Source organism: Lepidochelys kempii, chromosome 5 (genome assembly GCF_965140265.1).
Source record: "Lepidochelys kempii isolate rLepKem1 chromosome 5, rLepKem1.hap2, whole genome shotgun sequence".
NCBI lineage: Eukaryota > Metazoa > Chordata > Testudines > Cheloniidae > Lepidochelys > Lepidochelys kempii.
In genome coordinates, this window is record NC_133260.1 from 439,837 (window position 1) to 721,122 (window position 281,286).

At 55.0% G+C, this 281,286-nt stretch overlaps 6 protein-coding genes across 12 annotated transcripts in view; 1 reads left to right on the plus strand and 5 right to left on the minus strand.

Moving 5' to 3' along the window:
- Positions 1 to 34,241: 34,241 nt before the first annotated feature.
- TLN1 (talin 1) lies at positions 34,242 to 171,551 on the minus strand. 4 transcript variants are annotated; one of them, XM_073343249.1, is made up of 58 exons: positions 171,180 to 171,551; positions 123,723 to 123,886; positions 103,228 to 103,325; positions 102,820 to 102,949; positions 102,231 to 102,383; positions 101,851 to 101,993; positions 100,065 to 100,192; positions 99,563 to 99,623; positions 95,863 to 95,967; positions 95,416 to 95,571; positions 94,770 to 94,871; positions 93,880 to 93,956; positions 92,743 to 92,923; positions 91,598 to 91,711; positions 90,891 to 90,999; positions 90,179 to 90,387; positions 89,979 to 90,077; positions 89,684 to 89,734; positions 88,021 to 88,188; positions 87,095 to 87,389; positions 86,463 to 86,629; positions 85,005 to 85,133; positions 84,430 to 84,543; positions 81,560 to 81,673; positions 81,159 to 81,293; positions 80,917 to 81,045; positions 80,613 to 80,715; positions 79,932 to 80,140; positions 79,616 to 79,735; positions 78,754 to 78,951; positions 77,747 to 77,886; positions 72,878 to 72,971; positions 72,549 to 72,638; positions 71,322 to 71,444; positions 70,819 to 70,962; positions 70,119 to 70,280; positions 69,808 to 69,948; positions 69,295 to 69,476; positions 68,347 to 68,479; positions 67,326 to 67,427; positions 67,018 to 67,188; positions 65,977 to 66,126; positions 63,701 to 63,802; positions 63,366 to 63,485; positions 62,890 to 63,036; positions 62,196 to 62,362; positions 60,599 to 60,782; positions 60,319 to 60,444; positions 58,394 to 58,510; positions 57,590 to 57,775; positions 55,774 to 55,881; positions 49,562 to 49,667; positions 45,249 to 45,373; positions 44,715 to 44,840; positions 38,598 to 38,660; positions 37,862 to 38,044; positions 36,367 to 36,495; positions 34,242 to 35,410 (listed from the first exon to the last, which is right to left on the minus strand). In XM_073343249.1, the coding sequence occupies exons 2-58, from the start codon at positions 123,850 to 123,852 to the stop codon at positions 35,279 to 35,281; spliced, it is 7,680 nt and encodes a 2,559-aa protein (XP_073199350.1). In that variant the 5' UTR covers positions 123,853 to 123,886; positions 171,180 to 171,551; the 3' UTR covers positions 34,242 to 35,278. The 4 variants fall into 4 exon arrangements, with proteins under 4 accessions (XP_073199350.1, XP_073199351.1, XP_073199352.1 ...); XM_073343250.1 differs by lacking the exon at positions 171,180 to 171,551 and adding an exon at positions 124,578 to 124,607; XM_073343251.1 differs by lacking the exon at positions 171,180 to 171,551 and adding an exon at positions 124,470 to 124,492.
- A 2,702-nt stretch (positions 171,552 to 174,253) lies between these two features.
- Positions 174,254 to 183,409, plus strand: CREB3 (cAMP responsive element binding protein 3). 2 transcript variants are annotated; one of them, XM_073343254.1, is made up of 10 exons: positions 174,254 to 174,362; positions 178,064 to 178,201; positions 178,308 to 178,605; positions 178,833 to 178,942; positions 179,158 to 179,250; positions 180,355 to 180,461; positions 181,214 to 181,282; positions 181,500 to 181,584; positions 181,728 to 181,812; positions 182,112 to 183,409. In XM_073343254.1, exons 2-10 carry the CDS (start codon positions 178,064 to 178,066, stop codon positions 182,513 to 182,515), a joined length of 1,389 nt encoding a protein of 462 aa, XP_073199355.1. In that variant the 5' UTR covers positions 174,254 to 174,362; the 3' UTR covers positions 182,516 to 183,409. The 2 variants fall into 2 exon arrangements, with proteins under 2 accessions (XP_073199355.1, XP_073199354.1); XM_073343253.1 differs by having other exon boundaries at positions 174,278 to 174,362; positions 177,932 to 178,201.
- Positions 183,410 to 199,063: 15,654 nt separating this feature from the next.
- Positions 199,064 to 216,773, minus strand: LOC140911989 (avidin-like). Its single transcript, XM_073346143.1, has 4 exons — positions 216,702 to 216,773; positions 206,486 to 206,696; positions 202,525 to 202,645; positions 199,064 to 199,440 (listed from the first exon to the last, which is right to left on the minus strand). The coding sequence occupies exons 1-4, from the start codon at positions 216,771 to 216,773 to the stop codon at positions 199,407 to 199,409; spliced, it is 438 nt and encodes a 145-aa protein (XP_073202244.1). The 3' UTR covers positions 199,064 to 199,406.
- Positions 216,774 to 227,571: 10,798 nt separating this feature from the next.
- On the minus strand, positions 227,572 to 231,804 carry LOC140911991 (avidin-like). Its single transcript, XM_073346144.1, has 4 exons — positions 231,733 to 231,804; positions 230,379 to 230,592; positions 228,738 to 228,858; positions 227,572 to 228,228 (listed from the first exon to the last, which is right to left on the minus strand). The coding sequence occupies exons 1-4, from the start codon at positions 231,802 to 231,804 to the stop codon at positions 228,120 to 228,122; spliced, it is 516 nt and encodes a 171-aa protein (XP_073202245.1). The 3' UTR covers positions 227,572 to 228,119.
- A 27,453-nt stretch (positions 231,805 to 259,257) lies between these two features.
- On the minus strand, positions 259,258 to 269,936 carry LOC140911046 (avidin-like). Of its 3 annotated transcripts, XM_073343257.1 has the most exons (4): positions 269,787 to 269,936; positions 267,472 to 267,679; positions 261,693 to 261,813; positions 259,258 to 260,132 (listed from the first exon to the last, which is right to left on the minus strand). In XM_073343257.1, the coding sequence occupies exons 1-4, from the start codon at positions 269,856 to 269,858 to the stop codon at positions 260,063 to 260,065; spliced, it is 471 nt and encodes a 156-aa protein (XP_073199358.1). In that variant the 5' UTR covers positions 269,859 to 269,936; the 3' UTR covers positions 259,258 to 260,062. The 3 variants fall into 3 exon arrangements, with proteins under 3 accessions (XP_073199358.1, XP_073199357.1, XP_073199356.1); XM_073343256.1 differs by lacking the exons at positions 259,258 to 260,132; positions 261,693 to 261,813; positions 269,787 to 269,936 and adding an exon at positions 265,159 to 266,881 and having other exon boundaries at positions 267,472 to 267,554; XM_073343255.1 differs by lacking the exons at positions 259,258 to 260,132; positions 261,693 to 261,813; positions 269,787 to 269,936 and adding an exon at positions 265,159 to 266,884 and having other exon boundaries at positions 267,472 to 267,553.
- Positions 269,937 to 277,926: 7,990 nt separating this feature from the next.
- Positions 277,927 to 281,286, minus strand: part of LOC140911992 (avidin-like) — a 7,680-nt gene continuing 4,320 nt past the window's right edge. The window contains exons 3-4 of the mRNA XM_073346145.1: positions 280,233 to 280,353; positions 277,927 to 278,350 (exon numbers count right to left, since the gene is read on the minus strand). Of these exons, the coding sequence (XP_073202246.1) occupies positions 278,317 to 278,350; positions 280,233 to 280,353 (155 nt within the window). The 3' untranslated portion in view covers positions 277,927 to 278,316. The remainder of the gene's footprint in view (positions 278,351 to 280,232; positions 280,354 to 281,286) is intronic.

Sequence of the window (281,286 nt, forward strand, 5' to 3'; positions counted from 1 at the left end):
AGGATGTGGATAAATTGGAGAGAGTCCAGCGACGGGCAACAAAAATGATTAGGGGTCTGGAACACATGAGTTATGAGGAGAGGCTGAGGGAGCTGGGATTGTTTAGCCTGCAGAAGAGAAGAATGAGGGGGGATTTGATAGCTGCTTTCAACTACCTGAAAGGGGGTTCCAAAGAGGATGGCTCTAGACTGTTCTCAATGGTAGCAGATGACAGAACGAGGAGTAATGGTCTCAAGTTGCAGTGGGGGAGGTTTAGATTGGATATTAGGAAAAACTTTTTGACTAAGAGGGTGGTGAAACACTGGAATGCGTTACCTAGGGAGGTGGTGGAATCTCCTTCCTTAGAGGTTTTTAAGGTCAGGCTTGACAAAGCCCTGACTGGGATGATTTAACTGGGAATTGGTCCTGCTTCGAGCAGAGGGTTGGACTAGATGACCTTCAGGGGTCCCTTCCAACCCTGATATTCTATGATTCTATGACTGCACGGCGCGGGCCTGTGCCTATGCCACTGGGGATCAGGTGATGGTTCTCATCCCTGTGAGAAAGAACAAACTACAGGCCGCCTGGGAGGGCCCTATCAAGGTCGTCAAGCAGCTCAATGAGGTAAACTATGTGGTGGATCTGTCGAACCGGGCGCACCACCGCCGGGTGTACCATGTGAATATGATGAAGCCATATTATGTCAGGGGGAAGGTGGTGTTGGCCGTGTGTGGACAGTGGGAGGAGCAGGGAGATGACCCTTTAGTGGATCTATTCCCTGGGACCAGAGCTGGTTCCCCCCTGGAAACAATTCCCCTCTCAGATCAGCTAACCCCTGCCCAGCAAGCTGAGGTCAGGAGGGTGCTGCATCCGTCCCGACAGCTGTTTTCCAACCAGCCTGGACGCCCTAATGTGACTGTCCACCGGGTGCAGACAGGGTCGCACCCGCCGATAAGATGCTCCCCCTTCCAAGTCACAGGGAAAACTGCTCAGGACCTGGAAAGAGAGGTCCGGGACATGCTGGCTTTGGGGGTGATCCAGCCATCTGCCAGCCCTTGGGCCTCGTCGGTGGTGCTGGTCCCCAAAAAGGACGGGTCGGTCCGGTTCTGTGTGGACTATCGGAAGCTCAATGCCATCACAGTATCTGATGCCTACCCCATGCCCAGGCCGGACGAACTCCTAGACAAGCTGGGAGGAGCTCGGTACCTTACCACCATGGACCTTACAAAGGGCTACTGGCAAGTGCCGCTGGATGCAGATGCCCAGCTGAAATCAGCCTTTATCACCCCTCTGGAGCTCTATGAGTTCCTGACCCTGCCTTTCGGCCTCAAGGGAGCGCCGACCACCTTCCAGCGCCTGGTGGACCAGCTACTGAGGGGGATGGAGAGTTTTGCTGTGGCGTATATTGATGACATCTGTGTCTTTAGCCAGACCTGGGAGGACCACATGTCCCAGGTTAGACAAGTGCTGGACCGACTCCAGGGGGCTGGGCTGACTGTAAAAGCGGAGAAGTGCAAGGTGGGGATGGCGGAAGTATCTTACCTGGGCCATCGGGTGGGGAGCGGCCGCCTAAAGCCGGAACCAGCCAAGGTGGAGGTGATCAGAGACTGGCCCGCTCCCCACACCAAAAAGCAGGTCCAAGCCTTTATTGGGATGGCAGGATACTACCGAAGATTTGTGCCCCACTTTAGCGCCATCGCCACCCCCATCACAGAGCTATGCAAGAAGGGGAAGCCAGACAAGGTGGTCTGGACCGAGCAGTGCCAGGAGGCTTTCCGGGCGCTGAAGGAGGCTCTGGTCAGTGGCCCAGTTCTGGCAAACCCAGACTTTGACAAGCCCTTTGTGGTGTTCACCGACGCCTCAGACACGGGGCTGGGGGCGGTGTTAATGCAGGAGGATGAAAAGGGGGAGAGACACCCCATCGTATACCTGAGCAAGAAGTTGCTACCCCGGGAGCAACGCTACGCGGCCATCGAGAAGGAGTGCCTGGCCATGGTGTGGGCCCTCAAGAAACTAGAGTGACACTTCGGGCAACACTTCACCATGTACACCGACCACTCTCCCCTGACCTGGCTGCACCAGATGAAAGGAGCCAACGCCAAACTCCTGAGATGGAGCCTGCTCCTGCAGGATTATGACATGGACGTGGTCCACGTGAAGGGAAGTGCCAACCTGATAGTGGATGCGCTGACCCGGAGAGGGTGTCCCGAACTTCCCCAGGTCACTGGTCACAGTGACCCCGCTCAGTTCAGTCTCGAAGGGGGGAGAGATGTGACGATGTGACCCAGTAGGGAGGGGGAAGTGTTGACCTGGGAATGTGCCCTGGGGATGGGAGACCTGAGAGCCTGTAACCTGAGCCAGGAGGGGGGTGACACCTCTGCAGGGGAATGTGGACAGAGGCTGCAGGAGAGAGCCTGCTGGGGGGGGTTAGTTTTCAGTTTGGTGCTGGGTGGAGGAACACAGAGAACCCCAGGGCTGGGGTCTAAGCTCCCTGCTCCCCTAGAAGGACTTGACTGAGGGGTCCTGGGTGTACCCCACAAGCTCTGTTTTGGGCTGTGTTCCTGTTGTCCAATAAACCTTCTCTTTTACTGGCTGGCTGAGAGCCTCAGTGAATCCCAGGAAGTGGGGTGCAGGGCCTGGACTCCCGCACACTCCGTGACACCAGGAAACAGGGTGTTGGCCATTCTATGTGTCCAGACCCCTGCACACACCTGCCCTCTAGGGCTCTGCAAGGATCATACACCCTTATCCCACCCCCTAGATACTTAAGAACTGCCTAGGGGAAACTGAGGCACCCCCACACTATTCAGAGAAAACATTAAGAACAATCCCACTTCATCACACAGGGTTCCTTTCCCACTCTGAACTCTAGATGTGGGGGCCTTCATGAAAGACCCGCTAAGCTTATTTCTAGCAGCTTAGGTTAAAACTTCCCCAAGGCACAAATTCTTTGCCCTTGGAGGGTACACTGCCACCACCAAGTGATTTAATAAAGAATTAGGGAAAGGACCACTTAGTTTGGGGGGATATTTTGGGGGAATAGGAACTCTGTTACACCCCCTTCCCTGGGGAGGCTTGAGAATAATATCCCAACCAATTGGTTACAAAGTGATCACAGACCCAAACCCCTGCGTCTTAGAACAATAGGGAAATCAGTCAGGTTCTTAAAAGAAGGATTTTATTTTAAAAAAAGGTAAAAAATCACCTCTGTAAAATCAGGATGGAAAAATAACTTTACAGGGTAACAAAAGATTCAAAAACACAGCAGAACTTCCTCTAGGCTTAGTTTCAAAGTTACAAAAAACAGGAATAAACCTCCCTCCAGCAAAGGAAAAATTCACAAGCAGAACAAAAGATAACCTAACACGTCTGGCCTGGCTTTTACTTACAATTTTTGTAATATGAGAGACTTTTAGGATGGTTTATAGGAGAAGGAGTTTTCTGACCTGATGCTTCTATGCTTCCCAAGAGAACACACACAACAAAGCCTCGCCCCCCTGAGATTTGAAAGTATCTTCTGTCCCCATTGGTCCTTTTGGTCAGGTGCCAGCCAGGCTATTTGAGCTTCTTAACCCCTCACAGGTAAGGCGGGGTTTGTGGCCACCCTCAGCTGTAGGGTTGTAACACAGTGTGTGGCCCATAACGGGCGGTGGGATTGGAGCTAATCTGGGTCTGATGGGCCCAGAGAGGAGGCATTGGGGGAGGCCCCAGGGTCAGACCAGAGGGGGGTTGGCAGATAGGGAGTCGGGGGAGTGGGGGGTCAGAGCGGAGGGGGGTTGGCAGATAGGGAGTCGGGGGAGTGGGGGGTCAGAGCGGAAGGGGGTTGGGTCAGAGCAGAGGGGGGATGGCAGGGGAAGAAAGGGGGTTGTTGGGAGGGTCCAGAGTCAGAGGAAAAGGGGGCTGCAGGGGGGAGCTGGGGGGATGGTGGGGAGCCCTGTGGTCAGAGTGGAAGGCGGTTGTAGGGGGGAGATGGGGGGCTTGTGGGGGGCCCTGTGGTCAGAACAGAAGGGGGCTGCAGGGGGGAGATGGGGGGGTCTGTGGGGTGGCCCTGGGGTAGAGAAGAAGGGGGCTGCAGGAGGGAGATGGGGGCTACAGGGGGCGTCCTGTGGTCAGAGAAGAAGGGGGCTGCAGGGGGAGACGGGGGGGTCTGTGGGAGGGCCCTGGGGTCAGAGCTGAAGGGGGCTCCAGGGCGGAGATGGGGCCTGCAGGGGGGGCCCTGTGTTCAGAGAAGAAGGGGGCTTCAGGGGAAAGATGGGGGGGGTCTGTGGGAGGCCCTGGGGTCAGAGCGGAAGGGAGTTGCAGGGGGGAGATGGGAGCTGCAGGGGGGGCCCTGTGGTTAGAGAAGAAGGGGGCTGCAGGGGGGAGATGGGGGTTGGTGTGAAGGACATGGGGAGGATGCAGAGGGCGGGTGGCAGACCGACAATGTGGAGGGAGTCCAGAGACGAGTGGCAGAAATATTCCGGGGGCCGGGACCTGCGTTCCGAGGCAAGATGAAAAGAGCTAAATCTGTCCAGCTTGGCTAAGCTGTGGCTAAGGGGCGGGGGGTTAGACCAGTCTGCAAACATGGGAAAGGTGCAAGCCCCGAGGGGGCAGGGCAGATGTGGGGGATACTTGGGCCTGGGCTGGAGTCAGCAGGAGATACCTGGGCAGCTGGCACAAAGAGCTCTCCAGCTGTGCCGTGTACCAGGCTGGGGAGCAGCCTCCCGGGGGAACGGATGGCGTGCCAGCTCGGGGCAGTGTGTCTCCTGGGGGCGAAGGGACAGCACTGGGAATCCTCTGGGCTGTGGGGGAATCATCCCAGGGGGTGGCCCCCTCGCTGGCGGATCAACGCCCAGACTGAAGCGGGAGGGTTGCTGGCGGGAGTCCTGCTGCCGGGCCCTGGATGGGACCATGGCAGGTGTGCTATGGAAGCGCTCCCACCCAGCACTAGCCACGCTGGGCTCTCAGCCACCTGCGGGACGGGCGGGAGCCACTCCCAGCCCCGTCTGCCTCAGCGCCCTGATCCCGCGCCTATCAGCTGCCATCCTTTCCCCCGGGCAGCTAACCACAGCCAGGCCCCCGAGCTCTCTGGGCAGTCTGGCAGGCCAGGACCCCAGCAGTGCCCACGGAGCCCTGTCCCACCCCGCCGAGCGGCTGGACGCAGGGATCCGTGGTTGGGTTTGGCTCTGGCTCTGCAAATGCCAGGTTGGGTGGGCAGAACCGTCCTGCCGGCCTTAACACCACGAATCTAGGCCATGGCATGGCTGAGCATGGCCTGTTGGCTGGTCTGTGACCAGTTGGGGGGGTGTCAATGGGAGGGGTGGGCGGTGGCTAGCAGGGGGGGTGTCAATAGGAGGGGTGCGCCAGTGACCAGCGGGGAGGAGGGGGTGTCAATGGGAGGGGAGGCCCGGTGACCAGCAACGGGGGTGTCAATGGGAGGGGGGCGGTGACCAGTTTGGGGGGGTGGGCTAGTGACCAGAAGGGCAGGGGTGTCTGGGGGGGCGGTGACCAATGGGGGGAGTGTTAATGGGAGCAGTTCCGGTGACTGGGGAGGTGTCAATGGGAGGGGGATTGCTGACCGGGGGGGGCGTTAATGGGAGGGGGGCACAGTGACCAGCGGGGGGCTGTCAATGGGCGGGGTGGGCTGGTGACCGGGGGGGTATCAATGGGAGGGGGGTGCAGTGACCAGCAGGGGGATGGGCACTGTCTGGAGGGGCCATTGCCCAGCCCTGGGCTCTGGTCAGGGTGATCCTGTTGCCAGCCTCGGCTGCATTTGCAGCTGCCCTGGGGTGGGGGCATGGCTGAGAGGGACCCCGTCCGGAGGGCAAACTCCCAGCTGCTCCCCAAAGCCTCCCCGGCAGAGTGAGCTGCCCGCCTGCCCCTGCTCTGACCCCTGGCAGGGGGTTCTCCTGCCCCCAGGCCTGGGGGTGGCTGGTCCCTGCGCCGCAGAGGGGGCATATCAGCAGCCAGCTCCCCAGGACACAGGGTCCGGCCCTTCGCTCACGCCCTAGGGCAGCGTTGACTCCAGCCCGGGTCCCCCCCGCCGCACCCCCAGGAGCCTGGGCTCAGCTCAGGAGGTACGGCCCAGCTGTCCTGGGTGCTCACTGCCAGCTGCCCCCTTCGCAGGCCCTGCCGCCCTTCCTCCTGTCATCCTCCCTGCCCCCCTGTACCCGGGGGGGAGCGTCTCCCTCTCCACAGCTCATCGCTCCCCAGGCCCAGAGCCGCCTCCCTATCTCCTCACGTTTCCCACCCAGCGGCTACCTGCGCGGCCCCCCCACGCCGCACCCCCGCCCTCCAGCAGCAGCCGGGGACCGGCAGGCCCGAGCGATGCGGGGAACTCGCCTTCCTGCCTCCTGTTCCCTCTCGTTCCCCAGTGACAGGGTGGGAACAGGTGCCAGGAGCGCTGCCCTTTCTCCGCAGCTGCCGGCCGCCCGCTTGGCCCCTGGGCTCTATTTCTAGGCGTGAGATCAGTGCAGGCAGCCGGGGCCGCGCTGGCCCCACATTCCGGGCCCCTCGCAGGCCACGTGGGTCTGTCTCGCGCAGCGCTGGCCCTGGCTGGCTCGGACCCGCACTTTATTTAGACACAACAGGCCAGAGTCAGGGGGAGGGGCCCGAGCGGGGCCCGCCTGCTCCCCTCCCCCCGGCAGAGACGGAGGGGCCCGAGCGGGGCCCGCCTGCTCCCCTCCCCCCGGCAGAGACGGAGGGGCCCGAGCGGGGCCCGCCTGCTCCCCTCCCCCCCGCAGACGGAGGGGCCCGAGTGGGGCCCGCCTGCTCCCCTCCCCCCGGCAGAGACGGAGGGGCCCGAGTGGGGCCCGCCTGCTCCCCTCCCCCCGGCAGAGACGGAGGGGCCCGCCTGCTCCCCTCCCCCCGGCAGAGACGGAGGGGCCCGAGTGGGGCCCGCCTGCTCCCCTCCCCCCGGCAGAGACAGAGGGGCCCGCCTGCTCCCCTCCCCCCAGCAGAGACAGAGGGGCCCGAGCGGGGCCTGCCTGCTCCCCTCCCCCCGGCAGAGACGGAGGGGCCCGAGTGGGGCCCGCCTGCTCCCCTCCCCCCGGCAGAGACAGAGGGGCCCGCCTGCTCCCCTCCCCCCAGCAGAGACAGAGGGGCCTGAGCGGGGCCCGCCTGCTCCCCTCCCCCCGGCAGAGACGGAGGGGCCCGAGCGGGGCCCGCCTGCTCCCCTCCCCCCGGCAGAGACAGAGGGGCCCGAGCGGGGCCCGCCTGCTCCCCTCCCCCCCGCAGACGGAGGGGCCCGAGCGGGGCCCGCCTGCTCCCCTCCCCCCGGCAGAGACAGAGGGGCCCGAGCGGGGCCCGCCTGCTCCCCTCCCCCCGGCAGATACGGAGGGGCCCGAGCGGGGCCCGCCTGCTCCCCTCCCCCCGGCAGAGACGGAGGGGCCCGAGCGGGGCCCGCCTGCTCCCCTCCCCCCGGCAGAGACGGAGGGGCCCGAGCGGGGCCCGCCTGCTCCCCTCCCCCCCGCAGACGGAGGGGCCCGAGTGGGGCCCGCCTGCTCCCCTCCCCCCAGCAGAGACAGAGGGGCCCGCCTGCTCCCCTCCCCCCGGCAGAGATGGAGGGGCCCGAGCGGGGCCCGCCTGCTCCCCTCCCCCCTGCAGACGGAGGGGCGTGCCTGCTCCCCTCCCCCCCGCAGACGGAGGGGCGTGAGCGGGGCCCGCCTGCTCCTCTCCCTCCGAGGCGGGGAGGAGCTGGAAAACAAGGGCCCAGTGCCTTTGAAATTAAACACACAGGGGGAGATTGATGATCCTGGGCTGTGCCAAGTCCAAAGATGGAGCTGCTGCACGGGGCGGGGCTGGGGACGCAGGAATGCAGAGCCAGAGTCCAGCTAGGGATCCTGGCAGCCGCTCTCCCACAGGGCTGGAGACTGGGGTGATGGGCACACAGAGAAGACAGAGACAAGGGAGACTGGCCCCAGCACTGCGGGCAGCTGGGGGGATGGGCCCTGAGACTGGCCCTGTAGCTCCATTCCCGTCGGGGAGGGGGCCAGGGTGGGGACGGCCCTCTCCAGTCCCAGCTGCCCCGTTCGAGGGTGGGAGGCTGCCGGACAGGGAGCGGTTACTGCCTCCTCGCACTTACCTCACTCGGCTTCACGGCCTTTCCGCTGGCACCGGTGCGACTCCTGGCTCTGCCTGCACCAGGCACGGCTGGCGCTGAGCCGGGGACCCAGCCCACTAGGTGCGCACCCCTGGGTCCCTGTGATCTCTGCAAGGCACCTGGCTGCCAGCCAGCGAGGTCCAGGGCCTCGCACACCGGCCTGGCTGGGAGGCCGGGCAAAGTGTGGGGCACTGGACATGAGCTGCTGTGCACAAGCGCCGCTGGGGCTGCCGAGACCTCCCAACCCCCCCCCAGGTAGAGCCGCAGCCAACACTGGCCAGTGCACGGGGGGAGCAGGTGGACTCCTGTCAGGCCCCTCTCTCTGCAGGGGCAGGTGGCCACAGTCACGTGGGGCGAGGGAGGTGGAAGGTGAGTGGGTGTGCAGTGGGCACGTGTCTAGTGTGCCAGCACCAGGGTGAGCATCCACACACCCAGCATAGTCAGTTGGAACTGCAGTGAGCGGCCATGGTGAAGGCCGCCCTGTTATGGCCCTGCAGTCAGGCTTGCTGGGCTCAGCTCATCTGCCCCCATGGTCTAGGAAACAGGGCTGTAAGGAACAGCCAGCCTGGCTTAGTCAAGAACAAATCATGTCAAACCAACCTTGTTTCCTTCTTGGGCAGGGGTACAGGCCCATGGCTTGGGGTGTGTGCTGGGCTATGCACCCCAGCCCAGCCCTGGGAGGGTTAATGACAGCCTGAGACACCAGTTAGGTGACCAGGCATGACCTGTGCAAAGGGTTAACTGAGAATGAAGCACTAAAAGCAGGAAGCTGAGGGCTGCAGGGAAAGGGGGCAGCAGGCACTCCCTGGGAGGAGGCTGGCTGGCTGTGAGGGGCGAGCAAGCTTTGGGTGCCTGCCCTGGAGTAGGGCATCTGAGCAGAGGGTAGGAGGGGTGCAGTAGCCACGGGGATGGATTAAGCTCCAGGGGGGCTTGGTAAGAAGGGCCCAAGGGAAACAGGGAAATGGGGACAGAGGAACTGGACTGTTGGTGACAGGGACCCTGGACTGGAACCTGATGTCATGGGTGGGCCTGGGTTTCCCTGTCAGCCACTGATATAATGGCACAGAGCCCGAGCTGGGGCCAACCGCCATCTGGAGATGGCATGTGGACAGGGGTTCATGTTACCGGAAGCAAGGCTATTGCAGAGCGAGCAAGGAAGAGCAGGGGGGCACCCGACGCAGCGAGAGCTCCATTCCCCAACTTAGCTGCAAGGAGGCGTGCTAGTGGTGAGTGGCAATGCTGTTACTGGGGAAGCTGGAGATGGGGTGTATCTTGATTGTAATAAGGCTTTTGACGCATTCCCATGTGACATTCTCATAAGTAAAGTAGGGAAATGTGGTCTAGAGGAAATTACTATAAGGTGGTTGCACAACAGTTATCAACGGTGTGCTGTCAAACTGGTGGGGTCCCCCGGAGTCAGTCCTGGGGTGGGCACTAGTCACTATTTTCATGAATGACTTGGATAATGGCATGGGGAGTCTGCTCAGAAAATGTGCAGACGACACCAGTCTGGGAGGGCTGGAAGCACTTTGGACGACAGAATCAGAATTCAAAACAACCCCGACAACTTAGAGAATTGGTCTAAAAGCAGTTGGTTTGGCAAAATTTGAAGATGATACAAAAACTACTCAGGATAGTGAAGTCCCAGGCAGCCTGCGAAGAGCTACAATGGGATCTCACAAACCTGGGTGACTGGGCAAGAAAATGGCAGATGAAATTCAATGTTGATAAATGCAAAGTGATGCACATGGGAAAACATCATCCCAACTAGCCATACAAAATGATGGGGTCTAGATTACCGGTTACCACAGAAGAAAGATCTTGGAGTCCTTGTGGACAGTTCTCTGAAAACATCTGCTCGATGTGCAGTGGCAGTCAAAATAGCTAACAAAGTCATTAGGAAAGGAATGGATAATAAGACAGAAAATATTATAATGCCACTAGATAAATCCATGATAAGCCCGTATCTCGAATAGTGCGTGCAGTTCTAGTCATCCCATCACAGAAAAGATCTATTGGAACTGGAAAAGTTTCAGAGAAGGGCAATAAAAATAGTTGGGGCATGGAACGGCTGCTGCATGAGGAGAGATTAATCAGACTGGGACTGGTCAGCGTGGAAAAGAGACAACTCCGGGGGGATGTGACAGAGGTCTGTACAATCGTGACTGGTGCGGAGAGAGTGAAAAGGGAATGTTATTTACCCCTTCTCATAACAAGAACTAGAAGTCACCAATGAAATTTACAGGCAGCAGGTTTAAAACAAACAGAAGGAAGTATTTCTTCACACAATGCACAGTCAACCTGTGGAACTCACTGCCATGGGATGTTGTGAAGGCCAAAAGTATAACTGGGTTCAAAAAAGAATTAGAGAAGTTCCTGGAGGATAGGTCCATCAGTGGCTATCAGTCAATATGATCAGTGGCTAAACTTCATTCTCCGCGTGTCTCTGATTGCCAGATTCTAGGACTGGATGACAGTGGGTGGATCACTTGATGATTACCTGTTCTGTTCATTCCCTCTGAAGCACCTGGCATTGGCACTGTCGGAAGACAGGATACTGGGCTAGGTGGACCTTTGGTTTGACCCAGTACAGCCGATCTTATGTTCTTATAAAGAGGATGGTGATCAGTTGTTCTCCACTTCCACTGAAGGTAGGACAAGAAGCAATGGGCTAATTTCTGTAGCAAGGGAGATGTAGGTCAGATATTGGGAAAAGCGTTCTAACTCTCAGGGTAGTTAAGCTCTGGAACAGGCTTCTGCTGGAGAATGTGGAATCCCTGTCACTTGAGTTTTAGAGAAACTGTCAGAGAATGAACCGGATGACTTCTCAGGGTCCCTTGCAGGCCTACGTTTCTGTGATTCTTTCCCCCATCAGACCCATGCACAGAGAACACCCAATCTCACTCTGGGATGGGCTGCAGCACCCGGGGCGTTAGCTGAGTGGGCAGGAATGGCCCAATGTAGCAAGGGCTCAGCCTTCTCCCTAGGCCCAGGCCTGATGCTGGCCCAGATGCACAGGGAGGGAGCTGGCAGAGGCGGCGAGTGCTGCTGGCCTGCTGTTTGTCAAGCTGCCACGTTCTGCGTCTTGGGATTTCCAGGCTGCCAGCCCCAGGGGCAGAGTCCCAAAGCTCTAGCCAGGGCTGCAGGGACACAAACAGCCAGACCACTGGGCTGGGCTAGATCTTCTCTGGGGGAGGGGGTCCTGGCCTGGAAAGAGGCGTCTGGCACAGTTGTTGTTTTCTGGGCTGTCACGGAGTCCCTGGGCGATGCTCTGGAACTGCTCCCCATGAAGCCAGTCAGGACTCTGGGGCAGTCGCCTTTCTGTGAGCAGCCTGTCTGCAGGACACACAGCTCAGCCGGCTTCCACCTTCCTGGGTCTGACCTCGGAGCATTCAGCATCCTCTGCCCCTCCGTGCGCTTCCCACAGTGAGTCCACTCAGGTGGGGCTCCTCGGGAAGCCAGATGGTCCTGCCCCCAAACTCCGCAGTGAGACGGGACTCTCAGCCAGCCAGTAAAACAGAGGTTTATTAGACGACAGGAACATGGTCTAACACAGAGCTTGCAGGTGCAGAGAACAGGACCCCTCAAGCTGGGTCCATTTTGGGGGGCAGTGAGCCAGACAACCACGTCTATACTTCACTCCATGTCCCAGCCAGCCCCAAACTGACTCCCTCCAGCCCCACCTCCTATGGGCTTTGTCCCTTTCCCGGGCCAGGAGGTCACCGGATTCCTTTGTTCTCCAACCCTTTAGCTCTCACCTTGCAGGGGGGAAGGTCCCAGGCCATCAGTTGCCAGGAAACAGGGTGTCGGCCATTCTCTGTGTCCAGACCCCTTCACACACCTGCCTTCTAGGGCTCTGCAGTGATCATACACCCTTACCCCACCACCCAGTCACTCAAGAACTGTATAGGGGAAACTGAGGCACCCCCACACTATTCAGAAGAAACATTAAGAACAGTCCCACTTTGTCACATGGGTGTCTGGGATCAGCACTTTGGGCTTCTTTGGTGAGCGGAGGGCAGGTGCATAGAATCATGGAATCATAGAATATCAGGGTTGGAAGGGACCTCAGGAGGTCATCTAGTCCAACCCCCTGCTCAAAGCAGGACCAATCTCCATCTAAATCATCCCAGCCAGGGCTTTGTCAAGCCTGACCTTAAAAACTTCTAAGGAAGGAGATTCCACCACCTCCCTAGGTAACGCCTTCCAGTGTTTCACCACCCTCCTAGTGAAAAACTTTTTCCTAATATCCAACCGAAACCTCCCCCACTGCAACTTGAGACCATTACTCCTTGTCCTGTCCTCTTCTACCACTGAGAATAGTCTAGAGCCATCCTCTTTGGAACCCCCTTTCAGGGAGTTGAAAGCAGCTATCAAATCCCCCCTCATTCTTCTCTTCCACAGACTAAACATCCCCAGTTCCCTCAGCCTTTCCTCATAAGTCATGTGTTCCAGTCCCCTAATCATTTTTGTTGCCCTCCGCGGGACTCTTTCCAATTTTTCCACATCCTGGTCCACTCTCCGCAATGGTACCTGTGGAGGAAACATGAAAGTGGTTAGTTACCTGTGTCCGCGTTGCTGGAACCCGGATATTCCCCCTTCTTCTTCTGGAGGTCACATGTTGCCACATCCTTCTTGTAGCATGGGGCCCAAAACTGGACACAGTACTCCAGATGAGGCCTCACCAGTGTCGAATAGAGGGGAATGATCACGTCCCTCGATCTGCTCGCTATGCCCCTACTTATACATCCCAAAATGCCATTGGCCTTCTTGGCAACAAGGGCACACTGTTGACTCCTATCCAGCTTCTCGTCCACTGTAACACCTAAGTCCTTTTCTGCAGAACTGCTGCCGAGCCATTCGGTCCCTAGTCTGTAGCGGTGCATTGGATTCTTCCGTCCTAAGTGCAGGACTCTGCACTTGTCCTTGTTGAACCTCATCAGATTTCTTTTGGCCCAATCCTCCAATTTGTCTAGGTCCCTCTGTATCCTATCCCTACCCTCCAGCGTATCTACCTCTCCTCCCAGTTTAGTGTCATCTGCAAACTTGCTGAGGGTGCAATCCACACCATCTTCCAGATCATTTATGAAGATATTGAACCAACCCGGCCCCAGGACCAACCCAACAAAACTGGCCCCAGGACAAACCCCTACCATTCCACTTGATACCGGCTGCCAACTAGACATGGAGCCATTGATCTTGAGTGAGTAACAAGAAGTGAGTAACAAGAAGGGTTTCTTCAGGTATGTTGGCAACAAGAAGAAAGCCAAGGAAAGTGTGGGATGATGAATGAGGGAGAGAAGGACCTAGGGGTGACAGTGGACGAGAAGCTGGATATGAGTCAGCAGTGTGCCCTTGTTGCCAAGAAGGCCAATGGCATTTTGGGATGTATAAGTAGGGGCATAGCGAGCAGATCGAGGGACATGATCGTCCCCCTCTATTCGACATTGGTGAGACCTCATCTGGAGTACTGTGTCCAGTTTTGGGCCCCACACTTCAAGAAGGATGTGGATAAATTGGAGAGAGTCCAGCGAAGGGCAACAAAAATGATTAGGGGTCTGGAACACATGACTTATGAGGAGAGGCTGAGGGAACTGGGATTGTTTAGTCTGCAGAAGAGAAGAATGAGGGGGGATTTGATAGCTGCGTTCAACTACCTGAGAGGTGGTTCCAGAGAGGATGGTTCTAGACTATTCTCAGTGGTAGAAGAGGACAGGACAATGAGTAATGGTCTCAAGTTGCAGTGGGGGAGGTTTCGGTTGGATATTAGGAAAAACTTTTTCAGTAGGAGGGTGGTGAAACACTGGAATGCATTACCTAGGGAGGTGGTAGAATCTCCTTCCTTAGAAGTTTTTAAGGTCAGGCTTGACAAAGGCCTGGCTGGGATGATTTAATTGGGGATTGGTCCTGCTTTGAGCAGGGGGTTGGACTAGATGACCTCCTGAGGTCCCTTCCAACCCTGATATTCTATGATTCTATGATCACTACCCGTTGAGCCCGACAATCTAGCCAGCTTTTTATCCACCTTATAGTCCATTCATCCAGCCCATACTTCTTTAACTTGCTGGCAAGAATACTGTGGGAGACCGTGTTAAAAGCTTTGCTGAAGTCAGGGAACAACACGTCCACTGCTTTCCCTTCATCCACAGAACCAGTTATCTCATCATAGAAGGCAATTAGATTAGTCAGGCATGACTTGCCCTTGGTGAATCCATGCTGACTGTTCCTGATCACTTTCCTCTCCTCTAAGTGCTTCAGAATTGATTCCTTGAGGACATGCTCCATGATTTTTCCAGGGACTGAGGTGAGGCTGACTGGCCTGTAGTTCCCAGGATCCTCCTTCTTCCCTTTTTTAAAGATGGGCACTACATTAGCCTTTTTCCAGTCGTCCGGGACCTCCCCCGATCGCCATGAGTTTTCAGAGATAATGGCCAATGGCTCTGCAATCACAGCCGCCAATTCCTTTAGCACTCTGGGATGCAGCGCATCCGGCCCCATGGACTTGTGCTCGTCCAGCTTTTCTAAATAGTCCCGAACCTCTTCTTTCTCCACAGAGGGCTGGTCACCTCCTGCAATGCACTGTGCTGGGGAGAATCCGCAACAACAGAGATCCTCCCTGCCATGCCTGCCCTGGCCACGGGGCTGCCTCCCCTGTCATCCACATCAGCATGAGGGTCCGGCTACATAGCTGGCAGGACAGGGTGCAGGGTATGCCTGGCATAGTTTCCATGCTGTCCAAGCACTGGTGGATCATTCGTGCCCCTCCACCCACCCTGAATGAGGACAGTCTCCTATAAAGCCACCCCTGGTGCTGTAGGGGAGAAGAGAGCCTCGGGGGTGGGGGGAGAGTAGAAATGTGATGGGGGATCAGGTGCATTTCCCCCCACACACACCAGGGAGAGGCTTTCAGTGGGGGACCCCTGTGACGGGCTGGATCACAGAACCTCCCCGGGAGCTGCCCCCTGAGGTGCCAAAACTACTTCTACCCCTGCTTTCCTGCCCCGCCAGCTTAGGACTCCAGCGCCCTGCTTGGTTTGAGGCAGACCTGCTAGCCTGCTGCAAACCCAGACCCGGGTCTGAACCACGTCCCCTAACAGCTGTAGGCTTAACTGAAAGCAGCTCACAGAAGTGTGCCTGTCTTTAACACTCAGATGCCCAACTCCCAATGGGGTCCAAACCCTAAATAAATCTGTTTTACCCTGTATAAAGCTTATACAGGGTAAACTCAGAAATTGTTCGCCCTCTATAACACTGATAGAGAGAGATGCACAGCTGTTTGCCCCCCCCCAGGTATTAATACATACTCTGGGTTAATTAATAAGTAAAAAGTGATTTTATTAAATACAGAAAGTAGGATTTAAGTGGTTCCAAGTAGTAACAGACAGAACAAAGTGAATTACCAAGCAAAATAAAATAAAACACGCCAGTCTAAGTCTAGTACAGTAATAAAACTGAATATAGAAGTAACCCTTCTGCCCGTCAGAGTTGGCAGCAACAAGGGCCGGGTTCAATATCTAGGGGATTCATTCCAATAACACAATGCAAACCGGCTCGAGCCCCCACCCAGTGACCTGGGACAAATCTATACCACCCCCGCTGGGCGCCTCCAAGAGTCAATACTTCCCCTCTCGCAAGCACAGAGTCTGAGTGTGGCAAAAAGCCTTTTAATAACAGAGAGAAACAATGTGGCATTAGGTTGGGGAAACACCACCAACCGGATTCATAACACAACCCACGAGCAAAACCCCACCCCAGGCAAACTGGGGCATGCCCTTTCCCTTTGGTTCTTGAGTCCAGCAACCCCAAAATCACCCAAAGTCCCAAAAGTCCAATGACCCAAAAGTCTCTTTCCCTGGTCAGGGGAGCCCCAGAGTTCGAAAGTTTATCTGCAGAGCTTTACCTCCCAACCTGGGTGGAGATGGGGGGGGGGGGGTAAGAGGCACCTTACGTGATCTGAAGCTGACCGCCCCACAGCTCCATAGGCCTCCGCTCTGCTCCGCCAGCCGCCCCACGAACTGCTCCGCTTGGCTCCGCTCCGCTGCCCACCAGCAGCTCCCGCCGTCCCATGAACGGCTCCACCGGCCTGTCCACAAGGCACTCCAGCCGTCCGCAAACGGCTCCACCATAGATCTTCAGGCTCCCCCACTGCTTAACACAACGCTCAGTGATTTCAGCTCCTAGTCAGTTCAGCCCTTTGGTGAATTCAGCTTGCAGTAGGGGAGCCTCAGTGCTGGTGCACCATTAGCCCAAAGCGAGCTCAGCAGCCTGTGACTAGACTCCTAATAGAATCAAAATTAGCTCTGACATTCCACAGTGGAGAGAGGAGGAAGTGCAATCAGCCTGTAAAGCCCTCACCAAGGGGCCCATGCCACCAAGTATTAATACTTGTCCCCAGCCTCTCTCCATTCACAGAGTTTTGGAACCCATGACCCTTGCCTAGCGAGTGCTACTTAGTTGATGGTGAATCCCTCCATCATAACAAAAGGCCACGTACAGTTCCCAGCATCAGGGTAATAACAATTTATTTTTCCTGACCCAATAACAGAGACACTGGGGATCCCACAGCAGCCAAAGTGACCATTTCATAGAATCATAGAATCATAGAATATCAGGGTTGGAAGGGACCCCAGAAGGTCATCTAGTCCAACCCCCTGCTCAAAGCAGGACCAATTCCCAGTTAAATCATCCCAGCCAGGGCTTTGTCAAGCCTGACCTTAAAAACCTCTAAGGAAGGAGACTCTACCACCTCCCTAGGTAACGCATTCCTGTGTTTCACCACCCTCTTAGTGAAAAAGTTTTTCCTAATATCCAATCTAAACCTCCCCCACTGCAACTTGAGACCATTACTCCTCGTTCTGTCATCTGCTACCATTGAGAACAGTCTAGAGCCATCCTCTTTGGAACCCCCTTTCAGGTAGTTGAAAGCAGCTATCAAATCCCCCCTCATTCTTCTCTTCTGCAGGCTAAACAATCCCAGCTCCCTCAGCCTCTCCTCATAACTCATGTGTTCCAGTCCCCTAATCATTTTTGTTGCCCTTCGCTGGACTCTCTCCAATTTATCCACATCCTTCTTGAAGTGTGGGGCCCAAAACTGGACACAGTACTCCAGATGAGGCCTCACCAATGTCGAATAGAGGGGAACGATCACGTCCCTCGATCTGCTCGCTATGCCCCTACTTATACATCCCAAAATGCCATTGGCCTTCTTGGCAACAAGGGCACACTGCTGACTCATATCCAGCTTCTCGTCCACTGTCACCCCTAGGTCCTTTTCCGCAGAACTGCTGCCTAGCCATTCGGTCCCTAGTCTGTAGCTGTGCATTGGGTTCTTCCATCCTAAGTGCAGGACCCTGCACTTATCCTTATTGAACCTCATCAGATTCCTTTTGGCCCAATCCTCCAATTTGTCTAGGTCCTTCTGTATCCTATCCCTCCCCTCCAGCTTATCTACCACTCCTCCCAGTTTAGTATCATCCACAAATTTGCTGAGAGTGCAATCCACACCATCCTCCAGATCATTTATGAAGATATTGAATAAAACCGGCCCCAGGACCAACTCTTGGGGCACTCCACTTGATACCGGCTGCCAACTAGACATGGAGCCATTGATCACTACCCGTTGAGCCCGACAATCTAGCCAGCTTTCTACCCACCTGGGCAGAAAGGTGGGTAGAAATGGCCTCATTCTAGGCGGGGTGGGCAGCTATGGCCTCATTCTAGGCGGGGTGGGTGTGCCTATGCAAATGAGATCAACCCCTGAAGTTCTTTTCCACAACTTGCCACACCTCACCACCAGATGTCAGGGTGGAGCTCATCCTGACACTGCTTACACAGATAAAATCTCACCCTTAGAGATGTTTCAATAAGATTCTTTCACAGACTGGAGCTGGACACCTTCCTAGTCTGGGCACAATCCTTTCCCCTGGTACAGCCCTTGTTCCAGCTCAGCTGGTAGCTAGGGGATTCCTCATGATGGCTTCCTCCCTTGTTCTGTTCACCCACTTATATATCTTTTGCATAAGGCGGGAATCCTTTGTCCCTCTGGGTTCCCACCCCTTCTTCTCAGTGGAAAAACACTAGTGGAGGTTAAAGACGGATTCCAGTTCAGGTGACATGGTCACATGTCCTATGAGACTTTAAGCCTTCATCCCTCCCAGTCTGACTCACAGGAAGGCCTGCCTGCAAACAGAGCCATCCACAGTTAATTGTCCTGGCTGCTGGGAGCTATTGGAGACTCCAAACCACTATGAATGGCCCACACTTTGCATAACTACAATAGGCCCTCAGAGTTATATTTCATATTTCTAGTTTCAGATATGAGGGATACATTTATACAGATAGGATAACCACACTCAGTAGATTATAAGCTTTGTAATGGTACCTTACAAGAGACCTTTTGCATGAAGCATATTCCAGTTACATTATATTTACAATCTATATAGAGTGCGTCTCAACCCCCATTCTCAGCTGTAAGGTTCAGAGAGCCCTGGTGGCTCCCCTATGCCATGTGAACAAGCCTGATTCCTGAGGCTGCATGCCGATAACAGACAGTCTGCATGGCAGAAGCACAGCCCTCTGGCCAGGCCTGGACAGAGTCCTAGAAGCACCGGGCAGGGGCTGCAGGAGCCAGCATCTGTCACCGTGTGTCCTGTGTAGGAAGGGGAGGGCTGGGCTGGGCAGGGCAGCCTGGGCCAAACCCCTAGCTCCTCCTGCTATAAAGGAGACAGCTCTGGCCAGGGCAGGGCAGGACCAGCTAGAAAACTGGTAGTAAGGTGCCACAGAGTATGGGGAAGTCGGGGCCCTGCACCCTTCTCTTCCTGCAATTCACCATGACTCTCAGCCAGCCAGTAAAACAGAAGTTTTATTGGAGGACAGGAACACAGTCCCAAACAGAGCTTGTTGGTACAACCAGGACCCCTCAGACAGGTCCTTCTGGGGGGCAGGGAGCTTAGACCCCAGCCTTGGGGTTCCCTCTGTTTCCCCAATCCACTTCTAACTCAAAACTCCCTCCAGCTGACTCACCCGCCGACTCACCGAGCCTCCCCCGGCTCCTCCTCCAGCCTTTGTCCAGCTTCCCAAGGCAGAAGGTGTCACCTGGCCCAAACCCCCTCCTGGCTCAGGCTACATGCTCAGGTATTGTCCCTCCAGTGAAGCCATCCCCTGCTATCCCATCCCCAATGCAGACAGTCCCAGTAAAACTCCCTTGCGGCATTCCCAGGTCAATCTGTCCCACTCCCTGCTCTGTCACATCTTTCCCCGCTTCGAGACTGAACTGAGCAGGGTCACTCTGACCAGTGACCTGGGGAAGTTCAGGGCCCCCTCTCCGGGACAGCGCATCCGCTATCATGTTGGCTTTTCCCTTCACGTGGACCACGTCCATGTCGTAATCCTGCAGGAGCAGGCTCCACCTCAGGAGCTTGGCGTTGGCTCCTTTCATCTGGTGCAGCCAGGACAGGGGAGAGTGGTCAGTGTACACGGTGAAGTGTCATCCAAAGAGATAGGGCTCTAGTTTCTTGAGGGCCCACACCATGGCCAGGCACTCCTTCTCGATGGCTGGTTAGTTCTGCTCCCAAGGTAGCAACTTCTTGCTCAGGTACACGATGGGGTGTCTCTCCCACTTTTCATCCTCCTGCATTAACACCGCCCCCAGTCCCATGTCTGAGGCATCGATGAACACCATAAAGGGCTTGTCAAAGTCTGGGTTTGCCGGAACCGGGCCCCTGACCAGAGCCTCCGTCAACGCACAGAGAACCTCCTGGCACTGCTCGGTCCAGACCACCTTGTCTGGCTTCCCCTTCTTGCATAGCTCAGTGATGGGGGTGGCGATGGCGCTAAAGTGGGGCACAAATCTTCGGTAGTATCCTGCCATCCCAATAAAGGCTTGGACCTGCTTTTTGGTGTGGGGAGCGGGCCAGTCTCTGATCACCTCCACCTTGGCTAGTTCCGGCTTTAGGCGGCCGCTCCCCACCCGATGGCCCAGGTCAGATACTTCAGCCATCCCCACCTTGCACTTCTCCGCTTTTACAGTCAGCCCAGCCCCCTGGAGTCAGTCCAGCACTTGTCTAACCTGGGACACGTGGTCCTCCCAGGTCTGGCTAAAGACACAGATGTCATCAATATACGCCACGGCAAAACTCTCCATCCCCCTCAGTAGCTGGTCCACTAGGCGCTGGAAGGTGGCCGGCGCTCCCTTGAGGCCGAAAGGCAGGGTCAGGAACTCAGAGCCCCAGAGGGGTGATAAAGGCCGATTTCAGCCCGGCATCTGCATCCAGCGGCACTTGCCAGTAGCCCTTTGTAAGGTCCATGGTGGTAAGGTACCGAGCTCCTCCCAGCTTGTCTAGGAGCTCGTCAAGCCTGGGCATGGGGTAGGCATCCGATACAGTGTTGGCATTGAGCTTCCGATAGTTCACACAGAACCGGATCGACCCGTCCTTTTTGGGGACCAGCACCATCAGCGAGGCCCAAGGGCTGGCAGATGGCTGGATCACCCCCAAAGCCAGCATGTCCCGGACCTCTCTTTCCAGGTCCTGAGCAGTTTTCCCTGTGACTCGGAAGGGGGAGCATCTTATCGGCGGGTGCGACCCTGTCTGCACCCGGTGGACAGTCAGATTAGTGCGTCCAGGCTGGTTGGGAAACAGCTGTCGGTATGGATGCAGCACCCCCCTGACCTCAGCTTGCTGGGCAGAGGTTAGCTGATGAGAGAGGGGAATTGCTTCCAGGGGGAGCCAACTCCTGTCTCAGGGAATATATTTACCAAAGGGTCGTCTCCCTGCTCCTCCCACTGTCAACACCACATTCCCCCTGGCATAATATGGCTTCATCATATTCACATGGTACACCCGGCGGCGGTCGGCCCGGTTAGACAGCTCCACCACATAGTTTACCTCATTGAGCTGCTTGACAACCTTGAAAGGGCCCTCCCAGGCGGCCTGTAGTTTGTTCTTTCTCACAGGGATGAGAACCATCACCTGATCCCCGGTGGCGTAGGCACGGGCCCACGCCGTGCGGTCATACCAGACCTTCTGCTTCTTCAGGGCTCTGGCCAGATTCTCCCTGGCCAGGCCCATGAGTTCAGCCAGTCTCTCTCAGAAGATCAGGACATACTCCACCACTGACTCCCCATCGGGAGTGGCCTTCCCCTCCCACTCGTCTCTCATCAGGTCCAGGGGGCCTGTCACCCTCCTTCCATATAACAGTTCGAAAGGCGAAAATCCAGTAGACTCCTGGGGCACCTCCCTGTACGCGAACAGCAGGTGAGGTAAGTACTTGTCCCAGTCCTGTGGGTGCTGGTTCATAAAGGTTTTCAGCATCATCTTTAGCGTCCCATTGAACCTCTCCACCAGCCCATTGGACTGGGGGTGATAAGCTGAGGCCCAGTCGTGCCGGACCCCACATTTCTCCCACAAACACCGGAGCAGGGCCGACATGAAGTTGGAGCCTTGGTCTGGCAAGACTTCCTTGGGGAGCCCCACTCGGCTGAAAATGGTCAGGAGCGCATCGGCCACGGTGTCTGCTTCAATGGAAGCTAAGGGCACTGCCTCGGGGTAGCGGGTGGCAAAATCTACCACCACCAGAATGTATTTCTTCCCCAACCGGGTCGTCTTGCTGAGAGGTCCCACAATCATAGAATCATAGAACATCAGGGTTGGAAGGGACCCCTGAAGGTCATCTAGTCCAACCCCCTGCTCGAAGCAGGACCAATTCCCAGTTAAATCATCCCAGCCAGGGCTTTGTCAAGCCTGACCTTAAAAACCTCCAAGGAAGGAGATTCTACCACCTCCCTTGGTAATGCCTTCCAGTGTTTCACCACCCTCCTAGTGAAAAAGTTTTTCCTAATATCCAATCTAAACCTTCCCCACTGCAACTTGAGACCATTACTCCTCGTTCTGTCATCTGCTACCATTGAGAACAGTCTAGAGCCATCCTCTTTGGAACCCCCTTCAAGGTAGTTGAAAGCAGCTATCAAATCCGCCCTCATTCTTCTCTTCTGCAGGCTAAACAATCCCAGCTCCCTCAGCCTCTCCTCATAAGTCATGTGTTCCAATCCCCTAATCATTTTTGTTGCCCTTCGCTGGACTCTCTCCAATTTATCCACATCCTTCTTGTAGTGTGGGGCCCAAAACTGGACACAGTACTCCAGATGAGGCCTCACCAATGTCGAATAGAGGGGAACGATCACGTCCCTTGATCTGCTCGCTATGCCCCTACTTATACATCCCAAAATGCCATTGGCCTTCTTGGCAACAAGGGCACACTGCTGACTCATATCCAGCTTCTTGTCCACTGTCACCCCTAGGTCCTTTTCCGCAGAACTGCTGCCTAGCCATTCGGTCCCTAGTCTGTAGCGGTGCATTGGATTCTTCCATCCTAAGTGCAGGACCCTGCACTTATCCTTATTGAACCTCATCAGATTTCTTTTGGCCCAATTCTCCAATTTGTCTAGGTCCTTCTGTATCCTATCCCTCCCCTCCAGCGTATCTACCACTCCTCCCAGTTTAGTATCATCCGCAAATTTGCTGAGAGTGCAATCCACACCATCCTCCAGATCATTTATGAAGACATTGAACAAAACCGGCCCCAGCACCGACCCTTGGGGCACTCCACTTGATACCGGCTGCCAACTAGACATGGAGCCATTGATCACTACCCGTTGAGCCCGACAATCTAGCCAGCTTTCTATCCACCTTATAGTGCATTCATCCAGCCCATACTTCCTTAACTTGCTGACAAGAATACTGTGGGAGACCGTGTCGAAAGCTTTGCTAAAGTCAAGAAACAATACATCCACTGCTTTCCCTTCATCCACAGAACCAGTAATCTCATCATAAAAGGCGATTAGATTAGTCAGGCATGACCTTCCCTTGGTGAATCCATGTTGGCTGTTCCTGATCACTTTCCTCTCATGCAAGTGCTTCAGGATTGATTCTTTGAGGACCTGCTCCATGATTTTTCCAGGGACTAAGGTGAGGCTGACTGGCCTGTAGTCACCTGGAAAGGCTCCTCTATGATGGGCAAAGGTCTCAAAGCCGCTTTCTCCTTGTCCCGGGCCTTCCCCACCCTCTGACAGGGGTCATAGGATCGGCAATACTGCCAGACCGTGGTAAAGACCCCGGGCCAGTAAAATATATTTTCTGTAGCAGCCTCTGCCTGGTGCGCCGGATGGATGCGACCTAGTTATAGGGCCATTCTCCTGAGCAGACACTAACTTAGGACCATTCCCTTCCTGGGCTTTAGCTGAATCCAGAACCAGCTCTGAGACAACTGCATGACCCTCAACCATCACAGGCTGAAAGGCCCCTTCTGTCTGCTCCACAGACAAAGAAGAGCCGGACACACTTTCTCCTTTTCCAGACACACAGTTTGGGATCTCATTCACCTGTTCCCAGCACACAGGGCTGGTCACAGACAACTGCTTGGAGACCAGGGTAGCTCCCTCCACAGGCAAGTCAATACCCCTGACAGACACAGGCACGTTTCCTTCACTGTCCCAATTCTCCACCCAGCTAACAGGTAAGGTCCAGGGACACTCATCTTCCACTCTCCTCGCCTTCCCACCCTGCTGACTAGACAAAGCCATCAGCTCACAAGGCTGCCTAGGTTCAGATGTGATGAAGCGGGACTGTTCTTAATGTTTCCTCTGAATATTGTGGGGGTGCCTCAGTTTTCCCTAGGCAGTTCTTAAGTCTCCAGGTGGTGAGATAAGGGTGTATGATCATTGCCCATCCCTAGAGGGCAGGTGTGTGCAGGGGTCTGGACACAGAAACTGACTGACACCCTGTTTCCTGGCAACTGATGGCCTGGCCCTTCCCCCCCTGCAAGGTGAGAGCTAAAGGGCTGGAGAGCAAAGGAATCCGGTGACCTCCTGGCCCAGGAAAGGAACAAAGCCCAGAGGAGGAGGGGCTGGAGGGAGTTTCAGTTTGCGGCTGGCTGGGGACATGGAGTGAAGTGCAGATGTGGTTGTCTGGCTCACTGCCCCCCAAAATGGACCCGGCTGAAGGGTCCTGTTCTCTGCACCTTCAAGCTCTGGTGTAGACCATGTTCCTGTCGTCTAATAAACCTCTGTTTTACTGGCTGGCGGAGAGTCCCGTCTGACTGCGGAGTTGGGGGGCAGGACCCTCTGGCTTCCCCAGGACCCCGCCTGGGCGGACTGGCTGTGGGAAGCGCACGGAGGGGCAGAGGAGGCTGAATGCTCCGAGGTCAGACCCAGGAAGGGGGAAGCCGGGTGAGCTGTGTGTCCTGCAGACAGGCTGCTCACAGAGAGGAGACTTCTCCAGAGTCCTGCCTCGCTTCGTAGGGAGCAGTTCCAGAGCATCGCACGGGGACTCCGTGACACCCCAGGCCAGTAAAAGTTCTGTAGCAACCTCTGCCGGGTGCGCCGGATTCCCTGGTGCCCTGCGAGGGGGATGTCATGGGCCAGGGACAGGAGCCTGCGGCGATACTTCTGGGGGACCACCAGCTGCCTCCTGATCCCACAGGACTCCACTTCCCTTGGGGGAGCCCATTCTCGGTACAGGAACCCCTTCTCCCACAGGAACCTCTCCTGGCAGCCTCTCCTCATGGTCCGTACCACACTGAGGTCGGCCAGGTCCCTGAGCTTCCGCAAGGAGGGATCTTTCCTCAACTCGGCCTGGAACTCAGCGGCTGGGGAAGGGACGGGGACCGGTTCCCTCTCACTGGCCGGGTCTGAGGCCTCCGCCTCTCTGAGCCGTGCCCCTTGGCGCTCCCTCCCCACCAGGGTAGGGTCCTGAGCCTCCGGTGCGGTACCCTCCCCAAGGTCAGGGCGCAGTGCCCCTCACCGGCTCTGGCTACGCGTCACAACCAGGGCGGCCTGGGGCTTGCTTGGCCAGTCCTCTAGGTCTCTCCTCATCAAAACCTCAGTGGGCAAATGGTGGTGTACCCCCACATCCTTGGGGCCCTCCTTGGCCCCCTATTTCAGGTGTACCCTTGCCACGGGCATCTTGAATGGGCTCCCGTCCACCCCTGTCAGGGTCAGGTAGGTGTTGGGTAGGTGTTGGGTGACCTGGGGCCACCACCTCGGGCCGGGCCAGCGTCACCTCCGCACCCACATCCCAGTATCCATTGACCTTCCTCCCATCCACCTCCAGGGGAACAAGGCACTCTCTCCGCAGGGACAGCCCCGCGCCCACCCTGTAAACCGAGCACCCTGAGTCCAGGGTATCCAGCCCTCTGGCAGAGCTGGCCAGGGGTACTCTTCCATCCTGAGCAGGTGGTAAGCTGTCAGCCCCCCTTACCTGGGAAGCCTGCCCCTCGTCCGGCTGGGTCCCTACCCAGTTAACCCTGTGCGGGTTCGGTCTGCTCAGTCAGTCCTTGAGCTTGGGGCACTGGGTTTGTATGTGGCTCTCTGGCCACAGTAATAACAGCTCATGTCCCATTGGTCCCCTCGAGCCGGTCGGTTGGTCCTGAAGCCGGATGTTCCCCTTGGAATGGGGTTTTCCATGTTCCCCCTTTGGGAGGTCCCAGGGTGACTCTTTCTCTGCATCATGGTGGACCTGTTCTTTTGGGACTCCTCCCTGCCACCCCCTGACTGGCTGGTCACAAACTCGTCGGCCAGCTGCCCTGCCTATCGTGGGTCCTCTGGCTTTTTGTCCACCAACCACAGCCTCAGGTCGGATGGGCACTGTTCATACAGTTGCTCCAGTACAATTAGGTTAAGCAGGTCCCTTTGAGTCTGGGCCTTATCTGCCCACTTGTGGGGATATCCATACATTCGGTTGACCAGTTGTAGGTATGTGACCTCAGGGGTTTTACGCTGACTCCAGGCCATGGAGAAACTTGCAGTAGGATAATCTGCCCCACATCAGGCCTCCTCCTGGGCTCAGTTTTAAGGGATAGGACAGAGTTATCATTAGGTTGCAGAGGCAACACTCCCTGGAAGGAAGGGGGCATTTCTCCTGCTCAGGGCTGCTGTTTCAAGCTGCCTTCTGCTTTTTGAGCCTTCAGGGTGCCCTGGGGTCCCATCTGGAAGCTTTCTCCATGGCCTTGGGGGCTAGAAACTTACTTTTTCTTTAAGAACAACGGTTGAAATCATCACAGACCCACAGACGCCAGGAGCTGGGGCTTTATGGAAAACAATAATTATTATGAGAATAGGCAACACTGTGGAAGTGCAAGGCCAGGGGGGAAGCCTCATTCGTGGCTCTGGGGTGAGAGCTGGGGGGCAGAGGGCACTGCTCCCCTACAGGGCTGGGGGTGTCTGTTAGACTGGCAGCTGTTGTGCAGTGAGGAGCCCTTGGGTGCTGCTTCAGGGGATTGGCAGAGCTGTGCTTTCTACTCTGGATGTAAAAGGGGTCATGTTACTGGAAAACTCATAACGCACTGCTCATTAACAGTCTTGCTGGATGTACGTACAGAACAGTATGCAGCTGGGCTGAAATTATGTGACTAAATGGTGCTTAAATCAGGCATGTCGGGGAGTCCAGAAATAGATTTTCTTCAGATTAAGGAAAGAGGCCAATACCTCAACTGCAGGGTGACCAAGTTCCATGGGCTACTGCAGGAACAGCTGGTGTCCGTTGTAAGCAATCCCACGTGGGGAGAAGACAGCCTACAGTCTCCATTAGGCCGCCTGGCTGCTACCACCGGCAGGGAAAAGGAACGTGGCAGGGAAACATTTCAAAGGACACCGTGCAAGGGTTCTCTGAAGTGAGTTTACACCCGAGGAGAGGAGGAAAACCAGCTCCTTGGTCTCTGGGGGACCTCGCCTAAAAGCTCGCTAGCCATTGCTGGCAAAGGGACATTGCTCATGGCAGGGTCCTCACCAGGCCTGAGCTTGTCTTAGCTTCCCCAGCATGGTTTTGTTTTTGTTTGTAACCCTTTAGTCTTTATACCTCAGCCCACTGCAGACCTGGCTTCTTGCCTGAATGAACCTGTTTGACTTTGTATCTGACCCACCCCCTGCGTTGACAGGATTGGATAACTCCAGTCAAGAGAACCACCTGCTGTTTCTGCCTCTTCAAAGCAGTGGCAAACTTACTAACTTCTGCATGTTCCTGGAGGAAGCTGGGAGACAGTTTAAGGCAGGGGTGGGCAAACTACGGGCCATGGGCCATATCCAGCTGGTTTAATCTGGCCCTCGAGCTCCTGCTGGGGAGCTGGGGTGGGGGCTGGGGCTGGGGCTGGCTCTGCTCACGTGCTACAGCCAGGGAGCGGGGTTGGAGGTCACTCTGTGTGCACGTGCCGAAGCTCCCAGAAGCAGCAGCATGTCCCCCCTCCAGCTCCTACGTTTAGGGGCATCCAGGGGGCTCTGTATGCTGCCCCCGCCCCAAGCGCCACTACTGCGGCAAACGGGAGCTGCAGGGGCGGCGCCTATGGACGAGGCAGCACGCAGAGCCGCCTGGCCGCACCTCCATGGAGGAGCTGGAGAAGGGACATGGTGGTGCTTCTAGGAGCTGCTTAAGGTAAGTGCTGCCCAGAGCCTGCTTCCGACCCCCTCCCATACCCCAAGCCCCTGCCCCAGCCCTGATCCCTCTACCATACCCCAAGCCCCTGCCCCAGGCCGGAGCCCCCTCCCACACCCTGAACACCTCATTTCTGGCCACACCCCAGAGCCCACACCCCCAGCCAGAGCCCTCACCCCCTCCTGAACCCCAATCCCAATTTTGTGAGCATTCATAGCCCGCCATCCAATTTCCATACCCAGATGTGGCCCTCGGGCTGAAAGGTTTGCCCATCCCTGGTTTAGGGGAATCCTGGTACTGGGAGTGCCTCAGTGTCACTCTGCAAATGGTAATGGGCAGTAGGAGCCAGGGAGTGACTGTGCATGGACATTGGCCGGCTGCTGGTGTCCAAGCTGTGAGCCATGGCAGCACAGCATCGAAAGCACCCAGAGGTGCAGGGCAGGTGGTGACCCAACCTCCCACTGGTCTGGATTCAACCCCAGAAGAACAACCGCCAAGGCTCGCACCAGCCTTTTGGCCATGGTGTCACACAGGGAGCTCACGTCCAGGTAATTATCCACCCCCAAATTCTTTTCAGAGTCACTGCTTCCCAGGACAGAGTCCCCCAGCCTGTAAGTGGGGCCTACGTTCTTTGATCCTAGAGCTGTGCAATTAGCGGTAGCAAAACACGCTCTTTTCTTGTTCCCAGCTTACCAAGAGATCCCAATCACTTTGTGTCAGTGACCTGTCTTCACTATTTACCGGCCCTCAAGTTTTGGGCCATCTGCAAACGTTATCAGTGATGTTGTTATGTTTTGTACCAGGTACAATTATTAAATAGCGTAAGGCCAGGAACCAATCCCTGTCACCGGGGACATCGAAGGGGTGGGCCTCGAAAAGGGGACGCTGGCACGCACCATCATCTGCTCCAGCCACCACCAAAGGGCTGAAATTACCAATGGCAGAAGTGTGATCACCTTGTCCAGAGGATGTTGGTCTGGTATGTTTGCCGACACCCACCATAACTCGAGTGGCCTCAGACAGAGTCCCGCGCGTTGCACCACATAAGTACAAGACACAATGTGCCCCAGAACCTTCAAGCAGTTTCCTGCCATGGTGACGGGGGAATCTCTCAGACTATTTATGAGAGATCTGATGACTCTGAATCAGCCTGCTGGGAGGGAGGCTCTGGTCTGGCTCGAGTTGAGAACTGCTCCTATGAACTCTGTTCTCTGAACTGGTGAAAAGGTGGACTTTTGCGTATTTATCAACAGCCCCAGGTTCTGAAAGGCTGACTGTACCAGCTGTACATGGGCCTCCGCTTGATCCCTGGATCGACCTTTGATCAGCCAGCTGTCCAGGCAGGGGTACACCTGCACCCCTCGGCTCCTGAGGCAGTGAACACCCAGGGGGCGGCTGACCGGCTGAAGGGTAGAACTGTGAACTGATAATGTTTGTGGCCTACTATGAACGGTAGGTATCTCTGTGTGTCCTGAAAGATGGCGATGCTCTTTAAGTCAATGGCGGCGTACCAGTCCCCTGGATTCAGAGAGAGAATAATCAAGGCCAGGGAAACCATGTGGAACTTTATCCTTTCCATGGGTCTGTTGAGGTTTCGCAGGTCCAAGATTGGTCGAAGGTCGCCACTGGCTTTTGGGATTAGGAACACCAGCCCCTTGATTCCAAGTGGAACCTCCTCCACTGCTCCTGCCCTTAGGAGCGACTGCACTTCCCGGGCCAGAAGACTCTCGTGAGAAGGGGCCCTGAAGAGTGAGGGTGGGAAAGAGGGAACTGGAGGGTGTATCCAACTTCTACCATGCGAAGTACCCAGCGGTCCATAGTAATGCGAGCCCACGCACAATAGAAGTGGGACAACTGACCCATGAACGTAGGGGAGATAGGATCCGGAAACTGTCCTGGTATGCCATCCTTGGGCATACTCTTAAAATGCCTGTTTTGAGCCTGTTGCATTCCTTGAAGGGGCCTGTGTCTGGGACGATGCAGAGTGAGTCGGACGCCTCATCTTGTAGCCGGTTTTTCCTGCTGCCATACTTCTGTCTTGGTTGTGGTGGATAGAATCGGCCCAACGGCTGTGGCTTATAATGTTTCTTCCCGCGGCTGGCTTATGCAGACCCAAGGACTTCAGGATAGCCCTTGAGTCCTTCAAACTGTGGAGCTCTGAATCCATTTGCTCCAAGACAAGGGAGCCCTCTTTGAACGGCAGGTCCTGAAGGGCCTGTTGGATCTCGTAGGGCAGCCCTGAAACCGTGAGCTCCATCTCATAACCACCACGGAGTCCATGGATTGGGTCAGGGTATCCAATGCCTCTAAAGCTGCCTGGGGGGAGCTATCTGGGCCACCCTGCATAGAAGCTCTTGATGTGCCGCATCACAGGCGCAGACTTCGCAAAGTGCCGGGGGGCTCGCCCCCGGCTCTGCCCCAGGCCCCACCCCTTCCCCCGAGGCCCCACCCAGCCCCCACCTCCTCCCGCCCAGTTCCGTCTCCTCCCCCAGCCCCCTGCACACCACGCAACGGCGGCCTGTGGTGGGCGGGAGGCGCTGATCTGCGGGGCCTGCCGGGAGGCAGGAAGCACTGGGTGGTCGGGGGGCAGCTGATAAGGGGGTGCTCCAGCCCCAGAGCACCCACGGAGTCAGCACCTATGTGCCCCATAGTCGTCCTGTGTGGGCGCTATAGTGGGCCCTGCCAGGGAGGAAGACGGTAAGGCTTGTACTGGCATCGGGTCCTGGACTGCCTCCTCTGCCGGCGGGTCCCTTGGTGGTATGTCCTGCCCCGCAGTACCCACTTCAGCACCAGGGACCGATCCCTGTTCTGAGGGGCACGGTGGGGGAGCTCGGCCTCTGGTGCTGCCAGAAAGGAATGCCGCGATTGACACCGCAGAAACTGTTGGAGCCCCCAAGGGTTACACTTTGGCCAATGCCTGGGCATCTGCCGCTGTGCTGCTGGCCGTGGTGTTGGCACCATACTTTGCACTGAATCCGCTGCCCAGTATCTGTGGTCGGATCGATGTTTACTCCTATATGAGGTGCAGGGCTCTACTCCGAGGCTGTCTCACGTCTGGATGAGCACAGGGGTGCGGTGGCGGTCGGTGCCGTGCAGAAGAGCAATGCTGCACAGGGGAGCAGCTGTCCCATGCCATCACTGCCAGCTTGCCCCTTGCAGGTGCTTGCTTTGGGGCTGAGGTACCCGCGGAGCCGGAGCTGCTGCTGACAGCTCACGGCCGGCTGGAGATGGTGGCATTGGGAGGAAAAGGAGGTCCCTCCCCACCTCGAACACCTCCATGGTGTGGCCAGGGTGGCACCAGCCTGGTGGCTCTCTCTGTGGGGAGAGTCCACCAGCACTGGACTCGACAATACCCTTCCGGGGGCTGGAGTCAATGGTGCCATGTGTGCCGATGATGTTTCCAAGCGGTCTGGCATGGGCCGTGTTCTCTCTGTGATCCTATTACTCACTGGTCTTGGGGTTGGTGAGTGTTCCCGGTCCATCTGCCGTTGTTCGTTCTTTGGCACTGGTGATGGTGAACAGTGCTCAGGAGTCAGTGCTGGAGTCGTCTTCCCATGCACCAGGGAAGACTGATGGTAACCTTGCCTTTGGCGCGGAGTCTTTCCTTGGCGCTGGGGAGGCAGAGCGGCACAGGGCCTCTCCCAGTGACAGCAGGGCGCTCCTGACCGAGACCAAAGTGCTCGGTGCCGCCCCCATCAGCAGGAATTTTAATGTTGTCCTTCTGCTTTTTGGTCTTGGGCCTGAAGTTCTCACAAATGCGACACCGTTCTTGTACGTGTCTCCCCCACAGGCACTTTACTCACTGGGATGGGTTTGACATGCCACACACAGTTTGGAGCTCTGGGACCGAGGCATGCCCTGGAGCCCAAGGTGGACTAGCCCCACGGAGCGGGGAACCTACTAACTAACTACTTAACTACATCCTAACTGAACTCTAAGATAACAACTATATACAATTTATTGACAGAAAGTCCACTGAGAACAATGCTTGCAAGCACAAGAGAGTGGTAATATGCCAGCGACCGTCATGGGCAGTAAGGAACTGAGGTGGCGGCGGGTCAGCAGGTCCCTATATACCACGCCACGAGGGCGCCAATCCAGGGGACACCAGAGCCAACCCAACGGATACCACTGCGGGAAAAACTTTCTGGAGAGGGTGCGTGCGTACACACACCAGAGCGGAATGGACATGAGCAAGCCCTCAGAGAAGAACTGAAGCTATTCAGGAAATTCAGGCAAGGCACTGGGGCTAGTTCTCTGGGAGGGCTGCAGGGTGGTGGCCTTGTGACCTTGTTCTCACGAGCGCTTTAGGGGTACAGGTGGTGTGGAGCGAGTCTGCTTCCTCCTCCCTGTTCTCTGGGACGCTCTGCTCTCCAGGCCTGGTGCCTGCTTCATTTGGAGCGTGAGCCAAACCCTGCATCGGAGCCCAGCGTAACGGGGGGCGAAATCTGCAACCGGGCACTTGAGACGAGGAGAAGCTCCTCTTGGCCTCTGTCTCCCTTTACCTGAGGCAGCTGTTCTAGGGGGGTCCTGGGGTGAGATCCTGGGCCCACTGAAGTCCATGGGAGTTTTGCCACTGATTTCCACAGAGCCAGGAGTTCACCCTGGTGGCTCTTGGCAGAGGCTCCCCTGGGCTTTGGGCAGCTGGAGCCAGGCTGTGCAGCATTAAAGGACTGGAAAACCTGCTTGATCATGAGAGACTCCAGCCGCTCCATCTGCTTGGCTTAAAGGGAAAGTTATGGGGTGACCTGATCCCAGTGTGTAACGAATATTTGATAATGGGCTCGTCCGTCTCTAGCAGACAAAGATCTAACTCGACCCAAAGTCTGGAAGCTGAAACTAGACAGGTTCAGACTAGAACAGGCAGATTGCTCACAGTGACAGTCGCTAACCATTGGAACAACTGACCTTATCTGCTCTAGTTCAAACCAATTAATTCAGGGAAGTCGCACAACCTGTGTTTGTCCAGGGGTGAGACCAGATGATCAGGGATCCATTCTGGACTTACGACGCTAGGAAACTGGGTAGTGACAAAACAAGGGCCCATTGAGGCTACAACCCATGGCAGAGACTAGCCAGGCTCTAGCCAGCTCACAAACAGCTGTGTGGGTGTTGCAGCTCCAGCAAAGGCTCGGGCTAGCCACCACTGACCACGGCTAGTGCAAGCTGGTCTACCCAGGCTGGGAGGCTGTTTCCTGCAGCAGGGCAGACATGCCCGCAGGCCCGCCCAGGGTGTCACCCCCAACCCAGCATCCCAAGTTCCCACTGTCCAGCTGTGCAGCGGGATGCTCTTGCCCTAAGCACTGGACACACGGCCAGCTCCGAGGGCGACGTCCCAGCGTGGCGGCATCACCAGGGTAGGACGGCCATTCAGGGTCTAGGCCCCTCACTGCAGGGCAGTCTGCACTTGGACCTGCGCCCTCCAGCAGCAAGTCCAGCCCTGCTCTGGCCCAGCACCTCCCTGCCCAGCCGGGGGTGGGGGTGGAGGAGTGCAACTCCTCGGTAGGTGTGGGCACAGAGCAGCTCTTCGGGGGAGCGGCCAGGGGATCAGGTTCAGCTCAGCAGATGGAGTAGGGCCACTTGAGCGCATGGAGGAGGCCTCACTGCATCAGGGGTGAGGGCTACAGCCAGCCGTCAGCACCTGGGAGCATCGAGTTGTGCCCTGGGGAGACGCAGGTCGAGGGAGCAGCCCCTGGGGAGGCTCTAGTCCAGGGTAGCTAGGGGAACAGCTGTGGGGTCTGGATAGCTGATGGGACAGGTGCCGGAGGGGAGGGGGCAGTTTAGGGCCAGGATTCAGGGAGCTCTCTGTGAGACATGGTGGGAGGGGTTTGGGTGATGCTGGAGAAGGACCCACATCTTCACCCATGACTCGGGTCATGCCCTGCCTTGGACCAAGGGCTGGTCCCTGCCCAGAGCAGGCTGCGGAGCTGAGAGGCAGGGATGTGGGAGCCCAGTGTCTGCTCCTTGCTGGATATAGCCTCTTAGGTTGCTGTTCCTTCGAGGGGGGGCTGCCTGCGAGCTGAGGGGGAAGAGGGAGAGCAAAGGTGGTGGCCCTGCCCTGGGCACTTTGGCCTCACCCCTCTCCCCGCACAGTCTGAAGGGAGATGGGGAAGTCCCCAGCTGATGCAGGCTTGGAACCCACAGGCCAAGCTCAGCCCAGCCCCTGGGAGAAGAATGAATATTGGGCCGGTGGCAGGAGAACCTCCCAAGCAGCAGGACCCTCCCAGTGATGGAGCAGCCTGTCTGCTTGTTGGGCATTGGCCCAAGGGGCTGGGGCGAGATCTGTGCTCAGAGCCGTGTCGGCTGCTCCTTCCTCTGCTTCCTTGGCTGAGAGCAGCTGGCTGGGGGCTTCAAGGGCAGCATGGGCCCAACTGCCTGACAGGGAGGGAAATTCAGTCCCCACTCTGCTAAAACCAAAGAGCTGCTTTTTGTTCTAGCAGGATCGAGACCCGGCAGCTTGTGTAAGGTCACCCTAGTCTTGGGCCCACTGAGCTTTTCAGAGGGGAAGGTTTATAATGGGGCAGATTGAGCACCAAAGGGTCTGAAAACTCTGCCACCTCTATGCTTTGGCTCTAAAAGCAGTGGGGAAGGAGGGGGCACCCAGCAGAGAGGAGTGCCCAGGAGAGGCCCCTGGGATCTCACATACAGGGAGGGAGCAGCTGCCCCCAGCAGAGAGGAGTGTCTGGACGAGGGCCCTGTGGTCTCTCCCAGCAGTCTGGGGAGAGCAGACTCAGCTGAGTTGTGGCCACTGATGCAGACCAAAGAAGCAGGAAAGCTGGTTTTATTGATGAAGAATCCTTTGCAAGGAGCTGTCCCATTCCCCACCCCGGGAGTGGCAGGGCAGCCGCTTTCCCTTCATGATTAACAGTGGAAGCTCAGAGTATCAAAATAAGAGAGGTGAGAGAAGCCTCAGCGAGTGCAGAGGAGGGGGAGGGGGATGCAGGGCTTTGTGGCCCAGGGCAGGAGATGCTGGGGGAGGGGGGTTAGTGGCTGGGGAAACAGGCGAGTAAATGAGCTTTGAGACCTACAGACTCAATACTTCCGAAATTCAACACTACAAAAATACTGGCAATCTTGGATGCACACTGCAGGCACTTGGGAAGAAGGAGCAGCAGGGGGCGCTGGCTGGGGGCTGCTCCAGGGGCAGGCAGGTCCCTGCAAGGAGGCAGCACAATGGGGCGGGGGGGCAAACCTAGAGATTAACCCCTCGCACCCTGGAGCAGACACACAGTGACAGGGAAGGTGCAGCCAGCAATAAGGCATCAGAGGTGAGGGGTGGTTTGGTGCAAGAGGCACCAGGGAAGCAGTTTCTGTCCCCACATTGCACGACTGGCCCCAGAGTGGAGCTGGGTGAGAACCGTCTCCACGCTTGACACCCAGAGACGTGGAACCCACAAAGGCACACAGGAAAACGCCTGAAAGGTGTGGGTGGGTGGGGGAGGGGTGGAGGGAGAGCTGGGGGGAGGTGCAGCCCCAGCCCTGCAGGGCTCGAGGCAGCTGCATAGGTGAGCCCCAGCCCAGGCCTGCAGAGCGCCAGCCTCCTCCTGGCCCACGGAGCACCTGGCACCGTGGCCGTGCCCCAAGCAGAGTTCAGAAGCGTGGGCCCGTGGCGCTCCGGCTGCGCGGTGAAGCGGGGAGTTGCTGGTGCAGCCCCCCGGGGAGCAGCGGGGGGCAGTGGCAGACGCAGCCCCAGGGCAGCAGGCCAGTCTGGGTGATCCAGGCAATCCTTGCTCAGGAGGCGGGGGCAGCAGTCTCTGCGGTGAGTGGGGATGGGCAGGCTCCGCTCATGGCCACGCTCCCCTCAGTTCTGCCCCTCGTCCCGCAGCTCTGAGGGCAGGAACTTGTACTGCTGCTGCCGGATCATGGCCAGCTTCTTCCGGGCCTCTTCCAGCTCCCGCTCCTTCCGCAGCATCTCCTCCTGCGCGGCAATGATCTGCCAGGGAGAGACGCAGCTGAGAGCCCGCCCTGCCCAGGGGCTCCGGGGCCCTGAGGGCACCGGCTGCAGCCCGCCATCCCCCAGCTAGCCGGGGCCACGCTAGAGGTGTGTGACTGCTGCCTTGCAGCCGAGGGCAGCAGGCTGGACTCTTATTCCCGCATCCTGGCCCCAGCATCAGATCCAGGGCTACGCGGTATTCCCTGGTTTACGCTGAACCTCTGACTCCTCCACCTGACCCCGTGCCCCAGGGCCGGAGTCCCCCATGGGGACAAACATACATTCCATGTTCCAGGCATCCTGTAAGAGCTGAGAAGCGGGTCTCCCCGCGGGCCCCACAGAGCCGCCTTCAGGCCGGGGAGCCAGGGTCTCACCCATGGGCCCCACAGAGCTGGCTCTTGGTATGTAGCTACCACGAATATCCAGCTACAACAGTTACTGCTAACATTCTGGCAGGGATATCCAATCTCATGCTCAGGGCTGGATGCGGGACTCCAATGGTCAGAGCCCAGGAGGAGGCCTGATGTGGGGCAGATTATCCTACTGCAAGTTGCTTGCACCCGCCTCTGAAGTGTCTGGTGCTGGTGCTCCAGGCACGACAGGACCCCAGGCCTCACCCTGTCTGTCAATTCCTGTCCTAACATCCAATGCCATGTCTCGACCGCAGCCTCATTCTCAGCCCCCGCAGGGGTGCAGGCAGCGTCTCGCCACAGCAGAGACGTTTCCAAGGGGGAAGGCGGAGGTTCGGGCAGCTCTTGGCCCTGAGGCTGCGAGGGAAGCATACTCTCTGGCTGTATCCACTTAAATAAGCAGCAGTGACACAGTTTTAAGGGATAGGACAGAGTTATCGTTAGGTTGCAGAGGCAACACTCCCTGGAAGGAAGGGGGCATTTCTCCTGCTCAGGGCTGCTGTTTCAAGCTGCCTGCAGACTTCAGGCGTGACCCCCGCTCCTCACCTGCGCAATTCCCCCGACCATTTTCTCCTTCACCACCACCGTCTCGTTCTCCTGGTCCTGGAAGGCGGCTGCTTTCTGGGCTGCCTTCACCAGATGGTCCGATGCCCTCTTCACGGCGTTGCCAGCGGCCTGGACAGAGAGAAAGGGAATGTGGTGCAGACTCGGCAAGGGACATGGTTCTGTGACCTGAGAGTGGGCAGCCACCATCCAGGATGGCAATAGCAGGGCTTACTAGGCTCCTGGGGGAAGGTTGGGGTAGGCTGGCTAGGGGACATGACGGGGGCCGAGGGCTGGTGGGGGCATGGTGGAGGCTCCAGGCATCAGTGAGGGGCAATAGGACCCGTGCTGGTGGCTGAGAGGATGGGGGCAGCAGTGGGATGTGGTGACTGCAGGGGGGTGTGGGGAGGCCAAGCTGGGGACTTCCTGCAAGCACAGGGTCAGGGCAAAAGGCGGTGGCCTGGACACCGAGGGCTACTGCCGTGAAGGTGGCTCTGCTTTCGTGCCTGGGCCCCCGAGCTGCGGGTCGTGCAGGTGCTGGGAGCTGCCAGGGATTCCTGCGTGTGGCCAGCAGCGCAGAGCGGTGGAAATGCTGCTCATGGCCATTTCAGGGCCAAAGCCAGGCAGAGCCGGGCCCCAAGTGGGGGCTGGGCAGGACAAAGGTCTCTGTACTCTGGGAGGGGGCTGGGGTGACAGGGCTGCCAGGAAGGCCTCTGAGCTGGACAACAGGCACCCCATGCCCCCGCGCCAGGGCCTTGCCCCCCCGTAACTCCTTGAGCACCAGAGCATGTCCCCCGTTAGCCTCGCAAGCGCCAGAGCCAGGGTCTCACTCGCTCTCCCCAGTAAACCCTTTGCGTGCCGGAGCCCGTGTCCTCCCCACACAGCTAACCTCTCCAGTGCCGCAGCCTGAGGGTTTGCACCCATCCCTCTCTGCCCCCGCATTAACCCTGCATCCTATGCTTGCTGGAGCAGAAGTGCTCCAATTCACCCAGTCATCATTAACCCTTCGGGTCCTAGACAGCGTGGGGTAAAGCGGGCGTCACCCCAGCCCTGGTAACCCTGGAGTCCGTGCCGTGGAACAGGTGACCCGGCACAGCCCAGTGCAGCTGGGAAGGGAACTGTGCTCAGTTGCTGGCAGCAGCCTTGGGTTTGGTGCCCTGGGGGTGTTAATTCCCGCAGGTTGAATCATGCTTTATAAAGACACGGGCAGGCCAGGTTACAGTGCGGCAGGGCTGATATTTCACACCCCACTCCTAGGCCCAAGACCTGCCCCACCGCCCTCAGCGCACAGGCCCTGACAGGGTGGGGAGCACCACTCACCCCATGCCCTGCGGTGGGAAGGGCCCTGCCAGCACCAGGACACCAGCCCTGCTTGGGATGCCCCATCCTGTGCTGCGCATGCGCCCCAGCTCCAGAGAGCCCCCTGCTGTCCCCGGGGAGCCAGCCCCCCCGACCCAACCCAGGGGGCCCTTCCGGGGCAGTGGGCTCAGGGACTCACCTGCAGCCGCTTCATGGCCTCAGAGTCCTGGTCAGCCTTCACCTTACAGGCCACCAGGAGCTGCGCTGTGGAGGCAGCCACCTGCTTGGCGGAGGAGATGAGTTTCTCCTCGCTGGCATGGCCCTGCACCGCTGCGTTCGCAGCCTCACACAGGTTGTTGGTGGCAGCCGCCACCATGCGGGCCTGGCAGGGAGAAGGAGATGGGGTGAGTGGGGAGGAGCCTGGAATGGCAAGATCCTGGGGGAGAGCAAGGAAGGGGCGGGGCACATGGAAGGGCGAGGTCCTGCAGGGGGGGGCGAGGTCCTGGGGGGCAGGGAGTGTGGAAGGGCAAAGTCTAGGGGGTCAGGGCGTGTGGGGGGTGACGTCCTGCGGGGATAGGGATGAGGCGCATGGGGGGGCCATGTGGAAGGGCAGGGGGTGGTCATGGGGGGGGTCGAGGTCCTGCGGGGGAGGGGATGGGGGGGCGGGACCGTGGAGGGCAGGGCGTCTGGAGGGGTCCCAGGGTGGGGGGCAGATGGGAGGAGGGAAAGGAGCGGCCTCTGTGCCCTGCTACAGCTGGCATGAGGAAGGAAGGGGAGGAAGGGGCAGGATCTCACGGGAAGAGGCTCCCCACAGAGAAGGAGACGGCACCCCAGTCCCAGGGAGGGAGAACATCAAGCGGGGAGGAACCTGCCCCCCACCCTGGGGCAGGGCCCGGGGATAGTGACCTTGATACTAAAGGGCCTTTGATACTCACGGCTGAAATGAGCCCCTGGGACCACTGGCCATCGTCCACTGCATTGGCAGGGATGGCACCCACCTGCGGGAGCAAGGACAGGTGAGTGAGCCCTGCTGTGCCCGGCCCCCTGCCAGCCATGGTAATGGCGCAGGGCCCAGCGAGCATGCAGCCCTTCTCTGTCCCAAGGACCCCATGGGCACAGGAAACCCTGGGCCTTGACCTGCTCTCCAGAGCATCCAGCACCCAGGGAGGGGTACCTCTGCGGCTGGGTACTCCAGGGCTGTCTGCCCCCTCCCACTGAAGGCACCGGGCCTGGACAGGGACTCAGAGCCAGACACTCCAAGGCCAGATGGGACCATTGTGAGCACCTTGTCTGATCTGGATACCACAGGCCATAGGACTAGTCTGACCCCCTGCATAGCACAGGCCCCTTACAGGGCTTCCTTGGATTAATTCCCGCTTCAAAGCCAACTACCCACACCGGCACCTTACTGCTGGCTTCAATTTCCATCCACTAAATCTTTTGTCGCTTGAAGAGTCCACTGTGACACCCAGGCACTCCCTTATTCACCACGGTCAGATAATTAGGATATGTTTTGCACAAACTGTGCCTTGTGAAGTATCATTCTAAAAGTCTGGATCAGCTAGACAGTAATATCTGGTTGGATTGTATGTACCATTGTTGTATGTGAAGTTATGAAGTTTGGCTTTGTATGTGTTACTGGAACACGTTGTGAGGTTGAAAACACCCACAAGCAGCCTTTCAGGTACAACAGTAAAAAGGCCAAACAATGTTAATGGCTTAAAGGTTAATGGTGTAAAAATATAATTAGGAAGGCCATAAAAGAATTTGAAGAACAGCTAGCCAAATACTCAGAAATACTAGCAAAAATTTTTTTTAAGTACATCAGAAGAAGGAAGCCTGCTAAACAATCAGTGGGCCCTCTGGACAATCAAGATGCTAAAGGAGCACTCAAGGATGATAAGGCCTTTGTGGAGAAACTAAATGAATTCTTTGCATTGGTCTTCACGGCTGAGGATGTGAGGGACACTCCCAAAGCTGAGCCATTCTTTTTAGGTGAGAAAGCTGAGGAACTGTCCCAGATTGAGGTGTCATTAGAGGAGATTTTGGAACAAATTGATAAGCTAAACAGTAATAAGTAGGGTTGTTGATTAATCGCAGTTAACTCATGTGATTAACTCAAAAAATTAATTGCAATTAAAAAATTAATCTCGATTAATCGTACTTTTAATCGCACTGTTAAATAAAATACCAATTGCAATTTATTAAATATTTTTGAATGTTTTTCTACATTTTCAAATATACTGATTTCAATTACAACACAGAATACAAAGTGTACAATGTTCACTTTATATTATTTTTATTACAAATATTTGCACTGTAAAAATGATAAACAAGGAAATAGTATTTTTCAATTCACCTCATACAAGTACTGTAGTGCAATCTCTTTATTGTGAAAGTGCAACTTACAAATGTAGATTTTTTTTGTTACATAACTGCACTCAAAAACAAAACCACGTAAAACTTTAGAGCCTACAAGTCCAGTCAGTCCTACTTCTTGTTCAGCCAATCGCTAAGACAAATAAGTTTGTTTACATTCACAGGAGATAATGCTGCCCACTTCTTATTTACAATGTCACCTGAAAGCGACAACAGGAGTTTGCATGGCACTTTTGTAGCTAGCATCGCAAGATATTTACGTGCCAGATATGCTAAAGATTAGTATGCCCCTTCATGCTTCGGCCACCATTCCAGAGGACATGCTTCCATGCTGATGATGCTTGTTAAAAAAATAATGCATTCATTAAATTTGTGACTGAACTTCTTGGGGGAGAATTGTGTGTCTCCTGCTCTGTTTCACCCGCATTCTGCCATATATTTCATGTTCTAGCAGTCTCGGATGATGACCCAGCACATGTTCATTTTAAGAACACTTTCACAGCAGATCTGACAAAAGAAGGTATCAATGTGAGATCTCTAAAGACAGCTACAGCACTCGATCCAAGGTTTAAGAATCTGAAGTGCCTTCCAAAATCTGAGAGGGATGGAGGTGTGAAGCATGTTTTCAGAAGTCTTAAAAGAGCAACACTCCAATGCAGAACTATAGAACTGAGCCACCAAAAAAAGAAAAATCAACCTTCTTTCTGCTGGTGGTATCCGACTCAGATGATGAACATGAACGTACGTTGGTCCGTACTGTTTTGGATCATTATCAAGCAGAACCAGTCACAGGCATAGATGCATATCCTGCAGGAGGGTGGTTGAAGCATCAAGGGACATATGAATCTTTAGCACATCTGGCATGTAAATATCTTGCTATGCCGGCTACAACAGTGCCATGAGAATGCCTGTTCTCACTTTCAGGTGACATTGTAAACAAGAAGCAGGCAACATTATCTCCTGCAAATATAAACAAACTTGTTTGTCTGAGCGATTGACTGAATGAGAAGTAGGACTGAGTGGACTTGTAGGCTCTAAAGTTTTACATTGTTTTATTTTTGAATGCAGTTATTTTTTGTACATAATTTTACATTTGTAAGTTCAACTTTCATGATAAAGAAATTGCAACACATTATTTGTATTAGGTAAATTGAAAAATACTATATCTTCTGTTTTTTACTGTGCAAATATTTGTAATAAAAATAATATAAAGTGAGCACTGTACTCTTTGCATTCTGTATGGTAATTGAAATCAATATATTTGAAAATGTAGAAAACATCAAAAAATATTTAAATAAATGGTATTCTGTTATTCTTTAACAGTGTGATTAATCGTGCAATTAATCGCAATTAATTTTTTTAATCGCTTGATAGCCCTAGTAATAAGTCACTAGGACCAGATGGTATCACCCAAGAATTCTACAGGAACTCAAATGTGAAACTGCAGAACTACTAAGTTAGTTTGTAACCTATCATTTAAATCAGCTTCTGTACCAAACGACTGGAGGAGAGCTAATGTGATGCCAATTTTTAAAAATGGCTCCAGAGGTGATCCTGGCAGTTACAGGCCGGTAAGCCTGACCTCAGTACTGGGCAAACTGGTTGAAACCACAGTAAAGAACAAAATTGGCAGACACATAGATAAACATAATTTGTTGGGGAAGAATCAACATGGCTTTTGTAAAGGGAAATTGTGCCTCACCAATCTACTAGAATTCTTTGAATTCTTTCAACAAGCATGTGGATCCAGCGGATAGAGTGTACTTAGATTTTCAGAAAGCCTTTGACAAGGTCCCTCACCAAAGACTTTTAAGCAAAGTAAGCTGTCATGGGATAAGAGGGAAGGTGCTCTCACGGATTGGTAACTGGTTAAAAAGATAGGAGACAAAGGCTAGGAATAAATGGTCAGTTTTCAGAATGCAGAGAGGTAAATAGTGGTGTCCCCCAGGGATCTGTACAGGGACCAGTCCTAATCAACATATTCATAAAGGATCTGGAAAAAGTAGTTAACAGTGAGGTGGACAAATATGCAGATAATACAAAACTATTCAAGATAGTTTGGTCCCAGGCAGACTGCGAAGAGCTACAAAAGGGTCTCTCAAAACTAGGTGACTGGGTAACAAAATGGCAGATGAAATTTAATGTTGATAAATGCAAAGTAATGCACATTGGAAAACATAATCCCAACTATACATATAAAATGATGGGGTCTAAATTAGCTGTTACCACTCAAAGAGATCTTGGAGTCCTTGTGGATAGTTCTCTGAAAATATCTACTCAACGTGCAGCGACGGTCAAAAAAGCGAATAGAATGTTGGGAATGATTAAGAAAGGGATAGATAATAAGACAGATAATATCATATTGCCTCTATATAAATCCATTGTACGCCCACATCTTGAATACTGCATGCAGTTCTGGTAGCCTCATCTCAAAAAAAAAAAAAAAAAAGATATATTGGGATTGGAAAAGGTTCAGGAAAGGGCAACAAAAATGATTATGGATATGGAACGGCTTCCATATGAGGAGAGATTAATAAGGCTGGGACTTTTCAGCTTGGAAAAGATGACTAAGAGGGGATATGATTGAGGTCTATAAAATCATGACTGGTGTGGAGAAAGTAAATAAGGAAATATTTACTCCTCCTCATAACACAAGAACTAAGGGTCACCAAATGAAATTAATAGGTAGTAGGTTTAAAACAAACAGAAGGAATTATTTCACAACGCACAGTCAACCTGTGGAACTCCTTGCCAGAGGATGCTGTGAAGGCCAAGACTATAACAGGGTTCAAAAAAGAACTCGACAAGTTCATGGAGGATAGGTCCATCAATGGCTATTAGCTGGGATGGGTAGGGACGGTGTCCCTAGCCTGTTTTACAGAAGCTGGGAATGGGCAATAGTTGATGGATCACTTGATAATTCCCTGTTCTGTTCATTCCCTCTGGGGCACCTGGCACTGGCCACTGTTGGAAGACCAGATACTGGGCTAAATGGACCTTTGGTCTGACTCAGTCTGGCCATTCATATGTTCTTACTGAGGAAATACACACACTCACAAGGATTACCCCAGGAACTGCATACAATGGAAACCTCTCAGACATAGCACCACAGAATGGGAACTGTTGACCCAGGTCACAGCAAAAGATCTTTCCAGCAAGTTGGAAAAAGATATAAAAGGAGGGAGTGACCTCATGACAGGACCTCACCCCCCCTCCCCCCGTCCCCAGAAGAGAACACCTGGAAACTTATAGCTGCTTTCAACTACCTGAAAGGGGTTTCCAAAGAGGATGGTTTTAGACTATTCTCAGTGGTAGAAGATGACAGGACAAGGAGTAATGGTCTCAAGTTGCAGTGGGGAAGGTTTAGGTTGGATATTAGGAAAAACTTTTTCACTAGGAGGGTGGTGAAACACTGGAATGTGTTACCTAGGGAGGTGGTGGAATCCCCTTCCTTAGAAGTTTTTAAGGTCAGGCTTGACAAAGCCCTGGCTGGGATGATTTAATTGGGGATTGGTCCTGCTTTGAGCAGGGGGTTGGACTAGATGACCTCCTGAGGTCCCTTCCAACCCTGATATTCTATGATTCTATGAAACATCCAAGAAACAAAGACTGAACTGGGGGAAGTGCTGGTCCCAGGCAGGAAAGGAAGCCTGTCTGTGTAGAAAACCTTGGTGGACTGTTTAAACTATCTAACAGGGTGAGACACTGATTAATTCAAATCCTATGTAGTATATTAGGCTTAGATTGTGGTTTTGTTTTATTTCTTATGGTAATCTTCTTTGATCTGTTTGACCACTTAAAAGCTATCTTTCTGTAGTTAATAAACCTCTTTTATATTTTACCTAAAACACTGTGTGTTGTCTGAAGTGCAAAAGGGATAAATCTCAGCTCATGAACAAGAGCTAGTGCACCTCCACTTTCCTTTGTGGAAGTGGTGGACTGGGTAATAAATTCACACTGGTCGGGTTTTGACCAGAGCAGGACGGTACAGCTCTGGGGTCCTAGGCTGAAGAGCTGGGGAGTATTTTGGCTGGAGCCTCTCCACTGTGGGTTCATGAGTGGCTGGCCAGAGCAGTCATGAACACAGCTGGGTGGGGTCCCTGCTTGTGGATGTTGGAGAGAGTTCAAGCTTGGAGGGCTTTGCAGTGTGTCACTACGCCACAGTGCAAGAGAGAACCCAGATTGGTAAGGCAGAGGGCTCAGCTGTTCCCCAGTTCCAGGTGGCACCCCGAGGGGACCTATCACACCCTCAGTGATCAAATATTGGTTCTTCCTGGAGGTCCTGACCCGCTGTGGGGGAGTCACCCCGTAACCTGGTTGAGAGGCTAAACAGACTGAGTCCTCTGAGCAGGTTTGCTATTCCTCGGATCATTCGCGTGGCTCCTCTGAGCCCTCTGCAATTTATCAACATCCTTCTTGAACTGTGGGCACCTGAGCTGGGCACAGGATCAGTATTGGTCTCACCACTGCTGTGTCAGAGATAAAATTCCCTCCCTGCTGCCCTGTTTGTATACCCAAGGGTCGCACTAACCCTTCGTACCCCAGCATCGTGCTGTGATCGTGCTTGGAGAGGATGTTTGTGCAATACCCAGAGCGGGGCTCCGAGCCTGGCCGGGCTCCTCGAGTAGCAAGTGCCACAGGTCTCATGGCCTCTCCCAACTCGTCAGCGTTACCTTTCCTTGAGCCACCAGCTCTCTCTGGGCCGCTGAGGCTGCCTTCACTAGGGCACTGGTTGCAGCAGCAATGGATTTTGCAGCCTCCAAGATCTGCTCCTCAAAGTTGAGACTCTCGTCCGCCTGCTGCAGATTGAAACAGAGGATGTGAGCCCTGGTGGAAGAGGAGGGGAGCGTCGGGGACAGGTGGGAAGGGAGCTGAGCTAAGAGGTGGAAGGGGACAAGCAGCACACAGGGCAGAGAGCGGGCATGTATACAACACGGATGGATGGAGAAGGAACAGGCACCACTGTGACCCAGGGAGGGAGCTCCGTGGTGCCAGGCGAAGGGGCAGCGGGAGCAAGTGACACTGGAGAGCTCTCCCCGGGGACAGGGTGGAGCCCAGCTCTCCCCACAGTGAAGGCCTTGGAGCCACAGATGTTGATGGGGGAACCCTTGGCCCGGTCAGGGCACAGCAGCCTCCAGGGGGCCTGGCAGGGAGTGGCGGATCCTGGTCTGCTAAGCCTGGCGCAGGTAGGGGCAGGGCAGCCGTACCTTGGGTTTGGCCCTCGGCTTCAGCTGCTCCAGTTTCTTGGCTGCAGCCTCAATGGCAGCTGCTGCTCCCAGAAGCTCATTCTCAGCAATGACCGTGGGATCCTCTGGGTCGACCCACTCGGTTCCTGTGGTGGCGAGAACCGAGATGTGGGACTGAGAAACCATTCCTGAGAACACAAGCCAGACCCCACAGCACCAAGGGCTGGAGATAAGACCCCAGAATCCTGGCTCCCAGCCCCCTTGCTCTAACCCACTAGATCCCACTGCCCTCCCAGAGCCGGGCATAGAATCACAGGAACATAATAATGGTCACACTGGGTCAGACCAAAGGTCCATTTAGCCCTGTCTCCCGACAGTGGCCAATGCCAGGTGCCCCAGCGGGAATGAACAGAACAGGGAATCATCAAGTGATCCATCCCGTCGCCCATTCCCAGCTTCTGGCAAAGAGAGGCTAAGGACACCATCCCTGCCCATCCTAGCTAATAGCCATTGACGGACCTGACCTCCATGACTTTACCTAGTTCTTTATTGAACCCACTTATACTTTTGGCCTTCACAACATCCTTTGGCAAAGAGTTCCACAGGCAGACTGCGTTGTGTGAAGAAATACTTCCTTCTGTTTGTTTTAAACCTGCTGCCTATTCATTCCATTGGGTGACCCCTGGTTCGTGTGTTACAACACATCCTTATTCACTCTCCCCACCCCAGTCATGATTTTACAGAGCTCTGTCACATTCCTCCTTACTCGTCCCTTTTCCATGCTGAACAGTCCTTCAGTCTTCATATGGAAGCTGTTCCATACGCCAATTATTTTCCATTTCTAATGTATCTTTTTTGAAATGGAGCGACCAGAACTGTACACAATATTCAAGGTGTGGACTTTCCATGGTTTATATAGAGGCATTATGATATTTTCTGTCTTATTATCGCTCCCTTTCCGAATGGGTCCTACAATATTCTGTTCGCTTTTTTGACTGCCACTCAACACTGAGTGGATGTTTTCAGAGAACGATCCACAAGGACTCCAAGATCTTTCTTGAGTGGTAACAGCTAATTTAGACGCCGTCACTTGCTATGGCTAGTTGGGATTATGGTTTCCCATGTGCATCACTTTACATTTATCAACATTGAATTTCATCTGCCATTTTGTTGCTCAGTCACCCAGTTCTGTGAGATCCCTTTGGACTCTCTGCAGTCAGCTTTAGACTTAACTACCTTGAGTAATTTTGTATCATCTGCAAATTTTTCCACCTCATTTTCCCACATCATTTATGAATACATTGAACAGCTCAGGTCCAAGTACAGATACCTGAAAGACCCCACAATTAACCTTTTGCCATTGTGAAAACTGACCATTTATTCCTACCCTTTGTTTCCTGTCTTTTAACCAGTTACTGATCCATAAGAGGACCTTTCCTCTTACCCCATGACAGCTCACTTTGCTTAAGAGCTGTTGTCAAAGGCTTTCTGAAAGTCTAAACGACACTATATCAACTGGATCACCTTTGTTCACGTTTGTTTGACCCCCTCAAAGAATTCTAATAGATTGGTGAGGCATGACTTCCCTTTACAAATGCCAAGTTGACTCTTCCCCAACATAGTTTGTTCATCTATGTGCCTGATAATTCTGTTCTTTACTGTAGTTTCAGCCAATTTGCCTGGTACTGAAGTCAGGCTTACTGGACTGGGATCCTTTTTAAAAAATTGGCGTCACATTAGCTATCTCCCAGTCATTTGGTACAGAGGCTGACTGAAGTGATAGGTTACATACCACAGTTGTTAGTTCACCAATTTCATATCTGAGTTCCTTCAGAACTCTTGGGTGATACCATCTGTCCTGGGGACCTTCTACTGTTAAATTTATCAGTTTGTTCCCAAAACTCCTCTACTAACTGTGACGGTCTGTATCCCCATGTTCATCCTTTTTACAAAGCTATAATGGATATTGTACAAAGTATGCCTTGTAAGGTATCATTTGAAAACTCATAATTTGCTGATCATTACTGTCCTAGTAAAATATGCACGGCAACACTGTATGTAAAGTTGTAAGATTCTAGCGTTTAACATTACTGAGACATATTCCAAGTTTAGAAAAGCAGGCACAAAACAGTTCCTCAAAGATAAAAGGCTAATTGATGCTTCAGCTAGGTGTCAACAAAATCAAATGGACTATCACCTGGTTAAGTGGCCATTCTCTTGAGGAAAAAAGGTGTGAGTGAGAAATTTACACCTTGGCAAATAAGTTGCAATCTCCCCAGACTTTCTGTTCCCTGAACCCCAGCTGGAGATTATTCTCAAAGAAGAGGAAAAGATATAAAAATGGGGAACAGACGCCCCAAATCGTCTCTCCTGATCCCTCTATTCATGGTATCAACAACACTTGAAGGACAAAGGAAGCATCACTGGACTGGGGGAGGGATCCTGACTGCAAGATTCTGCCATTAAGACTGCTGAAACATGTGGTGAGAAAGACTTTTTGCTTTGAATTCACTCAGCTTTTTGAGTTAGGTGTTCATTGCATTTTATCTTTTATTTCTTCATAACCAATCCTGACTTTCACGCCTCATCCCTTGTAATCACTAAGCATCTTTCTGTTGTTAATACACTCGTTTGATTGTTTTATCTAAACCAGTGTGTTTGGATGGAAGTGTTCGGGAAACACCATTTGTGATAACAGGATTTGTGCACATCATTTTCTATTCATGAAATGACACACTTTCTATGAGCTTGTGTTGTCCAGAAGCAGAGAGCTGGGCAGTACAAGCTGCACATTTCTGGGGGAAAGTCTGGGACTGGGAGTTTGCTAGTGTTGCCCTGAAGAGTAATTCATGGGTGGCTGGAGATAGCACTCACACAGGAGAGCTGGGAGTGGTTTACGTGCTGGAGGCTTTGAGTGACCAGACCAGCTGTCATAAAGGGTAGCCTAGAATTTCTTCTTACCTGTAAGGGGTTAAGAAGCTCGAATAACCTAGTTGGCACCTGACCAAAAGGATCAATGGGGAAGAAGATACTTTCAAATAGGGGAGGGGGGGGGAGGGCTTTGTTTGTGCTCTGTGTTGTGTGTTCTCTGGGAAAGCAGAGAAGCATCAGGTCAGAAAACTCCTTCGCCTAAAATCATCCTAAAATGAGTCTCAATATTACTTTTTGCAAGTAAATACGGCAAGGCACATTAGATTATCTTTTAAGTTGTGAATTTTCCCTATGCTTAGAGGGAGGTTTATCCCTGTTTTTTGTAACTTTACAGTTTTGCCTAGAGGGGAATCCTCTGTGTTTTTAATCTGATTACCCTGTAAAGTTACCTTCCATCCTGATTTTACAGAGGTGCTTCTTTTACTTTTTATTTCTTTATTATAAAGTTCTGTTTTTTAAGAATCTGGTTTACCTATTTGGTTAGTATATTATTCTCAAGCCTCCCCAGGAAAGGGGGTGAAGGAGCTTGGGGGGATATTTTAGGGAACAGGAACTCCAAGTGGTCCTTTCCCTGAATCTCTGTCTAACTCACTTGGTGGTGGCAGCAGTACCCATCCAAGGACAAGGAAGGATTTGTGCCTTGGGGAAGTTTTTAAGCTAAGCTGGTAGAAATAAGCTTAGGGGGTCTTTCATGCAGGTCCCCACATCGGTACTCTAGAGTTCAGAGTGGAGAGGGAACCCTGACACCAGCATGGTTGCTCTCCCAGCGAAGCAGTGTAAAAGGCACCCAGGCTGGAGAATTGAGGGGACACAGCTACTCAACAGTCCAGATTGTACACTGGGGAATGTCATGTGACTCCTCATTCTGGGACAGTTCCTCAGATCTGTCACCTAAAAAGAATGGCTCAGATGTGGGAATCTTCCTCCCATCCTCTGCAGTGAAGACCAATACAGAGGATTCATTCAGCTTTTCTGCAATGGCCTTGTCTTCTGTGAGCGCTTCCTTAGCACCTCGCTCATCCAGTGGCCCCGCTGATGGTTTGGCAGCTTCCTGCTTCCCATGTATTGAAATTTTTTTTTTTGCTGCTAGTCTTTGTGCTCTTAGCTAGTTTTTCTTCAAACTCTTTCTTGGCCTGCCCTGTTGTACTTCTACACCTGACCTACCTGAGCGATGCTTCTTTCTATTGTCCTTGATAGGTTTGGACTCTCCGTTCTTAAAGGGCGTTTTTTTGCCTCTAATCGCCTCTTTTACTCTGTTGTTTAGCCATGGTGGCCTTTTTCTGGTCCTCTTACCGACGCCCAGATCCCTCCCAAGCACTGGGTCAGAGTCCCAGCTGAGATCCTAGCCACTGAGATGGAGCCAGTGACCAAAGAATGAACACCGCTCCGGAGCTGGACTTCACCTTTCATGGCTTCTGCAGCCTGGATGAGCTCGGTGACGGAGCCAGCCACTCGCTTGGAATATCCAGCCAGCTGCTGCTTCAGCTCGTGACTCGGCTTCTGCAGGATCTGGGGAGGGAGAGGACTGTGAGCAGAGGCAGGCTGTGTCCCCAGAGAGAGAGAGCCCCTGGGGACATGGCTGGCAATATCTGGGGTTACTCCATCCAGGACCTTTCACAAACCTAGGGTTCTGCCAACTCGCACCCTCCCGGGCTATCCCCTTATTCCCCAGAATAATACCATTTGGAACAGGAACTGGCAGCCCAGGGGCCCATCTATCCCTGCCTCTGGTCTCTAACAGTGCGTAGGACCAGCTACCACAAGAACCTCTCAGTGGCCATTCTGGAACAACAGGCCTGTAGGGGAGTTTCCCCTACTCCTGGCAGGTGGGGAGGGCTTGTGCACTGAGGTGGTATGTCCATTGTTTTAACCCTTTCTACAGAGACTTTAGTTGGTCTCATTCTCCACAGAAATGGCTGATCATTTCCTGAACCCAGCTGAACTGGTAGTCTCAGTGACACCTTGGGGCGGTGAGTTCTGCAGGTTAAGGTGATGCCCCCTTCCTCCACGGTGGAATTATCCAATACAGAATCCCTTCCTCCAGAGTCATGACCTTGACCTCCCCTGCCCTGGGTTCCTGGAGCTGAGACCCTGACCCCACTCCTGTCTGTCTGTGTGCCAGGGAAGGCTGCTGGTCCCACACCTGGAGGTGCTGAGGTCTGGCCAGGCAGGTGCCGAGCCGCCGCAGGAGTGCAAACAGCACAGTGCAGGAGATGCTCGGATCCCGTAGTGCAGCTGGGGCCCAGCTCGTCACATGCCCTGCCTGGCTCTGCAGCTGCTGGGCCAAACTGGGGGCACCTGCTGCACTCTGAAGGGCTGGGCACGGGCCGGCCGCACGTCTGTGGTTAATGCACATGGCCCCGTGGCTCAGCGAGTGCTGTCACTGAGGAAGGGATCTCTGAGGGGCGATGTCCTGGAAAATGGGGCTCAGAGAGCCCTGCAGTGACCCCCACGCCACCCAGGGGGCACACAGACCGTGCACCCCATCCCGGATCACTGGCGCATGCGCACGGGCAGTGACACACACAGAGCACGTCCCTGCTCCCGGGTGACCCAGCGCACACACGTGTGCGCACAGAGCGTGCCCCAGGCCCACATCACCTGGAGCATATGCACACGCATGCACACGCGGCACCCTCCCAGAACGAGGTCACCTGGCACACGTGCCCACGCAGCGCACACTAGGCCGATGTCACCGGGAGCACATGTGGACACACAATGTGCACACACTGAGCACACCCCACCCATCACGCACAACGTGGGCATGTGCACTGAGAGCACACCCCGGCACGTGCACTGAGAGCACACCCCGGCACGTGCTCTCACATGCGCCGGCAACACAGCCCTAGGCCATGTCACCTAAAGCACGTGTTGTGTCCCACACCCAGCCCAGCTGCGTCACTCGGTGCTCACACGCACGCACGTGGGCTGTGACCAAGGCTCATGCTGGGGCAGACACACGGGGTCACTCCAAGCACCACTGTACTCACCGGCTGAAAGGGTGGAAAGAACAGAATATAGAAAAGAAGAGAGTAAAGCAGTGAACAGCCTGCAGGGGCAGTGCCAATCAAAGGCCCTGAGGGGCTCTGAACATGCATGTGGAGACAGGGCCTCACCCCGTGGGGAGAAGGGAGCCTGGGGGGCAGGCGTCTGCCTGGGAACGGCTGAGGTTGCCAAGGGAGGAAGTGGTGTGTGCAGCGGAAATAAGGGCGAGTTCTGTATCATGGATGAGCCATTTGGACCATCTAGTCTGACTTTCTGCACTGAGCGCGCCAGAGAACCACCACCCCTCCTCCAGGGATTCCTGCATCAAGCACAACACCTCCTGCTTGAGCTTCAGTGTGCCTCGGGTGGGTGGGGGAAGCAGGGGCGGCTTTGTGTGCAGCCTGGGCAGCTAAGGGATGGAGAATACACCACAGCCCTAGGGCAGTTGTTCCAGTGGCTCTTAATGATCACTGCACCTTATTTCAAGTCTGAATGAGTCTAGATTCAGCTTCCAGTCACTGGATGGTGGTTCGCCTTTGTTAGATTGAAGAACCCTGGCTAACAACAATCTCCTCCCCAGGCAGGGAACTGTAGACAACGGTCCAGTCATCTCCCACGTAAACTAAACAGATAAGACTTCTTCAGCCTCACAGTGTCAGGCCAGTTTTCCAGACCTCAGATCACTGATGCAGCTCTTCTCTGAACCTTTTCCAATTTATCAGCATCCTTCTGGAAGTGTGGACCCCAGAACTGGACACAACATACAGTACCGGTACCGTTAATGCCACAGACAGTGGTAACATCACCTCTCCACTCCTACTCTATATTGTCCTGCACATCCATCCAAGGACCACAGCCACTCTCTTAGCTCCAGCATCGTGCTGGGAGCTCATATTCAGCGGGCTATCTAGCATGATCCCGAAGTCCTTTCCAGGATCCAGTCCTCCATCTCATAAATGTGACCTGTGCTCTTGGTTCCTAGATTCGTATTTTAAGGTCACAGAGGCCCATTAGTTTATCTCATCTAACCTCCTGTATAGCACAAGCCAGGGAACCTCACCCAGTTTCCCTGGATTGAGCCCAGTAACTTGTGTTTGACTAAAGCACCTGTCAGAAAGGCACCAGTCTGGATTTGAAGCCATCAAGAGATGGCTTTCCTGCTTTGCTTGGGAGTCTGTTCCAAGAGCTAATCCCCCACTCTGATAACAACGTGTGTCTGATTTCTCATTTGAATGTGTCTGGTTTAATATTTTTATGAGCCTTTTTTGCGCTCTGTGTGTTGCATGGTTACCCGGGGGTGGGAACGGGCTGTTTGTTCTCAGGGCAGGCGAAGAGACAGATCTGGATGTCGCTCGGCTGTCTGGGTCTTGGTCCTCACATCAATAGAGCCTCTCTCTGATAATACAAGGGTAGATCCAATCACTCCGACATTGACACATAGCAAACCAATGCCCCAGAGGGACAGGGGACTTCCCCAGCTCTCTGCAGGAAGGCAAAGTGGCATTTCCCCAGCTCAGGTACTGCAGAGGTGTGAGGTGGGGGATAAGTGCTGGCTGCTGGGAAGAGTTGGAGGTCTCACCTGGAGTCTAATGAGGAGGTCAGCTGGAGAGACAGACAGAGCTTGAACAACGGGGTTCAGTAGAGCCTGGCTGGGCTCTAACCTTTAGTTCTCTCTGCTAACCTAAGGACTTCCTATGCTGCGTTGCCATTGACTAATAAATCCGACTGTTCTGGCAGCACTGTGAGAATGTTGCTGCAGATGCTGGCAAGGTGCATTAGTCCTTGCAGAGCGTACAAGTCTCCACTGGGGTCTGTCTCAGTTGAACTCACTGAATGGAGCTCATGGGGTGAAGCGGGAGTGTTACAGGCCTAGAGGTCTGGTCTAAGGAGGCGGTGAAGCTGCGTAGCTTATGCAGGAGGAAGAGTGAGATCCCTTGGGGGTCTAGCACACTAAAGGGTTCCTCCAGGGACTGTTCAAAAGCTGGGGCCATAGCACCAATCCTGTGGATCCGTGACAGGTGGTGGCAGGGTGGGATGCTGAATTCTCCAGTAGCATTTTGCTATAAGTGATTTGCAGCAGTAAAACCAGGCTAGTTAGAGGAAGCAGCAAGAAAATGGTGTATAACCGCCTCCCTAAGAAGGGCATTGCAAACCTGTGCAGGGAGAGAGGGTTAAGCGTTGGGAACCTCAACAAGGCGCAGCAGATTGCACGGCTGGAGAAGGATGATCAGTCCAAGAAGCAGGTTCCAGACCCACACAGGGTTCCAAGAGGGTCTGAGAGTGACAAAGGCAGCAGCAGAGGGTCCTGAAGACCCGGTTCCCCGTCCAGCAGGGGGTCTTCATTACCTGACTCCCCATAGATAGATTTGAAGTGGCGGGAGTTGGAACTGAAAGCGAAGGACCGGCTTGAGGCCCAATCAGCACAGAGCTACGGCCCATGTAACATCCTCAGGGCCTCCAATGAGTGCAACTTACCAACTGATCCCAACTGCTCTGGATAAATGACAAGTCCCCAGCATCATTTGCCAAGCCCCTATTTTGGGGCAGCTCCAATTTTACCAGTACCGATTTTATATGTTCTTCCAGATCACTGATACAGGCATTGAATGGCACTCAGGCAAGAACAGATCCCTGCAGGACCCACTGAAACCCCCTCACTGGATGACATTTCATGTTTCCTAAACTGATAGGTCAGTAGACTAGTTCTTAAAGCAATTTCAGATGGTGTAACAGGGTGCTTGGAGAGCCGGGTGGCCTAGTGGTTGGCGCACCTGCCTTCTCGCCCCTTGCTTCCCGGGCCAAGGTGTCTCAGTCCTTAAGGGACCCAGGCACTCCCTCTCCACTGGGTCCCAGCCCAGGGCCACGTGTGAAGCAGCCCCCCGATAGCGAGCTCCTGGCAGAGAGTCTCAGTCCACTGCCCTGGGCTGCTCTCTACCGCTCTGGCCTCTCTAGTCCAAACTGTTTTAGAGGCTTAACTCAAGTAGCGCTCCCCCATGGACCTTGGGCATCCTGCCATGGCCTCAGGTTCCTCCAGGCAGAGGGCTGTAAGTTTGCAGGGACTGAACCCCAAAACACACTACTGTCCAATCACCCCATTTATGCAGATGCTGGGTGCTCCTTGGTCTCCTCAGCCGACTCCCTTGGTCAGGGACGCAGTGCTGCTGGCCCGGGTGCCAGGCTCCTAGGGACTCTGCCCTCAGGTGGGGAGGTAGCTGGCTCCTGCCTCTTTGCCCGTCCACTCTGAACTGAGCCAGGTTCTCTCTTTTTCTTCCCCTCCAGGCCTGGTGTTGGCTGCAGCTACAGCGGGGCAGGTCCAGCTGGGACCACAGGCTCTCCCGCTTTTTCTGTGCTAGTGTGAGGTTTCGCAGCTTCATCACATGTGGGTTACACTGACTGTGCATAGTGCTTGTTTTTAGTCCAGTGCCTTGGAGAAGTCTCAGTACGTTAACCTATAGTTACTTTTAGCATCCAAACTTGTGACCTCAAAAAACACAAGTTTATCTGACCAGACCCGTCTGCCATAGAACCATGTTAACTGGTGTTAATCATGCTATGGTCCTTCAGTTCTTTACTGACTGTAACCCGTATCAGCCTTCTCATGATTTTGTCAGCCTGTGGTTCCCTGGGTCATCCGATTTACTCTTTTTAAATCCTAGCACAACACTGACTGTTTTCCATTCCTTTGGCGCTTCCGAGATTTGATAAACAACATTAATGGTTTAGAAAACTCCTCAGTCAATTCTTTAATACTCTTGGATACAAGTTATCTGTCCCTGATGATTTATAAATGTTTAACTATAGTAGCTACTGCTTAACATCCTCTCTAACTACTGATGGAACAGAAACTATTTCATTGTCACTCATACGAATAGAACATCCGGCTTCTTTCCAAATACAGAACAGGAACAGCTGTTGAATACATCTGCCTTTTCTGCATCATGAGAGATTGTTATGAGACAAGGATGGTAAAACTGACCTAGACCTCTGCTAGGATTTTGTTTGTCCCTGATATTTTTTTTTTTTAAATAGTTTTTATTTATACAGGCCATAAGCTTTTCATTATACCATTAGCTTCCTTTATCAATTGTCTGCCTTTCCTAATTGCTACTAAGAGGTCTCCACAGGGGACGGTTCATAGATTCACAGAGTTTAAGGGTCCATTAGATCACCTAGCCTGGCCTACTGTATATCACAGACCAGAGAATTTCACCCAGGTACCCCGGCACTGAGGCCAGTGACGTGTGTTTGACTAAAGCATAACCCGTGGAGGGTGAGGACAGAGTTCTGGGTGTATGAGGGGAGAGTTGAAGGGGGATAGGGGGGAAGGATCCCAGAAGAAGAAACACTGGAATGGGTTACCTAGGGAGGGGGTGGAATCTACTTCCTTAGAGGTTTATAAGGCTTGACAAAGCCCTGGCTGGGATGATGTAGTTGGGGATTGGATTGGTCCTGCTTCGAGCAGGGGGTGGGACTAGATGACCTCCTGAGGTCCCTTCCAACCCTGATATTCTGTGATTCTAAGGTGCTACAGAGTGACCCCTGTATCCATGGGGCGGCTGAGCATCGTGTGCCTGGGCTCCCCTGGGATGCCGCCAGGAGATGGAAGCTGGCAGGGGATGGGGTCACTCACCACCAGCACGTGCTCCAGCAGCTCCAGGTAGCCGTTGGCGCACTCCTTGCCGTAACGCAGCGCCCGCAGCCGCACGTCCGCGCTCACCTCAGGGTGGTAGGCGGCTTCCTGAAAGCCGGAAAGAGTGAGCAGTGCTGAGTGCTGCCCCACACACAGCCCCGGCCACACAGCCCCGGCCTCACCTAGGCCAGTGCCATGGCACCCACACCCTCCAGTGCCTGAAGGACCCACTGCCTCCTAGTGCCCCCGGTGCCCGCCCGCAGCCTCCGGCCCTGGCCCCACCCCCAGTGCCCGCCCGCAGCCTGTCGCCCTCCTGCCCCGCCCCCGGTGCCCCCCCGAAACCTCCTACCCCACCCCGGAGCCCCCCTGGAGCCTGTCGCCCTCCTGCCCCGCCCCCGGTGCCCCCCCAAAACCTCCTACCCCGCCCCGGAGCCCCCCTGGAGCCTGTCGCCCTCCTGCCCCGCCCCCGGTGCCCCCACAAAACCTCCTACCCCGCCCCGGAGCCCCCCTGGAGCCTGTCGCCCTCCTGCCCCGCCCCGCCCCCGGTGCCCCCCCAAAACCTCCTACCCCGCCCCGGAGCCCCCCTGGAGCCTGTCGCCCTCCTGCCCCGCCCCGCCCCCGGTGCCCCCCCAAAACCTCCTACCCCGCCCCGGAGCCCCCCTGGAGCCTGTCGCCCTCCTGCCCCGCCCCGCCCCCGGTGCCCCCCCGAAACCTCCTACCCCGCCCCGGAGCCCCCCTGCAGCCTGTCGCCCTCCTGCCCCGCCCCGCCCCCGGTGCCCCCCCGAAACCTCCTACCCCGCCCCGGAGCCCCCCTGGAGCCTGTCGCCCTCCTGCCCCGCCCCCGGTGCCCCCCCAAAACCTCCTACCCCGCCCCGGAGCCCCCCTGGAGCCTGTCGCCCTCCTGCCCCGCCCCGCCCCCGGTGCCCCCCCAAAACCTCCTACCCTGCCCCGGAGCCCCCCTGGAGCCTGTCGCCCTCCTGCCCCGCCCCGCCCCCGGTGCCCCCCCGAAACCTCCTACCCCACCCCGGTGCCCCCCTGGAGCCTGTCGCCCTCCTGCCCCGCCCCGCCCCCGGTGCCCCCCCGAAACCTCCTACCCCGCCCCGGAGCCCCCCGGAGCCTGTCGCCCTCCTGCCCCGCCCCCGGTGCCCCCCCGAAACCTCCTACCCCGCCCCGGAGCCCCCCTGCAACCTGTCGCCCTCCTGCCCCGCCCCCGGTGCCCCCCCGAAACCTCCTACCCCGCCCCGGTGCCCCCCTGCAGCCTGTTGCCCTCCTGCCCCGCCCCGCCCCCGGTGCCCCCCCAAAACCTCCTACCCCGCCCCGGTGCCCCCCTGCAGCCTGTCGCCCTCCTGCCCCGCCCCCGGTGCCCCCCCAAAACCTCCTACCCCGCCCCGGAGCCCCCCTGCAGCCTGTCGCCCTCCTGCCCCGCCCCGCCCCCGGTGCCCCCCCGAAACCTCCTACCCCACCCCGGAGCCCCCCTGCAGCCTGTCGCCCTCCTGCCCCGCCCCGCCCCCGGTGCCCCCCCGAAACCTCCTACCCCGCCCCGGTGCCCCCCTGCAACCTGTCACCCTCCTGCCCCGCCCCGCCCCCGGTGCCCCCCCGAAACCTCCTACCCCGCCCCGGTGCCCCCCTGGAGCCTGTCGCCCTCCTGCCCCGCCCCCGGTGCCCCCCCGAAACCTCCTACCCCGCCCTGGAGCCCCCCTGGAGCCTGTCGCCCTCCTGCCCCGCCCCGCCCCCGGTGCCCCCCCAAAACCTCCTACCCCGCCCCGGAGCCCCCCTGGAGCCTGTCGCCCTCCTGCCCCGCCCCATCTCCGCTTACCTTGCAGGAGCGCAGCATGTCAGCGATGGCGCGGCGGCTCAGGTTGGCTGTGGCGATTACATCCTCCTGCCGACATGAGTTGCCGGCGGCCACGGCCTTGGCTGTCGCCATGGTGATGCCTTTGGTCATGCGGATAAAATCCTCTGGCGTCGAGGTCTTGGCTGGAGGCACCTGGGCGCAGAAAACCTGAGACGCGAGCAGTGGGGGTGAGACCAGGATGGGTGGGGGCAGGGGGCACAGAGTTAGGGCTGGGCAGGTACCGCAGCCTGGTCACTGCCTGACTTCCCAGCGCACGGCCCGCAGCCTCAGCTTGCCCGAGGCTGACCCGCGACATCCTGCTCCTTGGAGGCAGGCGCTGCCGGGGCGCAGAGGGGCCCCGTGCCCCGGGGGGGGGGGGGGAAGAGCGGGCACTGCCGGGGCGCAGAGGGGCCCTGTGTCCGGGGGTGTGTGTGTGTGTGTGTGTGTGGGGGGGGAGCGGGCGCTGCTGGGGCGCAGAGGGGCCCCGTGCCCCGGGGGGGGGGGGGAAGAGCGGGCACTGCCGGGGCGCAGAGGGGCCCCGTGCCCCGGGGGGGGGGAAGAGCGGGCACTGCCGGGGCGCAGAGGGGCCCCGTGTCCTGGGGCGCAGAGGGGCCCTGTGTCCGGGGGTGTGTGTGTGTGTGTGTGTGGGGGGGAGCGGGCGCTGCTGGGGCGCAGAGGGGCCCCGTGCCATTTCACTCCACCCCTGAGCCAGGTGCTGGGTGCAAAGGCAGCTGGTGAGGAAGGGGCAGCTCCGAGCAGAGGGGCACTGGCCCGGCCTGTGCTCACCGCCAGCTCCTGCCGGATGTGCTCTATCGTGGCCTCCAGCGCACGGGTCCCCTTCGTGGCCTCGTCCTCCACGGCCTTCACCGTCTTCAGCAGGGAGGTGACGTTGGTGACCATCACCTGGCAGACAGAGAGGGAGGCTCAGTGACTCACCGCGGGGAGCCCCCAGATCTCCTCCGCCCCCCACGGCCCCCATCCCTCCACTCCGCCCCCAGCTCTCCTCCGCCCCCCACGGCCCCCATCCCTCCACTCCGCCCCCAGCTCTCCTCCGCCCCCCACGGCCCCCATCCCTCCACTCCGCCCCCAGCTCTCCTCCGCCCCCCACGGCCCCCATCCCTCCACTCCGCCCCCAGCTCTCCTCCGCCCCCCACGGCCCCCATCCCTCCACTCCGCCCCCAGCTCTCCTCCGCCCCCCACGGCCCCCATGCCTCCACTCCGCCCCCAGCTCTCCTCCGCCCCCCACGGCCCCCATGCCTCCACTCCGCCCCCAGCTCTCCTCCGCCCCCCACGGCCCCCATGCCTCCACTCCGCCCCCAGCTCTCCTCCGCCCCCCACGGCCCCCATGCCTCCACTCCGCCCCCAGCTCTCCTCCGCCCCCCACGGCCCCCATCCCTCCACTCCGCCCCCAGCTCTCCTCCGCCCCCCCACGGCCCCCATCCCTCCACTCCGCCCCCAGCTCTCCTCCGCCCCCCCACGGCCCCCATCCCTCCACTCCGCCCCCAGCTCTCCTCCGCCCCCCCACGGCCCCCATGCCTCCACTCCGCCCCCAGCTCTCCTCCGCCCCCCCACGGCCCCCATCCCTCCACTCCGCCCCCAGCTCTCCTCCGCCCCCCACGGCCCCTATCCCTCCACTCCGCCCCCAGCTCTCCTCCGCCCCCCACGGCCCCCATCCCTCCACTCCGCCCCCAGCTCTCCTCCGCCCCCCCACGGCCCCCATCCCTCCACTCCGCCCCCAGCTCTCCTCCGCCCCCCCACGGCCCCCATCCCTCCACTCCGCCCCCAGCTCTCCTCCGCCCCCCACGGCCCCCATCCCTCCACTCCGCCCCCAGCTCTCCTCCGCCCCCCCACGGCCCCCATCCCTCCACTCCGCCCCCAGCTCTCCTCCGCCCCCCCACGGCCCCCATCCCTCCACTCCGCCCCCAGCTCTCCTCCGCCCCCCACGGCCCCCATCCCTCCACTCCGCCCCCAGCTCTCCTCCGCCCCCCACGGCCCCCATCCCTCCACTCCGCCCCCAGCTCTCCTCCGCCCCCCACGGCCCCCATCCCTCCACTCCGCCCCCAGCTCTCCTCCGCCCCCCACGGCCCCCATCCCTCCACTCCGCCCCCAGCTCTCCTCCGCCCCCCACGGCCCCCATCCCTCCACTCCGCCCCCAGCTCTCCTCCGCCCCCCACGGCCCCCATCCCTCCACTCCGCCCCCAGCTCTCCTCCGCCCCCCACGGCCCCCATCCCTCCACTCCGCCCCCAGCTCTCCTCCGCCCCCCACGGCCCCTATCCCTCCACTCCGCCCCCAGCTCTCCTCCGCCCTCTGCCCACCACAGCCCATAACCCATGTCCCTCCGCTCCGCCCCCCACGGCCCATATCCCTCTCCTCCGCCGCCAGCTCTCCTCTGCCCCCCACAGCCCATATCCCTCTCCTCTGCCCCCCACAGCCCATGCCCCATATCCCTCCACTCCGTCGCCAGCTCCCCTCCGCCCCCCACAGCCCATATCCCTCCGCCCCAGCTCTCCTCTGCCCGCCACAGCCCATACCCCATATCCCCCTAAGTGACCCCCTACTCCCCAGTACCCCCCCACACACCCTGCCCTGCCAGTGACCCCCTTCCCTAGTTAACCCCCTACCACCTGATTTTCTTCCCCTGTGCACCCTGCACCATCCCCTCCCGCTATGTGCCCAGCTCCACTCTTCCTCCATCTACCCACACACTGACCTTGGCCGAGTTCTTCAGCTGGTAGACGGAGGGGTCATCCCCGGCTTTGCCGGCCGCCGCCTTGGTAGCACTGATCAGGTCCCCAAGCGCCTTGGCCACGTCTTTGACTGCATTGATCAGAACCACCTGGGAAGGAGCAGGGCCAGGTCAGTGGCTTGGCTGGTGCCCCGCAGTGTCGGGCGGGGAGGAGGCAGGCTGAGACGGGAGCGAGCTGAATGTGCCGGGTCACCAAAGGCCAGACCCCACCCCAGCCCAAACGCCGTGTGGTACCAGATCTTACCTGAGTCTCAGGGTCCTCGGAGCCCAGGCTGGCAGCACCCAGCTTCACCACTTCTGCAAGGCGGGTGATGGTGGCCACGGAAGACTGGGCAGCCTGGGCCAGCTTCTCCTGACTGGCAGTGGCATTCTGCACCAACACCTTGGTGTCCTCCACCAGTGCCTTGGCTGTCTTCAGGATGCCCTCCCTGTGGGAGACCCATGAGTCAGAGACCAACGGCCTGCACACATCCTCTGTGGCTGCTCAAAGCAGGATCGATCCCCAATTAAATCATCCCAGCCAGGGCTTTGTCAAGCCTGACCTTAAAAACTTCTAAGGAAGGAGATTCCACCACCTCCCTAGGTAACGCATTCCAGTGTTTCACCACCCTCCTAGTGAAAAAGTTTTTCCTAATATCCAACCTAAGCCTCCCCCACTGCAACTTGAGACCATTACTCCTCGTTCTGTCATCAGCTACCACTGAGAACAGTCTAGAGCCATCCTCTTTGGAACCCCTTTCAGGTAGTTGAAAGCAGCTATCAAATCCCCCCTCATTCTTCTCTTCTGCAGACTAAACAATCCCAGTTCCCTCAGCCTCTCCTCGTAAGTCATGTGTTCCAGATCCCTAATCATTTTTGTTGCCCTCCGCTGGACTCTTTCCAATTTTTCCACACCCTTCTTGTGGAGGATGCCCAAAACTAGACACAGTACTCTAGGTATGGCCTCACCAGTGCCGAATAGAGGGGAATGATCACGTCCCTCGATCTGCTGGCAATGCCCCTACTTATGCAGCCCAAAATGCCATTGGCCTTCTTGGCAACAAGGGCACACTGCTGACTCATATCCAGCTTCTCGTCCACTGTCACCCCTAGGTCCTTTTCTGCCGAACTGCTGCCGAGCCATTCGGTCCCTAGTCTGTAGCTGTGCATGGGATTCTTCCGTCCTAAGTGCAGGACTCTGCACGTGTCCCTGTTGAACCTCATCAGATTTCTTTTGGCCCAATCCTCCAATTTGTCTAGGTCCCTCTGTATCCCATCCCTGCCCTCCAGCGTATCTACCTCTCCTCCCAGTTTAGTGTCATCTGCAAACTTGCTGAGAGTGCAATCCACACCATCCTCCAGGTCATTAATGAAGATATTGAACAAAACCGGACCCAAGACTAACCCTTGGGGCACTCCACTTGATACCAGCTGTGAAATAGACATGGAGCCATTGATCACTATGGGTGTGTGCAGCACAGACAGGTGGGGCCAGAGTGCACCCCCCATGGCCTGCCCCACCCTTTCTGGGGGGAAAACGGGTCACAGAAAGCACTGCCTGTCCTGTGTGTGCATGTGTTACAGCTGGTAGGGGACTATGAGGGGGGCGGGGGAAGAGCCCAACCACGCAGCCCGCACCCGCTGTGTGTGAGAGAGAGAGCGAGAAAGAGAGAGAGAGTTGTGCCCGGCCTGCCACTTGCATCCACCCCTTCTGAGGGGGTGGAGTCAGACAGCATGGTGGGCACCCAGCCCGCTCTCTGGGCAGAGCCATGCCCGAGGGACATGTGAAGGAAGGATCATATAGCCAGCTCCCCGGGGGCTGTGTTTGGATTGCCCAGTGGGCTCCCCGTCCAGCCCGGTACCGGTGGTCAGCGAAGGTCTCGGCATTCTCCCGGTTCAGCGTCCCCGCGGTGGCGAACATGATGGTGGTGTCAAGGTCGGCAATGATCCCGGAGACGGCACTGGCTGCAGTGATGCAGGCCTGGGTCCCGCGGTTCCCGGCCTGCAGGGCTGCCAGCACGTGGGACACCTGCGGGGAGGAGGCTGGGATGACCCTGAGACCGATGGTGAGTGTAGGGATCCCGCTCATTGCTGTCCCTGTCACAACCCATCACTGTTTCGGCACCAGCAGACACCACCCCAGCTGCCCCCCTCCCACAGCTTGGCAGCAGCTGAAGCCGCTGGGTATCCGCTCTGCCATGCAAACTAGACCCTGTGCCACCGCATAGGCAGGTCTGGAAGCAGCTGGCACATACCAGGGACCAGAAAGGGAAGTGCCAACATCAGACTCACATGGATAGAGAACATGAGGGAGTCCAGAAAGCAATGCAGAGGAGCTGGGGGGCATATGCCAGGCATAGGGGTCTAGCGGGCACAAAGGGGCTGGGGGGGGCACGCCCAGACATAGGGGTCTAGTGGGAATCCAGCAGGCACAAAGGGGCCGGGGGGGGGCACATGCTGGTCCAGCCCCACGCTCCGTTCTCCCACTAGTTTTTCTGCCCATGCCCTATTCCTCTCCCCCCGCCAGCCACTCCACGCTCACTCCTGCCTCATCACCTTCTCAGACACTTTGCGCGCACACTCGATCAGCTCCTTCTTCGTGTAGGCATCGCTGGGGCTGCACTGCAGGGCTCCAGCCTTTGTCACCAGGGCAGCGCAGCCGTGGCCCAGCTCCTGCACCCGGTTCTTGATGTGGGAGCCAATCTAGGAACCAGTGCATAGGGTGGCGTGACCCAGAGCAGAGTCACCACCACCCTCCACAGGGGAGCTGAGACGACCTCAATATCCAGTGGGAAATCCCAACTGCCCTGCCCCACGGAGACTCACCGCTCTCACCCCAAGGGAGACCCTGCCCTTCTCCAACCCCCAATGGGAGATCCCAGCGCTGCCCATTCCAGTGCTCTCCCTGCCCCAGTGAGAGATCGCAGCACTGCCCATTACCCCGGCCCCAGTCTCCAGTGGGAGGCCCCCGCGCTGCCCCCATCCTCAGGCCCCAGTGGGAGGCCCCTGTGCTGCCCCCCGGCACCCCTCACCTCATCGTTCTCAGCAGTGATGGCAGCAGGCTTGGCCTGGTGAGCCAGCTGCCCGTAGTCGCTGGTGAGTTGGTTGGCCAGCGTGCCCAGCTCGTCCGGGTTGGTGGTGGATTTGGTGACCTGCAGGCAGAAGATGCGTGAGAAGATCCCATCACACCCAGGAACCGCTGGCCCTGCAGCATCAGCGAGCCAGCCCAGTGCTGCCCTCGCATCCCTGGAGAAGGCCTTGCAGGGACTCGTGCTGCAAGGCTGCACGCGGCCCCTGCCATCTTCCCCAGACAGAGAAGGGGTGAAATGGGGAGGCCCAGAAGTCACTGTCTGCCCCCAACACTCACCATCTCCTGCACCGTCACTGCAATGGCCTTGGCTGTCTTGACCATGGTGGTCTGGTAATCCACAAAGGTCCCCTCCGGCTCCCCCATGGGCCCCTCATCCAGCTGCCAGAGAGAGAGAGAGAGAGAGAGAGAGAGAGCGCCATTAATGGGATTCAGCCTGCTCACCACCTTCCTGAGCACCCCCCGGCAGGCAGGATCCCACAGTGCCCCAGCCTGGGCCTCCCACCACATTTCTCCAAAGGCTTCCCCGAACATGCCCTCCCTGGACTGTGCCAATGGGTACCGTGGGCAGCCTGCTCTGGCTGGACAGAGGGGCGCGTGGCCCTCCCTGCCCCTCCTCATTCCCAATCACACTCAGTGCCAGGGTCATAGCCAAGTCTGAGGTTCATAGGTTCCAAGGCCAGATGGGACCACTGTGATCATCCAGGCTGACCTCCTGCCCCGAAACAATTCCTAGAGCCCATTGCTTAGAAAACCATCTGATCTTGAGTTAACTGTTGTCGGTGATGGAGAATCCACCGCCCCTGGGTAAGTTGTTCCAATGATTAAATTACTCTCCCCATTAAAAACGTACCCCCCATTTCCAGTCTGAGTTTGTCTCGCTTCAACTTCCAGACACTGGATCATGTTAGACTTTTCCTGGCTAGACTGAAGAGCCCTTTAGCAAATTTCTGTTCCCCATGTAGGGACTTACAGACTGGCATCAAGCCACCCCTTCACCTTCCCTTTGTTAAGTAAACAGATTGAGTCCTGTAGCCTTTCACTACGGATGTGTGTGAATAGCCCCCGCCTCGGCCCGTGGTAGTGCTCTAGACCAGAGCTTCTCGAACCGGGGGGCACAGAATGTATTCCGGGGGGCATGAGAAGCCGCTCTGCCTTTGGAGCTGGGCGGCTGGGGAGTGGCAGCCGCTGTCTGGGCACCCAGCTCTGAGCAGCGGAGAAGGGTGGCAGCAGGGGGTGCTGAGGCTTTGATGGACCCCAGCCGGGAACTGATGTAATTCCTCCTCCGGCCGCCGGGGGCGCTGTGCTTTGGGAGCCAGGTGGGCTGCCCCCTGGCCCTGGGGTTCCCGCTGCTGCCGGGTGGGTCCCTGGCTGCTCTGGTGGGCCTGGGCTGCTCCGAGCCCCTCTACCCGCAGCCAGCCCCCGCCTCCAGACACCCCCTGCCCTGCCCGCAGCCAGCTCTCCAGCTAGCTCTGCCCCCAAGTCCACTGGTGCCCTGCAGTTCCCAGGGCAGTAACCCTGCACACCTGCTTCAATGAGGGGGGCAGGGAGCAGCTGGGACCCACACATGTGCACACCCTAGGATGACCAGGCAGCAAGTGTGAAAAATCAGGACGGGGGTGGGGGGTAATAGGAGCCTATATAAGAAAGACCCCAAAATCAGGACTGTCCCTGTAAAATCAGGACATCTGGTCACCCTAGCACACCCCCAGGGAATGGCGGGGACCCACACCTGTGAAACGGAGCTCATTTCTAGGTCAGGCCCATCTTTTTAACAAAGAACTTTAGGCAGGGTTAACACACCCGTATTTTCCCGGCCTTGTCCACTTTTTGGTTCTTAAATCGCCGTGCGGGAGGAATTTTTGAATTTTTAAAATTCCTCCCGGGAAAATACAGACATATGGTAACCTTGTTGGTACAAAAAAATACATACTGGGGCACATCCCTTACATCAGAACTTTTTATAGAGAACCGATCGTTAAGATTTTGGCAGCTCATCACTGGCCGTATATGTACTTGTGTGGAGGGATCGGGTGGAAACTACAACCGACACAAGGAAGTGGGCACAATCCAGTCAATTTGAGAACCACTGCTCTAGACAGCTGCGGGGACAGCACTCTGCAGCTGTGGCTTGGGCCCACCTGCCCCCGAGGACTCAACGCCCAAGCCCCTGCCCCAGCTTCGAAGGCTGACTGCATGGCGATCTGTCGGGCGCGAGGGCGAGCCCCACTAGCCCACGCCTGTTGATCCAGGCTGGCACACCTGCTACCGCAGGCTGCGCAGATGTAGGCTAAGGTACGTTTTCCAGTCCTTTAACTGCTCTCAGGGCTCTGCTTGGGAAGGAGCAGCGCCTGGGATGGGCCCATCTCATGCCACGTGACGGAGGAGGCAGGGACCCCAAATCCACCCAGCACTTTATCCCTGAGCCTGTGGGCAGAAGTCCCTGGATTCTAGGGCACAAGATGGCAGCCATCAGGAAACCGCACCCGTCCCTGCCCAGGCCAATCCTTCCCCTCCTCTTGGCCCCTCGCTGTGCATTCTATGCTCCCCCTTGCCTGGTTTATGGCCTGGGTGATGGAGTCCACCATGCCCCCGACGACCCCGGCAGCGCTGGCAGCCTCATTGAGAGTGGTGGTCAGGTCCTCCACAGCTTCCTTCATCATCTGCACCGCCTCCTCCAGGGCCTCCTGCGTGTGCGCGGCTTGCTGCAAGCACAGGCCTGCGTCAGGCCGCGGCAGCCACCGGCAGGGTACGGTGGCGGATGAGAACCAGTGACCGGGAGCACTTGGGCCTGTGCTCACGGAACCCTCCTTGGTCGCCTCCCATGCACCCGCCCCAACGTCGTGTTACACACACTCGTTGCTGGGGACATGCCTAAAATGCCCACTGCGGGCCGCCCTGCACAAGCGCCCACCACCCCAGCACAGGCTCTCACCTGGCATGTGTGCCTGAAATCACACACCAATGCAGCGTGTGAGCCTCGCATGGGCCAGGAGGGATTAATGAGCCGTGGTGCGCTCTACCAACCCTGCCCCTCGCCCCTGCATGAGCGGTCAGGCATGGAGGGGGCGGTAAAAGTGGGGAGCTGGCTCTAAGGGCTGGGCAGTGACCAGGAAGAAAAGCAGTCTGGCTGGGCCAGCAGCTGACTGAAGGGCTGGCCTGCAAGAGGCAGGGCTGACCCTGCCTGTTAGTTTGCTTTGTTACCAGGAACCCACTGGTAGGCTGCAGCTGGGGCCTGCCTGAAAGGAGGCGGCTGAAAGCTGGGCCCAGGAAGGCAGGGATTCCTTTGGTTCGTGTTTATGTTGGACTTCGACTTGGGGATTCTCCAGACTGGGCCAGCCTCCCAGTGACTGGGCCGTGGGCTAAGCTACGCGTGCTGAGGTGTCCACTGGGGAAACTGAGGCACAGCTGGTGCAGTGGTGCACTGCACCATGAGGGGTGCACAGGGATAGCACCGCTGCTACACACACAATATGAGACCCTGCTGCAGGTGTGCACACAACTGGAGATGGGCTGCACCACTCCTCCGCCCCCACACTCAGACATGCTTTGGGCAGCCCCCCTCCTGCTCTGGAGGGAGTGCCTCCCGCTCGCACCTTGGGGTTCCCGCCGGCCTCCTTGGCCGTGTACAGCATCTGCAGGGCAGACTCGGACAGCGTCTTGGTCTGGTCCAGGAGGTTCATCTGCTGCTGGTGGTTGAGCGTCTTGGACGCAGCACCGACAGCGGCCAGAATGAGCGGCTCGAAGTACTGAGCCATCTGGGACACCTGGGGAAGAGCAGCATTAGTCCCAGGGCGGACTGAGGCTAGTCCTCCTCGCCAGGCACCCCAACGCAGGCCCCATCCCCCACGTCCAGCAGGCACAGTACCTCCTGCCCCAAGGCACCCCGACTCCAGTCCGTTACCTTGTGTCCCAGCTGCGAGGCCTCTGCTCTGGCAGCACTGGCCACAGGCTCAATCAGATTGCTGATCTCCTGAACAGCAGTGATCATCTGGTTGTGCAAAGCCTGGGGGAGACACCGAGAAATAAGGCTGCCCCACGGCCAGGCCCTGGGGGCTGGAGTCACAGGGCCTGGCCAAGGGACCTAGAGGGGGAAGGGGGATGAAAGCCCAGGCTACTGGCCTGCCCCAGGAGCAGGTGGCAGTGACTTGGTCACCGGACTATCCCAGCGGGGCTGGTTTGGGGGCTGAGAAGTTAGACCCCCCACCAGGGGTCTGTCTAAGCCACACCCTTTGGCATGTCAGGGCAGCCAGGCTGGTGCTGGCCACTGCCTGCCCTATACAATGGAACCCCGCTCTACGTGACCACTGGGGTGCACAAGTGTGTGACCACCTGCCCCACACAGGAGGGGGCAGTTGGTCCCCAGAGTCACTTGGCAGGGACCCAAGAGAAGGGCAGGTCCCCGTGGGACCCGCTCTGCAGGATGCCCGGCACCAGTCACACAGGGTGGGGAGCCAGGCAGGGGCTGCGGGGAACTGGTGCGTGACCGCCAAATCCCAGCATCTGTCATGGCAGCAAGGGGGGGCTCAGCCAGGAAGCAGCCGCTGCATCTGCCCTAGGGACAATCCCGGGATCTGTAGGGTGCAGGTGCAAGGCAGGGTTCCAGGAATGCTGAGGGAGCAGAGCCCCCATAGGGGTAAGGCAGATTTCCAGACTCTGTGCTGAATTTAACAGCAGTTCGGTCCGTTTCCCCAGGCGTCAGGCTCCTGCTAAGAAGGGGAGCCCCTGACTTTGGGGGGTGAGGCTGTGCAGGGAGCTCTCTCTAGAGAGCAGCCCCCAGCCCCAAGCATGGCAGCCACTTGTCTCTGGCCTTTCCCCTAAGAACAGGGGACAGAGGCACCCTGGCTGAGAGGGGCTGGGAGCAGCCTGTGCTGGGGGAGTACAGAACCCGCAGACAAAGGACCCATGCTGCCCCCCAGACTCACCTCCTGGGAGATGCCCTCTCGGGGGGCCAGCTGCTGGCTGATGGCAGCCAGGGAGGCCTGGTCCACATCCCGCATGCACTTGTTCAGCACCTCGATGGCCTCGTCGCACTCCCGCTGCCCGGGGGCCTTATCCCTGTGTGACAGCTCACTATCAGCAACGCCCGGGCCAGGACAGAGCCTCAGCTTCCCCCAGGGCAGAATGCAGGGAAGCCACGGCCCAGGGGAAGGCCAGGCTAGCACCCCAGGCTGTTCACCCCTCCATTGCCTCCTCCCAGAGCCACGGGGAACCCAGTCCCAGGCCCACCCACTGGGCAGCTGCCCGTCCTGAACCCAGACAAATGGCCCCAGCCCTGCTGCGTGGGAGCAGGAACAGGAGCATGGTGCTGGAAGTGTTCATGGCTTTCCTCCAGCTCCATCCCAGCATGCATCGCTGCACTTCACTCAGACTGGTCTCCCCATCTCCGGGCCAGCACGCCGCCATCATCCTTCCTTGCCCAGCGGCTGCTGTGGACACTGCCAATCACACCCTCCTTTTCCTGGGCTCCCATCTCCCTGTCCCCTCCCACACAGATCCCTGCTTCAGCGCCTGGAATGCCTTGTTCCCACCCAGGCAGGTGCTGCCCAGCCCTGGTGCACAACCGGCCGCCACAGAGACGCCCAGCAGGGAAATGGCTTGTGAGTCCTGGTCTGGGCTCTAGCAGCAACGCCCCATGAGGTGAACGTGGCTGCTGCCCGTTTCGGAGCCCAGCTGCCTGCAGACCCAGGCAGACGACCCTGCGTCCCTCCCACTTGTGGCATGTTTCCAAGCCAGGATAGAGGCTTTGCGTCTAAACGAGATTTGAGCCGTGGCCCCAGGATCCCCAGCCCAGCCCGCAGCTCCAGGCAGCTTGGCAGCTGAGAGGAGAGCAGACTCTGGAGGTGAGACCTCAGCAATCGGCCTGCACTCACCGCATGTTGGTGATCAGCTTCTTGATGGAATCAGAGACGGTGCGGGAGTGACCGGCCAGCACCGACCACTTGGGCGGGTCCTTGGGGTTGACAGCCAGAGAGCGGGCTGTCTGGATGAGGCCTGCCGAGCTCTCCAGCATGGTCTTGGCAGAGGTGATGATGGGCTCCATGGCTCTGCGCCCCTGCCAGGGAGAGATGATGGCCTCTGTGACCCAGAGGCACTGCCTGCTCTCTGCAATGAAGTCCCCCTGTCCTCAGCAATCTCCCCTCCCCCTCCAATTCCCCCCATATCTGACCTCATCACCCTCTTCCCATATCCCCTCCAGTTCCCTGAGACCTACCCCATCCCCCCGCCCACACACCTGATCCAGGAAGCCACCCCAATCCCATCCCCCAGGGCCTAGGGCTCTCGCAGTCTGAGCTAGGAAGAGGCAGTCCCTGACACCCCCCATGCCCAGTGGCTGTGAGCCCCGTGTAGGGCACGCTCCATGCCCGCCCCGTGGCAGCTCTCACCTCAGGGCTGATCTGGGCAGGGATGGTAGCGAACTCTGGGTTGGAGGCGAAGGCTGTCAGGTTATCCACGGCCTCAATGAGGGGGGCGGTGGCTGCCCGGCATCGCTCCCGGTTGTCCTCGTTAAAGGCTCCGTCCAGCGCCTGAGACAGTGGGAGAGACCAGCTGGTTATTGCAGTGGGCCCAGACGCCAGCCCTGCTGCCCCCCCATGCCCCTGCTGCCCACTCCCCAGTGCGGTCGCCAGGGACCCCCTGAGCAGCCAGCCAAGGGGGTGATGCTTCTCTCCCACATCGCGCAGGGGCAGAGAGGTACCTTGATGGTCTTGACCAGGTTGGCCGTGCTGTTGGCCACCTCCTTGGCGGACTGGACGAATTGGCGCTTGGCGACGGGGTTAGCGGTGCGGGAGGAGGCCAGGCGGCAGGTGTTGCACAGGGCTGAGGTGTGCTTAGCTACGATGGTGGCGGCCGATAGCACCTGCAGAGAGGGGCAGGGGTCATGCGCCATCCTGTCCAGCCCTAGATCCCAGCTCCAACCCCTCCCGCCACCAGGGGAGAGGGGCCTCCCTGCACTTCCCCGCCTCAGCCCTGCCCGTCCCCGTGTCCTGCTCCTCCCACAGAGCAGAGACTCCCTGCACCCTGCTCCCTCACCCCCACAGAGCAGGACCAGAGGGGTCACCCAGCATCCACTCCTGGACCAGCCCCCCACAAAGTGGGGACAGGAGGTGCCTGGAGTGCCCATTGCCACAGCCCCATCGAACCCCCAGGTGACAGACAGGGCCTGGCTGAGCCAGCAGGGACCCACGCCCGAAGTGCCTGGAGCCGTGTCATTAGCCAGCTTGGTTCTGGCCCCAGCCACAACACTGGGCTCTGCCTCCCAGTCACAAACCCCCAGGGCTGGTGCCACACCATGCCCAGCACTCAGCCCTTCCAGCTGCTCCTATGTTCCCTGCCTGTGAGCGCAGGAGGGAGCCTGGTGCCCAGACAGTCTACTCCTTCCCAGTGCCCTCACTCACCTGGGACTGCGTGCAGGCCGGGTCCACCAGGTTCTGGCAGGCCATCTGGATTGCTTGGTTGGCTCTGGCAAACTGGGTGGGGTCCACTAGGCCCTGCTGTCCGGCCTGGCTGTTAGGGTCCGAAACAGCCACCAGATAGGCAGCCTGGGAGCACCAGAGAGAGGGGAGAAGTTGGGAACAGAATCAGGGCCAGACAGGCCTAGCAGTCGGGGGTGAGGCAGCGTGGGGAGGGGCTCTGGGGGATGGCACAGGGGGTGAGGGATGAGGCAGCAGGGGGAGGGGCTCTGGGGGGATGGCCCACAGGGGAGGGACGGGGGGGTGAGGCAGTGTGGGCAGGGGCTCTGGGGGACGGTGGGAGTGGGGACAGGTTTGGGGACACAGGTGGCAGTGTAGGGAGGGGCTCCAGGGCACGCAGTGGCCATGCAGGGACGGGGGCTCCGGCAACCGGCCCCAGCGCTGTTGCGAGGGGCTGAGGCCAAAGGCTGGGCTGAGGTCTCTCTCACCTGAGCTGCGGCCTCAGTGAACCCGCAGAGTGCCTTGGAGGCTGTGCTTATCGATTCCCCGAACTCGGGCAGTTTGCTGTTCTTGGCATGCTGGGAAATTCCAGCCATGGCTTCGCCCAGAACCTGCCGGAGAGAGAGGTGTCCAGACACCCCACAATGCCCCGTGAGTGAGCATGAGATGGCTTGGCGGGGTGGACAGAGAGACAGACAGACACGCTGCCCCTGCTGTGTCCAAGGTCCACATTGTCCAGCCTTCAGCACCACCCACCTCTCTCTGCTCACATTGCTCATACCATGGCCCTGGGTCCTGTTCGGACCACCTCCCTCCTCTGCCCCCCCATCTCAAGGGCATCACGTTCAGGCTTCCTCTTCTCCCCGTTCAGGCCCTTCACGGCTCAACTGGCCCCACTCACCCACTCTTATGCCATTGCCCCCCTGCCTGGCTACTCCTTCCACAAACCTCTCCACTGCTCTGGGAGGCCAGACCCTCTCCCCTTGTGCCCTGATGGGAACCAGCCCGCTAATGTGGGGCTGCGAAGAGCCCAGTAGGAGAGCTAGGCCTGCAGCACAAACTTCTCTGCAGAGGTCTTATCCCTCCCTGCACTACATGGGTGGGTGGGGTACCAGGCACACTGCGGGCACTTTGGGGAACAGCAGGGACAAGATGCCCTGGATAGAGACAAGCAGTCCACCTAGAGGAAACATGCATCCCTGCCCTGGAGCTCAGTCAGGCCATGGGACCAGCAGCCCAGACCCTATGTTCAATGAGTGGAAGGGGTCCAGGCACCCAGGAGCACAGGGTAGGGGAGACCTCAGACACCGACTGGCATGAGGAGAACAGGAGAAAAGCCTGCCCGGCACTGCGACTGGCCCAGGCCACGAATGGCCAGAATCCCGGAGATGTTGGTCTCTGCACAAGAACCCGAGCCCCTGGAGCATTCCCCTGGGCAGGGCCCTAGAGAGACCTGGGCAGCCAGGGACAGGCAGAGCCAGCACGGGCGAAATGGCATACGCATGGACATAGAGTGAGAGCAAGTCACTGCACCTGTCAAGCAGGAAGGAGCGGGAAACCAGCTGGGAGCGATTAACTCAATGGGCTTTCCCAAACAGACACCAATACCCACCCTCCCCCACCAAGCCCCAGCTCCCCACGAATCACCCACCCGCTCCTCCCCCCGATCCAGCTCCAGCCACGTGCCCCCTGTGCCTCCATATCCCCAGCCTCACCTTGGAGTTCTCCATGACGCTGTCCAGGCAGTTGAAGTAGGACATGTCATTGACGGCCTGGGTGGGGTTCTCCAGCAGCTCCCGCACCGTCTGCAGGGGGAGACGTGTCAGAGTGAGCAGTGGGGGGACTGAACAGTGAAGCTGAAAGTCCCCCCTTATCCTCCATTCCCGAATGTTCAGAGCCACAGCCAGGCCCCCACAATGTGATCAGTAGGAAGGGCTCAGGGATATCATGCTCCGCACCATCCGCAGTGCGTCCCCCTGCCTCGGGCGGCCCTCCGCCACCCCCAGCTCTCCCAGTGCGTCCCCTGCCTTGGGCTGCCCCTCACCTCCAGCTCCCGCAAGGCGTTATCACACTCCTTCTGGCCCGGAGCCTGCTGGGTGCACATTGTGATCAGCTGGTTAATGCTGTCGGTCACGGCCCTGCAAAAACAAGGAGGTACTTTTCATTCTGCCAGATGGAAGCAAGACTGCTCCCCCGACCTCACCGGGTCCACCAGCACAGGCCATCATCCGCTTCCCAAAGCTGGAGTAACTATCCCTACTGTGAGCACCAACAAAACCCTCACTGGACGAGTAAACTGGCCCAGCTGGACGCAATTCTCCGACTGCTACAACACTGGGATCCTGCACGACATCTCTATTGATATAATAGGCATCACAGAAACCTGGTGGAGTGAGGACAATCAATGGGACACAATCATTCCGGGGTACAAAATATATCGGAAGGACAGAACAGGTCATGTGGTGGCTGTGTGTGTGTGTGTGTGTGGGGGGGGGGAGTGGCACTATATGTGAAAGAAAATGTAGAATCAAATAAAATAAAAATCTTAAATGAATCCACATGTTCCATAGAATCTCTATGGACAGTAATCCCGTGCTCTAATAAGAATAACACAATAGGGATCTATTATCGACCACCTGACCAGGACAGTGATAGTGACGATGAAATGCTAAGGGAGATTAGAGAGGCTATCAAAATAAAGAACTCAATAATAGTGGGGGATTTCAGTTATCCCCATATTGACTGGGTACATGTCACCTCAGGACGAAATGCAGAGACAAAATTTCTAGATACTTTCAATGACTGCTTCTTGGAGCAGCTGGTACAGGAACCCACAGGGGAGAAGCAACTCTCGACCTAGTCCTGAGTGGAGCGCAGGATCTGGTCCAAGAGGTAACTATAACAGGACTGCTTGGAAAGACCATAATATAAAAACATTTAACATTCCTGTGGTGGGAAGAACAGTGCAGCAGCCTGACACAGTGGCGTTTAATTTCAGAAAGGGGAACTATACAAAAATGAGGGGGTTAGTTAAACGGAAATTAAAAGGTACAATGACTAGAGTGAAATCCCTGCACGCTGCATGGACACTTTTCAAAGACACCATAATAGAGGCCCAACTTAAATGTATACCCCAAATTAAAAAACACAGTAAAAGAATTAAAGAGCCACTGTGGCTTAACAACCATGTAAAAGAAGCAGTGAGAGATAAAAAAAAGCATCTTTTAAAAAGTGGAAGTCAAATCCTAGTGAGGTAAATAGAAAGGAGTATAAACACTGCCAAATTAAATGTAAAAAGCTAAAAAGAAGTTTGAAGAACAGCTAGTCAAAAACTCAAAAGGTAATAAAATGTTTTTTAAGTACATCAGAAGCAGGAAGTCTGCTAAACAACCAGTGGGGCCCCTGGACGATCGAGATATAAAAGGAGCACTTAAAGATGAGAAAGTCATTGCAGAGAAACTAAATGAATTCTTTGCTTCAGTCTTCACGGCTGAGGATGTTAGAGAGATTCCCAAACCTGAGCCATCCTTTGTAGATGACAGATCTGAGGAATTGTCACAGACTGAAGTGCCATTAGAGGTGGTTTTGGAATTAATTGATAATCTTAACAGTAACAAGTCACCGGGACCAGATGGCATTCACCCAAGAGTTCTGAAAGAACTCAAATGGGAAACTGTGGAACTATTAACTATGGTTTGTAACCTGTCCTTTAAATCAGCTACTGTACCCAATGACTGAAAGATAGCTAATGTAACGCCAATATTTAAGAAGGGCTCTAGAGGTGATCCTGGCAATTACAGACCGTTAAGTCTCACGTTAGTACCGGGCAAATTAGTTGAAACAATAGCAAAGAATAAAATTGTCAGACACATAGAAGAACATAAAAATTGTTGCGCAAAAGTCAACATGGTTTCTGTAAAGGGAGATCATGTCTTACTAACCAATTAGAGTTCTTTGAGGGGGTCAACAAACATGTGGACAAGGGAGATCCAGTGGACACAGTGTACTTCAGTTTCCAGAAAGCCTTTGACAAGGTCCCTCACCAAAGGCTCTTACGTGAATTAAGTTGTCATGGGATAAGAGGGAAGATCCTTTCATGGATTGAGAACTGGTTAAAAGACAGGGAACAAAGGGTAGGAATAAATGGTAAATTTTCAGAATGGAGAGGGGTAACTAGTGGTGTTCCCCAAGGGTCAGTCCTGGGACCAATCCTATTCAAGCTATTCATAAATGATCTGGAGAAAGGGGTAAACAGCGAGGTGGCAAAATCTGCAGATGGTACTAAACTGCTCAAGATAGTTAAGACCAAAGCAGACTTTGAAGAACTTCAAAAAGATCTCACAAAACTAAGTGATTGGGCAACAAAATGGCAAATGAAATTTAATGTGTATAAAAGTAAAGTAATGCACATTGGAAAAAATAATCCCAACTATACATACAATATGATGGGGGCTAAATTTAGCTACAACTAATCAGGAGAAAGATCTTGGAGTCATCGTGGATAGTTCTCTGAAGACGTCCACGTAGTGTGCAGCGGCAGTCAAAAAAGCAAACGGGATGTTAGGAACATTAAAAAATGGATAGAAAATAAGACGGAGAATATCTTATTGCCTTATGTAAATCCATGGTACACCCACATATTCAGATGTGGTCTCCTCATCTCAAAAAAGATAGACTGGCATTAGAAAAGGTTCAGAAAAGGGCAACTAAAATGATTAGGGGTTTAGAATGGGTCTCATATGAGGAGAGATTAAAGAGGCTAGGACTTTTCAGCTTGGAAAAGAGGAGACTAAGGGGGGATATGATAGAGGTCTATAAAATCACGAGTGGTGTGGAGAAAGTGAATAAGGAAAAGTTATTTGCTTGTTCCCATAATATAAGAACTAGGAGCCACCAAATGAAATGAATGGGTAGCAGGTTTAAAACAAATAAAAGGACATTCTTCTTCACTCAGCGTGCAGTCAACCTGTGGAACTCCTTGCCTGAGGAGGTTGTGAACGCTAGGACTATAACAGGGTTTAAAAGAGAACTGGATAAATTCATGGAGGTTAAGTCCATGAATGGCTATTAGCCAGGATGGATAAGGAAGGGCGTCACTAGCCTCTGTTTGTCAGAGGGTGGAGATGGATGGCAGGAGAGAGATCCCTTGATCATTACGTGTTAGGTTCACTCCCTCTGGGGCACCTGGCATTGGCCACTTTTGGTAGACAGGATACTGGGCTGGATGGACCTTTGGTCTGACCTAGTATGGCCATTCTTATGTTCTTACCAAAGCAGCTTACTGCGGTTCACAAAACCATTTACAAGCTGCCACCAAGTCCCTCCCAGGAGGTTGTTACAAGTCCCACGCTCCCTGCCTGGGTGAGGAGTGTGCAGAACTCCTCAAGCAACATGAAGCAAGTGGTGATTCAGATATTCCCACGTGTCTTTAGACGACGTGAACATTTCTAGCAGAGCAAATGAGAGCAGGGTACCATGGAACGGAACACGTGATGTCCAGCTGCAAAGGGCACCATGAGAGAGGCTGGTGCTGCTCAGAAGCCTCCAGCTAAGTGCCAGTCTCTCCGGACAGCTTTGCTGCCACCTGGCACACACTGCAGAGCTGGATAAGGACAGGAAGGCTGAAGGAGAGGCGAAGAAACAACGGTGGTAATACAGACAGCACTACCGAAGGAGACTCCCAGCCTTTCCCCGAAGCAGAAAGAGAACGGGTGATCCAAAACAATGCCAACAGGTACATCTCTCCTGAACTCCTGGAGAACCTGGGAAAAGCTATGGGGATCCAGCTTCGTATCTAGAGTCAGTCAGCAGAACAAAACACCTGAAATCTGGAGCAGAGGAAAAGCAACAGCCTTGCCAACACCTGAGAAAGATCCCTGACTTGCCACCACGTACTGCCCCACCTCTCCGCTAAGCTGCTGGTACAAATATCCCTCGCAGAGTTGCCCCCACCCTCGCTATCCCGAGTGCGGATCAGGCAGGTTTCAGATCAAACTGAAGTGCTGGCACTCAGCACCGGCCCTGAAAATGGCTTCCAGGCCCGGCAGACCACAGGTGCGGTATTCCTAGATTTTCCTGCTGCATAGGACAGGATCTGGCACACAGGCCTCCCGTGCAAACTGTCACTGGTCCTACGGAAGTGGGTTGTCTGACTGTAGGCCTGTTGCTGAGAGGCAGCTGGTTTCAAGGTTCACTTGGACAAAAACACAGCTTCTGGGAGTCCAACAATGGTCTATCCTCAGGGCCCAGTTCTATCACTGACACTTCCAGTGACCATCCCAGCACCACTCCCCGGCACTTTATTTACACAGACCACAGCTGTCTGGCAGTGCCGGACGGGGACTGCAAACGTCTAGAAGTCCTGAACGCTACGTGACAGAGACAGCCTAGGATTGTGGAAGGGGGAGACTTAACCTAGTACCAAAAAAACAGTTTCAAGCTGCTTCCACCTACACCAAAACAGCCAACGAACAGCTTCTTGGAGGGGGACAGGCTGGTCTATGACCCAGAGCCTGTGTATCTAGGTGTTATGCTGGCCTGAACCATGACTGTCAAGGACAACTTCACCAAGACCTCACTGAAAATAGAAGAAACAAACTGAGGACCAGCCAGCTAGGTCTATGTGGGATGCCCAGGCGCAGACCCTGCCTTGTGTTGCCCTGGAGCAGAGTCCGTCTCCCCACTGTGGCATTAGCGGACACACGGCTGAATGAAGCCATATGTGCAGGCTGCACCCGTCGGCAAGGGCTGCCTGGTCTCTCGTGGCCTTGTACACCGCCCTTCCCCCAGCGGTTCAATGGCTCAGACAGACTGTCTACGTAGATGCAAACACACCCGGCACTGCAGGCACTCGCCCATCTCCCCCTCACGGGGCTGGCCAGCAGGGCACTAGACTGTGAATGGCATCTCCTACCGTGCAGCAGCCGCCAGCTGGTTCTTGAGGTTGGGGGCAGTGGGGTCTGCGGAGAGCGCCTTAGCGGCCAGGAGCAGCTTGCTGGAGGACATAGAGATGCTCTTCAAGTTCGACACCACCTGTGCCTGGTCCTCCTTATTCTGCAACCAGCCAAAAGAGCCACCAGTCAGCCCTGCAGGTCACTCAGCCAGCTCCACTCAGCCACACCTCCTGGCTCTGCCCACACCCCCAGCAGCCTCTGCCAGGCTCAACCCACCAGGTGCCCTCCCCAATTCAATCAGAACTTATTGGTGCCCTCTACCACCAGCCAGCCACCCCCTTCCCAACTCCACAAACAGCCGAACCGCCAGTCAGCTAACCCAGCAGTCACATTCCCATCTGGCCCAGGCACTGAGTAGCCAGCCAGGCACTGCATCAGCCTCTCACACCAACCCCCCAGCCATCCCACCTACAGCCAAATGGCTCTTCAGCCACCCGGCCAGGCACTGGGGAGCCAGCCAATCCCCCAGCCAGCCACTGCATCAGCCACCCACACCAACCCCGCAGCTAGCCAAAGACTGTATCAGCTGCTCACGCCAACCCCCCAGCCACCCACCCCAAACCGCCAGCCATCCCACCTTCCTGCCAAATGGCTCTTCCGCCACCTGGCCCAGACACTGGATAGCCAGCTGACCCCCACCCCCGCCCCACCCAGTCACTGCATCAGCCACTCACCAACCCCCAGACTAGCTAGCCACTGTACCAACCAACCACACCAACACACCAGCAATCCCACCTATCTGCCAAACACTCTTCAGCCATCCAGGCCAGGCACTGACTAGCCAACCATCCCCGGCCACTGTAACAGCTGCTCACCCCCCAGCCATCGACTGCCGATCAGCACAGCTGGCCAGCTGCTCACCCCACCCAGACACCTATTGTACTAATTGCTCCCGTAACCCCCTTGCCAACCAACCCACCCATTAAACACCCCCTGGGCTGGTCAGCAGCAAGGCGCCTGCTCTTACCGGGGACTGGCCAGCCATCTCCACGCCAGCCTCCAGGAACTCATTGAAGTCCTGCCCGAATTTGCCGGAGGACTTTGCCAGGTCTTGGGGGGTGCCCCGGGAGGCCTGTACCAACTCGTTGGCAGACTGGTTCAGCCCAGCTGCTGCCTGGTTCAGCTGGCTCTGTGCCTCCTGGAAGCTCTTGGTGCTGGGTGGGAGCTGGGAGCAGAGACACAGGGGTTGTGAGGGGGCGACACACAGGAGGCGGGAGGTCACGGCCACAGGCATCCAAGCCCTGTTCCCTCTGGGCAGTGCAAGGAGCCCTAGAGATGGGGCACATCAATTCCAACAGCGGGGCTGGCAGCAGCAGAGAGAGAGCCTGCCAGCGCCCACAGGCTGCCACCGCCTGGCGTGCCAGGAGCATGTCGCTGTGCCAGGCAAAGCGGCCATGCTGCTCAGACTGAGCAGTGCCTAGCCAGGCGGGGCACTCGCCGCTCAGGGGGGCTTAGCAGGGTACGTTGCTCCTCGTTCAGGGAGCTTCCCACTGAAAACATCCCCTAAAACGTGGCCCAGGGGGCATTCATAGAATCCTAGAATACCAGGGTTGGAAGGGACCTCAGGAGGTCATCTAGTCCAACCCCCTGCTCAAAGGGGCCCCCTGCAGGACTTGGGCTGGGCACTTCAGACCGCAGTCTTCTTGGTGCTGTGAACGTGTCGTTGTGGAGGCGAAGTGGGGCTGAACCTTGGAGAACGGGTGTCAGAGTGAGCAGCCAGCTCACGTGGGGTGGGGGGCCCTCCTGGACTGGGCTGCAGGGAAGGATCGATCCAGCCCCATGGTGGGAGGGATGCAAGGAGCATCTCCAGCTCATCTGGCTGCACTCACCGACTGGGCCAGCAGCTTCTTGCTAGCCTCGCTCACTGTGCGAATGGCGGCGTCCACATCCCGCTGCCCCGGGAGGCAGTTCACGCAGCGGTTCAGGGCCTGAGACACGGCCTTGGCCACCTGCCAGGAGAAAGGGACAGCCAATCACATGTGCACATGCCTGTCCTCTGTGGTACCCCCTTCCCCACAGACCTGTCCCTCGAGCGTGAGTGGTGGGCACCTTCCCTCAGCCCCACTGCTGGGGGGATTAGGGCTGGAGGGTGCTGCTGGCTCTCGGGGGGGCCAGGTTGGGGGACGCTGGGGGCCCCACACTCACCTGGGCCAGGCGCTGCTGGCTCTCAGGGTCGCCCGGCTTGCCCACACCCTTGCGTGCCTCCTCGATGAGGTTTCCGGCTTTATCCATGACGTCGCCAGCACACTCCAGCATGGCACTCTGCACCTGGGGGTCGGACGTGTTGGCTGCAACGCCGCGGGCAGCCTGGCTGAGCGAGCGCAGGGCCTGGGCCACATCCCGGGCAGCAATCCCTGGGAGAGACATGAGCCACTGACCCAGCCTGCAGAGAGCTTCCCTGACCCACAGTCACAGACATTGGGGGAACCCCTCCCCTGCTCAGACATCCCTTGTGCAAGCAAGGATCGGCCTCTGTCTTCAGCAGCCCAGAGCCGTACAAGCCTTCCCATTTCTGGGCCACAGGGCCGGCCCCACCTCTCCCCCGTTTCTTCCATCCGGGCCCACATGGCTGGCCCCTTTCCCCTGCCTCTCCCATCCAGGCCAGGGGGCTGGATGGTATTCCTGCCCACAAGCACTGGCCACAGCCATTACATTTGCCTTCCTGCTGTCACCCTACACTGCCACGACAGGCTGTCAGCCCCAACGTGAGCCACTGAGGGCACGTGCGCACAGCACCCATCACCGGGGCAGGGCTGTACAGGGCCACAAACAGAAGGCAGGCCTGAGCCTGCTCCCCTGCCCCTTTGGAGGGCTCTGCCCTGGTACCTGTATAGTTCTCGTTGCCCTGGGCCACCTCCCCCAGCAGCTGGGCGATGGCAGAGCTGACGGCCTTCGTGCTGTTCCCCAGGTCCTGGGCGCACTTCTCCATCTGGGGGCAACCAGAGAGGGTTCACCCATCACCCCACAGGTCACCCCGCATCCTCATCCCCTCCCACTCCTTACCCCAGCCCCCACGCACCCATCCTCTTACCCCCACTGCCCATCAATCCCACCACCATCTCACAGCCCACCCACTGTCCCTCCTTCTACCTGGCCACCCACGCACCCATCTACCTCCTGGAGCCCTTACCGTCTCCCCTGGTAGGGGCTTGAGCTTGCCATCTCTGGCAGCAGCCTTGGCTTCCTGTAGGTCTCGTTCCAAGCTCTGCACCATGCTGAGCGCCGAGTCTATCTCCAGGGGCCCACAGGTCTCCTGAGCCTGCAGCAGCAGAAAGGAACTGAGCCACATGGGCAGCAAACCCTGCTCCTGGCATCTCTACTCTCCTTTCTCAGTTAGTGCCCTCAGGGGCAGGCCAGGGAGGAGCCGCTTACCTTCTGGGCAGCTGTCCGGAGCTCAGCAAGGGCTGCGGCCAGGTTCTTGGCACACTGGCTGAGCTGCATGGCAGAGGCCTGGTCCGTGATGGTGGGGACAGAGGCTTTGGCTGCAGCTACCATCTTCCCACCAGGCTGTTGGGTGGAAAGGATAAACCATGAGAACAGGACAAAGGGCGGCACTCCCATCCCATGCCCAGCAGAGCCCCCACAGTCTGGAGGGGCAGGCGGGGAGATCCCAAACTCAGGGGATGGAATCCCCATGTGCTAAGCAGACAGAGCCACTCAGCTTGCGACCAGGGTCAGGAGAGCAGAGGGTGAGGCTAGCCTGCACCAGAGACGAGGTGAGGGGAGTGCCAGGGAGCAGGATCCCGTGCCAGCGGCGGGAGCCCGGCTGGTACCTGCAGGAAGTTCTGGCTGGCCGCAATGAGCGCAAGCTGAGCACTGGGGCTATCTGGCTGGGACTGGCTTCCTCGCACGCCCTGTACCAGCATCGGGATCTGATCTGCCACCACCTGCAACCAGACAGAAGAGTGAATCAGTAGGGAGCCCAGAGTGGGCAGCGGGACAGGGAGAGAGTGGGGCATGAGTGAAACGCACTGCAGGGTCAGGGAGTGGTCCCTACGACAGGCCTGGGGGCAGAGCTGGGCTCCCTGAGGACAGGCCTTACAGAAGGGTGAGCTGGGACACACTGTGTGGAGAGCAGAGTTGGGACCCCATTCCCTTTCTCAGCCAGGAGAGGCCACTCCAAAGCAGGGACTCAGAGCTGAAGGCCAGGAAGGGACCAGCAGATCCCCTAGTCTTATCTACTGTGTGGCACAGGCCCTTGAATGCTGCCCTGGCCCCCCTGCCTGGAGCCCCAGAACTTGCGTGTGGCTGAAACAGCTTCTGGGAAAGGCAGCCAGGCTGGATCAAGAGACAAGAGATGGAGAATCCAGCATTGCCCACTGTGGGAGTTTGCTCCCAGGGTTAATCACCCTCACTGAAACATTTGAGCCTTATTTCTAATCTGAATGTGTCTGGCTTCAGCTGCCAGCCAGTGGCTTGTGTTCTGCCTATTTCCGTTAAGAGCCTTTTCTCCCTGGGGAAGGTAGCTACACACTGCAAGCAAGTCACCCCCTGACCTTTAAGCAGATTGAGCTCTTTGAGTCTCTAACTAGAAGACTTTTTTTTTTCTTCTAGCCCTTGACTCTTTTGTGGCTCTTCTCTGCACTTTCTCCAATTTTCAATATTCTTTTCAAAATGCAGACACCAGAACTGGTCACAGGATCCAGAGTCAGTCTCACCAGAGCCACACACAGGGGTCAATTCACCTCCCTGCTCCCCTTTTTATACACCGCAGGGTCACATTAGCCCTTTGTGCCACAGCATCGCACTGGGAGCTCCTGGACAATTGTCCACTGGGACACCGAAATCCTTTGCAGAGCCACTGGTTCCCAGGGTACAGCCCCCAGTTCTCAGAGGTCTGGCTGCACTCTTTGCTTCTGGATGGAGAACTTGGCATTTGACTGTATTAAAACACATTTTCTTTGAGTGGGCCCAGCTTATGAAGTGACCCAGATCACTCTGTATGGCTGCCCTGTCCCTCCTCATTATTTACCACTCCGCCAATCTGTGTCATCTGCAGATTTTATCAGCAGTGATTTTATACTTACTGACAGATCATTAATACAAATATCAAATAGTGTTTGGCCTAGAACTGATCCCCACAGAACCCCACCAGAAACTCCCCCATTCAATGATGATTCACCATTGACAACTACTCTTTGAAATTCACCAGTTAGCCAGATCTTAATCTAGTTAAGATGTACTTTACTGATATAAGAGGGCTAATTTTTAATCAGAAGGTCATGTGGTACAAAGTCAGACCCTTACAGAGGTCTCAGTATATTACATCTACACAGTTACCTCTCTCAATCAAACTTGTAATCCCAACAAACAATGAAATTGGGTTTGTTTGACAAGACCTGTTCTCCTCAAACCCAAGCTGGCTGACATTAACTATGTTCCTGCCATTCAATTCTTTACCTGTTGAATCCCTTATCACTTTTCCACCGTTTTGCCCAGGATTGAGGTCAGACTAAACACTTGACTCAAGCTCTGAAATTTCCCCAGTATTCTGAGGTTTATTATAAATCAAATCAGCAACGCCAGAGATCTCCTCAGCCAACTCTTCTAGGATGCTTGGGCGCAGGTTATCTGAGCCTGCTAATTTCAACAGATTTGTCCCTACTGGATGTTGTTGAACATCCTCCTTAGTTATTAAAGGATTAGAAAGTACTTCCTCTTCCTCGTGTGATACGAGTACATCGGCCGGCTTCTTACCAGATACAGAACATGTCTCCCTCTTCTGCATCATTCACTGTTTCACCATCTCCATTTACTAATGGGCCTATGCCACTGCTAGGCTTTATTTTGCTTCCGATAAGTGAAAAAATTTCTTACTGTCAGCACTGCCACCCATGGATTTCTCCCCGTCTTTAGCTTCCTTTATCAATGTGAACTTTACAACTTCTTATTTATACTGATTGCTATCTACTTCTCCTTTCTTCCAGTTGTTAATATATACATATTATTTCTAGTTGTTGCCTTCACTTGCCCCCTTAACCAGGACAGCCTTTTAACCCAAGTTGTCTTCTTTCATGATCATGGAATTGTGGCTTTTTGGTTATCTAATAACGCCCCCCAGCCAACCAGCAAGAGGGTGCTCCAAGAGCAGGGTCCTTCCTCATCCCTGCCAACCTGGGAGAAGCCATTCTGAGAGCAAGGATACCCCCCACAACCCTGTAGAAGTTCCTCCCACCCCGAAAGGAAGCACTCCAAGAGCAGGGACCCCCCACAATCCCTCCAAACTGGGAGAGGCTGCTCCCATCCCCCTGCCAACCTGCGAAAGGTCACTCAGAGTAGGGATCTCGCCCACACTGAGAGAGGCCACTCCCACCAACCCCCCCCCATGTGGGGGGAGCCGCTCTGGGACCCCTAAGCAGCCCCAGGGCTTGGGCTGCAGGACTAAGATCCTGGCACCGCATGCTACCTCCCACAGTTGGCAGTGAAATGCTTCCCATGGGGCACTGCAGCTCCCCATGCCCCTTGGGGCTGCTCCTGTGCCCAGCTCTGACACCAGGGGGAGCACGGGCTCAGAGTGTGCCAATGTCCGGCGGGGGGCAGGGCAGCAGGCAGGGGAAGGACTGGGTGAGGTGACCCTGCACTGCGACTGCTGGGACAGGGTGGGGTGGGACACGCAGGTGGCCGGGAATGCCCTGCTCCTTACCTTGCAGCTCTGCACCAGCTGCTGCTGCGCTGCTGGGTTCTTGTTGGAGGCAGCGGCATGCTGCGCGGCGGCAATGGTCTGCGTGGCGGAGGCTGCAGCCTGCTTGGCTGTGTGCTGGCAGGGAAGAAGCAGCAGGTCCATCAGAGCTGCCTGATGCTCAGGCTGCAGGGCACAGGCAAGGGGGCAGCCCGCCCAGCAACCCCAGCCCAGGGCTCCCTCCTGCAGCTGGCCCGCTGGCCCTGGGGCTCTCGCCTGACACTGGGGAGCAGGAACCGCCCTGTGCAGCTCTGGGGGCCTGGCCAGCACAGACCCTGCACTCGGGGACACCACACCCCAGCCAGCTGCAGGTGAGATGCAGACACCAGCAGAGAAGCTTATTCACAGAGCCACCCCAGGCCCTCTGGTCAGGGAGCCGAGAGCCCATCCCAGCATGGTGCGTCGAGAGAAGGGGACTCCGTGAGGCGCATCGAGAGAAGGGGACTCTCTGCTCCAGAAAGCCCACTCCTTACAGGCTCGCTCGTCATCAGGCCCCTCTGCCCTCCCCGCCCCCCTGGCGGCGCCCCCAGGCATCTCACCTCCAACTTGTGCACCAGCTTTTTCTTGATGGCATTCTGAGCTGCGGCGTTGGTCGCTATGCGGAGCCCCTCAGCCGCTTCCCGGAGCCGCTGCTGCTGCTCCTCGCTGTCTGGGTGGGCTGCAGCCCCCTGGGCAGAGCAGGAAAACCCATCAAGCCAGATGCCTCCCAGACGGCACCCAGCAATCTCCCCTACCCTGACAGCAGCGGCTGCATCTCACCCTTAGCAGCAGAGCCCCCGCCCCCCCCCCAAGCTCGGTTTGCGCAATCCGAGCCCCGGAGGAGCATGATGCTTCTCCTAAAGTGGTCAGTAGTGAAAGTAGTATCAGCACCGCTATTCAAATGCCAGCATTAGGTTTCAGAGTCAACAGCCCTATTGAGATGCACGGAACCGGCAAAGAGAACCTCAAGGACTGAGAAACAGGAATCAGCCCCTGCCTGGGGGTAACAAGGGGGCTGCTGTTTTACAGCTTTGGAATCCCCCTCCATGGTGCAGCCTACAAAGAGAATACCTGTATATGTTTATACGAAATACTGATATGTAAGTACGCACAAAAATCTATTTCTTAAAAATACCCTTGACAGTCATCAAGTGAGGCTTAATACAATAGAAGTAAAGTGAAGTGCGACAATTTAAAGGCAAGTTAAGAATAAGTTCAAACATGTTTCGGTTCAAACTGGTCTTTACAAGTGTTTTAAAGTTTTAAAAAATGCTCTGTATATTATAGTTATTAATACGGTACTTATGCAAATTAAATTAAAATAATGCTTAATGTTAAATAGGCAATAAAAAGTATAAAATGTAATTATATTAGCAAAAACAAATAGAGTAAAAAGTAAATTTAATGGTAATGAATTAAAGTAAGTTATAATTAATTATATGTAATTTTAGATTAGGCACATACATCCATCTGCCATCAAAGCAATGTTAAAAAAATTCACCCCATTCTCCTCATTTAGGGGCTAACTGCCCCTAAACACATCATTTCATCTTAAAATGCAAGTATAAGGTTACCTTATAAGGCCTGCCTGCTTACCTAACTACTTAATGGAAAATAGCTTTTAACTTTATCACTCACTGTCACTCACAGCCGCCCCCCCCAACGTAATTGTCTGTAACAGCCCGAAAAGCTCAAACCTTGAAACATTCAGTTTAGTTTACTTTTAAATTACTAACTACAGACATTACAGGGGCACTCAGGCCTGCAGATCTGCACAGAGCAGGTCCTGGGGTACTTGTCTCTCTGCCCTATATGCTGAATGCCTCACAGGCCCTGCCCTGCCCTGCCCTCCCCAGGCCGCGCCATGCTTGCCCTCAGCCTTAGAGCTGCAGCTACTCTCCGCTACTCCTGGCACCAGGTCAGGGCTGTCTGCCCTGCACGGGCCAGGAGCCGCACTGGATTTCCAAAGGAAATTCTAATCCTGCCTCCCCGCCAGCTCCGCCCAGAGTGCTGCAGACCTTCGCTGCCTCCACCATCTTGGCTGTGGCGTCGGCCAGCATCTTGGCGGCGCTTAGCAGCTTGCGTGAGTTCTCCAGGTCCGTCTCCCCCTCAGCGTCCGCTTTGATGGCATTTACGAGGTCGGAGGTTGCCTGAGCCAGAATACGAGCCTGGCGCACCATTTCCCCTGGGAACCAAAGGAAGAGCTGCCTGTCAGTAAGCCCTGGGCATCCCCCACTTGCACACCACACGGAGCTGCAGAGGGGTCAGCCGGCGCCCTCCACCCCATCCTGGACCGTGGCAGGGTCAGTCAGCACCGCCCCCTGCACCCCTTGCAGCACTGTCAGCTGGCACCCCATACCCGCACCCCTGGGACTGTGGCGGGGTCAGTCAGGGCTGCCCCCTGCACGCCCCGCAGCAGGACCAGCTGGCACCCCCCGCCCGCACCCTCACTGGGAGCTCTTCATGTCCCTGCTGGTGCTGGCCTGCACCCCCTCCTAGGCCATGGCAAGGTCAGTGCAGGCCCGGCAGAGACGGACCCTTCACCTTGTGAGGTCACAGCAGGCTCTAGGTCAGCCCCCTACGCACAGCCACAGTGGGCCACCACCCTCAAAGATGCGGTTACCCTGTGATGGCCTCCCCGGCCCCTCACCTGCGTCGCCCATGGAGCTGAAGATGTTCTCGGTGACGTTGAGGATGGTGTCGGTGGCCTGGTCGTAGCGCCCGATGGGCTGCCCGCCGGTGGCATGCCGCTTGATGTGCTGCAGCAGGTCGTTCAGGGCCTGTGTCACTGCTGTGGCTGCCACCCCCACCTGCTTCAGCAGCTGGTCGTCGTCGGTGGCTGCCTGGGAGGCCTCCACACAGCCTTCTGCTGACTTCGCCACCAGCTTGCCAGCCTCAATCAGCTGCTCCTGGCACACAGGGGAGCTGATGGTGGGAGCCACCACCTGCAGGAGAAGGGAAAGACCACCAGCGCCCTGTTACTGACCCCGGGCCTACGTCCGCCAGCAGTGCGGCACACACAGAGTTAATACTGCCCCCTGGGTCCGGCACTGCAGCGCAGAGAAGGTTAATGCTCCCCCGCCCCGCACTGCAGAGGGTTAATGCTGCCCCTCCCCTCACTGGCACTGCAGCGCAGAGAGGGTTAATCCCTCCCGGGGGGTTCATTCAGTGTGTAAGGGCTTGGGGCACAGGGACAGTAACGGACACAACAAAGGCCACGGGGCAGGGAGCTCTGCCAGCCCTGCAAACCCAGGGCCAGGAGACAGAGCAGCAGCTCGGTGCATCAGCCCCAGGTCCCACTCCCTCCCATGAACGCGGGGCAGCAGAAGGGGCTGGGAGGTACCCAGGGCCCAGCCAAATTAGAGCGAGCAGCTGGCGGACACGGAGAACTGGCCCTGGGAGTAGCTCCCCGGGGCTGCCCAGCTGGGCTTTCTGAGCAGCTCTGCAGAGCGTGGAGCTCTTGCCTTTCGCACTATGCCAGCTCTGCAGCGCTGACCCGAGGGTGCTGGGCACAGAGCAGGGGAGGTGTGCGGGCAGGCAAGGGTTAAGCCACCTGGCTTCTGAGCCAGCTCTTACCTTGGTGCAGGCCACCAGCTGGGAGGTGGAGAGGGCGCACTGCGTTGCAGCCGCGATCACCTGGGTCTGCAGCGCCGAGTCCTCTGTCTTCTGGGCCACATTCTTGGCTTTCAGGACCAGCGCAGCGGCTGCGCTGGCCACGGCCTTAGCCAGTTGCATGAGCATGTCCTGGGGGGAGGCAGAGGATCAGTGCAGGCCCCGGGGCATGGAGCTGCAGGCCAGCTGGCAGGCCCACCCAGAACCTCGTGAAATATTCAACAGGGAAACAGGAGTTCGTAGGAACTTCTCATCTAACCAGCCCCAGGGAGGGCTCAGAGTCAGCAACACCTGCGGGCAACAGTGGGCACCGCCCACTGCGGGCTGCGGCCAGTACTGAGGCACGGCACATGCGGCAGGCGCCGAGCAAGTGTCACCACCCGATGGGCACACCTCGGGTAACATCACCACCAGCCACACTCCAGGCAACCGCCTGCCCCTCAGCAGACCCACGGCTCTGACAGCACACAACAGACAACCACCGACACAACACGCTGCAGGCAACACCAGGCAGCACACGCAGCAATCAACAACTCCACAACCCCCACACAGCGCTCCACACGCGGCACATGGCAGCCTGCAGGCACAGGCCACGAGGCCCTGGCCTTGCACACATGGCCGGCCAAACCACACCCTGCCCTGGCAGTCCAGCTCCCTCACCCAGAGCCCCTGCTACAGACAGCTCCAGCCCCGGTAGGCCTTACCTCCCTTGCTCCTCAATCTGCTGCAGCCAGAGGCTGCTTTCCCCCGACCCATCACCAGTTCCAGCCACAATCACAAGCCAGAAGACATGCACCAAGCTCATTAGTTCCCAGTCCCAGTCACACCCAGATTAACTGTCTGCAGCAGAAGCGACCCCGACAGGAGAATGCGGGAGGCTGGAAGTGGATACACTCGGGTCTGGCTGCTGAGTGGCAGAGCCTGGCAGATGGAGGTCAGGCTGGGGCTCGGACTGCACAGCTCCCCTTGGTGTGTGTCTGAACGGCTACATGCCAGTCACTGTGCCTGACCCAGCCCCTCGGCCTGCAGCGCAGACAAGAGCCTCAGGGCCTAGAACGGTAAGTCCTGCGAGCGGCTGAGACAGACCAGCCCCATCACTCTCAGCCCCTTGTTCCCTGCTGGCTGCCTCTCTCTAACCTTCCCTTCATGGACTCCTGCAGCCCACTCCTTGCTCCGAGCACCTCTCAGCTCCATCTCCCCAAGCCCCACTGGCCGGGTGCCCATGAGAGCACTAGGCATCTGTGCGGCCCCAATGCCAGCTTGAGCCCAGGCCGGAGGGCCCTGCTCGCCCAGGAACAGCCAGTGCTGGGGGAAGGGGCGGGTCCACAGGAGCAGAGGGGACTGGGCGGGGGACGGACGGAGGACTAGGGGACGACAGTGCTTGGGGGTGCAGGGCAGAGCTGTGAGTAGTCACTGGAGCAGAGGTGACTGGGGGGGGCCAGTGCTAGGGATTTGGGGGTGCGGGAAAGAGCTGTGAGTTGTCACTGGAGCAGAGTGACCTGAGTGTATGGACTTCCAAGATTCAGTTACAGGAAAAGCAGATTTTGGCAAGTTCCCTTCCCAAAGAACCCAGCTGATTGTGTTCCCGAGAGGAAGGCTGGGAGCCCCTGCGCTCCCCACCCTTTACCGTCTTTGGCTCTGAGGTGGGCAGGGTCCGAGCGCGGCGGCTCTCTGGGATCTGCACAGGAATCCACAAGAGAAGAAGCGTTACTCTGTGGAGGCTCCAGCTGGGGGCAGGAGTGGCCCTGCCCTCTGTGTACCTGGCACAGCCGTCGTCCACAGGTCCCAGGCTGGGGCAACCCACACCGCCTGCCCCGGCCTCCATGCTGGGAGAAGGGACCCGCAGGACAATTCTGGGAAAAGGACCTGCTTCCATTAGTGTCCATCCACCCCGCCCCTCCCCTGGCCAGGGCTGCACTCACCTGGAACCGAGGATCAGTGTCGCTCTCTCCAATCTGCTGCAGCAGCTCCCCGCTTGTCTGGCCCACGGTGCCGGCCGCTTGCAGCAGGTTCTGTCGCGGCTGCAGGGAACCAGGGCAAACACATGGTCAGCCCTCGGAGCCCCACCCAGCTGCTCCCCTCTGTTCCTCTTTTCCCCTTCCCTCCCCTGCCCCACACTCACCTCGGCACTGGCTGGCTGCGCAGTTTTCAGCAGGTCTGAGACGGCACTTGCCAGGTTCTTGGCAGCCTGCAGGAGCTGTCGCCCATTCCCACCTTCGTCTTCCATGAGCGCGGCCAGCAGCTTCACGCCCTTGGACATCTCGGTCAGGTTGGAGGAGATGGTGGTGACGGCACAGCCCACGGCCGTGTAATCCGTGTCGGCCGGGTCCCCTGCGCAGGGCGGAGGCAGGAATAAGTGGGAGCAGCATGGGCAGCAAGTAGCCCCCACAGCCCAAGGAGACAGGGGAGCACCCACCCTGCCCCAGCTCAGCGACTGCCTGGCCCGACTCCCCTGCCCATCCTGGAGCCAAGGGGGCACAGCCCAGGCCTGACATGCAGCTGGCATGTGGTGCACTGGGCTGGGAGGCCAGCGCCCCTATGGGAACTGTGTGATACACTCACATTCAGAGGGAAAGCAGCAACTCAGAGCAGGGGCGAGGCCGTGGGAGCCAAGCTCCTCGGGACCCAAGAGGGGCACGGGGCAGAGCACTGGCAGCAGGTGGCAGCATGGCTAGGATTTCTGCTGCGTGGGGGCAGGGTCCGGGGCACGGGCCTTGCTGGGGGAAGGGGCAGACAGTCTCTACCCCAGGGTCCAATCTTGGGTCACACCAGACGCAGAGGTCCAAGCACTAGGCAGGGGCAGGGATCCCTTGCAGCCCAGCCCCAAGACACACCTGCAGTCAGGTTCACCACGGAGGCAGTGCCGGCAGTGATGGCGTCCACCTGCGAATGGATCTCGTGCTTCGACTCGTCCATCTTGTTCTTGCGCCAGGCTTTGGAAGCCTGAAAAAGCGAGAGCAGAGTCAGCCCAGGGACCCCTCAGCCCTACCTGTGAAGGTGGGTTGGGGGGGGGGGGGTAGGACACACACAACACACACCACCCCCAGGGCAGCTGTAAGAGGGGGAGGGGACCCACCCCCGGGGCAGCTGGTGCCTCCTCAGCCCCTCCCTGAGCTCAAAAGAGAACTAGATAAGTTCATGGAGGATCGGTCCCTCAGTCGCTATTAGCCAGGATGGACAGGGATGGTGTCCCTCGCCTCTGATTACCAGAAGCTGGGAATGGGCGACAGGGGATGGATCACTTGATTCCCTGTTCTGTGCATTCCCTCTGGGGCACCTGGCGTTGGTCACTGTCAGGAGACAGGAGACTGGGCTAGATGGACCCTTGGTCTGACCCAGAAGGGCCATTCTTACGTTTGGGATCTGGGTCCCCTAGACCTGCCCCTCATGGGACAGACCTCCTCAGGGCAGAAGTCACTCCCAGAGACGTGGCCCCCTCATCCCTGGGGACAGGCAACCTCACAGAACAAGGTCCTCCCCAGCAACTCCATACCCTGCCCCCCGCCGGGCTTGGGAAGGGCTTGGGTATTCGAACACTCACAGCGTCCTGCCCAAGGGGTGGCAGCGTCTCAAAGTCATCCAGGGTGGCCTGTGCCGCGTGCACGGCCTGCATGCTGGAGTTGATGGTGCCCGTCAGGGCCTGCTGGGCTGAGGTCTGCAACACACGAGGGGAACTGGGCTCAGGGCACTGCAGGGGCTGAGCGCCCGCTCGGTCCCTGCCCCACTCAGCACTCTGTGGGTGCTGTGCTGACCCATGCAGAGGGACAGGAAAGTGGCTGCCCATGCTGAGGCTTTGGGCAGGTGTTTCTGCACAGAGGACACAGCCAGCATTGCGTCCAATGCGTGGCATGACAGCCACTCCACAGTGACAGGGAGGGAACACGGCCTGCCCAGAGCCCCCCGCTGAGCTGACCAGTGCAAGGTGCCTACAGGTTGCCAGGGGTCCAGCTGGGAGCCCGATGAGGCCTTCCCAGAGAAGGCCAGCACCTCTCGCCAAGCCCTGGGCAAAGCCCGGAGCCAGGGCCCCTACCTGGATAGACCGAACAAGGAAAGATCTGGAGCTGTGTGCGACACCCACGCCGAGGGCGACATTTGGGAACACAGGCAGCTCAGGGCTAGCCACATCTTGGGCCAAAGGAGATGCACGAGGCCGGTGTCAGCAAGTCTGTGTCATGCCTCCCCCACTCCATGAACACAGCACCAGCCGAGCAGGGCCCCTGCTGGAGTGGGAGGGGGGCACATCCAGCTTCTAGGGCAGAGATTGCTGCCCCACACGGAGCACAAGTGGGGTAAGGCTGCTGACCAGGTCAAGGAAAAGCCCCTTGCCACACACACCGCTGCAGGGGCCACCAGCCTGGGCAGGGCCAGATGCCACGGGTGCCGACAAGCTGCTGGCAATGCCGAGCTGGAAGAGGTGCCCAGCTGCAGGGAGCTCAGGCTGAAAGGAGGACCCAAGCGACCGTGGACAGGGGGATCCAAGAGCGGTTTGGAGGGAATGGTGCAGCGCAGAGAAAGATGGAAAAAGGGTCTACACGGGGATGTCTGTGAGAACGCCCAAGGGCAGCGTGCCAATTAACTTGGTGTGATGGACACCCAGCCCAGGGGAGAATGGCCCATCCCAACACATTCCCCACGATCAGTCAAAGACGGGCAGAGCCAGCTGTCTGTGGCAGAAGCAATTCTTACCAGGGGGGGCATGTGCCCTCGGTGCATCTGGCCACTGGTGACCTGCTGCTGCGCCTGTGGCATTGTGCCAACCTGGAAGTTCTCTGGCCCGCCGGCCCCTGAGCGCATGATGGCTGGCAGGGCTACGGAGCCGTGCTCCACCTTGCCTACACGGTTAAACTGCTGCTGCAGAACAGTCGACCTGCAAGAGAATCAGCACCACCGGCTACAGCTCAGCTCACAGGGCCCAAAAGGGCCATGGTGCTTGGTAGGTCTCACCCTCTGCACAGCACAGGCCAGAAACCGACCCTGAGCGAGAGCAGGCCTTTCAGAAACACATCTGATTGCTTTCAGTATTGTCAGGGATGGAGAGCCCAGCGTGACCCTTCGTTGATGGCTCCAACAGCAAACGACCTTCCATCAAACATTTACACTCTGAATGTGTCTAGCTTCAACTCCCAGCCACTGGATTGAGTTCCACCGTCCTCTGCTAGGCTGAAGAGCCCACTAGTACAAAAGCGGCTCCGTAACTGTTCTTCGAGAGGTGTTGCTCATGCCCATGGCATTCTAGGTGTGCGCGGCCACCTGAGATTTTTGCCTTAGCGTAGGGCAGGCTGTGGCGTCCCCCCACCCCCGGAGTGCCACGCTCATGCGTCGGCATATCAGACGCTGTCAGCCCTACACCCTCTCAGTTCCTTCTTACCAGCGACTCTGACAGAGGGGCAGGAGGGCGGGGCATGGAACGGACACGAGCAACACATCTCGGGGAGTCTAAGTACATCTCATCAACACTCACCTTTGCCATCCAGGCTCGAAATCTCATTGAAACAAGATGTCGAGTTAGTCAGACAGAAGCTATGACTCTCCTTTAGTACTCGAGTCCTGTATCGGCTGCTCCATTACCTTGCCCAGGTTCAGTGTCAGGCTGACAAGCCAGTAATCGCAATGCTGGGGGGGGGGTCTCCTGCCCCGCTCCCCACTGCTCACGGAGCTGGCAGCCCTCACATGCAGCACGGTGAGTTGGCCGGGAGAGCCCCGCTCACACTCACTGTAGAACAGCCGACACATCTACATGCTTCATGCACAACCCTGCAGCCAACCCGAGGGACTGAGCCCTCCTTCCCCAGAGCCCTCCCCGCCGGTTGCCCAGAGCCATACTTCTTGGGAGAGACAGAATCTTCCAGCATGGTGGACTCCTCATCTCCCTCCAGCCCAAAGTGATCTTTGCTCTTTTTCTGTGGGACACCGAGAGAGAGAGAGACAGAGTCCATTAGTCAGCATCAACCCCAGGGGAGTCCCACAGAGGAGGGTGCAGAGACCCGGCCTTGGGACAGGCCCAGCATGGCTTCCGAGCCCTGCTGGGGGCTGGTTGAGGAGGGGCCAGGAGATTTTGCAGATAGTGGGATCCCCCTGTGACTACAGGAGGGGGAGTGCGAGGGGGAGGGGAAGCTGCTGCTCTCCCTACTTGATCCCATGCAGCAGCTACAGGAGGCGGGAGCATCAACAACTCTGCTATTCCTGACTCCTGAGCACTAAACCCCATGAGACCCCACAGCTGGGCTGGCCTCAGCCCCCACCCACCTGCCCTCTGCTCCTTGCAGCAGCGTGACTCCTTCCAGCCCAGCAGAACAGGAGCCTTTTCCTGGGAGTTCAGCGGAGCCTATACAGCTGCCCCCCTTCTCATGGCAGGACTGCCCCCTGCTTGCCACGCTCACCCCTCGCCCCCCGGAGCGCTCACCCCCCCCCGCGCACCCCTCTCCCGCCCAGCCACGCCCCCCACATACACCCCCCCCGCGCACCCCTCTCCCGCCCAGCCTCGCCCCCCGATACACCCCCCCCGCGCACCCCTCTCCCGCCCAGCCTCGCCCCCCGATACACCCCCCCCCGCGCACCCCTCTCCCGCCCAGCCTCGCCCCCCGATACACCCCCCCCGCGCACCCCTCTCCCGCCCAGCCTCGCCCCCCAGAGCGCTCACCCCCGCGCACCCCTCTCCCGCCCAGCCTCACCGGAGCCCAGCCTCACCCGGAGCACCCCCCCTGCAGCCTCACCTTTTTCAGGATGATGTCAATATAGCCGGCGATAAGCTGGGCGATCTGCTCCCCTTCTGTCGTCTGCACTGAGTAGTACCCATCCTGGTAATCTCCGAAATCCTACAGCGACAGGGCACTGGGCAGCACCAGAGCAGGCACCTGCTGCCCTGCTCAGCTTGGCTTGCACCTCAGCTCCATGCCAAAGGTACTGCTCTGCCCCACAGTGAACCCATGTGCCTGAGGGGGAGGGAATCCAGAAGGCAAGCAGAGGTGTGGGAGGCATGGCTTGGCCAGAGGTGTGCTTGGCCAGAGGTGTTGGAGAGGGGCAAGAGTCCAGGCCTTACCCAGGGGAAGCTCTTGGCAGACGCTCCCCAGCACTGGAGGCTGGTGCGGTCAGGGAGGAGGCAGTGCTGGAACAGGAGAGTCAGTGGGGCAGGACACTGTGGGACAGGCCCTTACCAGGGTGATGCTCTTGGGAGAGGCACCCCAGCCCCAGAGGCAGATGTGGTCTGGGAGGAGCAGGCTGGAGGGTGCTGTGGGACAGGCCCTTACCAGGGTTGCTCTTGGGCGAGGCACCCCAGCCCCAGAGGCAGATGTGGTCTGGGAGGGACAGGCTGAAGGCAATGGGGGGCAGGCTGGAGGGTGCTGGGGGTCAGGTCCTTACCAGGGTGAAGCTCTTGGGCGAGGCAGCCCAGCGTTTGATGTTGGTGAGGTTCCACTCCTGAATCACCTCCTTGGTTTTCTCATCCACACGCATCACACACTCTTTGGTGATCCCCAGCAGCCGCGGCACCAGCTTGTTCTTTCCCTTCATCTTCTCCTAGCACCAGGACAGGGAAGGGTTACAGCTGCCCAAAGCAAAGCCACCAGCAGGGCCCAGCTCCACCAGCAGGGCAATGTCCCATTAGTGAGGGCACAGCCCCACGGGCCCCACTCCGCTGGATGATGCCCCAGTGATGAAGGAAGGAGAGAATATGTGAGAAGAGGAGAGAGGAAGGGAGCCCTGAAGGCAGGTGTGGGGAGGGGTGTTGGGGGGGGTCGCATGGACCCCAATAGCTGGAGGGGTGGCAGGGACAGGAGGCCCGGGGCACATGGGGAACCGCTGGCTCACCTTGACCAGGAAGAAGGAGACTCCGTAGGTTTTCAGGGAGCGGGCGAGTTTCACGTAGCGAACTTTGGCCTCAATCTCGCTCATGTTGCCGCAGTTCTTGTGAGCCTGAGAGAGCAGAGCCGATCACCCCAATGCCATGGCTCCCCACAGCATGCCCCATCCCTTCCTGTCCCCCCTCTGCCCCGGCCACCCTGTCACGGCCCTCCCAGCCACTGGGGCCCTCCCGCCTCCTATCCACCACTTCTCCCAGCCACCCTGTCACAGCCCTCCCAGCCATCGGCCCCCACCCGGCCCTCGTCCTGCTCTCTCCCACCCTGCCTTCCGCCAGCCCTCCATGAACCTCCCCTCACAGCAGCTGTGCTCGCCAGCCTGAACCACTACCCAGCCTCTCCCGCAGCCGGTGTATCCCCTGCCCCTCCCGGCAGGCGTACCCCCGCCCCTCCCCCCGTTATGGGCTCTCCCAGGAGCTATAAGGTGGATAGAAAGCTGGCTAGATCGTCGGGCTCAACAGGTAGTGATCAATGGCTCAGTGTCTAGTTGGCAGCCGGTATCAAGTGGAGTGCCCCAAGGGTCGGTCTTGGGACCGGTTTTGTTCAATATCTTCATTAATGATCTGGAGGATGGTGTGGATTGCACCCTCAGCAAGTTTGCAGATGACACTAAACTGGGAGGAGAGGTAGACACCCTGGAGGGTAGGGATAGGATACAGAGGGACCTAGACAAATTAGCATGACAAATGGGAATGAGGATATGGAGGTAGATTTTACCATATTTGAGGTAGAAGCCAAACTCGAACAGCTTAATGGGACTAAATTGGGGGGCCCAGATAATCTTCATCCAAGAATATTAAAGGAATTGGCACATTAAATTGCAAACCCATTAGCAAAAAATTTTAATGAATCTGTAAACTCAGGGGTTGTACCGTATGATTGGAGAATTGCTAACATAGTTCCTATTTTTAAGAAAGGAAAAAAAAGTGATCCGGGTAACTACAGGCCTGTTAGTTTGACATCTGTAGTATGCAAGGTCTTGGATAAAATTTTGAAGGAGAAGGTAGTTAAGGACATTGAAGTCAATGGTAAATGGGACAAAATACAACATGGTTTTACAAAAGGTAGATCGTGCCAAACCAACCTGATCTCCTTCTTTGAGAAAGTAACAGATTTTTTAGACAAAGGAAACGCAGTGGATCTAATTTACCTAGATTTCAGTAAGGCATTTGATACCGTGCCACATGGGGAATTATTAGTTAAATTGGATAAGATGGGGATCAATAGGAAAATTGAAAGGTGGATAAGGAATTGGTTAAAGGGGAGACTACAACGGGTCCTACTAAAAGGTGAACTGTCAGGCTGGAGGGAGGTTACCAGTGGAGTTCCTCAAGGATCGATTTTGGGACCAATCTTTTTATTACTGACCTTGGCACAAAAAGTGGGAGTGTGCTAATAAAGTTTGCAGATGATACAAAGCTGGAAGATATTGCCAATTTAGAGAAGGACAGGGATATCCTACAGGAGGATCTGGATGACCTTCTAAACTGGAGTAATAGTAATAGGATGAAATTTAATAGTGAGAAGCGTAAAGTCATGCATTTAGGGATTAATAACAATAATTTTAGTTATAAGCTAGGGACGCATAATTAGAAGTAACGAAGGAGGAAAAGGACCTTTGAGTATTGATTGATCATAGGATGACTATGAGCTGCCAATGTGATATGGCTGTGAAAAAAGCTAATGCGGTCTTGGGATGCATCAGGAGAGGTATTTCCAGTAGGGATAAGGAGGTTTTAGTACCGTTATACAAGGCACTGGTGAGACCTCACCTGGAATACTGTGTGCAGTTCTGGTCTCCCATGTTTAAGAAGGATGAATTCAAACTGGAACAGGTACAGAGAAGGGCTACTAGGATGATTCGAGGAATGGAAAACTTATCTTATGAAAGGAGACTCAAGGAGCTTGGCTTGTTTAGCCTAACTAAAAGAAGGTTGAGGGGAGATATGATTGCTCTCTATAAATATATCAGAGGGATAAATACTGGAGAGGGAGAGGAATTACTTAAGTTCAGTACCAATGTGGACACAAAAACAAATGGATATAAACTGGCCACCAGGAAATTTAGACTAGAAATTAGACGAAGGTTTCTAACCATCAAAGGAGTGAAGTTTTGGAATAGCCTTCCAAGGGAAGCAGTGGGGGCAAAAGATCTATCTGGCTTTAAGATTAAACTCGATAAGTTTATGGAGGAGATGGTATGATAGGATAACATGGTTTTGGTAATTAAATACTCATGGTAAATAGGCCCAATGGCCTGTGATGGGATATTAGATGGGGTGGGATCCGAGTTACCCAGGAAAGAATTTTCTGTAGTATCTGGCTGATGAATCTTGCCCATATGCTCAGGGTTTAACTGATCGCCATATTTGGGGTCGGGAAGGAATTTTCTTCCAGGGCAGATTGGAAGAGGCCCTGGAGGTTTTTCGCCTTCCTCTGTAGCATGGGGCACGGGTCACTTGCTGGAGGACTGTCTGCTCCTTGAAGTCTTTAAACTATAATTTGAGGACTTCAGTAGCACATATATAGGTGTGAGGTTTTTTGCAGGAGTGGTGGGTGAAATTCTGTGGCCTGCGTTGTGTAGGAGGTCAGACTAGATGATCATAATGGTCCCTTCTGACCTAAATATCTATGAATCTAGAGGGTTGGGCCAAAAGAAATCTGATGAGGTTCAACAAGGACAAGTGCAGAGTTCTGCACTTAGGACGGAAGAATCCCATGCACTCCTACAGACTAGGGACAGAATGGCTCTGCAGCAGTTCTGCAGAAAAGGACCTAGGGGTTACAGTGGACGAGAAGCTGGATATGAGTGAACAGTGTTCCCTTGTTGCCAAGAAGGCCAATGGCATTTTGGGATGTATACGTAGGGGCATCGCCAGCAGATCGAGGGACGTGATCGTTCCCCTTTATTCGATATTGGTGAGGCCTCATCTGGAGTACTGTGTCCAGTTTTGGGCCCCACACTACAAGAAGGATGTGGAAAAATTGGAAAGAGTCCTGTGGAGGGCAACAAAAATGATTAGGGGACTGGAACACGTGACTTATGAGGAGAGGCTGAGGGAACTGGGATTGTTTAGTCTGTGGAAGAGAAGAATGAGGGGGGATTTGATAGCTCTTTCAACTACCTGAAAGGGGGTTCCAAAGAGGATGGAGCTTGGCTGTTCTCAGTGGGGGCAGATGACAGAACGAGGAGTAATGGTCTCAAGTTGCAGTGGGGAAGGTTTAGGTTGGATATTAGGAAAAACTTTTTCACTAGGAGGGTGGTGAAGCACTGGAATGCGTTACCTAGGGAGGTGGTGGAATCTCCTTCCTTAGAAGTTTTTAAGGTCAGGCTTGACAAAGCCCTGGCTGGGATGATTTAGTTGGGGATTGGTCCTGCTTTGAGCAGGGGGTGGGACTAGATGACTCCTGAGGTCCCTTCCAACCCTGGTATTCTAGGATTCTACCAGGCTCCAACCCAGCTGCAGCTGCACACCAAGTGACCGAAGCCCCAGATGCCCCATCTGAGTGGCCACGCCAGGCTGCTGGCTCATCTGCAGGGACTGGGCGCTGCAACCTCGGGAGAGGCAAGGTCCTGGCTGTGGCCAGGCCAGGTGAAGAGATCCCAGGCCAGGCACAGGAAGTGGCCTGCCCCAGCTCTGAACACTCACCATGAAGATCTTGCGCTCGCCTTTCTGCTTGATGTACTCCTTGGGCAGGAAGTCCTTCAGGCTGCAAGGACAGCAGAACCGCTGTTACCGGCAGAGCCTGGCGCAGGCCTGTCCGGCCCCCAGCATGGGCCTGGGATAAGCCCCAGTGCCAAGTCCTGGCATCAGCCCCCATAGGAGCCCCAGGCAGGGCACGAGCAGGGAGAGAGCCCTTCGGGCATAGCGGACATGGAAGAGGCCGAAGAGGGGAACCGGGGTCCTGCAGCTCAGGGCTCTGTCAGGACCCTCATCCCCAAAGCAGACCCCTCCGCACTGCAGAGGTACCCAGAGCCCAAACGGCTGCAGCCCCAGTACCCGAGCGAGAGCTCCCTAGAATGGGGTGTGGCAGGGAGCAGGCCGGGGGCTCTGCCCTCACAGTAGTGCTGAGCCAAATGCTGCACTGGGGGGAAATGGGGGGTGGGCTGGCCTGCGGGAGGCACCTCAGCAGGCTCCTTGGGACACTCACTCCAGAAAGCCTGGCTTGTGCTTCTGCTCATTGTGAGGGCCAAACTGGATCTGACACTGGAACCCAGCAAACTCGCAGGCCTTGTCGAAGGAGACAGGGTGAGAGCCGTTCAGAATGTCATCACGAGCCTGCGGGAGAGGAGAAGGGTGAGTCTGGGGCATTGGCCTGGGGGAGGGGAGCCACACACTGACTGGGGCGTGGGGAGGAAGAAGAGGGGATGGGGGCCACACGCTGGCTGGGGGGGGGGGGGGAGGAAGAAGAGGGGATAGGGGTTGCACACTGGCTGGGGGGGAGGGAGGGGAGCCACACGCTGGCTGGGGGTGAGGAGGAAGGCGAGGGGATGGGGGTCGCACAGTGGCTGGAGCAGGAGGGAGGGGAGCCACACACTGGAGGCGGGGGCAGAGGAAGAAGAGGGGAAGGGAACCGCACGCTGGTTGGGGGGGGGAAGAGAGGAAGAAGAAGGGAAGGAAACCGCACACTGGCTGGGAGGGAGGGAGGGAGGAAGAGGAGGGGATGGGGGTCGCACACTGGCTGGGGCAGGAGGGAGGGGAGCCACACGATGGCGGAGGAAGGAGAGGGGAAGGGAACCACACTCTGGCTGGGGGGCCAGTTCCTGCACTGTGGCTTAACATGACTGTCTGGAGAGACTGTTACGGAGCCTGTTCCTGGCCAGCGCTCCGAAGGGGACCGTTTGCTGCCTTGGGGCTAAGCTGCTTTGTGGTTTTGCCAGGGGGTGGGGGACACGTCAGGCCCAGGAGCTAGCTGGGGCCTAGCCTTGCACAGAGTGTATGGTGGGGAAGGAAAGATACCTTACTAGCCGCTCAAACACTTCTCCTTGGGGCTAAGAAGCAGCAGCCCCTGAGGGACAGGAGGTGCGAGACCAGGGCAGCCCATCTCCCACGCGCACACAGGGCAGCAGCCTGAGCTGCCCCCCCGACCCCGCGAAAGCACAGACAATGCTAGTTCCCCAGGGGAAGGGCTAGAAGGGAGCAGGAAGCTGACCTGAAGCAGGGCAGGGCAGGGCAGGGCAGGAAGGACCCCAAGAGCTCAGCCAGTCCAGCCTGCTGCAGCAGGATGAACTGACACCAAACCATCCCGGACGGGGTTCGTCCGGTCTCCTCCTAAAACCCTGCAATGACGGGGACTCCACAGCCTCCTTGGGTCACCTGCTGAACCATCCCTGCGGGGAGAGAGCCAGGCCTAACGTCCAGACTCTGGCCACGTCGACAGTGGCGAGCTGAGAGTGGCCAAGCCGTACCAACGCAGCTGTGCTGCTATCAGGTCGCTCATGTAGCCGCTCTCCCGGCGACATCATAAAACCAACTCCGCGAGCGGTTGTCGCTGTGTCAGGGGAGAGCATCTCCCGCCGACCTAGTGCTGGGCACACAAGCACGTTGCTGGGGGAACTTGTGTCTCTCAGGGGGTGTTTTTCACATGCCGAGCGACATGACTTTTGCTGACATAAATGCTAGTACAGACAGGGCCTAAATCTCTCTTGCTCCAAACTAAGCCAAGTCCTTCCTAGTCTCCCATCGGCGGGCATAGAGAGCAATCAGCTGGCAGAGCGCTGGCTCCCAGCCACGGAGAGCTGCCCTGAACCAGGTACCAGAGCGCAAGCCACACGGCAAAGCCCCAAAGCATCGGGGCCAGAGAACCCAGGACACCAGCCCTGAGCAGCCCGGGGCTGAGGCTGGAGAGGACCCGCATGGCCTGGGGAGGGGGAAGGGTCACTAGCTAAGCTTTGGCGGCAGGGCTCCAGTCGAGAGGCAGGCTGGGGGGCAGGTACCTGCACGTAGAGCAGGTTGAGCTGCACCGGGTCCCTGGAGTCCACGTTCTGATCGGAGTAGAAGAACTTGCGCCGTAGCAGCAGCGTCTCGTTGTCGTCGATGCCCTGCTCGCGCAGCGTTCGCCCGTGATCCAGCCAGTTCACTGCCGAGAGCACAGAACGTGAGCAGGGCCAAGCGCCGGCCCCACAGCCAGTCCCCCCCAGGGCGTGGCACAGACCGACTGACCCAAGGCACTGAGAGACACTAAGCAGGGACAACCTCCCTCCATCCACAGCACCGGCCGCCCCCCGGGACCGGCCTCACCCCACAGCGCCCACTTGCCGCCCGCAGTGCAGGCTGGCCCCACCCCTCGTGCCCCCAGCACAGTGCAGGTCCGTACACTCATCATCCGTGTGCAACTTCTGCTTGAGTTTCTCCATTTTCTTCTCATCCCGCAGCAAGGTTTTGTCCTTCTTGAGAGTGCCAGTGATCTCCTCCTTCTTCTCCTCCATCATCTCCCGCACCAGCGAGTACTCGTCATGATTGGTGATGCCTGCAGGGGCAGACAGCACAACGCCCATCATAGCCTGCCCGGCACCCTGGGCTGGAGAGCCCCTGGAGAACACGGAGCTCCCCCTGCCCAGCTCAGCATCCCTGCAAGACGCCCTATGGGGCACAGACACCCCCTGCCTGGGCAACATCCCTGAACGGCAGCACACCCTACCTGCCTGCAGACACTGCCCCCCACTCTCCCCGACCCCCTACAGCCAGGCAACGCCCCCTCTCCCCATCCTCTCGCCACTGTGTCCCAGCCAGGCAATACGCCCACACCATCCTCTTGCCCCCTCACCAGGCAACGTCTCCTCCCTATCCTCTCGCCACCCCACAGCCAAGCAATGTCCCCTCGTTCCCCCCGACCTCTCCAAGCTGGATATCGCACCCTCCCATCCTGCCCCCAGCTCTGGCCTGCACAGTGCTCCCTCCCTTACCGATCCGGGCACAGATTGTCATGAGCATGTCTGTGACCGTTTTGGAGTCGTCCACCATGACCGTTTTAACTGTCCCATCCAGCATGCGAATCTTGAGCGGTCGTTGCTTCTTCTTGTACTCCATGGTGTCCTGCAGCAGAGATGCTCAATGTTAGCGCCAGCGAGTGGTCCCGCCCGCAGAGGCATGTGGTCACCACACCCTCCCCTCTGTACCAGGGAACCCCACCCGCCCCCGAGGAACAGCCCTGCCAGGGAGGCGGAGGGAGTACCCAGGGCTATGAAGCAGGCTGCACCAGGCACTGCAGAGCATAAGGAATCCCATGCTGGGGCTGGTAGAGCACATACCGCACTGCAGGGCATGTCCTAGTCCAGAGCTTGGGGAGGGATGTGCGGGGACTCTGCACTTACCCCATTGCGGAGCATGTAGTAGTCCAGAGCCTTCCCAGCTTCCAGCCAAATCCCCTTCTTTGGGTCCTCATCCGAAAGGAACAGCCCAAAATCACTGGCTGAAAAACAGAGCAGAGACTCTCCCAGCACAGGCCCATGATCCCGGGTCCCTAGTCTCCCAGCATGGGCCCCTCAGCGCCCAGGCTCCTGGCCCCAAGAGCAGGGTCTCTCCTAACAGAACGTTACATTACAGAGGTGCAGGGATGGATGGAGGGGCTGTTCTGGGGGGCAGAGGGGGGCAACAGTAGAGAAGAGACTGGGGGAGGTGAAGGGGCTTTTGGCAGAACAGGGAGGCCGAGGGGGACAGGAGATGCAGGAGGGTGGAGTTGTGTAGAGCTTTGGAGACTCCCCTCTGAACTTCTAACGTGCAGCTACACGGCTCAGAGACATGGAGAATAAGGTGCGTGCTGAGGTGTCCAGGGAATGGAGGGAGGAGGGGAGGCAGCCAGACCCAAAACTATTATGAACAGAGGTAAAAACTTGCACTGAATTTTGAAGGTGCACAGACGTGGAGAGAGCTCTCTCCACCCCACGGCCCGTTGCAGGAGAGAGCGCAGGACCACCCTCCTACTTGCAGGCAAGTCCCATACCCGGCATCTCCCTCTCCCTGAGTACTGTGTCAAGGAAGGATGGACTCTGCGTTAGCGAATTGCCCAGGCTTCCCCGCTCTAGCTCTGGCTGCTGGTAGCCGATTACACAGAGTCATCTGCTCAATTGCTCTCCATCAGTATCAGGAGTTCCTGAGGCATCAGCATTTTGCTCATCTAGGCTAGCGGCTGTTGGATCGTTCCTCTGACAGGATCCCAAATGGCATGAAAGTCACCAGTCTTGTCTTCATCTATTTGCTCCAAGAAAACTCCACAGAAGAAAATGCATCACTGCAGAACGCAAGGAACTCAGCCAGGGAGAAGCCCTGACTACGGGTAGCAAGGAGCTGCCTGAGAGAAGGAGAGTGAGAGGGAACCTGGACACTTTGACCCCAAGCTGACTGAATTAAACACAGCGAGGAACAGACCATCTCAGAACATGGCTGCGCAGTGGGCTTAGATTGCAGGGGAACAAATGCTGGGGAATTCAGAGACCTAGGGAATAAAGGGCCTTGGGAGGCAGTAATAAAATCCACCAGCGGGGAAGGTGGTGGGAACTAAACTGACAGCACAATAGCCTGTGAGGTCTCTTCCTGTACCAGAAGCAGGAGCTACCGAGGGTTACAGAGCCAGGCGAGACTGGCCCGGAAAGAGATGGCATCAGGAACGGGGTAACAGATGGTGGCAAAATCTTATTCTCAAAATTAACTGGACGGGAATCATGTGGCCTGTGCACCAGCTAAAAGGAAATGACAAACGGTGAGCAATGGAATGAATTACAAAGCAAGGAATGGAGGACTTGTGGCACCTTAGAGACTAACAAATTTATGTGAGCATAAGCTTTCGTAAGCTACAGCTCACTGAATGCATCTGATGAAGTGAGCTGCAGCTCACAAAAGCTTATGCTCAAATAAATTGGTTAGTCTCTAAGGTGCCACAAGTCCTCCTTTTCTTTTTGCGGATACAGACTAACACGGCTGTTACTCTAAAGCAAGGAATGAGTTACAGCTGACAAGGAATGTTAGAGACAACAGGAGGGGGGGGGCAGTTCCTTCAAATCTGTCAGACACAGAAGAGCAGTCCAGGATGGCGTGGGTGCACTGCTCAGTGGAGAAGGTGAGCTGGCGATGGTAGAGGAGAGGAAGGCAGAGCTGCTCAGTGCCTACTTTGCTTCAGTCTTCTCACAAAAAACAACAGGTGATCAGACTCGCAGCAAAGTTATTACAGACAATAAATGGGAAAGCATGCAGATCAGGACAAGTAAAGAACGTGTCAGATCTTCTGACTCATCTGAATGAATTCAAATCAGCTAGGCCAGATGTTATTCACCTCAGGGTACTGAATGAATTAGCTGAAGAACTCTCGGAGCCCCTGGCAACAATATTTAGAAGCTCATGGATGACCGGAGAGGTCCCGGAAGCCTGGAGAAGGGCTAACGTAGGGCCCATCTTTAAAAAAGGGGAAAGGAGGAGCCAGGGAGCTATCGACAAGTCAGCCTCACCTTGATACCTGAGAGACTACTAGAACCATGTATAAAACATTCACTTTGCGAATACCGGGAGGAGGGAGAGGTGATCACTAGCAGCCAGCCTGGATTTACCAAGAACAAATCATGCCAAACCAGCTTGATTTCCTTCTTTGAGAGGGTAACTGGTTTGGTGGCTGGGGGGAATGCAGTGGATATAGTATACCTAGAGTCTTCAGCAAGGCTTTTGACCCAGTCCCAGGTGACATTCTGATAGCGAAGCTGGAGAAATGCGGGCTCGACAGAACTGCTATTAAATGGATACACAATTGGTTAAACAACCGCAAACAAAGAGTAGCTATTAATGGAATGTCAGGAGGTCTCAAGTGGGATTCCACAGGGATCTGCTCTGGGTCCAGTGTTTAACATCTTTATTAATAACCTCGAAGTAGGACCAGAGAGCAGACTGATCAAATTTTCAGATGAAACAAAGCTAGGGCAGGTTGCCAACACTGAGGGGGATAAAATTCAGAGGGATTTTGATTAACTGGAGAAGTGGGCTATAGAAATCACAATGAAATTCAGCAAAGACAAATTAAAGGTGCTACACTAAGGGATGAAAAAACAAGGGAGCAAATACAGAATGGGGTAAAACTGACTTGCTCGCGGCACTGCAGAGAAGAATCTGGGCGTTGTGGTGGATCACAACCTCAACATGAGTCAGCAATGCAATGCTGTTGCAAAAGCAAATGCAATTTCAGGTTGCATTAAGAGAGGTACAGCATGCAAGTCACAGGACGTGATCGTATTGCTCTGTTTGGCGGTTGTTAGGCTGGGGAACTGTGTCCAGTTTTGGTCACCAATGTATAGAAAGGATGTAAAGAAACTGGAAGGGATCCAGAGGCGAGCGACAAAGATGATCAAAGGGATGGAATGCAAGCTATATGAGCAAAGGCTGAAGGAACTGGGTATGTTTAGTTTGGAAAAGAGAAGATTAAGGGGGGGGCATGACAGCGGTCTTCAGATAGTTAAAAGGCTGCCATAAGAAAAATGGAGAAAAGGGGGCAGGACAAGAGGCCATGGGTTCAAACTACAGCAGAACAGATTTAGATTAAATCTCAGGATACATTTCCTACCTGTAAGAACAGTAGGACAATGAAAAACACCTTGGGAGGCTGTGGAAGCTCCTTTGCTGGAGGTTTTCAAAAGGAGCCTGGAGCCATCTGTCTGGGATGGTTTAGACGCAACAAATCCTGCACCCTGCCCGGGGGTTGGATGAGATGACCCTGGCAGCCCCTCCTAGCCGCACGGTTCTCTGAACTGGGCAGAGGCACCTTGAGGTACTGCATGGTTAGGGCCAGGTCAATTTATCAACTGCAGCAGGAGTGAAGCCCTGTCCTGGGGTGGCCCTCTGGAGAGGCAGACATCCAGTCCTCCTGTGTCAGGCTCTGCTAAGGAGAACAAGCCAAGCCAGATCCACCTGTGGATGGCTGACTGGATAAGTAGCTGGCAGCTAGCTCAAGAACACCTGGCCCTCAAAGAGTTAGGATGGCTCAGGCTGAAGCCTAGAACAGAGAAAGGAAACTACTAGGAACTAGATAGACAGCTACTCCCAGGGGCTCCTGGGGAAAGGAACAGCCCCAGGACACAGATGGGATGCTCCAGAGGACAGCACTACAGAGCTCTACAGGCTCTCATGAGGCCACAGGGGAGGGACTGCAGAGCCCAGGGAGCAAAGCCTGGGGACTGACAGGAAAAACAGAAGGCGTGTTTCCCTACCATGTCTGGCAGTTGATTCAATAAACTAGAGCCCTTGTATGTATTGTTCACCATGTACAAGCCTCACTGAGCTTACTAAAAGTCCATTAGGGGAAACTGAGGCAGAGATGTAACTCTGGTTCCACACTGGATGCCAGGGAGCCCTCCAGCAGGGCGTGCCCACCGTTACAACATGGTTCTAGGAGTGGGACCTGAGAACACTCCTATCAAGGCCGAGGATGACACAGAGCAATGCTAACAACTGTCTCAAGCGTGAGATGGCCAATATCCCAGATCGGCACATGGAGCAATGACAACCCTAAGACAACCTGTCACTGACTGGACGGAAAGCGGGGCCCCCATGACAGCAACCAGACAGGCTCAGCCATTGCACACAGGAAAGAAAAAGGAGTCAGGTGGTCCTGCCTACTGGGGGTGGGTGCCATAGGCAGGACTGGTCTGCTGGTGGGCGTCAGAGACAATGGGGATTACTAGCTGGCACAGAACACTCAGGCACCTGCGGAGGTCTGGGTTACAAAGGACGCTGGGTCTCAGATACCAGAGACCATAATGGCTGATCACAGCCAAACCAAGGACTGAGGAGAAACCATTCAGGGCTGAGAAGCATGACGTCCCAGGGGTAACGTGCTGCAAGTGTGAAGAGCTGAGGCACGCCAAGAGACTCATGTGAGCCCCAGACAGATGGAGCATTACTAGGGGGGCGACTGGGTATCCTGCAGCACACTGGTCAAGACAGCAGCTTCGCTAAGGGGTTTACCCCTTCCCCCATTTATCAGGGTATGAGGCTTGGAAAGGCCGGGGCTTAACACAGAGCCAAAAACACATCCATTAGAAGAAGGGCCCATTACTGGAGGGGAAAGAAAGCAGGGTCCCCGATTGAGGAAACTCATGGTCCCAGGGTTCCCAGGAAATGTGTGTGATAAGAACATTGGTAAGGGAAGCAAAGGGACATGAGGAAAAATCTATGGCTGGCAGAGTTAAGGACAGTAAGAAGGATTATTTAAAAGTATATTAAGAACAAAAAAAAAAATACCCCTAACAGTGGTATTGGTCCATTACTAGATGGAAATGGTAGAATTATCAATACTACCAATGCAGAAAAGGCAGAAGTGTTCAATAAATATTTCCGTTCTATATTTGGTAAAAAATATTGTGGTCATATAATATGAAAACACTCTTTCCATTGCACTAGTATCTCAGGAGGATGTTAAACAGCAGCTGCTAAGTTAGACTTCTTTAAATCAGCAGGTCTGGAGAACTTGCATCCAAGAGTTTTAAAAGAGCTGGCTCAGGAGCTCACTGGACCATTGATGTTGATTTTTCAATAAGTCTTGGAACACAGGGGAAGTTCAAGAAGTCTGGAAGAAAGCTAATGTGTCAATATTTTAAAAGGGTAAATGGGATGACATGGGTAATTATAGTGCTGTTAGTCTGACATCAAACTCAGGCAAGATAATGAAGTGGCTGATATAGGACTCATTAATAAAAAATTAAAGGAATATAACAATTAATGCCAATCAACATGGGTTTATAGAAAATAGATCTTGCCAAAGTAATGATCTTTTTTATGAAATTACAAGTTTGGTCGATAAAGGTAATAACGCTGATGTAATATACTTAGATTCTTAAGTATATTCCTAAATATTCCTAATCTAATATACTTAGATTTGAGTTGGTACCACAACATTTTGATTAAAATACTAGAATGATATAAAATTAGCATGGCACACATTAAATGGATTTAAAGCTGGCTAACTGATAGGTCTCACAATGCAATTGTAAACATGGAATCCTCATCAAATGGGTGTGTATCTAATGGAGTCCCACATGGCTAAGTTCTTGGCCTTGCAGTATTGAGTATTTTTATGAATGACCTGGAAGAAAACAAAATCCTAACTTATAAACATTGCAGATGACATCACAAAAATCTGGGGAGTGGTAAATAATGAAGAGGACAGGTCACGAACATAAAGCAATCTGGATCACTTGGTAAGATGGTGTGATAAATAAAGGTGGGAGAGCTCCCTTTGATGGACACCCAGCCAGCCAGCTAGCTATAAAATCCCTCTTGGTAGCTGTTCTTTAATTGCTTTACCTTTAAAGGGTTAAAAAGTCCCCCCAATGAAAGAAAAAAATTGGGCACCTGACCGAAAGAGCCAATGGGAAGGTAGAACTTTTTAAAATTGGAAAAGAAACTTTCCCTTCATCTGTTGTTCTCTGGGCTGGAGTGACAGAGCAGCCATGCTATAAGCAGCTTAAGCCAGGTATGACCATAAATTATCAGATCATGCCTAGAACTACTTATCTGAACTCCAATGTGTACATAGATCAGAGTATTTAGCTAGACGCGATCAGGGTTATTTCTTTTATTTCTTATTGGCTTGTGGACTCCTCTGTGCTAACCCCAGATGCTTTTGTTTGCTTGTAACCTTTAAGCTAAACCCCCAAGAAAACTATTTTGGGTGCCTGATTTTTGGAATTGCTCTTTTAAAATCTAGCAAAAGTCTAAATTCCAGATGTATTTTCTTTCTTTTTGATTTTAATAAAATTTACCTTTTTTAAGAACAGGATTGGATTTTTGGTGTCTTAAGAGGTTTGTGCATGTTTGATTAGCTGGCAGCCACAGCTAATTTCCTTTGTTTTCTTTCTCAGCTCTTCCTTGGAGCAGGGGTGAAACGGCTTGAGGGTACCCCACAGGGAGGAATTCCCAAGTGCTCCTTCCTGGGTCCAAGGGGGTTTTCTTGCATTTGGGTGGTGGCAGCATTTACCAAGCCAAGGTCAGAGAAGAGCTGTAACCTTGGGAGCTTAATACAAGGTGGGAAATACTAATTTTTAAAATCCTTGCGGGCCGCACTTCTGCACTTGGAGTGACAGGGTGGGGCTTCTGCCTTGACAGATGGGCACAAGCAAACAATATTCGTCTTAATATGGCTAAATGTGTACATCTAGAAACAAAGCATCCAGGCTATGATTTCATGATGGGGCTCTCTACCCTGGGAAGTGGTGACTGAAAAAAAAGGTTTGGGGGGGTGTGGTGGATAATCAGCTGAACAGGAGATCCCAGAGAGACACTGTGGCCAAAAGGGCCTACTGCGATCCTTGGAGGCACAAACAGGGGAATCTCGCGTAGGGGCAGAGAGGCTATTTGACCTCTGTATTTAGCTCTGGCGCGACCACTGCTGGAATCCTGTGTCCAGTGCTGGTGTTCACCATTCAAGAAGGATGTTGAAAAATTTGAGAGGGTTCAGACAAGAGCCACAAAAATGATTTAAGGATTAGAAAACCTGCCTTTTTGTGACAGACTCAAGGAGCACAATCTACTTAGCTTAACAAAGAGAAGGTTAAGGGGTGACTTGATCAGTCTGTAAGTATCTACATGCAGAACAAATGTTTAATAATGGGCTCTTCAGTCTAGCAGAGAAAGGCAAAACATTATCTAGCGGCTGGAAGTTAGACTCAGATTTTAAGGCCAGAAGGAACCATCATGATCATCTAGTCTGACCTCCTACACATTACAGGCCACAGAACCTCACTCACCCACTCCTGTAAAAAGCCCATAACCTCTGGCTGAGTCACTAGCATCCTTAAAACTTGATTTAAAGACTTCAAGTTACAGAGGATCCATCATTTACTCTAGTTTAAACCAGCAAGTGACCCATGATGAAAAGGAAAGTGAAAAAGTCCCAGCATCTCTGCCAGTCTGACCTGGGGGAAAATTCCTTCCCGACCCCAAATATGGCAATCAGACTCTGAGCATGTGGGCAAGACCCACCAGTCAGACACCAAGAAAAAAATTCTCTGTATTAAGTCAGGGCATTACCGATCTAGAGTCCCATCTCTAGCCATTGGAGATATTTGCCAACAGCAGTCACCGATGGGCCACATCTCATAATTCCATGCAGTCCATAAACTTATGAAACTCCGTTGTAACAGTTCAGTTTTCTGCCCTACTGCTCCCTTGGGAAGTCTGTTCCAGAAGCGCACTCCCCTGATGGTTGAGAAACCTTTGTCTCATTTCAAGCCTGAACTTGTTGATGGCCAGTTTATACCCATTTGTTCTTGTGTCCAAACTGGCACTTAACTAACTCCTCTCCCTCCTTGGTGTTTATGCCTCTGAGGTATTTATAGACAATCATATCTCTCCTCAGCCTTCGTTTGATTAGGCTAAACAAGCCAAGCTCCTTAAGTTTCCTCTCATAAGGTAGGTGGCTCTATTAATTGGATCATCCTAGTAGCCCTTCTCTGCACCTGTTCCATGCTTGAGAGATTAATTCAAACTGGGGGACCAGAATTGCGCACACTATTCAATATGAGGTCTCCCCCGTGCCTCGTATAATGGAAGTAACACTTCCCTAACACTATTGGAAATACCTCGCCTGGTACATCCTAGGACTGCATTCACCTTTTTCATGGCCACATCACATTGGCAGCTCAGGGTCATCCTAGGACGGACAAATATACCCAGGTCTCCCTTTCATCTGATATATCCCCAGCTTTCAGCAAAAAAAAATCTTGTTAGTCCCTATTAGCATGACCTTGCACTTTGCACTATTACATTTCACCCCATTTCTATTACCTTTTCAAAGTTTTCAAGGTCATCCAGATCTTCTTGTACAACATTTTGGTCCTTCCCCGTATTTACAATCCCTCCCAATTTTGTGTCATCTGAAAATTCTAGTAGCACACGCCCACTTTTTGTGACAAGGTCATTAATAAAAAATGTTTGATAAGATTGATCCCAGGACTGATCCCTGAGGAACTCCACTAGTAACCTCCCTCCAGCCTGACAGTTCACCATTCAGTATGGCCTGTTGTAGTCTCCCCTTTAACCAGTTCCTTATCCAGCTTTCAATTCTCCTTCTAATCCCCATCTTCTCCAATTTAACTCATAATTTCTCATGTGGAACTGTATCAAATGCCTTCCTGACATCAAGGTAGATTAGACCTACTGTATTTCCTTTGTTGAAAACATTGGTTATATTCTCAAAGAAAAGATCAGGTTGGTGTGGCATGATCTACCTTTTGTAAAACCATGTTGTATTTTAGCCCAATTACCGTTTACCTCTATGTCCTTAACTACTTTCTCTTTCAAAATTTGTTCCAAGACCTTGCGTACAATTGAGGTCAAACTAACAGTCCTGTAGAGATCCCTGATCACTTTTTTTCCTTCTTAAAAATAGGTTCTATGTTAGCAATTCTCTGGTCGTAGGGTCTGACCTGAGTTTACGGATTCATTGAAAATCCTTGCTATTGGACTTGCAATTGCATGTGCCAATTCCTTTAATATTCTTGGAGAGAGATTATCCGGGCCCCCCGATTTGATCACATGAAGCAGTCTGAGTTTGCCTTCCACCTCATATATGGTCATTTCTACTTCCATATCCTCATTTCCATTAGCCTCCCTGCCACTGCCCCCAAGCTCCACATTATCTTCACCAAAAACTGAAGCAAAATACTCATTTAGGATTGGGCCAGGCCTACTTTGTCTTTAATCTCCAGCCCATCCTCAGTGCTTAGTGGTCCAACTCCTTTCCTTGTTTTTTTAATATATGACTACAGAGCCTTTTGCTACTGGTTTTAATTTCCTTTTCAAGGTATAACTCTGCTTGGCTTTTGGCAGTTTTGCCCCTACACTTTCTGACCTCCAAGAGGTATCTTTCCTTGCTGATCCCTCCCATCTTCCATTCCTTGTAGGCTGCTTTCTCTTAATAAGCAGTTTAAGAGGTTTGTTCCTCCAGTTTGGTCTGCAACCTTTGCCTATGAATTTTTTTCCCTTGCTTGGGATGCACGCTTCTGATACTTTAAGCAAAGTTGCAGAAACTAATTCCAAGTCTCCTCCACATTCTGACCCTTGTGTTATTCAGTCCAGTCCAGTCCCCTTCCCCCAACACTTTCCCCCAAAGCCATAACGAGAGAGTTGTCTATCAAGGGTCATCAGCTGTACAATGAACCCAGTGAAAGGCCAGGACTACACTTTGTGACTCAGCAGGGCATGCTTATGGATAAAACTCTAAGGCTTTTCCATGCCATGTGCTGTAAAGCTTGTGTTTGGGACACAGGAAGTACAAGCCACCTGGCAAAAGGAATATAAAGGGCAGCTGCATCATCTCCATTTTGTCTTTATTCCAGCTTCTTACCTCTGGAGGAACTTTGCTACACTGAAGCTCTGAACAAAGGACTAAATGACCCATTCAAGCTGTGGATGAGTTTCAGCTGGACTTTCAAGCCAGGAAACTCACCAATACTGCTAAGAACCTCATGTGTAAACTCTGAAGTCTCTGTATGGATCTGATTACTTTATCAACAACTCTCCTCGTTTTCTTTCTTAAGAGCCAACCTAATACTGGCCTGGTAATGTGACTGGCCATTTGGAAATCAGAAGAAAATTTTGTGAAGAGTTTTAAATAACTTCTCACTGTACTGGACCTAGGTGCTGACTGGGAGCCAGAGAACTAGAATGCAATAAAGGGGGCTGTGTGATTTCGTTTTTTGCTTTTTGATAACGTGAGAGAGTGAGAGGAGAGTTTACTGCAGTGTTAACCACCAGTCTTTGGGAGAATCTGCTCTCCCTTTTGCAACCTGTCCTGACCTTGATGTTTTCAGTGAGGGCTGCCCCGGGCACCATGGGTCACAACATCTTCGGCCTCAGAGAACATTTAGTCTTTGAAGCATTTTCATAGATTTGTAGACTGTAAAGCTAGAAGGGACCATTATAGCCATGCCATCTGAGTTCCTGCAGAATCCAGGCGAGAGAACCCCACCTTCATGCATCCAGCCCAACAGCTTGTGGTCGAGCTAGGGCAGATCTTTAGGAAAGAGATGCCTAATCTTAATTTAAAGACTAAGTGATAGAGAATCTACCACATTCCTTGGTAAATTGTGTCAATAGTTAATTGTTCAAATTTTGTACCTTACTTCTAGTCTGAATTTATCTAGCTTCAGCTTCCAGCCGTTGGGTCTCATTATGCTTTTGTCTTCTAGATCAAAGAGCCCTCCGTCAAAAATCTTCGCTCCCTGCACATACTTGTAAACTGGGATCAAACCACTTCTTAACCTTCTCTTTGTTAAAATAAATATCTGAGCTTCTTCAATCTCCCGCTGGGGGGAGCATTTTCCAGACCTCTAATCGTGCTTGAAGCTCTTTTCTGAACCGTTTCCAATTTGTCAACATTCTTTTAAAAGTGTGCAAACGAGAACTGGACACAGTATTATAGGGACACGGGAGCATTGCATTATGACATCTGTTTAAAGGTCAACTGGTCTAAGTCTTCTAAACTGGTCAGATTTCTTTGAAATTTCGTGTGCCTCACAAGGGTACAGGATGGGGTTAGTGACCCACATGTGGAGACATTTGAACCTGGTGTTCTAGATTTATAAGCCCCCCTAAAAGTCATTTTTTAAAAAGCTCTTCTTTTTGTTCAACTTTATTAATGATCTGAATGATGGGATGGATTGTACACTCAGCAAGTTCGCAGATGACACTAAGCTCGGGGGAGAGGTAGATACACTGGAGGGTCCAGAGTGACAGACAAATTGGGGGATTGGGCCAAAAGAAATCTGATGAGGTTCAATAAGGATAAGTGCAGAATCCTACACTTAGGACGAAAGAATCCAATGCACCGCTACAGATTAGGGACCGAATGGCTCGGCAGCAGTTCTGCAGAAAAGGACCTAGGGGTTACAGTGGACGAGAAGCTGGATAGGACTCAACAGTGTGCCCTTGTTGCCAAGAAGGCAAACGGCATTTTGGGCTGTATAAGTAGGAGCATTGCCAGCAGATCAAGGGTCGTGATTGTTCCCCTCTATTCGAATGGAATGGAATGTTCCCCTCTGGAATGGGTTACCTAGGGAGGTGGTGGAATCTCCATAGAATCACAGAATATCAGGGTTGGAAGGGACCTCAGGAGGTCATCTAGTCCAACCCCCTGCTCGAAGCAGGACCGATCCCCAATTAAATCATCCCAGCCAGGGCTTTGTCAAGCCGGGCCTTAAAAACTTCTAAGGAAGGAGATTCCACCACCCCCCTAGGTAACGCATTCCAGTGCTTCACCACCCTCCTAGTGAAAAAGTTATTCCTAGTATCCAACCTAAATCTCCCCCACTGCAACTTGAGACCATTACTCCTTGTTCTGTCATCTGCTACCACTGAGAACAGCCGAGCTCCATCCTCTTTGGAACCCCCTTTCAGGGAGTTGAAAGCAGCTATCAAATCCCCCCTCATTCTTCTCTTCCGCAGACTAAACAATCCCAGTTCCCTCAGCCTCTCCTCGTAAGTCATGTGTTCCAGTCCCCTAAATCATTTTCGTTGCCCTCTGCTGGACTCTCTTCTATTTTTCCACATCCTTCTTGTAGTGTGGGGCCCAAAACTGGACACAGTACTCCAGATGAGGCCTCACCAGTGTCGAATAGAGGGGAACGATCACGTCCCTCGATCTGCTGGCAATGCCCCTACTTATACAGTCCAAAATGCCATTGGCCTTCTTGGCAACAAGGGCACACTTGACTCCTTTCCAGCTTCTCGTCCACTGTAACCCCTAGGTCCTTTTCTGCAGAACTGTTGCCGAGCCATTCGGTCCCTAGTCTGTAGCGGTGCATTGGATTCTTCCATCCTAAGTGTAGGACTCTGCACTTGTCCTTGTTGAACCTCAGATTTCTTTTGGCCCAATCCTCTAATTTGTCTAGGTCCCTCTGTATCCCATCCCTACCCTCCAGCGTTATCTACCACTCCTCCCAGTTTAGTGTCATCTGCAAACTTGCTGAGGGTGCAATCCACACCATCCTCCAGATCATTAAAGATATTGAACAAAACCGGCCCCAGGACCAACCCTTGGGGCACTCCACTTGATACTGGCTGCCAACTAGACATGGAGCCATTGGTCACTACTCGTTGAGCCCGACAATGTAGCCAATTTTCTACCCACCTTGTAGTGCATTCATCCAGCTCATACTTCTTTAACTTGCTGACAAGAATACTGTGGGATGCTGTGTCAAAAGCTTTGCTAAATTCAAGGAACACCAAGTCCACTGCTTTCCCTTCATCCACAGAACCAGTTATCTCGTCATAGAAGGCAATTAGGTTAGTCAGGTATGACTTTTCCTTGATGAATCCATGCTGACTGTTCCTGATCACTTTCCTCTCGTCTAAGTGCTTCAGAATTGATTCCTTGAGGACATGCTCCATGATTTTTCCAGGGACTGAGGGGAGGCTGACTGGCCTGTAGTTCCCAGGATCCTCCTTCTTCCCTTTTTTAAAGATGGGCACTACATTAGCATTTTTCCAGTCATCCGGGACTTCCCCCGATCGCCATGAGTTTTCAAAGATAATGGCTCCGCAATCACATCCGCCAACTCCTTTAGCACTCTCGAATACAACGCATCCGGCCCCATGGACTTGTGCATGTCCAGCTTTTCTAAATAGTCCCGAACCACTTCTTTCTCCACAGAGGGCTGGTCACCTCCTCCCCATGCTGTGCTACCCAGTGCAGTAGTCTGGGAGCTGACCTTGTTCGTGAAGACAGAGGCAAAAAAAGCATTGAGTACATTAGCTTTTTCCACATCCTCTGTCACTAGGTTGCCTCCCTCATTCAGTAAGGGGCCCACACGTTCCTTGACTTTCTTCTTGTTGCTAACATACCTGAAGAAACCCTTCTTGTTACTTTTAACATCTCTTGCTAGCTGCAACTCCAGGTGTGATCTGGCCTTCCTGATTTCACTCCTGCATGCCTGAACAATATTTATATACTCATCCCTGGTCATTTGTCCAATCTTCCACTTCTTGCAAGCTTCTTTTTTGTGTTTAAGATCAGCAAGGATTTCACTGTTAAGCCAAGCTGGTCGCCTGCCATATTTACTATTCTTTCTACACATCGGGATGGTTTGCCTCTGTAACGTCAATAAGGATTCTTTAAAATACAGCCAGCTCTCCTGGACTCCTTTCCCCCTCATGTTATTCTCCCAGGGGATCCTGCCCATCAGTTCCTGGAGGGAGTCAAAGTCTGCTTTTCTGAAGTCCAGGGTCCGTATTCTGCTGCTTTCCTTTCTTCCTTGTGTCAGGATCCTGAACTCAACCATTTCATGGTCACTGCCTCCCAGGTTCCCATCCACTTTTGCTTCCCCAACTAATTCTTCCCGGTTTGCGAGCAGCAGGTCAAGAAGAGCTCTGCCCCTAGTTAGTTCCTCCAGCACTTGCACCAGAAATTGTCCCCTACACTTTCCAAAAACTTCCTGGATTGTCTGTGCACCGCTGTATTGCTCTCCCAGCAGATATCAGGGTGATTGAAGTTGCCCATGAGAACCAGGGCGGGCGATCTAGTAGCTTCTGCGAGTTGCCGGAAGAAAGCCTTGTCCACCTCATCCCCCTGGTCCGGTGGTCTCTAGCAGACTCCCACCACGACATCACCCATATTGCTCACACTTCTAAACTTAATCCAGAGACTCTCAGGTTTTTCTGCAGTTCATACTGGCGCTCTGAGCAGTCATACTGCTCTTACATACAGTGCAACTCCCCCACCTTTTCTGCCCTGCCTGTCCTCCCTGAACAGCTTATATCCGTCCATGATAGTACTCCAGTCATGGGAGTTATCCCACCAAGTCTCTGTTATTCCAATCACATCATAATTCCTTGACTTTGCCAGGACTTCCAGTTCTCCCTGCTTGTTTCCCAAGCTTTGTGCATTTGTGTATAGGCACTTGAGATAACCCGCTGATTGCCCCTCTTTCTCAGTATAAGGCAGGAGCCCTCCCCTCTCACACGCTCCTGCTTTAGGAGGTTTTTAAGGCCCAGCTTGACAAAGCCCTGGCTGGGATGATTTAGTTGGGGATTGGTCCTGCTTTGAGCAGGGGGTTGGACTAGGTGACCTCCTGGGGGGAGGGATAGCTCAGTGGTTTTGAGCACTGGCCTGCTAAACCCAGGGTTGTGAGTTCAATCTTTGAGGGGGCCATTTAGGGATCTGGGGCAAAAATTGGGGATTGGTCCTGCTTTGAGCAGGGGGTTGGACTAGATGACCTCCTGAGGTCCCTTCCAACCCTGATATTCTATGAGGTCTCTTCCAACCCTGATATTCTAGGATTCTATAGGAGTCTCAGATGATGACCCAGCACATGTTCATTTTAAGAACACTTTCACAGCAGGTTTGAGAAAACGCAAAGAAGGTACCAACGTGAGATTTCTAAAGATAGCTACAGCTCTTGACCCAAGGTTTAAGAATCTGAAGTGCCTTCCAAACTCAGAGGGACGAGGCATGGTGCATGCTTTCAGAAGTCTTAAAAGAGCAACATGCTGATGCAGAAACTACAGAATCCAAACCACCAAAAAAGAAAATCAACCTTCTGCTGGAGGCATCTGTCTCAGATGATGAAAATGAACATGTGTCAATCCGCACTGCTTTGCATCATTATCAAGCAGAATCCATCATGAGCATGGACGCATGTCCCCTGGAATAGTGGCTGAAGCATGAAGGGACATATGAATCTTTAGCACATCAGGCACGTAAATATCTTGCAACTCCAGCTACAACTGTGCCATGCAAGCGCCTATTCTCACTTTCAGGTGACATTGTAAATAAGAAGCGGTCAGCTTTATCTCCTGCAAATTGTAACCAACGCTGTTTGTCTGAGCGATTGGCTGACCAAAAAGTAGGACTAAGTGGACTTGCAGGTTCTAAAGTTTTACATTGTTTTATTTTTGAATACAGTTTTTTTTGTACATAATTCTACATTTGTAAGTTCGACTTTCATGATAAAGAGATTGCCCCACAGTACTAGTATGAGGTGAATTGAAAAATGCAATTTGTTTTCACAGTGCAAATATTTGTAAACAAAAATATAAAAGTGAGCACTGTATACTTTGTATTCTGTGTTGCAATTGAAATTAATACATTTGAAAATGTAGTAAACATCCAAAAATATTTAAATTAAATGGTATTCTATTGTTGTTTAATCACACGATTAATTTGTTTAATTGCTTGACAGCCCTAATTTTTATACAACGTATGTGCCAATTCAGAAAAACTACAGGGTTTCTATTCCTGCCATTTTATATGCTTCAAAAGCTAAAGCCTTGCACATGCTCTAAAATCCAAACAGTTCCTCTGATTGCTTTGAAAGGTGGTGTACCTCAGGGAGTGTGGGGTAATGTTAGTGATCCAAATCTAGAGTCATTTCACTCAAAGGTAGGGAGGCCATTTGTCCAGTTTAAAGACTGAAAGTTCTAGTTTTGTAGAGCATTGTCCTTGTCTGGTAGGGAGTTAGCACCTGACGCGGATTTGTCTGGTGAAAATGAGTAGAGAGGAGGAGACTGTGGAAAAAGTTTGATGGCCGCGGGGGCGGTGCTTCCGTACAGAGTGACGCAGCAGGGATGGGCCCATGCCCAATGCTGTTCTGCCATTCACTCTATGCAGCTGAAGCAGCTGCCCTTCCCTCTCATTGGCTACTGGAGGCTGCAAACCAAGCAGCCAGCCACTACTTTGGTAGGGCTAACAGCAGGTTAGACTCTGCTGCAGGGGCTACACTGGCTTGTGCAGTAGCCTGTCAGGGATTGGAAAGCCCATGAAAATGAGGTTACAGTAATTAAAATCTGAGATGATGATGAGGGACAAGAGTTTTTGCCGGATGTACAGAATCAAAAAGATCAGATTTTAGAAACAGACAGGAAAACAGAGCCTGATGTGGGGACATGGGAGAGGGAAGATTCAAAGACCAGTGGAACTCCTTGCTAGAGGTTGTTGTGAAGGCCAAGACACTAACAGGTTCAAAAAAGACCTAGATAAGTCCATGGAGGATAGGTCCATCAATGGTGTCCCTAGCCTCTGTTTGCCAGAAGCTCGGAAAGGGCGACAGGGGATGGATCACTTGACGATTGCCTGTTCTGTTCATTCCCTCTGGGGCACCTGGCTTTGGCCACTGTCAGAAGACAGGATAATGGGCTAGATGGACCTTTGGTCTGACCCAGTGCAGCCGTTCTTATGACTCACAAGTTAATGGTCTGAGTGACTTATAGGTAAGATGTTTCAACAGTGAAGGAAAATGCAGGAAGGGCTTGAGAGGAAAGGAGTTCCATTTTGGATCATGTTACATTTCAGATCAAGGGAAGACACCTAGGAGGGGCACCAGAGCGGGCGAGGCTGAAGCACAGGGGATGAAAACAGAACGGATGGAGAGAAATCAGAATCAAAAAGGTAACTTTGTGAATCAAAGCCAATGGAAGGGTTTTGGTGGCTGAGGGGGAGGCTGACATGCTGTTCGAACTGAAGATCTCCTAAACTGAGGGCCTGCTATTAAAAACAATTTCAGACTCCAGCAGGAACCCATGTCTATCTGTCCGTCCCCTGGTGTGCACCAAAAAGCTCTGTGAAGAAAATAGTGACAGTGTGCTTAAAGACTCTTCACCCCACACTCCAGAGCCTGCTACACCTGACTCTCCCAGACAGAACACGGGGCTCCATCATCATTGTATCACGGCCTTGTGTTTATCAAAAACACCAGCCATGTTCATGCTGTACAAATGTGTCGAGGAGAAATGTACACAGTTTACAGCTGACTCGTGGCCTCAATATGCAGCCAACAAGGAAACAAAGTCCCTCTCCAGCAGTGCCCTGGGGCTAGTCTGAAAATGGAGGGAGAACTTGTGTGGCACACTGTCTCCGTAGCTAGGCAGGGCAGTGGTGGAAGCTGCACGTTACAGAACATGGCGGTGTGCCAGAATAACCCGTTTACCTTAAATGCATATTACTGAGGCCTTTCAAGAGCAGCTGGACTGTCTGGCTCATGTTATGATCACCTCAATGAGCCCCACATGAAGGTTCCTCATTGCAGAAAAGGCAGTGAGTAGCAACATAACCAAAGGACTGGGGAATTCTAGATTTGCTAACATTGGCTACTTCAGTCTCGCTGAACCATGGGAAATCGGAGTCTTGATAAAATCCTGATACTTGGTGGAAAATTAACAATCAGGGTGACTACACTGCTCTACAGATAGACTGTTCCCTCAAACACCGATTCATGGTCAGTTCTCTGCTGTGGTGGATAAGGCCAAGATCGTCTCGGAGTTGATGTATAGTCACTAAGCTGAAACACAAGACCGTTGAATCCTGATGGGCCAAAAAGACATGAGCTCATTGCTCAAAGTAGGAAAGGAGAGCACCATGCATGCTGCAGCCTGTGTAGGCGTGACGTAGATGTCAGCAATCATGGACAAGGAGATTTGAATCAGCACATTTCTTCTGAAAATCACAAACAGAACTCATGTAGTGCAGCAGCTTCAAGTAACACAGGTTCTCTTCAAAATTAGTGTGTCACCTCCTCATGACAATAAAGGGTCTGCTGCTGAACTTTGCAAACTGTTCCATGCTGTCATGCAACACCATTCTTACTGAAGCATAAAAGTTGATGCAACTATTTACTAGGACTGGTCTGTGGCTGAAGACATGACTTGCAGAAAAAACAAGGCAAGAGTACTGAGTGAGACCATTTTAACCTCAGATCCAGTTCAGAAGCATTTAGACTATATTAACGCTAATGATCTATAACTCTCTTTGGCCACTGATGCTTCAACTAAGGGAGCGAGAATTTTTTTTTCCGTAAGTATTATAAGTTTTTTTTTTTTTTTTGTTTGTTTGTTTTTTAAAAGGGAGTCAGTACTTTCTCTTGGATTTTTACACTGATAGGACACTGCACAAGATATTGCCACAGAAATATTTGAAAAACTCTAGGCCTTTGACCTCAGTCTGAAGAAACAATCAGCACTTGCAGCTGATAATGCCAGTGTAAATTATGGGAAGCAGAACAGCATTTATGTCCAAAGAGGACATTACAGCAGGCAGCTGCTTAGCGCACATTCTTACTAAGACACAGAGAATCTCCATTAAGAGCTCCTCCCCAAGGGATGTCTCTGTCCAAACCTCGTGCTCCTCTCCACCTGTCGGCTTTCCCCAGCCCATAGTTTAAAATCTGCTCTGTGACCTTTTTAATGTGAAGTGCCAGCAGCAATCTGGTTCCACTTTGGTTTAGGGGGAGCCCATCCTTCCTGTATAGGCTCCTCCTTTCCCAAAAGTTTCACCAGTTCCTAATAAGCCTAAACCCCTCCTCCCTACACCATCATCTCATCCATGCATTGAGACCCTACAGTTGTCTGACTGGCCCTGTGCATGGAACTGGGAGCACTTCAGAGAATGCACAAGGCGGTGAAGCTGCGTGGCTTACCCTGGAGAAAGAATGAGGCCCCCGGGAGGTCTGGCCCACTGACAAGCTCTAGCACCAATCTGTGACCCACCCCAACCCCCGTGACCCTGGCTCCGCCAGCGCACCACAATGCCCATGCCCTCAACAGCTCTGCCAGTGGATCCCAGTCCTCCCATACCCAGCCTTCCTGCTCTTCAACACAATTTTGCTTTTACATAGTTGCCATTTGCTCTAGGCACTGATGTGAGTTGGGTTATAGAACTGGGGAGGGGGGAAGTAACGGTAACAGAAACATTTGTACACAAGGGAGTGAAGACCTCAGGGAGATGCATTCCCTGCTTTCAGCTGGGAGGCGGGAACACTTTGAATGGGTCAGAGGAATGGCTGAGAAGGGGGGCTGAAACAAGCCTGGTGGGGCCCAGCTGATTATGTATTTGTGAGGGCAGCAGCAGCTGACTCAGCATGCTAATTGCAGGACATGATATGTACAACTGTCTAAACAGGACTATTAACTGCTAACAACAACCTATCTTTTCCTGTTAAAAATTCAGTGGCAAAAAACTCTGTACACAGAAGAACGGTTGCTTGGCGGCATGTCGTCCCTGCAGACTACTAAGCTGAGCTACCTCAGACCCCGCTGAAAACCAGGAAATGCAGAGTTTGCCCATGCAGCAGTGCCACAATGCACCCCATTGACAAATAACCCCACAGCTGCTGAAATGTACAAGCTCTTCGCCTCCTTTTACAGCCCATTCACTCTCAGCCACAGAATTCCCTTGAACACTATTAAGGGACGAAATGTGGGGGCAGGGGAAGGCTTCCTGTGCCACTTCGAACTGACAGTGGCCAATGGGAATTATTTGGATACCCTCTGTCACGGATGTGTGTGAACCCATGATTCACAGGTCTGGTGCTCTCTGAGGTTCTGTAATTGTCCCAGAGAGGACCCCTTTAGAATGTGAACCCCCTGAGAGTCCCACTCTCTTGCTGGGGTAAGCCCCTTGGCTTCACCATTGTTTTTGGCCATAAAATCCAGTAATGTTGTCACTTATGCCACATGGGATACATGAAGATAGGGGACTGAACCTGCCCAAAGTTGCAGAGCCAGTCATGGAGCCAGGACTAGAACTCAGGGGTTGCAAACGCTAAACCTCAGGCTACAGGTCACAGCACTGACAGGAGTCTGAGGGGCGTCACGCCCCAGAAAGACTTTGGATTATTTGGGGTGGTATCTGGGAGCATAACGAGGAACAGGTGGAGTTAAGGGGAAATTCAGCTGGAGCAGCAGCAGCAAGGTGTCAGGCTGAGGATTGGTCTTCCGGCCGGGAAGGGAGCCCTGCTGCTGGGGATAAGTACCCCTGGCAAAGTGATGGCTCTGGCTGGGGACAAAGACCAGATGGGACTTTTCCATCTCTACCCACTATGCCTCTGGGGGTCCTGTCACTTACGCTGCCCCATCTGTGCCTCAGGCACACGCTCCCGGATGATCCGACAGGCGTCGTACACCATGGTGGAGGGCTCAAACTGCATGGTCTTCACCACATTGCCAATGCTGATCTTCAGCGATAGGGCAACCATGGTGGCGGCTGGACGGTCCCTGCTCCTGTTTCACCTGCCAAAAGAAAGTCACAGCCAAATCAGTTCCCATTACTGCTACCCAGACCAATGCCAGCCCTCACAATGGTTCTAGGGACTGCCCCCCTGCTTCCCAGCACTGCCTCCCCCCGGGAACCAGCTACAGGTGGTTATAATCCTACAGGCTCATGGAGAAGAGCTCTTTCACAGTGCACAGACCCCTGCAGCGCCAGGGTGCAGTAAACAAAGGATCACCTACTTTTCCCTTCCCCCTCCTGGGGTGACCCTTTGATTCCTGTCCTCTGCGGAATGGCTCCCCAATTACAGGCAATGGTTGTGCCCTTCATTTAAGAGCCCGTGGAAAGGGGTTGCTTTTTCCCTCCAGGGGCAGAGGGTCCTGTGAGCTGCTCACACCCAAAGAGATTCTCTCTCGGACCCAGCTGGCAGCCTGGGTAAGGGATCCAGCCCTTCTCCAATTCATGCCAGGGCACAGATAGCCCTGCCCCTGTACACCTTGGTGGGGTGGGGGCAGCAGGGCTGCAGCTCATCATGCTCAGAAGGTCCTTCACAACCATAAGGACTGAATGGTTTTAGCAGAAGCCCCGAATCTGCAGCAGTACCAAGGGGCAGCTTTGCCAAAGCTATTGGGAGCCATCTATCCTGGTCAGGATCATCACCTCCACTGTACAGATGGAAGCACAGAGTCCAAGGAAAGGGAAGGAACTTGCCCGCAAGGTCACCAAGTGAGCCATGGACAATGACTGTTACTTCTGTGCGGGGAAGGAGAATGACACTAGTGTTTACTTGGTAGTGACACTGTCATCCTGAAGGAAGCGATTGCACAGGGAGTACAGGCCGATAGGATGGGGAGGGTGAGAGGGAACGAATTATAAATAAAAGCTGCCATGACACAGAAACCACAAGAGGAAAACCGAGCTCAAACCATGAGCCAGTAGGGCCCTGCCTTCCTTCTCAGGGGTTTCTCAAAGGTCTCCCCATGACACCCATCTGTGCTAAGGAGTCACCAACAAGAGGTGTTGTGGCCTCACCCATTCCCTGGAGCACGTGCAGCATGCAGCCACATCTCCCAGAAAGGGGGGACCCGGAGAGAGAGGAAAACCCTGTCTGCTCAGAGATGGGATGGGAGGGAAGGGAGTGATAAGAGAGCTGGTGAACAGGGCGCCCTACCTACCCTCTCTGCTAACATGGGAACAAGGGGTCAGTCACCAAAACTAAACAAAGAGGTGAATTTAAAACTGAGCAAGGAAAATTATTTTTATACAGTGCATAGTTTACCTGTGGAACTCTCTGCCACAAGAGCTCATTGAGCCAAGAGAACGAGAACAGCCAGTTACATTCAGTAGGATCAAAATAATGAGCTGCAACTCCTCCTAACTCAAGGTATGAGGCACCCCTAATGGCTGGGTTAGAGGGACACTTCCTCACATGCTGTATTATTCCACAGTTGTTCCAATTCAGCCCTGGGGGGAAGGGATGGGATACAGGGAGCTTCCCCTCTAAGGCACTGGTCTGACCCCTCTCAGAGCAGCCAGCAGCTTGGCATGAGAGTTAGAGGCAGCACCCAGCAGTGGGGAAAGCCAAGGAGTTGAGGAATTCACGGTTCCAAGTCTCCGAGCCAGAGGAGAGCTACTAATGGCAACATGAGAGTTAGAAAAGGGGGAACATCTTGGGTGTGAAAAGGAAGCACAGATACCTCAGGTCTCCTCACGGCCCCTCCACCAGAGAACCCCCCCCCCCCACACACACACACACACTCCATTCTCCTAACACACACATCCAGATCCTGGGAGCTACCCTCAACCCCCCCCCTCCCCAAATCCTGGGGAGACGCCCAGTGCTCCTGCCTCTGCCGCAGGACATCGCACAGGGTTCAGCTACATTGTGTAGCTTCATTGTGTAGCACGAAAGCTTATGCTCTAATAAATTGGTTAGTCTCTAAGGTGCCACAAGTACTCCTTTTCTTTTTGCGAATACAGACTAACACAGCTGTTACTCTGAAACCTGTCATTGTGTGTGTTGACATGGATGCTGCCTCCTCCCCGCCCTGTCCATCGTGACCGTGTTAACTTCCTCACAGGCCAGGCACTTCCCCAGAGGCAGCAGCTGCCCAGAGCCAGACTCCCTCCTGGGGCTCAGCCCAGGCCATGGGGCTCACCCAGCTAACTCCGCTCCGTTAGAAGGGTCTGTGTTTCTCCCTGCTAGGGTGGGGAATCAGACCCAGGCGCTGTATCCGGGGCGGGGCGGGGGGGAGGGGGGAGCAGGCAGCCAGGGGCAGCGGTATTGTGGGCAGGGCAGGAGGACACACAGGGGCTGTGAGAGCGAGGAGGGAGCAGCAAGGGAGCAGGCGGGTCAGAGAGCGTGTGAGGGGCTGAAGGGAGGGCGATTTGGGCCTGGCTTGGGGCAGGAAGGGCAGCCCAGCCAGGCCCCATCTCCAGTAGATGCAGACCCAGTGACTATATCGTTCATGAGGGGCAGACGAGACGGGAATGAAGCACCCTGGGGATTCCATAGGCTGTCCCAGAAGCTATGGGGCCATACAGAGGCTACTCAACCTGCAGGAGCCATCAGGGCAGAAAGGTAACTCCCTCAAGAGCCTCCCCCACTGGTGGTGAAAAAGCCCTGTGGCTAAACTGTCCTCTCCTGCCAGAGACCCCACCAGGGTGACCATCATTAGAGGCTGCTGGGAGATGCAACACTGGGTGCAAGCCTCTACCCATCATGGGAAGAGGGGTGTCCACCAGTGTCACTGAGCCAGGCTCTGTCCTAGACTTGAGGCCTCTAGACCCTGCCAGGGCTGCTTCACCCCCACTTCCTTAGTGGGGAGCTTGAGCACAAATTGTGAGCTCAGCCCCAGAGACCCCTCCCAGCCGCCACACAGGGTGTCAAGTTCACCAGGCCCAAACCAGCCAGAAAGAAGTAGGGAAGACAGAGCTGCCACCCAGGGCAGCAGTTGGCAGGACTACAGCACCCTCTTACTCCCAAGCCGCTGGGGGAGCTAAGCTCCTCCGCAGGGCAGAGCCCCCAGGCCTCAGCAGCACCCCTCACCTCTGGAGAGTAGGAGTCAGGGAGGTTTTTCAAGGCATGCAGCTGGTGACAGTAAGACTTGCCGAGACCACTCCCGCGACACACCTGTGTACCTGCCACCCTCAGTAACCCGCAGACCTAGGAGTCCGCATCCCACCCTGCTCACCTCTCCTTAGCCGCAGTCAGGCTCGCCAGCCCTAGCTGCAAGGAGCTCGCTGAATCAGTGTGGAGGAAGCTGCAGGCCCCCGTGGTTTGCGAGCAGCCTGCACAGGCACTGAGCAGTGTCAACCGCCTGCAAACAAACCCTACCCCCCTCCACTCTGATATGAAGCTGCTGATTTCCTGCCACAAGCAGATGTTGAATTCTGGGTAAGTTCCAGCTCTTCTGAGCGCGACATACTCCCTGCAAGCAACCGTCTGCATTAGCAGGTGAGAGGAGCTGCGGCTCAAACCTCCCACACTGGGGGTTTATTGAGGGCCAGACAGTGGGGATGAGGTGAAACATGGTACCCTGCCCACAAACAGCACCCTGCAGCCACCCAGGGCACATTTGCTCACAGGGAGGTGGGTCTCCCTCCTGCAGACATGAACACCTGGTTCCGTCTGACGGCTGATGGTTTAACACGCAACAGTGAAAGGTATTCTAGGGTATTAAATGACTGCCCATCATAGTACCTGAGCACTGGCCTCTGCAGACACAGCCAGGATTCCTGCCCCAAAGAGCTCACGGCACAAAGGAGGGGATGGGGCAGAGCGTAGTGACGGCCTGGGCCTGGCAGATCGACGGCTCTGCAAAGGCTTTGCACAGGAACTCCACTCTGCCCAGCCGAGTACATACTGAGGCAAAAGCCAAGTGGTCACTCTGCTGCTACAGTGCAGGTGTCAAAGGCGCAGCATGCCAGGGCCATCGTGGGAACCATAACAGCGGCATTTCCTGACTTCTGCGCAGCTCGGGTCTCAGCTTCCTTCACCAAATGGGAGGCGTGGGGGGATGGGGGGACTCAGTGCCCATGCTCAGACACACCGGTATGATCACTGTGCGTGCTGCACCCATCCAGCCTGAGCTGATCTCCACAGCAAGGGGCGCTCAGTCCCCAAGGCAGCGAGGGCAGCATCCGGGAGAAGTCTGCAGGCAGGGACTGTGTCCCTGTGTACGTACAGCATCTAGCACAATGGGACACTGGGCACGACAGCAACTGTAGTAAACAGGACTGAGAACAGATCTCCGAGCCACACCGACAGCTCCTTGTACTCACAACAGCTCGACAGCACCCCCTCTCGCCCCAAGGGGCACTCTGCCCTATGCAGGGCTCACTCTCCCCACCTCTGGTGTGGGACGCAACAGACGCAGCCAGAAAACCTCTCTCATGGGGGCACCTGGGGAGGGGATGGATAAACCAGTTCTGCAGAGTTTGGGATTTTGTGAAAGTTTGTTTCTAGCTTTCCAGCGCGACTTTGCAGGGGTTAGGGCTGTGAGGCCACAGGCGGGTAGCCCTGCATCTCGGCGCTCCCTAAGCGGCTGAGAGGGTTTGGTTTCTCAGCTTCTGCCACACAGAGTTCCAGGGCTACCAGGGAGCTCTCAGCAGTGCTGGAGTCATTCGTGGGGGACCAGCCAAAAGGCGGCGGGGCTGAGTAGCAGAGCTGCCATCAGGAGGCAGAGGGGCAGAACCTTTCTTCTCCCTGCAGCAAGAGTATGACAAGGGAGCTTTAAATGCTCCAGGCCCCAGCTAGCCAGAGGCGGACTTGGATAGTGGAGCCCTCTGAGGAATGGCAAGGCGGTGCTCGATAGGATCCTCATGCCTTGTCTGCAGGAACAGCCTAAGAGAACACAGTCCCCAGCATGCAACGCTTCCTTGGAGTCCCAGATGCAGGACACGTTGCACACTGGGACTTGTAGTCTCCATGGAAGTGGTCCCCAAACATTTGAGGATCACACCCCTCCTTACCCCTGTCGGCCACCCCCGGGAGCCAGGGCCAGGGCTACGGGCTCAGGGGGTGGGGGGAAGAGGGACACAGACAGAGGTAAGGGGGCCACAGCTGGGGCTGCAGCTGGAGGGAGTCTGGGGCTGTGAGCAGAGCTGCACTGAGGCTGGGGACGGGGCCAGGCTGGGAGAGGGAGATGCAGCTGGGGGAAGGGAGGGCCTGGGTGGCACTCCCTCTCTACCCCCCCATGGGGGCTGACCTGGGCCCCGCCACACACTCCTCCACACACCCCTAGAGGAGTGCATCCCACAGTTTGGGGACCTCTGCTCCATGGTTGTGCAGCTATTACAGTCAAGGGCAGCTGCCAGAAGCTCCCTTGCACACAAATTACGTGTAGTTCTGGGCTCCGGGAGAGTTGGCCGTACTGGGCAGAGTCAACCAGGGGCTGCATGGGGGAAATGCTGCATTTCTGGTGTCCTGGGCACATGGGGACCATAACATACCCACCCACCCACCCTCTGCCCACAACCAGGAAACTCAGGAGCATGAAAAACTCTAGAAACTCCCTGACAATAGATTTCTACATCCCACATACTTCAGCACACAACTTCCAGTCCCTACCACATCATCCACTGCTCCCTCTGAGAGCCACCCAGCCACAGTCCTATTGCAATTCCCAGCCAGCCTGCCCTGCCGCCCACTGAGCTGCACAGCCTCCTGTAATCCCATAGCCCTGCTGTAAACCCGACCCCCAGCCTTCTCTCCCTCTGCCCCGAGCTGCATGGCCCCCCTGTAATCCCACAGCCACGATGTAAGCCCCTAACCCCCAGCCTTCCCTCTCTCTCTTCCCTGAGCTGCACAGCCCCCCTGTAATCCCACAGCCCTGCTGTAAGCCTGACCCCCAGCCTTCCCTCCCTCTGCCCCGAGCTGCACAGCCCCCCTGTAATCCCACAGCCATGATGTAAGCCCCTAACCCCCAGCCTTCCCTCTCTCTCTGCCCTGAGCTACACAGCCCCCCTGTAATCCCACAGCCCTGCTGTACGCCCGACGCCTAGCCTTCCCTCTCTCTCTGCCCCGAGCTGCAGAGCCCCCCTGTAATCCCACAGCCCTGCTGTAAGCCCGACCACCAGCCTTCCCTCCCTCTGCCCTGAGCTGCACAACCCCCTGTAACCAAATCTCTCTATTCCTCAGCAGAAGGAGAGCGCCTTTCTAGCCACACTCCAAAGAGCACTACAGGCCCTTTGGTGCAAACACTGCTCTGGCCCCCAGACAGCAGTGCTGTCAGTCTCAGGCAGGTTTGGGTTATTTATTCGCAAACCCCTTCCCAAGCGGCACCTTGCTCAGGGGGAGCGGTCTGTTGTGCATGCAAGCTGAGCGGAGCAGACTCCAGACAGGTCTACGCTGCAATCGGAGATGTGACTGCACCACGTGTAGACAGACCTGAGCTAAAGCAGTGAAGCCACAGCAGTCCAGGTACACTGTGGGCCAGCTGCCCAAGTACGTACCCAGGGCCCTGGGTGGCCTTGTACAGCCTGCACCTGAGCCCGTGCTGCCACAGCAAGGCGGGCACAGCCCAGAGAACAGTGGGACTCTCTACACATGGGAGTAATGGATACTGCTGCCTCTCATCCCACCTGCTGGAGTACTACTGGGTGGAGCACAGACCAACCACACAGCAAGTGCCACAGGACAGGAAGTAAAGGAGAACCCTGTACCCAAATCAGACTTCCATGGGATTTGGGGAGACAAAATGGAATCACACCAGCTGGGATCAGACCAGGACGTTCGGGGTAGTGATTCCTATTCCCAGGGCAAGACCACGAGATCTGGACCGGGACTTCAGCCAGCTCCTCCAGCAGAAGCCTATCTGGTGCTGTACCAACTACACCCACACCACTCCTTGCGACACCTGATCTGAGCTGCTGGTCTCCCTTCTAGATACTGCCATGCGCTCACCTGCTTAGCTTAAATGGCAGGGCACTAACCCTAGTGACACTCCGACACCCCTGCAGAGAGCAGCGGCTTCCTCCCACTCCTCACACAGGTATCCCTAGCTAACCCAGTTCCCAGGAGAGCAGCCAGAGCCTTTTGGGCCACGATGCACAGGGGGAACGTGCTCCGCATTACTGCTCACACTTATAGTCAAAGATCAGCTCAAACCATTGTAAGCCATGTCTCATCAAAGAGCGATGAGGAAAAGTCATGCCTGACCCTGGGGGAAGGAGGACAGCCCTGCACTATGGAGCTTCCTACCACCAGGTCAGGGATGGGCACTGCTGACAAAAGGAGCCAGGGAATCAAACCCCAAACGCAGTATAGCCCCATCTCCACAGGTCATACCTGCCCTAACAGATACCCGAGGGTCCATGGGTAAGCTTTGGTAATGCTGCCCAGTCCATCAGTCTCAGAGGTGAATGCTCTACATTTGGTCAGTGAGCCCCACCCTCTGGAGAACCAGGTCTCCTCCCAGACTCAGACTTGTAAGGGACCCCACAGTGTCCAAGGAGCACTGGTGCTTCTAACAGGCTGCCTCTGAGAAAGAAGCACAAAGCAAGTTGCCGAGCACCACTTGCTGACTGGCAAGGAGCAGCCAGAGGCAGAACGTGCCCCAGTCTGGAGCAACAGGAGTTTCAGAGCTTGAAAGAGAAAAAAAAAGAGCAATGTCACTTCCAATTTATACCATGTCCAACGTGCTACAGTGAGCCTGAATCCTGCAAAAACAGCACAAAGCTAGCGCCCAGCACCTCTGCTGGGACCGGATGGAACACAGGGCCCCTCTTTCCTCCCTCCCCAGTTAGTTACTAGGTGTAAGCCCTGGCCCTGCTTTCTTCCACAGAGGCACCTGCACAAGTCACTCCTGCTGTGACCTCCACAAGAAGCCAGCCAGCCAGCCAACACCCCATTAAAATCATCAGTTTAACCACCTTACTATGTATTCTGTATGCTAGGAAAGCATCCAGACGTGCCCATGGTGCTGGGCGCTACACAGACTCACAGTGAGAGACTGTCTCTGCCCCCACAGAGCTCACAAGCCACTGAAGAGACCAGACAGAGGAAACAGTGGCACGGCCAGGGGCTGGTCTCTGCCCCAGGCCCCACAGTAGGAAAGCTGGAAGGAGAGCCCAAGTCTCCTCACTTCCAGGACAGTGCCCTTCCCCCTGGACCATGCTGCCTTTTAAGAACCATCACCGTCCCCAGTGCTCACTATGCTCGTGTAGGAGTCCACCCCCTTTACTCTCATCCTTGCCCTGTTTGTCACACCCATTTGTATTGTCTTTCTGTTTAGACAGGTTTCAAAGTAACAGCCGTGTTAGTCTGTATTTGCAAAAAGAAAAGGAGTACTTGTGGCACCTTAGAGACTAATCAATTTATTAAATTTACTAAATTGGTTAGTTTCTAAGGTGCCACAAGTACTCCTTTTCTTTCTGTTTAGACAGAGCTCCCTGGATGCACAGTTCCTGGAACGACTGGGCCTGATCCTGATCAAGGCCTCTGGCTGCTGCTAGATACAAACCCTGCCAGTGAGCAGAGCTGCCGCTCCGCATTTCACCGTCTCCGTAGCCCTTGCTCACGTCACCCAGAAAGCCAGAGAGAACAGGAGTGAGTCCAATGGCCTGCAGGCCTTAGAGACGTGACCCTCTGTGTTCCTGCTCAAGCCTCCTCCTGATCCTCCCTGACAGGCATGTGTGAACCCTCAGCTGGTGTTTCAGTGTCAGATGCTCTTGCACCCCAATCCCACAGGCCAGGTATTGCCTCTGTTGAAGAAGCGCTGCCCGGGACCCAAGGTCTCTGGGGCTGCAGCAAGGTGCCTCTCCCTCTGTCCCCACCCACTCTCCTGTCTTGCCTAAAACCAATGAAGCTACATGCAAAATACTGCTGTTAACGTCGCACTAACAGTGAAGCTGGGAATGGCAAAAATGAAGGTTGCCACAGCAATGATCAGCTCCCAGGCACTGGGCCTGGAGCTTCTGACATCCCTGGTCAGAGCTGTGCTGGGAGATGTTACACCAGTCTGGCTACCCCAAGCAGCGGCATCTGGTCTAACCACCACCCCACAGAAAGGTCCCTCCTCTCCTAACAGGGCCATGGCATGGATAGGAGCTCAGAGAAAACCTAACAGGAAGAGATTAAAAACCCATCCCAGGCACCCTGGCCCCCAGCTTGTCACAGCAACACCCTGCCCCACAGCAAGGAGCCCCGTATCAGTAACCCACGCTATAATATATGGGGTGGAAGACACCCTGGCTTACCCTCTGTGCCATGGAGGATGGGCTGCGTGCTTAGAGGCCCAGTCACTGCCCCAGGCCAGGCCCTTGAAGTCCCAGATGTTCATTTCGCTCCTGGGAGCGGAATCCTGGCCAGACAGTGGAACTCTCAGCCAGGACCAAGGCCTGCAAGCCCCAGGGCAACAGCAACGAAACACCCCTGCCCAGAGCAAGCCCCAGAGGGGAGGAGTAGAATCTGGGCCAATTTCAGCAGCTGGCACTGACTGGGCAGTAAAGTCAGGAACAGCCCGAGCAGAGAGGAGGAAGGTGAGGAAGGTGAGGGGGGCCAGGCAGAGAGGGGGCTAAGGCTGGGGAGGGTTAGGATTAGGGTCTGGAGCAGCAGATCACACTCCCCCATATGATCATGGTCAGAGGATTCCCTTCCACTTTGGTTTCCAGGGGACCCCATAGCTGAGAGACACACCCAGGGGTGGGGCTCTGAGCAGCTCTCTCCTCTCCTGCCCTCCCACATGGAGCCATTCCAGCTGCATTCCTGAGCACTGCAGCAATGTTTCTGGGACAGCCTTGCTCGGAGGCCCAGGGCTCCCCATGGCTCTGCATTGGCTCACAGCAGGTCTGACGAGGCAGGAACCCTAGTCCAGAGGAATGTCAGCTGGGAGGGGGAGAGAAATACACAGGGAGTGTGCGCACGCATCCCTTCCCAAACCACAAACTCGGCCAGCCCTCCACACACCCTGCTGCAGCATCTCCCCCACCACAGCACTCCCCCATACCCCTCCCCACACCCACACACACCCTGCAGCACTCCTCCCAAACCCCTCCCCACACCACCCTCACCCGGCAGCTTCTCCCCCCACCACAGCACTCCCCCATACCCCTCCCCACACCCACACACACCCTGCAGCACTCCTCCCAAACCCCTCCCCACACCACCCTCACCCGGCAGCTTCTCCCCCCACCACAGCACTCCCCCATACCCCTCCCCACACCCACACACACCCTGCAGCACTCCTCCCAAACCCCTCCCCACACCACCCTCACCCGGCAGCTTCTCCCCCCACCACAGCACTCCCCCATACCCCTCCCCACACCCACACACACCCTGCAGCACTCCCCCATACCCCTCCCCACACCCACACACACCCTGCAGCTTCTCCCCCACCACAGCACTCCCCCATACCCCTCCCCACACCCACACACACCCTGCAGCTTCTCCCCCACCACAGCACTCCCCCATACCCCTCCCCACACCCACACACACCCTGCAGCACTCCTCCCAAACCCCTCCCCACACCACCCTCACCCGGCAGCTTCTCCCCCCACCACAGCACTCCCCCATACCCCTCCCCACACCCACACACACCCTGCAGCACTCCTCCCAAACCCCTCCCCACACCACCCTCACCCGGCAGCTTCTCCCCCCACCACAGCACTCCCCCATACCCCTCCCCACACCCACACACACCCTGCAGCACTCCTCCCAAACCCCTCCCCACACCACCCTCACCCGGCAGCTTCTCCCCCACCACAGCACTCCCCCATACCCCTCCCCACACCCACACACACCCTGCAGCACTCCTCCCAAACCCCTCCCCACACCACCCTCACCCGGCAGCTTCTCCCCCCACCACAGCACTCCCCCATACCCCTCCCCACACCCACACACACCCTGCAGCACTCCTCCCAAACCCCTCCCCACACCACCCTCACCCGGCAGCTTCTCCCCCCACCACAGCACTCCCCCATACCCCTCCCCACACCCACACACACCCTGCAGCACTCCTCCCAAACCCCTCCCCACACCACCCTCACCCGGCAGCTTCTCCCCCCACCACAGCACTCCCCCATACCCCTCCCCACACCCACACACACCCTGCAGCACTCCCCCATACCCCTCCCCACACCCACACACACCCTGCAGCTTCTCCCCCACCACAGCACTCCCCCATACCCCTCCCCACACCCACACACACCCTGCAGCACTCCCCCATACCCCTCCCCACACCCACACACACCCTGCAGCTTCTCCCCCACCACAGCACTCCCCCATACCCCTCCCCACACCCACACACACCCTGCAGCACTCCTCCCAAACCCCTCCCCACACCACCCTCACCCGGCAGCTTCTCCCCCCACCACAGCACTCCCCCATACCCCTCCCCACACCCACACACACCCTGCAGCACTCCTCCCAAACCCCTCCCCACACCACCCTCACCCGGCAGCTTCTCCCCCCACCACAGCACTCCCCCATACCCCTCCCCACACCCACACACACCCTGCAGCACTCCTCCCAAACCCCTCCCCACACCACCCTCACCCGGCAGCTTCTCCCCCCACCACAGCACTCCCCCATACCCCTCCCCACACCCACACACACCCTGCAGCACTCCTCCCAAACCCCTCCCCACACCACCCTCACCCGGCAGCTTCTCCCCCCACCACAGCACTCTCTCATACCCCTCCCCACAACCAGGGCCAGCTCCAGGCACCAGTGAACCAAGCAGGTGCCTGGGGCGGCCATTATAAAGGGGTGGCAGGACGGCGGGCTCTGGAGCAGCAATCCATCCTCGGAGGTGGTGGCAGGAATTCGGCAGCCGCTCCATCACAGTGCGTTTCACGCTCGGCGGCAATTCGACAGTGGGGACACGACTCTTCTTTGGTCGCACCATCAATCCGCCTCCCCGTTCAGTGGCAAGGTTTGTTTGTTTTTTTGGCCGCTTGGGGCAGCAAAAACACTGGAGCCAGCCCTGCTCACAACCACACATACCTTGTAGCATCTCCCCCAAACCCCTCCCCACAACCACACAACCTGCTGCAGGATCTCCCCACGCTGCAGGACTCACCCGTACCCCTCCCCACACTCCCATATATCCTGTAGCATCTCCCCCCACTGCAGCACTCCTCCCAAACCCCTTCCTACATCCCATTGCACCCCCACAACCACACAAACCCTATTGCAGCATCTCCCCCCACTGCAGGACTCACCCATACTCCTCCCCACACCCAATAGCACCCCCACAGTGCAGCACTCATACATACCTCCCCACACCCCACAGCACTCCTCCCAAACCCCTTCCCACATCCCATAGCACACACCCTGCATCATCTCCCCCCACCGCTGCATTCCTCCCAAACCCCTCGCCACACCCCATAGCACCCCCACAACCACACACCCTGCATCATCTCCCCCCACCGCTGCATTCCTCCCAAACCCCTCGCCACACCCCATAGCACCCCCACAACCACACACCCTGCATCATCTCCCCCCACCGCTGCACTCCCTCATACCCCCTCCCAAATCACACTCCCCGCCCCTCCACACCCCAGCACTCCCCCATATACCCTCCCAAATCACTCCCCTGCCCCTATATATATATACACATACACACACACACCCTGCAGCATTCCCCCCTCATACCCCTCCCTGAATCATAGAAGATTAGGGTTGGAAGGGACCTCAGGAGGTCATCTAGTCCAACCCCCTGCTCAAAGCAGGGCCGATCCCCAACTAAATCATCCCAGCCAGGGCTTTGTCAAGCCTGACCTTAAAAACCTTTAAGGAGGAGATTCCACCCCCTCCCTAGGTAACCCATTCCAGTGCTTCACCACCCTCCTAGAGAAATAATGTTTCCTAATATCCAACCTAGACCTCCCCTACTGCAACTTGAGACCATTGCTCCTTGTTCTGTCATCTGCCTCCACGGAGAACAGCCGAGCTCCATCCCCTTTTGAACCCCCCTTCAGGTAGCTGAAGGCTGCTATCAAATCCCCCCTCCCTCTTCTCTTCTGCGGACTAAATAATCCCAGTTCCCTCAGCCGCCCCTCATAAATCATGTGCCCCAGCCCTCTCATAATTTTTGTTGCCCTCCGCTGGACTCTCTCCAATTTGTCCACATCCCTTCTATAGTGGAGGGACCTAAACTGGACGCACTACTCCATGTGTGGCCTCACCAGTGCCGAATCACACTTCCCTGGCCCTCCACACACACCCCACAGCACCCACCCAGGCTCCATCCTCAAATCACACAACCCTGCCCCAGACTGAGACTTTAAGACCAAAAGAGATCATCATGATCATGTAATTTGACCTCTTGCACATTACAGGTCACAGAAACTCACCCACCCAACTCCTGCATAGGCCCAGAACCTCTGGCTCAGTTACTGAAGTGCTCAAAATTTGATTTAAAGGCTTCAAGTTCAGGAGAGTCCACCATTTAATGTAGTGAAATCCAGCAAGTGTCCTGTGCCCTATGCTGCAGAGGAAGGCGAAACCCCCCCAGGGACTCTGACAATGTGATCTGGGGCTAAATTCTTTCCTGACACCAAATGTGGAGATTTGTTAAACTCTGAGCATGTGGGCAAGTCCCACCAGCCAGACACCTGGGGAAGAATTCTCTGGAGTAACTCAGAGCCCTCCCCATCTAGTGTCCCATCTCTGGCTGTTGGAGATATTTGCTAACAGCAGTTGCAGCTGGGCCATATTCCATGTAGGCAATCTCATCATACCGTTCCCTCCATAAACCTAGCTTGATAAGTCTTAAAACAAGTTAGGTCTTTTGCCCAAACTACTTGCCTTGGGAGGCTGTCCCAGAACAGCACTCCCATGAGGGTTAGAAACCTTTATCTAATTTCATGCCTAAACTTATTGATGGCCAGTTTATACCAATTTGTTCTTGTGTTAACACTGGCTCTTAACTCGTCTCCCTCACTGTTTATCCTCCTGATGTAATTATAGAGAACAATTGTATTTCCCATAGCCTTCGTTTGGTTAGGCTAATCAAGCCAAGATCCTTAAGTCTCCTCTCGTAAGGTAGGTTCTCCATTCCTTGGATCATCCTAGTATCCCTTCTCTGCACTTGTTCCAGTTTGAATTCAACTTTCTTAAACATGGGAGACCAGAACTGCACACAGTATTCCAGATGAGGTCTCCCCAGTGCCTTGTATAACGGTACCGACACCTCCTTATCTCTACTGGAATACCTTGACTGATGCATTAGCCTTTTTCACAGTCACATCACACTGGCAGCTTAGAGTCATCCTATGATCAATCAATACACCCAAATCTTTCTCCTCTGTCGCTATCAACTGATAGCTCCCCAGCATATAGCCAAAAAATGTTGTTAGTCCCTATGTGCATGACCTTGCACTTTACACTATTAATTTCATTCCATTTCTATTACTCCACTTTTCAGTCATCCAAATCTTCTTGTATGGTATTCCGGTTCTCCTCATTATTGGCAATACCTCCCAACTTTGTGTCATCCGCAAATTCTATTAGCACACTCCCACTTTTGTGCCAAGGTCATTAAGGAAAAATGTTAGATAAGATTTTTCCTAAGGCCAATCCTTGACGAACTTCACTAGTAACCTCCCTCCAACATGACACATTGTAGTCTCCCCTTGAACCACCTTTTGATTCTCAAATTTATCTCTATCTTCTCCAATTTAACTGATCAACATGGGAAATTATTAGATCTACTGCATTTCCTTTGTTTAGAAAATTGGTTACACAGGTTACACAGATCTGGCAATCTGCCTTTTGTAAACCCACATTGTATTTTATCCCTATTATTCACGTCAATGTTCTTAACAGTTCTCTCTTTCAAAATTTGTTCCAAGACCTTGGATACAACTGAGGTCAAATTAACAGGCCTGTACTTTACTCAATTAGTTTTCCCCCCTCCTTTCTGAAATATAAGTACTATATTTACAATTCTTCAGTCATAAGGTATGAGCCCCAAGTTTACGGACTCATTCAAAATCCTTGCTATTGGGCTTGCAGTTTCATGTGCCAGTTCCCTTTAATATTCTTGAATGGAGATTATCGATCCCTCTGATTTGGACCCAATTAAGCTGTTTGAGTTTGGCTTCCACCTTGGATGTGATCATTTCTACTTCCATATCCTTGTTCCCATTACTCATCCTGCCACTGCCCCCAAGCTCCTCAATACCCTTAATGAAAACTGAGATGAAATATTCATTTATGTGTGGGCCATTAGATTATCTCTAATTTCCACTCCATGCGCTGTGTTTAGTAGTCCCACTTCTTTCCTTGTTTTCACAGAAGTGTGACCAGAAGGGACCTCAAGGTCACCTAGTCCAGTCCCCTGCACTTAAGGCAGGACTACGTAATAACTAGATCATTCCTGACAGGTGTTTGTCTAACCCAGTAGTTCTCAAACTTATATTGGTGACCCCTTTCACATAGCAAGCCTCCGAGTGCAACCCCCCTTATAAATATATTTAAGTGTTTTTAATTTAGCACCATTATAAATGCTGGAAACAAAGCGGGCTTTGTGGGGTGGAGGCTGATAGCTCGTGATCTTCCATGTAATAACCTTGCGACCCGAGGGGTCCCGACCCCAGTTTGAGAACCCCTGGGGTAACCTGTTCTTAAAAACCTCCAGTGATGGAGATTCCACAACCTTCCTAGGCAATTTGTTCCAGTGCTTAACCACCCTGACAGTTAGGAAGTTTTTCCTAATGTCCAACCTAAACCGCCCTTGCTGCAATTTAAGCCCATTGCTTCTTGTCCTATCCTCAGATGTTAACAATTTTTCTCCCTCTTTCTTGTAACAACCCTTTATGTACTTGAAAGCTGTTATGTCTCTTCCCCCCCATCCCGCCTTCTCTTCTCCTCTTTATTTATTTACTGTAGGTTTCAATTTCCTTTCAAAAGTCCAACTCTGCTTGGCTTGTGGCAGTTCTCACTGTTTCTGACCTCCAAGAGGTAGCTTTCCTTGATGATCTAGTCCTTCTTTCATTCCTTGTAGAATCATAGAATATCAGGGTTGGAAGGGACCCCAGAAGGTCATCTAGTCCAACCCCCTGCTCAAAGCAGGACCAATTCCCAGTTAAATCATCCCAGCCAGGGCTTTGTCAAGCCTGACCTTAAAAACCTCTAAGGAAGGAGATTCTACCACCTCCCTAGGTAACGCATTCCAAGTGTTTCACCACCCTCTTAGTGAAAAAGTTTTTCCTAATATCCAATCTAAACCTCCCCCACTGCAACTTGAGACCATTACTCCTCGTTCTGTCATCTGCTACCATTGAGAACAGTCTAGAGCCATCCTCTTTGGAACCCCCTTTCAGGTAGTTGAAAGCAGCTATCAAATCCCCCCTCATTCTTCTCTTCTGCAGGCTAAACAATCCCAGCTCCCTCAGCCTCTCCTCATAACTCATGTGTTCCAGTCCCCTAATCATTTTTGTTGCCCTTCGCTGGACTCTCTCCAATTTATCCACATCCTTCTTGAAGTGTGGGGCCCAAAACTGGACACAGTACTCCAGATGAGGCCTCACCAATGTCGAATAGAGGGGAACGATCACGTCCCTCGATCTGCTCGCTATGCCCCTACTTATACATCCCAAAATGCCATTGGCCTTCTTGGCAACAAGGGCACACTGCTGACTCATATCCAGCTTCTTGTCCACTGTCACCCCTAGGTCCTTGTAGGCTTGCTCTAAATAACTTATTGGAAATGCTTGTTCATCTAGTTTGGTCTGCAACTTTCCCTTACAAATTTTTTCCCCTTGCTCAGAATGCAGGTTTCAGAGAGCTTCTGCAACTTTGACTTAAAGCAATTCCAAGCCTCCTCCACATTCAGATCCTTGAGTTCTTCAGTCCCGTCCACTTCCCTAACTCCCTTAATTTTTTAAAGTTTCCCCTTCTGGAATCAAGGACCCTAGTTGCAGAGCTATCTGTTTATCCTTTCATTTAGTTTAAAAGTGAATTGACTCATGATCACTTAAACCAAGGCTGTCCTCTACAACCAGTTCTGTGAAGTTCTCGCTACTTACCAATACTGAATCTAAAATAGCTTCGCCTCTTGTTGGTTTGGTGACTATCTGGTGACGAAATCTATCTGCTCTCACATCCAGAAATATCTTGGCCTTACCATTATTGTCCTCCAATCTATATCTGGGAAATTAGAGTCTCCTATAATCACACAATTCCCAGTAGTATTTATTTCATTAACCATATAAAAGATCTCTATCCATATCCAAATCAGATCCCGGGGGTCTGCAGCTAAATTCCCTCTAAGATGTGGGGCCACACAGCTGCCTATTAAGCCCCATCCCAGCAGGGAGAGGAGTTGCTGTGGCCAGGAGAGAGGAGTCCCTCCCTCGGCCCAGCCCCGCCGAGGCACCTCTCCCCTGGCCCCGAGCTGCTATGGCGAGAGGGGGCTGGAGAGAGTCCTCTCTCCCCACCACCGCCCGGGGGCAGCCTGCACCCCAAACCCCTCATCCCCGGCCCCACCCCAGAGCCATCATCCCCCAACAACCCAACCCCCACTCTGCCCTAGCCCTAAGCCCCCTCCCACACACTCAACCCCTTGGCCCCACCTTCACCACATGAATTTTGTTATGTGCACCCATATGGAGGTGATGTGTCACACCTCACCTCCATATGGGTGCACATAACAAAATTCATTCCCACGTGGATGTAAAAAATTAGAGGGAACACTGATCTGTAGCAGACTCCAAGCACTATCCCAGTGGAGCCTTTGTTACCTTTCTTCCCCAAAGCAAATTTGACCAAACGGATTCTGTTTTATCCATTCCAGCACTTCTAATTTCTTTAGTCTACTTAGTCTATATACAATGCTACTCCACTTCTGAACAGCACATGCTCTTCAATAGCCTGTATTCCAGCCATGACTACTGTCCCACCACTCATCATTACAATATCTGGTTTCGCTTCCTGCAGCAGTAGTTCCTCCCTTTTGAGACCCAGGTTCCTTGCACTGTACAGACACCTTAGTTCTTTCTGCTTGGCTTCAACTAAGATATCTGTACTGTGGCACCCCCATGCCGTCCCCCCACTCCTGCCACACACCCCCATATGCATACATCCTCTGAAGCAAGTAATGCACATTGGAAAACATGACCGATGCATGAGTAGAAAGGGTTAAACATCCTGCAAAATAAATAACCCACAGAAGGGATGTGGGGAGCTAATGTTTGTGTATTTACATGTCAACAGTCCCTGTCTACAATTCATTTAAATGATATCATAATACAGCATAAACACGGGATATCTCGGTACTCATCTCTCTTTGAAATGGACTGTGAATGGTGAAGGAAAACACAAATGGCCTTATGTTAATTCATATAGCTAAGTATCAGTGATGGACCTCCTGCAAAGTTATCCTAATTACCCCCCCCCCCCCCCAGGAAATCCCAGCTTGTCAAAGAAGACATGAAATTGTATAAAAGATCCTTGGGGTCCCGATTCTGCCATCTCAGATCTGCTTAGGCTTCATCAGGGGACATTTGAGTCACAAGACTGAGGTCCCAGTTATGCTGGTACGCCCTGAATATGAGATTTGGACATTGGACTATGACTTATGAACTGAATTCTAAAAACTCTTTGCAACTACAAAGCTCACCATCTTTGCTATGAATCTGAACCTCAATGAATTGAACTCATGTCTGTCTGTATATTGATCTTTTAAGCATACTCTCATTTTTTAATAAATTTTAGTTTAGTTAAAAGTGTAGCGTGTATTTGAGTAAGATCTGAAACATTCATTAACCTGGGAAGTAAAGTGTCTGATCCTTTTGGATTGGTAGAATCTGTTCTTTTATATGATGAAATAAGATTTACAGAAATTTTCATATTTGACGTGGGTACCTGGATTGGGGCCTGAATCATAGAATATCAGGGTTGGAAGGGACCTCAGGAGGTCATCTAGTCCAACCCCCTGCTCAAAAGCAGGACCCATACCCAATTAAATCATCCCAGCCAGGGCTTTGTCAAGCCTGACCTTAAAAACTTCTAAGGAAGGAGATTCTACCACCTCCCTAGGCAACACATTCCAGTGTTTCACCACCCTCCTAGTGAAAAAGTTTTTCCTAATATCCAACCTAAACCTCCCCCACTGCAACTTGAGACCATTACTCCTTGTCCTGTCCTCTTCCACCACTGAGAATAGTCTAGAACCATCCTCTCTGGAACTACCTCTCAGGTAGTTGAAAGCAGCTATCAAATCCCCCTCATTCTTCTCTTCAGCAGACTAAACAATCCCAGTTCCCTCAGCCTCTCCTCATAAGTCATGTGTTCCAGACCCCTAATCATTTTTGTTGCCCTTCGCTGGACTCTCTCCAATTTATCCACATCCTTCTTGTAGTGTGGGGCCCAAAACTGGACACAGTACTCCAGATGAGGCCTCACCAATGTCGAATAGAGGGGGACGATCACGTCCCTCGATCTGCTCGCTATGCCCCTACTTATACATCCCAAAATGCCATTGGCCTTCTTGGCAACAAGGGCACACTGCTGACTCATATCCAGCTTCTCGTCCACTGTCACCCCTAGGTCCTTTTCCGCAGAACTGCTGCCTAGCCATTCGGTCCCTAGTCTGTAGCTGTGCATTGGGTTGTTCCCAATGCACAGCTGGATCACTTTAAGGGAACTGTGTTGTTTGGACTTCTGAGTAACCAGTAAGGTAATAAAGAAGCTGTTTCATGCTGGTTTGGTGAATCTAAGTATTGGAATAGCCACCAGCTTTTTGGGGATTGTCTGCCCCGTTCTTTGCAGTTCACCCTAATTGAGTGATCACAGCTGGCTCCCCACTAGGACCCCAGTCACAGTGGTGTAGTTGTGCTTGGATACACATTACCACAGGTTAATTGGGTTTTTGGGTCAGAACCACACACTTATCAAAATTAAATTTTGATATTGGAGAGTTTAAGGGTTAAAAATCAGTTACAGTGAGTGACCCATGATCAAGATCCTGACAGAAAAAGCCTGGAAGAATTGTGCTCACAGAGGGGTTTGTCTTAAGAAAAAGGCCCCAGGGGAGGAAGCTGACCCAGTGAAAATGCTTGCAGTGAGAAACCAGCGGCTAGAACTTGAACAAAAGCAAAAAATAGCTGATTTGGAAGGAGAAGCTGCTGAAAGAGAATGCCTGTGTTTTGAACAAGAACAACGAATGGTATATATTCGATTGCAGAAACTAGAAGCTAAGGCAAAAGTGGACAGACTTGAGCTCCAACTCAAGAGAATAAAGGAAAAAACAGCTCCTCTCAACAGCAAAGATGGGGATAGAAGCTATCCAGTTGTCACAATGTTGGTATGTTGTTCGACTCTAAGCCAGAGGTGAGCAAACTACAGCCTGCGGGCCACGGGAGCTTTGGGCCAGGGAGGCTAGCCCCCGGCCCCTCCCCTGCTGTCCCCCCACCCCCACAGCCTCAGCTCACTGCATTGCCAGCGCTCTGGGCAGCGTCCTGTCACTCTGAGCGGCATGGTAAGGGGGCGGGGAGTGAGGTGGGTTGGATATGGGGCAGGGGGTCCCGGTGGGCAGTGAGCGGTTGAACGGGGCAGAGGCTTGGGGTGGGGGGCAAGCGATCAGGGGACGGGGAACGGTGGGGGTTGGATAGGCATGGGAGTCCCAGGGGGCCTGTCAGGGGGTGGGGGTGTGGATAGGGGTCAGGGCAATTAGTCAGGGGACAGGGAGCAGGGGGGTTGGATAGGGGGTGGGATCCGGGAGGGGGTAGTCAGGGAACAAGAAGCGGGGGGGGGGGGGTTGGATGGCTCGGAGCAGTCACTGAACAAGAAGCAGGAGAGGGGGGAATGGGGGCAGGGGCCAGGCTGTTTGGGGAGCACAGCCTTGCCTACCCAGCCCTCCATACAGTTTCGCAACCCCGATGTGGCCCTCAGGCCAAAAAGTTTGCCCACCCCTGCTCTAAGCAGTTGTCTGTGTGTAACCAAAAACTTACCCCAACACTGCCACCTTTTATGTAAATGCTTCGACCGTGAGCTTGGGTGACGGTAACCCCATAACTTGTGCAGAGAATGTAAAAAGTCAACGGTAAAAGCTGTTTAGGGCAAATTACAGCTTCTAACATCACTCTGGTTAAAGCAGATCTTGTCAAAGAGGAAGATTATTTACCAAATCAGAGTGTGAACATTATAATCCTCTGAGTTTACGGTAAGTGTGCCTTTAGCCAGAATCCATCTTGAATGGAATGGTGTTAAACATGAAGTTATAGCTGGTCATCACCATCATTTTGCTTTAGCAAAGCTTTTGACACGGTCTCCCACAGTATTCTTGTCACCAAGTTAAGGAAGTATGGGCTGGATGAATGCACTATAAGGTGGATAGAAAGCTGGCTAGATTGTCGGGCTCAACGGGTAGTGATCAATGGCTCCATGTCTAGTTGGCAGCCGGTATCAAGTGGAGTGCCCCAAAGGTCGGTCCTGGGGCCGGTTTTGTTCAATATCTTCATAAATGATCTGGAGGATGGTGTGGATTGCACTCTCAGCAAATTTGCGGATGATACTAAACTGGGAGGAGTAGTAGATACGCTGGAGGGAAGGGATAGGATACAGAAGGACCTAGACAAATTGGAGGATTGGGCCAAAAGAAATCGGATGAGGTTCAATAAGGATAAGTGCAGGGTCCTGCACTTAGGACGGAAGAACCCAATGCACAGCTACAGACTAGGGACCGAATGGCTAGGCAGCAGTTCTGCGGAAAAGGACCTAGGGGTGACAGTGGACGAGAAGCTGGATATGAGTCAGCAGTGTGCCCTTGTTGCCAAGAAGGCTAATGGCATTTTGGGATGTATAAGTAGGGGCATAGCGAGCAGATCGAGGGACGTGATCGTCCCCCTCTATTCGACATTGGTGAGGCCTCATCTGGAGTACTGTGTCCAGTTTTGGGCCCCACACTACAAGAAGGATGTGGATAAATTGGAGAGAGTCCAGCGAAGGGCAACAAAAATGATTAGGGGTCTGGAACACATGAGTTATGAGGAGAGGCTGAGGGAGCTGGGATTGTTTAGCCTGCAGAAGAGAAGAATGAGGGGGGATTTGATAGCTGCTTTCAACTACCTGAAAGGGGGTTCCAAAGAGGATGGCTCTAGACTGTTCTCAATGGTAGCAGATGACAGAACGAGGAGTAATGGTCTCAAGTTGCAGTGGGGGAGGTTTAGATTGGATATTAGGGAAAACTTTTTCACTAAGAGGGTGGTGAAACACTGGAATGCGTTACCTAGGGAGGTGGTAGAATCTCCTTCCTTAGAGGTTTTTAAGGTCAGGCTTGACAAAGCCCTGGCTGGGATGATTTAACTGGGAATTGATCCTGCTTCAAGCAGGGGGTTGGACTAGATGACCTTCTGGGGTCCCTTTCAACCCTGATATTCTATGATTCTATGATCATCAATCATGTTCCTATTACGTCTCTGGCGTTTAGGGCAGCGACAAAGCTCCTCCACTCCTGTCTGTTTCTGGCGAGTCTTTCAGTGGTTCCCCAGCTGTGCCCCAGGTTTTCAGCTCAGCTTCCACAGGTCTTCACCACGTTGCTTTCGGGTGGCCTCGTTTTCGCTTGCCTTCAGGTGTCCAATCTTATTGCTACTCTGGTGATGGAATCAGTTTGTACCCGAAGCACACGACCGATCCATCTCCAGCACCTCCTGGCAATGATGGTGCTCAGATCCTCTTGGCTGCACTGTGTCATTAGATCTTGCTTTGAGATTATTCTGGGCCAAAAGATATGGAGGATTTTTCTAAGGCAGGTTGTAGGGAATGACGACAGTTTGGACAGGTCCTTCTTCCTCATTCCCCAGCATTCTGCACTCTAAAGTAGTGTTGGAAGTACGCAGCTCTGATAAATCTTGAGTTTGGTTTGGTGTTGTATTTTGAGGATTTCCAGACTGTATTTAAGTCTGGAAGGTGTTTCTGGCTTTATTGATTCTGTTCCGGATCATAGAATCATAGAATATCAGGGTTGGAAGGGACCTCAGGAGGTCATCTAGTCCAACCCCCTGCTCAAAGCAGGACCAATCCCCAACTAAATCACCCCAGCCAGGGCTTTGTCAAGCCTGACATTAAAAACCTCTAAGGAAGGAGATTCCACCACCTCCCTAGGTAACCCCTTCCAGTGTTTCACCACCCTCCTAGTGAAAAAGTTTTTCCTAATATCCAACCTAAACCTTCCCCACTGCAACTTGGGACCATTACCCCTTGTTCTGTCATCTTCTACCACTGAGAATAGTCTAGAACCATCCTCTTTGGAACCCCCTCTCAGGTAGTTGAAAGCAGCTATCAAATCCCCCCTCATTCTTCTCTTCCGCAACTAAACAATCCCAGTTCCCTCAGCCTTTCCTCTTAAGTCATGTGTTCCAGTCCCCTAATCATTTTTGTTGCCCTCTGCTGGATGTTTTCCAATTTTTCCACATCCTTCTTGTAGCGTGGAGCCCAAAACTGGACACAGTACTCCAGATGAGGCCTCACCCATGTTGAATAGAGGGGAACAATCACGTCCCTTGATCTGCTGGCAATGCCCCTACTTATACACCCCAAAATGCCATTGGCTTTCTTGGCAACAAGGGCACACTGTTGACTCCTATCCAGCTTCTCGTCCACTGTCACTCCTAGGTCCTTCTCTGCAGAACTGCTGCCAAGCCATTCGGTCCCTAGTCTGTAGCAGTGCATTGGATTCTTCCATCCTAAGTGCAGGACTCTGCACTTGTCCTTGTTGAACCTCATCAGATTTCTTTTGGCCCAATCCACTAATTTGTCTAGGTCACTCTGTATCCTATCCCTACCCTCCAGCGTATCTACCTCTCCTCCCAGTTTAGTGCCATCTGCAAACTTGCTGAGGGTGCAATCCACACCATCCTCCAGATCATTTATGAAGATACTGAACAAAACCAGCCCCAGGACCGACCCTTGGGGCACTACGCTGGATACTGGCTGCCAACTAGCCATGGAGCCATTGATCACTACCTGACGATCTAGCCAGCTTTCTGTCCACCTTATAGTCCATTCATCCAAACCATACTACTTTAACTTGCTGGCAAGAATACTGTGGGAGACCGTGTCAAAAGCTTTGCTAAAGTCCAGGAGTAACATGTTGACTGCTTTCCCCTCACCCACAGAGGGAGTTATGTTGTTATAGAAGGCAATTAGATTAGTCAGGCACGACTTGCCCTTGGTGAATCCATGCCAACTGTTCCTGACCAATTTCCTCTCCTCTAAGTGCTTCAGAACTGATTCCTTGAGGACCTGCTCCGTGATTTTTCCAGGGACTGAGGTGAGGCTGACTGGCCTGTAGCTCCCTGGATCCTCCTCCTCCCCTTTTTAAAAGATGGGCACTACATTAGCAGTTTGTCTGCTCTCACAAGGTGTTTGACCTCCTTGTGTGCCTTGCTGTACTGCTTGTGGTATCTGTCCTTTAGCTTCTAGGATTGTCTCTCTAAAACCTTTTTCTTCAGGGCTCTTCTGGTTTCTATGGCCTTCCAGGTGCTGGGTGTAATCCACTCCTTCCTTCTCTTCTGCCTGTAACCGAGACAGGCGTCACTGCTCTGTTTATAATTTGCTGTTACTTTGTCCCACTTCTTGTTGATCTCATCTGCATTCCCCTCCTCTCCATCAAGGTTTGCAAGTGCTTGAAACCTGTTATTTAACTGCAGAACGAAGGCTTTCTGTATTTCAGGGACTTTAGCTTGTCAGTATCCTAATGTCTATGTCCCTTGTTTGGTGGACCCACACTTCCCAGTTTTAGGTTGATGGAGGCTGTCACAAGGTGGTGGTCGCTGCCAACATCTGCACCCCTTCTCACTTTCACATCTGTCAGTGAGCATCACCATTTGCCGTGGATGATATGGTCAATCCGGTTCTTATCTCTGTCACTTGGAGAACACCATGTCAGCTTATGAATGTTCAAATAGGGTTCTGCCAATGACTAGGTCATTCATATTACAGAAATCAACAAGCCTTTCTCCATTTTCATTCATAGTGCCACACCCATATCTTCCCATTGCTCTGTCATTGTTTGTGTTGTCCTAACCGACCTCAGCATTCAGGTCTCCCATGATGCTAGTTAGGTCGTGGCACGGTACTCTCTCTAACTCCACCTGTAGTGTAAGGTAGAATTTGTCCTTTATGTCTTCATCACCGTCATTTGTCAGAGCAACACACTAAATCAGGGTTATGTTTCCCTTTCAGTCTAAATGGAACTGAATGGAAATCCATCAGCAGCAGACCTATAGATGTGCCAGACATATAGATGGTGTAAGGAAGTTATTGCCTAAGGATCTTTTGATTGGGGATGATATTAAAGCTTTGTTCAGTCAGGTTGACATAAGTCAGTCACAGGAAAGAAATAATCCTGAACCTGTGTCTACTAGGGGCAAAGATTTGCCAATGGAGGGTTTCTCCAAATGTCTGTATGAGGAAGATAGCTGTTTATCTGTGCAAAGAAGCAGTGCATATGTGGAAGAAATTTCTGAGTGTCCATCTGGTATCTCAGAAGTGAATCTGGCATTAGATAAGGCTCAGGGAAATGTTTCTCTAGAGCAAATTAAAGTTGGTGATCAGGTTAAAGCCCTAACTGAGGAAGGAAGAGGTACAGTCTTGGTGAGTGATGGATTGTTGGCAAGTAAAGTTTGTGAAAGTAAGCCTGAAAAAGGTAGAAATGATTTGTTTAAAGCAGCTCAGTATAATAAGACTATCTGAAAGAAACAGCTGTTTGTCTGTTAAAGGGAAAAGTTTCTCCAGCTCTTTTCTGTCTGTAAAGCAGATAGAAGCAGCCTGTCAGCCTATGATGGTTGAAAATTTATCAGCTGATCCAGAGTTGATTATGGATACAACTAAAGCCCAGGAAAGAAATGGTCCTACATTTGTCTCCGCTAGGGATGATGATACTGTAACTAGGTTGCATCCAGTTAATGGCATAAATAGCCCCCAAGAGACCAAGTGATTCTGGTGCTTCCATTTTGCCTGTTGCTTGTGTGTTGCTGGGTGAATATATGACAACCTCGAATGATCAGGGTGATGATATAGCCAGGGCACAAGGAAAGCATGAAGGTGATTTAACTAGGTTACCCACTGACAGTGTGGAAACTTGTAACAAGGAAGAGAATGTTTCTAATCTTTTGACTATGAAGTCTAGCAGTTAACCTGAAAGGGGGTTGTGTGAAAATCCTCCTGATGGGCCAGAGGTGATTCTAGATGTAAGTGAAACTCAGACAAATCACCAAACTCCTTCTGTTGTGCCAAATTCGGTTCTGGACATAAATAAAGCTCAGAAAGAATCAGTTGCAGTGCATGATATTGCAGAAGGAAGGAATTTCTGGGTGAAGTCCTTGACGTCTGTGAAAAGGAATTGTTTCCATTGACTCTTCATGGGCCATGGTGGATAGTAAACAGTCTCTCTTCTGAGGAACGTGTGTTGGTGCCTAATGGCCAAAGTCTTTCAAATGTGTATGGATCCACTGGCCTTGCTTCAGAAAGACCCAGTGTGGATAACTTTGAAAAGATTTCAGAGGAAATAAAAGAAAAGGAGTACTTGTGGCACCTTAGAGACTAACCAATTTATTTGAGCATAAGCTTTCGTGAGCTACAGCTCACTTCATCGGATGCATACTGTGGAAAGTATAGAAGATCTTTTTATACACACAAAGCATGAAAAAATGGATGTTTACCACTACAAAAGGTTTTCTCTCCCCCCACCCCACTGTCCTGCTGGTGATAGCTTATCTAAAGCTATCACTCTCCTTACAATGTGTATGATAATCAAGGTGAGCCATTTCCAGCACAAATCCAGGGTTTAACAAGAACGTCGGGGGTGGGGGGGAGGAGGAAAAAACAAGGGGAAATAGGTTACCTTGCATAATGACTTAGCCACTCCCAGTCTCTATTCAAGCCTAAATTAATTGTATCCAATTTGCAAATTAATTTCCTATTCAACAGTCTCTCGTTGGAGTCTGGCTTTGAAGTTTTTTTGTTGTAATATCGCAACTTTCATGTCTGTAATCGCGTGACCAGAGAGATTGAAGTGTTCTCCGAATGGTTTATGAATGTTATAATTCTTGACATCTGATTTGTGTCCATTTATTCTTTTACGTAGAGACTGTCCAGTTTGACCAATGTACATGGCAGAGGGGCATTGCTGACACATGATGGCATATATCACATTGGTGGATGTGGAGGTGAACGAGCCTCTGATAGTGTGGCTGATGTGATTAGGCCCTGTGATGGTGTCCCCTGAATAGGTATGTGGGCACAGTTGGCAACGGGCTTTGTTGCAAGGATAGGTTCCTGGGTTAGTGGTTCTGTTGTGTGGTATGTAGTTGCTGGTGAGTATTTGCTTCAGGTTGGGGGGCTGTCTGTAGGCAAGAACTGGCCTGTCTCCCAAGATTTGTGAGAGTGTTGGGTCGTCCTTCAGGATAGGTTGTAGATCCTTAATAATGTGTTGGAGAGGTTTTAGTTGGGGGCTGAAGGTGACGGCTAGTGGCGTTCTGTTATTTTCTTTGTTAGGCCTGTCCTGTAGTAGGTGACTTCTGGGAACTCTTCTGGCTCTATCAATCTGTTTCTTCATTTCCGCAGGTGGGTATTGTAGTTGTAAGAATGCTTAATAGAGATCTTGTAGGTGTTTGTCTCTGTCTGAGGGGTTGGAGCAAATGCGGTTGTATCGCAGAGCTTGGCTGTAGACGATGGATCGTGTGGTGTGGTCAGGGTGAAAGCTGGAGGCATGTAGGTAGGAATAGCGGTCAGTAGGTTTCCGGTATAGGGTGGTGTTTATGTGACCATCGTTTATTAGCACTGTAGTGTCCAGGAAGTGGATCTCTTGTGTGGACTGGACCAGGCTGAGGTTGATGGTGGGATGGAAATTGTTGAAATCATGGTGGAATTCCTCAAGGGCTTCTTTTCCATGGGTCCAGATGATGAAGATGTCATCAATATAGCGCAAGTAGAGTAGGGGCGTTAGGGGACGAGAGCTGAGGAAGCGTTGTTCTAAGTCAGCCATAAAAATGTTGACATACTGTGGGGCCATGCGGGTACCCATAGCAGTGCCGCTGATTTGAAGGTATACATTGTCCCCAAATGTAAAATAGTTATGGGTAAGGACAAAGTTCAGCCACCAGGTTAGCCGTGACATTAATCGGGGATAGTGTTCTTGATGGCTTGTAGTCCATCTTTGTGTGGAATGTTGGTGTAGAGGGCTTCTACATCCATAGTGGCCAGGATGGTGTTATCAGGAAGATCACCAATGGATTGTAGTTTCCTCAGGAAGTCGGTGGTGTCTCGAAACAGCCCTATAAGCTTAACCAGCTTGTTGGGGAGACAATGTTGTTGGAACATGAATGTCTCCATGTTGATTCTTTAAGTAAGTAGTCTGTGTTATCTCCTACCCAAAAAAAGGTTCATAAACACTATAGGAACCATTGTAGAACATTAGAGGACAAAAGCCTTTGTTGATTGCTGCTCCTCCTCCCTCAACCCAGGAAGAGGAGGCAAGTAATTGAATTCCTCCCAACAGCTGAGTTTGCAACTGGAAGCAGAAAGGGGGGAAGGCATAAAAAGCTCTAACAAGAAGGAACCGTATCTTTTATGCTGCTTGGATCCTGAGGGGCCTGGATTACTAAACACAAGCAAAAGATCCCCAGTGCTTCGTCTGGATTAGCCCTACAGGACATACAGAGCTAATTTATCACAGAAGATTCTATGACTTTTTGAAACTTAGGATTGAAACTCATTTGTGCATATCTATATCTACCTGCGTTAACCTTGTAAATAACTAGGAAAAGGGAACGAGAGTTAATAGAGCTTGGAGATAGTTTACTATAGGGTTGGCTACAAGTGTGGTCTTTGGTGCAATTGACCTGGGATACGTGACTGATGCTTTAGGACCAGGAGTAACTCCTGATCCTAAATTGTGCTTTTTATTGTGATTTTTGTATTATTATTGTGATTTTTGGTGTAAGGGAAAGTCTGTCACACAAGAAAGCTCGCCCAGGTAACAAGTTAGATTGGAGGACTCAAGATTGGATGACTTTTCTAAAATACGTGCTCTAGGAATTATTTGGGGGAAGCTCTCTGGCGTATGTTATGCATGAGGTCAGACTAGATCATCACAATGGTCTCTTTTGGCCAAGGAATGTATGAATCACACAGAGCCTACACACCCAAGTCTAATTTCAGAGCTGGCCATAAACCTCCCTTCCAGCCCACTTCCTGATGCCCAGCTGAGCAGCCACATGAGAACAGTCACTTCCAAGTTGAGGTCAGAGAAGGCCATGTGTTTAACGCCTATTCCTCTTCAGTCTTCATTAAAAAGGCTACTCAACACAATAAGAGGGAAGAACTGCAATAAGAGGGAAGAACTGCAAGCCAAAATAGGGAAAGAACAAGTTAAAGACTATTTTGATAAATTAGATGTATTCAAGTTGGCAGAACATGAGGATATTCATCCTAGGGTACTTAAAAACAGGCTGAAGCAGTCTAGGAAACTTTAGCAATCATCTTCAAGAACTCATGAAAGATGAATGAGATCCCAGAGGACTTGTAAGTTCAGACAGCAGCAGACCCCCCTCTGCGCCCCTCAAACACTCACAGCAAACACCATTCCACACTAATGGTTGCTTTGTCCCAGAGCAGATAAGCAGCCCGCTGTCAGAAACGGAGCTTTGAAAGGGCATATCCGCATTCCTGCGGCCGATTCCAAAACAATGACAAGAGTGGCCACTTGGCTTAAGGGGATTATGGGATCAGAGCACAGTAATGCAACACCTCGTTCACACTGATGCTGGGGCGTTTCAGCGGAGGCATAGAGCGTTATGCTTCTCGTGCAGGTGGATTACCAGGAGCACTCCAGCTGCAGAGTCCAGGCGCTCTAAGTGCCTTGCCAGTGTGGACGGGTCAGGAGTTAGGGCGCCTGGGGCTGCTTTAATGAGCTCTAACTTGCAAGCGTAGCCAAGCCCAAGGTTGTCTGAGGAGCACCAACTACATCTTTCTCACCGTCAGACACGTAGGTGTAACAAAACATTTAGTGAATTTCTTATTTAAACTTCTTTAAGGAAATTCCAGAACCAAAGATTTTAATCTTGTTTTTGCAATGAAACTCGAAATATTGCCAGATGGCTAGTCACACAGTGAATATGAAGACTATAGAACCCTGAAGTGTATGATATGAGCAAGGCCAATGGATGACTGGGTATAGTCTATGTATCTCAGCAAAGGGAAAAAAAGCAGTGTTACCGAATTGCTGGCTACTTTGAGTATTGCCACCTCCACCTTCCCCCGCTGACTGATAGGATATTCTCCTACTGCTGTTCAGTCTGCTGTTCTTAGGTATCATCTTTTCAATTTGGAAAGCACCTAGAACATTTCAAGGCTTCTAGGAACAAAATCTTAATGGGGTGGATATATTTTTAGTTGTCTGCTTTAGGAGACGAGGACACGGGTAGGGTTTGGATGAAAAAAATAAACTAACATTGTAGTTGGATTGTTTGTCTTTAGGCACCCAGCTCCATTGCACAATAAATGAATACAAACCTTCAAGTCATTTATTTCACTATTTTAATGTATGAACTCCCATGGAAGGCAAAATACCAGATTATCTTATGAAAACCCTGAATTCCTTGGAAAAGACACAGCTCTGGAACGTTCTTTCCAAACTCATTTGGCTGGGTGAAAAAAAGGGCACGAATGGCTGTAACTCTCTTTACAGGAAGTTATTTGAGAGACGGCACAGTTACAGACTGAATAGCTTGGCTCCCAACTCTTACCAGAGCTTTTTATAAGCACGGCAGACACATACCCAGTGAACATAGACATGGCTTGTAACTGCCAAGAACTACACACTCGTCAGTACAGCCACAATGTTTATAGCCTCCGTAGACAGAGCAGTAGAAGGTATAAAAACAATGAACACCTCCATTTTATGTGCATGGTGGACCACAAGCAAAAAGACTCAGACACTAATAGCAAAAAAAATTGTAAGTACATCAGAAGCAGGAAGCCTGACAAAACCAGTGGGGCCACTGGACAAGTGAGGTGTCCAAAGAGCACTCAAGGAAGACAAGGCCATTGTGGAGAAGCTGAATGAATTCTCTGCATCAGTCTCCACTGCAGAGTATGTGGGGGGGATTCCCACACCTAAGCTATTCTTTAGGTAACAAATCTGAGGCACTGTCCCAGAGTGAGTTGTCAGAGAATGTTTGGGAACAAATTGATAAATTAAACAGTAATAAGTGTGGCATCCTGGCACCCCCTTATTCACCACGGTCATATAATTAGGATATGTTTTGCACAAAGTATTCCTTGTGAGGTGGTATTCTAAAAGTCTGATTTGCTAGACATTAAGATCTTGTTGGATTAATAACATCTTGCAGCCTTTCAGGTACATCAGTAAAAAGGCCAAACAATGTTAATGGCTCATTGAGTAAATGCACACAAGCACAAGGGTTACCCCAGGAACTGCATACAATAGAAACCTCTCAGATAGCACTACACAATGGGAACCGTTTCACCCAGGTCACAGCAAAAGAGCTTTCCAGCCGATGGGAAGATATAAACGGGGGAAAGGACATCATGATGGGACCTCACTCTCTACACACCACCACCACCACACCTGGAAACACCTGAGGAACAAAGACTGAACTGGGAGAGCTGATGGTCCCAGGCTAAAGGGATTTCTAGCTGTGTAAAATCCTGGGAAAGCCAAGCTGCAAAGCAAAGGCAGCGTGCGCCTTAATCTGCCAGCCGGTTTATCGCTCAGGGTGAGAATTTGCTACTTCACATCCTACCCTATCCAGTATGTTAAGCTCAGTTTGCAGATTTGCTAGGCAATCTGCTTTTATCTGTTTGCTATCACTTAAAATCAGTAAGTGGAGCTTATTTACTCCTTCACATAACACAAGAACCAGGGGTCACCCAATGAAATTAATAGGCAGCAGGTTTAAAACAAACATAAGGAAATATTTCACACAATGCCCAGTCAACCTGTCAAACTTGTTACCAGGGGATGTTGTGGAGGCCAAAACTATAACTGGGTTCAAAAAAGAATGAGAAGTTCATGGAGGATAGGTCCATCAATGGCTATTAACCAAGATGGTTCGGGATGCAGTCCCATGCTCTGTGTGACCCTAACCTCTGACTACAAGAAGCTGGGAGTGGCTGACAAGGGGTGGATCATTCAATGGTTGCCTTTTCTGTTCATTCCCTCTGGGACACCTGGCACTGGCCACTGTCAGCAGACAGGATACTGGCTAGGTGGACCATTGGTGTGGACCAGTACAGTCGAACTTATGTTCTTACAGAAACCCTGCATCAATTTAGCAGAGTCTGGAACTGTTGAAGTGTAAGAGCTTTCACCATTGCAGCACCTAGAACCTCGGTGCAGAGTCACGGAATTTACTACTTGCAGCTCAGAATTTCTTCAACTTTCTGAGACAGCAGAACTGCAATTTTCCTGAACTGTAGCCATTTGCCTCATTGATTTTTCCAGGCGCTTTTTGTGGTCTAATCTGACTCCCGGCACATCACAGGCCAGAGAATTTTACCCAGCTACTGTTCTATTAAACCCAATAACTCATGTTTGACTAAAGCAGCTCTTCCAGAAAGGCAAACCATCTGGATTTCAGGACACTAAGAGATGGAGAATCCGCTGCTTCCCATGGTAGTTTACTCCTGGGGAAATTCTGCGCGACTACGCAATGCAGAATTTTGCAGAAATTAATGTTGTGTGTGCAGAATTTCCTTTTTCCCCCCCACTGAAATGGGCTGCAGAGATGTTGGCTGCCACTACGGGCCGCTGAACCCAGCGGAGCCCAGCTCACAATAGAAGACAAGGGCAGGGGTTCTCAGGGGGAGGGAACTGGAAGGTTTCAGAAGCTGCAGTTCCCACCAGCATGCTCTGAAGGAGGCAGCGGTGCACAGGAAACGCCGTTCCAGCCCAGGACCCAGCATCAGGCTGTTTGTCCCTCTGGATCCCTGGGCTCTGGGGGGGGTAGAGGGTGTGAGTGTCTGGGCAGGGAGGGTCCCTGTAGCTGGCCTCCAAGGAGTCAGGGGTGCAAGTGTCCAGGATAGAGGGGACTGCGGTTGGGCTCTGGGCAGGAGGGGTTTGGGTGTATTGGCTGGGGGGGCACCATGGCTGGGCTCTCGGGAGAAGAGTTGTGGGTGTCTGTCCCTGTGGCTGGGCTCTGGGGAGGAGGGAAAGAGGACAGATAAACAGGAACTGGGATGTTGTAGGGGTTTCTTTAACTTTCTACTCATGGGTAGGGCCCTACCAAATTCTCAGCCATGAAAAACATGTCACAGACCATGAAATCTGGTCTCCCCCCATGAAATCTGGTGTTTTGTGTGCTTTTACCCTATACGATGCAGATTTCACAAGGGAGACCAGTGTTTCTCAAATTGGGGGTCCTGATCCAAAAGGTAGTTGCGGGGGGCTTCAAGGTATTGCCACTCTTACTTCTGTGCTGCCTTCAGAGCTGGGTGGCCTGAGAGCGGCGGCTGTTGGCTATCCCGCCAGCAGCAGCACAGAAGTAAGGGTGGCCTGTCATTCTTACTTCTGCGCTGCTGCCTTCAGAGCTGGGAGGCTGGAGAGTGGCAGCTGCTGACTGAGGACCCAGCTCTGCAGGCAGCAGGAGAGAAGTGTGGCAATACCCTACCAGGCCATCTTTACTTCTGCGCTGCTGCTGGCAGCAGCTCTGCCTTCAGAGCTGGGCTCCCGGCCAGCAGTCGCTGCTCTTCAGCTGCCCAGCTCTGAAGGCAGCGCTGCCGTCAGCAGTAGCACAGAAGTAAGGGTAGCAGTCCTGTAAACCCATCCCCCAATAAGCTTGCGACCCTCCCCCCCACACTCCTTTTTGGGTGAGGACTCCTACAATTACACCACCATGAAATTTCAGCTTTAAATAGCTGAAATCATGAAATTTACGATTTTTAAAATCCTATGACTGTGAAATTGAGCAAAATGGACTGTGGATTTGGTAGGGCCCTACTCATGGGGGAATTTTTTGTGTGTCAATATTGTTAGAGGCATACTTGGTGACAGGTATTTTGAAATAAATTACCAAAATAATTGAAACTGGCATGATTATAGAATGTTATTTTGACAAATAAAATACGCAGAATTTTAAAATACTGTGCACAGAATTTTTAGTTTTTGGCGCAGAATTTTTATTTTTTTTTGGTGTAGAATGCCCCCAGGAGTAGTAGTTGGTTCCAATGGTTAGTCCCACTGTGAAAAAACTGTACCTTAGTTCTGTTGCATTTTCTTCCCACGCCAGGATTTGCAGAAGTTATAAAAACGTGGACACGCACTATTGAGCATGACCTCAAAACATTTCTAGATTGTCTTCTCTGCTTTATTAGTGAAGGCAGTGCTATGCACCAGCTCTCAATGCAGATTCTCTCTCACACACACACAGCTAAGAAGCTGGCTCTGAGTTAACAGGGACAAGGACAGTCAGTCACTTTCTCAAAGAGTGAAAAGCTATTTATCTAAATCTTGTGTCTGAAAGCTCCATAAACCTGTCCCACCTGCCCCGGTGAGGAGGCATGGGGGAAGAAGGCAAAATAACAGGGAGATGGAGAGAACAGGACTTGCCCTCTGCATGGAGCAGACATTGCATCTATTTTGTGCATTTGACACCTACATCCAACATTGATGTGTGCAAACATGGACTCACCCACGGGACAGGGCTCAGCTGTGCACCAGGCATCCCCAAAGGGGTCTTGCAAGGGATTCTCCCAGGCTAGTACCACCCTCTCCTCCCTGTGGGAGGGTGCTCAGCCCTGGGGGTCATATCCTGGATGGGCTCTTCCACCAACACTCAGATAGCCAGTGTCACTTCTGTTGTCATTATCAGTGCAGAAGTCCCAACAGCCTGTGTCCTGGCCCTGCCCCAGCACCCAGAGGCCAGCAGCCCCATGACTTGGGCAGCCCTGAAAGGGGTTTATGGCAAGCAAGATGGCCAGAGGGAAAGTCAATAGCTACTTCATTTAGTTATATCTCATTCAAAAGACAAATGAAAAGGACAGAGAGAAAGTCCCTGGCTAGTCTGTGCAAAGACCTGTTCCAATGGCTGCTACTCCAGTCTGACCTCCTTTGGCTGTTACACTCGTCTTGACTTAAACTGAGCTCTCTGAAGAAGGGAAGGTCTCACTCTATCTGTGCAGCAGCGAGCCCAATGGGTACCTGATCACTGCTGTGGGTGCTAGTCCACCACGACTAACCCTTAAAGAAGAAGTGCCTGTGTGAGGATGTATACACACGCACATGTTAGAAAAGGGACTATCAAGCCCCGTGCCTGTTGCCACCCTCAGCTGTCTCCCTGACTGGTGTGTCCCCCACTGCCCCCCTTTGGCTCTTCAGAGTAAGCATTCCAGGCCACAGACCGTATGTTCGTACGGTGTTCAGTACCCCGGCCCCACTCCCAACTGGGGCGTCTCAGTGCCCAAGTGCATTCATTCCACACTCCCAGCTCCCCTTCATTTAGGCGCCTGGCTATTTCTGAGCAGCGCAAGTGACAGCTCAGCGGCTTCTCCCACCACCCCCACGTACCAGACCCCGCCCCCAGCTCCCCCTCGTAGCATGGCTTTGGGCCTCACTTCAGGAGACACGCAGGGAGCCTACGCTTTGCTGACAAGCTCACATTCCAGTGGCTGCTCCAACAGTATTTGTGGTTGGAGCCAGAGACTTCAGGGAAAGGGATAATCACAGGGGCTCTCTACAGATGCAGCTCCCCAACCAGCTCCTAGCGTGCAGAGCCCCCAGCATGCTTCCTCCCAACCGGCTGTACACACAGCCGTGCAGCTGGGGAGAGAGAAACATCCCAAGGGTCCCTATGCAGATGGGGGTGTGGGGGGTGAGCAGCGCACAGGAATCCTTGATAGTGGTTTGAAAGGGCTAAAGCATTCAGCTGAAGAGAAAAGTATAATTGGGACAGGTCCCATGTCTGTCAGCCCCCTGCCCTGGCTAGGGAAAGCACAGGAAACCCAGGACACAGTGAGGCACAGGGGAGTGGGGTTCACAGGGCCTGAGAGCCTATGTGCATGCAGCTGAAGCAGCATCTGCTGCCCACCGCTGGCAGGACCTAGCCAGCACACAGTCACAAGAGGGGCAGACCAGGACTAGGGAGGTACTAGAGCCCCCCCCGCCCCCCTCAGAACAGCATGGGGGAAGCTCAGGAAGCATATGACAAAGGGATCCCCACTCCCTTCCAACACCAGGGCACCTAGGAGCTGCACTAGGCTCATGCTGTCCAGCAAACTAAAGCCAAAACGCTAACAAGGCGCACACAAAGCTGCAGAGTCAGGGCGAGTTGCAAACAAGCAGCGGGGTCTGCGCCTTGCCTCTCCACAGCCAGACTGAATCCTGCAGGCCTGGCTCAGGCATTTCTATCACTTAGCCACCCCACTCTTCCCCATCAGCACTCAGAATCTGCTCTGCAGGCCCTTCCCAACAGTCTGAGCAAGGCACAAAAGCAAGCCTGGCATCGGACTGTGGGAGACAGAGCCCTGTGCATACGCCGGGCCAGGAGTCAGGTTGGGCCAGGGAAGAAGTGAGCTGGACGTTTCCCCTACAGGCTGTCACAATGAAGCTATCGGCAGCAGCAGGCGTCACTGTTAACACTCCCCTGGCTAAGGGGGCGCAGCTCTCTGGTGTCAGTGGGGATCCCTAGACAAGTCCCGCCCACTGACAGACTTGGCTGCCTACCTGCCTCTCTCAAGGGCTGGGCCAGCCAATCAGGGACCCAGCTCCACCCTCACTCAGCACTCGGCCAGCTGGGCCCCACAGAGCTTCAGGCAGCAAAGGGTGCATCCTGCTGAAGGGGACCTCCCACCCAGGACCCCACGCAGCCACTCTCGGGAGGTGACCTGCTGGGAAGGGGGTGCCTTGGCTCCGAGCTGCCCAGAGGCAGTGGCCTTACAAGGCCCATGCAGACGCACGGCACGCGGGAATGAAGCGCTGCGAGTGGCACCAGGAAGGGGAAAACTGAGTTCCCCAGGCGTCGGAGACTTCCCTGCTCCCCCCACCAAAAAATGAAATTATATCCTTAATGGCACTGGGAACAGGGGCAAAGGACCCACTCCCCCCAGCCAACACACCAGCCTTCAGCCCAAGACATTCTACAAGCCACAGCAACACCTGCTTCTATCTTCGTCAAGCCCCTTGCTGGGAGCAGCTGCCAGTTCAGTGCTGTTACTCTAGAGCAATCTGGTTTCCCTCTGCCATTTGAATCCTTTCGGTTTCCTCTCTCACCCTTCCAGGTTCCTCCAGCCCCTTTATCAGGAAACCAGCCGATTCACCAGTATTAATGTCTCTGAAAAAATGCCCCCTCCCCCTACTGCCTTCCCCAGCAAGGACAAGAAAGGGGCAGAGGAGACAAGGAGTAAACAATGACTGCTACCAAATATGGAATTAACAGCCAGCGATGAAGCCACAGTCCAAGCATTTAAACATCCTGCTGGGCAGATTTAAAGGGCCAAGGAAACAGCCTTCTGGATAGGGAGCCAGGCCCCAGGGAGCTCACTGAGCAGCCGAGCTAGGCGCCAGGGCAGGGGACAGAGAGGAGACAGAGTGGAACTGAAAAGTCATAAGATTAATTACGGAAGGAACAGAGTCAAAAATTCCCTCTCACTAAGTTTCCCACCCAGACACCCCATGGCTGGGGGGTTCCTGGGCTCTCCATGGGACACACTGCTCCCCACACCCAGGTAGTGACAGCCTTGTTCTTTAGAAGGATGCCCCCCAACTGTCCATCAGTCTCTGAAAAGGGCCCATGGAGCAGCCAGCATGGTGCACAGGCTGTGGGGGCAGGACAGATCACTGCACTTCCCCTTTTCTGGGTTACATCTGCATTCTGTCCAGGGTGACGCCAGCTCTGGCCAGAGCATCCACTTCAGACCACAAGCGTGACAGACACACCCCAGCTGATGGGGGAGAACTGGAGTTATGTGCCCTGCCCCAGTGCCCTCTCCTCTGGGCACAATCAGCCTTTTGTCTTAGGCTGTCAGAGCTCCAGCCAGCCCTGCTGCCAGGCCAGTCCTGCAAGCAGGAATTCTCAAGAGCACCCAGTGACCTGAGTCCCCCCCTTGCACGCCACTGGGGAGCAGACATGGCTGCAGTAAAGGCCAGCATGGCTCCCGCTGTGGAAGTGAATTCCAGCCCCTCACTCTGCAGGGTAAATTCCAACACCAGCACTGAGAGCAAGACTCTGCCTCCTGGGCTCAGAAGGGAAGGAATCCAGCAAGTCTGGATCTCCACAGCCAGCAATCCTGTCCCGTGGCTAAGCAAAGGGGAGGGAAGTTCCAATGTCCCCTCCTTCCCCCAGCTCTCTGCTGCCAGCTCCAAAGCAGAGGGGTGGGGGAAGAAGACTGGCACTCAGGCAGCAGAGCCAGGGCACTGGAGGAGAGCCCAGAAATCAGGGTCCTACACCGGGCTCTGCTACCGACTCCCGGTGTGACCTTGAGCCAGTCACGTAAGTCAGCCACGGGGCTAGTACCTCACACTGCAGGAGAAGATGACTCTGTTGGTGCTAACGAGATACCCACAAACAACGGTGAGGGGACTGCAGAGTACCCAGATAATTTACAGCATTTAGCTCATATTCCAAAATGACCTGCTTCTGGCACCCCTCCCCCCGCAGTAACCTTCCCTCAGGCCCCCAGCCCTCCAAAGGCCCAAACAGAAACCCTGCCAGGCTGGGAAGGGGGCACTGACAGTGCCAGCTATAAATAACCCCCAAGGCGCCAGTGCACCATGCAGGGGACGGGAGCTGCACCTTCTGCGGAGCTGGGCAGCTAGAATTTAGTTGGGGTTGGTCCTGCTTTGAGCAGGGGGTGAGACTAGACCTCCTGAGGTCCCTTCCAACCCTGAGAGTCTATGATTCTATGAATTGGCTCCAACCAGCAGTGTGTGTCAGGCCCCAAGAAGAGCGAACACCAAGAGCAGCCTGGGCTCCCAGGGATGTCCCATTAGAGCAGCCCTACAGGCAAGACAAGACACTGTCCACCCGAGCCCCACCTCCCAGGTTCTCCTTGCTCTTTTCATCAGGCCAGCTCCCCTTATTGGGGAACAGGGGATCAAAGCCACACCAGTCACCTGGCTGGGTAATTATAACAGCTGCCACCCCCACCTGGGACCAATCACAACATGGACCTTTCTGCATCCTGCTTCCCCAAGATGGCACTTCTGAGCCAGAGATGGGAGTCCAGGCTCTCCCTGCCCACGGCCCATGTGTGAGGGAGCAGCCTCACCAGGATCAGAGCACCTAGGTGGTCTCCAACCCCAGGGTGAGACTCTTCCCTTCTCACCACCACCTGAGCTGCATCCATCCACGCGACAGGACCTGCCACGCAGGACCGGACCTATGGCCAGCCTAGCACCAAGAGGGGTGGGGGCTTCTGAGGAAGGCAGCCCCTCTGACATGCAGCTGTGTGCTACCAAAGAGGGATGCTACTTCCTCCTGACCCTGGGTTAGAGACCAGCCTGCACGCCCAAGCCTGACAGACGTCAGAGCTGCTGTCACGCTGTATCCTGCTGAGTGCCCACAGACACTGCTATTGTTCTTTATGAAAATTAACCCTTCCCATCCCAGACACAGAACTGCTGGCCACTGCCATCCCCTGGAATTTCACATGTATAACTCGTTTCAGAGTAACAGCCGTGTTAGTCTGTATTCGCAAAAAGAAAAGGAGTACTTGTGACACCTTAGAGACTAACCAATTTATTTGAGCATGAGCTTTCGTGAGCTACAGCTCACTTCATTGGATGCATACCGTGGAATGCATCCGATGAAGTGAGCTGTAGCTCACGAAAGCTCATGCTCAAATAAATTGGTTAGTCTCTAAGGTGCCACAAGTACTCCTTTTCTTTTTTCATGTATAACTCTGAACTCATTGCACTCATGGTGCTAGCAAGATACCTGACTACCCTGGGAAGGCCCCTGATATGCCCTCTCCTCATCTTCAGCAGGCTTGGGGCTGAGCCTCTCTTTAGCAGCCGCTAGGGCTTTCCCAGTAACAGGTTGAATTTCTTCAGGTTTGAGCAATCAGCCTCCCTCCTCCCCACTCTTCTGGTTCTTGCTGCGTTTCCAGGAAGGAATGCGCACCAGCACTAGCATGGGATCTCTCATGGGCCCACAAGGGCTGACTGTATGGGCTTGTGCATCAGTACATGTAGCCAAGATGGGACTAGGGCTTGTGCGTCAGTACATGTAGCCAAGATGGGACTAGCTAGAGAGTTCTGGACCCCCAGCATGCCAGAAGTAGGGGCATGCTGCTCTCCTTGACAGTCCTGCAGAGGAAGGATAATAGCTTCCCCCAAGACTTTAAAGGAGGGGAAGCAGCTGTCAAACATGCTCAGTTCAGTCCCCTCTGTGAAGCCCTCAGTCTCACAGCAACAAAGAAGCTGGCAGGGACTTGTTATTGCAGGTCCTTTGTTTTGATTCCACAGCAGGGTAGATGTGAACTTCAGAGAGTCACATGGAGGTGACACTGTGGTTAACAGAGATGGGAGTCCCTTCATTCCCAGCCCATTTTGGTGGCTGAACCCCCTCCAAAACTAGGATCTCCATCCCCGAAGTGCAATTTTCGAAGTGCACGCGAAACACAGTTTCCACCTGAATATCTGGATCATTTGTCCAAGGGGTTGAGTGCCTATTTGGAAAATGCACCAGGAGGAACAGGAATCCTTGAGTCCTGGCACAAGGGACAAAGGTGCTTCTCCTGCTGGGGCTAGGAACCTCTATAGATGCTTGGTGCCATGACAAGCTATAGCGATGCGAATTGTTGGAAGCTCATCCTTCCCTCATCTCCATCACATCCAGGATCACTGTGCAAACCAGCTGAACACAGAGCCTGCCTGGAAGATGCAAACAATGATGCACAGAATCTCATCAGGTGGAAATTAAACTAATTGCGCACATCCTCTCTGAATATGTGATCACTAAATTCAATTCAAATAGTGCACACTCTGGTGTGGCATGCCCCATCACAAACTCTCATGATGCTGACTAGTACTAACCAGTCAGCATAGTCACAATTAAGTCCTGAACTATGGATTGCCTACACTGCAATGAGAGGTGTGACTGCAGCACGTGTCACCCAAATTAGCTTGAAGCTAGCTACCGTGAATACTAGCAGCAGTGAAGTTCCAGCAGCAGAGAGTTCAGTGCAGGCTGTGCAAGCCTGCCCATGACCCTGGGTACTTGCTGGGGTGGCTAGCCCTCCCCGAAGTCCATGCTGCCAGTTTTGCTGGTATTGGTACTTGTTATACCGAGATCACAGCTAGCTCAGGTATCCTACATGTGCTACAAATGCACCTCTAATTGCACTGTAGGCATTTCCTAAGTGACAATGCTGAACATGCCTTGCCCTGGATGGCAGTCAGCTCACTCGATTTCACAGGTATGCTGTGACGCAGACAGCCCCTCTCCCACTTCTACACTATTCCTAGCACCAAGGCTAGTGTAGACCGGCCACCAGTGTTTTATCACCCCACTGCCTGATGCTGCATGGAGTGGCAAAAATGCCTGTCCCCACTTAGCACGTGCACTCCCACCAGTAAGGCTGTAACCCTGCTGGCTTTCCCATAACTGCCAGTGCAGGCAATGGCTAAGGATGCCTGAAATAGCACAGGGGGCCCCTGCAGGACCAGCTTTACACAGTGCCCTGAGGGAGCTGGGGAGGCAGAGTGTGCCTACTTGTGACAGCAGGTCTGTTCCTAAGGGAAGTGCAGCTCTGGAGACTTTGAGCAGGGTGACAGCAGCTGGCTGAACTGACCAAGTCCGTGTACAACAGAGAAGAGCAAATGTTTGCAAGTTTGCCTCTGCTATTCCAGCCAGCATCTTCCTGTGCAGGAGCCAGTTAGTGACAGATTGACACGTCTGCCCTGGTCGTCCCATGTGGAAATAACATCCACCACTCTGGCAGCATCAGACCCTTCCTTTGAGATGCACATCACCCAGCCCCAGGGCCCAGAGTCTATCATTCAGAGTAACTGTAATAAGCTAGGTTTCAGAGTAGCAGCCGTGTTAGTCTGTATTCACAAAAAGAAAAGGAGGACTTGTGGCACCTTAGAGACTAACAAATAAATAAATTTAATAACTAAATTAATTCGTTAGTCTCTAAGGTGCCACAAGTCCTCCTTTTCTTTTTGTAATAAGCTAGAGACCCTGTCAAATCCTGCGCAGCAGGTCAAGGCTATAAGGATACATCTGGGAGGCATAATTGGCTCCTCAGCTTGGGGCATCAACCACCTTTATTTCAGGGAGATTCCCACAGTTATGTTTTAATGTCTCAATTCATCACCAAATCCTCTCACCCCACCTCCATCAAAACAGCAGCGTGTAGAGGTGATGCTGTGTTGCTGTCCCTCAGGGGCTCTGTACAACAGGGACCCTGCAGTCTCTCCAGGGCAGTCTGGGTCCCTCCCTGCTGCTCTTTTTGCAGAGATAATTTCCATACCTCATCACTGAGAGCAGCTCCAGGGGCCCTGGGACATCCCCAGGGAGTCACCAGCTGATGCAGTCAAGCAAGCTGCCTTCAGCAAAGAAACTCTGTATCTCTCAGAAGCCTACTGCTGCCAAAAGAGGGCGTGAAGTCCCCATGGCAGGAGAAATCAGTGCCCAAGAAGAGACACTTACCAGCAGGGATGGATTCAGGAGGACAAACTCACTCCAACACTAAAGCCCCACTGGAAGTGGGTGCCCCATTAAAGCTCCCACCCTGCAATCCCTGGCAGGAAGTGATTACAGTGCTCAGAAAGAGCCAGAAAGATACAAGTTCGTTAGCTCAGTGACCCAATTTATCCATGCCAGCAGCAGGTCAGGCACACCACAGGCAGGGGTGAAACACGGCTGCAAACCAAACACTGCAGGCCATCCAGCCTGTCACCAGGAGATTCCTGCTGGCGAGAGATTTCCTGGGAGGTGCGGAGTAAACCCCAGTGGTTTTACAGCTCAGCATCTGGAATGTGCCCAGGAAGCCTTATCCAGTGCAGAGCTTTTAACTCAGGGGGAGGGAGCGAGGAACCTGGAGGAAGAGTCACAGGGCACGAGAATTACTAAAGATGGAAAGTGCCTAGCTCACCACAGCTGCCTGGCCCTGCTGCCCAATTAGATCAGTCATGCACATCCATTAATCACATATCTAGCCAGAAACAGTTACATTGCTCAAGTGCTCAGAACCACGACCAGCTGGGGCTGAGTTCAGGGATGGAGAGGCAGAGGTACCCCATAGAGCCAGCACATAACCCGCTACCACTTTCATAACCATGTTCCCACACCCCCTCCCAGGAAAAAAAAAAAACACTGATCCCTCCCTAAGTACTCCAGGGTCATTCAGAAAGGACACCCCCTCACAAGAAAAGGTGCAGAATCAGAGGTCAAAGCAACCCAGGTACTGTTTCTGAGATTGGCCTAGCTGAACCAGGCAACGCCCCTCCCCACAGCATGCATCCACCCACACATGCTGGAGACCATCAGCTATCCACACACACACACACACACACACTAAAACTGACCTTAAGAACCACACACCCAGGCCTCACCCCAGAGAGCTGCAGCAGGGGAACCAAGACAGAAGGACAACTCAATGTTTCCATCCAACAGATTAAAGCTGGGTCAGGACCCAGAGATACACATGGCATCCAGGATCCAGTTCTCAGCTGACCACCACAGAGAAACAGGGGACAGAGACATCTCACCCACGTGCGATGGGCATTACTGTTAACAGACATTCCTTAAGGCACAGTGCCCTGCCACAACGTGCCCACACACTTTCCTACCACCAGCAGCTCTGGGAAAAGTTCTGTACTTTGTATGCCAAAGTTAGTAAGAGTTTGCCCAGAACCCCCCTTCCATTCCCAAAAAGAAAAGGAGGACTTGTGGCACCTTAGAGACTAACCAGTTTTATTTGTGCATAAGCTTTCGTGAGCTACAGCTCCCTTCATCAGATGCATACTGTGGAAACTGCAGAAGACATTATATACACAGAGACCATGAAACAACCTTCCATCCGATGAAGGGAGCTGTAGCTCACGAAAGCTCATGCTCAAATAAATTGGTTAGTCTCTAAGGTGCCACAAGTCCTCCTTTTCATTCCCCACACACACACCCCAAAGGAGCCCTCCATAAGCATCCACACTGTGCACGCCAACGCAACCTGCAGGACTCCCTCTGAGGACAGCTATCACCTCCCAGGCCATTTCAGCTGCCCTATCCCCTCCCCTTCTGGCACTGGGCAGCAGACAAACCTGTTCCACAAAACCCTGCCCTACAGGCACGGAATCAGCAGGATGAGGGAGACAGAAGCTCCAGGCAACACTTCCAGTGGTGGATACAAGCCTGTGCAGAAGCCAGTACAGGGAGAAGAGGGTAACTTCTGCGAGCACAGTCCAGGGGACAGCAGAAGAGGGATGGAGGGAGGGGTGTTAGAGCTCTAGCAGGAGCTGCAGACAGATGAACGAGGCAGCCTGTGTTGCATTTCCTGGCAGGAGGCAGCAAACCCCACCCCACCTCAGCACACACAACCAGAGTTCAGCTCCTCATAGCCCCATCTCCTCCAGCCTGAGTAACAGTGAGCAGCGCCTGACTCAGCTCAGCCGAGACAGCAGCGGAGCAGGAAGCAGACAGGGAGGGGGAATAAACCCCAATCCTCATCCTACAGCTCAGGAGAGAAGCCTTGGCCTTTCCCTGGACAGCAAGATTCAGCAGTCTGGCGGGCCCTACAGGAGCATGGCCCCTGTGAAAACCTAACACAGACGGGCCTGACGCTGCTGCTACTGCAGCCAGAGAGGGGGCAAGGACAGGCTGCACACCGAGGGAAGCCAGCAACGAAGCCAATGCACAGGATTTTAGCAGACCCACAGAGAGACCAATAAAGAGAGGTGTAAGAGCACAGCCCCTTGCCCCAGGTGCAGTGAATCCTAGCACATGTTTCAACTGGACCCTATCTGGAAGCATCTTTCAGATTCATCTCTGACTAGAAGGGGACTCATCAACTCAAAGCTCCCCTCCTCCTCACCACAGCTCCTGGCAGAAAGGAGCTGTACCACCCCCTCAGCCAGCTGTCTGCTCCAAGGGGTCATCCCCATTACTCTGCTATTCCCCCAGCCTTTCTGGGGCCCCCTCACTGCAGGTAGCTCTGGCTGTGCCACTCAAGCTTCCCTGACCAGCAGCGTGACAGTGGTATCAGACTTACCCCCCAGCTGACGCCTGTCCATGGGAACCCGAAGAGCAGCCCTGAAACTGCCCCAGGCTTTGTTAATCTCACTCTTGAGGTTGCTTGGGGAACTACCAGAGGCAACAGAGGCCCAAGAGCTCCCTGTCTGCAGTCTCAGGCACTCAAGTGCATTCAGAGAAGGGCTAGAATTGTGGGTCTGTGTGGGGGGTGTTTAAATGAAAGCTCAGATTCTGCAGAAACTGAAGAGGCCTGAGACCTCGACCTTTGCAAGTTTCCTACTAACCACTACTTCCTGCAGCAAGGTCTGTTAATGCAAATGTACTGTAATTAACAGATGGCAAGAGAACTGGACTCAGTCTGAGCAACTGAGCCGAGCCAGACAGAGCCATCACTGAGTAAGGACTGGGCTGGAAAGCAGAGAAACTTCACTCTACAGCCACTGTGCAGCTGCCTGCCACCCCGAAGCTGCTGCCTGCTCATCCCGCAGGGAGAAAGGAGCAAGCTACGGCTGAAAAGCTAAAAACAGGAACGAACAGCTTCAGCTGCAAATGGGTAGTGAGTGCATACACCAGGCAGCAGAGTGCTGCTCCCTGTAGCGCTCAGGGAGGAGGCAGCATAGGAGGCCCTTTGCTCAGTGTTCATGTAACTGTCAAAGACCGTTCCCGGGGAGGTCATAGAATCATGGAATATCAGAGTTGGAAGGGACTTCAGGAGGTCATCTAGTCCAACGCCCTGCTCAAAGCAGGACCAATCCCCAATGTTTGCCCCAGATCCCTAAATGGCCTCCTCCAGGATTGAACTCACAACCCTGGGTTTAGCAGGCCAGTGCTCAAACCACTGAACTATCCCTCCCCCAAGAAGGTCCAGAAGCAGAAGTGACAGGCAGAGGGGATGGTATCTGCTGAAGGCATTTGTCCCGCTGTGCTGGGTCAGTAAAATGAGCCAATCCCAGCTGCCAGGCTGTTAAATTAGTTAGTGACACAGCCTGGCAGACAGGTAGTCTGGGAGCTGCAACAGTAGGGAAAAGAAGTGTGGGGGTCAGATGCGGGGTACCTTGCCTTCTCCCACAACAGCTCCCATCCTCTCCGCCTGCAAGTCGCTGAGTCAGCGGGTCTGTCTCGGCTGCCTGCCAGGCTCGGGGCTTGCACAGCCACTGATCGATCATTACCCTGCAAGGCGTGTCCTCTGCGCTTTGCAACCCTCACGTTGGGCACACACACCGCCCATGCCTGGCCTCCCCCCCCAACCACGGAGCCTGGCCTCCCCCTTCCATGCCTGGCCTCCCCGCCCCGAGCCTGGCCTCCCCCTTCCATGCTTGGCCTCCCCTCCCCCGTCCGTCCGAGCCTGGCCTCCCCTCCCCGAGCCTGGCCTCCCCCTTCCATGCTTGGCCTCCTCTCCCTCCCCCGGCCGAGCCTGGCCTCCCCTCCCCTCCCCCGGCCGAGCCTGGCCTCCCCTCCCCTCCCCCGGCCGAGCCTGGCCTCCCCTCCCCTCCCCCGGCCGAGCCTGGCCTCCCCTCCCCTCCCCCGGCCGAGCCTGGCCTCCCCTCCCCTCCCCCGGCCGAGCCTGGCCTCCCCCTTCCATGCTTGGCCTCCCACCCCCCCCGTCCGAGCCTGGCCTCCCCTCCCCCGTCCGAGCCTGGCCGCCCCCCCGAGCCTGGCCTCCCCCTTCCATGCCTGGCCTCCCACCCCCCCCCCGGCCGAGCCTGGCCTCCCCTCCCCCGGCCGAGCCTGGCCTCCCCTCCCCCGGCCGAGCCTGGCCCCCCTCCCATGCCTGGCCTCCCACCCCCGTCCGAGCCTGGCCTCCCCTCCCCCGTCCGAGCCTGGCCTCCCCTCCCATGCCCACCCACCCCCGTCCGAGCCTGGCCTCTCCCTCCCCCGTCCGAGCCTGGCCGCCCCCCCGAGCCTGGCCTCCCCCTTCCATGCCTGGCCCCCCTCCCATGCCTGGCCTCCCACCCCCATCCGAGCCTGGCCTCCCCTCCCATGCCCACCCACCCCCGTCCGAGCCTGGCCTCCCCCGAGCCTGGCCTCCCCTCCCATGCCTGGCCCCCCTCCCGAGCCTGGCCCCCCACCCCCATCCGAGCCTGGCCTCCCCTCCCATGCCCACCCACCCCCCCCGCGCACACCCCGCCCCCCCGCAGGCTCCCGCGCACCAGACCCCGCCCCCGGCCGCTCTCCCGCCGCCCCGAGCGCTGACCCGCCCGGGCCTACCTGGGGCGCCAGGAGGGTCCCGCTGCGGCGCTGCTCCGAACGCGACTCGCTGGGAGGGAAAGACAGAGCGACGCCCCCCGCCCTCAGGGAGACGCTCTGTGCTGACCCTCTGTGGTACCGCCGCGCCTGCGCACTCGCACCGCCACGTCCCACCCCCAGCGCGTAGCCAGCCTGCCGCCATCTTGGTTGTGGGCAAGGCCCGGCCCCGCCCCGCCCCGCCCCGCTTCGCGGGAGCAGGGCCCGGCGGCGCCAAAACCGCCCTCAGGGAGGCGACGGGGTCCGAGCGCCAGGCCCGCGCGGCAGCACGGGGTCTCCGCCGGGGCTGCGCAGGGCCCTGCAGGCAGCAGCCGCCCCCGCCATTGGTTTTCTCCCAAGAGCCCGCAAGAGACCCCGCCCTTCCCCGCCCAGCTCGCCCCGCCCCCTGCCCCGCCCAGCTCAGCTCATCCCGCCCCGCCCCACTCACCCTGCCCCGCCCCCTGACTCCACCCTTCCCCGCCCAGCTCGCCCCGCCCCCTGCCCCTGCCCCTGCCCCGCCCAGCTCATCCTGCCCCGCCCCCTGCCCCTGCCCCGCCCAGCTCATCCCGCCCCGCCCCACTCACCCTGCCCCGCCCCACTCATCCTGTCCCGCCCCCTGACTCCACCCTTCCCCGCCCAGCTCGCCCCGCCCCCTGCCCCGCCCAGCTCAGCTCATCCCGCCCCGCCCCACTCACCCTGCCCCGCCCCACTCATCCTGTCCCGCCCCCTGACTCCACCCTTCCCTGCCCAGCTCGCCCCGCCCCCTGCCCCGCCCAGCTCAGCTCATCCCGCCCCGCCCCACTCACCCTGCCCCGCCCCACTCATCCTGCCCCGCCCCCTGACTCCACCCTTCCCCGCCCAGCTCGCCCCGCCCCCTGCCCCCTGCCCCTGCCCCGCCCAGCTCATCCTGCCCCGCCCCCTGCCCCTGCCCCGCCCAGCTCATCCCGCCCCGCCCCACTCACCCTGCCCCGCCCAGCTCATCCTGCCCCGCCCCCTGACTCCACCCTTCCCCGCCCAGCTCGCCCCGCCCCCCGCCCCCTGCCCCGCCCAGCTCAGCTCATCCCGCCCCGCCCCACTCACCCTGCCCCGCCCCCTGACTCCACCCTTCCCCGCCCAGCTCGCCCCGCCCCCTGCCCCTGCCCCGCCCAGCTCATCCTGCCCCGCCCCCTGACTCCACCCTTCCCTGCCCAGCTCGCCCCGCCCCCTGCCCCGCCCAGCTCAGCTCATCCCGCCCCGCCCCACTCACCCTGCCCCGCCCCGCTCATCCTGCCCCGCCCCCTGACTCCACCCTTCCCTGCCCAGCTCGCCCCGCCCCCCGCCCCCTGCCCCCGCCCCGCCCAGCTCATCCTGCCCCGCCCCCTGCCCCTGCCCCGCCCAGCTCATCCTGCCCCGCCCCCTGACTCCACCCTTCCCCGCCCAGCTCGCCCCGCCCCCCGCCCCCTGCCCCTGCCCCGCCCAGCTCATCCTGCCCCGCCCCCTGACTCCACCCTTCCCTGCCCAGCTCGCCCCGCCCCCTGCCCCGCCCAGCTCAGCTCATCCCGCCCCGCCCCACTCACCCTGCCCCGCCCCGCTCATCCTGCCCCGCCCCCTGACTCCACCCTTCCCTGCCCAGCTCGCCCCGCCCCCTGCCCCGCCCAGCTCAGCTCATCCCGCCCCGCCCCACTCACCCTGCCCCGCCCCGCTCATCCTGCCCCGCCCCCTGACTCCACCCTTCCCTGCCCAGCTCGCCCCGCCCCCCGCCCCCTGCCCCTGCCCCGCCCAGCTCATCCTGCCCCGCCCCCTGACTCCACCCTTCCCTGCCCAGCTCGCCCCGCCCCCTGCCCCGCCCAGCTCAGCTCATCCCGCCCCGCCCCACTCACCCTGCCCCGCCCCGCTCATCCTGCCCCGCCCCCTGACTCCACCCTTCCCTGCCCAGCTCGCCCCGCCCCCCGCCCCCTGCCCCCGCCCCGCCCAGCTCATCCTGCCCCGCCCCCTGCCCCTGCCCCGCCCCCTGACTCCACCCTTCCCTGCCCAGCTCGCCCCGCCCCCTGCCTCGCCCAGCTCAGCTCATCCCGCCCCGCCCCACTCACCCTGCCCCGCCCCGCTCATCCTGCCCCGCCCCCTGACTCCACCCTTCCCCGCCCAGCTCGCCCCGCCCCCCGCCCCCTGCCCCTGCCCCGCCCAGCTCATCCCGCCCCGCCCCACTCATCCTGCCCCGCCCCCTGACTCCACCCTTCCCCGCCCAGCTCGCCCCGCCCCCTGCCCCCTGCCCCGCCCAGCTCATCCCGCCCCGCCCCACTCACCCTGCCCTGCCCTGCCCCACTCATCCTGCCCCGCCCCCTGACCCTTCCCTGCCCCGCCCCTGACTCCGCCCTTCCCCGCCCATCTCATCCTGCCCTACCCCCTGACCCCGCCCTTCCCCGCCAAGCTCAGCTCATCCCGCCCCGCCCCACTCACCCTGCCCTGGCCCACCCCGCTCATCCTGCCCCGCCCCCTGACTCCACCCTTCCCTGCCCAGCTCGCCCCGCCCCCTGCCCCTGCCCCACCCAGCTCAGCTCATCCCGCCCCGCCCCCTGACCCTGCCCCGCCCCGCCCAGCTCATCCTGCCCCGCCCCACCCTTCCCCGCCCCCTCATCCCGCCCCGCCCCCTGACTCCGCCCTTCCCCACCCTGCCCAGCTCATACTGCCCCGCCCCGCCCCACTGACCCCGCCCTTCCCCGCCCCGCCCCTCTCACCCTGCCCTGCCCCGTCCCCTGACCCCGCCCTTCCCCACCCTGCCCAGCTCATCTCACAGCCCTCGGCCCCGCCCCCTCCCGCGCCCCGTCACTCACAGCCCTCGGCCCCGCCCCCTCCCGCGCCCCGTCACTCACAGCCCTCGGCCCCGCCCCCTCCCGCGCCCCGTCACTCACAGCCCTCGGCCCCGCCCCCTCCCGCGCCCCGTCACTCACCGCCCTCGGCCCCGCCCCCTCCCGCGCCCCGTCACTCACAGCCCCAAGACCACGTCGTTCAGGGGCGGGCTGGGGGCGGGCTCTTCAGTCCTGGCTGAGTGACATTATTTCCAACCAATGGGGTCCGAGCCAGCCCCAGCGCACCAATGACGGGCTTTCGGCGCAGAGGCTGCTGGGGGCTCAGTGACGTCATTCTTGATGTGTTGGAAGCGGGTCCGCGCAGCGAAAGGTGCCGAGTGAGGTACGGGCGGGGGGGGAGGGACGGGGTGCGACCGCCGGGAGAGAACCCAGGAGTCCTGGCTCCCAGCCCCCCCCCAACCACTAGCCCCCGGGCCGGGAGAGAACCCAGGAGTCCTGGCTCCCCCCCCCCCAACCACTAGCCCCCGGGCCGGGGGAGAACCCAGGAGTCCTGGCTCCCCCCCCCCAACCACTAGCCCCCGGGCCGGGGGAGAACCCAGGAGTCCTGGCTCCCAGCCCCCCCCCAACCACTAGCCCCCGGGCCGGGAGAGAACCCAGGAGTCCTGGCTCCCCCCGCCCCCAACCACTAGCCCCCGGGCCGGGAGAGAACCCAGGAGTCCTGGCTCCCCCCCCCCAACCACTAGCCCCCGGGCCGGGAGAGAACCCAGGAGTCCTGGCTCCCCCCGCCCCCAACCACTAGCCCCCGGGCCGGGAGAGAACCCAGGAGTCCTGGCTCCCAGCCCCCCCCCCAACCACTAGCCCCCGGGCCGGGAGAGAACCCAGGAGTCCTGGCTCCCCCCCCCCCCCAACCACTAGCCCCCGGGCCGGGAGAGAACCCAGGAGTCCTGGCTCCCCCCCCCAACCACTAGCCCCCGGGCCGGGGGAGAACCCAGGAGTCCTGGCTCCCAGCCCCCCACTCTAACCACTAGCCCCCGGGCCGGGAGAGAACCCAGGAGTCCTGGCTCCCCCCCCCCAACCACTAGCCCCCGGGCCGGGAGAGAACCCAGGAGTCCTGGCTCCCCCCGCCCCCAACCACTAGCCCCCGGGCCGGGAGAGAACCCAGGAGTCCTGGCTCCCCCCCCCCCAACCACTAGCCCCCGGGCCGGGAGAGAACCCAGGAGTCCTGGCTCCCAGCCCCCCCCCAACCACTAGCCCCCGGGCCGGGAGAGAACCCAGGAGTCCTGGCTCCCCCCCCCCCCCAACCACTAGCCCCCGGGCCGGGAGAGAACCCAGGAGTCCTGGCTCCCAGCCCCCCCCCAACCACTAGCCCCCGGGCCGGGAGAGAACCCAGGAGTCCTGGCTCCCAGCCCCCCACTCTAACCACTAGCCCCCGGGCCGGGAGAGAACCCAGGAGTCCTGGCTCCCCCCCCCCAACCACTAGCCCCCGGGCCGGGAGAGAACCCAGGAGTCCTGGCTCCCAGCCCCCCACTCTAACCACTAGCCCCCGGGCCGGGAGAGAACCCAGGAGTCCTGGCTCCCAGCCCCCTGCTCTAACCACTAGCCCCCGGGCCGGGAGAGAACCCAGGAGTCCTGGCTCCCCCCCCCCCCCCAACCACTAGCCCCCGGGCCGGGAGAGAACCCAGGAGTCCTGGCTCCTCCCCTCCCCCAACCACTAGCCCCCGGGCCGGGAGAGAACCCAGGAGTCCTGGCTCCCAGCCCCCCACTCTAACCACTAGCCCCCGGGCCGGGAGAGAACCCAGGAGTCCTGGCTCCCAGCCCCCCACTCTAACCACTAGCCCCCGGGCCGGGAGAGAACCCAGGAGTCCTGGCTCCCCCCCCCAACCACTAGCCCCCGGGCCGGGAGAGAACCCAGGAGTCCTGGCTCGCAGCCCCCCACTCTAACCACTAGCCCCTGGGCCGGGAGAGAACCCAGGAGTCCTGGCTCCCAGCCCCCCACTCTAACCACTAGCCCCCGGGCCGGGAGAGAACCCAGGAGTCCTGGCTCCCCCCCCCCAACCACTAGCCCCCGGGCCGGGAGAGAACCCAGGAGTCCTGGCTCCCCCCCTCCCCCAACCACTAGCCCCCGGGCCGGGAGAGAACCCAGGAGTCCTGGCTCCCCCCCCCCCCCAACCACTAGCCCCCGGGCCGGGAGAGAACCCAGGAGTCCTGGCTCCCCCCCCCCCCCCAACCACTAGCCCCCGGGCCGGGAGAGAACCCAGGAGTCCTGGCTCCCAGCCCCCCACTCTAACCACTAGCCCCCGGGCCAGGGAGAGAACCCAGGAGTCCTGGCTCCCAGCCCCCCACTCTAACCACTAGCCCCCGGGCCGGGAGAGAACCCAGGAGTCCTGGCTCCCAGCCCCCCCCCAACCACTAGCCCCCGGGCCGGGAGAGAACCCAGGAGTCCTGGCTCCCCCCCCCCCACCACTAGCCCCCGGGCCGGGAGAGAACCCAGGAGTCCTGGCTCCCAGCCCCCCCCCAACCACTAGCCCCCGGGCCGGGAGAGAACCCAGGAGTCCTGGCTCCCAGGCCCCTCCCCTCTCGTGCTCTAAAGCAGATTAGCTGATGTTATAGGATTTTGGCATGTTCCTGAGCTGTCATTGTAAGGTGGCCTGGCATGGCATGGTGAGGCAAAGAAATTGAAACCAGAGTTAGGCTGAACCTGTTTGTAACCCCCAGGGCCAGATGGTCCCCTGGGCCTGCAGGCTGTGTAGAGGGATGCAGTCACCCTGTGCGGTGCAGGGTGTAGCTGTCTGTTTAGGGCTGAGAATTGCAGAAAAAAGCAGCGCAGGGTGGCTGCAGAAAGCACACATGATGAAAGTAATCAAGGATCTGTGTAGGCCAGTCTATTGCCGGGGGTGATCACTGGGGCAGTGGCTCATTGCCATGGAATTGGCCACTGGATGCCCACAGAGAACTAGTCTGATTCTCCATTCCTGTATGTGGGCTGCCTATCCGCAGCTCCCCAGAGCTCAGAACTGGCCAGGAGAGGGGTGCGTTTTGGGGCTGCATGATTGGTCCCTTGAGGGCCCAGACATAGGGACTCAAGGCAGTGAGGCGATGCGGGAGCCTAGCCCTGCCTCAGGCTCTGCCTCTAGGTACGCTTCTGCAGCGATGCCTTCTGACTCAGCAGGGCAGAGCCGGCTCCCAGCCTTCCTGTTCCTCAGACAGGCTTGCAGGGGCAGAGAGTGTGGCAGCCGCGTGACCCCCATTCAGCGTTGTCTGACGTGCCCAATAGCTGATGCCTTGGCTGCTGGGTTTGCGCGTGCGCACACACGTATGGTGTGGGAGGTGTCACTCTATGTGCAGAGCAGCTTTTATGACCCTTCCTTCCCAATCGCCTGCTGTAGCCCACAGTGGCCCAGCCCCTCCTCTGGCTGCCTGCCTGGAGACCTGTTCAGTGTGCTCGCTGGAACAATGGGGCCCCTGCGTCCCCCTTCCTCTCACTGCCTTGCTTCCTGCTCCTTTGATGCAGCAGAGGGAGGGATCCACGGACCAACTTCCTGTTTCCGAGCAGCCGCTGCGGTGCTGAGATTCAGGCTTCTGGGATCTGCCCTCCAGCTTGGTCACAAGCTGATGCACCTGTCATCCAGATCTGAGGCCTCCAAGGAGTGCCGGCCTAGCTGGCATCAGGCCAGGGTGCAAAGAATCTTTTGGCTCTAGGGAAAGCTGTAGGAGCCAGCCTTGTATCGTGGCTGGGAGAGGTGACTGCCCTGGGCCCTGCCCAGCCAGCTGCGCCTTGTTGCAGTGCGCTCACACTGTGAGCTGCCGTGGCCGCATTGCCTGCTTTCGTTGCCCTGCTTGTGGGCTGCTGGGCCCAGACAGTGCACGGCCAGCCAGCCAGAGGTGCACCAGTAGTCCTGCCGCAGGAGTCTCCGGGGCCTGGCTTGGCATGTGTTGTACCCTTCCCTGTAGAGCTCCTGGCAGTTACAACCTTGGAGATGTGAGTGCCCGGGCAGAGGGACAGGAGGGAGGTCCTGTCCCTCTCCTGGATGCGAGGGTGGGTCTCTCCCACGGCCCCTGGATGGCCCTGTCTGTCTTGCTCAGATGTCGTGCCCAGAAGAGGTGGTTGCCTCTGCAGATGACGAGCTGCTCAGCTTCCTCCTGGTGGATGATGCTCCCTGTGCAGAGTTCTCAGGGGACGAAGCCAACCTGCTGGGAGACTGGGGTCTGCTGGAGCCCGAGGTGAGACTGCTGTCTGGTGCAGAGCATAGAGAAGTGAGCTAGGCTGGGCCGTTGGAGGGGGCTTTCAGGCCTCCATCCTCTGCTTAGCAGCAACTGTTCTCTGCAGCTCCTGAATGACAAGGAGGTGGAGGACTTTCTCAGCTCCCTGCTGAGCCCCTTTGAAGAGGGGCCGAGTGCCTTGCAGGGTCACTCGCCTCTCAACAGTGATAGCGGCATCTCAGAGGACCAGAATCCCTTCCCCAGCCCCAGCAGCTGGGACGCGTCTCCAGCCAGGGACCTCGCCTGCAGCCCTTTGAGCTCTGACATCGTGCAGGTTGATCACAGCTACTCCCTCCATCAGGACAGTGCGGTGCTGGAGAGCGTGAGAGCAGACACGGCAGAAGGAGACATCTCCATTGACCTGGGTAAGGGAGAGGCCTGGGGAATCCCAATTCCGCATCTTGAGCCCATGGCTACTGGCCGTGCTTGGCTTGGCAGGGAAGCAGCCTAGCACTTGGTGCTGTCTGCCAGGTGGAAGAAGAAGGCCGGGGGTTGGGAAGAGGGGCCTGCTGGCTCAGTCTTCCTCTGCCACATGGGGCCAGCTGGCTGAGGGTGTACAGTGGGTGGCGGCTGACTCTCGTTCCTCTCCCAGATATGTGGGGGGACTCGGGAAGTACAGAGGAGACGCTGGTCGAGGAGCAGAGTTTCAGCTTCCCGGTTGCTGTGCCCATGGATGACTTCGTGCCTGGGACCCCCATGCAGGTACTGAGGCCCACGCCCCAGGGACAGGCCCCACTGCTAATGCAGGTGGCTCCTTCCTTCCCTCCTCACTTACACTTCCATTCCCTGTTCGGGTGCTGACTCCCTGTGGGCTTCCCTTGCTAGTTCAGAAGAGGGGTTCCCTGCCCTGGGGGCTTCCCTTGCTAGTTCAGAAGAGGGGTTCTCCGCGCTCAGCAGCGGGTTGGTTTGTGTTGTAGTTCGGTTTCCCGGAACTGATCCTGACAGAAGAGGAGAAACAGCTTCTGGAGAGAGAGGGTGTCTCCTTGCCATCTCACCTGCCCCTGACCAAGGTGAGTTCACGCTCCCCCCCCCCCCACGCTCTAGTGCATGGCCCCTCCCCTCACTCATTCCTTCAGAGGGGGCCCAGGCCAGAGACTGATAGGAGCCATGAAGCGGGGGCCCCATTACCACGGTGCAGCGCCGGTGTCTTGCTGAGAGGCTCAGCCTGCAGCTCCGTGAATGGGGATGGTGCTGGATTCCTGCCCTGGACCCTGCTTGCAGGGCTCCATCTTCCATAGCAGCCACTGGCCAGACCCCAGCTAGGTGATCTGCAGCCACTGCCCCTCTAGCTGCTAGAAGGAAGAAGGTGTCGGGGAGGTGTGGCCTGCTGCTGCCCCTCCCCGGCATGTTGGCCACCGTGGAGGGATGGTGGGGTCTGTGCTGCTGCGGAGAGTTCCCCAGTAGCAGGAAAGCTAGTGAAGTGAGTCTTGACAGTCCTCAGCTGCCCACGGGGACCTGAAGAGCAGCCATGAAACTGGCCAGTCTTAGTCTGATGTGCCTGTTTGCACCCTCCGGATGGCTGTGCTACGTGGGGCTGTGTTCTGCAGGGACACTGGCTCAGGCCCTCCCCTCCTGCCAAGGAGTTTGGCCTGGTCTCCTAGGGCCAGTGGCTCTTTCAGGCCCTGTTTTTGAGACCTCTGGCTGGGCCGGGTTCTGGTGGGCCTGCCTGGTGTGAGCTGGAGGCCAGGCCCAGGCGTGCATGCCCGCCTGGTGTAGGGGCTGTGGGCTGACGGCAGCGGAAGTGGGTGTGGGTGCATATGCAGAGACTGGAACAGCACAAGGTGCTGTCAGAGCTGGGGCTCCCCTGCCTTTTGTCTCCCTGCTGTGCGGGTAGCGCCCCTGGATTTCCTGACGCACTGCAAGGCAGCAGGTCACTTCGCCCTCTGGGCCAAGGCCTGCAGCTGGGTTCCTAGTGACACCACAGGCAAAGCATGTGAGAAGTACCTGGAGTAGCCTCTGCCCACCCCAGGCCCTTCCTGCCCTGGCCCAATGGCAGATACCTGCCAGCTGCTCCTCCCTGTGCCCTGGAGGGTCCTTGGCAGGGCGGGGTCAGGGCTCTCGCCCCAGAGTCTGGAGGCCCAGGCATGGCCTGTAGCCTGAGTTGGCTGTTTCAGGCTGAGGAGCGGCTCCTAAAGAGAGTCCGTCGAAAGATCCGGAACAAGCAGTCGGCCCTGGACAGTCGGCGCAGGAAGAAGGTCTATGTGGATGGCTTGGAGAGCAGGTACTAGGGGCACAGCAGTGGGTTTTGCATCCCCCCCAGGATGTCAGGGAGTGATAGGCCCAGCAGAGGGTGTTGCTCCTCCCGTGGGTCTGGGGAGCGCCCACTGCCAGAGTACTGGGGGTCGTGAACGCTCTGGCTTGAGGACACCAAGCGCTTGCACTCCTAGCGCTGGAGGCAGCTGCCAGCCCCCGGGCCCAGAGGAGCAGAAGCCGATAGGCAGGGCCTGTTTGTACCACGCTCTGGCGGAGCTGCAAAGCTCTGATCAAGGGCTGAGCCCCACCGGCGAATGAGCCCTTCCCCCTCCCATGGGAGCCGCGTTCTGCCAGACACTCCTGCTGAGCTGCCTTGGCGCCAGGGCAGTGCCTGCTGCGAGTGACCCCAGCAGCCCCGTGCTGCGGGAGCAGAGCCGGCTCGGGGGCTCCAAGCACTGGTGTGAGCGTGCGGAGGAGTGGGACCTGATTTTTACCACTCAGAGGTTTGTCCCAGGGTGACCCCAGCGACCCCGTCTGCTTGCCCTGCGACTGTACTGCAAATCGGGCTGCCCCGGCCCTGCCTCCTAGCTGCGTCAGAGCAGTTTGGCTGTCTGTGTCCCCAGCTTGTGGCTGTGCTAGGGACAGATGAGGTCACACCTGCCCCCCACCCTCAGGACATTCTGCACCAGGCACTGAGCCAGGACCCTCCTGAGCTAGCAGCGCAGTTTCCCCTGGGGGTCAGTCTGACTCTTTCCTCTCTTCCCGTCGCTGCTTGGGAAGGGTTGTCACCTGCACGGCGCAGAACCACGAGCTGCAGAAGAAGGTGCAGCTGCTGCAGAAGGAGAACATGTGAGTTCCTGACACTCCAGACATGGAAACCTGGGGGCAAGAAGGTGGGAAGGGGGGCACTGTCTCCCTGTGCCCCTCCAGTCAGCACTGACTTGCCAGGGGAGCGAAGCCTGTTCCCCAGGGTGGAGGGACACGGCGGTCTGTGCGGGGCTCAGCGGCAGGATGGGCAGCTTGGGATCAGGACCTGCACTCACCTACGTTTCACACTTTGCCCTAGGTCATTGCTTGAGCAGCTACGGAGGCTCCAAGCCCTGGTGAGACAGTCCTCGACCAAAACCACCACCGCCAGCACCTGCGTCATGGTGAGTGGCCCTGTAGCCAGGCATTGGCCCCAGCTCCTGCCCTCAGGATCTGTGCTGGCCACGTGGGTGGTGCTGAGGAGCCTCCTTGGCTGGCGGGGCTGGAGTCATACGCTGGTGCTGATGGCTCAGTTGTCTCTCTCCAGGTCCTGCTCCTATCCTTCTGCCTCGTTCTCTCACCCAGTCTCTATCCGCTCGGAGCCAGAGTACAGCAGGAGGGGTTCCGAGGAGGTGAGTGACTGGTTGCATGGGGGTGAGCGGGAGGGGCAGGATTATGCCCTACAGTGAACTCTTCCAGGGTGAATGTTCCAGGTGATGCGGCCCCAGCAGAGACATGGTTTCCCAGTCACGGGCTTATGCCTCGTGTGCACGGGGCCTGTTTGTGGGTTGCTCTGCTGTCCTGTCCGGCTGCTGGCAAAGCTGCTCTCCCCTGCCCCGCGCAGAGTAGGGCCAGGAGAGCCTGGGGTCAGCCCCCACCCTGGCGCACGACGTTCTTGGCGATGTCAGGCTAACTCTCCTCTCTCTTACAGTGCTGTCTCGTCAGATCCGGGAGTACCCGAGTGACACGGCCCACTTTCAGGCAGCAGCTGCCCAGCAGACAGAGGGGCCTGAAACACGGGGAGAGCGCACAATGGAGGGACTGGCCCTGGAATCTGAGACGGCCCCGCTGCCAGGCAGCCTCAATCACTCCCGGGATGGGGGACAGAGCCCACCCAAGGCGGAGCATGGCTCTGCCATCAACAGTAACTCATCCTCCGACCCACCGCCAGGAGTCAGCTCTGAGCTGGGTCCCCCCCAACAGCAGCCAGAGCAGCTTCCTGGGAAGGGCCCCCTGCACTCTGCGCAGCCATCAGCCTGGGGGACCAAGAAGCAGGAGTGGGTGGAGCGCACCACCAGCGTCGTGATCCAGCAGCACCGTGCAGATGAGATGTGAGCGCCAGGCACCTCGTGCTGCCTGGCTGTGAATTTGCCAGGGCCGTTTTGACTGATCCTTGTCTACGCAAATGCTTCTAAATGCCCCTGAGCAGGATCTGTCTCCTCACCCACCAATCCTGACTGGGGGGGCGGCTGGGCTCTGGGGTAGCAGGAAACGGTTCTAGCTGCAGCGTGGAGGGGGCCCAGCATGGGGAGTTGGGCCTGCGTTACTTAGTACCCTGCAGCTGGTCTGAGTGGAAAACCACTTTGATTGGGCTGGGCCCCTGCGTCCGGGTGCCCTTAGCAAGTCCCGCAGCTCCAAGCGACCTGTCCCTTCCAGTAACACGATGATTCCCCATCCCTCAGCTGGGCACGCCAAGAACCTGTGCCTCGCAGGGGATGCCAGCTGGGTGTGGTTCTGCCAGGGGACAGCACTAAACTTCTCTCATCGACCTCCCCGCTGCAGAGCCTCAGCTGCTGTTCTTGGTGTGGCTGGGGGCGGCTGCAGGCAGAGGGTCCCTGCCCAGCGCTATGTGCTGCCTTCCTGCTGGTCAAGGGGCTGCTGATCATGATCCCCCGGAGGGGAGGGGGCTGCTCTGCTGCAGGGGTGGAGGTTCAGAGAGCCCTGAGGGGCGGGCTGGTGGGGCCTGGGGCCCACGGCAGGGGGGAGGGCTAGGTCAGCTGGGCCTCCTCCATAAATTGACCTCTGGCCTGCGGCCCTGGGCAGGGGTCGCTGTAACGTGGCTGAGCCATGGGATGAGGACCGCCAGCTGAGCCAGCACCAGCCAGGGTCGCCCTCCCACCCGGCCAGCTCCAGCCCAGGGAAAGGAGAACAAGGGGGCCTGGTCCAGCAGGCTCCTAACTGCTACAGTAATGGCTCTGTTATAATAAAGTATAAACAAAGTGGACCCGCTGCTGGGCTGTCCCCTGTGTGCAGTGTCTGTCTAACCCCACAGCTGCCTCCCAGCCAGGCAAGGGGGTACCTCACTATGCTCCCAGGGCGAGACTTGGCCCCTGTTGACCTGGGGCCTGTTCCAGGCCTGCTCCCTCTCCAGGGCAGGGGGTGCTGTGTTTCAGCCAAGCCAAAGAACCAGCCTCCTGCAGGCAGCCTTTGCTCAGAAGCAGCTGAGCCTCTTCCCCTGGGGAAGCTGCTTTGCCCCATGTGCGTTTGGAACCTCGCTGTCTGCACAGTCCCAGGAAGCCGGGCAGAGCCTGAGCCTGGTGCAGCCAGGGCCAGCCCCACCTGTTTGGAGAGAGGGGCCTGGCCCTGCCCCCAGGGGGAGACAGGTGGTAAAGCAGAGGGGGGAAGTGGGGCTGCCCTGTAGCACCAGCCTCAGAGAGTTTATTCAACAGAAGGCTCAGGGGTGACGATCACACTCGCGGTATCAGTGGGGGAAGAGGAACTCGGTACGCCAGGGTCCTTCACTCAAGCTGAGAAAGGTCCCACTCAAGCCAATGCTGCTGCGGGACCATTCACACTAGAGCGAAGGTGTAAGTGGTGACAGTGAGCGAGGAGCCACGGCAGCAATTTCATACCGGGGTGGCAGCGGATTCTCCATCGCTGGAAATTCTTCAGCCACCAGGGGGGTGTTTTTCTAAGGGACGGTTCAAACCAGGATTGATTCAGGGAAGTTCTGTGGTCACAGCAGTGCTGCAGCTGAGTGAGTCACCTGCCCTGCCCCCTTTGCCCCTGGCTGTGCCCTGGGGGGAGGGCAACTGCTCCTGCTCCCCCCCGGGGCAGTGCCCGGTGCAGTAAGGCTTATGTGCCCCAGGAGCTGACCTCTCCATGGCCGGCAGGGCTCAGCTAGGCCGGTGCTGAGCTGCAGGCCCCTCGTGAATGCTTGTCCATAAATCAGGTTTCAGAGTAGCAGCCGTGTTAGTGTGTATCCGCAAAAAGAAAAGGAGGACTTGTGGCACCTTAGAGACTAACCCATTTATTTGAGCATGAGCCTTCGTGAGCTACAGCTCACTTCATCGGATGCAAGAATAAATGTGTTTGTCTCTAAGGTGCCACAAGTCCTCCTTTCCTTTTTGCGAATCCTTGAAATGAATCAAACATAAAAACCTCCAGTAAAAGGAATTTGTTACACACCAGCGGCACCTACTGGCTACCAACAGATGTAGCAGAGAAACTAAGACCAGAAATCTGAGCGCCCCTTTGACAAGCGTCCAATAAGCAATTAGAAGGCTGCAGCTTCCAACAGGCATATGAGGTCACCCTGGTGGACCTCAGAGTTTGCTGAACCCCCCAAGGAAGCTGCAGAACCCAGAAATGCTACTGGATGCTTGGGCCAGGCTGCCGGCCATCTGTGCCATCTCCCAGGGTCTCCAGGGCTGAGGAGCAGGAAGAGTTCATTTCCGAGATTATCCTTCTCTTTGTGAGCTTTAACAGATGTAACTGACCATTCTTCTGCGAGTGCCTGCTCATAGAATCCTAGAATATCAGGGTTGGAAGGGACCTCAGGAGGTCATCTAGTCCAACCCCCCTGCTCAAAGCAGGACCGATCCCCAACTAAATCGTCCCAGCCAGGGCTTTGTCAAGCCTGACCTTAAAAACCTCTGAGGATGGAGATTCCACCACTTCCCTAGGAAACCCATTCCAGTACTTCACCACCCTCCTAGTGAAAAAGTTTGTCTTAATATCCAACCTAAACCTCCCCCACTGCAACTTGAGACCATTACTCCTCGTTCTGTCATCTGCTACCATTGAGAACAGTCTAGAGCCATCCTCTTTGGAACCCCCTTTCAGGTAGTTGAAAGCAGCTATCAAATCCCCCCTCATTCTTCTCTTCTGCAGACTAAACAATCCCAGCTCCCTCAGCCTCTCCTCATAACTCATGTGTTCCAGTCCCCTCATCATTTTTGTTGCCCTTCGCTGGACTCTCCAATTTATCCACATCCTTCTTGAAGTGTGGGGCCCAAAACTGGACACAGTACTCCAGATGAGGCCTCACCCGTGTTGAATAGAGGGGAAGATCACGTCCCTCGATCTGCTCGCTATGCCCCTACTTATACATCCCAAAATGCCATTGGCCTTCTTGGCAACAAGAGCACACTGCTGACTCATATCCAGCTTCTCGTCCCCTGTAACCCTAGGTCCTTTTCTGCCGAACTGCTGCCAAGCCATTCGGTCCCTAGTCTGTAGCAGTGCATGGGATTCTTCCGTCCTAAGTGCAGGACTCTGCACTTGTCCTTGTTGAACCTCATCAGATTTCTTTTGGCCCAATCCTCTAATTTGTCTAGGGCCCTCTGTATCCTATCCCTACCCTCCAGCGTATCTACCACTCCTCCCAGTTTAGTGTCATCTGCAAACTTGCTGAGGGTGCAATCCACACCATCCTCCAGATCATTAATGAAGATATTGAACAATGTCGATTCCATTCTAAGTGTGTGCGTGCCCATGTGTGTGGCCACCGGCTATTTTTGCCTCAGCGGTACCCGTAGGGCTGGCCGTGGCGCCCCCTAGAGTGCTGCGCTTATGCCGCGGTGTATCAGACGCTGCCGGCCCACGCTCTCGCAGTTCCCCCTTACCGCCTGTGGTGGTCAGTCAGAGCGCCTCTTTTGCTTGTCAAGAGCTAGCGGTTTCTTCCATTGGGACTTTGTGCCGTCAGGCTGTTGTTCGATTGTAGTTAGTGTTAAGTGCATAATTAGCTCATAGTTAAGGTCCCAGCAGGGAATTCATCCCAAGTGGGTCGAGCTCCCGGGAAACTGGGTTTAGCCGTCGCTGCCCTTCCTCCTCTCACTCGCCAGCCCAGCCCAGACCCGCTAAACACCCAGGGGGCTAAAAGCGATCGTTTTGAGGGTGCGCTTGAGAGCGACGCCCTAGTCAGCTAGCCAGATCCTGTCCATCCTTTGCTCTACTGCCTTTCTCCCTACCTCTCAGCCTGGTCTCAGGTTACCTCAGACCACTGGGTCCTGGACATAGTAGCTCAGGGCTATACCCTGCAGTTTGTGGATACCCCTCCTTCCCATTCCCCTGCTTCCCCATCCCTCTTCAGGGACCCCTCTCACAAGCAACTCCTGGTTCCAGAGGTCGACAAGCTCCTGCAGCTGGGGTCTGTGGAGGCGGTTCCTTGGGACATGGAAGGAAGATGATTCTATTCCCTCTGCTTCCTAATCCCAGAGGCCAAGGGGGACCTCAGACCCATCCTGGACCTCCGTGGCCTCAATAAGTCTCTCTAGAAGTTGAAGTTTTGCATGGTCTCCATTATTCCCTCCCTGGATCCGGGGACTGGTACGCGCTCTCGACTTAAAGGACATGTATTTTTCCATGTCTCCATATTTCCAGGACACAGACGGTTCCTGCGTTTCATAGTGGCCAGGCACCACTTCCAGTTCACGGCGCTACCCTTTGGCCTGTCCTCAGCCCCCAGGGTGTTCATGAAATGCATGGCACTAGTAGTGGCTTACCTTAGACGTCGGGGGGTCCAGATCTCTCTGTACCTTGACGACTGGCTCGTCAAGGGCAGGTCTCCAGGACAGGTGCGGAGAAGCCTCGATCTGGTACACTTCACCTGCAGTGACCTGGACCTGCTAATAAACACAGAAAAGTCCTCATTAACGCCAGTCCAAAGCATAGAGTTTATCGGAGTAGTTCTTGATTCCACGCAAGCCAGGGCCTTCCTTCCGGAAACATGCTTCCAGGCCATGGTGGATCTTATTGCCCATGTGAGGAGACATCCAATCACCACAGCCCACACTTGCCTGTGGCTGATGGGCCACATGGCAGCATGCATGTACATGGTCAGGCCCGCTTGGCTTCATCTGTGACCCCTGCAAATGTGGCTAGCAATGGTCTACATTCCCAGCAGGCACCCCCTAGACCAAGCGGTCACGGTGCTGCACCACATCCTCTCATCCTTGAACTGGTGGCTAGACCCCAAGTCAGTGCTAAGGGAAGATCCCTTTGTGCCCCCATCATCATTGCTCACCTTGGTCTCGGACGCCTCAGATCTGGGCCGGGAAGCCCACCTGGGCAAGCTCTGCACCAACGGTTGCTGGATGCAGCACGACTTAGCTCTTCGTATCAACGGCGGGGAGCTCACGGCAGAGCACCAGGCCTGTCAAGCGTTTTTGTCCCACCTGGGCCCCACCCTGTTTTCCTGCATAATATCTCTATTTCCTCACATATAGAGGCTTTATCTGATTCAAGGGATCTGTTACAGAGTCCCCGAGCGATGCTCTGGAACTGCTCCATACGAAGCCAGTCAGGACTCTGGGGCAGTCTCCTCTCTGGGAGCAGCCTGTCTGCAGGACACCCTTCCTGGGTCTGACCTCGGAGCATTCAGCCTCCTCTGCCCCTCCATGTGCTTCCCCCAGCGAGTCCGCCCAGGCGGGGTCTTGGGGAAGCCAGAGCGTCCTGCCCCCCAACTCCACCGTCAGACGGGACTCTCAGCCAGCCAGTAAAACAGAGGTTTATTAGACGACAGGAACATGGTCTAACACAGAGCTTGTAGGTGCAGAGAACGGGACCCCTCAGCTGGATCTATTCTGGAGGGCAGTGAGACAGACAACCATGTCTGCCCTTCACTCCATGTCCCGGCCAGCCCCAAACTGAAACTCCCTCCAGCCCCTCCTCCTCTGGGCTTTGTCCCTTTCCCGAGCCAGGAGGGCACCTGATTCCTTTGTTCTCCAACTCTTTAGCTCTCACCTTGCTGGGGGAAGGGCCCAGGCCATCAGTTGCCAGGAAACAGGGTGTCACCCATTGTCTGTGTCCAGACCCCTGCACACACCTGCCCTCTAGGGCTCTGCAATGATCATACACCCTTACCCCACCACCTAGATACTTAAGAACTGCCTAGGGGAAACTGAGGCACCCCCACACGATTCAGAGGAACCATTAAGAACAGTCCCACTTCGTCACATCTCTCCCCCCTTCGAGATCGAACTGAGCGGGGTCACTTTAACCGGTGACCAGGGGAAGTTCGAAGCCACCAGCGTTCACATGGATGCCCCAGCATCTCTCCCGTTCCTTGGTGGGAGTTACACCAGGCCCTTCCAGTTTCACGCCCTCCCTTAGGTCGGGGGTGGTCGATAGCCCTCACATGCCGCATGTGGGAAGGTTTATGCGGCCCATGCCCTTTGGCCACCCCAAAACCCCAGGGAGTCAAACTGGGATCGGGTCTTCTCCCAGCACTCCAGTCTAGAGGGCTGCAATTCGGGCTCTCTTGGTTAAGAGCCCCCATCTTGACCTGGGCCACATACTGTTCACTTACAGAACCAGCATGGAGACATTCCTTTCTCAACACCGTTATCTCCCCAACAAGCTGGCCAAACACAGCTACTTGGTTAGAGGACTGTTTAACTTTCTTAACAGCTTTCACTCCATCTGAGACCTTCTCAAAGCTCTCCACACTGGATCCTTCAACAGGAAAGTCGGTGGATCCATTCACAACAGAAAATTTCTGGCTGTTAGGAACTGAAACTTTCTTGATTAAATCACTTTCACACCCTTCAGTTGCAGTAAACTGCTTGCAAAGACTCCATGAGGATTCCTTTCCCTAGGGCTTTTCTATGCAACAATTCACCCTTCACAGAAATTCTGCCCTTACCCTCTTCACCTAGGGCTTGCTCTAGAGGAACACTTTCCTGAGCAACAACAGACTCTTTCTGGGTCTCCCTTACATCCAGAATTACCTCTGGCCCATCCGGCGGATTCCTACACAATCCCCTTTCAGGCAAATTTACAGACTTCCTAGATAACAGGTCAGAAGCATTCTCCTTCTCTTTGCCACACACAAGTTCAGGAATCCTTTCCTTCTTGCTACAGGTTTCCACACCCTCAGTCGGTAACACAATCATAGAATCATAGAATCATAGAATATCAGGGTTGGAAGGGACCCCAGAAGGTCATCTCGTCCCACCCCCTGCTCGAAGCAGGACCAATTCCCAGTTAAATCATCCCAGCCAGGGCTTTGTCAAGCCTGACCTTAAAAACCTCTAAGGAAGGAGATTCTACCACCTCCCTAGGTAACGCATTCCTGTGTTTCACCACCCTCATAGTGAAAAAGTTTTTCCTAATATCCAATCTAAACCTCCCCCACTGCAACTTGAGACCATTACTCCTCGTTCTGTCATCTGCTACCATTGAGAACAGTCTAGATCCATCCTCTTTGGAACCCCCTTTCAGGTAGTTGAAAGCAGCTATCAAATCCCCCCTCATTCTTCTCTTCTGCAGACTAAACAATCCCAGCTCCCTCAGCCTCTCCTCATAAGTCATGTGTTCCAGACCCCTCATCATTTTTGTTGCCCTTCGCTGGACTCTCTCCAATTTATCCACATCCTTCTTGTAGTGTGGGGCCCAAAACTGGACACAGTACTCCAGATGAGGCCTCACCAATGTCGAATAGAGGGGAACGATCACGTCCCTCGATCTGCTCGCTATGCCCCTACTTATATATCCCAAAATGCCATTGGCCTTCTTGGCAACAAGGGCACACTGTTGACTCCTATCCAGCTTCTCGTCCACTGTCACCCCTAGGTCCTTTTCCGCAGAACTGCTGCCGAGCCATTCGGTCCCTAGTCTGTAGCGGTGCATGGGATTTTTCCGTCCTAAGTGCAGGACCCTGCACTTATCCTTGTTGAACCTCATCAGATTTCTTTTGGCCCAATCCTCCAATTTGTCTAGGTCCTTCTGTATCCTATCCCTCCCCTCCAGCGTATCTACCACTCCTCCGAGTTTAGTATCATCCGCAAATTTGCTGAGAGTGCAATCCACACCATCCTCCAGATCATTTATGAAGATATTGAACAAAACCGGCCCCAGGACCGACCCCTGGGGCACTCCACTTGACACTGGCTGCCAATTAGACATGAAGGTATTTGGTGCGGATCCGATGACTAAGAGCCAATCACATCACCTTCATGCTCCCCTTGTGCCCTGGCTAGGATCTCACCCTTGTTGGGGACACTGGGGCATGGCCACTAGGTAACTCGAGGGGATGGAAGACCACGAGAGTCGATGAAGCCCCCTCGCACTAGGCCCAAGTGTCCTTGCCCCCCCGCCCCCCGGAGGCACACACAGCAGTTATGCTGAGGATCTGCAACAATATGTTGCAGAGTCAGACTGTCTGAAACTAAACAAGGCCAAACAGGGCAGATATGGAAGAACAATGCTGAATAAAGCAGCTTTATGTATGGTTTAACAGATGGTACAGAGAACAAGGGAACTAGCTGGTAACTGGATTGGCTGGCTATATGGATACTTAGGGCAGCTTGCTATTGGATAAGTATGCTGAAGAAAGGATGTATAAAAGCCTGTGTAACTTCCTGCTCTGGGTGCAGGATTTGAGATTCTATTCTCCCTGTGTCTAGTTTGCAGCTGCAAATAAACTTTTCTGCTTCTCCACCCTGTTGTGATTATTGGGTGACGCACACCGGGTATCGGACCCCCCCCCCCCCCGCTGTTGTTTTGCCTCTCGGCATTGGGTGCCAGCAACAGCTTTTGGCGTCCCTCGGTGGGCGACGAGGCTGCTATTTAGCCTTGCCTGGACCCCTCCTGGAGGTCGAGGATTGCGGTGAGAACCGACGCCCAGCGCGCACCAGTGAGTTCATTGAGGGCCTCGGAGGAGACGCAATTTGATCGACCCTGGAGGGCACAACGGTGCAATGCACTCATATAGTGGAGAAGCAGCTGTGGGCGAAGGTGAGGAACCGGTCCCTTGGATAAGGTAGGAACCTTTTGAAATCCGGATTGTATGTTCTGTTGGAACCTGGGGACGCCCAGAGTTACTCTGTAGGTATGGGACAGGGACAGAGCTCGGGGGTTAGGGCACAGTGTACGCCCCTAGAGTGCATTCTAGCAAACTGGAAGGTATTTGGTGCGGATCCGATGACTAAGAGCCAATTAAAACGATTCTGTACAGTTGACTGGCCTCAATATCAACTCGAGGACAGGAGTGGTGGCCACCAGGAGGGTCAATTAATTACAACACAATCCTCCAATTAGTTTTGTTTTGTCAGTGAATGGGTAAATGGAATAAACATTTGTATGCACAAGCGTTTATACCTTTAAGAGATAGAACAGAGTTGTAATTCTCCAGAGCTGTAATTTGACTCCGACTGGTTCGGTAGTAGTTAATGTTAGTCCCCAGACCTCCACCCCCACTGTAATGGCAGAGCCGGTGTCCCCTTCGGCCCCCACACCCCCACATTATAAGGGTAGGATGCCTCGAGTTACAGAGATTGCCCCCTCAGTGGGACTCTATCCTTTGATTACTGAGACTGTTGTGGCTTGCCCAGGGGCAGACGGACGTCAGGCTACCACTATGCAAGTTTACACCCATGTGCCATTCAATCCAATAGACCTAGCAGCTTTTAAAACACAGGCTGGGGAATTCTCCATGAACCCAAGCTGGTTTATTTCAGTCTTTGAGGGGTGCCTCAGTAGTCACAAGCCGGATTGAGACAACTGTAATATCCTCCTGAGAACCCTGTTGTCTGAGGTGGAGAGGGATCAGGTTACAGCTAAGGCAAGGGGAGCGTCAGCTTTCAAGCAAAAGAAAGGAAGCTATCTGTCAAGTTCCTACCCCAAGTAATCGTAAGCGGCTCAGGGCATTTCTGGGTATGGCAGGCTTTTGCAGGATATGGATCCCAGAGTTTGGACTGTGGGCTAAACCCCTGTACGACTGTGTAAAAGGAGCAGATCATGACCCCTTGTATTGGACCCCAGAGGCTGACAGGGCATTTAAAAATCTTGAAAAGGAAGTTGATGGAAGCCCCGGCTCTGGGCCTGCCGGATCTCTCTAAGCCGTTTCAGTTGTATGTACATGAACGAAGGGGGGTGGCCCTAGGAGTGCTCACACAGCTGTTAGGAGCATGGAGACGACCCGTGGCTTATTTTTCTAAGCAATTGAATCAGGTTGCAAAGGGTTGGCCGGCATGTTTACGGGCGGTCGCAGCTACTGCCCTAGTGCTTGAGGAAGCCGAGAAGCTAACATTGGGAGGGGTTATGCAAATCTATACTCCCCATATGGTCCGAGCCTTATTGGCTGCAAAGGGAGGGCTTTGGCTCACCCAGGCTCCATTGCTCGGTACCAGGCTAAGCTGTTAGAGAACTCTGAAGTCACCCTACAGCCTTGCCCCTCCCTTAACCCAGCCACCCTCTTGCCAGAAACAGAGGAACAGAAACATGACTGTTTAGAGATCATAGATGCCCAGTACTCCAGCCGTCCGGATTTAAAGGATGTACCCCTCCCAAATGCAGATTATGAGTGGTACACTGATGGTAGCAGTACTGTAATAGATGGGCTAAGGAGGGCGGGTTATGCTGTTGTGACCCTCCATGACACTGTGGAAGCTGAAGGTTTGCCTGCTGGGACCTGTGCCCAGCTTGCCGAACTGATAGCCCTGACCCGTGCACTTGAACTGTCAAAAGGAAAGCAGGTCAACATTTTTACTGATTCAAAGTATGCTTTCGATGTGCTCCATGCTCATGCTGGCCTGTGGAAGCAAAGGGGAATGCTGACAGCCCAAGGCTCCCCAGTCAAGCACGGGCCCCAAATCCTCCGGCTCCTAGAAGCCGTACAACTCCCCTCGGAAGTGGCAGTGGTACACTGTAAAGCCCATCAAAGGGAAGATCAAGATGTGGCCAGAGGTAACGCCCGGGCAGATAGAGAGGCTAAGCATGCTGCCACCCTGCCATCCCCTCAGGCTGAGAACGCCCATATGCATGCCCTTATCCCATCAGTAGGGGAGCTTCCAACCCCTCAGTACTCTGGGGAGGAGAGACCGGGAACTGACAAACTCGGTCTCCGGGAAAAGGAGGGATGGCTCCATTCCCCAGAAGGGAAGATCCTCTTACCAAAGGGCCTGATCCGGCCGGTGCTGCAGAAACTACATCAAACCACTCATGCCGGCAGGGAAGCATTTATCCAACTAATGGGAAAATACTTTATCACTTCCGGACTCCGACCCCTGGCTGCCCAGGTACAAGCGACTGCTTAGTCTGCCAAAAGAATAACCCCCGACCGGGACATCCTGTGCCATCAGCTGCCCTAGAACCCACTCCGGGCCCCGGACAAGTGGGGCAAATAGACTTTACTGAGTTTCCCCGGACCCAAGGGTTCAAATATCTCCTTGTCATAGTGGATCGGTTCAGCGGATGGCCAGAAGCCTTCCCATGCCGTAACTGCACTGCCAGGACAGTGGCCCTCAAGTTTGTTAAGAAGCTCATTCCTCGCTTTGGACTTCCCCCGTGGATGGAATCTAACAATGGGACACACTTCACGTCAAAAATCATTCAAAGCATCTCACATGCCTTACCGATCCCCTGGAAACTCCATACGCCCTGGAGACCGCAAGCCAGTGGTTTAGCGGAGCGTACCAATCAGACCCTTAAACGGCATCTCTCAAAAGTGTGCCAAGAAGCCTCACTGCGATGGCCTGATGCTTTGCCCCTCGTCCTACTCCGTATCCGCGTTCTCCCAAAGGGTAGATTAGGGCTTAGTCCCTTTGAAATTATGTTTGGAAGGGCATGGCCCATGAATGGCACCCCGGTTCTGTCAGGGGAATGGGAGTTGGGTAATGTTTTTTTGTCACAGAATATGTGTTCCCTGTCTGCTGTTCTCTTGTCTCTTCACAGGTATACCAAGGATTCCCAGCCTCTCCCCTTGGACTCTCCCGTTCACTCCTTACAGTCCGGCGACTCCGTGCTTGTTCGTACCTGGAAAGACGAGCCTCTCCAGGAAAAGTGGAAAGGACCCTATACCGTCCTGCTGGTCTCCCATACAGCGGCAAAGATCGAGGGACACAAGAACTGGATCCATCACTCTCATCTGAAGGCAGTACCCGCCCTCTCGTCAGCAGAACAGTGGACCGTCCAACCTGCTGACTCCTCATCTAGTGACGATCTCGGGCTAAAGCTACTGTTTAAAAGACACAAATAGCGGGCACCTTAATGCTAAAATGGGCCCACCCAGGTCCTGGAGACCCTGGGTTGGGAAGACTCTGGTGATAATTAATTGGGTAACATTGTTATTCTCTGTATTGGTATTTCCAAACTGTGCATATCGGGAGCATAACTCCTTTGTTTTGCTTGCGCACCATGTTGCTAATTTAACAAACCAGACTGATTGCTGGGTATGTGCTCCGGCTCCACTGTCCCCCAAAACGGGAATGCCCCTTGACATGCTGCCCCTGACCCTAGCAGAATTAGCCACCACCAAAGAGCAGGAAAGAACGGACTCGCCGTTCTGGAACAAGACCTCTTTACAGCAGGCCACCTATCAGGACCAGGAGTATTCAGTTGCAGTACTCACTGAGGGAGTGTTATGTTTTACCCGAAGCCAATCTGATCCCTATGGGCGTCCTGTGGGAAAGAGCTCCTCTGTTATTACACAGTGGGCTGAGGGGTATTGGATAAAGACCAAAAGGCGAGGCCAGCAATGTGGGTGTAATGGTTCCTCCCCTTTTAGAGAAACTCTTACAAATAATCTTACCACAAGAAAGGGGTTTGGAAATGTAACTTGCCGTCCAGTTAATATCTCCAACGTAGCAAGCCAATGGTGGGTTTGTAGTGGTCCCTATGGCGAGTGTAATTTAAACGGCACAATTAGAAATGCCCCCACTTGTACCCAATCAGGAGGATGGGATGCCCCCCTAGGGGCATATGAACAGTTTGGAAAAACAGCTTCAGATATCCCAGGAATCCCCTTAAGAAACAGTCCTTACTGGGCCCTACAGGGTCACTATTTTGTATGTGGCCGAAAGGCTTACAAGGTGCTGCCAGCCAACTGGACAGGTAGCTGTTATATAGCTCGTGGAGTTCCTCATCTTTCCATAACTGCCACACTGCCCAAAGGAAAGATTAGAAATGCCCGAGACACCTCTGTTGAGTCACGAGAAAAGACGCTGCGGCGACTGACTACGGCATAGGAGGGCAATATGAAGAATCCCCTCACAACCGAGAAGCTGGTAGGGTGCTCTGTACTGGGAATAGCGCCACTGTTTACCGGGCCAGCCCTGGCATGCATAGGCCGCTATACTGTAAGGCTGCAGATGGTACTTGAGAAGGTGGCCCTAGAGTTAGAGGACTCGGTTAGCGATTTAGGGTCAGCAGTAAAAACATTAAATAAAGAGGTACAGCAGCTCAGGACGTTTTCCCTCCAAAACAGGCTGGCTTTGGACTATCTCTTGGCATCCCAAGGAGGGGTTTGTGCCCTCGTCGGGCCCCGATATTGTGTGTATGTAAATGATAGCAGTTGTGAGATCTATGAAAGGGTGGTACAGGCTGAGGCCCATGCCCGAGCCGGAGCACAGGTTGCCTGTACTGCCCCAGAGAGTGATTGGTTGCAAACCTTGTTTTCAGGCTGGGGTTTGTCATCTTGGCTTGGTGGTTTATTTAGCCTGTTATTGAAACTTCTCTTTCCTGTATTGCTTGTTGTCACAGAGTCCCCGGGCAATGCTCTGGAACTGCTCCGCATGAAGCCAGGCAAGACTCTGGGGCAGTCTCCTCTCTGGGAGCAGCCTGTCTTCAGGACACACAGCTCACACGGCTTCCACCTTACTGGGTCTGACCTCGGAGCATTCAGCCTCCTCTGCCCCTCCGTGCGCTTCCCCCAGCGAGTCCGCCCAGGCGGGGTCCTGGGGAAGCCAGAGGGTCCTGCCCCCCAACTTCGCAGTCAGACGTGACTCTCAGCCAGCCAGTAAAACAGAGGTTTATTAGACGACAGGAACATGGTCTAACACAGAGCTTGTAGGTGCAGAGAACAGGACCCCTCAGCTGGGTCCATTTTGGAGGGCCGTGAGCCAGACAACCCCGTCTGCACTTCACTCCGTGTCCCAGCCAGCCCCCAACTGAAACTCCCTCCAGCCCCTCCTCCCCTGGGCTTTGTTCCTTTCCCGGGCCAGGAGGGCACCTGGTTCCTTTGTTCTCCAACCCTTTAGCTCTCACCTTGCAGGGGGGAAGGGCCCAGGCCATCAGTGGCCAGGAAACAGGGTGTCCCATTCTGGACCCATTCTCTGGGTCCAGACCCCTGCACACACCTGCCCTCTAGGGCTCTGCAATGATCATACACCCTTATCCCACCCCCTAGATACTTAAGAACTGCCTAGGGGAAACTGAGGCACCCCCACACTATTCAGAGGAAATATTAAGAACAGTCCCACTTCGTCACACATAGTCACCCCCTCCTAGCACCCTGAGATACCCCCTGCCCACACACAGCCCCTAGTCACCCCCTACCTGCACCCTGAGCTACCCCCCCGCCCACACACAGCCCCTACCTACCCCCTCCTTGCCCCTTGAGCTGTTTTCAAACTTTTTGAGCTTAGCCCCCCACTTTTGAGTTATAACTTTTGGTTGCACCCCCCGGCCAACCCAGACAGGTGGGTGGCCTGCTGCGGTGAGTCGGGCGGGGGGGAGGGGGCGCTGCCTCCCCGGAACCGCTGTGCGGAACTGGCTCAAGTCCTGCTGGCCCCTGCCCCCAAAATAGACATCAAAGTACACCTATGCCTGAGCCCTCCCCCTGCCCAGATGGGAGCTGGGAGCTCAGAGAGGGATCCCCTGGGAGTGGGGGGGGGGCTGGGGAGGGAGGGGTCCCTTAGAGGCAGGGGTAGTGGCTAGGGGCCCAGGGAGGGGTTCCCTAGAGGCTGGGGGTGGGGCTGGAGGCACAGGGAGGGGGTCTTCTGGGAGTTGTAGGGGGCTGGGGGCACAGGAAGCGGTCCCTTGGGAGCAGGGAGGGTGGGGGCTCAGGGAGGGGTCCCCTAGAAGCGGGGGGGCTGGGGGCAGAGGGAGGGGTCCCCTAGAAGCAGGGGGGCTGGGGGCACAGGGAGGGGTCCCTTAGAGGCAGGGGGCATGGCTGCAGGCACAGGGAGGGGTCCCCTGGAGCAAGGGGAGCTGGGGGACAGGGCGGGTTCCCCTAGAGGCAGGAGGTCTGGGGGCACAGGGAGGGGTCCCTTGGGGATCAGGCCCCCGTAACACTTACTGGTCTCTTCTTTGCCCTGCAGTTTTAGTCCCCTCCCCTCCCAACCTGGTCCTGGAAGAGGCCGGCAACTTCCAGCTCCCATGGGCTGGCCGAGACGCCCCCTCACCGTCCTTGGTGCGGTGCGGCTTTCGTTCGGGTGCGGAGGCGGGCGCTGGGCTGGGCGGGACCCCACGTGGGGTGGGGAGCAGGACAGCGCTGGGCAGGCGGGAGCAGGGTCACCGTGCTGCTGGGAGCTTCTCCCGCCGGGGCTGGAGCATCTTCACTAGCCCGCTGCAAGTGCACCGTGACCTGGGTGGGACATCAGGTCACCCTGCCACAGCACCACGTGTCACCAGCAGATCCGGCCTCGGGTGCTACATAAAGACCAGATCCTCCCCTGGACCTTTGTGCAACCAACCCAGTGAGAGTGGGGGGGGGCTGAGGGGAGCACCTGGTGTGATGAAGCGGGACTGTTCTTAATGTTTCCTCTGAATAGTGTGGGGGTGCCTCAGTTTCCCCTAGGCAGTTCTTAAGTATCTAGGGGGTGGGGTAAGGGTGTATGATCGTTGCAGAGCCCTAGAGGGCAGGGGTGTGCAGGGGTCTGGACACAGAGAATGGCCGACACCCTATTTCCTGGCAACTGATGGCCTGGGCCCTTCCCCCCTGCAAGGTGAGAGCTAAAGGGTTGGAGAACAAAGGAATCAGGTGCCCTCCTGGCCCGGAAAGGGACAAAGCCCAGAGGAGGAGGGGCTGGAGGGAGTTTCAGTTTGGGGCTGGCTGGGACATGGAGTGAAGGGCAGACGGGGTTGTCTGGCTCACTGCCCCCCAAAATGGACCCAGCTGAGGGGTCCCGTTCTCTGCACCTACAAGCTCTGTGTTAGACCATGTTCCTGTCGTCTAATAAACCTTCTGTTTTACTGGCTGGCTGAGAGTCCCGTCTGACTGTGAAGTTGGGGGGCAGGACCCTCTGGCTTCCCCAGGACCCCGCCTGGGCGGACTCGCTGTGGGAAGCGCACGGAGGGGCAGAGGAGGCTGAATGCTCCGAGGTCAGACCCAGGAAGGTGGAAGCCGGGAGAGCTGTGTGTCCTGCAGACAGGCTGCTCAGAGAGGAGACTTCCCCAGAGTCCTGATTGGCTTCATGGGGAGCAGCTCCCGAGCATCGCCCAGGGACTCCGTGACACCTGGTACCAGGCTCAGATGCTGCCCTAAAAGCATCTCTAAAATGGGACTCTGGCCCCGGTGGAACTGGACACCCTGCACAAAACAGCCTCCCCGTGCTGGGTTCCTCTGGAGCCTTACGCCTCCCGTGGAGGGTTTCAAGGGAGAACCACACAGAACTGAGCCCTGTTTTTCTGATGGAAAATGTTTGTTTGGCTCCTGGTGCCTAGATCTCGAGGTGGGTGGTGCTGGATGCTGGAGAGAAACGAAACCCAGGGCTGAGAGCGCTGGACAGGAACCTCCCGAGTGAGCGAAGGGCCGTTTAGCCGGGAAGGGCATCTCCTAGGGGCTGTACACCGGCTGCTGCATTCTGTATCCCGGCCACGGGCAGGGAGCAAAGGAGCGACCCAGGGGGATGAACCTGCCAAGGGGTGTCCCAGGAAGGGCCCGGCTAACGGGAGAGAATCCGGCACCTCCCAGGGAATCCAGGGGGGGCCAGGTGGGACTCACAGCTCAGCAACAGCTTCACCCCAAGGGCCAAGAGCGGTAAAAACACCAGAGACTCATTTGCCTCCCGCGCTAGAGCTTTACTGGGAAAGGAACTAAACTGCAGCATGGGGGGGTGGGGACAGCGATTCTGGGGGGGTCACCGGAGAGTGACGGGGAGGTGGAGACAGAGACGGGTGATTCTGCAGCCCAGCAAACAGCCCTGAGGCCGGGCGAGATGCTCTCGAGAGAGCCCAGGACAATCCCGGACAGGGGGCCAGGAGCCCTGGGGCTGCAGAGTGTGGTCACGGTGCTGCTGGGTCACCGGGCACCGTCGCTCCTCACGGATTCGCCCACGTTCCGTCACTTGATCCGAGTGAAAATGTTTGTGCCGACCCTGCGGGGAAGCACAGAGCTGGAGTTACTGGCCCAGCACAGGCCTGCGCTTGGGGCTGCCCCATACATGGGGGGGGGGCAGGGGCAAAAAGTGCATTAATCTGAGATGGATAGAAGCCCAAAGAGGCACCTCCTCCAGGCTCCACTTCATGGGGGCACCCAGCCACCCAGCCCAGGGAGGCAGCGTGCCTGTGGGCACCCCGCACCGGCAGGGCCTCAGAGCCACCCAGCTGCGCCCCGGGGGTGGGCAGGGGCTCTGGGGGCTGCTCATCCAGCCATCCCCTCCTGGGTGGGTCAGCAAGACCATTCTTTGTGCTTTTCCCTGGCGACTGACTCGTCTACCCTGGGGATGCTGCCCCTCACAGGATGCCCACACCCCTGGTGGATTGCTCACCCATTAGCAAGTTCTTGGAGAAGAGTTGTGGGGATCACACACAGCCCTGGGGTGTGACAGGGCCCAGGGAACTCAGCAAACCTTCTGTGACATTATTGACATGAACTGTGACCGTATAGATCATTGTTGCTACCAAAGTCCTACAGTTGCACCAAATCTTGTACAAAGGAAGTCAAGTAAGGTGTCTATGAAAAGGTTGTAATTTGCTGGTTATAATTAGGGCTGTCTGTATGTGTGTATCATTTTTGTATTTGAAGTTATGAATATTGGCTCTGTACTTGTATCACAATGTGTTTGATTCTTAGTAGCATTAGTGAGGCATGTGGTCAGCTTCTTGAGAAAGGAATTTTCAGATTAAGTGGCCAGTCAAGAAACACTTCACTGACAATGGACCTTGGGAGACTCCAATCTACATATGGGAAGCCTTCCTGGGAATGTTCAAGGCAGCATGTGAGCAATGGCTGCTCTACCTGTAAAGAACTGAGTCATGCATGGACATGTGACTTGCCCATGTGACTCCAAACTCCACCTTGCTGCTGTGATTTTCCCTAGTAAGAACAAAGGGTGTCCTTCTACAAGACAGAGGATATAAAAGGCCCTGGAAACCCCCCCATTGTGTCTTCAATCCTGCTTCTGACCTCTGGAAGAACTTTGCTACACTGAAGCTCTGAACAAAGGACTGAATGACCCAACCCAGCTGGGGATGTTCTCCAGAGACTTGATTTGAACCTGCCGTTTATTCCATCACTGCTACAAGCCTGAATCAAGAACTTTGCCATCACTGTATGTCATTGATTCCATTGAACCAATTCTAGCTCTCATCTCTATTTCTTTCTTTTTATGAATAAACCTTTAGATTTTAGATTCGAAAGAATCATAGAATATCAGGGTTGGAAGGGACCGCAGGAGGTCATCTAGTCCAACTCCCTGCTCAAAGCAGGACCAATCCCCAATTAAATCATCCCAGCCAGGGCTTTGTCAAGCCTGACCTTAAAAACTTCTAAAGAAGGAGATTCCACCACCTCCCTAGGTAACGCATTCCAGTGTTTCACCACCCTCCTAGTGAAAAAGTTTTTCCTAATATCCAACCTAAATCTCCCCCACTGCAACTTGAGACCATTACTCCTCGTTCTGTCATCTGCTACCATTGAGAACAGTCTAGAGCCATCCTCTTTGGAACCCCCTTTCAGGGAGTTGAAAGCAGCTATCAAATCCCCCCTCATTCTTCTCTTCTGCAGACTAAACAATCCCAGTTCCCTCAGCCTCTCCTCATAAGTCATGTGTTCCAGTCCCCTAATCATTTTTGTTGCCCTCTGCTGGACGTTTTCCAATTTTTCCACATCCTTCTTGTAGTGTGGGGCCCAAAACTGGACACAGTACTCCAAATGAGGCCTCACCAATGTCGAATAGAGGGGAACGATCACATCCCTCAATCTGCTGGCAATGCCCCTACTTATACATCCCAAAATGCTATTGGCCTTCTTGGCAACAAGGGCACACTGCTGACTCATATCCAGCTTCTCGTCCACTGTCACCCCTAGGTCCTTTTCCGCAGAACTGCTGCCGAGCCATTCGGTCCCTAGTCTGTAGCGGTGCATTGGGTTCTTCCGTCCTAAGTGCAGGACTCTGCACTTGTCCTTGTGGAACCTCATCAGATTTCTTTTGGCCCAATCCTCTAATTTGTCTAGGTCCCTCTGTATCCTATCCCCACCCTCCAGCATATCTCCCTCTCCTCCCAGTTTAGTGTCATCTGCAAACTTGCTGAGGGTGCAATCCACACCATCCTCCAGATCATTAATGAAGATATTGAACAAAACCGGCCCCAGGACTGACCCTTGGGGCACTCCACTTGATATCGGCTGCCAACTAGACATGGAGCCATTGATCACCACCCGTTGAGCCCGACAATCTAGCCAGCTTTCTATCCACCTTATAGTCCATTCATCCAGCCCATACTTCTTTAACTTGCTGGCAAGAATAAAGGATTGGCAACAGCGTGATTTGTGGGTAAGATCTGACTTGTATATTGACCTGGGTCTGGGGCTTGGTCCTTTGGGATCGAGGGAACTTTTTTCTTTTACTGGGGTGTTGGTTTTCATAATCATTCGTCCCCACAACGAGTGGCGCTGGTGGGGATACTGGGAAACTGGAGTGTCTGAGGGAATTGCTGTGTGATTTGTGGTTAGCCAGTGGGGTAAAACCAAAGTCCTCTCTGTTTGGCTGGTTCGGTTTGCCTTGGTGTGCAAAGGAACCCCAGCCTGGGGCTGTAACTGCCCTGCTCTAAGTGATTTGTCGTGAATTGATACTCTCAGAAGTGTCCTGCCAAAGGCCACATCGTTACACCTTCATCCTTCCCCAGCAAGATACACAGCTTCCTAGATTCCCAGGCCAGAAGGGACCATTGTGATTTGTGCCTGACCCCCTGCATAGCACAGGCCTTAGGGCTTCCCACCTAAAATTCCTAGAGCACATGGTGGGTCCCCCAAGAGTTTGTGATTCTGGGCTGAGAACCCTGCCCTGCCCCACCTCATCCCACATGGGGTTCCCTGTATCCCCAGCACCACAGCCCCAGAGCCGGGCTCGGGATCCCAGCCCTTGGCACAGCGCCGAGCAGAGACGGGGCCAGGCCCTGCAGTCCCAGCTCTGCAGGCAGCACCTTTGCTCCTGGGCAGTCTGTGCCCCGTCACCCACCTGGTCGCTTCCCAGTCGGCACCGGGGGATACGACCTCCTTGCGCAGCAGCCACGTGGTCTGCAGGGTCTCTTCTCCCTGGTCATCCGTGAAGCACTGGCCCACGAAGACGCTCACGGACTCTGGTGGAGACTCTGACAGGTGATAGAGTGACCAGGTCAGCGCTGCTCGCTCTGAGATCCCGGCACAGGGTCCCCAGACAGAGCCCGGAGCCCGAGGGAGTCTGCTGCGTGTCGCTGGGGCAGTGCCACGCACCTGCAATTGTCACACCCACTGGGTCCTCGGCAGCATCTCCCCAAGGCTGGCTCCAGCCCCAGGGGAGGGTCAGAGCAGTGACCCATTCTTGGGGCAGCGGGCGGGGGGGGACCAAGGAAGTTGGGGAGGGGACAGAGCACTGGGTGTGGAATGGGGAGAGGGAGAAGCAGCTGCCCAAAGGTGGAACCGGAGGTTTCTGCAGCAGCAAGCAATGTCAGCCTTCCCCTTTGGCATCACTGCCCCCCTAGCCCCGTGCCAGGTCAGCCCACGACAGGCCTTAATCACCCATCACAGCCCAGACCCCGAGCGGTGCGTCTGCAGAGACAGGCTCTGATTCTCATGTAATGGGACCCTGCACAAGCCTCCTTCTCCCTGTCTGCCCCCATACTGGGTGCCCCGCAAGCCAACACGCCGGAGCAAAATATAAGGTGGGTCGCTCGCCCACCCTCAGTAACGGGCCTCCCTGCTGTTACCCCTCTGTGCCCGCGTGGTTGGCCCAAGGCAGGGCCCTGCAGGTCGTTCAGCTCCGCAGGAGAAATGGGTCTTGGAGCCAGGTATCTCGGAGGCAAACACGGCAGGCAAGAGCGGCTTTGGATGAATGCACTATAAGGTGGGTAGAAAGTTGGCTAGATTGTTGGGCTCAACGGGTAGTGATCAATGGCTCCATGTCTAGCTGGCAGCCGGTGTCAAGTGGAGTGCCCCAGGGGTCGGTCCTGGGGCCGGTTTTGTTCAATATCTTCATAAATGATCTGGAGGATGGTGTGGATTGCACCCTCAGCAAATTTGCGGATGATACTAAACTAGGAGGAGAGGTAGATACGCTGGAGGGTAGGGATAGGATACAGAGGGACCTAGACAAATTGGAGGATTGGGCCAAAAGAAATCTGATGGGGTTCAATAAGGATAAGTGCAGGGTCCTGCACTTAGGACGGAAGAATCCAATGCACCGCTACAGACTAGGGACCGAATGGCTCGGCAGCAGTTCTGCGGAAAAGGACCTAGGGGTGACAGTGGACGAGAAGCTGGATATGAGTCAGCAGTGTGCCCTTGTTAGGAAAAACTTCTTCACTAGGAGGGTGGTGAAGCACTGGAATGCGTTACCTAGGGAGGTGGTGGAATCTCCTTCCTTAGAAGTTTTTAAGGTCAGGCTTGACAAAGCCCTGGCTGGGATGATTTAATTGGGGATTGGTCCTGTTTTGAGCAGGGGGTTGGAGTAGATGACCTCCTGAGGTCCCTTCCAACCCTGATATTCTAGGATTCTATGATTTTGGCGCAGCTCCGAGCCCTGCCCAGCCAGCCCTGGGCCCCACAGCTCTCCCCATTGGCGCCGACTCCGGGCTGGGCTGTCCGGCTCGTCTCAGGGCCAGGCTCCCAGGGACTCGGGCTGCGCCGGCCACTGCCTTCTCGCTGCGTCTCTGCTCCTCCTGCCTGCCTGTCCCAGGCACAGAAACCTTCCCAAAGGACCCCCGGGGACCCCTCTGGCCCCGGGCCCGGGCGCGCCTGGCCATGGGGTGCCGGGGACTCTCAGCCCCTGCCTCCAGAGGTACGGGAACTCGGGGTGCGGGGGCTGCCACACCCCCTGACTGGACGTGGTTTCCATTCTACGCGGGGTTTACAGCTTGGTTCAATGGCTCCCAGCCCCCCACTACACACATGGTTCCCGTCCCCCGGCCTGCCTCTCCCCATCACCCCACGGGGAGCGCGGCGGCCACACCATCGGCTTCACACCCGTTTAACCCACTCCAGACCAGTCGGGAGTTGCCGAGCTTCCCATCCCCGGACCCCCTCCCATCCCCCATCCAGTCAGCAGTCGGGGGGTGACTGGGATGCCTCCCTCCCCTCCCGCGGCCTGCAGGCCTTTTCCAAACCCCATTAATAAAGATGTTGAACAAAACCGGCCCCAGGATTGACCCCTGGGGCACTCCGCTTGATACCAGCTGCCAACTAGACATCCACACGGCCCCTTGGGCCTGGGGCCCCCTACCCTATGCTCACGCACATGGCCCCCTGGACCTGAGGCTTCCTGCCCCACACTCACCCAGATGGTCCCCTGGGCCTGGTGTGCCCCCTGCTACACAAGCAGCCACATGGCCCCTGGGGCTGGTGCCCCCTACCCCATGATCACCACATTTCTGTCCCCATTAAAATCCAGTTTTGCCTGCAAGGCATCCAGATGTCTGGCTACTCCCCTTCTTTCAAACCGCTGCCTCCGAGTCTGTCTTTCCTTAGTCTGGAAGCTCTTTAGGGCAGGACCACCCTGCCTTGCTCGCCTGAAGAGTGCCCAGACGTGCACATGGGCTCCGGCGTAAACAAAAATACATTAAACAACCTCACTGAGCAGATGCAAAAACCTCATTGCCCCGTACTGCTTTGCTGAGAGTCCCTGAACCTGGGGATCGCCAGTGTAAAAGCATGAGGCTTTTGGTATAAGCCACTGCAGTAAGGATACGCCATATAAGAATATAATAGCATTAGAATGGCTAGACTGGGTCAGACCAAGGGTCCATCTAGCCCCGTGTCCCGTCTGCCGACAGTGGCCAGTGCCAGGTGCCCCAGAGGCAGTGAACAGAACAGGTGATCACCAGGTGATCCAACCCTGTCGTCGCCCATTCCCAGCTTCAGTGTGTATTACAGAAGAGAGATTTAAGGCACAATTTTGTTTATTAAAGGAAGTTTAAGGGTGACATTAGAAGCATGGTCTAAATCAGGACCACCTGTCTTCCACAATTCCACCACATGGAGTTCTCCCCTTGCTCCTGAATTATTACTATGTTTAATATTAAAATTGTGTCCCTAGCCCCTCTGGTAGCAGAGAGAACCTTGAAAACCTGGCCTGCGCATAGAGCAAATCTGCAGAACACCTGCAGCACCGGCTGAACGAAGGGGCCGTCCCAGTCCGGGCTCCACGGATTCCAGCTGCAGAAGCTGATACTTTTGCCATGGAAATTCACTATTGTGCTACACCAACCCGTTTCCTGTCTCCCTGCCCTGCCTGCAGTATCCTCCTGCTCCCCCAGTAGGAGTCAACTGGACTTCAAGGCTGGGGGAAGGAGGTTTTGAGCTGGGCCACCTGAAGACAACTTCCAAGTAGTTGTGGAAAGTAAGCGTGACAACCTCCCTCTGGGCACTGAACCCAGGATCTCCCCAGTTAGCGCACAACACCTTACAGTGTGAGCTGCAAAGCTAGTGTCTGTAACGGACTCACATCCTCCGTGGCCTGAGCATCGACGAGGACATGTAACACACTGGTCAGTGGATTACATGAGCATCACAAAGTTTCCATCAATGAGTATTTTCCATTGCGAGCTGTATCTGGCATGGGAGGGAATTCCATGGAGACAGAGATCCCCACCCTGAGCCTTCCCTGCGGGTCCTTCTCCCCAGACCAGTCTGCTTCCACTCTCCACGCCTTCGCTTAAAGTTTGGTTTGACCATCACTCACCTCCTCCCAGCCTAAGCCTGGACCGCCATGCACTGTGCCTTCCAGGCCTACCTTCAGAGACCACCACAAGTGGTTCCAGGCCTCTCACTGACTGAGGAACAGGCTTTCCTTGTACACTGTCCTGACCCCCTCAGCCCCAGGGTACCCGAGTCACCAGCCCTCCCCAAGACTGGGGCATGAGACCTCCAGGTTTTTCAGCCCCCCCGTCAGATCATGCTTACCCCAGCTCCACCTGGCCAGCACCGAGGCAGTGGAGGCTACACACCTGAGAACTGCCACTTCACCGTGAACCCGAAGGTTGGCTGCTCCTTCTGGTTGGCATTGTGCTGGACTCCATGCAGGGGCGATGACAGGATATCAGCCTTGGGGGCCATTGCCACAGAGTGGTATGAACCCGAGAACGCTCCAGCCTTGCTGAGTTCAGATATAACCATCCTGCAGCCCAGGCTGCTCTTCCATGATCCGGACAGGACACACTGAAAAGGGAGGGATGCAGTTAGCAGGAACAGGGGCCCCACACAGCACTACGGGTCCGATGCTCAGCCGAGGCTATGACCCTGCCAGTCCGGAACGCAGGGCACAGACCGCTCAAACTGGAGATGAACAATGAAGTCTTGGTGTGTGCTCTGCTTCCTGAGCTCTCCAGGGAAGCCCATTCCCTCCCTCTGTGACCCCTCCCCACTTGTTTCTGGGTTTTTCAGGCTGGGGATTCCACCAGAAATGCAACTAACTGAATAAATCCTAAACCATATGTCACGAAGTGTGGGGGAGACAAGGACCTGCACCCCCAACTTTCTGCGATTCACCATGACTCTCAGCCAGCCAGTAAAACAGAAGGTTTATGAGACAACAGGAACACAGTCCAAAACAGAGCTTGTAGTTATAGAAAACAGGACTCCCTCAGTCAGGCCCATCTTGGGGGGCAGGGAGGCCAGACCACTGTTCTGGGCCTCCCTCTCTTTCCCCAGCCAGCTCCAAACTGAAACCCCCTCCAGCCATCTCACCCAGCCTCCCCCCCCCCGGCCCCTCCTCCAGCCTTTGTCCAGTTTCCTGGGCAGAAGGTGTCACCTGGCCCCAACCCCCCTCCTGGCTCAGGTTACATGCTCAGGTATCGTCCCTCCAGTGAAGTCACACCCTGATATCCCACCACCATCCAGCACCAATGCAGACAGCCCAGTAAAACTCCCACACAACATTCCCAGGTCAATACGCTCCACTCCGTGCTCCATCACATCATAAACACAGAACTGGGGACCTCCTCTGCTCCTGGGAGGTCCTTTGCTTTCTCCTTCCTAACCCATAGGGTGGGGGGAGCTGTCCTCCATTCCCTTGCCACCTGGGCCCTCTCCCCACAGACTGAGGAGCTTACTGAAGCAGGAGAGAGGAGGCAGCTGCACCCCAGAGAGCAATGGGGCCCAGGCTGGGTGTGGGTCCTGGAGAGCAGACAGGCTCCATGGCGCTTGTACTGTAATGGGATGCTAAGCTGTATCACGCTGTTTGGCCACGAGGTGGCGCTGTGTGGCACACACTTTATTTAAGCCACCGTGGGCCATCCCCAGCAGACCATTAAAGGATCTGAGACCGAACACACCGGCTGTGTATCGCACTCAGACGGAAGCTCTGTAGCCAGCCCGCATCTGGGACAGGCAGACGACAGTGCTGGCTCCTCTTCCCATTCCCAGCTGCTCTTCAGGGCCCAGTGAAGCCCCCTGGATGGAACGCACCCCTGTATTCACATCCTACACACCCCTGCAAAATCTTGGTACACAATGTGCTGTGTGAGCTATCGTCTGAAAACCAAGAATGCACCGGCCAATAGTATCAGGGCGAAATGTGTGTAGCAACATTACGTGTAAAGAGATAACATACGCAGAAATCGTGACTGAAGTGTGTTCACCAGAGAAGTCTGGGGCGGGGGTGAACCTGTTTCTCAAAGACAAAGGACAAGGTGACACATCTGGCCAGGTGCCATCAAAGCCGATGAGCCATCACCTGTCAAGTGTCCATTCCTTGGCAAGGGAGGGAGGCAGGAACAAACAGTTCTGCATCTTAGCAAACAACAGCAGGGAACCTCTTTCACCACCAGACTCCTTGACTCCAACCTCACCTCAGGAATGAACTTTATCAAGGGGTATCCCTTGGGAAAATGCATTTCAAAGGGAAAAGGAAAACAGCCGTTGGACTTTGGGAGCAGATCCAGTCTGAGAATTTGGTCAGCAATGATATGGAAACATGTACTAAGGGAACCTCACCTTGAACCGAGTCAAGTTAGTTAAATTTACTACAAGGAAGTGTTTTACCATTATGTCTCTTGTAGCCATTTCTGACTTTAATGCCTTACACTTGTACTCCCTTAAAACTTGCCTCCTTGTAGTTAAATAAACTTGTTTTATTCTTTAATCAGAATGAATCCAGTGTGTGGATAGCTCCATTTAGGGTAGCAAACTATTGTCTATTCCAGGGGTCAGCAACCTATGGCCCGCGTGCCAAAGGTGGCACGCGAGGTGATTTTCAGTGGCACTCTGCTGCCAGTCTGGGGTTCCGTCTGCCGGCCCCTTGCCAGCCGGGGTCCTCGCGGCCGGCCCGCTCAGCCCGCTCCCTGCCTGGGGACATTGAAAAACTCAGCAAGGAAAAGCAAGGGCAAGGATCACACTAAACTGATAAGATCAGCATTTTAATTTAATTTTAAATGAAGCTTCTTAAACATTTTTAAAACCTTATTTACTTTACATGCAACAATAGTTTAATTATATAATATAGACTTATAGAGCGAGACCTTCTAAAAACATTTAAATTTATTACTGGCATGCAAAATCTTAAATTACAGTGAATAAATGAAGACTTGGCATACCACTTCTGAAAGGTTGCTGATCCCTGGTCTATTCATTCCCTTAGAAGGGCAACAGACCTCCTATATCTGGACTGCCCAGGAGTGGGCTGGACAGTACAGAACACACATTTGGGGGGAAAATCCAGGACTGGGAGTGTGTTGGGGTCATACGGTGAGTGGTAACCCAGGCTGGTGGAAGCCGGAGCATGACTGGAGTTCTGCTGGCAGGCTGCACCTACACACAGACACTCAGGTGTGACCTGCTGCCCGAAGGCTTCTTGTGAGCAGCCCAGCTGGGAGCTGCAGCAGCAAAGCATTGGGAGGCACACAAGTTTGCAGGGGAGGGGGTGACAGCCCCTCACTGGTCTGGACTGCACCCTGCAGTGTCATTACCCCCTACCCCCGGCACTGATACACAAGAGGATGGGGAGAGGACAGAGAAGACACCACTGACTTGGCAGCTGTATGCAGGAGTGGAAACCTGCAGAGGAGCAGGGTGGGCAGCATGGACCCAGCCTGGGGGAAGGGCCTCATGGCCCCCTCTCTGATCTTTCCAGCCATGGACGCAACGTTTCTAGTGGCCGCTGTGTCTGATGCAGGCCTGATGAGCTCCCTGCTTTGTCCATCAAAGAACCTTCAATGCAGCTTCCTTTGCCAGAGGAAGTGGCTCTGCAGATGCCCCTGTGTGGCTGCCACAACAGCTTGTGCTTTACTCACATTCAGGCACTGCACTTCTCCTCCCAGAGCAGCCAAAAGCTCTCCAGAAGCTACCGCCTCACCAGGGGATCGGATCCTCACATGCCAGCATGAACGTAGCCTCACACCCTGGTGGGGTAGAGACATGCGTGCTTCTGCCAATTCATGGAGATGAGTGACTTGCCATGGTCACACAGGAAGTCTGCCACAGGGCTGGAAGCTCCGAACCCCACGATCATCCATCCCCCAAAGGGAGCTGTGAGCACCTGCCTCTCTGCAAATCAGGCCCTTCTTTTTAGGGGCCTGATTCTGACATCACGCTGGAGGGGATCAGGCACCACTCCACTGAGATCACTGGACTTATACTGGGGTGAAACCAGAATGAGATCAGGATCAGCCTCTTGGGTACCATGGCAATGAGATGAGATGGTTAGACAGAGTCCAGCTGCTTTCCTGCAATGTGGGATGGAGCTGCAAAATACCTACTGACCCCCAATCACAACACTTAAGCTAGACAAAAAGATGTGTCTTTAAAACAGGTTGGCTGACATGTTTTACCTGACAAGTCTTAGAACCCTAGTGTAGACAAGGCCAGTTGTAGTTTAAGTATTAGTTGGGAGCCTCGGCTACAACATAATCAGCTAACGTGTTAAAATACAACTCATCTTGCTTACAGCTGGGTTTTTAAAATGTTACTTAAAACATTAGCAACCTGTTTTTGAGAACCTGCTCTTTTCCATTTCCCGGCCGTCGAACCACCGGGCCCTTCCTTCCCGAGAGCAGACAAGGGATTGTCACCCAATGAGATATTGCTGGGTCCTGCCAGTCTGCTGGTATAACTTGGGTAATGGGAGGGGTGGGGAAAGCTGAGCTGGGAGTAAGGAGCAGAGCTACACTTGGCATCCTGCTTTGTAAACTGTCATCTTGGTGGTGATGGGGGCCTTCAGCTACCCAGAGACCTGTTAGGAAAATAACACTGCAGGGCACAGATTATCCAAAAAGTTCTTGGAATGTATTGGAGACAATTTTTTAGTTCACAAGGTGGAGAAAGCTACTAGGGGAGAGGCTGTTCTAGATTGGGGGAGTTCTGGATGATTGGAAAAAGGCAAATAGAGTGCTCATATTTTAAAAAGGGAAGAAAGAGAACCTGGGGAACTACAGACCAGTCAGCCTCACCTCAGTCCCTGGCAAAATCATGGAGCAGGTCCTCAAGGAATCCATTTGGAAGCACTTGGAGGAGAGGAAGGTGATCAGGAACAGTCAACATGGATTCACCAAGGGCAAGTCATGCCTGACCAACCCGATTGCCTTGTATAGAATCATAGAATCATAGAATATCAGGGTTGGAAGGGACCCCAGAAGGTCATCTAGTCCAACCCCCTGCTCAAAGCAGGACCAATTCCCAGTTAAATCATCCCAGCCAGGGCTTTGTCAAGCCTGACCTTAAAAACCTCTAAGGAAGGAGATTCTACCACCTCCCTAGGTAACGCATTCCAGTGTTTCACCACCCTCTTAGTGAAAAAGTTTTTCCTAATATCCAATCTAAACCTCCCCCACTGCAACTTGAGACCATTACTCCTCGTTCTGTCATCTGCTACCATTGAGAACAGTCTAGAGCCATCCTCTTTGGAACCCCCTTTCAGGGAGTTGAAAGCAGCTATCAAATCCCCCCTCATTCTTCTCTTCTGCAGGCTAAACAATCCCAGCTCCCTCAGCCTCTCCTCATAACTCATGTGTTCCAGTCCCCTAATCATTTTTGTTGCCCTTCGCTGGACTCTCTCCAATTTATCCACATCCTTCTTGAAGTGTGGGGCCCAAAACTGGACACAGTACTCCAGATGAGGCCTCACCAATGTCGAATAGAGGGGAACGATCACGTCCCTCGATCTGCTCGCTATGCCCCTACTTATACATCCCAAAATGCCATTGGCCTTCTTGGCAACAAGGGCACACTGCTGACTCATATCCAGCTTCTCGTCCACTGTCACCCCTAGGTCCTTTTCTGCAGAACTGCTGCCTAGCCATTCGGTCCCTAGTCTGTAGCTGTGCATTGGGTTCTTCCGTCCTAAGTGCAGGACCCTGCACTTATCCTTATTGAACCTCATCAGATTCCTTTTGGCCCAATCTTCCAATTGATCTAGGTCCTTTTGTATCCTATCCCTCCCCTCCAGCGTATCTACCACTCCTCCCAGTTTAGTATCATCCGCAAATTTGCTGAGAGTGCAATCCACCCCATCTTCCAGATCATTTATGAAGATATTGAATAAAACCGGCCCCAGGACCGACCCTTGGGGCACTCCACTTGATACCGGCTGCCAACTAGACATGGAGCCATTGATCACTACCCGTTGAGCCCGACAATTTAGCCAGCTTTCTACCCACCTTATAGTGCATTCATCCAGCCCATACTTCCTTAACTTGCTGACAAGAATACTATGGGAGACCGTGTCAAAAGCTTTGCTAAAGTCAAGAAACAATACATCCACTGCTTTCCCTTCATCCACAGAACCAGTAATCTCATCATAAAAGGTATGATGAGATAAGTGGCTCTGTGGATATGGGGAAAGCGTGGATGTGATACATCTTGACTTTAGCAAAGCTTTTGACACGGTCTCCCACAGTATTCTTGCCAGCAAGTTAAAGAAGTATGAGCTGGATGAATGGATGATAAGGTGGATAGAAAGCTGGCTAGATTGTCGGGCTCAAAGGGGAGTGATCAACGGCTCCATGTCTAGTTGGCAGCCGGTATCAAGCAGAGTGCCCCAAGGGTCAGTCCTGGGGCTTGTTTTGTTCAACATCTTTAGTAATGATCTGGATGGTGGGATGGATTGCACCCTCAGCAAGTTCGCTGTTGACATTAAGCTGGGGGGAGAGGTCAGTACGATGGAGGGTAGGGATAGGGTCCAGAGTGACGTAAACAAATTGGAGGATTGGGCCAAAAGAAATCTGATGAGGATCAACAAGGACAAGTGCAGAGTCCTGCACTTAGGAAGGAAGAATCCCATGCACCGCTACAGACTAGGGACCGAATGGCTCGGCAGCAGTTCTGCAGAAAAGGACCTGGGGATTACAGTGGACAAGAAGCTGGATATGAGTCAGCAGTGTGCCCTTGTTACCAAGAAGATCAATGGCATGTTGGGCTGTATTAGTAGGGGCATTGCCAGCAGGTCAAGGGAAGTGATCGTTCCCCTCTATTCGACATTGGTGAGGCCTCATCTGGAGTACTGTGTCCAGTTTTCCCACTACAGACGGGATGTGGACAAATTGGAGAGAGTCCAGCGGAGGGCAATGAAAATGATTAGGGGGCTGGGGCACATGACTTATGAGGGGAGGCTGAGGGAACTGGGGTTATTTAGTCTGCAGAAGAGAAGAATAAGGGGGGATTTGAGAGCAGCCTTCAACTACCTGAAGGGGGGTTCCAAAGGGGATGGAGCTCGGCTGTTTTCAGTGGTGGCAGATGACAGAACAAGGAGTAATGGTCTCACGTTGCAGTGGGGGAGGTTTAGGTTGGATATTAGGAAAAACTTTTTCACTAGGAGGGTGGTGAAGCACTGGAATGCGTTACCTAGGGAGATGGTGGAATCTCCTTCCTGAGAGGTTTCTAAGGTCAGGCTTGACAAAGCCCTGACTGGGATGATTTAGTTGGGGTAGGTCCTGCTTTGAGCAGGGAGTTGGACTAGATGACCTCCTGAGGTCTCTACCAACCCTAATATTCTGTGATTCTATGATTTAATTTTGACAAACAAGGAGGAACAGATTGAGAATTTGAAAGTGGAAGGCAGCTTGGGTGAAAGTGATCAAGAAATGAGAGAGTTTGTGATTCTAAAGAACGGTAGGAGGGAAAACAACAGAATCAAGATAATGGATTTCAAGAAGGCAGACTTTAGCAAATTCAGGGAATTGGTAGGTAAGATCCCATGGGAAGCAAGTCTAAGGGGTAAAACAGTTCAAGAGAGTTGGCAGTTTTTCTAGGAGACATTATTAAGGTCACAAGAGCAAACTATCCCATTGCGTAGGAAATATAGGAAGTATGGCAAGAGACCACCCTGGCTTAACCAGGAGATCTTCAATGACCTGAAACTCAAAAAAGAGTCCTACAAAAAGTGGAAACTAGGTCAAATTACAAAGGATGAATATAAAAAAATAACCCAAGTATGTAGGGAGAGAATTAGAAAGGCCAAGGCACAAAATGAGATTAAACTACCTAGAGACATAAAGGGTAACAAAAAAACATTCTACAAATACATCAAAAGCAAGAGGAGGACCAAGGACAGAGGAGGCCTGGGTGGAAAACAATAACAGAAAATGTGGAAATGGCAGAAGTGCTAAATGACTTTTTTGTTTCAGTTTTCACCAAAAAGGTTAGGAGTGATTCAATATGTAACATAGAAAATGCCAGTGAAAATGGGATAGGATCAGAGGCTAAAATAGAGAGAAAAAGTTAAAAGTTACTTAGCTAAGTTAGATGTCTTCAAGTCCCCAGGGCCTGATGAAATACATCCTAGAATACTCAAGCAGCTGACTGAGGAGATATCTGAACCATTAGCAATTATCTTTGAAAAGTCATGGGAGACGGGAGAAATTCCAGAGGACTGGAAAAGGGCAAATCTAGTGCCCACCTATAAAAAGGGGAATAAGGACAACCCAGGGGATTACAGACCAGTCAGCTTAACTTCAGCATCCTGAAATATAATGGAGCAAATAATTAAGCAATCAATATGCAAGCATCTAGAAGATAATAAGGTGACAAGTTACAGTCAGTGTGTATCTGTCAAGAACAAATCATGTCATACCAACCTGAGAGCTTTCTTTGACAGGGTAACAAGTCTTGTGGATGTGGGGAAGCGGGTAGACGTGGTATATCTTGACTTTAGTAAAGCTTTTGATACTGTCTCGCGTGACCTTCTCATAAACAAACTAGGGAAATGCAGCCTAGATGGAGCTACTGTAAGGTGGGTGCAAAACTGGTTGGAAAACCATTCCCAGAAAGTAGTTACCAGTGGTTCACAGTCATGCTGGAAGAGCATAACGAGTGGGGTCCTACGGGGATCAGTTCTGGGTATGGTTCTGTTCAATATCTTCATCAATGATGTAGATAATGGCATAGAGAGTATACATATAAAGTCTGCGAACGACCCAGCTGGGAGGGGCTGCAAGTGCTTTGGAGGATAGGATTAAAATTCAGAATGATCTGGACAAACTGGAGAAATGGTCTGAAGTAAATAGGATGAAATGCAATAAGGACAAATGCAAAGTACTCCACTTAGGAAGGAACAATCAGTTGCACACACACAGAGTGGGAAATGACTGCCTAGGAAGGAGCACTATGGAAAGGGATCTGGGGGTCACAGTGGATCACAAGCTAAATGAGTCAACAGTATAACACTATTGCAAAAAAAGCAAACCTCAGTCTGGGCTGTATTAGCAGGAGTGTTGTAAGCAAGACACGAGAAGTAATTCTTCTGCTCTACTCCGGGCTGATTAGGCCTCAACCGGGGTATTGTGTCCAGTTCTGGGTGCCACATTTCAGGAAAGATGTGGACTCATTGGAGAAAGTACAGATTAGAGCAACAAACATGATTCAAAACAAGACCTATGAGGAAAGGTTAAACAAAACCAATTTTTTTACTCTGGAGAAGAGAAGGCGGGGGGTGGGGGAGGAGACATGATGACAGTTTTCAAGTACATAAAGGGTTGTTACAAGGAGGAGGGAGAAAAATTGTTCTCCTTAACCTCTGAGGATAGGACAAGAAGCAATGGGCTTAAATTTCAGCAAGGGCAGTTTAGGTTGGACATTAGGAAAAACTTCCTAATTGTCAGGGTGGTTAAGCACTGGAATAAATCGTCTAGGGAGGTTGTGGAAACTCTGTCAGTGGAGATTTTTAAGAGCAGGCTGGACAAACACCTGTCAGGGATGGGCTAGAATCGATAATACTTAGTCCTGCCCTGATTGCAGGGGGCTGGACTAGAGACCTCTGGAGAGCTCTTCCAGTCCTAAGATTCTATGATCTACCAGATGTGATGGGACCCCCAATAATAATAACGCTTCCAGGGTGTCACGGAGTGTGGGGGAGTCCAGGCCCTGCACCCCCCTTCCTGGGATTCACTGAGACTCTCAGCCAGCCAGTAAAACGGAAGGTTATTGGACCACAGGAAAACCGTCTCAAACAGAGCTTGTGGGTACAACCAGGACCCCTCACTCAAGTCCTTCTGGGGGAGCAGGGAGCTTAGACCCCAGCCCTGGGGTTCCCTGTGTTCCTCCACCCAGCCCCAAACTGAAAACTAAACCCCCCCAGCAGGCTCCCTCCTGCAGCCTCTGTCCACATTCCTGGGTAGAGGTGTTACCTCCCTCTCCCCCTCCCGGCTCAGGTGACAGGCTCTCAGGTCTCCCATCCCCAGGGCACATTCCCAGGTCAACACTCCCCCCTCCCTGCTGCATCACATCCTCACACAGGGCTCCTCCCATCTGTTCCCCAGTTTGCTAGGGACAGCCCGGTGGGCTTTATTTTCTGCAGCCCAAATGTGCCCTTCATGTGGCTTGCTGCTCCCGGCTCCATCACTCCTATGGGGTTGGGGAGATTTACAATGAAATAACCCCTGGAGCTGTTCCTGTCCCTGCCCTTTATGGGAGACAGAATCTCCCTCGCTATAACAAACATTGCAGCTTTACAGCCAGAGCGAAATCCCTGCAGGGGGAAAGGCCCCACCCCCTCTTCACCTCCCGCAATAGTCCCGAGCTCTCACTCCTGCCTGCCCACAGCAGGAACCCCCTACATGAGCCTGATCCATCAGACAGTCAGCCCCCAGCCCCCTCAGCCCCTTGCCCTGCCCCACCCTGAGATACCCCAGAGTGAGCACCCAGCCTCCTCGGCCCCTCACCACGCCCTGTCCTGAGACAGCCCAGAGGCAGTGCCCAGCCCCCTCGGCCCCTCACCCTGCCCAGTCTGCCCCATACCTTTCTCTCTGAAGAGGTGTCAACAGTCACCAGAGCCAGGGCGAGGAGCAGGGAGAAGCCGATTTTCCCCATCGTCACTTGGAGTAGAAGCCACCTGCAGAAGCCAATTGAGTCTCCCCAGCACTTAGTCTGGGGCCACCAGTCAGGCCCCGTCTTTATATCCCCTCGCAGCAGGCAAGGGCTGCAACCTGAGCTGCGCTGGTTCTCGCCTTGCTGGCAGTTCCCAGAAGCGAACGGGCACTTTGGTTATTTTGTTTATGTCTCACTGACATTCAATCTCCAGCCCCAGCTGCTGGCAGGGCCAGCAGGACAAAATGAAAAGAAGGGACGTGTGACCTGGGCAGTGATGTGAGGAGTGCAGTCAACGTGACCCCCTATAGATAGATCCCAGCACATGGGAGAGCTGGACAGAGACCAGCAGGGCCATTGGCCTGCAGTGACAGGTGGAAAGGTGCCTGGCTCTGAGGGCTGTGCCTGCCATGGCTCATGGGGTGTGTGAGGGCACATTGCCCCGGGTTGGTGAGAGAGGTGATGGCAGGACAAAGGTTCTCCGTGTGCCATGCATGGCAGAGCAGGGGCAAGGCAGGAGCTGGAGTCCGTTAGCAGTCAAGATCCTGAGCCTCTGAATGGCCACTAACTCCAGCAGAAATAATGACGTCTGATGTCAGCCAGCAGCAGCCCCTGCCTCCCGGACAGGTGGTAACGAGTGATCCAGGTGCTGCATCAACCAGGCCAGGTACTAACAAGCTGCAACAGGACTTTATTTTTGAAGTGGAAACCTCTTTACCAAGCTGCTGCTGCACCCTCGGTAGCTTTCTCCCAGCCTCTCAACTCCTCCCCACTCCTTCCTGGTTCCTGTCCTTTCAGACTCCCAACAGCCAGAGCTCCCAATTCTAATAATTACAAGCAACATCTAAACACCACATTCCCGCCTCTCTTAAGAAACTCTCCCAATTAAAATAAACATTATTGTTCCAACCACAGGAACAAATATGAAACAAGACACTATACTGTTGGCAGAAATATGACACTGAAAACACTGTAGATACTACATAACATAGTCTCTAGTCCAGACAGGTGGTCGTCTGGGTCTGACAGGCCATCTCTCAAGCCCCGGTTCCAGGTCAATGTCTTGTTGTGTTGGTACCACGGTGAAGTCTTCCAATGCAGACTGGGCGTTGGCATAATCTCCTCTTGGTGCATAGGCAGGTGCAAGATAAGAAGCATTCCATACCCACCCATCAGAAAGTCGATAGGTGTAAGGTCCCTTCTTCCCTATGATTTTAAGAGGAGCTGTGAATTTATGGTCCCCTTTGCATAAAATTCCAGGTTTTCGTATTCTAACGAAGGAACCGCACTCTCACTTTGGTTCCTTAGCACCCCGCCGCTTGTTTGTGAAAGCCTTAGACTTTGCTTGGTTCTGTTCAACTGTTTTTCTCACACCTCATTTGGGGCATCAGATCGTGCATTTAACAATCCAGCAATGTTCAGTTTAGTATTCATCTGTTTCCCATGCAGTAACGCTGCGGGCGATCTTTGCGTGGTGGTATGTCATGTAGCCCGGCATACCTGCAAGAACTCAGTAGTGAAGGGTATCCACAATTGCCCTTCCAGTTTAGCCGTTTGCAAACTCTCTTTCACACTTCTGTTAAACCATTCGATTTCCCCATTGGCTTGAGGGTAATATAGGGATGACCTTCTGTGTAAAATGTTCCTCTGTGCTAGAAAAGTTTCAAACTCCCCGGAAGTAAATTGACTACCATTATCTGAAACCAGTTCTTGGGGTTACCTTCCCTGCTAAAAACTGAAGAGAGGAATTTAATTACTGTAGCAGAAGAGATTTGCGATGTAAACGCTACCTCAGGCCATTTACTGAAATAGTCTATTAAGATGATGGCATAACGGCAGTCAATTGGAGCAATATCAAAGGGTCCTACAATGTCAATTGCCACTTTTTCCCATGCAGATTCAGGAAGAGGAACAGGCTGTAATGGAGGGGTACATGTCACTGCTCTCTTATCATGCATTTGGCAAGTGACACAGGATTTTATGAGTGCTTCAGTTTGAGAGTCCATCCCTGGCCTCCAATACAGATCCCGTAGTCGTTGTTTGGTTTGGACAATTCCTGGATGAGAATCGTGTGCCAGGTGTATGAGTTTTGACTGTAATTCTTCTGGCACAAGGAGCCAGTGTGTAAATGGTAGCACACAGCCATCAAGCAAAGAAAATTCATCCTGAACTCTAAAATAAGGCAACAAAACCGGGTCAAGGTTTTTAGGGTGACTGGGCCACCTCTTTGTCAGAAATTCCCGTAGTTTTTGTTGAACTGGACACGCTGAACAAGCAGCTTGAAATTGTTCTCTTGTAACTGCAGTGAGAGCGCTTGTAATAAGTGCAAGCACGACATCCTCATCCTCCGGTGGACCATCTGGTGAAGGCAAAGGCAGGTGAGAAAGGCAATCGGGGACCATGTTTTGCTTTCCAGGCTTATATTCCCGTTCATAACTGAAAGAGAGTAGTCCTGCAGACCCTCGAGCAATACGGTACCCTGCTCTTCCCAGTCCTTTCGTGGTGAGCGACGTCGTCAAAGGGCTGTGGTCTGTGCACAACTTGAACGTGTGGCCCCACGGGTAAGTTCTCCATCTTTCCGTAGCCCAGACACAAGCAAGTGCTTCTTTTTGGACTGTAGAATATTTCCTCTCAGCATTACTTAGTCTCCTTGAACCAAACGCAACCGTCCTCTCTGTGTTGTCCTCACGCAGTTGTGTGACAACAGCCCCAAGGCCATAATCAGAAGCATCAGTAGTTACAAGTGAGGGCAATGCAGGACTGAACAGTGCAAGTACTGGACTATGAACAATCAAGTCTTTCACTGTTTCGAAACTAGCTTGTGCATCTTCTTGTCCACACTAAGGTTGAACTTCTCCGTAGTAATTCCCGTAACGGTTCAATGACCTCAGGAGGTCATCTAGTCCAACCCCCTGCTCAAAGCAGGACCAATCCCCAACTAAAGCATCCCAGCCAGGGCTTTGTCAAGCCTGACCTTAAAAACTTCTAAGGAAGGAGATTCTACCACCTCCCTAGGTAACGCATTCCCATGTTTCACCACCCTCCTAGTGAAATAGTGTTTCCTAATATCCAACCTAAACCTCCCCCACTGCAACTTGAGACCATGACTCCTTGTCCTGTCATCTGCCCCCACTGAGAACAGTCTAGATCCATCCTCTTTGGAACCCCCTTTCAGGTAGTTGAAGGCTGCTATCAAATCCCCCCTCATTCTTCTCTTCCGCAGACTAAACAATCCCAAAAAGAAAAGGAGGACTTGTGGCACCTTAGAGACTAACCAATTTATTTGAGCATAAGTTTTCGTGAGCTACAGCTCACTTCATCGGATGCATTCAGTGGAAAATACAGTGAGGAGATTTATATACACACAGAACATGAAAAAATGGGTCTTATCATACACACTGTAATGAGAGTGATCACTTAAGATGAGCTATTACCAGCAGGAGAGCGGGGGGGAGAAAACCTTTTGTAGTGATTGTCACGGAGTCCCCGGGCGATGCTCTGGAACTGCTCCCTACAAAGCCAGGCAGGACTCTGGGGCAGTCTCCTCTCTGGGAGCAGCCTGTCTGCAGGACACACAGCTCACCCGGCTTCCCCCTTCCTGGGTCTGACCTCGGAGCATTCAGCCTCCTCTGCCCCTCCGTGCGCTTCCCACAGCGAGTCCGCCCAGGCGGGGTCCTGGGGAAGCCAGAGGGTCCTGCCCCCCAACTTCACAGTCAGACGGGACTCTCAGCCAGCCAGTAAAACAGAGGTTTATTAGACGACAGGAACATGGTCTAAAACAGAGCTTGTACATGCAGAGAACAGGACCCCTCAGCTGGGTCCATTTTGGGGGGCAGTGAGCCTGACAACCACGTCTGCCCTTCACTCCATGTCTCCAGCCAGCCCCCAACTGAAACTCCCTCCAGCCCCTCCTCCTCTGGGCTTTGTCCCTTTCCCCGGGCCAGGAGGGCACCTGATTCCTTTGTTCTCCAACCCTTTAGCTCTCACCTTGCAGGGGGGAAGGGCCAGGGCCATCAGTGGCCAGGAAAACAGGGTGTTGGCCATTCTCTGTGTCCAGACCCCTGCACACACCTGCCCTCTAGGGCTCTGCAATGATCATACACCCTTATCCCACCCCCTAGATACTTAAGAACTGCCTAGGGGAAACTGAGGCACCCCCACACTATTCAGAAGAAACATTAAGAACAGTCCCACTTCGTCACATCGATAATCAGGGTGGGCCATTTCCAGCAGTTGACAAGAATGTTGGAGGAACAGTGGGAGGTGAAGGGGGGGAGTAAACATGGGGAAATAGTTTTACTTTGTGTAATGACCCATCCACTCCCAGTCTCTATTCAAGCCTAAGTTAATTGTATCCGGTTTGCAAATTAATTCCAATTCAGCAGTCTCTCATTGGAGTCTGTTTTGAAGTCTTTTTGTTGTGATATTGCGACTTTTAGGTCTGAAATAGAGTGACCAGAGAGATTGAAGTGTTCTCTGACTGGTTTTTGAATGTTATAATTCTTGACATCTGATTTGTGTCCATTTATTCTTTTACGTAGAGACTGTCCAGTTTGACCAATGTACATGGCAGAGGGGCATTGCTGGCACATGATGGCATATATCACATTGGTGGATGTGCAGGTGAACGAGCCTCTGATAGTGTGGCTGATGTTATTAGGCCCTGTGATGGTGTCCCCTGAATAGATATGTGGGCACAGTTGGCAACGGGCTTTGTTGCAAGGATAGGTTCCTGGGTTAGTGGTTCTGTTGTGTGGTTGCTGATGAGTATTTGCTTCAGGTAGCGGGGCTGTCTCTACGCAAGGACTGGCCTGTCTCCCAAGATCTGTGAGAGTGATGGGTTGTCCTTCAGGATAGGTTGTAGATCCTTGATGATGCGTTAGAGGGGTTTTAGTTGGGGGCTGAAGGTGATGGCTAGTGGCATTCTGTTATTTTCTTTGTTGGGCCTGTCCTGTAGTAGGTGACTTCTGGGTACTCTTCTGGCTCTGTCAATTTGTTTCTTGAACAATTTTTTTCAGCTGAAGTGAAGAAACAGATTGACAGAGCCAGAAGAGTTCCCAGAAGTCACCTACTATAGGACAGGCCCAACAAAGAAAACAACAGAACCCCCACTAGCCATCACCTTCAGCCCCCAACTAAAACCCCTCCAACACATTATTAAGGATTTACAACCTATCCTGAAGGACGACCCATCACTCTCACAGATCTTGGGAGACAGGCCAGTCCTTGCCTACAGACAGCCCCCCAACCTGAAGCAAATACTCACCAGGAGTTCAAGAAGCATAGGGTTCAAGGCCAAGGCATAGTTTGTGCCTTGGGGAAGTTTTTAACCTAAGCTGGTAAGAATAAGCTTAGGGGGTCTTTCATGCGGGTCCCCACATCTGTATCCTGGAGTTCAGAGTGGGGAGGGAACCCTGACAGCCACCTGGAAAGATACCCTGAGACCACTGCATGCGTCACCGAGCAGACAGGGAGGGGACTTTCAGATTTCCAAGGAATGTCCAGGGTGGGGCTGACGGCTGGTCACCTGAGGGCGGGGCAGTAGAGTTCAAACCGATGGCCAGGGAGGTGAGAGCAGGCATTGTGGGGGCACCTCCCGGAGGCCAGGCGCAGCCCTGTGCCCACCAGGGAGTCTCCACTGGCACCGTGGCGCCGTACCCCGGCCCAGGAAGCTCGATGCCGCTCGTCGGGGTGGGTTTTTAGAGCACGGCATCTGTGCAGTTTCTGTGCATGCGGTGGCTTGGCCTTGTGACCCCTCGGGCGTCACAGCGCAAAGCTGCTTTACTGCCCAGAAAACTTGCCAGTGTAGAATCAAACACATTGCGATACAAGTACAGAGCCAATATTCATAACTTCAGCTACAAAAATGATACACCCAGACAGACAGCATCATCCTAACCAGCAAACCAGAACCTTCCCCTAGACACCGCACACGACAACCTTTGTACAATATCTGCTGCAAATATATAACAGTGGTTGCAACAATGCTATATACGGTCCCAGTTCATGTCAATAATGTCACATCCCCAACACAAAATTGATGCAGGAAGGGATGACACCAACGTCACTGACTGCATCCCAAGAGCTCCCCATCCTTGGTTCTGTCTTACTACAGCAAGTACTGGGTTAGAAGCCATATCCGTGTATAACAGAAATGCCATGTTATCAAAGCCATGTTCAAAAACACGATTGAATCTTTTTACAAACTCAAGGTAAAACTTGGTTAGAACAACAGTGGATTGGATCTGCTCTTGCAGCATGGTTCCTTTATGTCTCATGTGATCTTGCCAAGAGCTAAAGAACATAGCTACTTTATCCATACAAGCTCTGGCAAATGTTTGAAACCCAATTAGCATCAAGTCAATGTAGATATTAATGTTGTTCATAGTACAGGAATCTTGACATTTAGCCATGAAAGCAATATGGTAGTGTGCCTCAGTTTCCCTCACTAACCTGCCCACCCTGTCAGTCCAGCTGACTTGGAGCCCTGGCATCTCCTGATTGGCCATGGTGACTGTCAGTCTCAGGGTCCTGACTCCTCTTCAGTCCTTCCTCGTTCTCGTGGTATTGGGAGAAAAGCAACCAAAAAAACCCACTAAGTTTTATCAAGCTCCCTTGCATTCCCCCTTGCTAAAATCCTGCCATTGCCAGAGTGCTCACACCTGCACAGCCAGGTCCTATATTTACAACAAACATGTACACACATCATAGTATATATAGAAAACTAGGGCTGTCAAGGAATAAAAAATGTAATCGCGATAAAAAACATTAATCGCAATTAATCATACTGTTAATAATACCATACCATTTATTTAAATATTTTTGGATGTTTTCTACATGTTCAAATATATTGATTTCAATTACAACACAGAATACAAAGTGTACAGTGCTCACTTCGTATTTATTTTTGATTATAAATATTTGCACTATACAAAACAAAAGAAATAGTATTTTTCAATTCACCTAATACAAGTACTGTGGGGCAATCTCTTTATCATGAAAGTTGAACTTACAAATGTAGAATTATGTACAAAAAAAACTGTATTCAAAATAAAACAATGTAAAACTTTAGAGCCTACAAGTCCACTCAGTCCTACTTCAGCCAATCGCTCAGACAAACAAGTTTGGTTACAATTCGCAGGAGATAATGCTGCCCACTTCTTATTTGCAATGTCACCTGAAAATGAGAATAGGCTTTTTCATGGCACTGTTGTAGCTGGCATCACAAGATATTTACGTGCCAGATATTTACGTGCCAGATGCGGTAAAGATTCATATGTCCCTTCATGCTTCAACCACCATTCCAGGGGACATGTATCCATCCTGATGACAGGTTCTGCTCGATAACAATCCAAAGCAGGGCGGACAGACACATGTTCATTTTCATCATCTGAGTCAGATGCCATCAGCAGGAGGTTAATTTTCTTTTTTGGTGGTTCGGGTTCTGTAGTTTCCACATCAGAGTGTTGCTCTTTTAAGACTTCTGAAAGCATGCTCCACACCTCATTCCTCTCAGAGTTTGGAAGACGCCTCAGATTCTTAAACCTTGGGTCGAGTGCTGTAGCTATTTTTAGAAATCTCATATTGGTACCACCTTTGCGTTTTGTCAAATCTGCTGTGAAAGTGTTCTTAAAATGAACATATGCTGGGTCATCAACTGAGACTGCTAGAACATGAAATATATGGAGAGTGCGGGTAAAACACAGATCAGGAGACACACAATTCTCCCCCAAGGAGGTCAGTCATAAATTTAATTAATGCATTATTTTTTTAACACGCATCATCAGCATGGCAGCATGTCCTCTGGAATGGTGGCTGAAGCATGAAGGGGCATACTAATGTTTAGCAGATCTAGCACATGAATACCTTGCAACGCCAGCTACAAAAGTGCCATGTGAGCGGCTGTTCACACTTTCAGGTGACATTGTAAATAAGAAGCAGGCACCACTATCTCCCATAAATGTGAACAAACTTGTTTGTCTTAGCGATTGGCTGAACAAGAAGTAGGACTGAGTGGACTTGTAGGCTCTAAAGTTTTACGTGGTTTTGTTTTTGAGTGCCATTATGTATAAAAAAAATCTACATTTGTAAGTTACACTTTCACGATAAAGAGATTGCACTACAGTACTTGTATGAGGTGAATTGAAAAATACTATTTCTTTTGTTTTTACAGTGCAAATATTTGTAATAAAAATAATAATATAAAGTGAGCACTATACACTTTGTATTCTGTGTTGCAATAGAAATCAATATATTTGAAAATGTAGAAAAAAATCCACAAATATTTAATATATTTCACTTGGTATTCTATTGTTTAACAGTTAATCACGATTAATTTTTTAATCGCGATTAAATTTTTTTGTTATGAGTCAACTGCGATTAATCGACAGCGCTGTAGAAATCGTTAATAACTAACAAACCAATTTCTAACACATTTTACATTCTATTTTCACTTGCTTGTACTATTCATTAAAACAGCACATGAAACCAGTAACAATCAGATCTAAGTGTAATGAGCAGTTGTGACAAATTGGGGTTTTATTCACCTTGTTATGTTGCATGTGAGTCCCATACTAATACGGTGTGTACCTCAGTTTCCCTTTGTACTGCACCAATGCTTAGGTGATGGGAATTTGGTGTGTGACTTTCGCTGTGGCCTTTGGGCAGATGTGGTTGCCCAGCTCTACACGTAGGCGATGGCCTTTGTAACCTGAGACCCTGGAGGGGGATGCGACCAGGTGACTCTTTGCCCAGGAAGTGAGACAAAAGGCCAGGAGGAGGAGCAATGGGCGGGTCAGAGGTCGGGTCACTGGAAGCTGGGGAGTCAGGATTTTTGGGGACTAGATATGGGGGAGTCCAGGGCGTCTGACCCAGGATTCCCAAGATGGACTTGGCTGAAAGTCACTGATTTCTGTGCTAACAAGCTCTGTTTTAGACCGTGTTCCTGTCGACTAATAAACCTTCTGTTTTACTGGCTGGCTGAGAGTCACGTCTGACTGCGGAGTTGGGGGGCAGGACCCTCTGGCTTCCCCAGGACCCCACCTGGGCGGACTCGCTGGGGGAAGCACACAGAGGGGCAGAGGATGCTGAATGCTCCGAGGTCAGACCCAGGAAGGTGGAAGCTGTGTGAGCTGTGTGTCCTGCAGACAGGCTGCTCACAGGAAGGCAACTGCCCCAGAGTCCTGCCTGGCTTCGTAGGGAGCAGTTCCAGAGCATCTCCCAGGGACTCTGTGACAACTGGTGCCAGAGGTGGGATAAACTGCACGCCGGGGACAGAGCATCCTGCAGTAAGTGACTGGGGAGCAGTAAAACAAAGGGGGATTAACGAGGACCAGGCTCAGAGAGGTGAGGTTCCAGGAGGCGAAGGGGCCTACGACTTGACCCCTGAGAGGGAGTGGACCTCCGAGAAGGGCTGTCACACTGAAAGGGTCCCCCCAAGCGCCGTGGGGAGCTGAGAGAGCACAGGCCTATGAGTCCGTGACCACTTGGGAACGGCGTGGAGATGGCCTATAACCATCCCTTAGAAGGACGTTGTGGAGCTGTGCAGGGAGAGAGGACTGCACATTGGAAAGTTCACCAAGGAGCAGCTGATTGCTCGGTTGGAGGAGAATGATCGCTCTAAGGAGCCGGTTCCTGACAAAGCTGAGGTCCTGAGAGAGGCTGGGAGCAGCCCCAGGGGCTGCCCCAGGCCTCAACCCAACTGAGGCCACGGGAGGGGCTGAAAGCAGCCAGGCGATCATGGGACCCACCTATCCAACCAGCAGGAGATCTTCACAGCCAAGTTCCCCGTCGGTGGAGCTGAGATGGTTGGAAGTGGAGCTGAAACTGGAAGAGCTGGAGGACTGTGAGAAGTAACGGCAGGACCGTGAGAGAGAGTGAAAGCACGAGGAAGAGCAGAGACGGCATGAACTGGCGACGGCAGAGCTGAGAGGCAGAGAGATCCCTGCTGGGGTGAGTGGGGATGGGCCAAGGGTGGCTAAGCCCGCAGGGAACTCCGATATCAAAGTGGTGTCTCAGTTTAAGGAAGGGGTTGATGTAGACACCTTCCTCACTGCTTTTGAGAAGGCATGCAATGCGCACCAGGTTGACCCTACAGACAGGCTCCAGCATCTCACCCCCTTACTGTGTCCCAAGGCCATAGGGATGTTCAGCCAGATGGATGGGGTGGAACCTGGGGACTATGAACTGTTCAAAAAAGCCCTGCTGCGCAAGTTTGAATTGACCCCCGAGGTATACAGGAAAAGTTTCCAGGGTGTGCAGAAGACCCCGGGGATGACCTACCTGCAGATGGCCACCTTGATGGGTGACCGCCCTTCTGTGGTGGTTAAGCACTGGAACAAGTTACCTTGGGAAGCTGTGGAATTTCTGTCATTGGAGGTTTTTAGAACAGTTCAGACAGACACGTGTCAGGGATGGTCTCGATAATATTTAGTCCTGCCTCAGTGCAGCGATTGGACTAGATGATCTATCAAGGTCCCTTTCATTTCTACATTTCTATGATTCTATGATACAGACAAACCAACAGGAGAGTACAAGGAAACGATGAGACCATTTCAGTCAGCATGATGGGCAGTTGAGAGGGGGGATTGAATTGCTGAGAAAGAGAGAGATGGGGAAATATATTCGCAACCCAGCATGCTCCACCGATGCCGTATGACCCCTCTACATTAAGTAGTTCCCCATCACTCTCCTTGTCCCAGGTCACTATGCAGTTTTAAGTAGCCTGCTGCAGATGGTGAACTAAGAACTATTTTCAAATAATAATAACACAGAATGGCACAATATTTTTCCGTTGGAACAAAGTTTATTTGGTACCTAGAGTCCAGAACTCACGAAGGGCTGAAACTTTCTAAGAGAAATGAACCTTTGAGCTGGGAGCACTGAGAGTGGATAGCCCTGTGCGAACGTAAAGGCCATTTAGAAGGGGAGCACCATTTCCTTGGGACTTCAGTAAGGTTGGTGCAATCTCTACCATAGACTGATGGAGAGTGAGGAAAGGAGTGAACCCAGGGCAATAAAGCTGCCAGGAGTGTCTCAGAAAGGCCCCAGCTAATGGGAGAGATTTCGGAACCATCCAGGGAAGTCAGAGAGGGGCAGGTGGGCGTCACGACTGAAAAAGCCAAGAGAGATAAAAACACAAGAGACTCATTTGCCTCCCGCGCTAGAGTATTGCTGAGAAATGAACTAAACTGCAGCGTTGGGGGCGAGGCAGCGATTCTGGGGGGGTAACCAGAGAGCGAGGGGGAGATGGAGACAGAGACGGGCGACTCTGCTGGGCGAGACGCTCGAGAGAGGCCAGAACAATTCAAGACCGGGTGGGCACAGGAACCGCGGAGCTGGAGAGCGTGTTCACTGTGCTGCTGGGGTTGGAGTTGGAGCATCGCAGGGTGGAGAGTGCTGCTGAAGGATTTTCCCCCGCTCTACATTTCGTTTCCGGGTGAAAACGTTTGTGCCGACCCTGCAGGGAAGCACAGAGCTGGTGTTACTGGCCTAGCATGGGCCTGCACTGGGGGCTGCCCAATACAAGGAGAGGCAGGAGCACCAAGCTCCCCTGGGGATGCTCCCCCCTCACAGGATGCCCACACTCCCGCTGGGTTGCTCACCCATTAGCAAGTTCTTGAAGAAGAGCGATGGGAGGACATGGCCCTGCCCCGGCCTGACCCACCAGGGGATCACACACAGCCCTGGGGTGTGACAGGGCCCAGGGAACTCAGCACATTTGGGGAATAAACCTTCATTCATGTTCACACCACCTCCTTCTCCTCCAGCCAGGTACAGGGGATGGATTTGTGATTTTGGGCTGAGAGCCCTGCCCTGCCCTTGGCCATCTCATCCCGCACAGCCCCAGAGCCGGGCTCGGGATCCCAGCCCTTGGCACAGCGCCGAGCAGAGACGGGGCCAGGCCCTGCAGTCCCAGCTCTGCAGGCTGCACCTTCGCTCCTGGGCAGTCTGTGCCCCGTCACCCACCTGGTCGCTCTCCAGCCATCTCCAGGGGATCCAACCTCCTCACGCAGCAGCCACATGGTCTTCAGAGTTTCCTTCCCTTTATCATCCACGAAGCACTGGCCCACGAAGACGGTTGTCGAGTCTGCGAGGGAGCCGGAGAGGAGACAGAGGGAGAGACGGTGCCACGTGCTCGGTGTCCCCCAGAGACACCGAGCCCAGAGCCCAGGGTGGAGGGAGGGGGTGCGCTCTGTGGCGATGACACGACTCCCGGGCCACAGGCATACAAAGAGCCCATCTCTCCCCGATGACGCACTTTCCCAGGCACCGGCCCAGACGGCGGAGCAGTGCAATGACTCCATTTTCAGGGGCGGCTCCATGAGCCGGGTCAGGGCCAGGAAGGGGAGAGGCCTGCAGGCTGGGGGACACTTGGACTCCGCCTCCCAGGCCCCACATGCCGAGGCCATCTCCAAAGTCTGCTGGCTTCCTCCTCACCATCACCATCTCCACCTCCTCACCATCTCCTTCAGGCCCTGGTTCTACCCCTCAGCCTCTGGCCTCCCCAACCCTCGGCAGGCCATACAAAGTGCAGCTGATATCTTCCTCCCGGTCATTTGATCACGCCATTGTCCTCCCTGTGATCAGCTGCAACCTGGCCTCCCAGGTAACCCAGCCCTGGGGACCTCCCCCAGGTATCCCAGTGTCCAGCCTGCCATGGCTGGTCGAGCCAGAGGGAGCTTTTGGAAACAGACTCCGTCTTGACGTAAAGATTCCAAGTCATGGAGGATCCACCATGTGCCCAGCTCAGTTGTCCCATTGGCTAATCACCTGCACCGGTAAAAAGTTCCACTTCATTTCTAATTTGGATACGTCTGGTTTCAGATTCCAGACACCTTTGTCTGCCAGATTAAAGCATCATCGGCTGTCAGGAAGCTCTCCCCATGCAGGTTCTTGCAGGGTTTAGCTTCACTGCGATAGCTGAAGTTAGTCCCCTGCGTTACAGCACTAACCTAGCTGCAGTGAGAGCGGCCACACCGGAGTTACACGGAGCCACTGGGTGAGCAGAATGATTGAATTAGCTGCTGATGAGTTGTTGTAACTGGAGCTGTTTCACCCCCCGTCCCCCTGCATTACTAGCTAGAGCCTCAGCATCACTCAGGCTTCAACCCACCCCACACACCCCATGGACCAGCTATCTGGAATTTAGGTAAGCTAGACACGTGTGTGGCCAGGAGTCGAGTTTGGGGTGACTCTCAAAGTGTAACTTGAGCTAACTGCTGTGCACACCCATAGGCCATGATCAGACACCTCCGTAACCTTCTCTTGTATCAGCTAAATAGATTGAGCTGCGTCAGTCTCTCCCCAGGCGGCCAGTTTCCCAGAGCTCGAACCATCCTGGTAGCTGTTTTCTGACCCCTTTCCAAGACTGTAATATCCCTTTGAAATGCGGACAGCAGAAATGGACACAGTAGCCAGTAATGGGCTTGCTGGTGCCATATACAATTCATTATTGAACACAATTACTGCACTGAGTCACATATTTCCCACAACCATTTCTGGCACGCGAACAAACCAAAATAATCCTCCAAGTGCCCCCGGCACCCCCCATTCATGCTGACAGTAACTCCCCCCCACCCCAGCCCCGAAGCAGCGTGTGGTACGTACTTGAGAACTTCTCCCAGTTCACAGTGAAGCCGAAGGTCGGCTGGCCCCTCTGTTTCGCGTCATGCTGGGCTCCCTTCAGGGGCGACCTGCGGATACAGTTGCTGGTGGCCGTCACCGCTGTGAGGTAGTCGCCGGAGAATTCTCCTGCATCGTTAACTTCATGTATTTCCATCAGCGAGCGCAGCTCATTCCGCCACAGTCCGGACAGGTCACACTGAAAGGGGAGCAGACGTGGTCCCACGCACCGCACTGCATGGTCAGACACTCAGCTGAGACCGTGACCCCGAGAGCCCCAAAGGCAAAAGAGAGACCCTGCAAACTAGGAAATAAAAACCAAAGTGCCTCGCCTGCGCTCTGGTTCCTGAGATCCCAGGGGACCAGCTGGTCATGAGAAGAACCTCTGGCCCAGGTCATTGTGGGCGTGGAGGTTGCGTTCCTAGTGGCCATAATTTCTGATGGAAGATTACTGAGCTCCTGGCTTTGTCCAGCAAAGATCCTTCCAGGCAGGGTCCCAGCGCACCAGAGGGAATGGCCTTGCAGATTCCCCTGCGTCTCGCCATGGTCAGCGTGTGCTTTTACTGAAATCCAAGCATTGCATTCCTCGTGCTCGCTCCCACACCTGCACTGTGGAGCTTCCTGCCCGCAGGTCAGGGATGGGCACTGCTGAGCACAGACTCGAAGAGCCGGAGTCCGACCTTACACAGCATGAAGCAGAGAATGGCCAACGCCAACAGTTCAGCACATGACTCCGACCCCCCAGACCATAGAAATGTGGGGCTGGATGGGACCTGGAGAGGCCATCTGGTCTAGTGCTCTCTGCTGCCGCAGGCGGACGTTGTACCTAGACCACCTCTGAGAGGGGTTTATTTAACCTGCTCTTAAAAACCCCCAGAGACAGGATGGCGCAGCCCCAGTGCTTAACACCCTGATGGCGGGAACGTAGATCTGAGTATCTAACTTAAATCTCCCCTGGTGCAAACTGAGCTGAATCCCTCCTGCCCTCCCAGCTGGGCACTGTCCTCTTCGTGGCAGCCTGTTACAGACTGGACTCATTATCAAGTCCCCTGCTCGGCTGGTCTCCCCTACACTAAACATGCCGAAGTCAGGCCCCAAAACAGAGAGGTTTAAAAAAGGTGTTGTGGTTTTTGTCCTGTCGAGCCACCGGCCCCAGCACCTGCCAGGCCACCACCCGCTGACATTTCGCCAGATCGACGGAGCAAAGGGATTCTGGCCCCTGCGGCAGAAACTATCCCTGGAACAACCCTCTTGGCCCCTCGGCCTGCCCGATCCTGAGACAGCCCAGAGCCAGCGCCCAGCCCCCTCGGCCCCTCACCCTGCCCAGTCTGCCCCATACCTTTCTCTCTGAAGAGGTGCCAACAGTCACCAGAGCCAGGGCGAGGAGCAGGGAGAAGCCGATTTTCCCCATCGTCACTTGGAGTAGAAGCCACCTGCAGAAGCCAATTGAGTCTCCCCAGCACTTAGTCTGGGGCCACCAGTCAGGCCCCGTCTTTATATCCCCTCGCAGCAGGCAAGGGCTGCAACCTGAGCTGCGCTGGTTCTCGCCTTGCTGGCAGTTCCCAGAAGCGAACGGGCACTTCGGTTATTTTGTTTATGTCTCACTGACATTCAATCTCCAGCCCCAGCTGCTGGCAGGGCCAGCAGGACAAAATGAAAAGAAGGGACGTGTGACCTGGGCAGTGATGTGAGGAGTGCGGTCAGTGACCCCCTATAGATAGATCCCAGCACACAGGAGAGGCGGAGCGAGAGCACCCTGTGAAGGTGCCTTAGCCAGGGCAGCAGCAGGCGGGAGAGGTAAGCTGAAGTGCTGCTCATTGAGCCTTGAGGTGCTGACAGGCCAGAGGCCTCCCCGGGTTTGCTGGCATCTCCCGGTTGGAATAACTCCGACAGTGGTTCCTGGGATAGAAGGTTTCTGTCACCAGCCCCACACAGTGTCAAACGCATCTGAACATGCGTCTCTTTTCAGTGGCAGTCCAAAAAGTGAGGTCCCCTTGGTGCTTTCTGCTGGGAGCCCAAATCCTGAGAGTGCTCCTGTAACCCAACGTGCCTAGGTCAGTCCACACTGGCACTGCCAAAGCCAGGGCAGGCTGCAAAAGCAGAGCTGATTCTCCCCAAACTGGTGCGTAACACTGAAGTTCGACTCACCAACCTGTCACACACAGTGCTCCTGATCCCCACCACACTCGTTGTCAAGAAGCCAAAAACAGAAACCACCCAGCCCCCTTTATTGCATTCCAGCCTCTGGCTCCCAATCAGCACCTAGGTCCAGTACAGTGAGAAGTTATTTAAAACTCTACTCACTATACAAAATGTTCTTGTAATCCCCAAATCGCCAGCCACATTCCCAGATCAATACTAGTTTGGGTCTTACCCAAAATACCACTCTGCCAACCAATCCTTTAGTATCGAAAACTAAAGGTTTATTAGAAAAGAAAAGAAAAGAAAAGAAATGTTAAATGGTCAAAGCAGTCAGACACATACATGTGACTTCAGAGTCCATACATCAGGTTCTTAGCAGCATGGGTGAGTTTGCTGGCTTGTAGAGTCCCTCTGGAGAACATCCACAGCTTGGACGGGCCATTCAGTCCTTTGTTCAAAGCTTCAGTGGGTAGAGAAGTTGCTCTAGAGGTGGGAACCAGGATTGAAGACAAAATGGAGAAGCTGCAGCTGCCTTTTTGTATCCTTTGCCACATGGCTCGTACATCCTTGGTCCCAGACACAAGCTCCCAGCACATGGGCATGGAAAAGCTCCTGGAGTCCCCTGTCCATAAGCATGTCCCTACATGTCCGCTGATTCATCGGCATAGGCCCTGGCGTCTCTCAATGGGATTGCTGTACAGCTGATTGCCCTTGATGGGTCGTCAAGCAGGCTGGGTAGTGCTGCTGTCAGTCTGCCTGGGGGGGCCGCCTAGAAACACAGCACAGGTTGGGGATGCAGGTATATCACACATAGTTATAACTACGGCTAAGATTTTGTCACGGATATTTTTAATAAAAGTCACGGACAGGTCACAGGCAATAATGAAAAATTAAGAAAAGCCCTGTTCCTGACTTTAACTAAAAATACCCCTGACAAAACGGGGAGCCCAGCTGTGGGGTCCCCACACCCCCTGCAGAGGTTGGGCAGCTGTGTGGGCTGCTCCGAGTTCTCGGGGCCCCCAGGGCCTAGGAGGGCTTGGAGCTGCAGGGTCCCCCAGCTTGGAGCTCTGGAGTATCTCCGCCACCCACGGTGGCCAGGAGCCCTGGGGGGGCCCCTCCGCCCACAGCGGCTTGGGGCTCTGCGGAACCCCACCGCCTGTGTTGGCCAGGAGTTGCGGGGAGCCCCTGCTGCCTGCGGCAGCCAGGAGCTGCGGGGAGCCCCTGCTGCCTGCATCAGCCAGGAGCTGTGGGGAGCTGCAGCCCCATGGCCTGTGGCAGCTGGGAACCTCAGGGTTCCCCCGGTACAGTGCTGGGTTTAACATAAACTACTAAAAAACTGAAGGGGAAGTTAAAAACAAAGATTTGACAAGGAAAGGAAACTGTTTCTGTGCTTCTTTCATTGAAATGCAGATGGTTAAAAGCAGCATTTTGATTCTGCCTCGTAAAGTTTCCGAGCTGTAGTAAGTCGCTGTACAGTTGTAAACTTTTGAAAGAACCAGAGCGGTTTGTCCCGAGTTACGAACATTTCAGAGTTACGAACAACCTCCACCCCCGAGGGGTCGTAACGCTGAGGCTCTGCTGTATTTTACTCGCTGTTAGCAACTTACTTAGAACTCCAGATACATAGCAGATCAGCCTCTCTCTGGCGTCCGGTTGCCTTTTCTTTTTAGCTGAAATCTCTCTGATGGGCAGGGTCCTGTGCCTGCTGTTCCACCGTTTGCCAGGGGAGGGCGCTGCCAGGAGCACCGTTGGAATCGTCCTCGTTTCTCGGCGACTTCCTCCTGTGCGTTGGCTGAGCCATGGGCCTGGCACCCCGCCGCGCCAGGATTCCCCGTACCCTTTGAGCGGGGCGTTTCGGCCGGCTCCCCCCACACACCAGTGGCCCGGCCGCGCCCTGTAGCCCTTCTGCCAAGTGTTGCTGGCAGCTCCGAGGGCCGGGGTCCGTTTGCTAGGCTTCCTTTTAAAGACGTAAAGAACAGCATCTCGAACCCCGCCAAGAAGCTACCCGCACCACGTGGCTGCCCTTGGCAGGCCATGTGTCCCCACCCGCAAGCCCCGAGTCCCAGGGCTTAAAGCAAAGAGAACTTTCTCGGGGACAGACGTGTGTGTCGGGGGGGGGGGGGGCCCAGAGAATAAACCTGGGGAAACCAGCTAACAATACAGTAACGCACTTAGGTAGGGCCCTGCCCAGCCCCCCCCTCACCCAGGGTGCCTCGGCGACAGCCCCAGCCTCAGACCTCCTCTGCCGGCGGGAAGCGGCAGCCGGGTGCCCAGCATCGCCCTCGGCCAGCGCCAGGCTCGCAGCTGGCTCCGCTGTCTTGGGGCAGGCCAAAGACGCTGGCAGGCCAGTGCTCGCCGGGCTGCGCCGGGGCTCTGCCTCTGACCCCGCTGAGGGGATTTCAGCTTCGACTGCTCCAGAGACCAGCACTGGAATCCCTCTGCTAGGCAGCGGCTCTCCGCCGCTTCAGCCCCGCTACCTCGCCACCACCGCATCAAAGGCACCTCAGCTCTGCCCAAGGCCCTTCGGGGGTTACCGGGACAGGCCCGGCTCTAAAACGCCACGGTTTGTTTTTACCGATTTTCACCCGGATTTCTGGACCACTCAGTTATCTGAAAATACCGATTGTACTAAGGAAGTCCAGCGCCTGGCGTAAGGGAGACGTTGAGGTGCATAATCCATTAGTCTGGGTAAAGGCGCGGCTGCCTCTCAAAGTGTGGCAATGTGGGAAACGACACTGTGACGAAGTGGGAACGTTCTTAATGTTTTCTCTGAATACTGAGTGGGTGCCTCAGTTTCCCCTAGGTATTTCTTAAGTATCTAGGTCAGGGGTCTCAAACTCAAATGACCACGAGGGCCACATGAGGACTAGTACATTGGCCCGAGGGCCGCATTACTGACACCTCCCCCCATGCCACCCTCGGCCCCGCCCCCACTCACCCCTTTCATGAGGCCCCACCCTTGCCCCGCCTCTTCCCACCCCTTCCCTGGCCCCATTCCAACCCCTTCCCTGAAATCACCACCCCAACTCCACCCCCTCCCTGCCCCCAGGGGGTGCAGGAGGGGTGCAGGGTGCAGCAGGGGGCTCAGGGCAGGGGGTCGGAGTGTGGGGTGCAGGGTGCGGCAGGGGGCTCAGGACAGGGGTCGGGGTGCAGGAGGGATGTGGGGTGCAGCAAGGGGCTCAGGGCAGGGGTCGGGATGCAGGAGGGATGTGGGGTTGTCACGGAGTCCCCGGGCGATGCTCTGGAACTGCTCCCCACGAAGCCAGGCAGGACTCTGGGGAAGTCTCCTCTCTGTGAGCAGCCTGTCTGCAGGACACACAGCTCACCCGGCTTCCACCTTTGTGACGAAGTGGGACTCTTCTTAATGTTTCCTCTGAGTAGTGTGGGGGTGCCTCAGTTTCCCCTAGGCAGTTCTTAAGTATCTAGGTGGTGGGGTAAGGGTGTATGATCATTGCAGAGCCCTAGAGGGCAGGTGTGTGCAGGAGTCTGGACACAGAGAATGGCCGACACCCTGTTTCCTGGCAACTGATGGCCTGGGCCCTTCCCCCCCTGCAAGGTGAGAGCTGAAGAGTTGGAGAACAAAGGAATCCGGTGACCTCCTGGCCCAGGAAAGGAACAAAGCCCAGAGGAGGGGGGGCTGGAGGGAGTTTCAGTTTGGGTCTGGCTGGGGACATGGAGTGAAGGGCAGACGTGGTTGTCTGGCTCACTGCCCCCAAAATGGACCCAGCTGAGGGGTCCCGTTCTCTGCACCTGCAAGCTCCGTTTTAGACCATGTTCCTGTCGTCTAATAAACCTTCTGTTTTACTGGCTGGCTGAGAGTCACGTCTGACTGCGAAGTTGGGGTGCCGGACCATCTGGCTTCCCCAGGAGCCCCGCCTGAGCGGACTCGCTGGGGGAAGCGCACGGAGGGGCAGAGGAGGCTGAATGCTCCGAGGTCAGACCCAGGAAGGGGGAAGCTGTGTGAGCTGTGTGTCCTGAAGACAGGCTGCTCACAGAAAGGCGACTGCCCCAGAGTCCTGACTGGCTTCATGGGGAGCAGTTCCAGAGCATCGCCCAGGGACTCCGTGACAGCTGGTGGCAGCGGTGGGATCCACTGCACCCCGTGGACGGCGCTTCCTGCAGTAAGTGACTGGGGAGCAGTAACACGAAGGGGGATTGCCGAGGACCAGGCCTGCTGAAGGCTCAGAGAGGAGCGGTTTCGGGGGGCGGTTAACCCCTGGGAGTGTGTGACCAGCGAGAAGGACTGTGCAGTAATGGGGTCCCCCTGGGGACTGCAGTGAGCAGTCTCAGGGGCGGAGGAGCCTGCAGCTTGGCCCGGCGAGAGAGAAGGACTTTTGCTGTAACAGGGTTCCCCTGGGGATTGCAGCGAGCAGTCCAAGGGGCGGAGGAGTCTGCAGCTCGACCCTGGCAAAGAGGTGGTGACCTCGAGAAGGGCTGGCACACTAGGGGTTCTCCCTGGAAACCGTGGGGAGCTGAGAACACACGGGCCTGTGAGTCCAGAACAACGTGGGAGGAGCGGAGTGACGGCCTGTCACCGTCTCCTTAAGAAGGACATTGTAACCCTGTGCAAAAAGAGAGGGTTGAGTGTTGGAAAGTTCACCAAAGCAGAGTTAATCGTGCAGCTGGAGGAGGATGACCGCTCTAAGGAACAGATTCCTGACCCCCAATGGGGCTATAGCAGGATCTGGGAGCAGCTGGAGTGGGAGCCAGGCATCCCCAAGACTCCTGTCCCCGACCAGACAGGGGTCTTCACGATCGGGTTCCCCATCGGGGGATCGGAGATGGACGGGATTGGAGCTGAGTCCGAGGGAGCAAGAGGACTGTGAGAGACAGCGAGAGCCCGAGAAAGAGCTGCAGAAGCAGCAGCAGCATGAACTGGCGGTGGTGGGGTGGAGAGGCCTAGAGGACCTCCCCGGGGTGAGTGGGGATAGACCCCGGGGGGCCAGTTCCGCAGGGAACCTCGAGACTAAATTGCTGCCCCTGGTTAAGGAGGGGGGGATGTGGATGCCACCTCACTGCCTTTGAGCAGGCTGGCGATTTGAACCAAGGGGACCCTGCGGAAAAGCCCCGGTGTCTAGCTCCCTTGCTGGGTCCCAAGGCCACAGACTCCGTCAGCCAGATGGGTGGGGAGGTGGACAGGCTCCCACTCCTGGTCCCAAGCTATATGTCTGTGTGGAGTTTCCTGGGGCCAGGCCCCTCGGATCTCCAGTGGGAGCAGAAGGTGATGGTCAATGGGGAGACATTCTTCGGGTGGCCAAAGGGCATGGGCTGCATAAACCTTCCCACATGCGGCCTGCGAGTGCTATCGACCACCCCTGACCTAAGGGAGGGCGTGAAACTGGAAGGGCCTGGTGTAACTCCTACCAAGGAATGCGGGAGATGCTGGGGCATCCATGGGAACGTTGGTGGCTTCGAACTTCCCCAGGTCACCGGCTAAAGTGACCCCGCTCAGTTTGATCTCGAAGGGGGGAGAGATGTGACGAAGTGGGACTCTTCTTAATGTTTCCTCTGAATAGTGTGGGGGTGCCTCAGTTTCCCCTAGGCAGTTCTTAAGTATCTAGGGGGTGGGATAAGGGTGTATGATCATTGCAGAGCCCTAGAGGGCAGGTGTGTGCAGGAGTCTGGACACAGAGAATGGCCGACACCCTGTTTCCTGGCAACTGATGGCCTGGGCCCTTCCCCCCTGCAAGGTGAGAGCTGAAGGGTTGGAGAACAAAGGAATCCGGTGACCCTCTGGCCCAGGAAAGGAACAAAGCCCAGAGGAGGAGGGTCTGGAGGGAGTTTCAGTTTGGGGCTGGCTGGGACATGGAGTGAAGGGCAGACGTGGTTGTCTGGCTCACTGCCCCCAAAATGGACCCAGCTGAGGGGTCCCGTTCTCTGCACCTGCAAGCTCTGTGTTAGACCATGTTCCTGTCGTCTAATAAAGCTTCTGTTTTACTGGCTGGCTGAGAGTCCCGTCTGACTGCGGAGTTGGGGGGCAGGACCCTCTGGCTTCCCCAGGACCCCGCCTGAGCGGACTCGCTGGGGGAAGCGCACGGAGGGGCAGAGGAGGCTGAATGCTCCGAGGTCAGACCCAGGAAGGTGGAAGCTGTGTGAGCTGTGTGTCCTGAAGACAGGCTGCTCACAGAAAGGCGACTGCCCCAGAGTCCTGACTGGCTTCATGGGGAGCAGTTCCAGAGCATCGCCCAGGGACTCCGTGACAACCTTCCTGGGTCTGACCTCGGAGCATTCAGCCTCCTCTGCCCTCCGTGCGCTTCCCACAGCGAGTCCGCTCAGGCGGGGTCCTGGGGAAGCCAGAGGGTCCTGCCCCCCAACTCCGCAGTCAGACGGGACTCTCAGCCAGCCAGTAAAACAGAAGGTTTATTAGACGACAGGAACATGGTCTAACACAGAGCTTGTAGGTGCAGAGAACAGGACCCCTCAGCTGGGTCCATTTTGGGGGGCAGTGAGCCAGACAACCCCGTCTGCCCTTCACTCCATGTCCCAGCAAGCCCCAAACTGAAAACCCCCTCCAGCCCCTCCTCCCCTGGGCTTTGTGCCTTTCCCAGGCCAGGAGAGCACCTGATCCCTTTGTTCTCCAACCCTTTAGCTCTCACCTTGCAGGGGGGGAAGGGCCCAGGCCATCAGTGGCCAGAAAACAGGGTGTCGGCCATTCTTTGTGTCCAGACCCCTGCACACACCTGCCCTCTAGGGCTCTGCAGTGATCATACACCCTTACCCCACCCCCTAGATACTTAAGAACTGCCTAGGAGAAACTGAGGCACCCCCACACTATTCAGAGGAAACATTAAGAACAGTCCCACTTCGTCACAGGGGTGTAGCAGGGGGCTCAGGGCAGGGGGTCGGAGTACGAGGTGTGGCAGGGGGCTCCGGGCAGGGGTCGGGGTGCAGGAGGTATGTGGGGTGCAGCAAGGGGCTCAGGGCAGGGGTCGGAGTGTGGGGTGTGGCAGGGGGCTCCGGGCAGGGGTCGGGGTGCAGGAGGGATGTGGGGTGCGGCAGGGGGCTCAGGGCAGGCGTCGGGGTATGGGGTGTGGCAGGGGGCTCAGGGCAGGGGTTGGGGTGCAGGAGGGATGTGGGGTGCAGCAAGGGGCTCAGGGCAGGGGTTGGAGTGTGGGGTGTGGCAGGGGGCTCCGGGAAGGGGTCAGGGTGCAGGAGGGATGTGGGGTGCGGCAGGGGGCTCAGGGCAGGGGTCGAGGTGCGGGGTGTGACGGGGGCTCAGGGCAGGGGTTGGGGAGCGGCAGGGGGCTCAGGGCAGGGGTCGGGGTGCAGGAGGGATGTGGGGTGCGGCAGGGGGCTCAGGGCAGGCGTCGGGGTGCGGGGTGTGGCAGGGGGCTCAGGGCAGGGGTCGGGGTGCAGGAGGGATGTGGGGTGCAGCAAGGGGCTCAGGGAAGGAGGTCGGAGTGTGGGGTGTGGCAGGGGGCTCTGGGCAGGGGTCAGGGTGCGGGAGGGATGTGGGGTGCAGCAAGAGGCTCAGGGCAGGGGGTCGGAGTGCGGGGTGCGGCAGGGGGCTCAGGGCAGGGGTCGGGGTGCAGGAGGGATGTAAGGTGCAGCAAGGGGCTCAGGGCAGGGGTTGGAGTGTGGGGTGTGGCAGGGGGCTCAGGGTAGGGGTCAGGGTGCAGGAGGGATGTGGGATGCAGCAAGGGGCTCAGGGCAGGGGTCGGGGTGCAGGGTGCGGCAGGGGGCTCAGGGCAGGGGTCGGGGTGCGGGGTGTGGCAGGGGGCTCAGGGCAGGGGTCAGGGTGCAGGAGGGATGTGGGGTGCAGCAAGGGGCTCAGGGCAGGGGTCGGGGTGCAGGGTGCGGCAGGGGGCTCAGGGCAGGGGTTGGGGTGCAGGGTGTGACGGGGGCTCAGGGCAGGGGTCAGGGTGCAGGAGGGATGTGGGGTGCAGCAAGGGGCTCAGGGCAGGGGTCGGGGTGCAGGGTGTGACGGGGGCTCAGGGCAGGGGTTGGGGTGCGGCAGGGGGCTCAGGGCAGGGGTCGGGGTGCAGGGTGCGGCAGGGGGCTCAGGGCAGGGGTCGGGGTGCAGGAGGGATGTGGGGTGCAGCAAGGGGCTCAGGGCAGGGGTCGGAGTGTGGGGTGTGGCAGGGGGCTCAGGGCAGGGGTCGGGGTGCAGGGTGTGACGGGGGCTCAGGGCAGGGGTTGGGGTGCGGCAGGGGGCTCAGGGCAGGGGTCGGGGTGCAGGGTGCGGCAGGGGGCTCAGGGCAGGGGTCGGGGTGCAGGGTGTGACGGGGGCTCAGGGCAGGGGTCAGGGTGCGGCAGGGGGCTCAGAGCAGGGGTCGGGGTGCAGGGTGCGGCAGGGGGCTCAGGGCAGGGGTCGGGGTGCAGGAGGGATGTAGGGTGCAGCAAGGGGCTCAGGGCAGGGGTCGGGGTGCAGGGTGTGACGGGGGCTCAGGGCAGGGGTCGGGGTGCGGCAGGGGGCTCAGGGCAGGGGTCGGGGTGCAGGGTGTGACGGGGGCTCAGGGCAGGGGTTGGGGTGCGGCAGGGGGCTCAGGGCAGGGGTCGGGGTGCAGGGTGCGGCAGGGGGCTCAGGGCAGGGGTCGGGGTGCAGGGTGTGACGGGGGCTCAGGGCAGGGGGCTTGGCTGCAGGAAGGGTTCGGGGGGCAGGCTCTGGCCTGGTGTGCACCGGGGGCAGGGCAGGCTCCCTGCCTGCCTGCCCTGCCCCTGCATCGCTCTAGGAAGTGGCCGGGACCTGCAGTGTGGGCGGGGGGGGGCCCAGGGCTCTGTGTGGCTCTTGCTCCAGGCACCACCCCCAGCAGCTCCCATTGGCCAGGAATTGGTAACCGGGGCCAATGGGAGCTGCTGGGGGTGGAGCCTGGAGCAAGAGCAGCACACAGACCCCTGTGCCCCCCGCTCCGGGTCCGGGGGCAGGGCAGGCAGGGAGCCTGCCCTGCCCCCGGTGCGCGCCGGGCCGGAGCCGCTCTACGTAGATGCTGGGGGGGCAGGGGGGTCGCAGGGAGCTGGCGGGCCGCAGGAAATAGCCCCTCAGGCTGCTTGTTTGAGACCCCGATCTAGGTGGGGGGATCAGGGGGTGGGATTGTTTCAGAGCAGACGGCCAGCATGATGGTGTCTGCACAGAGAATGGCCGACACCCTGTCCCCTGGCCACTGATGGCCAAGGTCTAATAAACCTTCTGTTTTACTGGCTGGCTGAGAGTCCCGTCTGACTGCGGAGTTGGGGGGCAGGACCCTCCGGCTTCCCCAGGACCCCGCCTGGGCGGACTGGCTGTGGGAAGCACACGGAGGGGCAGAGGAGGCTGAATGCTCCGAGGTCAGACCCAGGAAGGTGGAAGCCGGGTGAGCTGTGTGTCCTGAAGACAGGCTGCTCACAGAGAGGAGACTTCCCCAGAGTCCTGACTGGCTTCGTGGGGAGCAGTTCCAGAGCATCGCCCGGGGACTCTGTGAAAACTGGTGGCAGCGGTGGGATATACTGCACCCCGTGGACGGCACTTCTTGCAGTAAGTGACTGGGGAGCAGTAAAACGAAGAGGGAGTAACGAGGACCAGGCGTACTGAAGGCTCAGAGAGGAGCGGTTTCAGGGGGCGAAGGAGCTACGCTTAACCCCTGGGAGTGTGTGACCAACGAGAAGGACTTTTGCAGTAACAGGGTTCCCCTGGGGATTGCAGCGAGCAGTCCAAGGGGCGGAGGAGTCTGCAGCTCGACCCTGGCAAGGAGGTGGTGACCTCGAGAAGGGCTGGCACACTAGGGGTTCTCCCTGGAAACCGTGGGGAGCTGACAGCACACAGGCCTGTGAGTCCACAACAATTTGGGAATTGCGGAGTGATGGCCTGTCCCCGTCTCCTTAAGAAGGACATTGTAACCCTGTGCAGAAAGAGAGGGTTGAGCATTGGAAAGTTCACCAAGGCACAGTTCATCGTGCAGCTGGAGGAGGATGACCGCTCTAAGGAAATCACTTTAGATAAGCTATTACCAGCAGGACAGTGGGGTGGGAATAGGTATTGTTTCATATTCTCTGTGTATATATAAAGCCTGCTGCAGTTTCCACGATATGCATCTGAGGAAGTGAGCTGTAGCTCACGAAAGCTCATGCTCTAATAAATTGGTTAGTCTCTAAGGTGCCACAAGTCCTCCTTTTCTTTTCGCTCTAAGGAACAGATTCCTGACCCCAAATGGGGCTATAGCAGGATCTGGGAGCAGCTGGAGTGGGAGCCAGGCATCCCCAAGACTCCTGTCCCCGACCAGACGAGGGTCTTCATGATCGGGTTCCCCATCTGGGGATCGGAGACGGACGGGATTGGAGCTGAGTCCGAGAGAGCAAGAGGACTGTGGGAGACAGCGAGAGCCCGAGAAAGAGCTGCAGAAGCAGCAGCAGCATGAACTGGCGGTGGGGGAGCGGAGAGGCCTAGGGGACCTCCCCGGGGTGAGTGGGGATAGACCCCGGGGGGGCCAGTTCCGCAGGGAAGCTCGAGACTAAATTGCTGCCCTGGTTAAGGAGCGGGGGGCTGTAGATGCCCACCTCACTGCCTTTGAGCAGGCTGGTGATTTGAACCAGGGGGACCCTGCGGAAAAGCCCCGGTGTCTAGCTCCCTTGCTGGGTCCCAGGGCCATAGACTCCGTCAGCCAGATGGGTGGGGGAGGGATAGCTCAGTGGTTTGAGCATTGGCCTGCTAAACCCAGGGTTGTGAGTTCAATCCTTAAGGGGGCCATTTAGGGATTTGGGGCAAAAATTGGGGATTGGTCCTGCTTTGAGCAGGGGATTGGACTAGATGACCTCCTGAGGTCCCTTCCAATCCTGAGATTCTATGATTCCTGACCCCGGCCTATGTGTCTGTGTGGAGTTTCCTGGGGCCAGGCCCCTCGGACCCCCAGTGGGAGCGGAAGGTGATGGTCAATGGGGAGACATTCCTGGGGTGGCGAGATCCTGGGACAGAGAGAACTGGTGTCAGGCCCCGGGTGGTGCAGCCTCAGATGCTGAGGGGCTGTGTGAGCTGGGGGAGGGTCCCAGGGACGAAGCCCCTTGCCCTGCCTATGGCCCAGATCCCTCTGCAGACACAGGAGGGGTGGGGCTGGCTGGTCGTTGGGGTTCTCCAGGATATCAGCTGCGAGACCCTGTTGTGGGGTGACTGTGTGTCTTTGTGACAGAATCCAGGCCCTGCTCCTGTAACGGCCAAGGGTTTGAATTTGAATCCAGGGAACCAATCGGTGGAGAGAGAAATGGTCAGTGAAAATGCAGATGACCTCGCTGGCAGCGGGGAGGAGTGGCTAGGCTCAGGATACCTGCCCGACTGTAACCAGACCCCTGGGGCTGGGTGGGACAGAGAGATGCTCCCCGGCCCCCCTGCACACCGGAGAGGGGGCTCACATGGACTGTGATGCAGTGAGGCAAGCAGCGAGCTCGCTGCCTAACCCCACTGGGACAGCAAGGGCAGCGCTGAGCACGGTGGGAGCTGAGACCCCAGCTGAGTGGGGGGACCCACAGGCAGGGCAGGTCGGCTGCCAACCAGGTTCGCCTTGTCCAGAGGTGCTGCTGGGAAGTGATCCCACGGCAGGGAGGGAGCGACCAGGGACAGGGCTCAGCGGGGCTGTGACCCCAGGCCCAGCCCGCGAGAGGGAGCAGGTCCTGCTCCCTCCCCCAGCAGCTGAATTCCAGACCGAGCGGCAGAAGGATCCCTCCTTGGAGGAGCTGAGGGAACGTGCTGGCCACAGGCTGCAAACCCCCGGGGGGAAGGCTGCAGGGACAGATTCCCGTGGGAGAAGGGATTCCTGTACCGGGAAGGGGCTCCCCCAGGGGAAGTAGAACTGGGGGATCAGGAGGCCGCTGGGAGTGCCCCAGAAGTATCGCCGCAGACACTAGATGAACCGCTGGAGAACATCGTTGGGCAGGAGACTTTTTATTGCTCCCCCCAACCCAATGAAGAGGGGACATGCGAAATCCCGCGGCCAACCCCAGTCTGGGGGAAGGGAATGAAAATCCCTGACCAGAGGGACCAGAGCCCTGTGCAGCTGCTTGGAACCCGGGGCGGGGTGGGGGGGAGAGAGAGTGTGTTTGTATGTATGTACACACACGTACATTCACCTGCTTGAATCTATTTAACTCTCATTTTGTTTTTGTAGTTAATTAATCTTTAGTTAGCTTGTGACAGGACTGGCTACAAGCGTTGTCTGTGGTGCGGGATCTAAAGGCATTTGGCCTGGGGTGAGTGACTGGCCTTTGGCACTGGCAGGAACCTGAATAGCGCGATGATTTTTGGGGTAAGGGGCCGTCCGTCACAGCGGCAGGCTCTCCTGGGGCTGTCTGTGACTCCAGGGTTTGGCTGTTACGGTGCCCGAGGAGGAAATCACACTTGCCCCTTGGCTGTGAAATCTCAGGACAGAACACACCGCGGTTTGGGGTTGGGGCCCGTTTGTAACAGTCTGCCCTGAGGCTGGCACCACCTTCGTCAGCCACGGCAGACAGCCTGACCCGGGGGGCGGGGTAGGATTGCAATACACCTTTTGCAGTGACCTCGGCTATTGGCTCTCCTGGGCCAGGGTCCCTGCCGAGTAGGAGCGGTCACTACACAAGTTATATGGGGATTGGGGGGCTGAGTCCCAGTGGAAGGGGGGAGCTGGGGGATCAGGGGTGACTTTCAACGGAGAACCTCCTTTCTCTGCCTCCCCCCTACCTGTGCCCAGCTCCTGCTCCCTGCAGGGGCTCTGCTGACCAAGCAGCCCCGCTACCTGGCTCCCAACATCGCCCGGCTCTGGCTCCACCCCAAGGTCCCTGCTGTTCAGCCCCTGCCCGGGGCTGGCTGCAGCATCCCTGGCTTCCTCCATGCTGCCCCACCACCACGCTCCCCTGTCTGATCCCGGCACCCGACGCTCTGCCCAGAGAAAGGGCCACCTGCCCAGGCCCGGCTTCCTCCACCAGGTATTGGCATTGGGGCCCCACTTACCCTGCAGCCAGGGCCCCTGGGCAGGGGTCTACTGCTGGGAGAGGGGGGGTGTCCCCTTGGCCCCATCTCTCCCTGGTCCCAGGTTCACCTTGCTCTGGGTTGTTGCACCAGAGGGTTGGGAGGAAGTTGGGGTACCCCCAGCTGCAGAGCCTGGGGCACACACAGCCCAGGGTCAAGTCACAGTGAAGTTAATTTTTTGCACCAATTAAACACTAAATAAAATTTCTTGGACACTTTAAAGAAGATACAAGCCCAACCAAAGGGCCTTGTGTGTCTGTGTATCCCTTCTGCTAGGCAGAGTCAGCAGCTGCAGGGGCCGAGTTCAGCATGTGGGGGTTTCTCTTACCAATACACCCCCAGTGCGCTGGGCAGAGTCCTGTGCCTCAATTCCCCAGCGTGCGGTGTGAAAGCCTGACGCAGGAACGTGCCAGCAGATCGAGGGACGTGATCGTCCCCCTCTATTCGACACTGGTGAGGCCTCATCTGGAGTACTGTGTCCAGTTTTGGGCCCCAAACTACAAGAAGGATGTGGAAAAATTGGAAAGAGTCCAGCGGAGGGCAACAAAAATGATTAGGGGACTGGAACACATGATTTATGAGGAGAGGCTGAGGGAACTGGGATTGTTTAGTCTGCGGAAGAGAAGAGTGAGGGGGGATTTGATAGCTGCTTTCAACAACCTGAAAGGGGGTTCCAAAGAGGATGGATCTAGACTGTTCTCAGTGGTAGCAGATGACAGGACAAGGAGTAATGGTCTCAAGTTGTAGTCGGGGAGGTTTAGGTTGGATATTAGGAAAAACTTTTTCACTAGGAGGGTGGTGAAACACTGGAATGCGTTACCTAGGGAGGTGGTGGAATCTCCTTCCTTAGAAGTTTTTAAGGTCAGGCTTGACAAAGCCCTGGGCGGGATGATTTAATTGGGGATTGGTCCTGCTTTGAGCAGGGGGTTGGACTAGATGACCTCCTGAGGTCCCTTCCAACCCTGGTATTCTATGATTCCTTTCACACCCCGCTCACAGTGCTGGCCTTGGCTAGTGAAGGCCCGGTTCAGAGGTGCCTTCACGGGGTTCACCTCCTGGCACCCAGCCCTGGTGTCAAGCAATGCCTCTGTTGCAGCAGCCTCACTGCAAGGGCAGGCTCTGCGTTGTCTTTCCCTGCAACGCTGTCCCCACACCGGCTCTAAGGCTTAGCCCCTGGACCTGCTTAGCACCAGTGCCTCATTCGTGATGAAAGAAGTGCTACGTTCCAAGAATGTTTTTATATTCACAAGCAATGCAGCAAGGCCAGAAGGGCCAGGGGTATAAGTGCCTCAACCCCAAGGTGGCAGGCTCAGCCCTAGCATGAATTAAGCATTACTTACCACTGATACTAGATCTAAGAATCATTAAACAGGACCAGGAACACTCCCTTGAGACTAGCCAGCCCTATCTTTAAACACTAGAAACAACACTCACCCACTCAAGAACAAACACTCACCCACTTGCATGACTTGGCTTTGGCCTCCCTCCCCACTGCTTAGCAAGTGAGTTACGGCTGAGGGTGACTCCCGCAATCAGTGCATGTAGGGTGCAGTTTGGCTGTCCCTTACTCGTACAATGAGCATAACCACATTTCCTTGCCCCTGCACTCAGCCCTGGAGGGATCTGTAACCCAACCCCAGCCAAAAGGGACCATGGGGCAAAGCAGCTCTGTCTGCCCCACACCGAGGCTGAGTGGGTGTGTCTATGCAAACGCAGTCTGCTCCGGGAGTCTTTCCGCCCAGCTCCCCACTGGATGTCAGGGGATGGTTCACTCACACCCTACTTACAGCTGTTACCTCTACAGCACCCTCACTCTGCATCATTCACTATTTTAGAACTGGCTCAGCCCAGCTCATTAGACAGGTAATAAGGACACTGAGCAGTGTCCTCCCCCTGAGACAGGTACTCCCAGAAGACAGTAGAAGCCCCTCTCCTCTCCTTTCCCTTCCTCTTGTAACCAGGCTCCTTTACCCAGCAGTGCCTGACTGTGATCACGGACTGGGCCGCCCCCTGCCAGGCAGGATGTGAACAGGCTGCCTTGTCCCGTGCCCCCCTGAAATCCTCATGCCTCCCTGCTGGCTCAAGGCTCCTGTCGGTCCCTGGCACTGAGAGGAGCCGGGCGATGGCAGATGAAGTGGGATCCGGGTGCTGGCTGTGCTCTGTCTCGGCCAGGTCAGGTGCAGGTGCGGTTGTGCACATCTGGGCATGGTATGTGTGGGGGCAGCTGCACCCACGGACCCTGGCTGGAGCCACCAGAGCCACGGGCAGGGAGCAAAGGAGCAACCCAGTGGGATGAACCTGCCAAGGGGTGTCCCAGGAAGGGCCCGGCTAACGGGAGAGAATCCGGCACCTCCCGGGGAATCCAGGGAGGGCCAGGTGGGACTCACGGCTCAGCAACAGCTTCACCCCAAGGGCCAAGAGTGGTAAAAACACCAGAGACTCATTTGCCTCCCGCGCTAGAGCTTTACTGGGAAAGGAACTAAACTGCAGCATGGGGGGGTGGGGACAGCGATTCTGGGGGGGTCACCAAAGAGCGAGGGGGAGTTGGAGACAGACAGAAGATTCTGCAGCCCAGCAAACAGCCCTGAGGCCGGGCGAGACGCTCTCGAGAGAGCCCAGGACAATCCCGGACAGGATCACCGGTCACACTTCAGTCCTCACGGATTCGCCCACGTTCTGCACCTTGATCCGAGTGAAAACGTTTGTGCCGACCCTGCGGGGAAGCACAGAGCCTCGGTCACTGGCCCAGCACGGGCCTGCACTCGGGGCTGCCCCATACACTAGAGGGGAGAAAGAGGCAGGAGCAGAAGGTGCATGAGCCTGAGGAGAGAAGCCCAAAGAGGGACACCCCATCCCCAGGGCACCCGGCCCGGGTGCTGAGCACCGCTGTCTGGGGAACGCCCCTCGTCCAGGCTTCATCTCATGGGGCCCCCAGCAGCTCCATGCAGGGGCTGGCAGACAATTAATATGGGCGTTACCTCAGGGGGGCACCCAGCCGCCCACCCCAGGGAGGCAGCCTGGCTGTGGGCACCCCGCACTGGCAGGGCCTCAGCGCCACCCAGCAGCACCCGGGGTGGGGGTGGGGCAGGGGCTCCGCAGGCTGCACATCCCCATGGTGCTCAGCAGGGCCATTGAGGGCAGGGGCCCTTCAGCAGCCACTCGCTCAAATCTCCCCTTGGTGCCCCCGGGAGGTGCCCCCAGCCCCCCCGTAGCCTCCCGCCTGGCTGCTGACATGCTGGGTGCCAGCCTGTGCTCTGAGGAGGGCTGGGCACAAACAGGTCACCAGGCAGGAGCTCCCTTGCCGCAGGGAGGGGCACGAAGTAGCACCAGAGGCCTGGGCCCCCTCCCCAGGGGTCAGTCCTGGGGCCGCTGCTACTCAGTGTTTTCATGTAGGACTTGGACAATGGCATGGCGAGGGGGCTTATACAATGTGGGGGTGACACCAGGCTGGGAGGGGCTGGCAGCACTTGGGGGGCAGCATTAAAATCCAGAGTGACCTTGAGAAATTGGAATCAGTCAAGTCCTTCTGGGGAGCAGGGAGCTTAGACCCCAGCCCTGGGGTTCCCTGCGTTCCTCCACCCAACCCCAAACTGAAACTAAACCCCCCCAGCAGGCTCCCTCCTGCAGCCTCTGTTCACATTCCCCTCCCCCTCCTGGCTCAGGTGACAGGCTCTCAGGTCTCCAATCTCCAGGGCACATTCCCAGGTCAACACTCCCCGCTCCCTGCTGCGTCACATCGTCACAACTCATGCTTGACATGAATACATGTGTTGCAAGTTAGCAACCGAAGCAAGGACTTAAGGTCAAGGACTGTTTTTGCACAAATAGTTCTAACAATCTTATGCTCTGAGACAGATACGGAAAATCATCAGAAAAGGAAACACCACGAGCTGGACGGATATAAAATTGGATAAGAATTGGAGGAAATGGAATGCCTTGGATCATGGTGGCCCCCCCAGGATTGTCTCTTCGGAATTGTGTGGGTAGAAGGCCTAGTAAACAAAAGCAAAGAACCAAGGATGCGACAAAATGGACTATAAATGCATGCCTATGATTTCTGCAAATCGGAGTCGTTTATTCATCCAGAGTCCCGTGTGGATATAGATGTGGTTTTCGCTGGCTCCCTGCATCTTATGATCTTATCCTGACGGAAGGAACCTCGACTGGCCCTCGGGACCATTCTGACCTTTGGACTCTGGTATAGTATGTTTGGGGTGTGAATGCGGAGTGAGTAAAATTTGTTTTGAAATCAGTAAAGAACATTTAGAGTATTATATACCAACACTTTGTCCGGTATCTGCTTGCTCCCCATCCCACAGGGAGAACTCTATTACAGGGTCTAACAGTAAGGTCGTCCGTCTAGCAGCGTCTAGGCTTAACTACTGTATATTGCAGTGGGTGTGACACTATTCACAGCCCTGAGCGTACGGTGAGGTTGACCTAACTGTAGTGTAGACTAGCCCACAATCTCCTTGCCAGGGACGTCTGGTTTGGGAGAACGGAGAGTCCCTACGATGCTGGTTCTGGCGGGACCCAACTGAGAGTGCCTATTCAGGACAAATTGCTTAGAGCAGGGCAGTCACAGCCCAAGGCTGGGGGTCCTCTGCACACCAAGACAAACCAAACCAGCCAAACAGAGAGGACTCTGATTTTACCCCATTGGCTAACCACAAGTCACACAAGCAATTCCCTTAGACACTACCGTTTCCCAGTATCCCCACCAGTGCCACTCGTTATGGGGACGAATAGTTATGAAAACCAATACCCCAGTAAAAGAAAAAAGGTTCCCTTGATCCCAAAGGACCAAGCCCCAGACCCAGGTCAATATACAAATCAGATCTTACCCACAAATCACACTGTTGCCAATCCTTTCGAATCTAAAATCTAAAGGTTTATTCATAAAAGGAAAGAAATAGAGATGAGAGCTAGAATGGGTTCAATGGAATCAATGACATACAGTAATGGCAAAGTTCTTGGATCAGGCTTGTAGCAGTGATGGAATAATGTTATTATTATTAACTGAATGTTAGTAAGGAGGCAACAGTCCCCTTACACAAGGAAGAAAGGAGAGCAGCAGAATACGGACCCTGGACTTCAGAAAAGCAGACTTTGACTCCCTCCAGGAACTGATGGGCAGGATCCCCTGGGAGAATAACATGAGGAGGAAAGGAGTCCAGGAGAGCTGGCTGTATTTTAAAGAATCCTTATTGAGGTTACAGGGACAAACCATCCCGATGTGTAGAAAGAATAGTAAATATGGCAGGCGACCAGCTTGGCTTAACAGTGAAATCCTTGCTGATCTTGAACACAAAAAAGAAGCTTACAAGAAGTGGAAGATTGGACAAATGACCAGGGATGATGTAGCCAGACAGCCAGCCCCCCTACCCCCTCAGACCAGCATTGCTGGAAACACAGGAGGAAGCCGGAACAGGGCACTTAACATATATTCCAGCACAGCCTTTGAAGCTGTGAAAAGCACAGGTGTGCTGCTACAATGTGCCTCTGGGAACAGATACGACGATTAAGCTCACAGCAGGCAGAGGCCCTGTGACAGACATGGCTCTTAGCCCCAACTAAATAGCGTGATGCACACACCCCAACATCCTAGGTGGGAAAATATTTACCCTGATAAAAGAAATGTCCAGTAGTCGAAACTTACTGTTTCTCTCCTTTGCAAGTGTAAACTACTCTTGCGAAAGCTGGCGTCACCCAGACAGATCAGCCTCAATTTGGCATAAGAAAGGAGAAAGAGAATAAAGGAGTACAGAGGTATAAGTAGGGGACCTACAGCACCATGATTTTTGAGTGCTTTTCACTATCTATCTGCTGGTCAGATAAGTGACAGCCTCCCAAGGCTTCTGCAGCTAAGAGGGTCCCTAAGCCTTGTCCCTTATTCGTCTTTCCGCAGAATTGAGCGACCGATCCTGGCTTGGCACCGCTGGAATCGAGAGATGCAAGGAGGGTAAGAAGCACCCACACCTGATCTCCTACCTTTAGTGTACACATATTTTGAAATAGAGCTCTATACTTTGTTTTCTTTCTTTGGGATTGTGGCTTCAGTTTTGTAACTTTTTTGTGTGTGTAACATCTCTACAATTAAATAAGTAGGCACTAGCAATTTTGTAACCACATGATTAGAATCTAGCTTAATAAATTTTGGTAACCATTTGTGTATAAGCCTGACTTGTTTTCTCTGGTTTACTGTAAAGCAGCCAACACAATTAAAGAACCTCAGCCGTTTTGGCTCTAAAGCCTGGCCATTAGGTGAGAGTACTAAGAGCCTAGCGTTGAGTTGTGCCGCCTCCACGGGGCAAACTCTTGGGGCACCTGTCAGTCAATCCTGGCTGCCCGCTGCGAAGGAGCTCTGAGCTCTAGCAGTTAAAGTCACGGGTGGTTAGGACCTTGGGGCACCCGTCAGCCTAGCCCGGGCTGCCCGCCGTGAAGGGACAGTGCGTCCTAGCGGTTAAAGTCACGGATGGTATAAACGGGCATAGCTGGCACCTCACCAAACATCCTTGGCCGTCAGCTAACAGATGAGTATAAAAATATTGCTCAGGGATGCAGGAGTGAAATCAGGAAGGCCAAATCACACCTGGAGTTGCAGCTAGCAAGAGATGTTAAGAGTAACAAGAAGGGTTTCTTCAGATATGTTAGCAACAAGAAGAAAGTCAAGGAAAGTGTGGGCCCCTTACTGAATGAGGGAGACAACCTAGAGACAGAGGATGTGGAAAAAGCTAATGTACTCAATGCTTTTTTTGCCTGTGTCTTCACGAACAAGGTCAGCTCCCAGACTACTGCACTGGGCAGCACAGCATGGGGAGGAGGCGACCAGCCCTCTGTGGACAAAGAAGTGGTTCGGGACTATTTAGAAAAGCTGGACGAGCACAAGTCCATGCGGCCGGATGCACTGCATATGAGAGTCCTCAAGGAGTTGGCGGATGTGATTACAGAGCCATTGACCATTATCTCTGAAAACTCGTGGCGATCGGGGGAAGTCCCGGATGACTGGAAAAAGGCTAATGTAGTGCCCATCTTTAAAAAAGGGAAGAAGGAGGATCCTGGGAACTACAGGCCAGTCAGCCTCACCTCAGTCCCTGGAAAAATCATGGAGCAGGTCCTCAAGGAATCAGTTCTGAAGCACTTAGAGGAGAGGAAAGTGATCAGGAACAGTCAGCATGGATTCACCAAGGGCAAGTCATGCCTGACTAATCTAATTGCCTTCTATGACGAGATAACTGGCTCTGTGGATGAGGGGAAAGCAGTGGACGTGTTGTTCCTTGACTTTAGCAAAGCTTTTGACACGGTCTCCCACAGTATTCTTGCCAGCAAGTTAAAGAAGTATGGGCTGGATGAATGGACTATAAGGTGGGTAGAAAGCTGGCTAGATTGTCGGGCTCAACGGGTAGTGATCAATGGCTCCATGTCTAGTTGGCAGCCGGTATCAAGTGGAGTGCCCCAAGGGTCAGTCCTGGGGCCGGTTTTGTTCAATATCTTCATTAATGATCTGGAGGATGGTGTGGATTGCACCCTCAGCAAGTTTGCAGATGACCCTAAACTGGGAGGAGAGGTAGATACGCTGGAGGGTAGGGATAGGATACAGAGGGCCCTAGACAAATTAGAGGATTGGGCCAAAAGAAATCTGATGAGGTTCAACAAAGACAAGTGCAGAGTCCTGCACTTAGGACGAAAGAATCCCATGCACCGCTACAGACTAGGGACCGAATGGCTCGGCAGCAGTTCTGCAGAAAAGGACCTAGGGGTTACAGTGGACGAGAAGCTGGATAGGAGTCAACAGTGTGCCCTTGTTGCCAAGAAGGCCAATGGCATTTTGGGATGTATACGTAGGGGCATTGCCAGCAGATCGAGGGACGTGATCGTCCCCCTCTATTCGACATTAGTGAGGCCTCATCTGGAGTACTGTGTCCAGTTTTGGGCCCCACACTACAAGAAGGATGTGGATAAATTGGAGAGAGTCCAGCGAAGGGCAACAAAAATGATTCGGGGGCTGGAACACATGACTTATGAGGAGAGGCTGAGGGAACTTGGATTGTTTAGTCTGCGGAAGAGAAGAATGAGGGGGGATTTGATAGCTGCTTTCAACTACCTAAAAGGGGGTTCCAAAGAGGATGGATGTAGACTGTTCTCAGTGGTAGCAGATGACAGAACAAGGAGTAATGGTCTCAAGTTGCAGTGGGAGAGGTTTAGGTTGGATATTAGGAAAAACTTTTTCACTAGGAGGGTGGTGAAACACTGGAATGCGTTACCTAGGGAGGTGGTCGAATCTCCTTCCTTAGAGGTTTTTAAGGTCAGGCTTGACAAAGCCCTGGCTGGGATGATTTAATTGGGGATTGGTCCTGCTTTGAGCAGGGGGTTGGACTAGATGACCTCCTGAGGTCCCTTCCCACCCTGGTATTCTATGATTCTATGATCAGGGTGATGGATGGGGCATTTGGATTCTCAGTGGGAAAATCTTGGGGGTCCAGCACACTGGTAAGAGTAAGAAATGTGGGTAGAGCCCCAGAGGGCGCGAAGGGCCTTTTGTTTAGGTACTTTGGGACGGTTGTTCAAGCTGGCATTCATTTGGGGAGTCTGGGCACCCTGGACAGGGCTTGGACTTTAGGTGACTGGCCACATTGCTTTGCACTCTGTTCACGTTTGGAAGGTTTTGTTTGCAACCTGCAATTCTGTGTGTGCGTTTAAGGTTGAACTTTGAAGTGGGATGATCACACAGTGTGGACGGCCGCTGGCAGCTTCCCCTATTTACCGTGTGAAAGTTGGCAACTGTGGGAGAAGCTGATTTTGCTTATCACCTCTGGTATTCCAAGCTGGCTGCAGGTGTCAGATGTTCTGCTTCCTCCAGCCAGCTGCCTCTGGGGCTCACAGATAAGCCCTTGTTTATGGCTCTGGGCCCCACAGCTGATACCAGCCTCAGTAGCTGGCTACACCTAGCTGGGATGTTATTTATACTGTGAGCAATTTGCAGGGTGGGATGGGCAGCTTCCTCTCTTGTTTGTTTCCTTACTGCTGTGTGATTTCTCAGAATCAATCAGCTGCTTTGCTGTGAAAGGGAAAAGGGATGTGTGGCCGGGCGACACTGCAGTGGCTCATGGGGCAATCGTTAGGGTAAGTTAGCAGGGGCTGAAGCAGAGGAACGTGAGCAGTGGGTCAGGAGGTAACATGAGGCAGGGGAAACCCCTGACTGCACGATAACGGCGTGCTGGGAAGTGACAGAGTCTGGGGCACCCGCACCACCCCCAGCGCCAGGGAGAGAGAGTTGGTAAATCACACCTGGGCATGCGGAGACTGTCTGCAAGGCGGGACATGACTGCAGACTTGTCTGCTCTCTTGCCAGGCCTACGCTTTAAAGTCAGATGGACCTACCTAAGGCCATGTCTACACGGCCACTGAGGCCAGCAAAGCTTATGTCGCTCAGGGGTGTTAAAAAAACACTCCCGTGAGCAACTTAAGTTGAGAAGGCGTAAGTGGCCGTGTGCCCAGCGCTGTGTTGGTGGGAGAGCTCCCCACCCCCCAGCACAGCTACTGCCCCTCGGGGGAGGTGGTTTTATTCCGCCACCAGGAGAGCAGCTACACAAGCGACGTGGCCCGAACCTGAGAGCGGCTGCACGGTGAAGACATGGCCTGAGTCACTCACGGCCATGCAGACTGTCACGCCCTGAGCACTGGAATGGGGCTGCCTGAAGCCCCGGCGTAGGTGTGGGCTTGGGAGAATTCCTCTGTCAGCCCAGCTCCAGCTACACCGGGGTTAGGGCGAGATCATTACAGTGCTCAGCGCGTGAGAGTTTTCACGGCCCTGAGCAACTCAGGCCACGTCTACGCTGGCGAGCTTCCAGCGGCTTCCAGGGGTGGATTCACTGCACTGACGGGACAACTCCTTCCGCCAGCGTAGGAAGCGTTTACAATACGGTGCTGCAGCTGTGCTGGCTGGCGTGTAAACACAGCCTCCCTCGTAGCAAGGCCAGGCCAGGCCCGACCCACTTAGCTCCTTTCGTCTCCCCCGAACTCCCGCCCTCCAGCTCTCCGGAAGATCCTGCCACTTTTCTGTATCTCCACCCGAGCAGACCAGAGTTTTATCAACGGGGCTTTAACCATTGGAACAGCTTCTCCGGGGACACAGTGGCGTCTCCATCACTGAGTTGGGGGTCTCTGTCTCAGAGATCTGCTCTAGCTCCGCCCCAGGCTAGTGGGTGTAGGTGTCACCTGCCATCCCCAAGCCTCCTCGCAGCTGGGTCCTGCCTTCATTTCCCCAGTTAGGTCATCAATAAATCCAACCCTCGCATCAAACAGCACCACTCCCATTCCGAGGTTCTGAATTCATTGACAGAAAGGTCCCGGAGACACAAGAAAGCCCCTCACCCAGCTTTCCAAGCAGGGAGGCCGACGCCCTCTGAGTTTATCAGTTACCACGAGTCCGGCAGTGCCAGGTCCCGGCTGCACCCTCAAGGCATGCTCCCCCTCCGCGTGATCCTGTTTCTGGAGCTGGGGCCTTCCTGCCAGCTGCAGCCCTCCTCCCACAGCACACGGCTCCTCACAGCCTGGTCCTGCCCCACCTCCCTTCCTGGAGCTTCTCTCTAGGAGCCTCTCGACCAGCTGAGCTCCGTAGCCTAGTACGGGGCCCAGGGGCTCGTTAGCCAGGCAGCCGCCAGCCAGCAGCCAGTGGATTGTTCACAGCTGGGCTGAGACGGGCTGGTTCTCCTGAAAGAAGCCCGTTGCAGGTAGACAGGGGCCCGACCCCCCTTTTGGGGCCAGCTGCCCCTGTCGGGGGGTTGGGAGACTTTGGGTGGGGTCTCTGGCCTGGCCTGTGCAGGAGCTCAGGCTGGATGGTCAGAATGGCCCCTAACGCCCAGGAATCTCGGCTTTGTACTGAGGCTCTGAGCGCGTTCTTCAGGGGCTGCCTTTTGGTGTGTGTGGGACCCAGGCGTGGGAGCGGGGCCCGCAGGCTTCATCGCAACACCCACCATTAACAATCCCCGTGGGCAGCCTGGAAGCAGGCAGGGATTCTCGGAAGCAGTGAGTGTCAGACCTCCGAGAACCCTTCCCCGGGTCTGTGGGCTCCCTTTTCCCTGCAGGTGCAGCCGGACGTGCCCCAGAGCAGAAAGAGCTGGTGTTCCCCTGCTCACTGCCGCGGGCTGCGCGTTGAACAAGGGGGCTCAGGAACGGGGGCTCTGACCTGGTGCACAGGGGCGGCACGAGCTGTTCAGTAACTGAGGGTACGTCTGCACTGCAGTCCCTGGCGTAACCACAGCTCACGTGGTCATGCCTGAGCGAGCTTTTCTCTCGCGGGCTGGGGTAACAGGGCGGTGCAGCCGCACTAGGGCACGCTTCGGCCTAGGCTTTCCATGGGTAATTCTTAGCAGGGGCTGCAGCACGGCTGGCCCTGTGGCCGCAGCTTCCTGGCCCGGGGGTTGCAGCCGTCTCCGGCACAGCTACGGGAGCGGCAGTCACAACCTGCCGGCGCACTGTGGCTATGCCCTGAGGCTACGTCTACACTGTGAGCTGGGGGTGACGCCCCACTCGCGTACACATGCCTCATCGAGCGAGTGTGCCAAACACAGCCGGGTAGCCAGGGTAGCACGGACAGCCATGGCCCAGGTTAGCCGCCCTGAGTACGTGCACGGGTCCGGGTTTGTACGGGGTTGTACGGGGTTTGTACGGGGTTGGCTGGCCCATGCCACCACTCCCGCTGCCTAGGCTACCTCGGCTTCGCTGCTCCTGGCAGCGCTGTACTGCACTGAGTGCTAGCCCGGGGAAGTCTATGTGAGCTGGGAGTCACCCCCTAGACGCGGCCTGCAGCAAGGTTCATGCTGGTGGGGGTCTGTGATGGGGCGAAACCCTGTCACCTGCTAGACGAGGAAGAAACAGAGTCATGGGCCGTACCGGTGGGGTGATTAATGAATGGCCTCCTGGCCGGAGAGAGCAGACCTAGCTAGACCTGTTAGGCACTTGGGCCTTGAAAGAAGCTGAGGGATCTCCGCTGAAGGGAACAGACCCAGGAGAGAGGAGATAGGGAAAGGCCTGGGGATAGAACTGATCTCCGTGCTGGGCCCTGGGGAAGGGGATGATCCAGGGAGGCAGTCCTGGGGTCACTGTTCTGGAAAGGGAACAGGGACTCGCAGAGCCCACAGGGAGCAGGGAAGGCTCCGGTGAGGGACCCTGAGCCAGGGCCTACAGGAGCAGGGAGCCGAAGAGGAGGCCCGGCGGGGTGGATGGTCAGGGTGATGGATGGGGCATTTGGACTCTCAGTGGGAAAATCCTGGGGGGCCAGCGCGCTGGTAAGAGTAAGAAATGTGGGTAGAGCCCAGGAGGGCGCGAAGGGCCTTTTGTTTAGGTAATTTGGGACGGTTGTTCAAGCTGGCGTCATTTGGGGAGTCTGGGCACCCCGGACAGGGCTTGGACTTTAGGTGACTGGCCGGAGGGCTGAGCCACGGAGGACCCGAGGAGAGGCAGATGGGCTGCAGAGGCACAGGGGTTGAGGACCGCTTGCAAGGCCGCCTCCAGGCACCCAGGGGCACTATGACAGGAAACCCAAGTTATTACGAGTCAAACTAGGCTTGTCCACACAGAAACATTTGACCCATGTAATTACCCCACTATCGTGAAACCGATGTGCCTGTTATAGCGGTAAAACTCCCCGTGTGGACACTCGGATTCCGGACTAAGAGCGACTGTTTTCAGTTATTCTTAAACCTCTTTCAAAACAATAAACAGAACTGAGAAAAGGCGAGCCTGCCCAGATAGGAGTGTCTGCGCGGGGCCTTACAGCCGTAGAAACTAGAGCTCTTTCAATTCACAGCTTAGCTCAGAGCACCGTAACTTTCCCATGTAGACAAGTCTCCAGAAGGGAGTGCGTCACTCTTCACACTCTGGTCCTCCCTTTCCTGTCATGCAGGGAAATAGTTCATAATGTTGACATTTACATCATCATCATCCTCATCATTGGCCGCCTGAGTTAACGCCGCACTGAGGCACATGAGCTGTCTACACCGCTCAGAGCTGTTGTGTCAGGCTGCCTGCAGACTCAGGCAAGCATTGCCGCATTGCTTTGCACTCTGTTCACGTTTGGAAGGTTTTGTTTGCAACCTGCAATTGTGTGTGTGCATTTAAGGTTGAATTTTGAACTGGGATGATCCCACAGTGTGGACGGCTGCTGGCAGCTAACCCCAATGGCTCAATAACTGGAGGGCAGTTTTAACAACACAGCGTTCTATTTAAAAACCCCAGGATTTTTAAGTCAATCATGATTTTGGAGTTTGACTCATGAGCCCAAAGGCTGGGGGCTGGCAGTGCTGTGGACAGCATGGGCCCTGGGGACGGAAAATGGAGCACAGCTCCTGGCCAGCCTGGGGAGCGAGGTTGTGCAGAGACAGGGAATCGCACTCGCTCTGCAGCCTCTTCCCTGTGCCCAAAGGGCCTCTGAGCTGGACGTTCAGCCAGGATGCTGCGGTGCTCCGAGCGCAGGGCGGTCTCTGCAGGTGGGTGGGTTATGACCGGGTTCAGAAATCCCCGTGCCCCAGTCTTCCGGGCGTGATGCAGCCTGACCCCTTTCAGACCTGGCTGCTCAGGCAGGTCTAGACGGTCCCTCAGTTTCTGCCTCAGACTTGGATATTTCAGTAGCAAAGTGGTTGGGAGTTGGGGTAACAGGGACACCCAGGGACTCCCAGACCAGAGCACCAGGCTGAGCTGAGTCCAGGCTGATAGCGGGTGCCTCTGGACAGAGCGATGGGCAGTGAGCAAAGGAGTATCGGGGGCTCACCGTGTCAGACTGTATCCACAAAAACAACGAGGAGTAAGTGGCACTTTAAAGACTAACCCGATTTATTTGGGCAGAAGCTTTCATGGGTAAAAAACCCACTTCTTCAGATGCATGGAGTGAAAATTACAGATACAGGCATAGTTATACTGGCACATGAAGAGAAGGGAGATACCTTACAAGGGGAAAACCAGGGCTGACAAGGCCAGTTCAGTCAGGGGGGATGTGGTCCACTCCCAATAGCTGATGAGGAGGTGTCAATACCAAGAGAGGGAAAGTTGCTTTTGTAGTGAGCCAGCCACTCCCAGTCCCTGGTCAAGCCCAAATTAATGGTTGTAAGTTTGCAGATGAATTGTAGCTCTGCAGTTTCTCTTTGAAGTGTGTTTCTGAAGTTTTTTTGTTGAAGGATGGCTACTTTTAAATCTGTTATTGAGTGTCCAGGGAGCAAAGGAGCGACCCAGGGGGATGAACCTGCCAAGGGGCATCCCAGGAAGGGCCTGGCTAACGGGAGAGAATCCGGCACCTCCCGGGGAATCCAGGGAGGGCCAGGTGGGACTCACGGCTCAGCAACAGCTTCACCCCAAGGGTCAAGAGCGGTAAAAACACCAGAGACTCATTTGCCTCCCGCGCTAGAGCTTTACTGGGAAAGGAATGGGGGGGTGGGGACAGCGATTCTGGGGGGGTCACCGGAGAGCGAGGGGGAGTTGGAGACAGAGACGGGTGATTCTGCAGCCCAGCAAACAGCCCTGAGGCCGGGCAAGACGCTCTCGAGAGAGCCCAGAACAGTCCCGGATGGGGGGCCAGGAGCCCTGGGGCTGCAGAGTGTGGTCACGGTGCTGCTGGGATCACTGGTCACAGGTCGCTCCTCACGGATTCGCCCATGTTCTGCACCTTGATCCGAGTGAAAACGTTTGTACCGACCCTGCGGGGAAGCACAGAGCTTGGGTTACTGGCCCAGCATGGGCCTGCACTCGGGGCTGCCCCATACACTAGAGGGAGGAAGGAGGCAGGGGCAGAAGGTGCATGAGCCTGAGGAGAGAAGCCCAAAGAGGGACACCCCATCCCCAGGGCACCCGGCCCGGGTGCTGAGCACCGCTGTATGGGGAACGCCCCTCGTCCAAGCTCCATCTCACGGGGCCCCCAGCAGCACCATGCAGGGGCAGGTAGGGGGCTGGCAGACAATTAATATGGGCGTTACCTCAGGGGGGCACCCAGCCGCCCACCCCAGGGAGGCAGCATGGCTGTGGGCACCCCGCACTGGCAGGGCCTCAGCGCCACCCAGCAGCACCCGGGGTGGGGGGGGGGGCAGGGGCTCCGCAGGCTGCACATCCCCATGGTGCTCAGCAGGGCCATTGAGGGCAGGGGCCTTTCAGCAGCCACTCGCTCAAATCTCCCCTTGGTGCCCCCGGGAGGTGCCCCCAGCCCCCCCGTAGCCTCCCGCCTGGCTGCTGACATGCTGGGTGCCAGCCTGTGCTCTGAGGAGGGCTGGGCACAAACAGGTCACCAGGCAGGAGCTCCCTTGCCGCAGGGAGGGGCACGAAGTAGCACCAGAGGCCTGGGCCCCCTCCCCAGGGGTCAGTCCTGGGGCCGCTGCTACTCAGTGTTTTCATGTAGGACTTGGACAATGGCATGGCGAGGGGGCTTATACAATGTGGGGGTGACACCAGGCTGGGAGGGGCTGGCAGCACTTGGGGGGCAGGATTAAAATCCAGAGCGACCTTGAGAAATTGGACAATTGGTCTGAGGTCACCTGGATGAAATTCAAAGAAGACAAGTGCAAAGTACTTCAGCCAGGAGCAAAAAATCCTATGCACAGCTACAAAGTGGGGATCATCTAGCTAGGAGGGAGCACTGCTGAAACCAGCTGTGGGGTGTCGTAGATCACAAACTGAACATGAGCCCACAGCATGATGCAGCTGGGGAAAAGGCTGATCGAATCGAGGGCTGTGTTAACAGGAGCATTATATGTACGAGAGGGGAGGTGATTGTCCTCTCCTCACGCTGGGGAGGCCTCAGCTGGAGGCCTGGGCCAGGTCTGGGTGCTGCGCTTTAGGAAAGATATGGAGAAATTGGAGAGGGGCCAGAGGAGAGCAAGAAAAATGATCAAAGGTTTAGAAAATGCAACCTGAGGAAAGGGTAGAAATACTGCGCATGGTTATTCTTGAGAACAGAAGAGTGAGGGGGGACCTGATGGCCGTCTGCAGATGCTTAGGACTTCTGGGGCTTTTCTGATGGTCCTGTCACTGAGTTCTCTCCTCCTCCCTGCCAGAGTTAGGCTCACAGTGGTCAGTGCAGGAGCGTCTGGGGAAGACGTGCTGCTCCCCACTGCAGGCCATTGCCTGTCTCCTCTGGCCACGGGACTGGTCCCCACCCCATCACCTGAGTCTCCTCCACACAGGCTGTGTCCATCTCCTGGGATGGCGAAGCCAGACCACTGGAGATGATTCTGTTCCCTGGGGAATGAGGATTTTCAGTCACTCACGTGGTTGCTTTCCAGTTATCATCCATGGATTTGGCCTTCACTCGCAGCAGCCACATGGTCTGCAGAGTTTCCTTCCCATGATCATCCGTGAAGCACTGGCCCACAAAGACGGTTGTCGAGTCTGCCACGGAATCGAACAGGGGTTAGAGCGAACCTCAGAGACACTCGGCCTGAGACCCCTGGTGTCCTCTCCCGCACCTCTCACCCACAAGCACGTCCCAGGCTCCACGCCCAGCCTGGGAGGTGGGTCCGGACAGTGATCTCATTGTACGGAAGGGAAGTGACAGGCCAAGGCCCCAGTGAGTCACTGGCAGTGCCCAGGATGGACCCCAGAATCATAGAATCATAGAATCATAGAATCTCAGGGTTGGAAGGGACCCCAGAAGGTCATCTAGTCCAACCCCCTGCTCAAAGCAGGACCAATTCCCAGTTAAATCATCCCAGCCAGGGCTTTGTCAAGCCTGACCTTAAAAACCTCTAAGGAAGGAGATTCTACCACCTCCCTAGGTAACGCATTCCAGTGTTTCACCACCCTCTTAGTGAAAAAGTTTTTCCTAATATCCAATCTAAACCTCCCCCACTGCAACTTGAGACCATTACTCCTCGTTCTGTCATCTGCTACCATTGAGAACAGTCTAGAGCCATCCTCTTTGGAACCCCCTTTCAGGTAGTTGAAAGCAGCTATCAAATCCCCCCTCATTCTTCTCTTCTGCAGGCTAAACAATCCCAGCTCCCTCAGCCTCTCCTCATAACTCATGTGTTCCAGTCCCCTAATCATTTTTGTTGCCCTTCGCTGGACTCTCTCCAATTTATCCACATCCTTCTTGAAGTGTGGGGCCCAAAACTGGACACAGTACTCCAGATGAGGCCTCACCAATGTCGAATAGAGGGGAACGATCACGTCCCTCGATCTGCTCGCTATGCCCCTACTTATACATCCCAAAATGCCATTGGCCTTCTTGGCAACAAGGGCACACTGCTGACTCATATCCAGCTTCTCGTCCACTGTCACCCCTAGGTCCTTTTCTGCAGAACTGCTGCCTAGCCATTCGGTCCCTAGTCTGTAGCTGTGCATTGGGTTCTTCCGTCCTAAGTGCAGGACCCTGCACTTATCCTTATTGAACCTCATCAGATTCCTTTTGGCCCAATCTTCCAATTGGTCTAGGTCCTTCTGTATCCTATCCCTCCCCTCCAGCGTATCTACCACTCCTCCCAGTTTAGTATCATCCGCAAATTTGCTGAGAGTGCAATCCACACCATCCTCCAGATCATTTATGAAGATATTGAATAAAACCGGCCCCAGGACCGACCCCTGGGGCACTCCACTTGATACCGGCTGCCAACTAGACATGGAGCCATTGATCACTACCCGTTGAGCCCGACAATTTAGCCAGCTTTCTACCCACCTTATGGTGCATTCATCCAGCCCATACTTCCTTAACTTGCTGACAAGAATACTGTGGGAGACCGTGTCAAAAGCTTTGCTAAAGTCAAGAAACAATACATCCACTGCTTTCCCTTCATCCACAGAACCAGTAATCTCATCATAAAAGGCGATTAGATTAGTCAGGCATGACCTTCCCTTGGTGAATCCATGCTGGCTGTTCCTGATCACTTTCCTCTCATGCAAGTGCTTCAGGATTGATTCTTTGAGGACCTGCTCCATGATTTTTCCAGGGACTGAGGTGAGGCTGACTGGCCTGTAGTTCCCAGGATCTTCCTTCTTCCCTCCCCCTCCCTCTATCTCTTGCTGTCCCCACCCTGACTCACTCGCTCCTTATCACCAGGCGGAGCAGGGGGTTGGGGTGCGGGAGGGAGTGAGAGCTCCGGCTGGGGATGAGGGGTTTGGGGCTGACTGGGGCTGTCAGGATCCCTTTTTGACCAGGTGTTCATGTCGAAAACCGGACACCTGGTCACCCTAAGGAGAATGAAAAGGGATACTGACGAGCTGCCCCATTCTCTGATCACTGAATGAAACACTGGGCTGTGCCTGCTTCATGCAGATGGGCCTAGGAGGCATGTGCATGGGGCAGAGCAGCAGGAGCGGGGAGGGAAGCTGCTGGCTGAACAGGACAAGGAGCCTGTGCCTGGCGGAGGACCATGTAAAGCCTCCAGGAAAGTTAGAGTTTGGCAGAAATGCAGCAGAAAAATGGCGAAAGTGGGAGCAAGGATCTGAGTGCGCAGTGTTGTGAGTGGTGCAGACAGTGCTGAACCAGCCATTGCGGGCCCTAAGTGGGAATATTTCCCCCCACAACACATAGTAATAATTAAAGGGGGCCCCCTTGAGCTGCTCGGGGCCCTAAGCAATTGCTCAGTCTGCTTATGCCTGGCACCGGCTCTGGGTGCAGACACAATAGATGGATGGCGGCAGACAGAGTTATTTCTTCCTGGACAGGTGAAGGAGCACGAGGGGAGGTTTCAAGTTGATGATGATGCAGATGGAGAAAACATAGAGGTCTCAAAGAGTGAGTCTGAGGCATTCTGTGCACCGCAAAGCAACTTCATGTGTGAGAAGCACAATTTTTCACCAGAAGTCAGACCGATGGGGATCAATATGTGACTGATTTAAACCTGGCAGCACAATCATGTGACTACTGAGAACCGAGCAAATTGCTCAGTGAGACCGCCTTGTGCGTGTGTTGTGTCAAACGCGGTGCGAGCGAGGCTGTCCAAACCCTTGAACATGCTGCGGACGTATAATATCGTGCAGACGAAATGATTGAAAACAACTGGGAGGGCTGGGTGAGCCAGACAGACAAGTGCCCCCATCGCACTGAGTCTGCCTTTGGCAAGCGCCTAGGCTGGAAGCCGTCCTGCTGCTAACAAAAACCTGGGATCCAGTGAAAAAAGAGCAGCCAGGGGCAATGAAGGGTTGTTCTAAATGCGGCCGTGACCATGCCATAGGAACCATCCTGCATATGGGCAAGAATGCCGAGGATGTGGCAAATGCAACCACTTTGCCAAAACGTGCCCCTCCAGAACAGAAGTGTCCCAGGGCAAACAGCTGGTTCCCCACCCAGAGAGGAGGTGAAATGATGGCAGGGACTTTGGCACAGGAACCAAAGTTACTGAGTGTTGTGGGGGGCGGGGAGGATCACTACGTTGTGATGAGCCTTGTCAGCCACAGCAGGTTGCTGGCCATTGGGTGCATGAGATGGGGAGGCAGTGCCAGGCCAAAGGGGTGGCCTGCGACAGGCAGGGTCACGAATGGGAGGAGGAGGAGGAGGCTGCGGAAGATGGCCTGGGGTGGGCTGGGTGGGGGGCGCCAGGCACTGCCCCAGGTGGAGCTGGGGGGATTTCAGCCTATCCATTGAGCACCGAATTCCTCTCCCTGTGACCCCCGCGCTGGTCCCCGAACAGGGCTGGCCCACAACATTTTGGTACCTGAGGTGGGGAGCTCAAATGAGGCCCCCATACCCCCTCGCATGGGCCAAAACTTTGAAAGGTCTCAATTCTGCCTTCTTCCTGTTTTACTCCTCTCAGGGTGCTGCTCTGCTACCTACCCCAGTAAAGGAGAACTCACGACTTAGAATGCCTTGTTCAAACATTTTAAGTAACACTTAACTTTCAAACGCCTGAATAGCGAATGTAACGTTTCTTGTCTGCCTAGTAAACACCGGCATTTGTATCTGTTTGAATAGCCAAAGTGGTGCTTTCTGAGCCTTCTTGGTTGCAAAGATTTGAACTGCTTCCTGCTGAAGGTCCATAGTCTGGGCCAGCTCGTGCTCTGTTGAGATGATGGCAAGGCCGACCAGCCTCTCCTGTGTCAGTGTGGCGCGTAGACATGTTTTTATTAACTTCAGCTTGGAGAAGCTGCGTTCTCCACTCACAACTGTTACAGGAAGTGTTAGACGTATACGCAGAGCAACAAAAGCATTTGGAAAGAGGGTGGTCATCTTATCTGTGCACATATATTCCAGAACAGCCTTTGGAGTTGATCCTGCTGAAATGTATCTTGAAAGGGCTTTCAGTTCATCCCCTAAATCACTCGCATCAATATCGCGCATGTCATCATGTGTCATCAACACTGTCTCTAGTGCCCTGCATTGCTGGTGTAGGTCTTCTTCAGGTATCGTGAGGAGTTTGGGAATATCCTACAACATCCCAAATCTACTGCTGTGTTCCCTGAGCTGCATGAAACGTTCTTCAACTGCCTGTATTGCACAATCTAGCACCTGGTTAAGGAATTCAACTTTGAATTGTTGTTTGGGGTCTCTTATGGGATTATCCTGTGCCTCATAATCAAAATGTCTTCTTCTTCGGTGACTCTTGTGTTCTTGAATGGGTGGGAAAATAGCTTCAGTGTGAAGTTCCTCTGCCAACTTCTGGGCACTCTTCAGAACGTTTTGAAATCCCTCATCTGACCGGTAAGACCGTAGGTATGACTTTGCTTTGTCCAGTTGTTCCATTGCTCCAGATATATCAAGGTCAACACCTTGGAGTCTCTTGCTTACAACATTTATTTCAAACAGTATGTCATGCCACAACACTAAGCCACACAGAAATTTGAAGTTAGGTATGTTTCTGGTGATTCCATTTCCCTCTGCCACTGTTCTCCCATGAACAGTTCCTGTCACAGCATTATCCTCCATAATGGCAACTATGGCATCATCTATCTTCCCAATTTGGTGTTTGAGAGGCTTTATCGCCTCCACTCGACTTTCCCATTGTTTGGCACTCAGTGGTTTCAGTGTCAGAGAAGAAGTTCCCAGATGTTGCTTCAAAATTTGCCATCGATGAGTTGATGCAGAGAAAGATCCATCGATGCTTTGAATTACAGTAAAAAATTCAGCAGCCTCACTAGAAGTTGCTGATGCTGCATCACTGACCACCATTGTCTTTGGGGACATGAAGTTTTTCACTTGCTGTGGCCCGTGCAGTACAAGGAAGTCCTTCAGGCTACCGCTCAGGGGGGTCCACAGTCCTGGATCCTCTAGACTTAAGGAACTAAACTCAGCAGCAGCCGTTTCTTGCGCCTCCACCACACTCTTCTCTGATCTACACTTTTCTTCAGGAAAGTGCATGGTTACATCCATTTGAGATGGAGATACGGATGCTGCAGTAGCTGCCAGGTCACCTGCACTCTGACTGACTGGAAGATCAGGCATCTCCTCACCACTCACATCCTCCTTGGGGCCGGAAGGCTCATCGTGAACATTTGTGTCTACGTATCTCAGGAGAGCTCCTTCCTGCTAAGATAGAAAAGCTTCCTTTGCTTGCTTTCTTTTTCTGAATGCTGCCCCAGAGGGGCGTTTTCTTCTTTCACTCATGGCTGCTGTTCTGGGCCAGCTACAGTGGCTCTCAACACTCAGTTGAAGGGGACAAATAAGCAGGCTGGTAGCAGGGCCTGAGTGAGGGAAGATGTCAGCGTCTTAAGGGCCTAACTGGCTCCTACTCCTTCAGTTGACGGCCTGTTCTCCTCAAGTGGGTTCAGGGACGCAGGAGGACACAGGAAGCTCCCCGAGAAGCTGGGGTTAATCAGTCCAGGCTCCTGGGGTGCTAGAGAGGTACATAAGAGGCTCCTCCTCCTCTCTCTGCCTGCAGCTCTTGCTGCTTTCTGTGATTCCCTCTCACCTTTCTCCTGCCTGCCTCTTATGTCTCTTGTGCCCTCCTTCCTCCAGCCCAGCACTCCCCCCTCTCTGGGCATCTCGAGCAGAGAGAATCCGCAGCAGACACAATTTTCTACACTCTGGGTCCTAGTGGTGCCCCCCACAGTCTGGCGCCTCAGTTCGCCTCATGGTAAGGCCAGCCCTGTCCCCAAAGCCACTGGGCCACGTACCTGAGAAGCTCCATTTGACGGTGAACCCGAAGGTTGGGTGCTCCAGGTTGTCGACATGCTGGGATCCGTTCAGGGGCGACACGAGGATCGGCTTTTCTGTGGCTGACACCGCTGTGAGGTACAACCCAGAGAACTGCCCGGCCCCGTTCACGGCAGAGATGGTCATGTTAGAGCCCAGGTCGTTCTGCCAGTCGCCAGTCAGGATGCACTGAAAGAGGGGGGTGCAGTCAGCGGGAGGGGGATGGTGGAGTCAGGAGGGTCAGACCCCAGCTGAGGCTGTGACCCCGAGAGCCCTAAACGCAGGACACAGACCCCACAAAGCAGAGGACGACCAGTGACCAAGGGGGTCTGTGCTCTGACTCTTGGCCATTGAGGGGAACCCCCTGCCCAATAAAAATAAAACCCTCCCAACCACAGCACCCGGCCTCCCTCTGCCGCTGGGCGGGGGCTCTGCCTTCTCTCTCCGAACCCGGGGGTACGGAGGAGGCGTCCCCCTTCCTCTCTCCATCCCACCGTCCCCTCCCCACACACAACGAGGGGAGCGTCTCTGAGGCAGGGGAGACAGCAGCCGTCCGTCCCCCGGAGCCACAGGGCCCCGAGGGGCCCGAGAGAGGTGGCAGGTTCCCTGCCGCTGGCGCCTCTCCCGGTCCCCCGGAGCAGGTCTGCCCTGGGACTGCTGGGCACGAGGACGGGACGGGTGCAGCGCAACGTCGTCCGGGACGTGCTGTCTCCGGCCCCGCCCGGGGGTACTCTGGGTGCCGCCTGGCCTCTCCTACGCCCACGGCACGGGGAGGGATCCGCAGCCGAGCTGCCCCTGCCAAGGCTGCTCAGAAAGCCCAGTCCCCAGAGTGACTCTGGCCTGGGACGTTTCGGACCCGAGAAGGCGAATGCCCAGGCAAAGCAGCAGTGAAATCCGCCCGGTTCCAGCCCCCAGCGGCTCAGGGAGACAGGGACCCGCGAGCTGGGGGCTGAGACCCGGGCGCTCTCGAAGGACAAAAGGGGTTTCCGATTTGAGGGAGCCGCTCAGTCGTGTTTGATCTCTGCTGACGGGGTAACGCGGGGCTCTGAGAAGCTGAGCCTGCGGCTTCCAGCCCGTTGCACTGAGCGTCCTGCTTGGCGGCTCCGGCAGGGAGCGGCTCCAGGCCCCCCGCGGGTTGCTCGAGCTTGGTGAGCTGGAGCCTCAGCCCTGGCGGGGCTCCCTGGCTTGGCACCGTCACCACCTCAGGGCGTTTCTTGTCCGGTCCCCGAGAAGTCTCCTCACCGGGACACAACCTGCCTGGCTGAGTGGGGCGTGCGGCGCTCAGCCCGCAGGTCGCTGTGCCCGACGGGGCTGCGTTGCCTCCAGAGCGGGATCCCGGCGTGGGGAAAGGCCCCCCGCCTGCCCTCACCCCCACGGGTCATTGCAGCTCCTGACCCAACGCCCATCGCTCCCCTCCGGCTCTCACTGCTCCCTGCCCCGGCCAGAGACCCCCAGAGCCAGCGCCCGGCCCCCTCGGGCCCTCGCCCTGCCCCGGCCGGAGACACCCCACAGCCAGCGCCCGGCCCCCTCGGCCCCTCGCCCTGCCCCACCCTGAGACACCCCAGAGCCAGCGCCCGGCCCCCTCGGCCCCTCGCCCTGCCCCGGCCGGAGACACCCCAGAGCCAGCGCCCGGCCCCCTCGGGCCCTCGCCCTGCCCCGGCCGGAGACACCCCAGAGCCAGCGCCCGGCCCCCTCGGGCCCTCGCCCTGACACGCCCCAGAGCTAGCGCCCGGCCCCCTCGGAACCTCGCCCTGCCCCGGCCAGAGACACCCCAGAGCCAGCGCCCGGCCCCCTCGGCCCCTCGCCCTGCCCCACCCTGAGACACCCCAGAGCCAGCGCCCGGCCCCCTCGGCCCTTGCCCTGCCCCGGCCGGAGACACCCCAGAGCCAGCGCCCGGCCCCCTCGGCCCCTCGCCCTGCCCCAGCCGGAGACACCCCAGAGCCAGCGCCCGGCCCCCTCGGGCCCTCGCCCTGCCACGCCCCAGAGCCAGCGCCCGGCCCCCTCGGCCCCTCACCCTGCCACGCCCCAGAGCCAGCGCCCGGCCCCCTCGGGCCCTCACCCTGCCACGCCCCAGAGCCAGCGCCCGGCCCCCTCGGGCCCTCGCCCTGCCACGCCCCAGAGCCAGCGCCCGGCCCCCTCGGGCCCTCGCCCTGACATGCCCCAGAGCCAGCGCCCGGCCCCCTCGGGCCCTCGCCCTGACACGCCCCAGAGCTAGCGCCCGGCCCCCTCGGGCCCTCGCCCTGACACGCCCCAGAGCTAGCGCCCGGCCCCCTCAGCCCCTCGCCCTGTGTAGTACCTTTCTCTCTGAAGAGGCACCAACGGTCACCAGAAATAGGGCAAGGACCAGAGAGAAACCCGTTTTCCCCATTGTTACTGCGAGTGGAGGCTGCCCACAGGTGCCAGAGGAATCTCCTTCCAGGGACTCGTGTCTGGAACTCCCACTCAGGCCCCTATTTATAACCCTAGACACAGGCGGGGCTGGGATGGGTGCTGGTTATTTACTGATTAGCAGTTCCAAGAAATAGAGATTTTTGCTTAAGTTTAATTTCTGAGGAAAAGAAAGAGAAAGTGAAAAGGGCCGTGTGACCCGAGCAGTGTTGTGCAACTTCCGACCGAACCCGAGGCCAGGACTGTGGCTCTCTGGAAACCCCTGATGCCCAGAGCATCGGTTGAGTCCGTGTGAAGCGATGGAGCCAGGCCCAGGCCTGGCTGAGAGCACTTTGGTGCAGAGGCTCATCAGGTTCGCTCCTCGCTGGGCCCTGAGGCCCAGGAACGGTGGAGTCCAAAGGTTCTGCGGCTGTTGCAATGAGACAATTGACCGGCGAAGGCGGCAGTAACGGCCCCCCTGGGGGACCCAAGAGCTGCTGGTTCCTCCCCACGGGGTGGCTCTGCACGGCTCCGGAGAATATGTACGAACAGCAGCGCAGGGAAATGGGCCCCCATTTCCGGGTGGTTTCTGTGAACACACAGCACCTTGCAACGGCAAAGGCTGCCAGCGACACGACGCTAAAGGGCCAGCAAACATGACTCATGGATGAGGAATCAGGACGGCAACTAGTCACCCTCAGGAACGGGGCGAGTGAGGAGAGAGCACGTGGGCAGCCGCAACAGCAGGACGAGAGGGCAAGAGCAGGACAGAGCAGTGCCAAGCGCTGTGGGGACAGAGCTGGGGCCGGGCTGAGGGGCAGAAATGCCGACAGGGGAGGGGTCAGCTGGAGAAGCACAGGAGGCCGTGGCCTGCAGGGGGAAGGAGGGGACCCAGGGGGGTGGGCAGGCACAGGAGGGATCCGCAGGACGGGGAGGGATGGGGCCACCAACCCAAAACCAAAACCAGCTCTGACGAGATGCTGGGTCCCTTTAAATGGGAGCAATTAATCCAGTTTCTGTCACTGATTTTCTTTAACTCAGATAGAATCATAGAATCATAGAAGTTTAGGGTTGGAAGAGACCTCAGGACATCATCTAGTCCAACCCCCTGCTCAAAGCAGGACCAATCCCCAATTAAATCATCCCAGCCAAGTATTTGTCAAGCCGGGCCTTAAAAACCTCTAAGGAAGGAGATTGCACCACCTCCCTAGGTAACCCATTCCAGTACTTCACCACCCTCCTAGTGAAAAAGTTTTTCCTAATATCCAACCTAAACCTCCCCCCTGCAACTTGAGACCATTACTCCTCGTTCTGTCATCTGCCACCACTGAGAACAGCCGCGCTCCAACCTCTTTGGAACCCCCTGTGACGAAGTGGGACTGTTCTTAATGGTTCCTCTGAATAGTGTGGGGGTGCCTCAGTTTCCCCTAGGCAGTTCTTAAGTGTCTGGGTGGTGGGGTAAGGGTGTATGATCAATGCAGAGCCCTAGAGGGCAGGTGTGTGCAGGGGTCTGGACACAGAGAATGGCCGACACCCTGTTTCCTGGCAACTGATGGCCTGGGCCCGTCCCGCCTGCAAGGTGAGAGCTAAAGGGTTGGAGAACAAAGGAATCCCGTGACCTCCTGGCCCGGGAAAGGGACAAAGCCCAGAGGAGGAGGGAGTTTCAGTTTGGGGCTGGCTGGGACATGGAGTGAAGTGCAGATGTGGTTGTCTGGCTCACTGCCCCCCAAAATGGACCCAGCTGAGGGGTCCTGTTCTCTGCACCTACAAGCTCTGTGTTAGACCATGTTCCTGTCGTCTAATAAACCTCTGTTTTACTGGCTGGCTGAGAGTCCCGTCTGACTGCGGAGTTGGGGGGCAGGACCCTCTGGCTGCCCCAGGACCCCGCCTGGGCGGACTCACTGTGGGAAGTGCACGGAGGGGCAGAGGATGCTGAATGCTCCGGGGTCAGACCCAGGAAGGTGGAAGCCGGGTGAGCTGTGTGTCCTGCAGACAGGCTGCTCACAGGAAGGCGACTTCCCCAGAGTCCTGCCTGGCTTCGTGGGGAGCAGTTCCAGAGCATCGCCCGGGGACTCCGTGACAGAGGTTGCTACAGAACTTTTACTGGCCCGGGGTCTTTACCACGGTCCGGCAGTATTGCCGATCCTGTGACCCCTGTCAGAGGGTGGGGAAGGCCCGGGACAAGGGGAAAGCAGCTTTGAGACCTTTGCCCATCATAGAGGAGCCTTTCCAGAAGGCGGCCATGGACATCGTGGGGCCTCTCAGCAAGACGACGCGGTCGGGGAAGAAATACATTCTGGTGGGGGTAGATTTTGCCACCCGCTACCCCGAGGCAGTGCCCTTAGCTTCCATTGAAGCTGACACCGTGGCCGATGTGCTCCTGACCATTTTCAGCCGGGTGGGGTTCCCCAAGGAAGTCTTGACAGACCAAGGCTCCAACTTCATGTCGGCCCTGCTCCGGTGTTTGTGGGAGAAATGTGGGGTCCGGCACGACTGGGCCTCAGCTTATCACCCCCAGTCCAATGGGCTGGTGGAGAGGTTCAATGGGACGCTAAAGATGATGCTGAAAACCTTTATGAACCAGCACCCGCAGGATTGGGACAAGTACTTACCTCACCTGCTGTTCGCGTACAGGGAGGTGCCCCAGGAGTCTACCGGATTTTCGCCTTTCGAACTGTTATATGGCAGGAGGGTGAGGGGCCCCCTGGACCTGATGAGAGACGAGTGGGAGGGGAAGGCCACTCCCGATGGAGAGTCAGTGGTGGAGTATGTCCTGATCTTCCGAGAGAGACTGGCTGAACTCATGGGCCTGGCCAGGGAGAATCTGGCCAGAGCCCAGAGGAAGCAGAAGGTCTGGTATGACCGCACGGCGCGGGCCCGTGCCTACGCCACCGGGGATCCGGTGATGGTTCTCATCCCCGTGAGAAAGAACAAACTACAGGCCGCCTGGGAGGGCCCTTTCAAGGTCGTCAAGCAGCTCAATGAGGTAAACTATGTGGTGGAGCTGTCGAACCGGGCGCACCACCGCCGGGTGTACCATGTGAATATGATGAAGCCATATTATGCCAGGGGGAAGGTGGTGTTGGCCGTGTGTGGACAGTGGGAGGAGCAGGGAGATGACCCTTTAGTAGATCTATTCCCTGGGACCAGAGCTGGTTCCCCCCTGGAAACAATTCCCCTCTCGGATCAGCTAACCCCTGCCCAGCAAGCTGAGGTCAGGGAGGTGCTGCATCCGTACGGACAGCTGTTTTCCAACCAGCCTGGACGCACTAATCTGACTGTCCACCGGGTGCAGACAGGGTCGCACCCGCCGATAAGATGCTCCCCCTTCCGAGTCACAGGGAAAACTGCTCAGGACCTGGAAAGAGAGGTCCGGGACATGCTGGCTTTGGGGGTGATCCAGCCATCTGCCAGCCCTTGGGCCTCGCCGGTGGTGCTGGTCCCCAAAAAGGACGGGTCGGTCCGGTTCTGTGTGGACTATCGGAAGCTCAATGCCATCACAGTATCTGATGCCTACCCCATGCCCAGGCCGGACGAGCTCCTAGACGAGCTGGGAGGAGCTTGGTACCTTACCACCATGGACCTTACAAAGGGCTACTGGCAAGTGCCGCTGGATGCAGATGCCCGGCTGAAATCGGCCTTTATCACCCCTCTGGGGCTCTATGAGTTCCTGACCCTGCCTTTCAGCCTCAAGGGAGCGCCGGCCACCTTCTAGCGCCTGGTGGACCAGCTACTGAGGGGGATGGAGAGTTTTGCCGTGGCGTATATTGATGACATCTGTGTCTTTAGCCAGACCTGGGAGGACCACGCGTCCCAGGTTAGACAAGTGCTGGACCGACTCCAGGGGGCTGGGCTGACTGTAAAAGCGGAGAAGTGCAAGGTGGGGATGGCGGAAGTATCTTACCTGGGCCATCGGGTGGGGAGCGGCCGCCTAAAGCCAGAACCAGCCAAGGTGGAGGTGATCAGAGACTGGCCCGCTCCCCACACCAAAAAGCAGGTCCAAGCCTTTATTGGGATGGCAGGATACTACCGAAGATTTGTGCCCCACTTTAGCGCCATAGCCACCCCCATCACTGAGCTATGCAAGAAGGGGAAGCCAGACAAGGTGGTCTGGACCGAGCAGTGCCAGGAGGCTTTCCGGGCACTGAAGGAGGCTCTGGTCAGTGGCCCAGTTCTGGCAAACCCAGACTTTGACAAGCCCTTTGTGGTGTTCACCAACGCCTCAGACACGGGACTGGGGGCGGTGTTAATGCAGGAGGATGGAAAGGGGGAGAGACACCCCATCGTGTACCTGAGCAAGAAGTTGCTACCCTGGGAGCAACACTACGCGGCCATCGAGAAGGAGTGCCTGACCATGGTGTGGGCCCTCAAGAAACTAGAGCCCTATCTCTTCGGGCGACACTTCACCGTCTACACCGACCACTCTCCCCTGACCTGGCTGCACCAGATGAAAGGAGCCAACGCCAAACTCCTGAGATGGAGCCTGCTCCTGCAGGATTACGACATGGACGTGGTCCACGTGAAGGGAAGTGCCAACCTGATAGGGGATGCGCTGTCCCGGAGAGGGGGCCCCGAACTTCCCCAGGTCACTGGTCAGAGTGACCCCGCTCAGTTCAGTCTCGAAGGGGGGAGAGATGTGACAATGTGACGCAGCAGGGAGGGGGGAGTGTTGACCTGGGAATGTGCCCTGGGGATGGGAGACCTGAGAGCCTGTCACCTGAGCCGGGAGGGGGAGGGGGAGGTGACACCTCTGCCCGGGAATGTGGACGGAGGCTGCACGAGGGAGCCTGCTGGGGGGGTTTAGTTTCAGTTTGGAGCTGGGTGGAGGAACACAGGGAACCCCAGGGCTGGGGTCTAAGCTCCCTGCTCCCCCAGAAGGACTTGACTGAGGGGTCCTGGTTGTACCCACAAGCTCTGTTTTGGACTGTGTTCCTGTTGTCCAATAAACCTTCTGTTTTACTGGCTGGCTGAGAGTCTTAGTGAATCCCAGGAAGAGGGGTGCAGGGCCTGGACTCCCCCACACTCCGTGACACTGACTTGTTATGTTTTGACTTATAATCACTTAAAATCTATCTTTATAGTTAATACATCTGTCTGTTTATTCTACCTGAAGCAGGGCGTTTGGTTTGAAGCATGTCAGAGACTCCCCTTGGGATAACAAGCCTGGTACATATCAATTTCTTTTTTAAATTGACGAACTCATACAAGCTTGCAGCGTCCAGCGGGCATAACTGGAGACTGCAAGATGGAGGTTCCTAGGGTTGTGTCTGGGACCGGAGATATTGGCTAGTGTCATTCGCTTGCACAATCCAAGGAGCAGCTGACATGCCAGAGGCTGTGAGTGAACAGCCCGGGAGTGGGGGTTCTCAGAGCAGAGCAGGGTCAGGCTGGCTCCCGGAGTCAAGGATTGGAGTGACCTAGCAGATCACCAGTCCAGATAACACCAGGGGAACTTCACAACCTCTTCTATTGACACCTCAATCTGGGACATTCCTCAGATTTGTCACCTGAAAAGAATGGCTCAGGTGTGGGAATCTCCCTCCCATCTGCTGCAGTGAAGACTGATGCAAAGAATTCATTTAGCATCTCTGCAATGGCCTTGTCTTTCTGGCCTAAACAAGAATATGTGAATCAGTTGTTGTGATCAAGTTTTGGCCCTTGTAAGCCACAGGGAGGCCAGATTCCAGAGGAAATCTGAGACGGGTGCAGCTTTGTAGACCTGTCATCTGCCTACGACATGGTCTAGATTAAAGGCTTGATGCTGAAGCTCGCAAGGATCACTCGCTGCCACAAAACACTATGTCTGCTATGGATGATGCTGAGCAGTAGGCAGCTATGTGTCCACTTGGGCAACAAAGTCAGTTCACCCCAGTTCCTCAACAATGGGCTGCCACAAGGCTCAGTACTCGCGCCGACAATTTTCAATATCACACGAGCAACATGCCTCCAACGAAGTCGTGCAAAGTTGCATATGTGGATGATCTTGCCCTGGCAATGCAAGTAGCCACCTTCAACGACCTCAAGTCCACCTTGAATGGGGACCTAAACACCAGGGAGGAATATTTCTGGAAAGGGAAGCTCAAGGCAAATCCTCACAAAACCACAGCACTGCATTCCATCTTGATAACAGGAACACTGAGCACACCCTGAAAGTGACCTTCTGCGGCTACACTGCGCAACATGACCCCATGCCAACCTATCCTGCAGGGAAGCTGGATCACACACTAACCTTCCACAACCATCTGAAGAAGGTAGCTGCCAAGATGAAGACAAGGGTCAACCTGGTCCAGAAACTGGCTAGCACAAGCTGGGGACCATCAGCATCAGTATTACGGACATCAGCAAGGGCCCTTGTCGACCCCATAGCTGAGTATTGGGCACCAGCATGGACCAGAAGTAGCCGCACTCAACTTGTTGATGTCCAGCTGAAGTTGACCCCAACGCCTTGGCTGCTGGTGCTGTCACACATGGCTCCCCCATCCATTCGCTGCGATGCTGCAACCCTTCGGGAATTCCAGAGGATCGTGGAAAACGAATGTTTTCCCATCCACCAGGACCTTAGCAATGTCCCACACCATCGCTTGAAGTCACGTGAGCCCTTTTGGACCCTCGCATTTAGCCTTCAACAATGTAGCTTCAACCCTGATGAAGCTTGGAAAGCCGAATGGAGTCACAAGAAGTCACAAATAAACACCTTGTAAAAAACCGGATGCAGAGGATTCCTGGCTTCAATCTCCCACAAAGCTCATGGGAACCCTAATCTGTATCCGCACAAACTATGGCGGATGTGGATACTTGCTGCACAAATGGAAAAGTAAAGACTCTCCAGTGTGTGACTGGCCACCCAGAACAGACCAGGACCATATAACGACTCAATGCCCGATTCACAAATATGAAGAAGGCCTCAGGCAGTTATCTCGCTTACCCATCTGAATGTAGAGTATTGTTGTTGCTCTACGTTTCCATCAGCCATACGGAGAAGAAGAAGGGTTCCTTTGGCACCCCCATTGTCCAGGGGCCCCACTGATTGTCTGGCAGACTTCCTGCTGCTGGTGTATTTAGCACAGGTTTGATGTTAGTTTTTGAGTCTTTGGCTCGTTGCTCTTCTAGGCCTGTCTAATTACACGTTTGCACTTGACTTGCCAGAGCGGATGCTCCTTTCTGTTGTTCCCACTTGGATTTGACCCTCCCATTTTGAAAGGGAACCTTTTGCCCCACCCGCCTCTTTTACTCTGTTGTTAGCCACCGTGGCATTTTTTCTTTGGTCCCCTTTACTATTTTTTTTATTTCAGGTGTACATTTGATTTGAGCCTCTATTATGGGGCTTAAATAGCTTCCAGGCAGCTTGCCGGCATTTCACGCTTGGGATGGTTCCTTTTCATTTCTGTTTCACTAGCCTCCTCCTTTTTGTGTAGTTCCCCTTTCTGAAGTTAAATGCTCCTGTGCTGAGGTTCTTTGGTATCCCCCCGCCCCGGCCCAATGATGTTACATTTAATTATATTATGGTCGCTATGACCGAGTGGTTCAGCTCTGCAGTGCACATGTTGGGCCAGGTCCTGTGCACCACTTAGGACTAAATCAAGAATTGCCTCTGCCCTTGTGGGATCCAGGACTGGCTGCTCCCCATGGGGGTGGAGCAGGTCCTGCTCCCCAAAGGCCTCCCTCCCCCTTTGGATTATTGGCCCAGTGTGTTAATGTGGGCCTGCCCCAGGGACTGACCCTTCCACCCTCTGCACCAGGGCCAGCCAGCCCCATGCGCCGTGTGCTGTTCAAATCCCAGGAGATGAGGTCAGGTCCCGCTTCAAGGCCTCTCCCTTCCTGCTCAATGGTGGGGGGCAAGGTTCCCAACTGCTCCAGTCAGATCCAAGCTACAGTGGGATTTTAGTCAGGGGTGGGTGGGAACACGTGACTTTGAATCTCCAGAGCTTTAATCCACAGGTTTTGCCCGTCCCTTTCCCCGTGCCAGGTTCCTCCGGAGCCTTATGCCTCCCGTGGAGAACAACACAGAACTGAGCCCTGTTTTTCCAGTGAAAAATGTTTATTTGGCTTCTGGTGCCTAGATCTCAAGGTGGGCGGCGCCGGATGCCCAAGACAAACGAAACCCAGGGCTGAGAGCGCTGGACAGGAACCTCCCGAGTGAGCGAAGGGCCGTTTAGCCGGGAAGGGCGTCTCCTTGGGGCTGTAAACCGGCTGCTGCATTCTGTATCCCGGCCATGGGCAGGGAGCAAAGGAGCGACCCAGGGGGATGAACCTGCCAAGGGGTGTCCCAGGAAGGGCCTGGCTAATGGGAGAGAATCCGGCACCTAAGGAACTAAACTGCAGCATGCGGGGGTGGGGACAGCGATTCTGGGGGGTCACCGGAGAGCGAGGGGGAGGTGGAGACAGAGACGGGCGATTCTGCAGCCCAGCAAACAGGGTCACCAGGCACCGTCGCTCCTCACGGATTCGCCCATGTTCCGTCACTTGATCCGGGTGAAAATGTTTGTGCCGACCCTGCGGGGAAGTGCAGAATTCATAGATTCGCAGAGTGACAGTCAGAAGTAAGGCTACAATTCTGTCAGGGAGGTCACAGATTCTGTGACTTTCCGTGACCTCCAGGACTTCTTCTGGAGCAGGGATGGAGCCGGACAAATTCCCATCAGAAATAAGGCCCAAATGTTTAACCCTTGGAGCAAGAGGCCAGGGCAGTGCTGGGTTCTCCAGCTGTCAGCACCGGGGTCTCTGGAGTGGCGGCTGGGGTGTGGGGAGGCACCAAAACAGCTGACCGGCAGCCAACCTTGGGGCCTCTGGGCAGTGGTCTCCAGCCTGCTGGAGCAGCGGCTGGGGTTGGGTCAGCCCCTGTGGGGCCCCTGTGGCAGGAGCAGCTGAAAGCCCTGGCAGGCTCTGTTTGTTTCTTTGTTTGTTGCAGGCTTCCATGAATTTTTGTTCATTGCCCGCAACCAGTCCCTGACTTTTACTAAAAATTCCTGGGACAGAATCTTACCCTTAGTCAGAAGGGACCATCAGCTCATCCAGGCTAAGCTCCTGTGTAGCACAGGCCAGCCACAATGCCCCCCGCCCCCCGCCCTGAGCCCAGTACCTCGTGAATGGCTGAAGCATCTTCCAGAAAAGCAGCCAGGTTTGAACTGAAGCCCGTGAAGAGCTGGAGAACCCAGCACTGCCCTGGCCTCTTGCTCCAAGGGTTAAACATTTGGGCCTTATTTCTGATGGGAATTTGTCCGGCTTCAGCTTCCAGCCATTGGTTCTTGTCCTGCCTTTCCCTGCTAGACTGAGCAGCCCGTCAGCGCCTGATATTTTCCCTCTGTGGTTTGTTCTCACCTGTTATTTGCCCAGCACAGACCATGCGCTCGGTGCTGCCCGATACGGGGGGAGGAGGGGGCAGAAGGGGCACAAAGTGCAACAGCCTCAGAAGGAGAAAAGACCAAAGAAGGACACCCCCTCCCAGGCCACCTGCCTGAGCACCGCTGCCTGGGGAAACGCCTCCTCCAGGCTCCACCTCGGGGGGGCACCCAGCCGCCCACCCCAGGGAGGCAGCGTGGCTGTGGGCACCCCGCACTGGCAGGGCCTCAGAGCCACCCAGCAGCACCCGGGGGGGGGCAGGGGCTCTGCAGGCTGCACATCCCCGTGGTGCTCAGCAGGGCCATTGGGGGCAGGGGCCCTCCAGCAACCACTGGCTCAAATCTCCCCTTGGTGCCCCCCGGGAGGTGCCCCCAGGGCAGGCAGCCCCCTCCCCCACTCCCCGTGGGCCTCTCCACAAGGCGGGCAGGGCCGTGGGGCACTAGCAGCCCCGTGAGGGGAAAGGTTCAGCAGTGGCAGGCATGTTTGGCTGTGTCATGGGGTAACTAGGCCTTTGCTGGGGCCCAGCCCAGGGTAACAGCAGGGAATGGCTTTGCCAGGGCTGCCCGAAGCCTCATTATCCATACTCTCCCAGTTCTTCCAGGTGCCCCAGCCGCCTGCACCCCCGGAGATGGTTCTGTTCCCAGGGGCTGCTTCCCAGTGACAAGCTGCCCCAGCCCACTCTCTGTTTCCCCATTAGTCTCTCACAGGCCTGGGGGGACTTGGCTCTGGCCGCCGGGATCACAGCCCTGAGGTGTGACAGGGCTCAGGGAACTCTGCAGCCTTGGGGAATAAACCTGCCTTCGGTTCACACCACTTCATCCTCCCCCAGCGAGACACTGGAGGGCGAAGGGTCCCCATGGGTTTGTGACTCTGGGCTGAGAGCCATGCCCTGTCCCCGCAGGCTGGTTTTCCTACATCTCCAGCGCTAGGAGCCCTTGGACCAGAGCCGGGATTCCAGCCCTGCCCTTGGCACAGAGACGGGGCCAGTCCCCGCTCCAGTCCTTCGCCCCTGGGCAGTCGGTGCCCAGTCACCCACCTGGTCGCTTTCCAGTCGTCGCCGGGGGAGCTGACCTCCTCACGCAGCAGCCACATGGTCTTCAGAGTTTCCTTCCCTTTATCATCCATGAAGCACTGGCCCACGAAGACGGTCATTGAGTCTGCAGGGGAACCCGACAGGAGTGAAAGTCAGCGAGGCCCCCGAGAAACAGAGCCCAGGGCCCAGGGAAGGAGGCGGAGTTGCTTAAAGCACGACTGGAGTGGACGGAACCGCTACAGAACAGGAGAAAGAGTCAGACATCGGTGGAGCTGGCAGCAGCACCAAGAGTTAAGGGTGCCCAAAGTTTTCCATTAGAAGACCCTGTTCTCAGTTGTTTATAACTTGCCTCATTTCAACAGTTCAGCTGAAGTTTCCCATGCCAGGCATCTGCCTCAGGCTGCTGAGGTTTGGGGTTCTTTTACTTCTTAACATAATATGGTTCAGCCATTTCCAAGAACAAGGTTGGGGGAAAATACGTTAATTTTGCCATGTTAAAAAATTCATACCACCTTCTCACTGGGAAGTTTGAGTGCCCCATGCTTGAGCTGGGACTCAACACTTGGCAGTGGGGGAGACTGGCCTTTGGCCAGCCCCAAGTTGGGCAAGTTACAAGTCCCTGAAAAGTCTCCCTTCACACATGCTCCGTAGACACTTGCTAGAGTTTGTCAGCTAAGTGCCCCCAAGATTCCCTGAGCGTGGGGCTGAGCGGGACTTTCCCTGCAATTGCCTCTTTGGTCCTGGGCCCCGGCACTGAGAGCGAGAACTTGCCTTTCCTGTGCGCTCACTGGCCCCCTGTTTTCCCCAGGCCGGGCAGAGGGATAGAGGGCGCAGCCTGTCTGCAGTGCAGAGGGGTGAAGAGATGCAGGACAGGGGGCAGAGTTGGCTGGAGGGGGCAGAGGGGTCAGGAGGGCAGATGAGGATGGGGCAGGGTGAGGAAAGGGTGGGATAGGAAGCGGGGGATAGGGGTTGGGGAGGGGCAGAAGGGAATGGGGAAGACTAATGGGATGGGGCTGGAGGCAGGTGCTGAATGGAAGTTCCTGCTTCAGGTTCTCCT

Bases quoted from the DNA above. Each gene is read 5' to 3' on its own strand.
- TLN1 (XM_073343249.1), bottom strand. From the start codon at position 123,852: ATGGTTGCCCTATCGCTGAAGATCAGCATTGGCAATGTGGTGAAGACC. The intron at 102,384-102,819 runs GTAAGGGAGGGA...CTGCCCCTGCAG, and splicing joins GACAATCTGTGCCCGGATCG to GCATCACCAATCATGACGAG. The intron at 85,134-86,462 runs GTCTGCAGCACT...TGCTCTGCCCAG, and splicing joins AGATGGTGGAGGCAGCGAAG to GGGGCTGCAGCCCACCCAGA.
- CREB3 (XM_073343254.1), top strand. From the start codon at position 178,064: ATGTCGTGCCCAGAAGAGGTGGTTGCCTCTGCAGATGACGAGCTGCTC. The intron at 178,202-178,307 runs GTGAGACTGCTG...TGTTCTCTGCAG, and splicing joins GGGGTCTGCTGGAGCCCGAG to CTCCTGAATGACAAGGAGGT. The intron at 178,606-178,832 runs GTAAGGGAGAGG...TTCCTCTCCCAG, and splicing joins AGACATCTCCATTGACCTGG to ATATGTGGGGGGACTCGGGA.
- LOC140911989 (XM_073346143.1), bottom strand. From the start codon at position 216,773: ATGGGGAAAATCGGCTTCTCCCTGCTCCTCGCCCTGGCTCTGGTGACT. The intron at 206,697-216,701 runs GTATGGGGCAGA...CTCCCTTTTCAG, and splicing joins ACACCTCTTCAGAGAGAAAG to TGTGTCCTGTCCGGATCATG. The intron at 202,646-206,485 runs GTGTGTAGCCTC...AGTCTCCACCAG, and splicing joins GGTGAAGTGGCAGTTCTCAG to AGTCCGTGAGCGTCTTCGTG.
- LOC140911991 (XM_073346144.1), bottom strand. From the start codon at position 231,804: ATGGGGAAAATCGGCTTCTCCCTGCTCCTCGCCCTGGCTCTGGTGACT. The intron at 228,859-230,378 runs GTACGTACCACA...GCTCCCTCGCAG, and splicing joins GAACTGGGAGAAGTTCTCAA to ACTCGACAACCGTCTTCGTG. The intron at 228,229-228,737 runs GTGGGTGACGGG...GCTTCCCTGCAG, and splicing joins GATGGCTGGAGAGCGACCAG to GGTCGGCACAAACGTTTTCA.
- LOC140911046 (XM_073343255.1), bottom strand. From the start codon at position 267,528: ATGTCGACAACCTGGAGCACCCAACCTTCGGGTTCACCGTCAAATGGA. The intron at 266,885-267,471 runs GTACGTGGCCCA...TTTCTATCTTAG, and splicing joins CGTCAAATGGAGCTTCTCAG to CAGGAAGGAGCTCTCCTGAG.